Source organism: Lygodium microphyllum, chromosome 2, assembly GCF_053477565.2.
Source record: "Lygodium microphyllum isolate KBCC chromosome 2, Lygodium_microphyllum_v1.1.10, whole genome shotgun sequence".
Classification (NCBI taxonomy): Eukaryota; Viridiplantae; Streptophyta; class Polypodiopsida; order Schizaeales; family Lygodiaceae; genus Lygodium; species Lygodium microphyllum.
Window position 1 is genome coordinate 87,297,325 of NC_141136.1, and position 288,358 is coordinate 87,585,682.

Below are 288,358 nucleotides of genomic sequence, written 5' to 3' on the forward strand. Positions count from 1 at the left end.
GATCACCATGACCGAGCAAGCCAACAAGAAAAGAAAGGCTATACTATTTGCCAAAGGAGACATGGTCCTAGTCAGCTCTAAGAATATGTCACTTCCAAAAACATGACTCCCAAGTTCAATCACTGCTACTACTACGGACCCTACCGAATCACTCAAGTGCTAAACGAAGTCACCTACAAACTGGACCTGTCAGACAGTGTTTGTGTTCATAATGTGTTTCATGCTCGTCTTCTGTGTAGGTTCTATCCAGACAACCAATGGGGACGGCGCGTACTAATGCTCCACTCCAACGGTCCCTTCGAAGTAGAAGCATTCCTCCGACGCTGAGAACAAAGAGGCTTCCCCGAATACCTCACCAAGTGGCGCGGGTGTCCACTCAAGGAGGGCACTTGGATCTCAGAAGTGGGGGCTCGCGAACTCGAAAAAGATGCCTTCGCCCTTTGGCTCGAGGAGAACCCCCTGCCCCTTCCAACGACCCTTGAGCCTCTCCAAAAAACCAAAACAAAGCGGTTCTCAATCATAGACCCCAACGTGCCTCCACTCCTCAAATGTAATTGAGTTGAGGGTGGACCCGCATGGTGATAATCATCAATAACTCCAAACACAAAGCCCCAATAATCTAGTCTAGATGGGCAGACACTGACCAACTTGCTAGAAAAGGCTGTGTTAAGGCCCCCAAGTCCTAGTGCAGCAAACAATGGCCAGTCTGATAGTATAGACTGTGATAAGACCCCTTGGTCCCCTTAGACCAGCAGACACTGACCAGCTTGATAGGAAAAGCTATGTTAAGACCCCGAATGAGTCAAATAATAAGCGTTACCCTTAGATTGCTGAGGACAACAATCCAGTAAGCAGGGGTGAGTGTAAGGGCTTTGTAGCTATACCATGTCGTTGCTACCGAATGCACCTATATAGGGAGTAGTAGTGACTCAAAGCCCTGCCACACTACGTGTGATTCCCTATACCCAGTGATGAACCCTCTTATGTGCGGCGTCACGAGGGTGTAGTCCTGGGATGTGTCTATGTTGTCCCTTTTTTGGATTGAATAATACAAGAGTATACCTTGAGCTCATATATCGTGTTACCTTTCTGTGCCGTGTTGACTGCGTAACGAGTGCAGGTTTATCACAGGGGGGTGTTTTCCTGACGACGAGGGGGGCTGAAATCACGAGGGGGGCGCTACTGACGACGAGGGAGGGGGCTGATGCTGTCAAAGACAAAGGGGGGCATGATGTAGGCGACGAGGGAGGGGGGCCGCTGTCCAAGAGAGAGGGGAGGGCTCCCCTTTTAAAGAGGGGGAGGAGGGAGGGCTTCACGAGGGGGGGAGACAGCAATTAATAGCCGCCACCCTCCACCTAGGGGGCTGCATGCCCCCCCTTCTCCTCCTTTACTCCCTCTCTCTCTCTCTCTCTCTCTCTCTCTCTCTCTCTCTCTCCTCGCCATGCAGTCGGCAGGGGGAGAGAGTAAAAAAAAACTGGGTTAAATTTAAAAAAATTTAAGGGGGGGTTCTTATGGGGAAGGTGTGGGGGGGGGGGGGGGGGGGGAGGGAGATATTACAGACTTATGCATGGTAAAGTCTAATGCATATGGGATGATTACAATTTGATTTATACTAAGCCATAGCCTTAGTTATGGTCTTTATGCTAATGTATATGCTACAAAGGGTTGAGTACAAGATCCTATGCAATAAATTTACTCTACACTTGGGTTTTCACTATTTATTGGATTCCTATTGATGTTTGATTCTATAGAATTTCTTCTCTTTGTGCTATGAACTCTTCTTATTGGAGTCCTAGTAACTTTTGACCATACATGGTAAATACCTCAATAGCTTTTGTGAACCCAAGGTGAAAGTATGAAGGAAGAGTTCTACAATAATATGGGGGATGCTATAAGTTCATCCAATGATAGGAGACAATTGCTTCAAACCTTTACCACATATTTGTAGCAAAGCAATAGCAACAATAACAATAGCAGCAATCTTATGAAAAGCATGAGTCAATCCTAATAAAAGCATTAGAGAGACTATTAAAAGCCAAGTTGTTTGATGGATGGAATGTATTGAAATCCTTGAAGTGTATGCAAAGAAATTGGATTTCTTTGGGATATCTACACACAAGATGAGTTAATATGTTGTACAACTTGTAATGCATGAATTGAAATTATGCATGAATGACATTTATGTAAAAGAGGTTGCATGGAATGATTTCAAGAAAGCACTCAAGAAAGAGTATTTTATTGAAGATGTAGGATTGGTCATTAGAAGGACTTTCATGGAGTGCGTTGCAAAACCCAACAAAGGACTCGTTGCTACCAAGTTATTGCAAGACTTTGAATGCAAATATGATCAATTGGGTAATGTAGAGTAGCATGCTCTAGAATTAGAAAAGATTGAGTTATTTCTTCAATCAAATTGAAATTGTGCATGAATGAAATTTTTGTAAAATAGGTTGCATGGAATGATTTCAAGAAGGCACTAAAGAAAAGAGTATTTTACTAAAGATGTAGGATTGGTCACTAGAAGGACTTTCATGGAGTGGCTTGCAAAACCCAACAAACGGCTCGTTGCTACAGAGTTATTGCAGGAGTTTGAATGCAAATATGATCAATTGGATAATGTAGAGTAGCATGCTCTAGAATTAGAAAAGATTGAGTTATTTCTTCAATCAATACATCATGCATTATGGTTGAACCTTGAAGAGCTCTTAGAATATGAAAGCAAACAAGGGAGTAAAGAAAGATTGGTAGGATGTAAAAGATGTTGTATCTATGCTTGTTAAGAGATAAAGAAGAAGAGCTAAGATGCATGTCCCAGGTACATCTTCATCTTCAAAGCAAGGTAACTAAACATGTAGGTAATCAACTGGTTTCTACAATAGCTTTAGTGAAAGATGATGTGATGAATGAATTGGTAAAAGGCATGTGTGACTTGCACATGAATCTTGCAAAGTTGAAAGAAAAAGGGTGATCTATGGGACCATGGGCTCAGATTCAAGAAGGCTTTGTGCATGGATGTATTTCATCTATGCGAGCCAGGATTGCTACTCAATCTAAATTTTGGAAAGGGTGGAATGAAAAAATTGGTTGATGACATGGCTATGAAAAATGCATGTGCTATAGTTGAAGTTGTGACCTTTGGTTTATACGTTGAAAAAGATCTTGGTTGTGTATCTATGCTTATTAAGAAAATAAAACTTTGGATACAAAGAGTATTCGAAAAAAAAAAAGGTTGGAATGCTCTAGTGATTCCTTTTCTATATATATGTATCTTGCCAAGTCTCAGAATACATAGGCTATTCTAGAAGAAAAGAGAAAGAGACATGATGGAAATCTAGGTACGTCAAAGAGGGCAGCTAAGGGAAGTGGTAGGTATGAGCTTGATTAGCCCTCACCTCTTATCAGGCCTTTGCCTCTGAGCATACCATGGATGATGTTTCAAAAAAAAAGAAGGAAGAATATCTCAACTAAAGGGAAAACAACTAGGTTATACATTGCAATTAGACATTGTGATTGCCATTGACTTGAAGAAGATTTTACATGAAGGGATATTGAATAATAAAGTGGAATTTACCTTGAGAGAGATTCTCGGCATTGCTAAGAGAGAATTTCATAAAGAGACCATTGATATCACAAAGAGAAAAATATAGTCTCTCGGAGATCCAACACATGCTATGATTTAGGGAGAGAAAGAGCTAGGATTGCAAGGTATACAAACAATGCATGATGATGATGAGGCTACTAAAAATGTAATTGTTTGCTAATGCTAAAAAATTTACTGATGGTAAAAAATTAGTTGTTAAGGCTAAAATTGAAATGATTTGTAACCATCCATCAAAGGGAGTGCATCAGATGCATTACAATTATGAAGATGTTGTACGTATTATACTTAGAAGCATGAAATCATTGGGCTAGAGCCACCAATGAGATAACAGCAAAAAGTTGGGAATCTTGAGATGCCTTGTATTGCTCTTATTAATCATGGATCTAAAATCAATGTTATGGTCAGGAGTTTATATGAGAACAAGGATGCAAGCTGCTAGCAATGCTCCTAGGGACATAAAGGTGACTATTAGGGATGTCTAGGATGATCAACACTTCTTTGTACAAGATTCCTCTTTTTATCCTATTATCCTTGGGAAACCATACATTACTACTATACATATGGAGACAAAGATATTAGATTATGGTTTAGTATATGCAAGAATTAGAAACTTGTGATGACAAGGATGCTCTACAGTTTCTTACTCTTTGTGTGAATCATGCAATTAATCATAATAGTCTTAGAGACTATCCTTTGCCTCCTAATGTGAAAGATTTTAGAGATTCTCACGAAACAATGGGTCTTTAGAAATAGGTATCATTTTGTAAAGTGGCGCTATGATGGTGCACGATGAAAAAAGCTCTTGCTTTATATAGTAGGTTTAGACATTTTTTCTGCAAGGTTTATTGGATTTTCAATAGGAAGTATAATATATTTTCAAATGGTTAAAATTATGAATAGGGTTGTAAAATAGTATGTTCTTAGGGCATAGGAAGACATGAAGGGACATGGATTATTGAAATATGAAAAATGCATATCATGAACTTATGATGGACTGCCCTATATTGATACGATGGCTAAACTTCCAACTATGTTGAAATCTAGGCTGAAATTTGAAAATGATATGGTACATCTATGTTCCTTGGATACGTACCGAGTGATAGCAATTTGTGAAATTTGAATGCATATGCTCAGATGAAAGGGCTGAAATAAAGGTAGATAGGAAATATAAGATGGTGGATAAAAATGTTAAACCAATTGCACTACCATTGCCTTTAGTTTTGCATTTCAACCACATGAGATTGACTCTATGGATCAAGGTATTATTGCACCTATGGTCATTTTCACTCTTTTTCATGTGCCAATTTCAATACCAAGGCTCACCTACCTAAGTTGATTGATTTATTGGGTGAAATTATTAAGAATGTGATTTTGGAGCCTTCTTTAGCTCCTTATTCAAACATATGGTTTACAGTGTCCAATAAAATTGGGACATTGAGATTCATCCACAATATACAATTAGTTAATAAAGTGGCCATAAAAAATGTAGAGGTAGGTCCTATTATGGATAAATTTGTAGAGTCTTTTGTTGTTGGGAAAGCTATATACTCTTTGGGTGACTTATAATATGGTTGTGATTAGTTCTAGTTGGTTATAGAATGCAAAGTTCTCACTATTAAAATTCCATTGACGTTAGTGGGGATGTGCACTTTGCCTCAAGGAGCAACAAATTTTGTTGTGCTCACATGATAAATGAAAGGATTAACATATTGTAGGATTACATACCACATCTTTGTATACCTTTTCTAGATAACATGTTGATTAAAGGGTACGCAGATGAGGATAAAGATGAAGAACTAGATGAATAGGGATGTAGGAGATTTATTGCAGAGCACATTGCCCTATAAAAAAATATTAACTAGATCAGAAGAGGTGAATATTACTCTTTCAAGGCAGAAGTCAATCTTTGGAGTAAATGAGGTTTTGATTGTGGGTGTGTGGTCTGTATAGCTAATGGTCATTGCTTAAAAAGTGGATGCTATTGACAGGATGGGAGAGACTTGCTCATTAGTTTTATAGGTGATGAGATTTTTGGGAGCCTATGTGTTTTATCGTATTCAAATTCCTCACTTTGCACATATTGTAGATGCTCTTTATCAATTATTGAGAAATGAGAAAAAAAATTAGTAGGATAAAATGAAAATAAAAGCATTGAGGAAGTTAAAGAGATTGTTAAAGATTGTACCTACTTTGAGGAAAATTGATTATGCAGGTGGGCAATCCATTATTATGACTATTGATACGAGCCCTATAGGGATTGTTTGGGTTATTGGCCACACATATGCAATTAGCTTTGTGAGTAAAGTGCTAAATGAAAGATAAAGAAGGCATCCATAGATTAAAAGAGAATTGTGGGGAGTAGTTATAGCTTTGAAATGCAAAAGGACTATTTTATTGGAGTACGAATTATTATGGAAATATATTGTTTACCTCTTTTTGGGATGATCACTAGTTGCTCCATTCTTAACAAGGCTAAAATTGTAGGAGCAAAACTTAATCATGAATGTTGTGTCTCTTCAGCGGAAACTTGTTTAGAGGAGTTATATGAAGGTGAATGGTTGTAGATTAGAAAATATTTGAGTACCTTGACCAAAAGGGAAGGATGGTTAGATTATGAATTCAAGAAGATCATAAGAAAGGTATATGGCTATTTTTAAAGAATGCCTTTCTTTTTGGAACCACCCAAAGCATAAGAGAGGTACTCGACTACAAGTAGTATGTGACACAAATACTTAGCTTTGCAGATTATATGGGGGTTTCATGAGAGCTTATGGCGGCCTGGTCCTTGAGGAGTTTCGACCATATTTGAAAAGATCAAAGAGAGAGATGGGTAGAAAGCCATGTACAAGCATGTCTTATAGTTTGTTGAGACTTACAGTACATGTCATATGTATTCTTTTGTGAGACCCCATGATGGTTTGCACCCAATTTACCCTCTCTCTCTGTGTTTTAAGTGGGTTGTGGATTTAGTGACCATCCTTATGGGATTATGGAAGATGACACATATTGTACTTGCATGGGAGGACCTCATAAATCAAGTTGAAGTCTAAGCTTTGAGGACAAAAGCTACTAGTACTATATGTAAGTTCTTGTTGGAAGATGTGATATGTCATTCTACTAAGAGCTATAGAAGAAAGAGCTCGAATGCTTGTGTATAACAATAGTTTGGATAACCAACATAGTACCATCAAGAAGGTCTCAAAGAGATGGTTTGCATCATAAGACATGCATATGATAATGCAAAATATTCTCTTTGCAAGCTTGATAAGGTAGAGTTGAAGATACTTGTAGCTAGAAAAAGGATCAAATTATTTAAGAGAAGAGATTCTACCACATATGAGGAAGAAGAGCATGACATTGGAACTACTCAAGACAATGCAGAAGAACAAGAGGAAGGTGACAATGGAGGAAAAGAAGATGATCTTAATCATGCTAAAGACTGACATATGTGGCACATATTGGAGAATGTGCAGGTTTAGAGAGGACGAATATCATGTGGATACATGTCCAATGGTTGAAAACTCTAAAAAATCTGAAAGCAACAGTATTTGAGCCATGTGCTCATGGGACTAAGCTATGTGTAGTTATTCTAAATTGACACTATTTGTGAACATTTGTAATGAAGTTGAAATTGGTTTCATGCCTCTATTTGAAGGTAAAGTATCAAGTACCCTTTGTGGGCAGCAAAGTGATCAAATTTGATGACCCTTGATAATATTTAAAGGAGGTTCAAGTATGCATGACTACTAGGTTACCTTTGCATTTTTGGATGTAGAATCTTGGCCAAAATTGGCACTTACTACTATGCATTAGATGGAGTAAAAAGCATTGTGATTGTTGAAGAAAACTAAGTGTTGTATGTTGGACAAGCGAGACAAGAATAGGAAATATGATCTCATGAGTGATTGTTGCCTAATACATGAAGAAATCACCACTATGGATTGATCAAAATAGGGATTTCAACCTATCTACTACTATTCATGAACATTTTTCTTTGATCTACCTTTCTCCTATGTCTGAAGATGGCTTTTATTGTCCTGAATAGAGGAATAATGTGAGGACTCTTTGATATTTGTTGATCTACTATTGTAGTAGGTTGAGAGATTGAGTCTTTCGGTTGAAAGAAGGATATTTTACGTCCCAAAACATGACTAATTTGTCTATGTAGACTACATAATCAGCAACTATTCTTATGCATGTATGGGCATATTTTTGAGCCACACATACATTGTTTGGTGCTAAAACTCATGTGTTTAACTTAATGCATATGGGCTACTTACACTTGGGTTTAACTAAGTTATAGCCTCATTTTATAGTCTTTATGTTGATGTTGATATACAAGGGTTGAGCACAAGCTCTTATGTAGTAAATTTACTCTATGGTTGAGTTTTCTCTCTTTATTGGATTCTTGTGCTTCTGCTTCTACAAATTTTGTTCTCTCTCTGCTTCAAACTTTTCTTAATTGAGTCTCATTGTAGATATTGTATGACCATAGATCTAATGGAGGAAATTGATGAAAAGGTCCATCTACACTAGTGTTTTACCGGTATGCATATGAGACATTGGTTGCCAGTTTGTATGAAACATTAAGATAGTTAAATAACCTATCATAGTCTTTGCCAATTGTCCAACATGCTAAGAAAACATAAAGTCTATACGTGCCTCGAACCTGAATGGAGCAAATAAAATAGATGCAGTGTCTAACCTTAGATGGAAGGGGGACTTTACATACATCTTTTTTGTTTTTGTGTGGATAAATCAAGGTGGGAGAGACAAAATATGAGTTGTTGTTCTAGGAAAAATTGCATATATTTGTTAGCCACTATGGGTGAATATTGCCCTATTTCTCTATATATAGAGCAATGAATCTTAAATGCATTAGCGCCAAACATTAATCTTACCTCCCATGGCATTAATGAAGCAACAAGAGGCATCAAAACAATCCAATTTTCCCCTTATTTTGGGATAACCAATAGCAACTATGCAAATCAATAGTCCATAATGGGAAATGGCAAACCATGGTTGTTGTTATGGGGGAGGTTGGGCCCTCAATCATGGTTTTTCCTCTTGTTATTTGTGAATTTTTGAACTTGTTCAAATTCTTTTATATTTAACAAAGTTATTTGTATTTAAGATTTGAGATGATAGACTCATCATTTGGTCTACTTTGCAACATTGTATCTCCAATTATTATCTTATATTATACTCAATCTAGTCTTATACCAAGATAGCATATTTTGTCATGGATCTAACCTTATTGTGTAAACACCATTTAAGAAATCCTATGCCAAGAAAGGTGTTGTCATACTCTATTTTCTTACAATAAAGGATCAAGCTGTTGTTGATGTTGCTCTTCTTCTTCTTCTTCTTCTTCTTCTTCTTCTTCTTCTTCTTCTTCTTCTTCTTCTTCTTCTTCTTCTTCTTCTTCTTCTTCTTCTCTTGTAAGTTGTGAGGTGGCAATCTTTCACCTACCAAATCCTTATCATGTTCATAACAATAAATACGCATGATTTACCAAGATGTGAGAGAAAATGCCACTTTAGAAAGATGAAGAAACATGAGAGAAAAGTCAAATTATTTCTTTTAGAAGAATAAAGATGTGTACACTCCATGATAAATTAAAGCATAATTATACATTATATAATTAAGATTAAAATTTTATGGTTTGTTAGTAGAATTGTGAAAAGTAATTTTGATTGTTTGATTTAAACTTACTAATCTTACATATAAAACTAATATTATATTACTGTGTGATGTATAGGTAATATTGTACATATTAGCAGATAGCAAGGGTGGATTGAAAAAACAAATATATCCCAAAATGACAAGATTTGTTGCCATTGTAGGGTGTGAGTCTGGAAGTTGACATCTCCTTGAAGGTGATTCAAGGGTTGCTATTTGCCCACTTGCTTTGGACTTTCAAAGGGTTGCAAATTTGATTCTCTCAATGTGCAAGCCTTGGGTGGAGAGAGAATTTTCTTGGACGAGGATTATGCGCATGAATGTGCTATTATGTTTTATACTCAGAGTTGCTTTGTTTCAATGTGCTCAAAGGGAAGGATTTGCCAAAAAGTTGTCCTCTTGAAGTTATGGACAAGTTTACTTAAGAGTCAATTATATTATAGGCATGTCCTTATACATTTGTTCTACTGATCTTCATCTAAAAATTATGATGCTATAGCCATTTTGTGCTATAAAGAGACTATATGTATTTTCCTATGAGAACAATGATCTTGTTTCCAGTTTTTATCGGTTTGTGTGGTATTGTGACTACTAATGAAATAGGCATTTTTGTATGCACTAGTACCTTGGATGGCTAGGTTGCATTAATATGAATATGTGTTCATATAATACAAAAAATATGGAACTATTATAAGGTTGCCTTTAAAAATACGTGATATAATCTCAAGATATCTCATCACATACATGGATTGTTGTATTGAATTTAGCTTGAATATTATCTCCTTTAAAAAAATCATTTTTATAAATTGATTCTTTTGTGCAAAAAAATATTCTTCTACAAATTTTGGAAATACACATTGACTTTTGCTTACTATGTCTAATTGTTCTCTAAGCTAAGGGGATTACAAAAATGTCTAGTAAATTTCAAGAAATATACGGATAAAATTTTATAAATGTTTCTATTTAAAACTCCAAAATAATTATGTAATGTATGTTTTAGGTTATTTAAATTAGAGTTTTAGCAAATTTATTTTTAATAAATTAAAAGCAAGTAAGTTTAGATTTAAATTAGAGGTTTGGCTCAGTTTTGTTTAGTTGTTAAGCGTGCAATGAATTTAAATTGAATTAGAGATATAGGTAAATTAAAAAAATTTACTTAAGAGATAGATAAGTTGAATTTTAGTTGAAACAAATTTTATTTTAATACCCATTGAATTTTTACTTTTAAAAAAATAGATACTTTCTAGAAAGTATGGAAAAGGGTGTATAGTAATAGACCTATTTTCACGATTTATCCTTCAAATATACTTATTTAGGATCTCATTGATTGTAAGTAATTGAGTGATTCTAACATAAAAATGACACAAGATAGAACCTTTATCTTCAAAGAAGAGACTCAAGACTTATTTAGGATTTCAAAGAGAAATCAAAGAGAATGAGTAGAAATACCTCTCTTGATTTGAACCCGATGAAGAATGTAGTACTCAATACTCAACACAAAATGATCCAATGGTCATAATACTTTGTAGGCTTGTATTATGTACACACCTTGATACATTAGATATTATATAATATTTTGTGATAAAGTATTCAAGAATATTACATGTTTTGTTGCACATAAATGAGCTTCAAGGGTAATAACATTAGGAGTATTGAAGACCTTGTTTTATTGATTGGAGTTTGAATTTTGGCTTTTGTAAATTTCTCAAAAATGTGGTGAAATAATAAAATCATAGAGCTCATCACCACAATTCAACAGGTTCAAACAATCCAGATTCAAAGTTATGGATCAAAAGTTATGGCCATTTTAAGTTATGTCTTGTGTGTAGGAATTTTTACATGCGAGCTATGCACAAGTGCGAAATAGCTACAGTTTTGCTTTTTTTAAAGCTTTTAAGTTCATAAAAACATAGATAGCCTCAAATTTGAATAAAATCTTTCAAAAATCACTATATTTAGCTTACTTTTGCATTTATGCTTTTTGCATTTAGACAAAAGCATATCCCCCTTATCATCATTCATGACATAAACTACAGATACTAAAAGCAAACCCCCCTCCACCCCAAGTAGTGTATAAAGTGGGAAATGGTATCACACATATATACAAAACTCTCTCAAGACCACTCTACAAGCGCATGCTAACCTAGAGGGAAATCTCTCTCTCTCTCTCTCTCTCTCTCTCTCTCTCTCTCTCTCTCTCTCTCTCTCTCTCTCTCTCTCTCTCTCTCTCTCTCTCTCTCTCTCTCTCTCTCTCTCTCTCTCTCTCAACTTTTTCCCTCTCTTCTACAATTGTCGAGGAGCTTTATCAACATCCACATGTGCATAAAAGCTCTACATAAATCCACCAAGCTCCCATCTTATTTGCGCTTATGCAAAAGCTCTATCCAAATCTGTCAAATTTGTTTTCTCTTTTTGTCAATCATGTGGAAGCTCTACCAAAATACACCAATATTTTTTTCTCTCCTCTAAGTCCACTTAACCTTTTTCCTCTTTTCCACAATTGTATAGAAGCTCTATCAAATTTATTCTAAACAATGGCCCCTAAGAGATGTCATGAAGGAAAGGAGGTTATTAGAGAAGACACTTCTTGAGAGCTTGAGCAACATGCTCTAGCAAAAAACCATAAAGATGGTATCAAGCATGTAGACCATATCATACCAAGTCACAATAATCACTTTATATTTACCTATTTTTATTCAAGTTAAAAGTGGTGTTTTAGCTTATCTTCTTTTATTGATAGGAAAAGATTGTATTCCTTATGTTGCTATGTTTGTTTAATAATTGTTCGTGTGTTTATTAAAAAATTAACTGTGTGGGTGCACTAACATGAAAGGTGAGAAGGATCGAAGCTTGCACTTGAGAGCTATGGCGGAAGAGCAAGAGCAAGAAAGAGAGAGACAAGAAATGGGAACTCCAGTAGTCACCATGTGTGACCGAGCCTTCCTTTATTCAAACTGTCACTAAAAGAATAAAGAATAAAGTGACGGTGACAGGCGCCTACCACCTACAGTGTGCAGTGGCGGTGATTGTCAGTGTAGTAATACAGGGGCGGTTAGGCGGAGGCGCCTTTACCCCCAACAACCTCCCACTTAAAGGTGAATCTGCCCTAGTGAGGAGTAAAAAGAAAAAGAAAAAAGACAGTACAACATGTACACATGTACAACAGGATGAGGAAAGACGTCATCTCATCCCACGCCCATCAACCTCCTGAGGAAGGCAAAGCACTCTGTAGAGAGGCTTTTCATGAGCAGATCTGCAGGATTCTGGTCAGTCGAGATCTTGACAAGGTCAATAGACTTGTCCTCAATGACCCCACGTATGAAGTGGTACCTCACCTCAATGTGTTTCGTCTTCGCATGGAAGACCGGATTCTTGGCTAATTGAATAGCACTCATAGAATCCAAATGCAGTGTAGGGATAGCATCAATACCAAGGTCAGCAACCAAACGACCCAACCAAATGGCCTCCTTGCAAGCCTCAGTGGCTGCAACATACTTGGCCTCTGTAGTAGAAAGGGCTGTGCATTTCTGCACCCTAGACATCCAAGAAACAGCACCTCTAGCATAGGTGAATACATAGCCGGAAGTGGACTTTCTACTATCTGCATATCCTACATAATCAGAGTCAGTGTACCCCACAACTCATGTATCCTGGCTGCCATAGCATGTGCACATATCTGCAGTGCCCTTCAGGTACCTCATGATACCCTTCACGACATCCCAATGCTTCTTGCCAGGTGTAGCCATATAGTGTGCCACAATACCAACTGCAAAGGCAATATCTGGACGAGTGGCAATCATGGCATACATAAGACTGCCCACTGCGGATGCATAGGGAATCTTGGCCATCTCGGCCCTCTGATCATCTGTCTGTGGACAATCAGCCTGAGATACCTTCACATAAGAAGGCAATGGATAGACAATAGGCTTTACATCTTGCATGCGGAAGCGCTCAAGGACTTTATAAATGTACTCCCTCTGTGACAAGTAGAGGAGTCCCTGATGCATGTTGCGTCTAATGCGCATACCAAGTATGTGAACGGCCTGTCCCAGATCTTTCATCTCAAAGCTCTTCTTGAGCTGAGCCTTAAGACCATCTAGCTCATTATGAGCTTTCCATGCTATCAGCATATCATCCACATAGAGTACCAAAATCAATAAAGAACCATCACGAGCTTTCTTCGTGTAAAGACACGGATCCATAGCACTCTTGCTATAGCCCTGTGACTGCATAAAGGCATCAAACTTATAATATCACTCCCTAGGTGCCTGCTTTAAGCCATAAAGACTTTTCTTCAATTTGCACACTAGGTGCTCCTTGCCAGGTTTCGCAAAGCCCTTAGGCTACTCCATATAAATCTCATCATGCAAGTCCCCATGTAAGAAAGTCTCTTGACATCCATTTGGTATAAATCCAAGTCAAGCTGAGCAATCAAAGCCAAGACTAAGCGCAGGGTGGTCATCTTAACCACAGGAGAAAAGACCTCATCAAAGTCCACACGATGCTCCTGCTTAAAACACTTTGCTACCAATCTAGCCTTGTATGCCAACTTGGGGTGTCCAGGGGTACTTTTTAGCTTGTATACCCACTTGCATGGCAAAGCCTTTTTGCCCTTAGGCAAGGAAACCAAATTCCAAGTCTCATTCTTATGCAAGGAGTCTATCTCAGACTACATAGCCCTCTCCTAGAAGTGACTGTCACCCTTGCGCATAGCCTCATCATAAGTGAAAGGCTCTCCCAAAAGTGACTGTCGCCCTTGCGCATAGCCTCATCATAAGTGAAAGGCTCTCCTACATCTGTGACCAGGACATAATGCATCGAGAGCTAAAATCTATCAGGTGGACATCTGTCTCTAGTAGACCGTCTCACGGCAGGCTCTGTTGCCTACCCAGCTGCCTATCCAACACCCTGACCATGACCATCTACTACAGTTGTAGGCTATCCAACTGGCTGTGTGGGAGCTCTCGACTCCTCCTGGAATATGACCCTACGGATCTCAACAACTCTCTCAGACTGCGTATGCATCTTGTCTTCATGGAAGACTACATCATGACTACGGATGACTTTTTGCGCATGCGGATCCCAGAGACAGTAACCCATCTCACCTACATCCCCATAACCAAGGAAAATGCATTTGACACTCTTAAGATCCAGCTTACTTCTCTTGTCCCTGGGCACATGGCAAAATGCCTCACATCCAAAGACACGGAGATGTGCATAAGAGGGAGGTTTTCCAATCCATACCTCCTTTGCAACCTGGAAATCTAAACCACTAGAAGGTGATCTGTTTATGACATGCACAGCTGTACTAACTGCCTCTGTCCAAAAGTTCTTTGGTAGGCCTGCATGGCTAAGTATACTGCGTACATGCTCCTGGATGGTTCTATTCATCCGCTCAGCCAAACCATTCTGGGGGGGTGTAGGGGGTGGTCAACTGACGCTTGATAACCCTCTCATCACATAACTGCTCAAAAGCATGTGAGACATACTCACCCCATTATCTGTCCTTAGGCATTTGAGCCTATACCCAAACTGGTTCTCAACCAATGCAAGCCATCTCTGAAACACAGCCAAGACATCGGATTTCAGCTTAATGGGATAAGCCAAAAATTTTCGTGAAAAATCATCTATGAAAGTAACAAAATACTTTGCACCACCCATAGACTTACAAGGCATGGGCCCACAGACATCCGAATGTACCAATGCTAAGGGCTCACTCATGCGTGGCCTACCAGACTTCTTATGCATAGACCTAGTCTACCTGCCATAAAAACAATGCTCACATGAATCAAAACATGCATAATCAAGGGGCGATAAGTACTAAAAACCAGAAAGCATTTTCATTCCCTTCAAAGACATACGGCCCAAATGGGGATGCCAAAGAGATACATGTGGGATAGAACCCACAGACAAAACATGATCAAGGGAAGAAGCGGATACAATCAAGGGATAGAGACTGCCAGCCTTGGCACCTCTCGCAATCACAAGTCTGCCCCCACGAGTGATCTTCCATGCAGAGTCTCCAAAAGATACATGATAACCTGTATCATCAAGCTGTCCAGCTGACATGAGACTGCATGTCAAAGTAGGTACATGATGTACATCCTGCATAACAAAACTGTTGCTAGAAGGAAACTGCAGCCTAACATCACCAATGCCCACAATGTCAAGCAAGTTGTCATCACCCAAGCGCACAGAACCCGAAACAGTACGATATGAATGAAACCACTCTCGGCAAGGTGTCACATGAAAGGACGCACCTGAGTCCAAGAGCCAACACGGTACATACATAGAGTGTATCTTTGTCATCTGCAAAGCACTAGAAGAAGCTACAAGGATATAATCATCATCATCAACATCCTCAGGCTGCATAACATTGATCTCTTCAATTTTAACACTCAAATTTACAGGCACTATGCTGCGATCAGAAGACTTAGCCTGCACTTTGTCTTTCCCCTTATCTTTGTGCCTTTCATTGTGCAGTTCATGGCATTGTGGCCTAATATGGCCCTTTTTCCCACAATGGTGACAAGTGACATCTGCGTTCCTGCCACGAGATTTGCTACATGCCTTCCCACAAGACTTGGACCAAGATTTCTGAGAATCCTGTCCACGGCCACGGCCACTGCCACTGCCATGCTTTCCATATCCATCATTCCTGCCTCTAACTGTCATAGCACGCGACACACGAGAGACATCCAAATTCTTACGGTTAACCTCTTCCTGTAGAAGAGCACTCTCAACATCAAATAATTTCAAGGTAGCAGTAGAGGCACATAATGCAGTGCGGAATACATCCCATGACTCATTAAGAGTACCAAGCAAGAAAAGAGGAGTGACATCCTCTGCAAAAGTGATGTCTTGCGAAGTCAAGTTCTTGAGTATAGCATGGAACTGGCTCAAGTGAGCAGACATAGTCACATTCTCCTTCATGCGCAGATCCATAAGCTGCTTCAGCCAATACATCTGACTCGCTGGACTTTTCTTGTCATAGAGATTCTTGATTTTATCCCACAACTACCATGCACTCTGTTCTTCCTCAAATACATTGTAATGAACTTTTTCTGTGAGAGATAATACAATAGTGGACTTGTATAACTCATCAAGCTCAAGCCATTCCTCATCTGGCATAGTTGCAGGCGGATGCCCCACTGAACCTCAATGGTTTGATTTGTGATTTTTGCACCAATACCTGTCAATTCTGGCTCTTCCAATAAGAGTAATTTGTACCATCAAGCTTAGTGATGTTGAAAATTGTTGAGATATCGAGCTCCACTCGTGATACGCCAGGGTGACCGTTGTGTATTTATGTCACCGACTTGTCAGTTGCAGACGCGGTTAGTACACCGCCCATGAATAATAGCTACATGATAGCTATCCTTATCTACTCTAGTTCGTGGCTCAGTTAGTATGCCACCTTAGTTAGTTGAGTTTGGTTTTGAGACCCATATATAGGGTTCTTCTATTTCTTTGTATGAGAGTTCTTTTGGCTTACACAACTAAGAAGAGGAAAATTGTTTTCAGCCTCCACCTCTGTGTGTATTCCCCCATTGTGCAAGCAAGAAAGCTACAAGTGAGACTCCTTCCTTCTCTCCCACAATCTTGACATGGTATCAGAGCCTTGTTCGTAGTAAGGAGCTCAAGAAAGCAAGCCAAGCTCGCGGTGTTCTGGTAAGAGGAGCAGTGTTGCTTTCATTTTCTATTTTGGGAGCAGATCTTTGTAGGTAGCACAGCCGGAAATTGCAAGAGTGCATTGTCTCAGGTTGAGACGCCCTTCGCGGTGAAGCAAGAGGGCAGTATATGCTGCGGGTGAGGCCTTTAGCCCTCGACGACCTTGTTTTTTTGATTTGAGGCCATTTCGGGGCCTGTTTTGCAGACGGAAGTTTTCTGCACGCACTCAGGAAAAGGCTCAGTTTTATGCTGTGCAGCCACTGTTCTACAGGTCAGTGAAAAGTTACTGTAGAAATTGCATCGTATGCTTGTGCACAGAGACATTGGGAGTTTCAGAATCATCCTTGGTTTCTGTTTATGGAAAATCGTCACTAGGAAGTGACTGTGTGGTCAAATACCACTTTCGCCAGTTTTGCAGATTTGCCCTTGTGAGGGTGAAGCTGAGTTTTTGCAGTGACAGAATTTTTTGCAGTGTTCTGTAATGGCGTCTGATTCTCTTTCACAGATTGTCACTGAAAAGCTTGACAAGAACAACTTCCAAGCATGGAAGTTTAGAATGACAAATTTCCTTATGGGAAAAGGATATTGGGAATTTGTTGCAGGAAATGAAGAAGAACCAGTTCTTCCTGATGTTCCCAATCAACAGCAAATGCAGGCATTCAAAACATGGCATGAGAGAGCCAGGAAAGTTATGTATTGGCTGTCTATCAGTATTTCAGACTCTATGATTGTGCATATTCAGGATGCAAGTACGCCAAAGGAGGCATGGGATACTTTGTCAAAAATGTATAGCACAAATACGCAAGCCAGGAAAATGCAGCTCAAGCAAGAGTTGCATAATGTGCAAAGAGAAAGTATGAGCATCAACGACTACCACATGAAGGTGAAGAAGATTGCAGATGCACTTGCTTCCATTGGGTCGCCAGTGGAAGACGATGATTTAGTTTCCGTGACCTTGAATGGTCTAGGAAAGGATTATGCACAGTTCCGAACATCCATTTCCGTCCGTGAAAGATTTCCTGATTTTGAGGAGTTGATTGCTCTTCTAATTTCTGAGGAGCAGAGAAATGGTGGTGCATCTTCTTCAGGAGGAACTTCAAAAGAAGCTGTCTTCTACTCAAATGCTGGAAGAGGTAGAGGCAGAGGTAGAGGAGGCCGATTTGGAGGCCGTGGCAAAAATCAGAATATGCAGCAAACTCAAGAAAACCAGTCCTATGGAGGAGAACGTGGTAACTCTAGAGGCAGGGGGAGCCAAAGAGGTCGTGGTGGATGGCAAAGAGGCCAAAATGCAAACAGTAATGTTGAATGCTACTACTGTGGTAAAATGGGTCATATGGCTAAAGACTGCTATAAAAAGCAGAATGACATCATGAATGGAAAACTGCAACAAGGGAATTATGCATCTTCTAGTAGACAGGGTGATGACAGAAATGAGCACTTGTTTATGGTGCAGCACATGAACAATTCTGTGACAAGTGCAGAAGAAAGCAATGATGTATGGTATGTTGACTCAGGTGCATCAAACCACATGACAGGTCATGCAAAATGGATGGAGGATACAAGAAAAATGGAAAAACCAGGATTTGTGGAGACTGGTGATGATACTGCACATCCTATTGTGCAGATTGGAAAATTTCCTTTGTCTATGCAGGATGGGAAAAAGAAATACATGTCCGATATATTTCATGTCCCGAATATCACCAAGAATCTGGTTTCTGTTGGTCAAATGGTTGAGCAGGGCTTGCAGGTCAGATTTAATCCTCATGGATGCTTTGTTGAGGATATGAAAAATAAAGGTCGCTTGATAGCAAAAGGAAAGAAGAAGGGCAGAATGTTTACATTGGATGCAGACATGTCTGAATTGAGTGCAGCAATGTTTGCACATGGGACCGGTGTAGTTGCAGATATTGATATCTGGCATAAACGCATTGGTCATGTTAATGTACAGCGACTTAAATCAATGCAGGCCCAAAATATTGTTGCAGGTTTGCCTAAATTCAAGGTTGCAGAAATGCATAAGGTATGTGAAGCCTGTCAGTTTGGAAAACAGGCAAGGAAACCATTTCCTAGACATGTTCAAGAGAGTGAGAAGCCATTGGAATTAATCCACTCTGATGTGTGGACTACTAAAGCTGCATCTCTTGGAGGCTGTCATTATTTTGTCACTTTTATTGATGACTATAGCAGAAAAGTTTGGGTGTATTTTATGAAAAAGAAAAGTGAAGTTTTTGGGCATTTCAAAACTCTTAAAGCTATGGTTGAAAAAGAAACAGGTCTGCAAATAAAATGCCTAAGGTCAGATGGAGGGGGAGAGTACCTCTCAAATGAGTTTGCAAGGTTCTTGCAGGAGCATGGCATAAAGCAGCAATATTCATGCAGTCATACCCCACAGCAAAATGGAATTGCAGAAAGAAAAAACAGACATATTGGAGAGGTATCTCGTGCCATGCTCAATGAAAAAGACCTGCCAGATTTTTATTGGGCTGAAGCAGTTGCTACAGCAGTCTACATAATGAACAGGACTCCCACTGCAGCAATACATGGAATGACTCCAGAGGAGAGGTATACTGGTAGGAAACCATATATTTCTCATTTGAAAATTTTTGGTTGCATTGCCTATGTACATGTGCCAGATGAGTTGAGATCCAAGTTGGATCCAAAAGCTGAGAAGTGCATCTTTATTGGTTACTCTCTGCAGCAAAAAGGGTATAGATGCTATAACCCTTCTACTCGTAAGTTTACAGTGAGCAGAGATGTTGTTTTTGATGAGATGAGTAGCTGGTACAAACCAGTAAATGTGATTGATGATGTAGATGCACAAAATGGTAATGCTGCACAGAATTCACAGCAGCAGTCACAAAATATTAGTGGACCTGGAGCGTCCTCTAGCAGTGGTTCACATTCTTCGCCATGGACAGGCAGATTGAGATCAGGAGGATCTTCTCAAAGTAATGCAGATAGTGGTATGCAGGTATCACGAAAAGGAAAAGAGAAGGTTGATCAGCCCATGTTTGATGTGAATGCAGGTCACTCTTATGTGGATGGTGAATCCAGTGGCTCAGAACAGAGCATTGATGATGAGTTGGGTATTCCTTCTATTGTTACACCTGGAGTAAGGAAGACCAGGGATGTTTTGAGAGCACCTGGGAGTGAATCTACTTTGCGCAGGTCTACGAAAGCTAGGTATCCTGTGGATAGGCTGAAATATGATGGATTTACAGCCATTCACTATGCATATATGGTTAAAGTGATACAGGAACCAGAACCCACTTCTTTTGAGGAAGCCATGGGAAAAGAAAAATGGAAGAAATCCATGGATGAAGAAATGGATGCCTTGGAAGCAAATGCTACATGGGAATTGGTACCTTTGCCTAAAGGTAAAAATGTAATTGGCTGTAAGTGGGTTTATAAGGTGAAGCACAATGCAGATGGTTCTGTGAACAGATACAAGGCAAGATTAGTAGTCAAGGGGTATGCACAAACATATGGCATTGACTATGAAGAAACATTCAGTCCGGTTGCAAGGATGGCAACTGTAAGAGCAGTCATTGCTATGGCTGCATCAAAGGGATGGTCTTTACATCAGATGGATGTAAAGAATGCCTTCTTGCATGGTGATTTGCAAGAAGAGGTCTATATGGAGCAGCCACCAGGTTATGTGGATGCTATTCATCCTGAGTTTGTTTGCAGGTTGAAGAAAGCCTTGTATGGCTTGAAGCAAGCACCTAGAGCATGGTCTGACAAGATAGGACAGTATCTTGTCACTATTGGCTTTCAGATTTCCAAGGCAGATTTCTCACTTTATGTGAGAAAAACAGAGAAAGATATTATGCTACTTGTCATTTATGTTGATGATTTGATTATGACAGGTGACAGTGATGAAGATATCCTTCATGTGAAAATGCTATTGAAGCAGAAGTTTGAGATGAAGGATTTGGGAGAGCTGCGTTATTTCTTGGGCATTGAGGTGATTAGATCACCAAGTGGGATACAGCTCTTGCAGAGACAGTATGGATTGGACATGCTGTCCAAATATGGGATGACAGGCTGTAAGCTATTTCAGTTCCTTTGGAGCAGAATGTGAAGCTGAGCACAGATGCAGGTGAGCTTCTAGAAGACCCTACTATGTACAGACGCATAGTAGGAAGTTTGATTTATATGACTATTACCAGGCCAGATTTGAGCTATGCTGTTGGATTGGTAAGTCAGTTTATGCAGGCTCCAAGGAAACCACATTTGGATGCGGCTAGACGCATACTCAGATATGTGAAGTCCACATTGCAGTATGGACTATTTTATGAGACTGGGGTTCAGATACAGTTGCATGGATACACTGATGCTGATTGGGCTGGTAGTATTTCTGATAGACGATCTACCAGTGGATATGTGTTCTCTTTTGGGAGTGCTGTAGTCACTTGGAGCACCAAGAAACAGCCTACAGTTGCCTTGTCGAGCACAGAGGCTGAGTACAGGGGTGCAGCAATGGCTGTATGTGAGGTAGCTTGGTTGCATAAGCTACTTTATGATATGCATCAGTCTACAGATAGGCCAATTGTCATTTATTGTGACAACATGAGTAGTATACACTTGGCAAATAACCCAGTCTATCATGCTAGAACAAAGCACATTGAGGTGCATTATCACTATGTGCGAGAGAGGGTTTTACTAGGTCTTATTGATCTAGTTTATGTCAGCACAGAGGATCAGGTAGCTGACATATTCACGAAGGCATTGGACGCAGAGAAGCTGCACAAGTTCAAAGACCTGCTTGGTGTGCAGGAATTGGGATTGAGCTCGAGGGGGAGTGTTGAGATATCGAGCTCCACTCATGATACGCTAGGGTGACCGTTGTGTATTTATGTCACCGACTTGTCAGTTGCAGACGCGGTTGGTACACCACCCATGAATAATAGCTACATGATAGCTATCCTTATCTACTCTAGTTCGTGGCTCAGTTAGTATGCCACCTTAGTTAGTTGAGTTTGGTTTTGAGACCCATATATAGGGTTCTTCTATTTCTTTGTATGAGAGTTCTTTTGGCTTACACAACTAAGAAGAGGAAAACTGTTTTCAGCCTCCACCTCTGTGTGTATTCCCCCATTGTGCAAGCAAGAAAGCTACAAGTGAGACTCCTTCCTTCTCTCCCACAATCTTGACAAAAATAGCATGATCAGTGGACTAACTTGCCATAATGCAGGCTGGAAGACTGTAGATAGTTCAAAACTGCTTGCTGTTTACTGCAGAAAATGACCCAAAAATCATCAAAATCGAGAGAAAATGGCGAGAAAAGTGTAACCAAAGCTGCTGCCCACCAAGAACTAGTGAAAGTACATCATTTCAGAATATTTCAGCATGAAAAATCCATGTCAGTCCGGAGTTATATGCTTGCTGTAATAAATGACAGCAGGGTACTGTGAGAATCAATTTCTGACCAAATCACTACACCAAGTCAATAAATGACAACCAAGACATGACCAGCCATAAACGGGCATAAATCAGCACCAAACAGTCATCAAGACCTTGAGCAAACACCCAAATATATCACCAAAGCATCCGTTAGTGAGTAGGCATGCCCCCTAGACAATAGGGCAAAGTATACATAACACTGGTAAGACTTGACACCAGTAGGTGTATGCTCACAAGAGTGCAAAGCCCAAGCTCAGGTCAAAAGCAACTCCAAGATATCAGTGCATGAACCATGCAACATTTAAGTATAAGAGATCCCAAAATCTCAAGTATCTGCAAAATGCTCAAAATAGCATAAACCTCCTGCTCAATGTCGATCAAGCATACAAGATACTCCCACTTGCACAAGAGACGGATAAACAAGCTCAATAGCTCAATCAAACCAAGTCAGAGTACCAAAGACATGTAACCAAGACAATGCCTCAATAGCATCCCAAGAGCATGACGGCTACAAAGAAACTATAGGTAGCATCCATGAACAAGATAACAATACATATCTCTGACAACAAAAGTGGCATCCAATACAAAATTCTAGAATAGCAAATGAGAATCCAAGCCAAGTCTTCAGAGAGCACTAAAGCTCAACAAGTACATGGTACACTATGCCAAGACAAATGCATCAAGCCGTAGGCATCGGGTAAGCATGTACCCAAAGAGCATGTAACTGTCAAAGCACTGACCACTGTCAAGCATAAACCAATGTCAATAAGTGCTGGCTGAAATAAGCTCAAGATTCCAAAAGCATCTGGATCCAATGACAAGCTCGAAGTCGTCCGTTGATGATCAATACATCATAGCATAACCCAAGACATACATCCAGAACCAATAGGCATATGTCAAAGCATGAAAGATAGCTTCAGTCCAAGAGTATTCAGCATGCATTTATTGTTATAAACTTAGTATTTCCAGCCCTACAATCAGGCCAAAATCATAGCATTACATGTAGCTTCAATCCCCCAATCAATCGACATCAGTAGAAGCATCACATAAGCCATAGGCATACAAATACATGTTGTCTCAAACCTGAAATCTATTGCAAAATATTCTATCATCAGAATTTGGAAAATAGAGCACCGTAGTTGGCGACAAAGAAAAAATAGAGCACCGTTAAATCATAGCAGACCAACTTTCTAACTCACCATCGCATTCAAAGCGTACCAAAATCCCAACTTAGACTCTTACCTTGCCTGAATCGGGTTCCGAATGCCCGAGATATAACAAAAAGAGTGATTTTTGGGCCAAATTTTGAAACATGTGCAAAAAAAATGTGAGCTGGCTGGGGGGTCTGCTGTCCCACGTGTCAACAATGGGGTCCAAAGGGGGCACAAATGGGGGCCAAAGAAGGCCTACACCAAGCCTCAGCAAGCCTTGATAGGCTGGAAGCAAGATCCAGGTGAAGGAAGCTTCAACAGGTGTGAGCTATGGCTGCCCACAACCTGTGAAAACCTTGTTTACTTAGACATGTTTACTGAAGTAAAACTCTGAAATAATGAAGCAATACCTCAATGTCAATGCCCTGATGGTGCCTCAAAAGGCTGGGAAGAAGCTCGGAAAGCCGGGGAGTGACGGGAGCTCAAGAGAATGAGCTATGGCTGCCGGGAAGGAGACCCAATGCGAGTGGGGAGTCGATGGGAAGCTGAGAATGCCACGAGCCAAGCTCAAGAGTTGGGAAGCCGTGCTCTGATACCAGTTAAAAGGTGAGAAGGATCGAAGCTTGCACTCGAGAGCTATGGTGGGAGAGCAAGGGCAAGAAAGAGAGAGACAAGAAATGGGAACTCCAACAGTCACAATGTGTGACCGAGCCTTCCTTTATTCAAACTGTCACTAAAAGAATAAAGAATAAAGTGACGGTGACGGGCGCCCGCCACCTGCAGTGTGCAATGACGGTGACTGTCAGTGTAGTAATACACGGGTGGCTAGGCGGAGGCACCTTTACCCCAACATAACACACATGCACAATAGCACATGTGCACTAGTATATATGCAATGTGTACTATGCACTATGCATTAATGGGTGCACTGATGCACTATAGGGTGCACAAAGTGAATAATGAGGTGGTGAATGTAATAGTGGGTTTGTGCACCATGTGTAGTGTCTACTTGTAGTGAATTACATGTATGGGGATGTGCACAGATACAATGCAATAGGGTGGAGTACATCATGGTGGATTTCGTGTGGTTGAGTGTAGGGTTCTAGGATGATAAAAGAGACCAAAGAGAAGAGAAGACACATTGGGCACATTGGGGTATGTGTGCAGGGCTATACGTGTGTATGCATGTGTACCTAACTAAATAAGACAATGCTAGATGAGACATAGTATGCTCAGTGAATTTGATTTTATGTCCTCAATTGTGCACTATGTACCAATCCATGTGCATTGTGCACCATGCACCAATGTGGGTGCATTGTGAGGCACCTCCTTCCTTCCTCCTTGTTCCCTTATTCCCCCTTGCAAACAAGGCGGTGCTAGGTATTAAAGAAAAAAAAGCACAAGGTATCTAACGAGTACAAGGAGGTTGTACTACACTAAAGGCGAGGTGTTATGTGTGCAATGTAGCGTAAGTGTATACTATACACTATGCAAGTGTGTCTGTGCACATATGCATGTGCTTGTGCACTATGCATTGTTCATGGATGTGGTGCATAGGGTTGAACACTTGTAGATGTTGCTTTCCTTTCTCCTTCTTCCCCTTATTCCCCCTTTGCAAATAGAGTGGTATCAAGGAATCGAAGAAAAGAGGAAAGATCTCATGTATGCATGTGTACTAGATGGTATGCATGTATGCATGTGTACATGTATACCAGTGTATGTGTTCACTATGCATTGTGTAGGATGTGGTTCATAGATAAGGTTATTCCAATAACCTTAATCAACCAAACAAGAATTAATGTGATGGTCAATGACAAATGTAACCTGCAAGCTTGTCTCCCATTAAATCCTCTCTCTCCACCCCATGCGAACAAGGTGGGTGTCAAAGCAACCAGAGGGTGTTGGGTAGCCTTCCCCCCACTCTCTCTTTCTTCAATGCACAATGAAACCCCTAACTAGGCAAATGAAACCAATCTGAGTTAAATGCTTTGCATAAACCCTTGATAAATTCTGACTTGTTACCTCATGGTTGATTAAGGCTCCTTCCATGGCTCTACTTGGTAGCTCCACTCCTTCTCCTACAACTTCCTCCCCTTGTAGTAATCTTTCTCTCTCAGCCATTCCTTCTCCCATCGAGCAATGCAACAAGCATGGTCGATGTGGTGCAAAAGATGTTGGACACAAGGAGGGAAATGAAGAGAGCATATGTAGTATTATTAAAGATGTTGAGGGTAGCAGAAGAGATAGACATACAATAAACGATGATGTCATTGGTGAGAAAGATTCTACAAACAATTGAGATGATGATGGACAAAGTTTTGTTCATTTGATACTCCAACAAAGAGATAAAGAAATCAAAGATGGAGCTACACTTGCTATTGCAACCTCTCAATCCCTACAAAGGATCTTGAAAATAATCATGATGACAAAGATACATCAACAATAGCAAGGGATACATCCTTATTGATGGTGAAGAAGATGGTTATGATGATTGTATTTATGTTGTTGCTACTATTATTGGAGAGGATGATGGTAATTTTGATGAAGAAGATGATGATGCAAGAAATTGTGGACAATAGGATAGGTTGTAGACTTCTTGATGATGATGAAGATGCTTATGATGATTCTTGTAATAATTATTTTGCTTTTGCTAGTGATGATGAAGGAGATGATGATTGTGGTGTCAAATTGCAAGCAACTTGTAGGTGTAATCTCGTAATGTGGAAATTTAGACCAACATAGGTAACATGCAATCCATAGCAAGCTCTAGCAATTGATGAAGATGATGAAGATCAAGAATATGATTATGACGATGACTAACAAGATATTGCTAATTGTAGATCAAATGGACAATAGGGTGGCTCGTTGTAGGGCAATGTGGAAAATCGAGCTACAGACCACGATGGTGATTTTGTTGGTGAAGATGACTAGTATGATGTTGTTTTTGTTGAAGAAGATGATGATGATGACCTTCGAGAAGATGGTGTCAAAAGTAGGGCTACTTGTTTTGAGGCCAACATAGCCACAACAGCAAGCACATCTTCTGTTTTTGTGAGGATGATGTTTGTGATGCTTGTGGTACTCCATTTTCTGTAGTTATTGCTAAAGATGAATATTATTGCTATGATGAAGAATATGAAGATTGTGAAGGCAAATCACAATTAAGGAACCTTTTGATAGTGGAGATGATAATACCAATAGGCTACCCTAAAAGGCATGCATGTGTTTTTTTCTTTCTTCTTGCCTTTCTTCTTTCTTTTACAATTTTCTCTCTATTTAGAGGGGATAGAAGAGAAAAATATCTAAAGCACTCTCTCTCTATCTCTCTATTATCTCTCAAGGTCTAATGTCTTGGTTCCCATGGCAAAAGTGCTATGAAATGTAATATATTTTACTTCAAGCATGTTAATATTTTCCATAATAGTATTCTACCTCATTCATTAATTATACTAATAGCACGAATAATACATTTTTAAACCATGGAACCTAAGACTACAATCTACCTACTACCCATGTTTCGAACTCGGGGGTGAGGAGGATCACTCACAAATATGTAAGCATATCACCTAGGTTCAAAAGAAGAGCTTCTTAAAATACCATTTTACACAGTTTCACATACAAAAGGGTGCCATATAAAGGGGTTATTCATAAATGGAATAGAATAGGGATTTATTTAGGAAAAAATTACAAATAAAGATATTTTTAAATAGGACTTGAATGCACATGATATAGAGGATTTACATATAGTGAACCCCCTATGATTTTGGACTATGCATGCAAGTATGCTATCCCATTTCGTGGTTTGGACATGCATGAGTAGCTTCGTCATCAATGTGTTTGCGGTTTTGGCAGTGGAACCAAAATGTTATGCTCTAAGGGCTTGACATGGGACCATTGGACAAGCTATTATTTATTTCAAGAGTTTTGATGTATGCAACTTATGACTAGCTCTCACCTAGTGGGCACCTAGCCTACCCACATGATGGATTCATACCAGATGGAAAAGCATGCTTATCTATACTTATCTTCCTCATTGTAGTCTACGTATTGATTTGCCTCATTCTTGATCCAAGTGCATGCTCCTTTACCTTCGATCTTGCTTCCTTATTCATCATGATGGAGAGGAGATACCTGTAATGAGCTTAGGGAGTTAAGGAGAGAAACATGGTTTCTCATTCCACATCCCTCGCCCTCTTTCACTCTTGACTCGCTTTCTCTTGCTTTCTAAAGAACTTGCCATGACAAGATGGGGAAGACAAGATGGCATGCAAAGAGTTTCACACTCCATGTCCCTCACTCTCTTATAAATTGACTCTCCTTCCCTCTCACTCTCAAGGCAACAAGTTGCAAGAAATCAAGAAAACAAAGTTTGCACACACATGAATAGCCTTTTCTATTAATTCTCATCCTTTTTATACATGAAGTTTAGGGTTAGGGTTTCCACATGCCCCTTTGGGCATCCTTCCCCTTTTGTGCCTTTTTTGACCAATCATGGCTCCTATTTATGATCTAGGCCTTAGTCTTCATTAGAAATTCGACTAATGTAAGCTATAATTTTCAAGTGCTAGTTGATTGTTACCGTTTACATGGGTAGGAGCTCAACTCTCAACAAAATAATAATATAAGTTCTTATAAAACTTTTGCTTTTTCATAAATTTGTAGGCTCCTTTGCTCTTTGTAGTTAACACTGCTAATGGTGTCCAATCAAGGTCATGTATGAGCCAAGCTCAATTCTGGTCCAAACATTGTTCTTTATCTCGAAAACTTGCAACTTAAGGTCCAAAGGCTTTCATAGAATGATGAAAGTCCTAAAGATAGCCAAACTATGCATTGATGGGTTCTAACTAGCTTCCTAGGGCATTGTAGAGTCTCCAAAAGAGGTTTCACCTAGCTCCCTAACACACAAAGGTCTTTTGCCTCATCTAGCCATTCAAGGATATTCAACTTTTACTATATTTGGAAAGGGGGTGATTCTATTTTTAGAGTTTTTGATCTTTTACTTGGAAGAAATAAGAAATCATAATCTAAATTACAATTTAGCAAATCAATCTACTCCATTCTAATCTACAACCATTCACAGATTGATTACTTTCCAATTCTTCCTTCCTGTTGTATGTTAGATAAGGTTTCTAGTAGCATGCATATCTTGGCAAGAATCCCCATCTCGCTAATGCATGGAATATTCTACATATATATATCAAATCTCTTTTATAACACCTCCTACTATCCCTCTCCCGCTCTCTACATACACAACAATAATGAATGAATGAAAGCAAAGCGAATAAGCATGGAATCAAGTAGATGGAAGGCTTCCTCCTTCTTGCACTAGCTCCAAGAGATGAAGGTATGATCTTCTCATTAATTGTGTACTCATAGAGAACCAGCATAGATGGTGGAGAAATGATAAGCTTTGTTGATTTCACAACCACAAGAGTGATTCCTTTGATTAAATTTCCACCTTAAATATGGATTGGGCTTTCTTTACATGTGGACAAGGCTGTTTACTCTTCGACATTACTATTGAACACTCTAATGTGTAGAATCTTCAGGTTTTGACCCATCAAGCATGTCTAAATCTAATACTAGTGACATATGTGCATTGCCTTTACATGCACATAATTTTAATCTTCAATTTGCATGAAAGTGAGCCTAGAATTCAAAAATGAATGTTCAAGGGTCTAGGCACTAAATTTAATATTCCAAATTTTCCTAGAGCACTTAATGCCTTTGTGCCAATTTTTAACTTTTATGCTTTGAGATGCTTTTTCTCTCCCAACTTCATCAACTTTTTTCAGTTTTGGCCCTTGCATACTCGTTGCTTTTTCTTTTTATTGTAACTTGCCTTTAAAAGGGTTAATAAGATAGTGCATGTTAGGCATTTGGGTTGGGTTGGGTTGGAGCCAATGACTAACAATCCTATGGCATGGGACGACTCTAATAAAGAAGAGGTTTGCTTCCAATATTTACTTTCCTTTGGATCAAGATTAAAGGCTCTCAAATTTTGAGACTGAATTTGTGGTTGAGGTGAAATTAGGAGCATTAGCCTGATTAATGGTTGTTCATGAATGGGTAGGTTGAACAATGCAAAAAGTGCAAGTTTAACTTGGCAAGATGACCTAACACTTCTTGATATATACTAGTTTCAGCAACATGCACCTATTTATGAGAGTATTTTTTGCAAGGGTGCCACCTTCATAAACACAAGCACATTTGACTACGGGAATATATGTCCTCTTTAGAGCACCATCTATGCCCTCAAAATCCTCTTAGGAAGAGCCCATATTGTTTCTACCACCCATTTTGGCACTTATTCACCATGCCCATCCTCACCCCATCCTTAGTAGTCCTAAGCCTTTTCTAAAATGTACATCAATAAAAGCTTGTGTGGTGCCTATATTGGATTGTGATTTTCAAAGTGTGTAGGATATGTGAAGTGTTTGATATGTTTCAATTGAATGCTTTGCTTTTATATTGTGTTGGTTGTGTTTTTGTATTTTTGTCATTGAGAGAGCATGTGAGCTACTCTCAATTCTCATTCAAAATGGTTTGACATTTCTAATGCATAGATTAAAATGTAACTTTCAAAAGTGTGTAGGATATGTGAAGTGTTTGAGGTGTTGAATGACTACCTCACTTCTATATTTATCGGTTATGGTTGTGACCACAAAATTTAATGAAATCATTTCATAGATGTGATTGAGACAAAATGTGGGATGAATTCCATCCACCATTGTGTAGTGTTGAATATAACATTCTACATGTGCATTGCACTTATAGTAGGTTGTTGACGGAATGAGACATGTTTATAGGTAAACATGTGCATACATGTGTTAACACAAAGCAAGATAAAGCCATTCAATACAACTGTCAATAAGGCATTGTTGCACGTGTGTGTGTGTGTGTGTGTGTGTGTGTGTGTGTGTGTGTGTGTGTGTGTGTGTGTGTGTGTGTGTGTGTGTGTGTGTGTGTGTGTGTGTGTGTGTGTGTGTGTGTGTGTGTGTGTGTGTGTGTGTGTGTGTGTGTGTGTGTGTGTGCGCGCGTGCGTGCGTGCGTGCGTGCGTGCATGCATGCACGTGCACGGGCACACGCATGCACACGCACATGTGGACGTGCATGCGTGCGTGCGTGCGTGCGTGTGTGTGTGTGTGTGTGTGTGCACGTGTGAGATAAAAGGAGAGGGGAGGAATGTTGTAAGTTAAATTTGTTCCAAATACTTTTTAATTAGATTGTGACTTTCACAAGTGTGTAGCACATGTGAAGTGCTTGAGGTGTTATCTAATTGAATACTTCACTTTTACCTTGTGCTCATTGTATCTATAATTGAGAGAGCATGTGAAATGTACTCCATCCAACATTGAATAGTGTTGAACATGTATGTACACATGCCTGTGATATTCAAATGGAAAATGATATGAATCATTTTTCTCAATATTTGTCTAAATTGTATATGCATGTGGAGTGTTAGGTTTACCATAACCAAGGAGATAGAACCAAAAACAAGTTTATTTCTTACAAATTATTTGGATAGATGGATGATTATGAAGTTCATTTGCAAGTTTTAGGACAAATAGATTTCATTTTTTATGTAAACTAAGAAACTCTCTTTGAATTTGGTTGGAAATGAAGTGCATGGAGTGTCCCTTATTCAACAAGTTTCTCTCTTTAGCTAGTTTTGCAATGATTTTTATTCACTTACAAGGAATATACGTTGGTTATAAAACACTTTTTGATATTAATGATGTAATATTATTTGCACAAGTGTAGATATCAATGACATGTCTTATGTGTGCATATCATATTGTGAAGTATGTAGGAGTGTGTGCATATCATATTGTGAAGTATGTAGGAGTTAAGTTGCATATGTGTGTAGCTTAAAAGAATGTTTCAATTAGCCACTTAGTTTTGTCATTCGACCAATACTATGGGGGCTGTCTGAGAAAATTTCAATGTAAGGCTATAAGCCTAATGGAGATAGAGGTGCATGGAGTTAGGAAGGTGTGGTAATGCAGGTTTATGTAGCATTATGCTTTATTATCACATAAACTGATGTGATAACTATATTTTGTAGGTTTTGTAATCTTACCTACTATGACATAGGGCAACAATGATAGAGGAAGCTCTACTACATACAAGATATTGACTGCTAGAAAAATCATGCTAGGGTCAAATTTATGAGCTATATTCACAAGCCTTTAATGTGTAATGCTTTGTGCTACGCCCATGTTAAGCCAGCAATCAGAATTATGTAGTCAAAAGTTTTACATCCACCAATAATGGGGTAGGATAACCTTTTTAATTAGTATGTTTATGTAATATCAAATAAAACAATATGATCAATATATTTTTTAGATTTAGTGATATTGCATAAGAGACAACAAGAGAATAAGAAAGGAAGTCTCTACCACATGAAAGATGTTGAATGGAAGGAAAATGTGCTATAGCGATCAAGTTTGTGAGCTATATTTATGAGCCTTTTATACTTATGGTAAGAAATTTAGGTAACCTATTATTTAGCTTGCAAAGCACAAACACTAATAACATGCAATTATATGTGTGTAGCTCAAGTTTAAGTTTCTTTAACTCTTGCTTAGGCCATTCCAATTGCATATCAAAAAAGGTTGGGAGCCAGTTCTCTCCACATAAAGAGTGGAGTAATTCTAAGTCATGCACAATCAAATGAAGAGAATGTTGATTATTGTACTAAAAAGGAGTTAAAAACTCTAAAGTTTGAAAAATATATTGGAATATTGTTAACACTTCTATACTATAGATATATAAAATCATGGAGGGTGGTCCTTTTACAACCCTTGGAATCTAGGAGTTGGGACTTAACAAAGGCAAGAGAGAGAGAGAAATGGCCATGTTTTCTCTCCTCTCCCTCTCTCACTACTATGAAAGAGCCAAAGCTAATCTACATTCACATCAAGGGGTCCTCAACAATGTCACTTGCTCGACTAAGACAATATCTAAGGCATCAAACATAACAACACTTAACCTACATACAATTTCTTTTCAAATTGAACTTGGACTTGGAGGCTTGCTAGCAAATGAAGAGCCATTGATTGTGTTAGTCATTAATTATGGCAATGACAATAAGGATAATGTGGTTGAGACCATGAGTTCATCAACTCATTGTGGACCTATTGAATAGAGATATCGTGACCTCTTTCTTTGCCTTAATATACTCATCCCAAAGTCTAAAAATCATGGCTCTTCCAATCTTTTTAAGGCCCTTCCAACCTAGGACCATGGAATGAACAAAATGGGGAGAGAGAAATGATATTGTGCTACTATGTTGCTAGCAGTTCACACACACACACACAGACACACACACACACACACACACACACACACTCTCTCTCTCTCTCTCTCTCTCTCTCTCTCTCTCTCTCTCTCTCTCTCTCTCTCTCTCTCTCGTGTGTGTGTGTGTGTGTGTGTGTGTGTGTGTGTGTGTGTGTGTGTGTGTGTGTGTGTGTGTGTGTGTGTGTGTGTGTGTGTGTGTGTGTGTGTGTGTGTGTGTGTGTGTGTGTGTGTGTGTGTGTGTGTGTGTGTGTGTGTGTGTGTGTGTGTGTGTGTGTGTGTGTGTGTGTGTGTGTGTGTGCATTAGCCATGTTGGAGCAACAATGTTACTAGGCACATTTCCAAGAGCCTTGCACATGCACTAGCCATGATGCATGGTGCATTGATTTGGACCCCTAGGCTAGCTACATATCTATGGACATAGATTGAGAAACTATTGGTCATCATACTCTCGTAGATGATCCATAAATGAGACATTAGTGCTAGAAGAGACCATTAAAGCTAATTTTTTCGCACCCCCACGATGCAAGAGGTTCTTTTCCAGACCATCATTTGTTTCCACAAAGTGCATGCTATGCATCTGAATAGACTACCTAGGAGAGCATGCAAGGCCTCCCAACATCTAGCCCAAGTAGGGCACAAGAAATCATGGTATGCATAGGTGGAGTGGTGGCTCATAGTATATGGGATTGACATGACCCCCCCCCCCCCCCTTTGCAGTATAATCCTAACTCCCCCTCCATACACCTTTCCCACTCAAAGAGGAACTTGGTCATGCAACACGATCTCTATTAGCCACATATACAGAAAACACATGGATCTCACCATAGTAGCCACTTCCCCAAAGATGTCCTACTACAAATACCACTTCATGAGCACCACATCAGATGGTTTTATTGTGAGACCTAGGTACTTGGTTGTCTATATGCTACATGAGATACTAGTAGCCATCGGCCAACTAAGGGCTTCATCTCATTAGCTCAAAACTGAGGCAAGGAGAGTAGCTCATATTCCCCAAGTTGAGTGGATATGTTGACATGGTCTAGAATGTATACCCCACACTCTTCAAGGAGAATACCTCTCTCAAATCAACCATGAAGTCACTACACTAGCATTGCTTAGGTCAGTTCTTTGTTGAGATTCAAAGGCTCTGCACATCATCACTACAAGATGGTACTACACATAGGGGAGGCATGTAAGCAAAACTCACTGATTTCTTCCATACATAGACCGCACATTTAGTACCTCCACATAGAGGGGAATAATCTAGAGAGTCAAGGAGATTAGAGTAGCATGTCAACCACCATTAGGGAGGGAAACTAGACACAAAGGTTACACTGGGATGAGAGATGAGGGAGATTTGCACGCCACAATCAATACATGGTAGAGGTGGGGGACCAAATTAGATATTACCCCTATACTATCTCCTTAGGGATGTATGATATATTGTACCTAGGTGTCTAGAGCTAAAGATTATTGTATATTCATACCTAGCTACACAACTAGATGTATACATGGTTATGTCTCACAAACTAACTTTGGCCTCAGCAAATGTCAATATACCTTTCTTCTTTCTTTCTTTGTCCCCCTCCCGCTCTGTTTGTGTGTATGCATGTGTGTGTGCACGTGCGTGCATGTGTGCATGTGTGTGTAAAGGTTAGTTTGGAAAGAAGGCATGTGCAAAATGCTTTTCAAGTAGCATAAAATGCAACCTAGCATTCACACTAAAGAGGCCTCATCAATGTCACTTTTTCAACCAAAACAATATTCAAGGCATCAAATATTACATCACTTAAAGCCTACATAGAGTTTCTTTTCGCATTGAAATTGGACAACGAAGCCCACTAGCAAATGAAGAGCCATGGAACGTGTTGAAGGATCATTATTGTGGCAACAACAAATAAGAACGTGTATAGTTGAGATAACAATATCTACGAGGAGTTCAAACTTTAGTATTCTATATGGTTGAGCCCATGAATACATCAACCATTATGGACCTATTGAATAGGGATGGCCATGAGTTCTTTCTTTACATTAATATGCTCATCCAAAGTTTAAAAATATATTTGAAGAGACACCTTCATGCTAACAAAAAGGAGGCATGACCCAAGATCTCCATGACTTTGTGGAAGAACAAGGCTATGTTCTATACATAAATTTATGGAGGAGAGAGAGAGAGAGAGAGAGAGAGAGAGAGAGTGTGTGTGTGTGTGTGTGTGCGTGTGTGCGCACGCATGCACGCACATGCACACAAACATGTGCATGCATACAAATCATGCATAGTTAGTGTTGTTAATGGCATATCTGATAGCACGAGAGAGAGAGAGAGAGAGAGAGAGAGAGAGAGAGAGAGAGAGAGAGAGAGAGAGAGAGAGAGAGAGAGAGAGAGAGAGAGAGAGAGAGAGAGAGAGAGAGAGAGTGTGTGTGTGTGTGTGTGTGTGTGCGTGTGCGCGCGCGCATGCACGCACATGCACACAAACATGTGCATGCATACAAATCATGCATAGTTAGTGTTGTTAATGGCATATCTGATAGCACGAGAGAGAGAGAGAGAGAGAGAGAGAGAGAGAGAGAGAGAGAGAGAGAGAGAGAGAGAGAGAGAGAGAGAGAGAGAGAGAGAGAGAGAGGCAAGGGGTGCTTAGACTTCCTCCATGTGTTATACATCTTCATTTTGATTACACATTTTCATATAAGATTTGGACCACTATACAAATCACATACAAGCATGGATAAATTTGTAGCATATGGGTTATAGCTTTAATTCGTAGAGTTAGATGAGAGTGACACATTTAGGGACAAAAGTATGAAACAAGAGATTAATTTAATGTATCCAATGGCAAATTGTCATGATGATATGACTCTCTCTCTCTCTCTCTCTCTCTCGCTCCCCCTCTCTCTAATTTTAATGTGTGGAGTGCATTGTTATTATTATTTTGCTTGTAGATAAGATAGATTGCAAGCTCAAACAGTGGAGCTTGACTACATTGGACCCTCCTTCTTAGTAATCCGACCAAGGAGGAGGACCAATTGAGTGTTTGAGAAGGCAAGAGCCTAGACTTACACAAACACACGATGTGAACATAGGTGTCTAACCAAGTGATGCCTCTAGGGAGAGTTAAACCCACAACCTTACGAGTGTGAGCCAAAGTCCTAACTACTATGCCATCACCTTTGGACTAATGAAGGCTTGAACCTATGTTTTTCACTTACTATGCAAAGAGTTTTGAAAATTTTCCTTATTTTTTTCTATATGAAACATTGAACATCATTGTCTTATTTTACTTTCAAGTATGAATGACTATGATTTTCATTCCTTTTCTTAACACCTTTTCACACACATGACCGTAGCAGTGTTTTCCAATCTATCAATCATGCCAATCACCTATATATATATGTGCATGTATGTTTTAATATAATACTTATTTTTTAGTCCACCACAATAGCGAAGGCCTAAGCTTAGCCTTGTTCTACAAATATTTGTACAAACTTTTGCCCTTTTGCCCATTTCCTTTTTATTTGGAAGCCTTGAATATGATTGACCCATGATTGTGTTCTTTCACTTGTTTGGTAAATGGGGACTTAAATGTAATTTCAAAATTTTACTGAACATTTTCTAATTTAAGAGATGATTCATTTTTTACTTTTAAAATGTTTAACAAATATTGACTTTCTTGATCTTGAACGGTGGGGTTAAGCTTACATCATTTGAACTTGTCCATTTGATGATTATCCAACTACTCACATTACATCACATGCAAGCCATATTTATGCACCACAATAGTCATTTCAATATCCGACAATATACAATGCTTTTTTGCAGACTAGGTCTTTGGAAGCATTCCACTTTTGAGAGCTTTCAATTGTCATTTAAAGTTATTAGATAAGAAACTAAAGTATGTCCTTCTTCTGCAACTTAAAAGGAGAATGACAAAGATTCTTGTCTTCAGACAAGACTACTTTGCACGGTTTTGGACCATTCACATAGGCACACAGTTTGGGCAAAAAAGGTAGCTCTTATACATATCCTTTTCATAAATGCAAGAGTAGTTTATCAAGGAGCATGTTAGGCTTCACTACTATACTAAAAAATGATTTAACTTTAGTAAAGCTAAACTTTGAAATGAGTCTAAATGCTAAATACAAGCTAATTATTGTTGATTTTAGACTATTGAGCCTAATGATCAACTTTATGTGATCCTAACAAGGCATCACTTGATTGTTATCATAATAAAAAGTTTGCTCACTATTATAAAGCATCTAATTCATATGTGAGATTAACTTTTCTAGTTCTTAAGAAAATGTGAACATGGTTTAACAATTGTTCATTTTAGTCTAAGAACCCTATAAATGGTCAACTTTTATGAGATCTTAATAAGGCACCATTTGAAAGAAATAAGATAATGCATAGCCTTTAAGAAAAAGTTAGGCTAAATATAAGTCAACATTTGTTCGTTTTAGACTAAGTACTCAACATGGTCATCTTTTATGAGATCCGAACACGGTATCATTTGAAAGAAATGAGATAATGCACACAATGATTTTAATTAAGAGTGCTATCACTATTGTGGAACATCCATTTCATATATGGGAGAAACTTATCAAGTTCCTAAGAAAAGGCTTGACTTTTGTGTTATAATAAATTTAATTAGACATGCTAAAATACACTTAGGAACCCACATGAAAAGAAAGTTGGGTAAATGTGAATAAATTATGATATCCCACATGAACTGGATAAACATACTTGATGTGAAGTTAAAAGGGATGCTTTTGTGCAAAGAGTTTCTCTACAGTATTACATACAAATAATTGCACCACTACCATGTATTTTATGGATAGTTACCCTTCATTTTCAAAGTAGGAAGCATATGATGCCAAAATGAAAGATTAAGATGAGATTACAATATTATTATACCCTTTTGTATGTAGTGCCATACATGAAAATAAGGTCACGGTATATGGGGCTCACTCCTAGATTCAAGAAAAATAAGGTCATGGATTTGCAAGACACATTCCTAGATTCAAGAAAAAGAGGGTGCTCTTTCCACTTATGTTAAGCTTGAAAAATGGCCAATTAAGAGGGCTCTACAGAGTCATTTTGATAAAGAGGGCTATTACACTACCTAGTGGCTTTAAAAACATTATCAAGCATGTGTTTATACAATCACTTACTACAAGAACAAAGTGAGCATTGAAGCACTTAAACATTGATCCATTGTCATCATTGCATATGAACTACTTTACTATTAAATAGCAAGGAATAGTGGAAAAGTGCATCTTTGCAATTTTAAAGTCTCAAATGGAACCAATTTTAGAGGCAAATTGCTTGGCCTTAAGGAGCATTCTTGATTTATATTAAAGTTGGTTATAGCTATGCACACATTGAGCTAGGCAAGTTGAAAGTTTTTGAAGGTATGATAACTTCATATACAATAGAACAATCAATTGAAATGGGCACATGACACTGATCTCCCAACAATATCACAAATAAGATCAAATCTCTTTTGCCAATGTGGTCATTGATGGTAGAGAAAAGGCAACATGACACATGAGATTGAAGCTCTTTGTCAATGTGGCTTCATGTTAGAGAAAAAGCATGTGTAGTTTGTATGCCAATGCCTTATTGCTTGTCAAAATAACACCTCTACGAATCTTGTAGATCCACACTATTGCATGATTACTCAGTTCATCTTTGCATCTTAAACAAGTGTGTTAACCTCTCCTAAATTTAGTGGTAAATACCTTCCAACAACATATCTCTTTCCCAATCCAAATGATAAAAACATATCCATATCACAACTCAAGTTAGATGAAATGAAAATACATCTATATTATCTCTTGTTTTAGGATTTCCCAAACCTCTCACTAGACCTAACAACTTCTTATGTGGTGATTGTTTGAAGTGCTAAAACATAGGCCTAATATTTATATATGTATGTATGTATGTATGTATGTATGTAGAGAGAGAGTACTACACGCATAGATATATATCTCACTAGCTACAAATGTTGCAATTGTGTGAAGCCTAATAATGGCCTCTCTCTCTCTCTCTCTCTCTCTCTCTCTCTCTCTCTCTCTCTCTCTCTCTCTCTCTCTCTCTCTCTCTCTCTCTCTCTCTCTCTCTCTCTCTCTCTCTCTCTCTCTCTCTCTCTCTCAATTACCACACACATGCACTTTTATGATGGGTGTTTGACTTGATGGATTTACAAAAGGGATGGATCTTCAACTCAAAAGATTCAAAAATGCCTCTGTCCCTCTCCCTCTCCCTCTCCCTCCCTCCTTCCCTCCCTCTCCCTGTGTGTGTGTTCCTCCTCTCTCTCCCCCCCGCAAAGTGTGTTCATTGGATGGGTGACAGAATGCACATGAGATTTGATTTCTCCCTCTAGTGATGCATGAGATGGAGGTGAGAAGCCTCCCTCCCACTGTGTGTGCGCACGCGTGCAAGCAAATGAAGAGCCAAGTAACATATACAATAGAGCAATAGCTACAAAGAGCAATAGCAAGAGTGATGGAGAAAGGGAGCAACAGTGGTGTAGCAAACGATTAGCCTAACAGCATTAGCACCACTAGTGAAGTAGCAGTGCAAGTGGTGGAGTCCAATAATAGAGCGAGTAGTGGAAGTCCAAGAGCAGCAATAAGGTTGTGACTCCAAAGTCCCCCCTTCTAGCTCACTCGGCTCAACCGTTTCTCTCTATCTATCTCTCTCAAAAAGAGCTACACAGCCTCCTCTCTCTCTCTCTCTATGCATGTGCATTTGTAGGTATGCTATAAGAGGTGCTAGATTACAGGAGCACATAGCACAAACTTCTCTCTCTAGCTCTCGAAGAGAACTATAGAGCCTTCTCTCTCTCTCTCTCTCTCTCTCTCTCTCTCTCTCTCTCTCTCTCTCTCTCTCTCTCTTTATGTTTACTTGTGCATGTAGGTTACAAAAGGGAGGTAGGCAATAACAACACATAACAGACTATGTAGGTGCATGGGGGCAACCAACATGGCAGACAAAGTGAGTAGTACATGGTAGAATGACAAGGTGGGCACAAGAGTGGGTGAGGGAGAGCATTGGCAAAGGAATGAGGAATAGGGCTCATAGGAAGGAATGAGTAGTAAGATGAGCGACACATTGCATGCGTGCACACACACACACACACACACGCACACACAAAGATATATATATCACACACATAGATATATATGTGTGCACACACACACACACACACACACACACACACACACACACACACACACACATACATACATACATACATACATACATACATACATACATACATACATACATACATACATACATACATACATATATATATATATATATATATATATATATATATATATATATATATATATAGAGAGAGAGAGAGAGAGAGAGAGAGAGAGAGAGAGAGAGAGAGATTATTTAAAAATTATATATCCTTTACACATACAGTAGCATAAATTATTTAAAAATGAAAGATGTATGATTAGGTTGTAAGCGAGTGCAATGTCCTTCATAGATGTGAAAGCATAAATTGTTAAAAAATGTAAAAGGCATAGGTGTTGGTTGTTTGTGTATATGGATGATTTGAAATGAAGTTTTGATGCTTTACTTATTCTCTCTAAAATGGAAACTTCATATTCACTTATCTCCCAAATATGCATTACATTATTATAAAAAGACAGTGGAATGTCATAAGCGCTTGCTTGTACTAGTAAAGTAAATATGGTACAACAATAACTAGTAAAGTAAATATGGTACAACAATAACTGTAGGTTGCCTTGATTTACCCTTGATTTCAAGAGAGGGCAAAGAATAGAGGAGGGCCAAACTCTTGCAAGAGAATGGCCAATGGATCTTGCTTCCTTTAAAATGTTATTCCACATATTTGTCTACTACATAATGGCTTGCGCAAGAGCCGATTTTGTTGCTTTACCTTTTGTTTGGGTCAAGGAAAAGGATACGCCGGAAGAACTTCCAAACTAGCTAAATAAGTCATGACAAGATAATTAAACAACGAATGAAATATATAATTAGGCACAAAATTTTTAAGAAAACACAGATAAAACGTGAGACTAGATAAGGTGCCTTCTCTATGTATTAACAACATGTTAAAGGGAAGATACCGTATTTTTGAGGGAAACTTAGGAATAGTGTGGAGAGTAATCTTTGAACCCTAAGGGACCTTTGCTAGGAAAGTGAGAAACAATAAAACAGCTTTAGAATCTGCAACAATAGTAAAGAAAGACACTGTAGCAGTACAATGGGTTGCAACGAAAGGGTGACTGTATTGGTATTGTGATGGACATACTCCCCATGATTGATGATAGTGCTACTGCATCATCTGCCATGGCCCCTGGTTTCTTGATATTTGAGCTTTATCCTGATTAATCCATCTTTACCCTCTCTCTCTCTCTCTCTCTCTCTCTCTCTCTCTGTCACACACACACACACACACACACACAATTTTCATAATAACACCTTCTTCCATGCCCTGCCTCACCACTCAGGTTTCTAGAAGCTCCAAGGACTTTCTAGAAGCTTCCTTGTGCGTGGAAGATTCTGCTAGCATGGTGATGATCGTGGCTGGCCACTGAGAAGATGAAGGCTGGCGTTATCAAGCAGAAATGGACACCCCAGGAAGAAGCTGCTCTTCGAGCTGGAGTGGAGAAGTATGGGCCAGGCAAGTGGAGAGCTATTCAGAAGGATGAGAAATTCGGTCCTTGCTTGGCCTCTCGATCAAATGTGGACTTGAAGGTAAGCAGGGGCGTGTTGTGTTACCATTTCTTTTTGACTGTCTTTGGACTTTAACATGCCTCAACCTTGAGGTATCTATCCATGTATTGTCACATCCCTGAATGAACCAATCATTCCACAGAGGACAGAAAAAAAATTCTGACTGACTGAGATAAGGGAAGCTTTCCTTGCTTGTTCATCATGAAAGTGCAGGATAACTCTAGAATGCAGGGCTTTTCCTAACTATGCAGGCCTGTGGATGCATGGATGGAATTATTGTTGCATCCACCTTTTGTGAACTTCTGATCTCTTTGGAATGATGTTGAGTTAATACCTCATGCATTCTATCTGCTGCAGATTGCACTGCTTGCTTCTCGAGAAAAAGCTTGCGTAAAGCCATGGTTTTTGTGATCTGAGGCATTTCCTTTTAAAATTGATCGTTTTATGTGCATGCGTGTACCTGAACTTGGTCAAAGCAAGACTTCTAGTGAGCTTGATTTTCTATGATTAGAACAATGTGTGACACAGGTTTCCACGTAATCACAACAGCATAGGTCCAAGCAGGGCCTCTAGTGAGCTTGATGATATATGATCAGAGGCATATGTGAGGTAGGTTACCATGTAATCACAACAGCAATAAAATAAATAGCCTGAAGGAATGCTCAGCTCACTGTTACTGAAACTTTGCTAGATGATGTGAGCAAGGTTGATTGCAAAGTTTTGATGAACAATTAAGCGATGAAGGATGGAATTTTGTGGGCATGGAATCTCTCAAAATAGTGCCCTGGTTGCAGGATCTTGATCACAAAAAAAGGAAAATAAGTGTAACCTAGCAGTGTGGCAGACTAGAAAAATGGAACACTCTGATTATAAGCAAGGGTACATGGCAAATGCCAAAAACATTCTTTAAAGATGACAATGTCAGAATGGTGTGAAGCAACGGAAGCAATGAGATGGAGCTGATAGAACTGCTGTAAACACAAAGAACAGCAAGAATACAATGAACTCAACGAGAATAGACTCAAGAAATGGAATCCATATACCAAGGCTCAATAGTGTGCACAAAGGCATGGGCTTTTGGCAACCAGCAGAGTGCTGCACTCTCTAGAGTAGGAAACAGAGTGTGCTTGTATGACTGATTGATCAGTGGAGGAGAGGAGCAGCCAATATATAGGCTAAATACATGCAAATAAATGATTAGGTCGGCTTCATTAAATGTGCTAGAAATCAGGTCAGTCAACATGGAATGCACCTAACTTAGATGAAAAATGCCTTCTCCCTATGAGCTTCATGACCCAAGATATGTACAATGCCAACACCCTCTCTTAGATCATGGGTTATTAGTATAAAAAAATGTAGAATGATTAAGGGTGCAGCATAGTACATCCAACAATGATAGTCAGAGGGGACCATGGATACCCGAGTAGTGGTGGGTGATCAACCCACCACCAAGGTGCCTTGAAAAGACATGAATGTTGATGTTGATCATATTTATCTTTGACTAGAGAGAGTAGAAACGATGGAATCTTGATCCTTGTCATGAACCAGCTCCCAAAAAGCACTATCAAGACCATGGATTCCCTACCTTCGGCCAACTTGCCAAAGTGTTCTCTCGTGTTAGAATTGACTAGGAGCAAGGACAACTCTCTATCAAACTTCCCATCATAAACTTGAAAGACAAACTAAGTCGAATGTTTGAATTTGCTAGACCTAGTACTTGATTATGCGGAAAGCTACCACACCTGCATATGGATGACTCTTGGATGTCTTACCACCACCACCTACTCACACTCCTTTGGCATTGGAGAACATGAGGGATGACAACACCATTAAAGCTAGAAAGCTGCAGAGGCGGGTGTGGCCTTGGTCTCTTTTGGAGTGGAAATTTGAGGGCGACGACTCATTAGAGAAGTTCTTATCCTTCTTCTTCTTCTTCTCCTCCTCCTTCCACAATGCTAGTAGTTTCTTTGTAGTCCTTTCAGAGATGTCTGTTCTTACCCCAATGGTAGCATTCACTTTTTTTCTTCTTTTGCTTGTCGCTCCTCTTTGAAGTAGTAAAATCATTTGAAGATTTGTCTCTAGATCGAGATAGTAACCCCCCTTCTAAATGCAGGTAGTCTCATGCTCAAGCAAGATTGAGGTCATATAATCAATATTGATAGATGTGGTTGATTTCTAAGCTCGTAAGCAACACCTTCAAACTTCAAAGGTAGCTTCTAGAGTGTAGTCTTCCCAAGATGGGCTTTGGGAACGGTGCATTGCATGTTGTGAAGCTGATCTTGGATCTATGGCCTTGAGAAGAAATGTTTGAATCTTATTAATTGCCTTAAACTAGATAGTCTACAACTAGCCATATAGGGTCACAACTTGCATGGTCGACATAGTCTTGTATATAAGCTTAAGCTTCTCCCACACCTTCAAAGATGTCGTGCAAGAGGTAACCATTGGAGGGACTTCCTTAGAGATGTATTGAAGGAGAGTTGAGTATGCCTTGGCATCTGCATTGTCCTACTTGAGGATTACTTCCTCCTAGTTGTCTTTGTCCATATTTGAGGGTATAGGAGATGGCTTTTCAGGATGCAAGGCATATCCTGAAATGATGTACCAGCATTGCTTTTGCCCAAATCAAACTATCATCACCACACTTGAGGTTAGATCATCAAGTTTGTTAAGCTTGTCATTAGTGTTGCAGCATGCAAGAGCCACGGTAGATGAGATCCAGAGAAGATATAGTAAGGGATATGAGAGAGAGAGGCACGTAGGATGAACAACTCAACACTAAGAATTCAATAGTTCAAGCAAAGAGAGAATAGTTTAGGACAGAAGTAAGAATGTAGAGGGAAAGATGACTTCAAACTATTTATTACCAATTCAATCTCCCAAGGAGTAAGAGAATAGTTTAGGACAGAAGTAAGAATGCCAAAGACTGAACAAGAGTGACATTCTGGCCTAGCTCCCAAGGAGTTCGACATAACTAGAGATACAACTAACTACTTTGGATAGTATCGACCATATTAAATCTCTCAAGCTGAATATGTCTTGATTCTCATGCATCAAGTCCAAGAACTTCTAGGAGGTAACTATGACCAAGTCACTTTAGATGATGTGTACAAATTTGAAGATCTTGTAGAACTATTGGAGCCACCTATTAATATGGGCCCCCAATTGGAGAAGGAAACATTGATAACATACCATTCGTTCATCCAACTCCATCTTTATCAGTGAAAGGTAAACAAGGTAAAATTTTCTCCTTTCTCCATTGCTCCTATCTCATGCAAGATTTTGGACCAAGTCATGAAGAAGATAAATTTCAGTTTGTTTAGTTTGTTGATACTAGGTTAAATCATGAAGAGGATAGATTATAGTATTTTGACACTAGAAGAGGTGATTAGAAGAAAAATGAGGTGAATCTTTCCTTCTTCTAGTGGTGTTTCATCTTTACACATTTCTTTCTCTACATTTCAATTTCCCATATTTTCATCAAATACATAAAGTCTGTCCACTACATTCACTTCAATTCCATCCACATGTCAATTCCAAATCCCACCCATCCTACCTGTCATGGACACCAAGAAACCTAGTATATTCCAGAAGTTGAAACCTATTCTTTAGAATTCAAGAAAGTTCTAGGAGATCCTAAGAAGGACTTGGAAGATGCTTTGGAAGTAGAAGAGCTCTTGCATGAGTGCTTACATTTGATTGCTTATGTCATTAATGATGTCATCTTTATCTAGAAGCTTTCTCTTAACCTCCTTAACTCTAGTATAAATAGGAATCTTGGCTCTTTCAATCTTGCTAGCACTAGTTGTGAAGTGAAGGATTTGAGATGGAGCTCCCTTTATGCTTCAATGGAGATGCAATAGGTTGAGAGAGGAGAGCAGACACTTCATGTGTGGGTACAATGACATGTACCTCTTTAGGTTTTTCAGATAGATATATCAAATAGAGTACAATACCCACAAAGGACATGTTCACACCCGTGTAGGGTGCAGGCATGGTGGCCCTTTATTCCCAACCACCTCCCACCTAAAGGCAGCATGCTTGAAGGTAGAATAAAGAATCAACTAAGTCTAAGTATGTACAAGACTGAAAACACCTATACCTATCCAACTCCCATTATTTGGCAACAATGAGCAAACCGCTAAGCTTAATGCTCTTGTTGTCAAGTACATCCTTGATCAAATTATACATCACCTGCATGTGCTTTGTCTTTGCATGAAAGACAAGATTCCATGCTAGTATGATAGCACTTTGACTATCACAATGGAGGATAGGAATCACTGTAATGCCAAGCTCTCCCACCGGATATGAAAGCCATAAATCCTCCTTGCATGCCTCGGCGGCAGTCACATACTTTGCCTTTGTAGTAGACAATGCAACACACTTCTGCAGCATGGATATCCAAGAGATTGATCTCCCTATGAAGGTGAATCATAGAAACAGGGAATGGCCGTTCTGGCCTGTAGGAATGGTTTAACGCGTTCCAGACCCTTGGAGGAGGTGAAATGGCCAGGGAATGTTTCTTGCCGTTCCCAAGGCCATTCCCTACCGTTCCCTGCCGTTCTCCCTGCCGTTCCCTGTTTGGAACGGCCGTTCCAGGCCTGTTGACCAGAAATTTACATTTTTCCATGTTTTTTCTTTTTGCTTGTATCACACTCCTTCTACCAAATGTTCACTCATATCCATCGCCTAATGTGCACACACTAAACTCTCTCTCTCTCTCTCTCTCTCTCTCTCTTTGAATATTCAAAGTGTCAAGACAACCCACAAGCCAATCAGGAGTCCATGTAAAGTTCAAATTTGATGCATTATGAACTCTTGCAAATCACAATCAAATTTCAGCCTATTCTCAATTCCAAGGTAATCATCCATTTATATTGTCTAATTTCAAGGAAAACTAGAATAATTGGGGCAATTCAGAGCAATTTGGAGCTATGGGGATAATCGAGTCAATTTTGGGACATTTGAGTCAATTTGGAACGTTGAGGGGTATTGGGGCAATTAGAGGGACATTCTTTGGGGCAACTTGGTCATGCACGGCATGTTTGGGGCACTTAAGACATGTGCCGTTCCCCCCGTTCCCGTTCCCCCACCTTGGACGTTTCCTCCGTTCCAGGGGGTCCCGTTCCCATTCCCGTTCCCGTTCCTCGTTCCAGGTAACTATGAGGTGAATACATACCCTAAAGTAGACTTCTTGGAGTTAGAACGATGAGCATGGTTTGCATCCATAAAGCCAATGACAGATGCCTTTTTTTTTCCAAAGCAGATGCACAAATTCTTTGTGTCCTTAAGGTATCTCATGATACCCTTCACTGCTTTCCTATGCTTTTTGCTAGGATGTGCCGTATACCTACTAACCACTCCCATTGCAAATGCTATGGTAGGATGTGTAGTAACCATAGCATACATCAAGCTATTAACAACCGAATCATATGGAATCTTGGCCATTTTAGCCTTTTCATCATCAGATGTAGGACTGTCCTTTGCACTAAGTTTCACATATGGAGGCAATGGTACACCAATCGCTTCCCCCCCTTCCCCTTCCATATTGAAGCGTTGCAAAATCTTGGAGATATACTGCTGTTGTGATAGATAGAGAAGTTCCTTTGATCTATCCTTGAGTATACGCATCCCAAGAATATGATTTGCCTCACCAAGATCCTTCATGTCAAAATTGTTGTATAGGCTTTGTTTCAAGGTGTCCAAAGCATGAACATTCTTGCTTGTAATCAACATGTCATCCACGTACAAAACCAAGAGAATAAAGCCATTAGCATCATTCCTTGCATTTTCAGGGTCATTTATAGTAGGTATTTGTTGCTGTCCAATGGGCATTCTTTGCTATTCTACAGGTACCTCTTTTCGGAATACAACCCTTTTGACCTCCTTTGTCTTTTTGGGTTGTTTATACATGTTGTATTTCCGGAAGATAACATCATTGCTGTGTATAACTTTTCTTTTCTTGGGACCTCGTAATTTGTATCCCATTTCACCCTTGTCACCATATCCTAGGAAAATGCATTTACAAGACTTTGGCTCAAGGTTGCTGCATTCTTCCTTGTGAATGTGCACAGATGCCTCGTAGCCAAACACTCTCAAATGAGCCTACGAAGGTGGCTTGTTGGACTACACTTCTTGAGGGACTCTCTCCCCCCAAAGACATATTTGGTGACTGATGTGTATGGCTGTCATAAATTGGCTTTGCCCAAAATCCATGAGGTAATGCAGCATGAGATAGCATAGTATGGATCTCGTCTTGAATGGTCCTATTCATATGCTCTACAACACTGTTTTGGGGTGGATTATGAGGGGCAATGAGCTCTCTCTTTATCCCTTTACTATTACAAAAGTTCCGAAAGACTTTAGACCCGTATTCCCCACCATTGTCAGAACGAGACATTTTAATGTCTTACCAGTCATATTTTCAGCAAATGCCAGAAATTTCTTGAATTTATCCAAGGCCTCATCCTTATAATGTATCTAGGATATACCCATACTTTGCGTATAGCATCATCATTAAAGTGATAAAGTACTTCTTTCCTCCTAGAGACAACCATGGCATTTGACATACATCTAAATGTACCAACTCTAAGGGAGAAGATTTTAATAAAAGAGACTTGTTATGTGATGTTTGAGCATGTTTACCATAGACACAATGATCACAATGGTCAAAATCAGCATATCTCAAACACGGCAAATAACCCAAACAAGAAAGCACTTTCATTCCAGTTTGACTCATGTATCCCAACCAGTCATGCCACAAAGAAACACTCGGCTATTTCGGTTATGGTGATTACATGGTCACGCGCACTAGATACATGCAATGGATACAGAGTGCCACTCTTAAAGCCTCTAGCAGTGATTCTAGATTCCTTACATATCTTCTATTTGCCATCCCTAAAAGTAGTGTGATAGCCTTTGACATCTAACTGCCCTGTGCTTATCAAGGTCTTTTTAAGTTGGGGTATATGCCTCACATGATGTAAGGTAAACAATGAACCATGCTAAAATTTCAATTGTACATTGCCAATCCTTGCAATATCACATGCGTAGTTGTCCCCCAAGTGGACAATGCCATGTCTGCCATCACTGTAGTCAGAGAACCACTCACAGCGTGGTGTTACATGGAATGAAACACCTGAATTAAGAATCCAAATGTACATATCATCATCGAAATTTGCAATCAGAGATTGTACTCTAAAAGAAGAACCAAAAAGCATATCATTGCCATTGTCACTCTCGTGATTGACTACATTGATTTCCTCTATCTTGACATTGCTCTTCTTTGCAAATAGGCTATCCTTTTCCTCATCCTTGCTATCATCAGTTTTTTTACCATTTCCATTCTCTTTCTTCCACTTATAGCAGTTACAGGTAAAGTGTCCTTGCCACAATGATGGCACTCTAATCTTTCCCGACTTGCTGTATCCTTTATTTTCAGATTTTCTCTTTTGTTGGGATTTGCCTCTAGTATGCAATGCACTGGAAGAATTGCTGGTTGCATTATTTTGTCTATTCAGCTCTTCCATAAGCAAAGAGCTACCCACATCGGAGTGCATTGGCATGGTATTTGAGTTACTCATGGATGTCCTGAATGTACCCCAGCTATCAAGCAAAGTGCATAGTAGGAAAGTGGCTTTGAATTCATTGTCAATGTTAAACTTCAAAGTAACTAGTTGGTTGAAAATTGAGTTAAACTCATTGAGATATATAGACATGGCTGTACCTTCCTTCATGTGAAGGTTCATCAATTTCTTTAGCCAATAAACCAGTGTACCTTACACAATTTCAACAGCCCCAAAACGAACCGGATCAGAAATCGTAGATCGCCGTTTCGGGATCTTGCAGTCCATTTTGGGGCTGGGTTATCTAGCGTGCCAGATTCGCGATCCCAATTTGATTCAGGAGACTCCAGCTCTCAATTGGCGGCAGTGCTTTCACTCCAGCTTTCGAGTCCCGTGGCACACCTTAGCTCCTGCCTCCTCCTCTTCCTCATCATCATCATCATCATGATCTTCTTCTTTCCATAATCCATTACCTTCTGCTTTTTCTTCTTCTTTTCATAATCCATTATCTAAAGGCTAATCATCATATCACGGCGTTGGATCCATATTGAAGGCACGTCACTCCAATCAAGGGATACGAGGGCTTTGGCGGATCAAAGAAGTGGCAATGCAACTATTGTGGATTGGAGAAATTGGGGAGCGTAATGCGCGTAAAAGACTACTTGGCACATGTTCCCAACCAAGACATCAGGCCTTGCGCAAATGTGCTGGCAGAAGTAACGGTAAGTCTCCATCTTTGGCACCGAAAGCGTATGGGTGTTGAGCTTGAAGAGGATGAATCCTTTTATCCAACACTACATCGGGCTAATGAAGCACAAGTGGGGCAAGGAGAGGCCAGTGGGCCTAGTGGCACTAGCCAAATTGAAGGTGCCAGTGGCCCATTAAAAAGAAGTGCATCCTTATCCATATTGGGTTCAAGTGCAAAAAGGACCCTGTTGCCATCTTCTACCGGTGGTAGACAAAAGGGCTCCTTGCATGGTGCAAGTGTCTATGCAGGACTTTAGAGGCAGACAATTATGGAGACAACTAGGGAACTCACATGCTTATTCATTTGGTGTGCTATCCCTTTCAATGTGGCCACTACGTATCAATGAAAGAAGACAATCAGGGCAGTGAGCCGTATAGGGTGTGAGTGGGAAGGCCCATCCGTAGGATGCATTATACACACGGGATCTTCGAAAGGAGAAAGCATTCATAGAGGCTCAATTGGAGCCCTTGAAGGAGACATGGGTAAAATATGGATGCATAATATTATGCAATGGATGGTTAGATATGCGCCGAAGGAATATTTACAATGTTTTGGTGTTTTCATATAAAGGCACCATGTTCATTAAGGCCTTTGATGCTTCTGCTTCATGTTTTACTATCATAGGAGTTTTCATTTTGGGAGCACATGTCATAGGTCATCATGGATGTAGGAGTCAAAATGTGATGCAGGTGATGATAGATAATGGAAGCAATTGTGTGTCTATGGGATGTATGCTTGAGGAGGAGTTTCCAAGGATAGTATAGACTCCATGTGTATCCCTTTGCCTTGACTTGCTTATTGAAGATATTGGGTAAATATCTTAGGTGGATGACATTTTTAAGATAGCAACAAGCATGGTAAGATTTGTGAAGAAGAGGCTATCTGTCACAAGCATGTTTTGAGCCAATAGCACACTTGAGCTATTAAAGTCCTCTACCACTAGATTTGCTTATATGTTTATTATATTTGAGAGGTTGATACGGGTCCGTCCAAATTTGATACGGACCATTGCATGGTAGGAATGGCTCACATAGAGTGAGAGAGAGTCTCCAAAGGCTCTTGCTTTTAGGTGCAATATTTTAAATGAGAGTTGGTGGATTGAGGCAGAGGCATTGGTAAAAAGTCTCACTTCTATTTACACTATATTGCATATCATTGATATGGAGGGGAGTACTGTGGGCCTTCTATATGAGTATATGGATAAAATTGGCGAGGCCTTGCTTCTTGCAACAGCTTTTTACCCCAAGACAAGTAAGTTTTTATTAACTTTTACACATGTGATTATTTGGTATTAACGACTCCTTGATGATTGATTATTATTTTAATTTCTAAGTTTTTAACTTGTTTTATGTATGATCCATCATCTTTTGCTCTGAAGGGTTGATGAGATTCGGGCAGTGTGGAATGCACGATGGGATTGGTTCCTTAAACCTATCCATGCTGTCGCACATATCTTGCATTCCCTTTGGTGCAGTGAGGAGCAGTACACTAGTGAGGAGTTAGAGGAGGGCTTCATGGAGTACATGAGGCACCTCACAGGGGATGAGAGTAGAGGATGATTTGTTGACATTCCGCAATCATTCTCTTCATTTTGGCCGCGACCCACAGCTAGGCTCTGAGTGATACAGCTTTAGCTTGTCTCTTGGTGAGAGAAATACGACAATTGTGCTCCTACTTTGGTATGTGACTGGTGACTTTTATATTTGGAATCTTGATTATCTAATGTATTATGCAACCTAGATAACAGGTTCTATAATCTATTGCCTACTCAAATGTTGATTTTGTGGCTTGCATATTAGCAATTGCCAGTTACTTAAGCTCAATTTCTTAAATTCGAATAGAAACGCATTGCCATTTGGGTCCTCTCATAAGATTGTAGTTCAGGGTTTGCTGAGAGTCACAACTGCCTAGCTGGAGCGTTTAGTGTTTTGCCATTGCAATCTCCAGCTTCTTGAGAGGACTGCTCTGTCCCTTGAGTCTTCATAGGTAAATTGGTAATGATTAGTATTATGTATAATTAACTTTTTAACCTTGACACTTGACATTGCTAATTTGCTTGGAAGTTGGATTGTAAATTGTGATACGTATGAACATTGAACATGTTGAATATTCTCTCATATGGTATATCTTTGTCTTTTCACCTGTACAGGTGAATGTTGACAAGATTGATATAGAGAATGTGCATGATATTCCACAGATAGCACAAGAGAAGTGGGATATTTACTCCATGCTCTATGAGGAGCTATCAATACCGGTGGATGAGACTTGTGCATAGGGTAGGATTAGAGCAAGGGCCACACGTGGTCATTCATCACACGCAAAGTCAAAGCCAGAGTTTGAGGTTGAGATTGATGCTGCTTCATCAACTTCTCAATTAGGGTCCTCGAAGTCGGACGAGGAGATGGTGCATAGATCCTCAAGTCCGGATCATGACTCGATACACTAGAGTCAGTTTAGTAGTGCAGAGTCTAGACTACAGTTGCCAGTTGTTCATTGATGTTGATACTTATAGTCTCACTGGACTTTGGAGTTTTGATAGATTATTCATATGACATAGTTACATGTATCATTGTATCTTGATTTCACTTATTATGCATCTTGATTCTTGTTGCATTGTTCTTGATGTCAGTCTTCAGTGCTCTTTAGATCATAGATGATTCATGAGTCGTAAATTATAAATCATTTTGTTACCTTAAGTTTTGAAAATTGAGTCTTAATTGTGTTAAACTGTCTCAAGTTTCAACCATTGAGTCCTCAGTCTTGACTGCTCAATCTTCACTCCTGAGTCGTGACATGTGTAATAAATCACGATTTCAATCATATGACATGAAGAGTCAAAGTTTTGTATGAAATTTGGGTACATATTGTTGGTCGAAACTCTGAAACTCCGGTTTTTTCTGTTTCCGTTTCCCCGGTTTCCGAAACTCCCCCGTACTATGCAATAAACCTTGCTAGCAGCAATCTTCTAAGCATACAGCTCCTCAAGTCTAGTCCACATAGCATAGGTAGAATCCAAGTTCTCTAAACAACGAAGAGTCTAAAACTGAAAGCTCTATTGTAGAGCGTGCAAACTCATCTAGAATCTTCCTAATCCTCTTCCTCTATGTCTTTTGGTTGTACCCCCTTTGTCTTAATGGGCTTCACCCGTTTCTTTTGCACTAAGACATTGTAGCACTGCTTCTGCCATATGGCAAAGTTATGTGTACCCTCAAGCTTCTTGATGTGCAAAAGGTTGCTGCTATCATTGCTATCAGCCATGGTTATGGCCCAAAGCTGGCTCAAATGTCACCAAATACAAGCCCAACTTATCACGCAAATGACTAAGATGAAAGACAAGCACCAACCAGCAATATTTTTGAAACCTTTGTCTTAATACCACCCACTGATCATGTCCAAGTATAGCCAGGCATATGGGCTCAAAACCATACATCAATACATTACCAAATAGCATTTGATAGCATTTTGGATAACCTCTCTGCATGTAAGACCTGCTATCCACAGTATATAGCATGAAAATATTTGCAAAAGTTGATATATTTCAGCCAAAATTGAGGCACAAAACATGTGCAATCACTGTCCAAGCATATGCCAATGATTCAGTACCCAAAGGCATCAATAGGAGGCATAAATTTGTACCAAATGCTCTCCGAGATATTGTACCTGCAACCTGCAATTTTACTACAGCCAATGACAATGTTGGCAAGTCCAAATCCAAGCTCAAAACATCCCTATAATCACCTTCAAGTGCATAACATCCATGGTAGGCATCAATGCATCATAGAAACCACCCAAAATGGTAGCCATAAGCATTAGGCATAATATAATCCCTGTGAAATGCATTCAGCCCTGTGTATTGCAGCAAGCATATTTCTGTCCAAACTGAGCAAACAAAGGTTCAAATTAGTGCCAAAATGATGGCCAATCAATAGGCAAACATCCCCAAGGTGTCCAACATCAAACAAGCACGAATAGGCATCACAACATGAGGCATCAAAACAGGGTGCTACCCTATATTTCCAGCTTGTAAACCTATAATTTCAAGCCCCTGACTGAGTGTGTAGCTCTAAGCTCAATGCCAAGTCAAAGATCAAGGCCAAGAACCAATGGCTGGCATCTAGGAGTTGCCAATGACTGAGAGTGTGTAGCTCTAAGCTCAATGCCAAGTCAAAGATCAAGGCCAAGAACCAATGGCTGGCATCTAGGAGTTGCCAATGAACTGTGTAAGTGGCCAATGGTTGCCAAGAAAGAGGACATGCTGATCACGACCTGTGTAGGGCTGTATGCAAAAATGGCATGATTTGCGTGCTGCTGTCCTGGAGGACTGAGGGCAATGATGAGCACCAATGAGGGTAAGAGAGCTCAAAGGGGTCCCAAAAAACCCTCTCACAAGGCCTCAATAGGCATACATCAACGAAGATGAGAGTAGGCTCTAATTTGAACCTTCACAGGCTGACCATGGCTGCTAATCCTACAGGTATTGAACTGTCTGCTGAAGCAATGCCGAAGAGCTCCTCCAGATGTCCTGCTTTGGTTTTTTTTTTCAAATAAAGTGTGGCTAATTATATCACTTCAGTAAAAACCCCTGAATACAAGTAAGTGCTCTTGCTCAACAGACTAGTTGGAGCTGATGCAGAGTCACACATATATCAAATATACAAGTCTCTCAGGGTGGTCTAGGGGGGATGGGGGCAAGAAGCCATGGAAGGGGGGGGGGGGGGCGGAGGGGTGTATCGCCATCTTGGGCTGCCTGCCTGCAATACAAAAAACAAGTCTTGGCCGTCCCAAGTGCGCATGAAATGAGAACAGAGCTCTTGACGAGCTCTAGACTCGCCCTGCACTTGGTCCCATCGGCCGCGGAGGGAGTGGATGATAGAGGTCCAGAGTTTTGCTAAGGTCGTATGTGCTGAAAGTCTCTCTCTGCTAAAAGCCTCTTGACACCGCGCCTTCTAGATATGCTATCCTGTAAGACTCCCTATGATCTCCCATACCTCCAAACGGTCTCTTGTGGGCTCCAGTACCTGGCAGATGGGTAAAGCCTCCAAACTGACCATTGCATACGATTCTTCCTCAATAATGAATATCGTGTCCTCCGTCCCAGCCTCATACAGAAGATGACAGCCATGGTTGACTGCTTGCCAGTAGAAAGCTCTCCATGAGATACATCCAAGGCTGGGTGCTATACGGCAGAGGATGCGGCATGCTTCTCTCCACACGAGCTGCGCCGCCTCACACGACCAAAGGCAATGCTTTGGAGTTTCCAGAGGCTGCTATGTGCAGCGCTTACAACCTCCCTCCTGTATTTGGGCTAGCCAACTTCCCATTGCCAGACCTCCATGTGCCACCAGCCATAAGAAATATGACACCCTTCTCGGCCTCCAACTATCCCATAGGTGGTGCCAAAAGGTCTGTCGGAAAGCCTCCGTGATGTTGTGCTCTGTCTAGTGCTTGCTATGTAACGGCGCTCAATCCATGTCCTCCTGCATCACTACGTGTGTGCCAATCTTGGTTGTTACTCCGGGAACCTTTGTGGCTTCTTGGGGACCGCAATGGCCGGCCATAGCCACTCTCACAGATCCCACTCCAACTCACCAAGTGACCTGCTCTCCTAGATCCAGAGGCGCCACTCCCTGAGCTCCTCCCAGAAGACATAAGGGTCCATCTGCCATGTCTTCCCTTAAAGGTCAACCATCCGAATCCTCCTCCATGGAAGGACAACTATCCCCTCATCCTGCTGCCCTTTGTCAAGGGCCAGACGCCCCCTCTCCTATACAGTGAAGAAAGTCCCATGTGGGGCGCCTCCCACTCTACCTGCTACCTATAGGGGGATATGTGTTGGTGAGAACTTGGCGGCCCATACCTCCATGAGCTCTATCAACTCTCGTCTCAGAGGGGCAAGCCACTCCTGAGGTATAGCTGCGTCTATCTCCCTTCTCCTCAGCTCTACTCTTCTCTGGCAACCTAATGTCTGTTGCAACACCCCCTCGTCCATCATCCTGTGTACCTCCCGCCATGTCCTGATGGTACGAGTTGGGGGACCGGCCTCCTACCCAGCCCATTGGATGTGGGGGCGCTCACCAATCTGTATTCCCTTCCGATCTCTAATGTGGGGGTTCCAGATCATCGGCTGGTGGTCTATCTCCTCGTGGCAGCCTATGGGGCTCTGAATTAGGGCCTAACGGAGGTCTTGCCACACATGAAGCAAACTGCGTACGAGGGGGATCTGGGGGGGGGGGGGTGATCTGGGCTGTCGTGAAGATTCATCCCAGGGACGGCCTCTATACACCGCCAATCCTTGGTCTATACTCCTAGAGACCCTCCTGCAATAGGACCTTCCAGGCGTGTCCTCTTGGTGTGAGGCCGCGAACTACTAGCTTGCCCATACTTTGATACTTTGGATGTATGATCCGCAGCCCTCCCTCTGACTGATACCAGATGATGGTTGCCTACGCCACCTTGGCCCCGAGAATTCCTGGAGCCGTCTGACCTAGCCGAGAGGAAGTTTCACACTAGGCGGCGAAGCTGTACTACATAGGATGAGGCGAAGCACCAACATGAGGCGATGTACCAAGCCGTTGCTAGGAGGACCTGGTTAACCACCAGGGCTTGGCCTGCTAGGGAAAGGCGAGCGATACTCCATTAGGTTAGCTTCCTCCGAATAGAGTCAAGGGCTGGAAGAAACTATTGGGTGGGAGTGATGTCGAGTCCCACCTGGAACCCTAGGTAACAGACGGTTTGCCCTCTGTACACCCATATAGATCCCAAGTGAACACCCCACTTTGTGCTAGAGTCTGGGCGTGTAAGGAAACTAACCGAATTTCGCCAGTTGATTTTCACTCCCGCTGCAGTATAGAACACCTCGAGAGCTAGTCTCACTCTCTCCAGCATCAAGTCATCATCCTCTACGTAGAGTGTTGTATCATTTGCATACTCTGAGTCTAACAGCTCCGTCTCCTCTCTCCTTGGAAGTCGGAGGCCGCGTAACCTGCTCACACGTGACTTGAGGAAGTGAGACATCACCTCTACAAAGAGTAGAAACAGGTACGGGGCTAGGGGGTAGCTTCCTCTGAATAGAGTCAAGGACTGGAAGAAACTGTTGGGTGGGAGCGATGTCGAGTCCCACCTGGAACCCTAGGTAATAGACAGTCTCCCCCCAGAAGACATAAGGGTCCAGCCGCCATGTCTTCCCTTGAGGGTCAACCATCCTCCTCCTCCTCCTCCATGGAAGGACAACTATCCCCTCATCCTGCTGCCTTTTGTCAAGGGCCAGACGCCCCCTCCCTTGTACGGTGAAGAAAGTCCCATGTGGGGCGCCTCCCACTCTACCTGCCACCTATAGGGGGATACCTGCTGGTGAGAACTTGGCGGCCCATACCTCCCTGGGCTCTATCGACTCTCGTCTCAGGGGGGCAAGCCACTCTTGAGGTATAGCTGCGTCTATCTCCCTTCTCCTCAGCTCTACTCTTCTCTGGCAACCTAATGCCCGTTGCTACACCCCCTCGTCCATCATCCTATGCACCTCCCGCCATGTCCTGATGGTACGAGTCGGGGGCTGGCTTCCCACCCAGCCCACTGGATGTGGGGGCGCTCACCAATCTGTATCCCCTTCCGATCTTTGACGTGGGGGTTCTAGATCACCGGCTGGCGGTCTATCTCCTCGTGGCAGCCTGTGGGGCTCTGAATTAGGGCCTTATGGAGGCCTTGCCACACACGAAGCAAATTGCGTAGGAAGGGGGATCTCAGAGGGGGGGGGGGGGTTGATTTGGGCTGTTATGAAGGTCCATCTCAGGGATGGCTTCTAGACATCGCCAATCCTCGGTCTACACTCCTAGAGACCGTGGGGGCGCTCACCAATCTGTATCCCCTTCCGATCTTTGACGTGGGGGTTCTAGATCACCGGCTGGCGGTCTATCTCCTCGTGGCAGCCTGTGGGGCTCTGAATTAGGGCCTTATGGAGGCCTTGCCACACACGAAGCAAATTGGGTAGGAAGGGGGATCTCAGGGGGGGAAGGGGTGATTTGGGCTGTTATGAAGGTCCATCTCAGGGACGGCTTCTAGACATCGCCAATCCTCGGTCTACACTCCTAGAGACCCTCCTGCAATAGGACTTTCTAGGTTTGTCCTCTTGGTGTGAGGCCGCAAACTACTAGCTTGCCCATACTCTGATACTCTGGATCTATGATTCGTAGCCCTCCCTCTAACCAATGCTAGATGATGGTCGCCCACGCCACCTTGGCCCAAGAATTCCTGGAGCCGTCTGACCTAGCCGAGAGGAAGTTTCACACTAGGCGGCGAAGCTGTACTACATAGGACGAGGCAAAGCACCAATATGAGGCGATGTACCAAGCTGTTGCTAGGAGGACCTGGTTAATCACTAGGGCTTGGCCTGCTAGGGCTTGGTTTGCTAGGGAAAGGCAAGTGATACTCCATTAGGTTAGCTTCCTCCGAATAGAGTCAAGGACTGGAAGAAACTGTTGGGTGGGAGTGATGTCGAGTCCCACCTGGAACCCTAGGTAACAGACAGTTTGCCCTCTGCACACCCATCTAGATCCCAAGTGAACACCCCACTTTGTGCTAGAGTCTGGGTCTGTAAGGAAACTAACCGAATTTCGCCAGTTGATTTTCACTCCCGCTGCAGTACAGAACACCTCGAGAGCTAGTCTCACTCTCTCTAGCATCAACTCATCATCCTCTACGTAGAGTGTTGTATCATTTGCATACTCTGAGTCTAACAGCTCCATCTCCTCTCTCACTGGAAGTCGGAGGCCGCGTAACCCGCTCACACGTGACCTGAGGAAGTGAGACATCGCCTCTACAAAGAGTAGAAACAGGTACGGGGCTAGGGTGTAGCCCTGCCGGACTGATCTCTCGAGTTGAAACTCCTCCCCTTGCTTGCCGCCTATGAGAACCCTGCTGGTGACCAATTTTTAAAGTGCTGAGACCCCACGGATCCATGCCTGGGGGAAGCCCAACCTCACCGTAGTGCCCTCTAAGAAGTCCCATTCCACCTTGTCATAGGCCTTCTTGAAATCCAGGAGTAGTACAACCAATCCCTGACCACTATGTTGGGCCCATTCTGTCGCCTCAAAGAAAGTGAAGACATTGTCAAGGATGCTCCTATCCTGGATTAAGCGTGACTGTGTGTCATGAATGATGTCTGGAAGCATAGGGTGGAGTCGCCTACCAATCATCTTTGCCAATGCCTTAAAGGCCACTGACAACAAGGTGATTGGTCTCCACTGGGATAGCTACAACCGGTCTCTCCCTTTGGGGAGGAGACTGATAAGACTTGCCGAAAGACCCCTTGGCATTCATCCAGAAGTGAAAATCTCCTGGAAGGCTAGCAGTAAGGGGTTCTTCACCACCTCCCAGTAGGTAGTGAAAAAGGCCTTAGAGAGGCCATTCTCTCCTGGGCATTTCTGCCCGTCCTGTGTATGGAAAGCCTCCTCTAGTTCCTTCTCTGTGAAGGGGGCTAGGAGGGAGTGTCCCATCTCCTTTGTGACGAGGGATGGGATGTGATCCCAGACCTACTGTCTACATCGTTGTCCTCTAGTTGAAGCTGTCTCCTGCTGGAACAGGCGCTTGTAGTAGTCGGTGTTAATCTCCACCTCATCTGAGCTAGAACGAGTCCTCCCATATTGATCTCGAAGACTGCGTATCTGCTCTCTTGAAGTGCAGGGTTGATGCACTACGAAAAATTCATTGCACATTGTGTCTCCTTTCTGCACCCAGAATGTTGCCGAGGTACGGAATGAGAGCTCTGAGCGCTTGTCCTCTAGGCCAGCAAAGGCTGCTCGTGCATGCACCTCTTGTGCGTGGAGGATGGGATCCCCTTGTGCCTCATGTAGTAATCTCTGCGTGGCTGCTAGGTCCCGTCAGAGTGCTCTCTCCTCCTCCTAGCTCTGCTGCTTGGCCTGTAAGGCTGCCTCCTGGCAGATATTGCTCGACTCGACTAGGACCTCCGCAAATTCTTCTGCGATCCGGTCCCTCTTGTCCCATTTCCTAGTCCAGATCTGCTCAATCTATCTCTTCACCTCCTCCCTCCTGTAGATCGAGTCAGGGATCCGACAGGATCGCGTATCTAGCGCAGATGGTGGGGGGTCAAGTGTCAGGAGAACCAGGTAGTGATCGGACAAAGTGGTGCCCGCCAACTGCCCTACCTGGTCTCCGCGAGAGCATCCCCACTCTTCCACATAGAACTTGTTCAGCCGCTCTAGCAGGACTCCGTCTAGCCGCCTGTATCCCCAAGAGAAATCCAACGATCTCTCCCTCCTGTGGAAAGCTGGGTCTCTCCAAGCATCACGTGCTCCTACTTCCACTAGGAAGACCTCCCATGCCTCCTGCTCTTCCCTAGCCATGCCCTGGTAGTTTTTGCCTCTACCCTGCTGGTCCTCTAAGGCCTCTAGATTGTTGAAGTCTTCTCCAACAATCCAGGAGTCCATCTTTGGGAGTCATGCTGCGATCTTCACCCAGAACCTGCTGCGTGGCTTAACCTCAGTAGGGGCATAGGCATTGAGAACTCCAAGGCACGAGTCCCCAATATTCAATCTGATCCATAGAACCCTCCTTGCCATGATCATCCCGTGGTCTTGTACACAGGCGGTGAGGCTCAGGCCAATAGAGATGCATACGCCTCCACTCTTGCCGTGGGCGTCGATGGCGTACTCCTAGTAAGTGTGTGAACTGCCTGGGAGTACCTTCCCTACTTGTTGGGCTTGGGCGGGAGTGAGCTTGTGCTCCTGTATAAGTAAGATGTTGATCTGTCCGGCAAGGGCAGGCTGCAGCTCCTGCCAGACAATCAACTTCTTGGAACCACATGCTCCACTATAGTGGAGGCTATTCACATTCTAGGATGCAAGATGTAAACTCATGGGGATATCTGTGACTGACCGAACAGACATCTGTTCGGTGTGGAAGTTGCTGACGAGGAAGAGGAGCTATGAGGCATGCAGATACGCTTTGCTGCCAACCTGGACGGTGAGCTCCATTCCCCCATGGTAGCCCTCGGGCGGACCATGGGGGTGATGGATGCGCCTGGTGGTACCACCAGGGCATCTATCAGCCAAGCTAAGAGGCGAGACTCTGTGCATTGGTAGAAACAGGCCGTTTGTGCTAGGGGCTACTCGATCACATCCATCGGGGCTCTCCATTGCAGAGGGGCTCGAAAGATAATGCTCAAATGTGGGACCTCAGCCCCAGCCGACCAGTTAATGTCCATCATGCAGCCTAGCCATTGCTGGGAGAAGAGTGCCAGTCCACCTTCTTCCATCCTCTGGGAGATGTGATCTGCCACCTGGCTCTTCACCTCCTCCTCTGTTTGGGTCGACGTCCAATCTCCTGTGTGAGATGTCTGAAGGAAAAAAACGTAGTTTGGTCCATTCGGTGGTGCTAGTAGATGGACCTTGCTGCTCCTTGACTTGCGTACCATGAAGATTCCCATTTCCAGGGGTAGTGGGAACTCTCTGCACTCCGCAACTTTCAGGCAAGACTATGGCCCACTGCGAAAGAACTCCTGTGGTAGCAGCTGCACCTATCTTGGGAAAGTGTGACGGGCGGCATGGACGGAGGAGGTGGTGGCTGTGTGGGGAGGGGGGGGGGGCTAGACTGTTGGTGGGTGAAGGATGTCGGTGTATGGGGGTCCTCACCTCCTGTGGGGAGGGGGGGGGTTGCCTATGCTAGGTGGGGATCAGGGCTATTGGTCGGCGAGGGTGGTGTTGGAGAGGGAGAGGATCGAGGGGTGGTGGGATGGTCGAAGGCACATGGCAGGTGTGGGGGAGGGCCAGTTGCTTTGGAGGGTTGGGGCTGTGGACTAGGGTCAGGAGGGGGGCCCACATCCTCCACCCCCTCACACCACCCCCCCCCCCCTCTCGAGGGGGTGAGGGGGTGGGGGATGTGGGCCCTCGAGTGAGGTCGCCTATGACGCCTCTGTGGGGGGTGGATGTGTAAGCATGTGGTCCTTCCGGGTGGGGTGAGGAGGGGGGGGCTGCGTGGTGTTCTGTCGGGGGAAAGATGCTCACCCTCTTGCTCCCTGCTGCCGTGGCTGTGTCTGAGGGGTTGGCTGCGGCCCCCCTGCCGTCTCCCTCTCTGTTGTCGTTGGACCCGTGTGAATCCGCCCTCGTCCACCTGTGGGCCTATCGGTGAAGCTGCCTTGGCTCCAAAGCACGTGCATTCTGTTGCTAGATGCCCAAAATCATGGCAACATAGGCATTGTCCGGGCTGCCCCGTCACAATAACCTATTGCCTAAAGGAGTGCGCGCCTGTCTCAATCTTTAAAAACTGTGGTATGTTCTTTGTCTCTTTCACTGCCACCCGTACCTTTGGGACTATTGCGGCTGTCATTGCGTCCGCAAAAGAGGTGGGAAGGATAGTGCCGAAGAGTTGTCCAAAGTCTTCCACAAGGTACGATACTCTATCACCAGTTCGGGGAAGAGTAGGGTGACCGGGTGTCTAAGAAAACTGTTGTGGAGCGTGAATGCCTCCACTGTAAAACCACTGTACCATGGGACCATGTAAATGTTAGAGATCATCGCCCTGGTTGGACTGCACAGTCCAGTCGGACTGCCGCGTGGCAGTCCGACTGACTGCAGTACAATCGGCTGCATTGCTATTTTTGGCGCCTGTTTTCTGGCTATTTATAGCCGAGTTTTCAATCTTCTGCAGACACTTTTTTTGCTCGCAGATTACAGACTGGTGGCTCGCGCAGATTCCGTCTCTGTTCGCAGATTTCTGGCAGGAGACAGTGCAGACTGCAGCGGACTTCAAGGTGAACAGCAGGTTGCATCGTCGAGGTGGAGACACGCAGTCCAGCGCACTGCGCCCGTGTACATATCTGCATATCTTTGTATACAGCACACTTTATACAGCAGATCTTCATCTTCCACTGTCTCTTTCTCTCTCCTCTCTCTCTCTCTCTGCGTTCTCTCTCTCTCAGTCCTACGCTTCCGCACCGCTGCACTCTGACATGGTATTAGAGCAGTGTTAAAGGGCTGACTGAGTGCAGAACCAACTTGAAGAGGAGTTTCTATCGCGACACAAGGCTGCGTTTTCAGTGTTTGAGGGCTGGCAGGAGGGCTGCGCCTCGGAACAAGGCTGAAGCGAGCGTGGGCGCGCAGGAAAGGAGTCCAGGTGGTGGATTTGCTGCTGTTTACTGCTGTTTGACGAGGAGAAAGTTTGAGTTTTCAGCTTTCAAGTGCAGGTTTTGTTTTTTCATCGCCTCTGACGGGTGAAGAAGTTTCAGGACATGGAAGAGCCCTCGCAGGCTGAGTTATCACAGTCAGAGGGGGCTGCTTTTGCGTTTGTGAAGGCATTACAGGTGAAGATGTCTACCGAGATTGACTTGGAGTTCCAGACGATTATGGACCGGAAGGTGCCTGTCTTACCGGCTCTTCCCGCAGATCTGAAGCTCGATGGTGACAACTACAGCATCTGGCGCGTCATGATGTTGGCCATCCTTGAGTCCTATGATTTGGCGGAGCTTGTACAGTAGGAAATCGATCGGCCCTCAGTGAGAGATGAGTCCAAACTCTCTTCCGATGGTCGGAGTTGGCCAGGGCACAGTCTCACTGGGACAAACTGAATGCCAGGATTCGTTCCTTTCTTTTTCTGTCTTGTACTACAGCCGTAATAACTCACATCGAGCACTTGACAGTGGCTCGGGAGATATGGCTGGAGCTTGATCAGATGTATAACCGGATGACCCTAATGAAGTGGGTTTCTTTGGAGATTCAGATGCGGACCTTGTCCGTGAACAAGTTTTCTTCGTTGCGGGAGCACATCAACAAGCTTAGACAGCTTCAGATGCAAGTTCAGAATGCGGGGAAGCCGATTTCCTCCGAAGACATGGCGATCACACTCTTGTCCCAGTTGCTGCCACAATTCGGTGCTTTCTACTCCGCCCTTATTGCTTCGGGGCGAGAGTCTACTCTTCGGTGGGAAGAGTTGGTTCCTATGGTCTTGGACCAAGAGGAACAGCTAAAGGGACAGAATGCTTCCAAGTCGGAGGCACTGACAGGTCAAGCCTCTCAGAAGAAGGGAAAGTACCAAAAGAAGAAGAAGGGGGATACTAAGTCAAAGAAGGACAAGGACAAGGACAAAGAATCCACATGCCATATTTGTGGAAAGACTGGCCATTGAAAGAAGGATTGCCCTGACAAAGACAAGAAGGACACCAACAAGAAGGACACGAAGGATTCTGGAGCGGTGGCTGCACCCTCATCAGCTGCATTTCTTCATCTAGCTGTCATTGAGGACTCTACACCGAATGCTTCTGATGTTGCGATGACGGCTCCCCAGGCTCGAGAGTGGATCGTTGACAGTGGTGCCTCCCGGCACATGACTCCTTCATGAGATGGTGTTGCCCAGTTGCGACCCTCGCGTGGGCAGATTCTGATTGGAGATAGCTCTTCCGTGTCTATTGCAGGACGGGGTGAGATGTAGCTTATTCCAAATGGACGTGGTGGTACCCATACCTCAGAGGTCTTGCATGTACCAGGTTTAGGGTATCATCTATTGTCAGTTCATAAGATTTGCTCCCTTGGACTTTTGGTGGAGTTTGACAGTGATTCGGTGCGCGTCCTTGATCGTGGGTCAAGGAAGGTTCTATCATTCGGATATGAGGAGAACAACATCTATAAATTGAAGTCTTCCACCCCCCTCTCTACTCTTCTTCTTACCTCTCAGACACAGTCAGAGTTATGGCGTGCTCGATTTGGTCACCTCAACTATGATTATCTTCGGAGGGCATCACGTGGACAGCTTGTTCGAGGGTTGCCGGATATAGTGGTGAGCCAGCAGCCATATGTCTCCTGCATTCGTGGGAAGCAGCATAGGGATGCGATTCCCCACACAGCTTCGCGGCAGTCTACTTCACCGATGGAGCTTGTATCTACGGATCTTTGTGGCCCTATGAGGAACGAGTCCTTGCGAGGAAGCTCGTACTTCATGTTGATCGTAGATGACTACAGCAGGATGATATGGGTCTATTTCTTGGCATTGAAGTCAGAAGCTTTCTCCTACTTCAAGGATTGGCTTCTCTTTGAGGAGAACCGATCGGGCCGGAGATTGAAGACCTTGCGATCCGACAAGGGTGGTGAATTTGTTTCTAATGAGTTTGCTTGTTTTTGTGCAGATAAAGGTATTCACCAGGAGTTTGCTAATACCGACACTCCTCAAGAAAATGGCATTCTTGAACGGAAGAACCGCAGTGTGATCGAGATGGTGCGCACCATGATGGAGCACCGACAGACACCTTAGTTTTTGTGGGCCGAGGTTGTGGCTACTGCTGTCCACATCCTTAACCGATCCCCCACTTCGGCCGTTGATGGGATGACACCTTTTGAGGCTTACTTTGGGACTAAGCCCGGGGACTAAGCCCGATGTTTCTTATTTTAGGGTCTTTGGGTGTGATGCCTATGTTCACATTCCCAAGGCTCATCGTGATAAATTTGAAGCAGCTTCCCGAAGACAGGTATTTGTTGGCTACAGCTCCCGGTCCCAAGGCTATCTTTTGTCTGATCCCGTTAAGCGGGATGTGTACACCAGTCGAGATGTGCAGTTTGCGGACGTTCCGGCCCTACCAGCGGGTGAGGAGCATCCTGTTCTTGGAGATCCAGGGGAGAGTTGGGCTCCCGCTACAGTTCCTTTGGAGCCCGCGCCTTTTAATTTTGATTTTGTTTTTGACATAGAGTCTACTGTTCCACCCGTCACCCCTGAGGAGTTACCACCGGTGGATATCCTAGAGTCTTCAGCTGATGGAGAGAGACGAGGGGAGGTCCGGCCTCCTCCTCGTTGGGCCCGTGACACACTTCGTGATTGAGGGATCGAGGGGGTTCCTGAGGAGTGGGGACCGCAGGATGGTCCGCGGCGGTTACGGAGGCACCAGGCACATTCTACAGAGCTTGTTTACTCTAACTATTGTTTGATGACCCGTGTTCTGCAGGATCGAGAGCCCACCTCCGTGAAGGAGGCTTTACAGTCTGCACTATGGAAGAAAGCTATGGAAGCCGAGTTGGAGGCTATTGAGAGGAATGGCACTTGGTCACTCGTGCCACGCCCCCTGAATAAGAAGGTGATTGGCGTCAAATGGGTCTTCAAGACCAAGTACCTTAGCGATGGTTCTTTGGACAAGCACAAGGCTCGCCTTGTTGCTAAAGGTTTTGCCCAGCGCCTAGGGATTGATTGTCATGATACTTTTGCCCCCACTGCTCGTATGGCGACCATTCGAGCTGTTCTTGCCTTGGCTGGCCATAGGAGATGGCATGTCTACCAGTTGGATGTGAAGTCAGCCTTCCTCAATGGTGATTTGACGGAGGAGATCTATGTCGAGTAGCCTCCTGGCTTTGGATCTTCAGATGGGAAAGTCTACAGGTTGAAGAAGGCCTTGTATGGCCTCAAGCAGGCTCCGTGTGCATGGAACGAGAATATTGATTCGTTCCTTCAGTCACAGTTGGGATATCGGCGCTCTAAGGCCGATCCACAGCTTTATGTTCACACTTCCGAGGATGGTTGTGTGCTTTTTGTATTGTATGTTGATGATTTGATTGTCACAGGTGATCATGCACAGAAGGTCTAAGAGACGAAGGTAGCTTTACATCGGACGTTCGAGATGATGGACTTGGGTCTACTCCATTTCTTTTTGAGCCATGAGATTTATCAGTCTCAGAGGGGGATCTTCATTTCTCAGCAGAGATATGTACAGGAGCTCTTGGTTTCTTTTGCGATGGAGGATTGTCGGCCCCTTTCTACTCCTATGGATTCGAACTGGAAGGCCACTTCCCATTCAGCTTCTCCCATGGCAGATGCTTCCCGCTATCGTCAGTTGATTGGATCATTGATTTGGCTCCTCAACACTCATGTTGATCTTTGCTTTGCTGTTGGGCTCTTGGCAGGGTTTATGAGTGAACCTCAGATGGTGCATTGGCAGGCTGCTTAGAGAATACTTCAGTATTTGAGGGGGACGTCTGATTTAAGGATTCATTATCCAGCAGGCACAGATGGTTCAGATCTTGTACTTGCAGGTTGGAGTGACTCGGATTGGGCTGGTGATGTGGACCATAGGCGGTCTACTACAACTTACTGTTTTACCTTGGGTGCAGGTGTTATCTCATGGAGTAGCAAGAAGCAGCCCACGGTAGCCCTTTCGTCTATTGAGGCGGAGTATCGGGCTGCGTCTTCCACCACATGTGAGGTTGTGGCTTCGGAGATTGTTGGAGGAGCTTGGTTGCCCCCAGACTTGTCCTACTTTGTTGCAATGCGACAATGAGAGTTGCATTGCCTTGTCACGGAACCCTGTTTTTCATGCTCGGACGAAGCACATAGAGATCCAGTACCACTTCATCAAAGAGAAGCTTCTGGATGAGACCATCACTGTGGAGTACTGCAAGACGGAGGACAATCTTGTAGATTTGTTTACGAAGGCCCTTCCCCGGGCTCTATTTCGGAGACATTCCAGATCCCTCAGGCTTCTGCCCCGCCCATGCTCTGAGAGGGGGTGTTAGAGATCATCGCCCTGGTCGGACTGCACAGTCCAGTCGGACTGCCACGTGGCAGTCCGCGACTGACTGCAGTACAGTCGGCTGCATTTAATGCAGCCCCGACCTGCTATTTTTGGTGCCTGTTTTCTGGCTATTTATAGCCAAGTTTTCAGTCTTCTGCAGACACTTTTTCTGCTCGCAGATTACAAACTGGTGGCTCGCACAGATTCCATCTCTGTTCGCAGATTTCTGACAGGAGACAGTGCAGACTGCAGCGGACTTCGAGGTGAACAGCAGGTTGCATCGTCGAGGTGGAGACACGCAGTCCAGCGCACTGTGCCCGTGTACATATCTGCATATCTTTGTATACAGCACACTTTATACAGCAGATCTTCATCTTCCATTGTCTCTTTCTCTCTCTCTCTCTCTCTCTCTCTGCGCTCTCTCTCTCTCTCAGTCCTACGCTTCCGCACCGCTGCACTCTGACAAATGACCCCCTTCGTGGAGGCATAGGGTGAATTGGTCACTAACTCCTAGGTTGCGTCTGCCGAGGTGAGTCGTACCATGAAGATCCCTTGCCCCATGAGAATCGCCTCCATGATCTGCATCGTGCCGATGCGTAGCGTGGAGTGAAGCCAGTCTCGAAGCTGAGCCGTGGAGGGGGAGTGTCCTACGGCTTGACCAAAGATCGCTATTTCTTTTAGCTCCAGCTCTGTGGCATGAATTGCTAAGAGCTTTTCCTTAGAGAGGACTACACGCACTGTGTTTGACTAGGGGGACACTCGCAGAATGTGCCGGCGTATAACCAAAGTTTCCATTGCGTGTCCCTTCTGAGAACCTGCCAAACACACTGTTGTACTGCGGGAGGAGGGGTTGTTGTTGTTGCAAGTGGAGGGAGCAATGAGGGGGGGGGGGGGGGGAGGTGTGATGGCAAGGATGGGGGGGGGGGGGTTTCTATTTTGCCGGCGGTGGAGGCATCAGGCACCACCGGTGATTGCGTCAGGCTGGAGTCGCACGGTTGGGGGGCCTGGCACCACAGGGTGAAGGCCACCATGTGCCTGGGGGTCAGAGTGGCGTCACTGAATGTGGAGGGGTTGGAACATCTGCTTGGGGCAGCGGGGGAGAAGAAACCCAAGGCGGGGAGGGCAGCGCAGATGGATGCAGGCAGGCGGGGGTCGCCTTGCAAATAGGCTGCAAGCGGGGGGGGGGGGGCACAGGAGACGGTGCAGAGGAGTCATAGGCAGGCAGGCGGCAGGCCACAAGGCAGGGGGGGGGGTAGCGTGTAGGCGAGGCTGCAGGTAGGCAGGCGGGCAGTGGGGGGCCATAGGGCAAGGGGGGGGGCAGTGTATAGGGGAGGATGAGGGGGGCGCAGGCCCAGCGTGGTGGCACAGAGGATGGGGGATAGCGAGATGCTGAGAGGGAGGGGGAAAAACGTGATGGCAGTGGCGCTAGGCGAGAGGGACTAGGGGGGGTGTGATGTTAGTCAGCGGGGGAGGGGGGGTTCGACGGTTGTGATGGCGGGGGCGTGGGCAGCGGTGTGTTGGACGGAGCTTTGCAAAAATTCAGATTTTACACACGTGGAATTTAATGTCTAGCTTTGATACCGGTTCGAAGTGAAGGATTCAAGATGGAGCTTCCTCTATGCTTCAATGGAGATGTAGTAGGTTGAGAGAGAAGAGAGCAAACATAGCATGTGTGGGTACAATGACGTGTACCTCTTTAGGTTTTTCAGATAAATATATCAAATAGTGTAATAGCCGCAAAGGGTATGTTCACACCCGTGTAGGGTGCAAGCATGGTGGCCCTTTATTCCCAACAAGTTGTGAGGCTCTTGCGAGGTAAGTCCTCTCTAGTTTCCGTTCAAGCCATGTGTCTCTAGTTCTTGTCTTGTTTTGCGAAGATATGCTAGGGTTTGCACAAAATGTACGAACATGGATGAAATACAATAACTTAGATAGTAAAACAAAAAAAATGCAAACCCTAAATGCAAAACACAAAATGAAAAATGCAAAACGCAAAAACACAAACACAAACAGAGAAGAAAGAGAACTTTGAAGTGAATTAATCAATGCTGTAAGTGAATGAGAGAATGTATATAATGCTTAAGGGTAGAGCCATTCAATAGCTAGTGGCTGTTGTGGGAGCAGGTTGAGGGAGGTGTTGATGGGTTTTTTCATCAGAGATGATCCTAAATGCAGTAACTACTAGTCGGATGAAGAAAAGTGTTGAAAACACAAGAATGACTTGTTGTAGATACAAATAGAAATTAGGCTGATATTGGAAATGGAAGGGCAGTAGGTTGGAAACTAGAATGCAGCAATCTCCAGGGTTGGAACTGGCAAATGCAACAATGAAACTACCTGAAGATGATGGCACCTGATCACCGACAATAGTGGGGAGCTAGGTGACAGTTGTAGACCACATAGCAGCAGTCATTGGGGATTGGACATCTAGTGGAGGAGGGCTGATAGCTGAAACTTCCAAGACAAGGATCGGGCTAAATGATGGGCTGCGTGTCTATTTATTGCTGTAGAAGTATCCTACCAAATTAGGGTTTTGCACGTGGGACATAGAAACTCTCTAGAACCACTTCCTGTTTAATGAAACTTTTGGTAATTGGTAATTTACATGTTTTGGGGTTGTTTTAAAGAGCTAATTAGTATGGAATGAATTTTTAGCTCAACATAAGCTTTATGCTATCTTCTCCAGAATCGGCATTCCTTCTAGGTTAGGGTGGTAGATGACCTGATTTAGCTCACATTACAGCAAGCCTAAAATTGACAAAAACTGAAATCAGCACCACATAAATCTTGGAAAACTTACAAACAATTGGCCCTAACAACTGAGCTCCTTGTTGTATTTCTTTAACTTGGTATTATTCAAAATTCTCCTTGATTTGGTTACAATTTTGGGCACAAGTAAAGTGTAGATCAGCATTCCCCTTTAGAAAAGCTGCAAATCCTTCTATTATGGCTGCTATTCAGATCATTGGGTCTTCAATTAATGGGCAGAGATCCCAAGGTGACTGAGAAACCATAAATTCTACTGTAAATTAGTATTTGGGCAGCAATTTGCATTGCTGCTCCCCTTCAACTGCTGGAAACACTGAGAATGGCTGAGGAAATGTTAGGGAAGATGTGAAATGGTTGAAGAGAGAGAAAATTATGCTATTTGTTGCCGGGCAAGGACTTAAACAGCTATTGCCTGCTGATCAGGGGGCTATTGATCAGGTCATCTACTGCTTGGAGCCCCGGAATACTATTGTTAGCCCAAATCTGCTGTCATCAGCAGCTTTTGATGCTTGAAAAGTTGTCACTTGCTGCCAATAGACCTCTTGATGACTGCCAATGGCCTAGACGTGCTGTCTCTTGGTTGAAATTCCCTTGTACAGCAGTTGCCAGCTGCAGAATGGCCTCCTTTTGCTTTTAGCCAGCCCCAAATAGGCTCTATTCAGTTTTCATGGTCAAGTCTCTTCCTTGGCTGCCAAGTGGCACTGTTTCCAAAGTGAAACTCAGCCTCTAGACTTAATTTTGCAGCAATTATTAAATGGTTGGAAAATAAAAATTCTTTTGTTCCTGCCTATTAATTGGCCTTTGCCCATCCGCATTTAATGTGCTAAGCCCTTTGAACTTGAAAGTTGTTTTGACTTTCATTCAACCTTAGTCGAGCATTAAATGTTTAATTTTGGTCTAAGCCCAAATGACACCACAAGTTGTTATGAGGGTGACAAGAACTTGGTAAGGACAAGGATTGTTTTCTTACAACTATAAGGAATTAACTAGAAGAAGAAGAAGAAGAACTTGATTCTTTATTGCAAGATAATGGATTATAACAATATACTTCTTGATATAAGATTGATACAATGGTGTTTACAACAAAGCTAGATCCTCGATACAAGACAAGATCTTGATACAAGACTAGATTAAATACAAGATAAAACAAGATGAGACAAGAATTGGAGATACATGGCTTGAATTGGAAGTAGAGAGGACTTATCTCAAAGGAGTCTTACAACTGGAGTTGGTAAAATTGAAGGGCTTGTAGCCCAAGACCCCTATTTATGCAAGAGTTGATGAGGTTAAGGAGAAGCTTCTAGATGATGGACAAAAGTGTTGTTGATATAAGCAATGTTGAAGTAAGCACTCATGCAAGATTCTTCTAGAATTGTCCAAAGAGTGTTCTAGAACCTTCTTAGAATCATCTAGAACTTTCTTGAATCTTCTAGAAGCTTCTAGAAAATACTAGGTTTCTTAGCGTCTAGGACATGTGTCATTTCTAGGCCCATTTAATGCTCTAGCCAAAACTTACACTAGGCATCCGTAAGTATCTATCTATCCATCATAACTTGTCACAACTTTTGCCAATGTCCTCCAATGTATAACTTAGGTTTTCGATTTGTCAGTGTGCCAAAATTAACTTACATTGCATATGTGTACCTCAAATGTGCACAACTTAATAGTGCCAAAGCTAAGCATTAAGAATATAGATCCCCATGACAAACCTTCCCTTTTCATCCTTGCAATTGTATCATTGATTTCCATCTAGCAAAATGCCATCATAATTCACAAAAATGAACCATAACTATTGTCAAGGATGCATCCATAAACTATATACAAAAACTATTTTGACCATCAAAGCACAAACTGACCATAAACCATGTTTGTACTCTTGGCGGTATTGCATAACACTGCTATATATCATATCTCAGCCAAAAACCACGAAAATGTATAGTCTTAAGAGTTGCAGCGAAAACTACCAATTGCAATGACTAGTATACTGAATAGTGACCTCATAGCAAACATTATGTCTAACTTGGGTGCAAACTGAGTTCATCTGAGATCCACTAGGCACATGAGTTGTCCACCATTAGAGGAGTGGACGTGCTACTTCCCCCTTGAGTATTTAAGTAATACTGTGGACCCCTCGCTTTTCTGAACTTGAAGGAGCTTGATCTAAAGTGAGTTCAAGTTGAATGCATTGAGGTAAAGCTGCAATAAGTGAGGATGGTTTGCTAAGGTCCAAGTCACCCTCTTCTATCCATTTTGTATCCATAGATGAATAATTTTGAAATTTCACCAAGTAGCATCTAGAATCATTACCACTTATTACTGACTGTTGCACAAAGGAATAAAATAATCAGTGATCAGTCCTCCAACTGCCACATGGCATCATCGCTTGCTTGATAAGTTGCTCGTACATGTGATTGTTGGACATGCCCAGAAACTAATAGGAATAATGAATAGTGCTCTTCGAGAGTACCTCTGAGAGATGTGATTGCACCAATGGTAACTTGAGAAATGCTAGTCTAGAGGATGACTAATCTTTAACAGTATCCATATTCTCAAACAACCCCTTCCAAAAAAAAAAGGCATTTGAGGGTCTCTATCATTGATAATAGACTTTGGCATACCACGGTACTCAAAAAGATGCGCTACATTAAAATGCGTGCCCCTTGATAGTCTTGCAAACATGTATAAAGTGGGTGTAAAGAAATGCTTGAGAATCAAAGATAAACATAAGTGTATGACAAAGCACAAAGTGATAACTAGAGAACTTAGAGGTGAAGGGTAACTTAGAGACAGTGAAGTTGGAAGAAGAATAAATAATGAATGATACAATGCTCAATGCAGTAAACGTGCTATGCAAAGTGAATGCAAAACTTGGAATTCCCGTGTCTTTGAAGGACCGGGGCAGAGGGATGAGCTGAGAGTGTGCTGGATCCTAAAATGCAGTAGGTAGAGCATGGCAAGTGCTCTTTGAGAGTGAGGAGATTACTCTTTTGAAAGAGAAATTGAACTAGAACTTGATTGCGAGATAACTCTATAACAAGAGAATGCTCACAAGAGTATGGCTTGATTGCAAGACAAGACTCGATACAAGACAAGACTAAAATAAGGAGGATGCCACATGGTATGATATGCACGTCAACACAAAGCATGACATGCATGTTGACACTAAGCACGTTAACATCAGCATAAGCGAGGATGTAGACATCTTCTAGAGTGTTTTAGAATTCTTGAATCTTCTAGAAACTTCATGGAACCAGGGGTTGTACTAGCTTGCATACGAACCAAGGATTCTCCTTACTTGAGCGTTTGTTACATTGCCCCCCCTTCTAGCACTGACTTCCATTAGGGGTGGTGGTGTTCTTTTGAATAGGCCTTGGCTTAATTGAGTGTTGAAGATGAAATTTGTGAATCTTAATAGGAGCTCTTTGAAGATCTGAAGTTGGTTCCTATGTTCCTTCACTCGCATCGTAGCCCTTCCAATGGAGAAGACACTATAATCTGTCTCTTGAAATTCTCGAATCAAGGATTTTGTCTACTTAATATTCTTGGTGATCTTCCATAGCGAGTCATAGCTTGCATGGTTGATGCAGCCTCGTATAGCAGCTATAATTTCTCTCACATGTTTGAAGTTGTCTTGCAAGAGGTTACCACTGGAAGGACTTCTTTAGAAATGCACCTGAGAAGAGAAGAATAATGCACATGCACCATCTATCTCCCATGCAAGAATTGCTGCCTCATTGTTGTCGCGGTCCCAATCTGACGGAATAGGATTTAGTATCCAGGGATGCATGATAGCTCTTGAAACAGCATACCACATGCACTTTTGCACAAACCATGCTTCCACCATGGCACTTCAAGTGAGATGATTGGAACCTTTAAGTGTGCCATCAATGGAACAATAGGGATGTGTCATTGGAGAGGATAGAAAGTGAAGCTGAAGAAGAGAAGAGAGACAGAGAGAGAGATCAGGACCCAAAAAGTACTTGGCAAGAATTCACACACACCGTCAAGAACAGCTGATCACAATACTACTATTGCAAATAGAGAAAATCAGATCAAACAGGGGAAATTAGACCAAATGCAGCTAACATGCAGCCAGAAAGTTGAAACACCTGTTGCCAGCCAGTAGGAGGTTAGAAACCTGAAAATGCAGAAAGCTGTAGCAACAACACAGACCATCCAGACATTAAAAATGCAGGACTATCCAGATGTTAAAAATGCAGGAAGGGAAAACACAGGTAGAGCTGATGAAAGCACAGGCTGACTGGGCAGAAAACAGGTTGAACTGGAGCAGGAGATGGTCGGCTGGGCTGGAGATTGATTGCAGCGGTCCTGAGAAAAGCAGATCAGCGGCAGCAGAGGGTGAAGGCCAACCTGCAGCAATAAAAAACACACCAAGATCCCGAATACAGATGTTTGATACCATGTTAGAATAGGATGCGGCAATGGAACCGTGAGAAACTGCTGTAATAGATTGTACAAACATGGGGGGAGAGGAACACTACCTCAGAAGAGATATGCTCAGGAAATGGAATCCATATACCAAGACAAGAGACATTACAAACTCAATCGTGAGTCACTTGCTATGGGCACTAGCTCCCTGTGTCCAACAGGACTCAAAGATATGGTGTATGCTGAATGAGGCAGATGACATGGAGGAGGGAGTGCCTAGTCTCTATATAGGTCGTAATCATGAACTGGCTGGCCAGCCCAAATAGGGCCTAAACTGGCAGGTGGGCCGGCAAATAACCTGCCACCATAGATAACACAACCACACTCATCTGGGAAAAATACAATAAACAGCCCATGAAAGGTATGAACTCCCACATGAGATGATTGATCTGCTAACGTCTTGTACACAACCAAAACATGTATATGCGGCCATTAACTCCCTTCATTGAGCAGTATTTTTCCATGTTCCTCCTTGCTGTTTTTGCATTGTTGTAGCCCTATTTTCTCACCTGCCCCTCTTCTCAGCCTCAAAATTTTTCTTTTTGGGCTTCTCATCATCACCTTTTAAGCTAGAAGACTTTCCACACAGCAAAACATTTGCTGTACATGCGATCTCTATCAATTGAGACATGCTGGTCACTGTTGTCTTTATACAAAAGTTAAGAATTTCCTTGGGCAGCCCACAATACTTCTCTATTCCCCTTTGAAAGGGGGATAGGTGTTAGCCAGTCATTTCTTGGATAGTCAGTGTAGTATGCTAGAGGAGGTGCCACGTCGTCAGTGCCACGTCAGCAGTGCAGTCGGATTGCACAGTCGGCCAGATTTCTGCTATTGGCTACATTTAATGCAGCCGATCTGATGCTGTTTTTTTATTATTTCCTGGCTATTTAATAGCCGGTTCTTGTGGCACACTTTATCATCCACTCTTCAGTGATTTCAGATTCTGATCTTGAAGATCTGTTGGCTGAGACAGACTGTGCTCGGGCTGATGGAGATCGAGGTCATCAAGTCGGAGACGTACACATATATCTCCTCTGCCTCCTTGTGTATTTCTGCACTCTTATACAGCATACTACACTGCAAATTTTCTGCGTTTACACTGTCTCCTTTTCTCTCTCTCTCTCTCTCTCTCTCTCTCTTCTCTCTGTGTACACTCTCTCTCAGTCTTTGTCCTACGCTTCCGCATTGCTGCATTCTGACATGGTATCTGAGCGGTAAAGATGGATTGACTGACGGCTGAACCTATCTGAAGAGGAGATTTCAGTGCAACACAAGGCTGTGTTTCCAGGTTTCGAGGGCGAGCGGTAGGGCTGCACATCGGATCAAGGCTGAAGCGAGTGTGGGCGTGCGGAAAAGGAGTCCAATCGGTGAATTTGCTGCAGGTTATTGCTGTTCGAATGGGTGAAAGGCTGCGTTTGAGGCCTTCAATTGCATATTTTACCTTTTCATTGCCTCCGGCGGGTGAAGAAGGTTTGGGCAGCGGAGGAATCAGTCCTAGAAGGCAGCGTTTTCACAGTCAGAGGGGGTTGCTTTTGTGTTTGTGCAGGTATTGCAGGTTAACATGTCTTCAGAGACTGATTTGGAGTTCCAAGCGATCATGGACAGGATCCTACCAACTCTTCCAACGGATCAAAAGCTTGATGGTGACAATTACCGCATTTAGCGGGTGATGATGTTGGCCATTTTAGAGTCTTATGATTTAGCGGAACTGGTGATGGAGGAGATTAACAGGCCCTCGGTGAGGGATGAGTCCAAACTCTCTTCCAATGCTCGTGCAGAGTTGACCAAGGCCCAGTCTCATTGGGACAAACTGAATGCCAGGATTCAATCTTTTCTGTTTTTGTCTTGTACCACAGCCATGATAGCTCATATCGAGCACTTGACGGTGGCTCGTGAGATATGGTTGGAGCTCGACCAAATGTACAACCGGATGACCCTGATGAAGAGGATTTCTTTGGAGGTGCAGATGTGGACTTTGTCCGTGAATAAGTCTTCTTCGCTTCGGGAACACATCAACAAGCTTCGGCAGCTTCAGATACAGGTTCAAAATGCGGGGAAGCATATTTCCTCCGAAGACATGGCGATCACTTTACTATCCTAGTTGCTGTTACGATTCGGTACTTTTTATTCCGCTCTTATTGCCTTAGGGCGGGAGTTGACTCTTCGGTGGGAAGAGTTGGTTTGTATGGTCTTGGACCAGGAGGAACAATTGAAGGGACATAATGCTTTCAAATTAGAGGCATTGGTTGGTCAAGCCTCTCAGAAGAAGGGGAAGGACCAAAAGAAGAAGAAGGAGGATAACAAATCCAAGAAGGACAAGGAGAAGGAATCAACTTGTCATATTTGTGGAAAGACCGGTCACCGGAAGAAGGATTGCCCCGACAAAGATAAGAAGGATACCAAGAAGAAGGACATGAAGGACTCTGGAGCGGTGGTTACACCCTCATCAGCTGCTTTTCTACACTTAGTAGTCATTGAGGACTCTACACCGACAACTTTTGATGCTGCGATAACAGCTCCCCAAGCTCGAGAGTGGATTGTGGACAGCGGTGCCTTACGGCACATGACTCCTTTTTCCGTTGGTATTGCCCATTTGCGACCTTCACGTGGGCAGATTCTCATTGGAGACGGCTCTTCTGTGTCTATTGCTACGTGGGGTGAGATGTAGCTTATTCCAGATGGACGTGGTGGTACCTACACCTTTGAGGTGTTGCATGTGCCAGGATTGGGGTATCATTTACTTTTGGTTCATAAGATTTGTGCTCTTGGCCTCTTGGTGGAGTTTGATAGTAATACTGTTCGAGTCCTTGATCGTGGATCGAGGAAGGTTCTCTCTGTAGGGTATGAGGAGAATGGAGTCTACAAATTGAAGTCTTCTTCAGCTCTTACTTCTCTTCTTCTTACTTCTCAGACACAGCTCGAGCTATGGCATGCTCGGTTTGGCCACCTGAACTATGAGTACTTTCAGAAGGCGTCGCGAGGGTCGTTTGTCTGAGGCTTGTCGGACATAGTGGTGAGCCATCAGCCATGTGTCTCCTGCATTCGTGGGAAACTGCATCGGGATGTGATTCCGAACAAAGCTTCTAGGCGGTTTACTTCACCCATGGAGCTTGTATCCACGGATCTTTGTGGCCCGATGAGGACTGAGTCCCTGAAGGGGAGCTTGTACTTCATGTTGATCGTAGATGACTACAATAGGATGACTTGGGCCTATTTCTTGACTTTGAAGTTGAAGGCTTTCTCTCATTTCAAGGATTGGCTTCTTTTTGAGGAGAACTGTTTTGGCCGGCGACTGAAGACCTTGCGTTCAGACAAGGGAGGTGAATTTATATCTAATGAGTTTGCTTGTTTTTGTGCAGATAGGAGCATTCACCAGGAGTCTGCTAATACCAACACTCCCCAAGAGAATGGAATTTTGGAGCGGAAGAACCGAAGTGTGATCGAGATGGTGCACACCATGATGGAGCATCGACAAACGCCTTAGTTTCTGTGGGCCGAGGCAGTGGCTATCCTAGTTCACATCCTTAATCGAACTCCCACTTCGGCCGTTGACAGAATGACACCTTTTGAGGCTTACTTCGGGACTAAGCCTGATGTCTCTTATTTTAGGATCTTTGGGTGTGATGCTTATATGCACATTTCGAAGACGCAGCGTGATAAGTTCGAGGCGACTTCCCGACGATGGGTTTTTGTTAGCTATAGCTCCCAATCCCAAGGTTATCGTTTGTTTGATCCCGTTAAGCAGGATGCCTACACGAGCCGAGATGTGCGGTTCGTGGAAGTACCGGCCACAAAGGGGGGTGAGGAGCACCCCGTCCTTGGAGATCGCAGGGAGAGTTGGGCTCCCGAGACAGTTTCTTTGGAGGTAGAGCCTCTTGATGGAGATTCTTCTTCGGATTCAGAGTCTTCTCTTCCATCGGCCACCCCCGAGGAGCTTCCGACCGGTGGAGGTTCCTAAGTCTTTAGCAGATGGAGAGTGACGGGGAGAGGTTCATCCTCCTCGTTGGGCTCATGATACCCTCCGAGATTCAGGGATCGGGGGGTTCTTAAGGAGTGGGAACCGTAGGATGGACTGCGGAGGTCACGGAGGAACCAAGCACATTCTTCGGAGCTTGTTTGCTCCAACTATTGTTTGCTGACCCGTGTTATGCAGGATCGAGAGCCCACTTTAGCGAAGGAGGCTTTGCAGTTTGATCATTGGCGGAAGGCCATGGAAGCTGAGTTGGAGGCTATTGAGAGGAATGGCACTTGGTCTCTTGTGCCTCGTCCCTCTCACAATAAGGTGATTGGAGTCAAGTGGGTCTTCAAGACCAAGTACCTTATCGATGGTTCTTTGGACAAGCACAAGGCTCGCCTTGTTGCTAAAGGTTTTGCCCAGTGCCCAGACATTGATTTCCATGATACTTTTGCCCCCACTGCTCGTATGGCGACTATTCGAGCTTTTCTTGCCTTGGCTGGCCATAAGAGATGGCCTGTTTATCAGTTGGATGTGAAGTCGGCCTTTCTGAATGGTGACTTGCAGGAGGAGATCTATGCTGAGTAGCCTCCTGGCTTTGGATTCTCGGATGGGAAAGTTTACAGGTTGAAGAAGGCCTTGTATGGCCTCAAGCAGGCTCCGCGTGCATGGAACGAGAAGATTGACTCGTTTCTTCAGTCGAAGTTGGGATATCGGCGCTCCAAGGCCGATCCGCAGCTTTATGTGCACACTTCCGAGGTTGGTTGTGTGTTGTTTGTGTTATATGTTGATGATTTGATTTTGATAGGGGATCATGCACAGAAGGTCCGAGAGACCAAGACAGCTTTACATTAGGCATTGGAGATGACGGATTTGGGGCTTCTTCATTTCTTCTTGGGTCACGAGATTTATCAATCCCAGAGGGGGATTTTCATCTCTCAACAGAGGTACATTCAGGACCTCTTGGTGACTTTTGAGATAGAGACTTGTTGGCCCATTACTACTCCCATGGATCTGAATCGGAAGGCCACTTCACACTCCGATTCTCCCGTGATGGATGCTTCACGCTACTGTCAGTTGATTGGATCCTTGATTTGGCTTCTCAACACTCATGTTGATCTTTGTTTTGCTGTGGGTCTTTTTGGTAGGGTTTATGACGGAACCTAAACAGGTGCATTGGCAGGCTGCCCTGAGGATTCTTCGGTATTTAAGGGGGACCTCTGACTTAGGGATTTCTTATCCCACAGGTACAGATGCTTCCGATTTGGTTCTTGCAGGTTGGAGTGACTCGGATTGGGCTGCTGCTTTTTTATTATTTCCTGGCTATTTAATAGCCGGTTCTTGTGGCACACTTTATCATTCACTCTTCAGTGATTTCAGATTCTGATCTTGAAGATCTGTTGGCTGAGACAGACTGTGCTCGGGCTGACGGAGATCGAGGTCATCAAGTCGGAGACATACACATATATTTCCTCTGCCCCCTTGTGTATTTCTGCACTCTTATATAGAATACTACACCACAGATTTTCTGCGTCTACACTGTCTCCTTTTCTCTCTCTCTCTCTCTCTCTTCTCTCTGTGTACACTCTCTCTTAGTCTTTGTCCTATGCTTCCGCATCACTGCATTCTGACAACAGGGTGATAGGAAGTAATGGGTAGCAATGCCTCCGAGCACTTTTTGTTATACTACCGAGTTCTTACATTGGGAACCATCCATAAGTGGTCATTACATCCATCTCAAAGGTACTTGCCAACCATGCAAAAGCAAAACACTCGATTGAATTGTACCCATCTCGATGGTGCTCCACGTTGCATTAAAAGTGACGTCCACCACCACAATGCATTACCCTCTAAGAAAGTGAGTTGATAGCTAGCATCATTGCTTGGTACATTTGATTGCCAAATGTAGTCATGCCGTTGATTTGCTGTAGATTTACTTGACATATTTACTATAGAGAATCTCACTAGGATTTGGATAGAGATTATCCACTCTCTGAAGAAGATGGGAGAGTATACCGTGTGATTTGGAGACTATGAGAATGAGTATTCTTTTCTAAAGACCTGAAATCTGGCTCTTCCTTTCATTCTTAGCCACACATGGTTTGGCATTATAGACCTTTTGATTAGTTATTCATTTAGGCTTTGTAATAGGCCTCACTTTGTTGCAAATTTTCTTTTAAAGTCCCTATAGGGCTATTTCATACTTTGCCTTGTGATATTGTGACTTGAGGGGATGTCTTAATTTTTCTCTAAAAAAGGAAGGATCTGTGGGAGGTACAATTCATGAAGTCATATTAAATTTGATGATCATTGGGAGTGTTGGAAGGCAATGCCCTTGGGAGTGCATGTATCAATTAATCATCATAGCTGTTCAAAATTTCTCTCTCTTTGCAGCTTTATCCTCCAGTCCTTTAGATACTTCATTTTGCGCTTCATTTTCTTCCTTCTCTTTAACAAAGTCCAAGAAAGGAATATGTGTGTTCCACATGATTTCCAAATTTCAAAATGGGTTGACACCAGTTTTCTGTTTCCACATACAGAGTTGTCTTTTTTCCCATGAGTCACAATTCATTGACTCTAATCTACTGAAGTATTACATTACTTTGCCTGCAGTAGGACATTTCCAAATTTGCATTACATTGTGTTTCATATACTATTATTAAACTGTTGTTGAATGTATTCTGTTCAGCTCTGTGGAGAATGTATGCCAAAACTATGGATTGGCATGCTTAAAAGACATATCAAACTTTTGTTGACTGTACATTGACATGCTTGAAACGTTTGCAGTATATTTAGAAACATGCTCACGAGTGCTTTGAACAGGTTGCATGGCACTGGCTTACATGTTTTTCTGGTTTTCTTGAATAAGCAGTATGGAGTTCTGAAATGTGGACACTTGTTATTATTTGATTGAATAATGTGGAATACTGGTTTTTTGGGTTTTAACTTGATAGGATAAATGGAGAAATATGAGTGTAAGTGCTAATGGATTGGGTTCAAGGGACAAAGCTGCAAGGGTCCTAGCTTCTAAAATCAAGCAAGTTGCTGCTGCACAAGCACCTACAGTATTGGGGCCTGGTTCTGAGCTCAAAGCAGCAAGCACGCTCTCTTTGGTAAACACTACAAAGGACAAAAAGTTGTTAGGATCCAGGTACAGGAGTTATTAAAGGTCTCACAAAGTTACAACTTAGCTTAATATGAAGCTTACTTAAATTTGCAGTCATATCTTGAACTATACATCCAATTCATCAAGTACATGAGCCTGTTGTTTTTTGATTGATGAGCAGAAAGGGTTAAAAGCATCTTGAATTTAATTTGGAGCAAGGGAGTTGAGTCTATGACTACTGCCTGGAACGAGGTAAAGGTTATATTCCAGTAAACGTATTAGAGAATAAGGTGTAAGACCAACTAGCTAGAAGGAAGACCAGCATTGAGCTATAAATTGACAGAATCAGTGATATGTCCTCATTAGGAGTGAGACTGGAGGCTCCAACCAGACCAATTTACGAGAGAGTTACAGCTGTACCAGCCAATTAGTAGGTTGCCACCAATTTTTACTCCTATAGGGTTGACCTGTAGGTCAGTAATCCTTTGATCATTTTCCAGGCATCAGATGACTTGTGCTCACAGTTTCGCAGCCTTGTATGTGAACCTATCATACTACAGCCTAGTGTGTCTAAACCATTTTCATTTAGTATTTGCTACTTCTGGATTTGAATATTCAAATTGCAACCTTGTTTATGTCTATGAGCATTAATAAAGCTCCATGCAGCTACCTGATGGTTATGCATCCCTGTCTGCATACATTTGTGTATAGATGCTTTGTGCTCCATTGAACCTGGTACTTCTGCTATGGATCCAGAGTCACAAAATTTTCCTACTTTTGCTTTCCAAGCATCACCTTGCTAGAAACGAAGTGAGGAGCCCATCACTACTCTAGTTGAGATCCCTGGAAAAGCTTCCAGGGCAGATGCCTTAAGCTTTCCATAATCAACCTCACTACTTCATCTTCAGCAGCTATGCCTGAATTTATGTGAAATGCCTTTTATATGCTATGAGCCGCAAAACAAGCCTCTTCATGAGACAGAGCCCATCCTTCAAGTATGGATGAAGGATGCTGTGAGTCTGTGACTGACGGTAAGATTTATTTTCTTCTGGGCAAAGGGCTTGATTATGCTCCATGTTGCTCAATAGAGAGAATATGTCAGAATGTGAGTATGATAGGCATACAGGGAGGTGGGTATTTGGCTTATGCTACGTTTAAGACTCTCTTTCGTCTTGCCATGGATCTCATGTCTTATTGTTTGGTTTGAATTGCTCTAAAGTCACTATACCAGTGTATCTATTTTGCAGCACTTTTGGGTTGTTTGATGCCATGGCTATGACAGATCAAAGTGAAATTGAGCAACCTTCCCAATGTGCTAGTTCTTACCTCCATTCTACGTCCGAACTCATGATGATCAGTTCATATGGCACTTTTGAGAATGGGTTTACCATGGAATAGGGGAGAATTGGCTGTTCCTGCTCTATTTTAGGGTCTGCCAAACTTTAGTAAAGTTAGGGTCTCACAAGGTTTGTCAAGATGCCGTTGGATAACATCTTTGTGCGCGTGTGGACTGCGGAGTTATACAGCCTGCTTGAGAAGCCCTCCATTGGCAGCTTGACATGATTGAGATGGCAGATATCCTCCTTAGACAGGATTTGGTTTTTGGCACACTGCAGTTTCTTCAGCCCCCCTGCAGGCCACCTAGTTCCTTTGTACTTTTGATCATGATCATATCTTTTTACTCTTGGACATGTTGTGCTTTTGATATTTTGGATGATGGCTTAGAGCCATCCTGCATCTTGTAATCTTGTACTTTTTTACGTACTTAATACAATTGCCTACTATGTGAGAGAGAGAGAGAGAGAGAGAGAGAGAGAGAGAGAGTGTGTGTGCTATATTAACATCTACGAAAGGCCAAGTTGGCCTATGAGACCAAAAAATTACATACAAAATGTCTGGGAAACTTTCTAGGTCCCAATAAAGCTACCATCTGATGCTATGATAAACTAATTGAGTAGGTACAAAATGGTATATAGGCTGGGTACAATTCATATGTGCTCCAAGTATGGTGTGGAACTGCTCATGGAGCTTGGTCATCCTAAAATGTCCCGCATGGGTCTATCTAACATCGAGAGGCTGAATCGGTAGGCCAATGTGGCCTATGAGACAAAATCCAAAGTACATCCATGTCTAATGCCATCTCATCAGTGAGGTGAAGATAACACTAAAATAAGTAAGTGGCCTATGAAAAAATGCTAAGAAATAACTTTACAATGGGACTATGCTAGAGTAAAACCATGTCTAGTGTTGTCCATCAATAGAAAGAAAAAGAAACTCAAATCTAATAGAACTATTCTGAAAAATGTGGTGGGGACTAGAGATTGTAGATGATCTCAAGGTTTGCACATGATCTCAGCCCCTACAGGTGGCAGGAAGAGTGGGTGGCACTCCACCTGGGACCTTTTTCACAGTGCAGGAGAGGGGGCGTCTGGCTCTTGATAGAGGGCAGCAGGATGAGGGGATAGGTGTCCTTTCATGGAAGAGAATCCGGGTGATTGGCCTTCAGGGGAAGACAGGGCGGTTGGACCCTTTGGTCTTTTGGCAAGAGCTCAGGGAGTGGTGTCTTTGGATATGGAAGGACAGCCATTTGAGCTGGAGTGGGATTCGGGAGAGTGGCTTTGGTTGGCCACTGTGGTCACCAAGAAGCCACCGAGGTTTTTGGAGTACACCGCCAGGATTGGCAGACACATACTGATATAGGAGGATATGGATTGGGCGCCGTCACGTAGTAGGCACTGGGCAGAGCACAACATCACGGAGCCGTCCCAACGAACCTTCTGGCACTGCCTTTGGGATAGCTGGAGGCCGAGGAAGGTATCATATTTTTTATGGCTGGTGGCACATGGAGGCTTGGCGGTGGGAAGGTGGCTTGCCCAGATGCAGGAGGGAGTTTGTAAGCGCTGTACACAGCAGTCTATGGAAAGCCCAAAGCACTGCCTTTGGTCGTGTGAGGCGGCACAACTCGTGTGGAGAGGAGTATGCCGCATTCTTCGCTGCATAGCACCCAGCCTTGGATGTATCTCTTTGGGAGCTTTCTGCTCTGGCAGGCTGTCAGCCAAGGCTGTCACCTTCTGTATGAGGCCGCGATGCAGGATATGATATTCATTATCGAGGCAGGGTCATGCGCAGTGGTGGGTTTAGAGGCTCTACCCATCCGCCAGGTACTGGAGCCCACAACAGACCGCTTTGAGGTATGGGAAATCATAGGGAGTCTTATTGGTTGGCATATATGGAAGGCACGGTGTCAGGTGGCTTTCGGTGGAGAGAGACTTTCAGTAGAGGCAACCTTAGCAGAGCTCTGGACCTCCATCATCCACTCCCTTCGAGGCTGATGGGATCAGGTGCAGGGCGAGTCCAGGGCCCATCAGGAACTCCGATGACATTTCATGCGCACTTGGGGCGGCCAGGACCTCTTCTTCGTGATGCAGGCAGGTAGCCCCAGATGGCGATACACCCCCCCTCCATGGCTTCTTGCCCCCATCCTCCCCAGACCGCCTTGAGAGGCTTGTATATATGATGTATCAGTGTATTTTCATCAGCTCCAGCTTGTCTGTTGACCATGAGTACTCTGTTGTAATCAGTTTTTTTGAGTAATATAATTAGCCACATTTCACTTGTAAAAAAGACATGGTATCAAAGCGTTGAAGAAATGACCTAGGGTGGACCCATCTGTAGAGGGGTTTTCAGCATGACACAAGGCTGCGTTTTCAGCGTTCAAGTGCAAGTGGGTTGGTTGCGCATCAGAACAAGGTTGAGGCAAGCGTGGGTGTGTGAGAAAGGAGAAGATTTGCTGAAGCTATTGTTGTTTTTTTTGCAGTTAGAGAAGGAAGAATGCTACATTTTGGGCCTTCAAGTGCAGATTTTACCTTTTCATCGCCTCCGACGGGTGAAGAAGGAGCGGGATCAGCGAACCAAAGCCCTAGTAGGTTGTATTTTCACAGTTAGAGGGGGCTGCTCTTTGTGTTTTTGTGTAGGCATTGTAGGTGAAGACGCCTTCTGAGGTTGAGACAAAGTTTCAAGCGATCATGGCCCGTCCTACTGGCTCTTCCTTTAGATCAAAAGCTCAATGGCGAGAACTATCACATCTGGCGGATCATGATGCTTGCCATATTGGAGTCCTATGATTTGACAGAGGCTATCAATCATCCTTCTTCGTGAGACGAGTCCAAACTCTCTTCCAGTGAGAAGGCAGAGTTGGCAAAGGCTCAGGCACATTGGGATAAACTCAATGCTCGCATTCGCTCTTTTTTATTTCTCTTATGTACTACAGCTGTTATCTCTCATATAGAGCATTTGATAGTGGCTAGGCAGATATGGCTGGAGTTGGGATCAGATGTATAATCGGATGACCCTCATGAAGCGAGTCTCTTTGGAAGTGCAAATGAGGACCATGAGTGTCAACAAGTCATCATCCATGCGGGAGCATATCAAAAAGCTAGTTTTAGATACAGGTTCAAAATGCAGGGAAGGTGAGCACTTCTAAAGATATGGCGATAACTCTTTTTTCTTAGTTATCGCCTTGCTTCAGTGGTTTTTATTCCGCCTTGATTGCTTCAGGGTGGTCTAAGACTCTTTAGTGGGAAGAGTTGGTTCCTATGGTCTTGGACTAAGAGGAGCAATTGAAAGGAACCAATGCTTCAAAATTTGAGGCTTTGGTTGGTCAATCCTCTCAGAAGAAAGGGAAGGACCAAAAGAAGGAGGAAAAATCTAAGAAGGACAAAGACAATGAATCTACTTGTCACATTTGTGGCAAAATAGATCACTGGAAGAAGGATTGCCTCGACAAGGAGAAGAAGAAGAAGGAGAAATCTTCTGATGCTGTGTTGATGGCCCCGTTTATTGGGGAGTGGATAGTTGACATTGGTGCCTCTAAGCACACGACTCCTTTCACAGGTGTTACTCATTTGCGGCCTTCTCATGGTTAGATTCTCATTGGAGATCCGGCCTCCTTGTTGGGCCCATGACACGCTTCGAGATTCAGGGATTGAGGGGGTCCCTGAGGAGTGGCAGCGAAGGACCGCGGAGGTCATGGAGACACCAAGCACATACTATGGAGCTTGTTTGCTCTAATTACTGTTTGATGTCCCGTGTTATGCACGATAGAGAGCCTACATCTGCGAAGGAGGCTTTACAGTTTGATCATTGGCGGAAAGCGATGGAAGCGGAGTTGGAGGCTATTGTGCGGAACGGCACTTGGTACCTTGTGCCTCGTCCCTCTCATAAGAAGGTGATTGGTGTCAAATGAGTCTTCAAGACAAAGTACCATAGTGATGGCTCTTTGGACAAGCACAAGGCTTGCCTTGTTGCTAAACGTTTTGCACAGCGCCGCCTAGGTGTTGATTTCCATGATACTTTTGCTCCTACTGCCTTGTATGGCGACTATTCGTGCTGTTCTTGCCTTGGCTGGTCATAGGAGATGGCCCGTCTTTCAGTTGGATGTGAAGTCGGCCTTCTTGAACGGTGATTTGAAGGAGGAGATCTATGTAGAGTAGCCTCTTGGCTTAGGTTCCTGAGATGTGAAGGTTTTCAGGTTGAAGAAGGCCTTGTATGGCCTGAAGCAGGCTCCGCGTGCTTGGAACGAGAAGATTGACTCATTTATCCAGGCAAAGTTGGGATATCGGTGCTCTCGGGCCGATTCACAGCTTTATGTGCACACTTCCGAGGGTGGTTGTGTATTGTTTGTTTTGTATGTTGATGACTTGATTGTTACAGGTGACCACCATGCCCAAAAGGTTGAAGAGACAATCAAAAGTTCGAGATGACAGATTTAGGACTTCTCCATTTCTTTTTGGGCCACGAGATTTATCACACTCAGAGGGGGGTTTTCATCTCTCAGTAGAGATATGTACAGGAGCTCTTGGTGACTTTTGAGATGGAGGATTGTTGGTCCACTTCTACTCCTATGGATCCGAATTGGAAGGCCACTTCACACTCAGACTCTCCTTTGGTGGATGCTACCCGCTACCGTTAGCTAATTGGATCATTGATTTGGCTCCTCAACACACGGGTTGATCTATGATTTGCTGTAGGTCTCTTGGTTGGGTTCATGAGTGCACCTCAACAGGTGCATTGGCAAGCTGCTTAGAGGATACTATGGTTTCTGAGGGGGATCTTCGACCTCGGGATTTCCTATCCAGTAAGTACAAGTGCTTCCGATCTTGTTCTTGTAGGTTGGAGTGATTTGGATTGGGTTGGCGATGTGGACCAAAGGCGGTCTACTACTGGTTATTGTTTTAGCTTGGGTGCTGGTGCTATCTCTTAGAGTAGCAAGAAGCAGCCCATGGTCGCCCTATCTTCGACTCAGGCAGAGTATCGGGCCGCACCTTCTACCACATGTGAGATAGTGTGGCTTCGGCGATTGTTGGAAGAGCTTGGTTGCCCCCAGACTTGTCCTACTATTCTGCGGTGTGACAATGAGAGTTGCATTTAGGTCCCTACGTTTGCTACCTTGTCGAGGATCTGAGAGGAGGTGTTAGAGTCACTTGGACCGGCAGGTAGGGCCATGCAGCTAGGTGCCATGTGGCAGGTAGTCGGCCAGTTGCCACATGGCAGCAGTCGGCGGACTGTAGCAGTTGGCTGCATTAATTGCAGCTGACCTGATTATTTTCAGGCATTATTTTCAGCCTGTAAATAGGTTGTGTATTCAACAGTCTTGGTCAGTTGTGTCTCACAGATTTCAGGATGCAGATTGCGGAGATTGCTCTCGCAGCTGATGGAGACTGAGATATTCGAGGTGGAGACATACGCAGATATTCTCTCTGCACCTGTGTATAATTCTACATCCTTATACATCATTCTTCACTACAGATTTTCTGCGTTTCAGTGTCTCTTTCTCTCTCTCTCTTCTCTCTCTCTTCTCTCTCTATTCACTCTTTGTCACGGTCATTCGCTTTTGCATTGCTTCACTCTGACCAAGGGTACATTAGATATGCAAGGGTATTGTGATGCAAACATGGCAGGTAACTTGGATACTCAAAGTCTACTAGCGGGTACATCTTTACCTTGATTGGTGCTCTAGATTGCAAAAAATAGTAGCACTCTCTACGACTGAGGCTGAATATATTTAGCTTCGAAAGAAGTTTGTTTGGCTTGGTTGTTTGGTCAAGGATTTTGGGCTGTCTACCAAAACACCTGTACTTGGATGTGATAGGGAGAGTGTTGTATGCTTGACTAAGAATGCCATGTTTCATACACATACCAAACATATTGCTATTAGGTATCATTTCATTAGACAGGTTTTTGATGATGGTCTAGTCACATTGACTAACATCAAAATATAGGATAACCCTGTAGACGTTCTCACTAAAAGTCTTGCAAAAACTCAACATGAGCATTGCATTCCACTAGTGGAGTTGGTTAAAGGTTCACTTAGGACCTTTAAGTGGGAGGTTGTTGGGTGTAAAGGCCCTTATGCTACTCTCGTGTGTATATTACTTTACACATGTGAACTCATCCTTGCGGGTGTAAGTGTACCGTACCCTAAGTAAAAGTACATTCTTTTATTCTATCTGTGTACCACATTGGTACACACCTATTTGTCGATTCTCACTCACTCACTCTCTATTCACTCAGACACTACTGCACCTTGATTGATGCATACACTTTGTTTTGCTTCCACTTCTTCTCTTCAATTGGTGACCTCCCACTCCAACATTGCAGAAATCGTTAGTTGCTGCCCAGTTTGCGCTTGTATCTAGTCACATTGCTGCCGCTATCAACACAGTCCGCGATCTATCCTATGGCCATAGGGCATTTGAAGCTTGGTATCTAAGCTCTCTCATCACCAAAAATCAGCCCCAATGGTGTACTTCTCAATCTGCTAGAAGGAAAAAACCAAGCCCCTATCAAAACCCTAATTGTGGCAGCCATAGCCACTTTTCTTCAAGCTTATAAATCCCTTCTTTTTTGCTACTTCCCTTGGCTCAACCAAGTTAGTGCCACTTTGATTCATTCTATCACGCAGTGTCTAGTAAGATTTACACTTCAAATCAGCAAGGAGGGGAGAAGTCTACAACAACATCAATCAACAACAATATCAAGTGCAGTATCTTTTTGATACTCATTCAGTGTTGTTTAACACTAAAAACTCTTGTGACCCTTGAGACAATCCTTGTCAACTCATTTGCTAGTCTGATCTAATATATTTGGTACTAATTTGTTGTTGCTCTTGCCATCCAGTATAGGCAAATATTCATGGTCATGCCACTTCAAAGGAACGGCCTTCCACTCATGATGGACAAGGATAAAGTTAATCTTCATGAAGAAAGGTCTATGGTCAATAACAAGTGGATAGGAGAAGAAATCCAAGGATGTTGCTCTTTTAGCAGTATGGTAAAAGAATGATGACAAAGCCTAGGCAATTATCAAGCTTGGGCTTGATGATAGTTATATCCACCATGTAGACATATATGATACATCTTATGTCATGTTGGAATAGTTGGACACACTGTTTGGTGTCTAATCTAAATCTTCAAAATATGGATTGTTGATTGAGTTTTTCCGGTTGGATATGAAGGCTAATACGTCCCTTGCAACTCACCTTAATTATATGGAAAATCTGCTAACTCAACTTAGAGGGATTATCTTAAAAATGGATGATGCATGCATTGGAGTCTTGCTTAAGAGTCTTCCTCGAGAATCTGGTAATGTCTCCATCACACTAATTAATATGCCAAATCCAAAGTTGGTAGACATCGAAGCATCACTCCTTGAAGGAGAGAAGAAACTCAAAGGTAAAGAAGAAGCAAGCACTTCAAAGGAAGAACAGTTACTCTATGTCAACAAGTACAAAGGGAAGAAATATATTGTTTGTGACTTGTACAAAAAGATTGGGCACCTTGAAAAATTTTGTCATGCTAGGAAAAGGCCACAGAGGGTCTACCTTGCAACTATCAAAGATGAAGAAGACCATGAAAAAGAAGACACTTAAGAGCAGAAGGACAAGTCTCATCAATCCTTCTATTTCCACTATTCAGATCGACTTTTTTAAGCCTTGTATATACTTACATTAATGCTCCAATTATAAGCCTTGTAACCCTCATGTAATGTGTGCACTATAGCCTCTGCACACTTAGCGAGGCCTTGTGGTAACCTCTAGCTTTATATGGTTGTTTTTTTCCATATCTACACTTAGCAAGGTTCTACTCATGACATCCTTTGGATACTCGATGTTTTTATAGGTGTGATTGAGGAGGGGTGTTGACAAATATGCAATCACACTTCTATGATAGCCTCTTTGTACGGAGCAGTAAGGCAAGGAATATGCAATAGCCTAGAAGAACTGTCCTCTACCCCATAGGCACAATAGGGAAAAGTGGAACTATCCTGAAACTATAAAGCAGTGTACTTGACAATCATTTGATGAGAATGCTATTGTACTTTGTATTTTCAATCTTGTCTATGACTACTCAAGATTGTGTTTATGCGTCCAAGGTAATCTATCTTGAAACCTAATTCACTTAAGTAATACTCTAAGTCATCATGCTTCTTGTCCATGAATTCCAGCCACCATAGCTAAACCTTGCTCAAGGATCCGTGTTTCTTAATAGAGTGGAATTATAGTATTGTATGACCAGCTTGTAGGGAAGCCCTTGCATACAGCTCTATTAAACATATGTGCTAGTATGTCACAAGCATGTGAGACAGCTCTCTTCCATAGTCAAGTCAAGCATCTGGTGATATAATCTATATGGGTGGTTGTTTTTCATGAAATATTTGTGAAACTGCGCAATGGAAGAGAAACATGAACACAGAGAAAGAGAGAGAGAGAGAGAGGGAGGGAGATGAAGGAAGAATACTACATTGACTGAAGAAGAATGCTGATACAATAATGATGGATTGATCAATCCTTGCACGCAGGCCAAAGCATCAATGAGGGAACTAGACCAGGCTGATGACGATGGTAGCACGAATCACGGAGAGTTGGAGTGCACACTTGCAAAGGGAAGATTGAAGACTGAAGAGTGTGTATGTTTGCCAAGTGGGGGGATTGGATATAAATAGCAATAAATGCTCAAATATGATCAATCTACATTGGTAGGTGCCCAAAAAGCTGGCTGATAGCATTTAATGCTAATCACTGAAGAAAAAATAGGGGTTACCTTGGAAAACTCCTAGATGACAATGACAATTTTTGACAAGTATAGGCAGACTGTGGAAAGCAGTAACTAGCCTATGAATGCACACAGGAAGTCGACCAATAAAGAAAATGCACCTAAATTGCCAGAGCTCCTATGTTTCTGGCAGACTCTGACAAGAGCTCACAACTAGGAGATGACATATTGACATAACTAAAATAGGCAGGCTAACACCCCCTCTCAGATCTTGGGAGTGTTTGAAGACCCAACAACCTCATGTGAGGAACCATAGAAGCTGTCAAAAGATGACGTACCAGTGAGATAGTAGGGTTTGCGGAGAGGAACATGGAGTGAACTCCGCAAACATGGAGAAGAGAAGAGAAGAGAGAAGAAACTCTGATGAATAGAATGATGAAGTTCCGAATCATGGAGTGAATGCGATAGAAGGGAACAAGGGTGCCGTAGCACAAGGAAGATGATAAAGACAGCCACGAACCACGAACCGCAATGTCCTCCTGAAGGGGTGTAAGGGTAGTGGAGAGGCTGGAAAGAAGAGGTGACGGACTGAATGAATCAGCCGTAGTGAATGAATGAGAGAGTGGCCTATAAATAGACATAGTCAGTCTAGGATGGTGCCCCTTTTTAGGGCTGCAAACCCTAAATGCAAATCCTAAACGCAAAACATAGAAACACAAAAATGCAAACTGCGGGTGAAGGGTTTCTCAACACCCCCTCTTAGGCCCAAAAAGGGGAACAAGCGAAGAGTGAGGTGGAGATGCATTGCAACATGCGGAAGAATGCTCATGCAGCAGGTGCCACTTGGACAGTGTCCCTCGTGGGGAAATTGTTCACTTGCCCAAGCGCTCTAGTACAAAGATGATGAAAACATGCAATGCATAGGAGGAATGTCGGACTTTGTGTAGTGCCGAGAACCATAAGGATATGCCTATACTCGATCTTATGAGTTGGCTCCATGTTGACCAAGTGACCAAGGCAAGAAGAAGAGGAAAAAGAAGATGTAGAGGATCCCTAAGATTCAAGATTTCCACCTGAAAGGTAACCTCCAGGAAAGAACTGTAGACAGAGTGAACTGGAGAATCCGAAACTCAACCTCGGGAGAGAAGCCACTAGCTTTGTGCATCCATGTTGGAAGGAATATGAAGACCTCGTCACCAAGTCGCGGTTGAACCTTCGAGGTCCCAATTTAGGTGGTATTTGAAGATCTTGGGTATCAGTAGAAGAGATGACTGGTCGAAGACAACCATCCCAAGAAAGTAGAGGATGGGTGAAGAACTTCATGTGGAGTAAGTTTCCCCTTTGATATGGGAGGTGGAGGGGCCCCTGCTGAAGTCGAAAAAGTAGATGCCCCCTTTGAGGGCAAAGAAATAACATTCCCCTTTGAAGTAGATAGGGAATCCAAAAACTCATGGATCACGGACTCCGAAATGTCTGACGACGAAGGAAGTGCCATCGGTCGTGCTGAAGAAGGTATTTGGGGTGCTGAAGAGCTCCCAGAGGTAGCCTCTCGAACCTGAGTAGTCGAGGGTGGGGAAGCGTGGGGCTCAGAATGAGCAAGAGGTGGGCAATAGTTGCTGTCTCTCAGTGGAGCGGACTGGGTAGCCGAAGAAGAGGAAGGAGTCGAGTAGTCATTGTCTCTCGAAGGAGCAGACTGATGAGGAGACGGTATCAAACAATCACTATCTCTCGATGGAGCGGACTGCAGATCCCTAGGTCGTGGAAGCCACTGTACCCGAAAATAGGTGGGAGAAGATTGCCGCTGGCATTGCGACGATCTCCAAAAGGTCGTAGCACCAATCGATCTTCCATGTGCTGGAAAGGACTTAGTGTGCATCGAATGTGTCTTATTGCCTTGAGCATAGTACTCCGATAGGCGATGCAGAATGATCTTTGTGGCCCAGAAAGGAGAGGTGGCACAAGGAGTGCTTGGTGGAAGATGCATATACTTCGGGGGGTGGCGAGCAAAGGTCCAAGTCGACAGCCTTCGGTGGGATGATTGGTCGTGCCGTAGTAGGAACATCCAGTAGAAGGGCAATGTGTTGGGGGAGATGCCATGGTACCGGTGTGGCTTGTTAAAGTAGGAAGAGGTCAGCCACCATGAACCACAAACCGCAATGTCCGCCTCAAGAGGTGTGAGGGCAGTGTGAAGCACGAACCACAATGTTCGCCTCAAGGGGTGGGAGGGCAGTGGAAGGGCTGGAAGCGAGTTGCTAGTGGGAGGAGGATGTGACCAACAGTAAGAGGTTACAACCAGTACAAAAACTCAAGTGAGGAGAGAGAGACTAAAAACGCAGGTAGCAGGTGAGAGAAAGACTAAAAACGCAGGCAAGACAGACTGCAGGAGAGAGAAAAACTAAAAACGCAGGAAAAAACAGCAGCAAGAAAGTGAGAAACAAGAAAGTGAGAAACACCTAAATCTTGCGTGAGCTATTGGTACCAACGAGAAACACCTAAATCTTGCGTGAGAGAATGACGCAATTGATCTCTTCATGAAGCAATGACCTGGAATCCGCAATGAGTAGGCTCATTGGCACGAAGAATTTGTGACATAAGAGCATAGTTCACACAAAGTGAACTATTTTGTTAGGCCTATAAGCTAGTGGATATGCGTGGACCTGTAAGAGAAGCAAGAAAGTGAGAAACACCTAAATCTTGCATGAGCTATTGGTACCAATGAGAAATCCAAATAGGCTCATCCTGCTGTGAGGAAGATTGAGTAGCCTGTGATATGTGTAATGCACTTTTTTGTGAAAGGGACTCCCCCTCACCAAGGAAAGGTAAATCTTCCTCATTTAAAGAAGGCTTCCCCTTTGACAGCAGATCAGCCCTAGAAGACTCTAGAGGGGAGGTTGAAGGGGTGGAAGTATGCGACGAAGAAGTAGTAGTTGCATCCATCAAAGATGGTAGGGAAGTCGGAGTAGAGGGTGGAGGAGGAGGAGGGGGAGAAGGGGTGCTAAGAGGCAACTTGGAAGGAAGGAGAGGAATTGAGGGTGGGAGAGGGTCAGTCGATGACGAATAATTACTTGGAATAGAACCATCAATAGGATCCTCAGAGGCCAAAGCCTCGTTAAAGATCACATCCCCCATCACCTCAAGGCTCAAGCTTCCATGTCTTTAGGTTGTAGAGTAGTCCATAGCTCTTTGTGGTAGTGTTGTAGCCTATGAAGATGAGCTTCTTTGACTTCGAGTCCAGCTTCATCTTCCTCTTCTTGTTGTCCATATGGACATCACATTCAAAGATGTGGAAGTGAGGCATGGAGGACTTTTGACTAAAGAAAACCTCATAGGGAGTCATGTCCAGCAGCACTGAAGTTGGGGAACAATTGCAGATGTGAATCCTAGTAGCTTTGCCTCACCTCAAAGGGTATGAGGAAGATCCCTTCTTCTTGTCCACATGGACAAATGTATCACATCCAAAGATGTGGAAGTGAGACACGGAGGGCTTTTGACTAAAGAAAGCCTCATAGGGAGTCATGTCTAGTAGTGTAGAAGCTAGGGAATAGTTGCGGATGTGAACCGTAGTAGCTATTGCCTCACCCCAAAGGATATGAGGAAGCTCCAAAGGGTATGAGGAAGACCCCAATGCTTCAACATCGATCAGGCCATCTCTAGCATAGCCCGATTCACACGCTTCACTACATTCTCCAAAGGTGTATTTGGATGGGTATACTCCTTCCAAATGATGTGATCCCTGGAAAACTGAGAAAAGAGGTTAGCTTGTATGCTACGAACATTGGAAGTGATATGTGTCTCTGGAAACACCTTCCACTTGCAAAAATAGGAGCACACCTTGCTCTTGCCCTCCAAAAAATAGGGCCATATATAACGATTGAAGTCGTCGATAAAGAACATCAAATACTTGACCTTCCCAAGGGAGGCCATGCTCGTAGGTCTGCAAAGGTTGGTGTGAACCAACTTAAGCAAGATAGAAGCCCTCCTAGTGGCAACTTGGGGATGAGGCTATCTATGTTTCTTGTCCCTCAAACGGCTAGAGCACAAAGTGTGAATAGGAGGGCAATTGGGAGTTCCCTCCACCATCTTCTTTCGAGAAGCCAATTGTATAGCGTCAAAATTGAGATGACCATAATGAGCATGCCAAAGCAGCCCAAGCTTGTGGAAAGACTGCATGGCTAAGGCTATGAGCGTGTAAAGCCCACCCTCTTGGGATCCTGTCCAAAGAACGACACTTGTAGAAGCATTCTCTATTGTCACTGCATCGTGTGTAAATACCACATGGTTACCAAGCCGTGTAAGACCATGCATAGACAATAGGTTAAAGCCTTGATCTGTTACATAGAGAACTTTGGCTGAAGAAGACTACTTGTTTGGCAATAAAGGAATAGTTTCCACTTTGCGAATGATAACAGTAGAATTGTCACCAATGGTGACTATGCTCCCCCTAGCACTCAGATCCTGAAGCCAATCATGTTTGTAGGGCATGTGAGAAGAGGTGCCATTGTCAATGAGCGAAGGCTTCTCTCGAGGGGAAGAAGCAAGAGTTGTATCCTTCTCGGCAAATATATAGACAAAGATACACTTTGTTGTCGTGGAGACAGCCTTCTAATCCTTCAAATTCTTCTCTTTTGGCTTCAAATGGGGGTACTTTTTCCAACACTTCTCTTTGGGATGAGTGCCCTTTCCACAGTGTGGGCACTGGGGCTTCTTCTCCTTCTTCTTGTTCTCCTGCTTCTTGTCCTTGGTCTGCACCACCTTTTTCTTCCCTCCACATGTACTTGTAGTAAATGCCTTGGTGGAGCTAGAACCACCAGCCCCAACCTCTTTGAGTTGCTCATCATGCTCCAAGACAGGCGGTGAAAGCTCCTCCTACAAGAGAGTCTCGTGGGTCCTCCATGTGATAAGGATGGTATTGAAGACATCGAACCGAGGAGATGGTAGTTGAGTCAGAAGGATCATAACCATGTCTTCAGAGGATATCATTTGACTAAGAGAGGCAAGCTCACCTCTCATGTTCTCCATCTTCTTGATGTGCTGCTTCATAGAGAAGGAATCATCAAGACTGAGCATCCGCAACTTCTTCTCAAGGGAAGTCTTGTGGGCAAATTGTGCTTGTGTCATTGTGGTAGACCATTAAAGATGGCTAGTCTATGTGCGCTTTCCAAAGCCAATAGATGTGTCCCATAGGCATGATGAATGTACCAGATTGTGATGGTACACAAAGAATAAAATAAGGATGTGTTCACACCCGTATGACTTTACACGGAGACGAAGGGACTTTACACCCAACAACCTCTCTCTTAAAGGACCAAAGTGGTACCTTTAAGCTAGCCAACTTCCACTAATCAGATGTAATGCTCATGTTGAGCTTTTGCAAGACTCTTAGTGAGAATATTTGTAGGGTTATCTTGGGTTTTGATCTTAGTCAGTGTGACAAGACCATCATCCAAGACTTGTTGAATAAAGTGATACCGAACATCTATGTGTCTGGTATATGCATAGAACATGGTATTCTTGGTTAGACATGCTGCACTTTGGCTATCACATCCAAGCACTGGAGTATGTGAAGAAAGACCAAAATCCTTGATCAAATGGCCAAGCCAAATAGCTTCCTTAGAAGCTTATGTGGCCAAAATATATTCAGCCTTTGTAGTACTAAGTGCCACAATATTCTGCAACCTTGAACACCAAGAGATAGCACCGCCAATCAAAGTAAAGACATACCCACTGGTAGATTTCCCAGTGTCAAGATCTCTTGCCATGTCTGAATCACAGAATTCTTGCAACTTTAGTGTACTTGTTCCAATGCATATATACTTCTTGTGTACCTTTTAAGTATCTCAAAATACATTTCACTGCTTCCCAATGTGGCTTACCAGGGTTAGACATGAATCTACTAACAACTCCCACTGCATGAGCAATGTTAGGGTGAGTGGCAACCATAGCATACATTAAAGATCCACAAGCTGATGCATAAGGTATGCCCTTCATAGCACTAGCAACTGCATCATCCTTTGGCCAATCAGCTTTGCTAAGCTTTGTATGTGGTAGTAACGGTACACCAAGGGGCTTAGCATTCGCCATATTAAACTTGTCAAGTACTTTGCTAATGTACTTGTCTTGTGAGAGAAAAAACAAATGCTTCCCTCTATCTCTTTTAATACGCATGCCCAAAATGTGTTTAGTTGACTCTAAATCTTTCATAGAGAAGGTTGCATTCAAAGTGCTCTTATGCTTTCATGCAATCAACATATAATCCACATATAAGACCGGCACAATAGGACTTCCATTATCAACCTTTTTAGTGTATAAGCAATGATCTGCATGAGTGTGTTTAAATCTATGGTTGAGCATGAAGGTATCAAACTTTTTGTACCATTGTCTAGGTTCTTGTTTCAGCCCATATAAGCTGTGTTTTGGCTTACAAACCAAATGCTCTTTCCCTGGAATGGCAAAACCTTCTGGTTGTTTTATGTACATCTCTTCATCCAGGTCACCATGAAGAAAAGCGTTCTTCACATCCATTTGATCCAACTCTAATTCCAAGGATGAAGTGAGAGCAAATAAGACACGGAGCGTGGTCATCTTCACCATTGGTGAAAAGACCTCTTGGAAGTCTATGCCTTCCTTCTATGTATAGCCCTTAGCAACCAACTGTGCCTTGTACTTGGGTTTCCCATCAATATATTTCACTTTGTAAACCCATTTATTAGGGATACCTTTCCTATCCTTGGGCAAAGGTACAAGCTTCCAAGTGTTATTTGCATACAGAGACTTCATCTCTTCGTGCATAGCAAGCTCCCACTTTCTCTTGTTTTCACATGACCGTGCCTCTCTACATGTTGGAGGTTCATCCTCATTAGTCAACAAAATGCAATCCAAAGATGACTGAAATCTTTGTGGTGGCTGCCTTTTGACACGTGTAGACCTTCTTGCCCAATGGTATGTATTGTTAAGCAATGGGCCTACATCCTCAGGTACATGCACATCATCACCAGGTTGCTGATATCTAGTATTTTCGTGCTGCTGTAACCTGTTTTCAGCACGTTCTTCTTGCTGTCCTATTCCATCTTGTGCATCTATTTGCTGTCCATTATCTTTGGCTGTAGCACAATAGGTTGTTGCTCATTTTCAGCATCAAAAGGAACATAATCTTCAACTAATGGCTGTTGCATGGCTGGCTGTTCATGCTGAAATTTGACATTCTTTTCGTCAAGGTCACCTTGTGTAGCATGTTTCAGCAACTTTGCCTCATTAAATACTATGTCTCGGTTGTGTACTATCTTCCTGCCCTGAGGAAGTCAAACTCTATGACCCATATCTCCCTCATCTTCATATCCCTTGAAGGTGCCCTGGATGGATTTGATGTCCAGTTTGGTCCTTTGATGGACAGGTACAAGCACAAAGGCATCACAACCAAAGACACACAAATGGTCATATGAAGCAGGTTCGCCAGACCAAACCTCTTCAGGAATGCCATTTTCCAATGTATGATTTGGAGAGTGATTGCATACATGAACTGCAGTTTTAAGAGCCTCTCCCTAGAATTGTTGCGGGAGATTAGTTGTGGACAACATGCATTTGACTCTCTCACCAAGTGTGCGATTATATCTTTCAGCCATGCTATTTGATGCAGGATTATAAGGGGCCGTCAACTCCTTCTTAATGCCATGCATCTCACAAAACTTTTTAAACTCATTAGAAACATATCCCCATTATCCGTTCTTATAGCTTTTAAGTCATTTCTGTGTGGTAACAAAGGCATGAAACCTTTAAAAAACATCCAACACTTCCTTTTTTCTCCTTAATAGATACACCTGTGACTTTCTATTGAAATCATCAATAAGAATTAACATGTGTAGTGCACACATCGGAGTGTGCTAAATCAAGAGCATTGGACTTCTTAACGACACTAGAGTAATAAGGAGACTGCACATGTTTTCCATATATGCAATCATTATAAAATTCGAGACGAGAGCCTTTTACCCAAGTAAACCTTGCCTAGACAACATGTAGTGTATTGAGAAAATGGCTCCAAAGAGGGAGTAACATGAAAAGAGGCACCTCTATCCATTATCCATGATTGGGACAGCCCATCATGAGTTGAAAGTAAGGTATCAATTACCTCCTTTTTGGTGATGTGCATATCACTTGTTACCGCCATAATGTCTTTATCATTCCATGAGGCTGCAATAAGTAGCTCTCCATTGTCAAAGAGCTCTTCAATGACCACACTGGATGCAACATTTGCCTTTGCAACTTCTTTTGAGACGGAGCTGTCATCATCTTTGTTGTCATCCTTCTTTTTATTTCCTTGTTGTTTCTTTCTTTCTTGGTCTTGCTTGTAATACTGGTACTTGGGGTTTTTATGTCCTTTATGCCCACACTGATAGCAAGTAACATCCTGCTGTTTGCCCTTGCTTTTACTTCTACTTTTGCCTTTATTTGCTGTAGTACCCCTCTTCTTTGACCTACCTCTAAGATGATAGGTTGAACCATTGCTTTCTCATCTGGACTTGCTTCTGATCTCCTCATTGAGAATAGAGTCCCTAATACCATCAAAGGTTAAAGTAGTCTTGTTGCTAAGTAAGACAACCAAAGCCTCCCAACTATTAGGTAAAGCCATCAGCAAGAAAATAGCCTTCAGTTTATCATTGAAGGGCTGCAAACCAAAGTCCTGCAAGTGACTCAAAATCAATATGAAAGCACTCAAATGCTCAAATGATGGCTTAGACTCATCCAACTCCATGTTGACAAGCTTGCGCATGAGATGCACTTGATTTATTGGAGTTGCATTTTGATAAATATCCATGAACTTTTTCCATACAGCATAAGCAACATGCTTAATGTCTGTAAGTACGTCATGAGATACAACCATTTTAATGCATGCAATGCATTGCCTTCTTGTTGAGTCTAACCCAATCCTCATCTGCCACAGCTGCAAGCTTAGTTTCCAAGAGAGCATCATCACAGTCTTTGAGAAAAAAAATGCCTTGCATCACATCCTTCCATAGATCAAAACCAGTGCCATTGAACCTCTTGATTTCAAAGAGGGATTAGTGTCATTGCTGCTAGAAGCATTAGTGGCCATTTGTCAGCAATGCACCAATAATTGATGACAACAAACAATAGGTTGAATATTCAGATAATTTCAGCCCAAATTTTAGGAAGTAAGAGCAAGATTTAGTGTCATTGAATTACTGACATTGCTCAAATATAAGCAACAGTAGAAAGAACGACTTTGAGCAATATAACTGAAATTTCAGCATACATTACATGCATACATCACTGCCAGGTGACTCCCACTTCAGCAATATCACCAAAAATTACATCTGCAACAATCCTAGATCTGCAAATGATCTCCAAGACTGTTGCATCATGAATAATCAGCAATACATCAACTCAATAGGAGCTCCCTAACATGTATACTGCATGCATATGTGTTCGAATCAACTTTTGATACACAAAATACCCAAAAATTCTCTTCAATTTCTTCAAAATCTCACAAGTGGGAGATAAAAGACTCAAATTACACTACTTATATCACCAAGATTGCTTCAACAATGTTTCCAAAGTGCATTTCACACATCAATTTTGCCAAAATTTGCAAATTTCAGCAAAAGCCCCAAAATTTCACTTACCAATCTGTCCCAATTGCATTAATATGTGGTCGTGACAGCATAAAACGAGAAAATTTAGCAAAATTTCACCAAATTTTGCAAAAGCCCCAATTTCTCAGGTCCGAATGTGCACCAATGTCGGTAAATTCAGCTCAGCTGAGCAAAATTTCACTATTACATGAAAAGCCCCAAATTTTCTAGAGCCAATGTGCATATGTTTGCAATTTTTGGGTCAAATATCACTGTTATGTGTGAATTGTATCAAATTTGGGAAATGCCCCAAATTTTGAGCACAAATTTGTGAACTATGCCTATGCATGTGAATCGTCAGTGAGCAAGGGGGTTGGTTGCAAAGGATATTTAAAAAAAAGATGAACTATCTTGGGAACGTGGCACACCCATCCGTTGACTTGTCACTCGAGTTGCCTGTGTGAATTCTGCTTGTGACTAACGAATGTGCGCTGTCCGTGCGTGTGCTTGACCTGTCGCTCTACCTTGAAATACTCGCCTAACCTATTGCTGCCTTGAAACAGTCGCGTGGCCTATCGCTTCCCTGAAAAATTGTCGATTGACTTGACAGCAGCTTGGTAAGCTGTTGCCTGCACTCACACTGTCCTGCATTGATGTTTCTTCACACGGATGAGCTGAAGTTGACACGCACTGACTTTGGAAAGCGCACACCCCTTAGTGGCATCTTTGATACCAATTTGAAGTGAAGAATGCGGAATGGGAGTGCGAGTTAGAAGTGGAGTAGCAGCGTTGAGAGTGAGGGAGAGTGAACACAAAGATGAGTGTACCAGATTGTGATGGTATACAAAGAAAAAAGAATGTATTTACATGCTAGGGAACAAATAAGGGTGTGTTCACACCCATATGGCTTTACATGGAGATGAAGGGACTTTACACCCAACAAGGCACTCACATCTTTTTCTTGGGCTTTTCTTTGTAGACCTATTTTATCTATGTCAATCTCTTTAAACATGGCATTATCGTGTATATAAAGGTCACACTGTCTATCTCCAGTGCGTGCATTGAAATCTCCCACCAATAACATGTCCCCAATGCTAGCATATCTTATAATGTCCTTGTAGAGTACATCAAAGCAAGATCCATCTTGTGTGGACATAAGAGACAAGTACTATTGCATTATCATCATATGAAAGTGATAGTTCAAGTACATCATTTTATAGAGTTTGCAAGAGGAAAGTAGCATATTGCAATGAATATATCCGGTAGTCTTTCTGCATGTATTCTAATCCATAAATATTGTGCATCATCATCTCTCTTTGTTACCTGCACCATCCCTTTGAGGTCTTCCTGGTATAGTATGGCCACAACTCCAAGACCCCTAGTGCTTCCTAGTTTTCTAGTTGCTGGACTAAATGCACATTTCCACATTTACCCTTATACGTTTGGTAGTCGGCTATCTTTACATTGGTGTGTTTCTGTATACATGGCTATGCCTACGTTTCGAAAGCTATCTTCAATGTAACCAACATTCAAGCGTAGGGCTCCATTACGATTTTATACTAACATTTTAAGTGCCTCATAGGCCTCGTACCGTCATGCGGTCTTTCTGTTAGTGATGATGATGATCCATCCATTCCTATAAATAGCCATTTTCCCTCTTTGCAGGCTTTCAATTCTTTGGGTATGTGTTCTCTGCAATGCGCTATCTGTGTTGTTGGAGCTCAGGTAAGAGTGACAGAAGTTCAAGGAGTGAGCGTGAGAGTGTGATGGCTGGAGAGAGTGATAGCAGACTGAAAGTACGATGTGATATGAGTGTACCAAGGGCACGCAAGGGTGCATTCACATGTACAATGTGCGTGTACTATACATGGAGGTTAAACCGGGCCTTTATCCCAACAACCTCCCACTTAAAGGTTTGATTTGAACCTCTAACCAACTCCCACTAGTCGTATGCAATGCTCGTGCTGAGCTTTGCTTAGACTTTTAGTGAGGACATTTGCAGGGCTGTCTTGTGTTTTAATGTTGGTCAATGTGATTTGACCATCTTTTAGAATCTGTATGATGAAGTGATAACGCACATCTATATACTTTGTGTGTGAATGATACATGGCATTCTTAGCTAGATACACAACACTCTGGCTATCACATCCCAAAACTGCAGTACCCATAGACATGCCGAGATCCTTTGCAAGTCTGCTCAACCATATAGCTTCCTTAGAAGCTTCAGTAGCTGATATGTATTCAGCTTTAGTGGTATTCAGTGCAACAATGTTTTGCAACTTGGAACACCAAGAAACAGCCCCACCAGCAATTGTAAAGACATAACCGCTGGTGGATCTATGAGTGTCCAAGTCACCTGCCATGTCTGCATCACAATAACCCTGCAAACTAAGTGCACCTTGCCCATAGCAAATACATTTTCTTTGTGTACCCTTGAGGTATCTAAGAATACACGTGACAGCTTTCCAATGTGTTTTGCTAGGATTTGACATAAACTTGCTAACAACTCTCACTGCATGAGCAATGTCTGGACGAGTAGCAACCATAGTATACATAAGAGAGCCACAAGCTGATGCATAAGGGCATAGTTGTCTCCGTACGTGGTACGAAACAGTCCGTATGGTACGATTTCGTACGATAAAATTGGCCTATTTCGGCCACCTGGCCTGTGTGTGCTCTTTCCGCGTAAATTCTTGCGTCCCCGCGTTTCTCGTTTCCTGCACTTTTCTTGCAGGCTATAGTGTGTACTTTGCACTTTTTGGGGGGGTGGGAAGCCTTGAATACCTCGCCCCACCCCGCTTTTCCAAATTCCAGCCATCATCCATGCAAAACTTAATGCTTCTCTTTGGATTCCTTCCAGGCTCCAGCTTGCAACCCTCTCTTTAGAGTCTAGACTTTGGATACCTTCTCTCTTTAGACTTTGACTGTTTGAACTTTTACTTTGAATTTTGACCCTTCTCTCATCTACAAAAGGTGCTCCTCTCCTTTATGCTTCCATACCAATTCAGCAAGCACTTACAAGTTACCATTCTTAGCTTTCTCTTTCCCGCACCCTATCGAAGCATTTGCCATTCTCAAAGAGTCAAATCTCATATCCCATCCCCTCTATCCCGTACCCTATCAAAGCATTTGCCATTCTCATCTCCCATTCCCTCTCTCTCACGCTTGCACTTTCAACTTTACCACACAACTTTACCCCAACCCTCGGGCCTCTCGAGTCTCCCTCCCTTTCAACTTTCAAGACTCAAGTTTCAACTTTCAAGAGTCCAGAGTCGAGACTCAAGCATCTCTCTCTCTCTCTCTCTCTCTCGGGCCTCTTTATTCGTCATCAGCACTATGACTCGTGAGAAGCATGAGGCCTTCAATTTGCAGGCAATCCATGTGGAGAGGGACACAAAGAAGCCCATCTTCCACCATTGGACATGCAAGTATTGCGGGAAGCGCTATAAAAGTGGTGCAACTCGGCTTCTCCAGCATCTTTTCAAGACGGGGGGGGAAGTTGCTCCATGCAAGGAGATCCCTCCAAACATTGCAGAGGAGATTCTCGCCAAGATGAGAGGGGGATCCACAAGAGGAGGAGGAAGTGGCTTATCGGCACCAACTGCTATGCCTACTAACGAGGAAGCATCCAATGTGGGCGTATCTTCAACCGATGTGGGAGAGGCCTCTACCATTGGTGGTGGGGGACTCCACATCCGCATCCGGCTCCGATAAAAGACAAAGAATGGAGGCTCATGTAGTGCTGGAAAGACAATCGTCTCTCTCTCAAGCACCTGGTCATGTGTGTGGATCGGTTGCCTTTCTTAGAGAAAGGCAACGACTTGCAGACATTGAAGTTGCACGCACGGTGATTGACTGCAATCTTGCATTCAATGTCCTAAAGCAAGAGCAATGGAAGAAGATGGTAAAAGCCATTGCCAATGTGGGTCCATGTGAAGGATGGACCGGTGTCTCATACAACGACATGAGGACGAGAAAGATTGATGAAGAGAAGGAGAGGATTGATAGAGCTCTTGATCCTAATCGGGCCGCATGGATAAAATATGGTTGCTCCATTCTCATCGACGGATGGAGTGATCGTAAGAAACGGGGCATCATCAACATACTCGTCTCATGTCCACTCAGCAGTTACTTTTTGCGCGCCATAGATACCGGGAAGAGGGGGAGAAAAACGACGAGTGCATTCATCTACCGCCACATTCGACAAGCTATCATTGAGGTATACATTGCAATTTGCGTTTTAAATTTGTTTCACTTTCTTTAATAATGATAAATTATAATATCATGATTCATAATTGAAATTTGATTTAAATTTTATACATGTAATTTGTAAATTGTGGTTGTAGGTGGGTCCCTCAAATGTAGTGCAAGTTGTTACCGAAAATGCATCGAATTGTCGGCGTATGGGCCGTTTGCTGGAGACCGAGTTCCCTACTATTGTGTAGACTCCATGTGCAAGTCATTGTTTGGACTTGCTCATGGAGAACATTGGAAAGCTCAAGTAGGTGAAGAGGGTGGTCCACAAAGCTACATCAATTGTCACATTCTTCACGGTAAAGGTAAAGGTGCTTCCAATGTATCATGAGCATAGCACACTTGAGTTGAAGAAGCCTTCTTCAACTTGCTTTGCTTACATGTAGTTATTGCTGGAGCGTCTTTATGAGGTGCGGTCTGCTTTGCGCCAGACAGTGGTGTCCACTCTATGGAATGAGTGGGATGAGCACGAGACAGAGAAGGCCAAAGCCATGCAGCGCTTGTGCCTTAATGAGCAGTTTTGGCAAAAATTCCGTGCCGTTATCATTGTCGTGACTCCCTTTTATAGGGTGTTACGTATGAGTGATTGCGAGGGGTCCACCATGGGCTTTCTCGTTCACTTTTTTAGAGCGGCATTGGTGGAGGCACGTGCTTGTACAGTGATCACAAAGACACAACGTGCATATGTTTTAGAGATAGCAAAGAGGAGATGGGCGTGGATACACAAGCCCATCCATGGTTTTGCTGCATTGGTACATCCAGCCTACAAGTCACTGGCTGTCATGGATGATAGAGAGTTCCGTTCAGAATAGCTTGCTTATTTGACTCATGTGGTCCCTGTTGATGACCACAATGCAGTGCTAGAGGAGCTAGGATGCTCTGCAGATCAGAGAGGGCATGTGGCTTTTGCTTCTCCCACTTGTTGGAGGAGAGAGTCACTTGTGAAGCCTTTATTTTGGTGGCAAAACTTTGGATACGCACTGGAGACCCTTCAGTCCTTAGCCATGAGGGTCCTTGTCCATGATTGCTCTTCGAGTGCATGTGAGAGAAATTGGAGTGCCTATTCTCTCATTCACACAAAGATTCGCAATTGGCTTAGCACACGACAGTTAGAGCGTCTAGTCTATTGCCGCATTGACTTACGCATGATGAGGGCTATGATGAGCATGGGTAGTTCGAAGTAGGTAAAGTTTAAATACTTAACCATAACATTTAAAATTTGTTGTTTTAAGCTTTAAATTTTAAACTTTGAAGTTTAAACTTTATACTTTACAATTTACAATTTAGCATTTAGTATTTACAATGAATCATGATCAATCTTATGTACATCACTGCATTGATGATTGTGTAGGTGAATGTTGATACATTCAAGTTGATGGGCGACACTCTTCCGAGTGTACATAAGGAGGTGGATGAGGAGGAGGAGATGATTTTTGTAGAGCTCTATAGAGAGCTTATAGGAGCAGATACTCGTGACACTCGTAGTCAGCGTGCTCGTGGGTGAGGAGTTCGAGTAGGTGGTAGTAGGGGCATGGTCATTTGACGCCCTCCATCATCGAAGAGGGGTGGTTCGAGTGGTTTGCAGACATATGTAAGGTGGGGCTTTAGTAGCTCACATCCTGTGCCTCATGATGACATCCCCCCCTTGCCTAGACAACCGCCACCTAGGGAGCCATCATTTGATGATGATGGTAACCTCATCAGTGAGGATGAGTATGAGTCTGTCTCATCATCGGATGCCGAAGAGTCATCTTCAGACTCTCTTGATGAGCACTCAGATGGTTCTGATGATGATGATGATGATAGTGATGCCTCATCATAGATTCATCATTCATATGACATGTCACATAGGTCTCTCTTTTTTTTTGTATCAGATATACTAGACTGTAGTTGGATCGCATGTTTTGCGTAGCCCATGCGACCGTGATGGTCACCCTTATGTATTCATCTTATTCTATAATGAAATGGCTATTTCCACTTGAAACATGTATTTTATGATCTATCATTTAATGATTTATGGTTTTTGTTATTTAAAAAAATCAACTTAAATTTTTTTGTACTAATATCGTACTGTACCTTATTAAATCATAAGGTAGCAATTAGTACCGTATTTTATTGTACCGTACGGTATCGTACATTTGGAAACATGACAACTATGCATAAGGGACTCCCTTCATAGCATTTGCTTCCACGTCATCTTTTGGGCTGTTGGCTTTGCTAAGCTTAAGGTGAGGTGGTAAGGGTACCCCAAAAGGCTTAGCTTTAGCCATGTTAAATCTGTCTAGTACCTTTCCAATGTGCTTTTCTTGAGATAAAAACAACAATTTCTGCATTCTATCTCTATGAATCCTCATGCCCAAAATATGTTATGGATTCCCTAAATCTTTCATGAAGAAGGCTGATTTCAGCTGATTTTTGAGAGCATCCAAGCTAGTCTTTCGTTTCCTAGCTAGCAACATATCATCCATATACAAAACAAGTATGATGGGGCAGCCATTTGTATTCTTTTTCGTGTACAAGCAATGATCTGCATGGCTGTACGTAAACTCATGAGATAGCATAAAAGTGTCAAATCTTTTGTACCACTACTGTGGTGCTTGCTTCAGGCCATACAGGCTGCGTTTTAGTTTACATACCATCTGCTCTTTTCCAACAACTACAAAGCCCTCGGGCTGTTTCATGTAGATTGCCTCATCAATGTCACCATGTAAGAAAGTTGTTTTTACATCCATTTGATACAACTCTAGGTCCAATACAATAGTGAGAGCAAAAAACACACGTAGAGCGGTCATCTTCACAATAGTTGAGAAGACCTCTTGGAAGTCAGTCCCTTCCTTCTGCGCATACCCTTTGGCAACCAATCTTGCCTTGTACTTGGGTTTCCCATTAACTGTCTTTACTTTGTACATCCATTTGTTTGGAAGTGGCTTCCTTTCTATGGGCAATGACACAAGATCCCAATTATCATTTGCATATAGAGATTTAATCTCTTCCTGCATAGCTAGCTCCCACTTACTATTGAACTCAGATGACTTGGCCTCTTCGTATGTAAGAGGCTCACCTTCATGTGTAAGTATCACAAAATGCAAGGAGGGGTCAAACCCAATGATTAACATTTGCAGGAATTGGGTCTACATCTGGAGGTATATTATTTTTAGCGTTTATTGGTTGCTGTAAGCCATTTTCAGCATGCTGTTCATGCTGTACAGCACCTTCATTTTCATTACCAGTACCTGCATTTTCATAACCAGCAAGTCTATCTTGCTATCCATGACTTCCTTGTGCTCTTATTTGTTGTCCATCATCATCTGGCTCAAAAATAACCGGTTGATCAGTTTCAGCCTGTGGTACAGCACCATGAGGCTCATTTCTGAAGTAATAGGTGGTTGCAAACTCTGAAATTTCACATTTTTCATATCTTCATTAGAGGCTAAAGTACCTTTCAGCAAATTTGCCTCATTAAACACAACATACAGTTGCGAATAATTTTCTTGGACTGAGGTAACCACACTCTGTAGCCAAATTCACCCTCATTACCATAGCCCATAAAAATGCATTTGGTGGATTTTAGGTCGAGTTTGTTCCTCAGCTCATCCCTAACATGCACAAAAGCATCACAGCCAAATATGCCTAAATGGTCATATGAGGCCGATTTGCTAGATCAAACCTCCTCAGGGATGCCATTATTTAAGAACTTGTTTGGAGAGTGGTTGCAAATGTGAACCGCGGTTTTGAGTGCCTCTCCACAAAATTCTGAGGGAGATTAGCAATGGACAGTATGCATTGCACTCTTTTACATAAAGTCTAATTATATCTTTCAGCCACCCCATTTGAAGAAGGGCTGTAAGGGGCTGTAAGCTCCCTCTTAATACCATGCAAGTCACAAAAGGACTTGAATTCTGTTGATGTGAACTCACCCTCATTATCAGTTCTCAAGCATTTCAGCTTTCTACGTGTCAGAGTGGTTATAAATGTATGAAAAGTTTTAAAAAACAACAAACACTTCACTTTTTCTTTTTCAACAAGTATACCTAAATCTTCTTGAAACATAGAACAGTCATCAATAAAGGAGACAAAATATGTAGCACCACCCAACGATTCCACGGGTATACTACATACATCAGAATGCACTAAGTCCAAGACATTGGACTTACGAGAGACACCAGAGTAAAATGAAATTTTTATTTGCTTTCCAAACTAATACTCATTACAAAAGTCAAGTTTAGAGCCTTTTCAATCAACCCTCTTTAGAGAGGTAAGGACATCAATTCCTTTTTGGCTCATATGGCCTAATCTCTTATGCCATAACTCCAAGTGGTTGCAAATTTCAGCAACTGCAAGAAACTTGCCATTCAAGGCTTTACAATGCAAACAATACAAAGTGCCCTTCTTGATTCCTTTTGCAATCAGCATGGAACCCTTTTTCACTTTCCACAAACCACCACCAAACAGTGTGGTGTAGCCATGCAAGTCAAGCTGACCAACAGATAGTAAACTCTTTTTAATGCCAGGCATATATTTGACATCTTTCAACACAAGCTCTTGACCATTGTCTAAAGACAAGTGTAGAGTGCTAATCCCATCAATGCTACAAGCATGGTTATTTCCAAGATACACCTTTCCATAACTGCTTGCATTGAACATAGCAAAACACTCCAAGCAAGGAGTTACATGGAAAGAGACACCAGATTCTACAATTCAAGTTTAAGTGACACCCTCATCAATTGACAAAAGTGCATCAATCACATCAGCCTTGGTAATCTGCATATCCACATGTGACATACAAGGGTATCATAATCAACTGCACATAATACATCAGCCTCTGTATCTGAAAGCTCCTCTATGACCACACTAGAGGCCACATTGGCCTTTTCTTTGCCTTTGGTTGCCTCAGATGTATCTGTCTTATCTTCCTTCTTCTTTTTATCTCCTGCATTCTTTTTTCTCTCTTGTTCCTTCTTGTAATACTTGCAATCATGTTTCTTGTGGCCTTTTCGACCACAGTGATAGCAAGTAATGTCACTCTTTTCCTTTCCTTTGCTCTTGCTTCTGTTTCTCTGTCCTGCATTTGCATTTTTCCTTTCAGCCCTGCCTCTTAACATTATAAGCTAAGTTGTTGCCTTCTCCACTAGACACACGTCCAATTTCTTCATTCAAGATAGAACCCCTCACCCCATCATGTGAGAGATTGGGGTTATTATTGAGTGAAACCACCAAGGTGTCAGGCAGTGTCATGATAAAAAAGATCGCCCTCAACTTATCATCAAAGTCCAAGTTTGCATCTTTGAGCTGATTTAGAATCCTTGTAAATGCACTTAAGTGCTCAGCTGCAGGCTTTGACTCATCGAGTCACTTTTTCACCGACTTGTGCATTAAATGCACTTGATTAACAGGTGTGGTAATCTCATAGGTAGTTTTCAGCTTCTCCCATATTGCATAACCTGTATCTAAACCCTTAATGTTTGTCAAGATGTCATTAGTGACATCCATTTTTATGTAAGCCACAACTTTTTTATTTACTCCGGCCCAATCTGCATTAGACATTAGTGCGGGTTTATTTTCCTACAAAGCATCCTCACAATCCTTTAGGAACAAAATGCCCTGTATACGGTCTTTCCAAAGGTCAAAGCCATGCCATGACCATCAAACCATTTGATTTCCGTCAAAATCTTGATATCTGAATTGGAAGAAGTTGCAGCCATTTTATCATGAACACGAGTAAATGCACTAAACTGTAGAAGCACAAGATACACCAGCAAAATACATTGCTGTTCTTTCTCAACCAGGAATAAATCTATGCTGTTTGTACATGAACCATCCACCACATCGGCAAAAATGCAAAAATTTACCGAAGTTTGTACAAATTTTCAAAATTTCAAGTCCAAAATTGCATAAATGTCAGCCAATCTAACCTAGCTGAGTAGAAATTTTTCAATACATGAAAAGCCCCAAATTTTTGAGACCCAATGTCAAGAGATTTTGCCCAAAGGAGCAAAATTTTGATTAATTTGGCAAAATCCCCAAATTAATTGAGGTCACCACATGCGATGTCTGTTATTTCTGACTTGAAAGTCACTGACGAGCATAAACAATGTTAAATCTAGGAGAAGCTCCAAATTTTTGGGTTAGATTTGCACAAATTTGTGACTTGTGCCTCCAGAGCGTGAACTCTTGCCAAGCATAAGTGGTAATTGAAAAGATTCAAAGGAAAAAAATCTGATTTTAAAGAAAAATGTGATGTGGGGGATCCGTTGACCCGTTAGGTGGGTCGCGTGGCTTGTCTGCTGGTGACTGAGCCGTCACTACCTGTTGCCACGTACGACTACTACCTGGTCCCCCCCCCCCCCCCCCCCCCCCCCCCCTGCCCCACGTGCGCTTGCTGCCTCGTGACACACAACACGTCACCTGTGCGCTACGTTAGTGCCCTACTGGTCCGTTGCAGTTTGCCTGATCCCAACCCTGTCGCCTAGTGCCCATCAGCTGCATGCTGACGTGTGTGGACTACCTCTCACCTGATGCTCGTCAGGCGCCTGCTGACTTTTGTGGATTGGGAAGCATTGGGATTGCCTGTACAGAACCTTAAGCTCTGATACTAGTGGTTGGTGCTCAGCTGAGGTGACAGAAGTAATGTGTTGGTACACAAAGAATAAAATGTATATATACTTAGGGCACGTAAGGGTGCATTCACATATACAATGTGCGTGTACTATACACGGAGGTTAAACTGGGCCTTTATCCCAACATGCAGGGGTAATTTTCTCATCCAAATAAATCTTCTTGCCTTGAGGGCTCTCCTCTTAAGAGAGGAAGGCCTTTTTTTCTCTATGGCCCCAAAGTGAAGGATTAAAGCCTTGGACTTAGAGTCCTCTTTCCCTACTCTCCAAGCACTAACTATATGTACATTTGAAGCCCCAATTTGTCGGTAAGTATCTTAGCATCTTTCTATGGGTTGCTTTTCTCCTCCCATCCAACTTCCCGTACATGTAGTACCCTAGTTCGTCTCTTGGCCTCTTCTTCTAGAGTAGCATTCATTATCTTAGTTTTTTTCATTGATGTTCCTTTATTCTTTTTTACTACCTCAATCCATGGGCTGGGCTCTTCTATCTGCTTTTGTGTTGTCTTTACCACTTCTGCTCATAAGTGAACCTCCTTTTCACATGTCTTTAGTGCCTCTTTCTCTTTTTGTAGTTCTTCTTTTGCATGTTTGTTTCTTTTTTCTTAAATGTGTTCAATTCTTCCTTCATTTCCAAGATTTCGGATTTGCAAGCATCTACCACTTTTATGTTTGAGCAAACAAATGTTTGCAAACGTCTGGAAAATATAAAGTATGTTATGCATAACATACTTGTCGCGTTGGCCAAGTATGTTTTTGGCTAACATACTTTGCAAACGTATGAAAAGTATGAAAGTATGTTATTCATAGCATACATGTCTCGTCAAAATGTTTAAGCAAGAGTCCGAAGTGCTCAAAATTTAATGATTATATCTTGGTGTCCCCAAATTGTTGGGATTTAACTTTGTAGGGCCCAGGCTCCTGATGATGGTGGTGGTGGTAATGATGATGCTGGTGTTGATGCTGATGATGATGATAATGAGCTTCCTCAAGAAGAAGGGAAAAAGGAAGATATAGAGCTTTGATCCCTGACTTTTGACTCTTGAGGCTTGAAGCTTCTTCTAGGTTCTGTCATCTATGTATTTACTATTTTCTATGATCTATGATATGATCATGATGCATTGGTACTGTACTATTGTGCACTATGTAGCTTGCATTTTCTAGCAGCCCTTTTTGTGTACTTAAGACTCTATTGAGTACTTCAGCCCACTTCTCTGGATCAGCATACTATTTTGGACCGTCTTAGGTTAATTTTTTCTCTGATCTTTTGATTTGATGTCTACAACAAGTCTACACGCTTACACAATGTGGCTCAGGTATGCCAAGTTTTCACATTGTAATGTGCGTTTTAAAATGTGTATGTGTCATTGGAAAATATGGTTAATTAAATGTATACTAGTAGAAAAGTATGTTAATTTTTCAGGTCATGTATGGTTCACATTTTGTCAAGTTTTCACATTATAATGTGTGTTTTGAAATGTATGTGTGTCATGGGAACATGTGGTTAATGAAATGTATACTAGTAGAAAGGTATGTTAAATTTTCAAGTCATGTATGATTCAAACACTACTAGTGAAACATACCTTTTTCATACTTTCATACTTGTATGCGTATGCGTATGCAAAATGTTGGGAATAAAGGCTCATTGTGCCTTTTATTGTGTTGGCTGTGAACGCACCGTTACACTTTGTACTTTATATATATTCAAAACCTAAAAATGTGGTACATTCGTCATTGTACCATATACCCATTGTGTCATGCTCACTCTCACTCTTCTGCTCTCAACTCTCTGCACCTTCACTCTTGGCTCAGTTCACGCATAGACTCCTGGACTACAAATTGGTATCAGAGCGGGTGATGGGTATGAGGTAACTGGCATGAGGTGACACGCTTGAGGTGACGAGTGCTAGTCAGGGCTTGCGACAGGTTGTAGGCCAGTTAGGGCATGTATAGTCAAGGCGTGCGTAGTCAGGCAGGCTCGTGTGCAGATAGGCGTGAGACGGGACAGACGTGCTGTAACCTGACGAAATGGGTAGACGGGACGAAACGGACTGACGTGACGTGCTGACGGCACACGTGGGTAGGCGTTGACGGCACATGCTGGCAGGCATTGACACTGTTAGACAGGTCAACACGTCGATAGACATCTTCCTTTTTTTGTCAAAATTTTTTGTGAAATTCCTGAAATTTTACATTTTCCCCTCTGCCAAGCATTCATATGCACAAGCACAATGTGTAATTTTTGATCCAGAAATTTGGGGCTTTTCCCGGAATTGAAACTCAGATGCAGAAGTGGACAACCTGAGTTAGAAATTGCGAAATCAGTGCACAATTGCCCTGAAATTTTGGCGCTTTTCATATTTCAGTGAAAGTTTTTCAATTTTAGTGACATTTGTGCACACCGGACCTGAAAATTTGGGGCTTTTGCAGAATTTCATCAATTTGTGCAAGAATTGCTTGGTATATGCTCTTGGGCACTTGAATTGATGCAATTTTGAACACATTATCCTCAAAAAAATTTGGGTCTTTTGATCCAAATTGTCAAATTTGTGCTTGGGAATGCTTTTGGAGCAGAATTTGCAGTGAAATTTTGTGGATTTCTCATGTAACTATTGGCTTGGTCTCTAATTGTGTCAGAAATTGCTTGAGGAGTGCAGCAAATGACATTTTTTAATTCTGAAAATTCGTTTGCAAATCTGAAAATTTCTGCAATCTTGGGATTTTCATTGCTGGTTGGTACTCTTGTGCATTGTGGTTACTTGTGTCATATTTGGGCTTGCCTTTGGTGACTGGTTTCTTTATTCACAAAGTATCTTTTCAAGTTTGAATAATATTTCAGCAATTAAGGAGTTTTTAGGTTTGTTGAATGTATCAAGATTACAAGATGAACTATAAGGGTCTGAATTTTTATTGGAAGACTTGTAGGAATTTGTAGTTCTACAATTCTTGCAACAACAACCAACATTCCTCTTGTTCTTGTAGTAGCAACTAGTATTCATGTTGTTCTTATAACAACAATCTACATTCTTGCAACTCCTACAACAACAAGAAGTGCTATATCAAGTTAAAAATAGCAACTACAGTAGAAATTTAAAGATCAACAATCTCAAGGGCACTTGGATTGATGCTTAGAAAATCATTGGAAAAGATCTGACATAGATTAAAGTTATGGAAGATTATGATGTAGATGCAAGAGTGATTGATGTGGCTACACTTTGCCCTGCGAGTAGTGATTTTCTTATTTAGTAATCTTTTGCACATTAAGAAGCTTGAGGGTGCCCATAATTTTGCAATCTGACAAAAACAATGCTACAATGTCTTGGTGCAGAAGAATCATGTAAAGACCATCAAAACAAAGGGAATCAAACTAGTAGACATGGAACAAGATGAGTGGGATGACTTGGACGAGCTTGCTCACTCTACCATTGAGCTCTTAGTGTCAGACAACTTGCTCTTTAACATTGAGAAGCTGAATTCAGCATATGCAATGTGGCAAAGGCTTGAAGAATTGTATGCTCAAAAAAGTGCTGCTAGCAAGGTTTATTGGCTGAGAAAACTGATGGACTTTCGCATGAAAGAGGGTATAGCCATGTTTGTACATTTGAATGATCTTAACTCAATTTTCAGTCAGCTAATTGCTTTGGATTTTCATATTGATGAAGAGTTAAAAGCTACCTTCTTGTATACACTCTATTTGAAAGTTGGGATACTTTCAGGACAGTTTTGAGTAATTCGAATGCTCAGCTGTTATACTCTAATGTGGAGAGTTCTTTGCTGATGGAAGAACTCAATAGGCAGAATAACTCAGCAAACAAGTGTTCAAATGCATTACACGCTAGAGGTAGATTTCAGCATAAGAGCAGTTTTGAAAGCAGAGCACGCAACAAATCTTGTGGAAAGAATGTGGAGTGCCATCATTGTGGCAAAAAGGGGCACTACAAAAGGGATTGTTTTCAGCTGAAGAAAGAGAAGGGCAAAAACAAAAACCATGAACCCAACAAGGCTGAAATTAAGGACAGCCGACATGCCAAGAAGAGCAATGTGAAAATAGAAGAGGTTAATGTAGTCACTCATGATAATGACAGTGACCGTGATGTACTTCTAGCTTTTTGTTTGGATGCACATGCATTGATTGCAGATTCTGAGGATGATATTCACACTTGGATACTTGATTCAAGTGCGTCTTTTCATGTCACACCACATCATGAGTGGTTCTTTGACTACAATGGTGTAGTACCTGGTGTTTGTTCACTTGGGGTATAACTACGCATGTAAAATTGCAGGCATTGGCAGTGTGAAACTGAAATTTCAGTAGACTTCGTGTTTGTTTTGCATAATGTGAGACATGTACCTCAGCTCAAGAAGAGTTTGATAAGTACAGGGCAACTAGATGATGAAGTCTATCACACCACCTTTGGGGATAGCAAATGGAAAATATCTAAGGGCTTCTGCATTGTTGCTAAGGGATCCAAAAGTGATACTATGTATCCTCTACATGTATCTAGTGTGCGTGACCATGTTGTCGCCATAACTGAGCAGCCAAGTGTTTCTTTGTGGCATAGCCGGTTGGGACACATGAATTAATTTGGAATGAAAGTGCTCTCTCGTTTGGGTTATTTACCGTCTTTGAGGTATGCTGATTTTGAATAGTGTGATCATTGTATTTATGGTAAACATGCTCAAATGTCACACAAAATCTCTTTCTCTAAAGTCTTCACCCTTAGAGTTAGTAGATTTAGATGTATGTCAAATGCCAGGATTATCTCTAGGGGGGAAGAAGTATTTTATTATCTTTGTTGATGATGCCACACACAAAGTTTGGGTTTATCCAATCCATCGCAAAGACGAGGCCTTCGATAAATTTAAAAAATTCATGGCACTTGCTGAAAATCAGACCAGCAAGATGTTAAAATGCCTTCTCTCTAACAACGGCAGGGGATATGTGTCCAAAGCCTTTCAAGACTTTTGTGACAGCAAAGGGATTAAGAGGGAGCTTACTACTCCTCATAATCCGCCCCAAAATGGTGTTGTAGAGCGTATGAATCGGACCATTCAAGACAAGGGCCCAACTGTTGGTTGCTTGATGTATGCTATGGTTGCTATACGTCCTAACATTGCATTTGCGGTGGGAGTAGTTAGCAGATACATGACATATCTTGTTAAAAAGCATTGGGAAGCAATGAAGGGTATCATGAGATACCTTAAGAGCACAAAGGACTTGTGTATCTGCTTTGGTAAGGAGAAGTTTTCTACTGTTGGTTTCACAGATGCAGACTATGCTAGCCATCCTGATTGCAGAAAGTCTACTTCAGGATATGTATTTATGTTCACAAGAGGAGCAATCTCTTAGATATCTAGGTTGCAAATGTGTATCGCACTGTCTACTACAAAGGCATAATATGTGGTTGCCACAGAGGCATGCAAAGAGGCTTTATGGCTTTCACGTCTGGTGAGAGAGCTTGGGATTACAGAGGTTTCTAACCTCCACTATGACAATCAGAGTGCTATCATACTAGCACAGAATTATGTCTTTCATGCAAAGACAAAGCACATACAAGTGAACTATCACTTCATTAGGGATGTACTTGACAACAAAGGCATTGAGCTTGTCAAGGTACATACAGATGATAACTTGCAGACTTTCTCACGAAAGGTCTTCTAGCTGAGCGGTTTGCTCATTGTTGCCAGATGATGGGGGTTGGATAGTATATGTGTCTTTCAGCTTTGTACATACATTCTCTTAGTTGATTCTTTCCTCTATCTTCAAGCACATTGCCTTTAGGTGGGAGGTTGTTGGAAATAAAGGCTCATCGTGCCTTTTATTGTGTTTGCATCCTTATACTTTGTACTTTATATATAATCAAACCTAAAAATGTGGTGCATTCATCATTGTACCGTATACCCATTGTGTCATGCTCACTCTCTCACTCTACTACTCTCAACTCTCTACACCTTCACTCTTAGCTCAGCGATTGCACAGACTCCTCGACTACAAAAAATGAATGAAAAAACTATGGTGGTGGGACAGATTTCTTCAACTGTAGTAGTCCAAGATTCCTTATCAAGGAAAAGTTTTTATATGGAGATTGCTTATTGGGGATCTTTCCAATGCTTGTAAGAACTTCCATGGCCGCTATTGTGAGTGTGGGCAAGGGAAGAGCAACATGAAAATTGAGAGAAAAGGAGAAGAGAGAAGATACTAGGAATGAAAGAGAAATCTGGACAGATTCTAGAAAGAATGCTAAATACAATGAAACCAAAAGCCTACCAAAATACATCACACAAATATCATGTAGTGGGTATGGCAATCTCTCTCTCTCTCTCTCTCTCTATCTCTCTCTCTCTCTTTTCCCACCCTACCCCCTACCCCAAAAATACACACAGACCCCCATAGCTACCTACAGTTGAAGTTGTAATTATATATATATTTTTTGCAAGTAAAATGTGGCTGATTATATTACTCAAAAAAACTGATTACAACAGAGTGCTCATGCTCAACAGACTAGCTGGAACTCATGCAAAGTTGCCAATACATAATGTATACAAGCCTCTCAGGGCGGTCTAGGGTGGATGGGGGCAAGAAGCCATGGGGGGAGGGGGAGTATATCGCCAAATGGGGCTGCCTGCTTGCATCACAAAGAACAGACCCTGGCCGCCCCAGGTACGCATGAAGTGACTACGAAGCTCCTCACGAGCCCTGGACTCGCCCTGCACCTAATCCCATCGGCCACGGAGGGAGTGGATGATGGAGGTACAGAGCTTTGCTAAAGTCGCATGTGCTGAAAGTCTCTCTCCACCGAAAACCTCCTGGCACCGCGCCTTCCATATATGCCATCCAGTAAGGCTCCCTATGATCTCCCATACCTCTGAGCAGTCTGCTGTGGGCTCTAGTACCTGGCGGATGGGTAGAGCCTCCAGACCGACCACTGCGCATGACCCTGCCTCAATCATGAATATCATGTTCTACATCCCGGTCTCATACAAAAGGTGACGGCCCTCACTGCCTGCCTGCTAGTAGAAAGCTCCCCATGAGATACACCCAAGGCTGGGTGCTATACGTTGAAGGATACGTCATGCTTCTCTCCATACGAATTGCGCCTCCTTACATGACCAAAGGCAGGGCTTTGGGGTTTTCAAAGGCTGCTGGGTGCAACGCTTACAGCCTCCCTCCTTCTGCATCTGGGCAAGCCAACTTCCCACCGCGAAACCTCCATGTGCCACCAGCCATAAGAAGTACGACACTCTCCTCGGCCTCCAGCTATCCTATAGGCGGCGCCAGAAGGCCTGTCAGAAGGGCTCCATGATACTTTGCTCCGTCCAGTGCTTGCTACTTGAGGACGCCCAGTCCATATCCTCCTGCATCAGTACATGTTTGCCAATCCTGGCAGTGTACTCTAGGAACCTGGGTGGCTTTTTGGCGACTGCAGAGGCCAGCCATAGCCACTCTCCTGGATCCCACTCCAGCTCATCAAGTGGTCTACCCTCTGAGATCCAAAGGCGGCACTCCCCGAGCTCCTTCCAGAAAACATAGGGGTCCAGTCGCCATGTCTTCCCTTGAAGACCCACCACCCGAATCCTCCTCCACGAAAGGGTGGCAATCCTCTCATCCTGCTGCCCTTTGTCAAGGGCCAGACGTCCCCCCTCTTGAACAACGAAGAAAGTCCCCTGTGAGGCGCCACCCACTCTACCTGCCACCTGAAGGGGGATGCTTGCTGGTGAAAATCTAGCTGGCTATACCTCCCTGGGTTCTATCGGCTCTCGTATCGGGGGAGCAAGCCTGTTGAAGCTGTAATTATTCAACATTCTTGCAAATTATGTAACTTGCTCTTCCCTTAATGACATGGTGTTCCCATTCTCATTTTGCCCCTCTAAAAACTCGTGTTCCATTCCCATTCCTGTCTCAAAGTTTCCCTTAAGTATGCTGTGAGGTACCCCATTCGGTTGGGTCTTTGACTAAGAAGGTGGAGGAAGCAGTTCCAAAAAAATGATGAGACATATGGCTTTTGGATGGGTTATTGACAGGTCCAGCCTCCTAATGCACTTAAGTACGAGCTCTCATACACTCAAATACAAGTTCCAACCTCTTGCATTTTGCTTTTCAGATTTTGAGAGTGCATTCCATCTTTTCAACAGTTTTCAGCTTTCTAATTAGGAATCTCAGCTCTTCATAGCTTGTTTTTTGGTGCAAGGATTTTCTATTAAAAGCTCAGATCAAATGGATTTGAAAAACTTCACAGGATTGAGCTGCTTCTTTCTAGATCATAATCTTCAATTTCTGAAACAAGCAAAAAGCATGTTTAGAGGACTTTACCAAGTATCTGACATATGAAACTTTGTGTTTCAACAACATAGCAGCTAAGAAACGTGTTTCTTTTAGTTTGAAACTTACAAAACGTTTCTTAAAGTGTGAAACGTTTTTATGAGTAGAAAATGTGGGTGTTTTTTTTTGGTGAGTTAGAATCAAAATATGGCTTTTTTGACAAAAACTATTGGGCAATGTTAAATGTGATGATGATGATGCGTAATGACTCGTGAGGGCTTAAGATTTTTGATGAGAGACTGATTCTTTTGTGATTTTGTTTAGTTATTGGACTTTGTCAATCTAGTATCTATTCTTGTGAGAGTCGATTATTATACGACTTTAGTCTCATTTATGAGTTATTTATGATATATTATGATTCATTCTCGATTTTGACATTTTGTCAATTTGTTTTGAAATGAGAATCATGATGTTGCAACTTGACTCAATCCATATTGTAGATAGGCTACTTACATGTTTATTTCAATTTTCTTTGTATGATATATATGAATCATAATGTTTGAGTTCTAAACTATAGTATAGCTTGTCCAAAGACTAACTTTGACATAAGTGACAAGTCAATAATGGATCATGGATGTGTAACGTATTATTCTCAATTGACCCTATTATCACTCAAGCTCAATTGGCCATTCTTTGTTTAAGAGAGAGTTCCATATAGAGGTTTAGAACCTATTTTCCTAGTCAAAACTATTAAAAATCCCTATATACAAAAACCTACGTTTCTTATTTTACCCTCTCTTGGAAGAAACTTACGAAACACGTTTCTAATATTTTTGACGTTTTTGGCTGCTATGATCAACAATTTAGTGAAAAACTGCATTGTTGGATATTTCCATATGCAAAGCCTTGATTTGGTCACACTTTGAGTTAATGCATTACCCATGGTTAAGTCATTGCACGGTTGTCACCAAAAAGCCCAACTCTAAGAAAATTTTTGGTAATATCCATGTCTCAAAAGACACCACTCAAAGAAAAGTGTTGAGCATGTCTCATATAAGTGTGCAATAAGAGTTTGACAATTTGTCCTAGAGCACTATAAAATGTTATATCTAAGATTCAAACACTCTAGCCAGGATATTGAGGATTAGTACTTGAATAAATGGTACCACTCCGTTTGTTGTTATCATTTTGCATGTGGGACAGATGGTTTCACTTTTTCTTGCTTTTTAAAAAGGAGGTTCTAGATGGTAGTGAATCAGTAAACATTAAACACATTCTCCTATTCAAATGGGCATTCAAGCCAGAGCCCCCATAATTTTCGTATATTGACAAAAGTTCGAAATACCATCTGCAGGTATCTAATCAATCTCTCCCCAGATTATAAACATCCCTTATATTTTTGCTAACATTTAGGTGCAGCTAATCCTAGAAAGCTGAAGAATGTAGGATGTCCAACATCAATTTGATGTTTAGCCTTCAAGGTAATGTTGATGAGGAAAATCCTACTGACCATTTAAATTTCACAGTTTGACTGGATTCAAGTATCCTGGCTTTGTTACCACAAGAAGTTTGTTTTTAGACTTCTTGATTGATTATTTCTAGGAATTAGTAATTCGTGAAAAGTAAAGACCTCACTTTGCTTTCCTAGTTTGTCACAAAATTGGTCATGTTTTTTGGCTTCTTGTGGTTTTGATAACCATAAAACTGATTTTCTCATTTGAGAATCAGATTGAAATTCGATTCATGGAACTCTTTTTATGGTCAGCAGATTTGAGAGCATGGTTTTGGAAGCTGTATTAAGCCTGAAATGTCCGAGTGGATGCAACAAAAAGCAAATTGCGAGCTATTTGGAGGTCACCTACTATTTTCTTCTGACTAATCTGATGTGCATATATTGGTAATCTTGCACACAAACATTCTATTCTTCAAAGTTTGAAACTCTTGTACAGAAAGGCTTGGAAATAGTTGGCATTCTAGAGATCACCAGGATATTGGTGAAGATTTTGTTCCAGTAGGGTTGACTTTCGTGGTTGCTTGCAGGTTTACAAGTATAATGTGTGCCTTTCTTTTCTATCATAGGAGTATTACAATGCATGCATTTGTCTTTGAAATCATGTACAGATATCCATTTACTAAATTAGAAGGAGGTCGGTTCTATAATAAAACCTTCTTATTAACTTGATGATTGGGAAACGAGTCTCACTTCATGGCTCATTCCTTGTGGCCAGCATTTTTCCTTAAGCATGCCATTAGTATCTTGATCATTGATGGCCAATCTGTTTCAGAAAAGTTTGCACATTCATTTGATTCCCAGGAAAAATTTCAAGGTTAAATAGGTGCAGATGTAGTATTGGACTTGATTAGAATTGCCTGGCATGCAACAATGTCATTCCAGGTCCTTTATGAGAGCGAACATGCATCGCACAAAGACCACCATTGTAAATGTGAGCCATACAAAGGCTGACAGGCAGATTGGCGAGCAGCAGTACTTGGAGGTAATGTCATTGATTGGTTAGGAAAGGTGGTCCTGACTTAGTTTGATCCATACTGGGTATAGAGGGCCTACATTACTGCTGGAAAAGAAAGAAGTGTACCAAACCTGCTGGGTTAATTTGGCTGAATGATGAAAGAAGCATAGAATGCCAAGTATAAATGCAATTGGATTGGGGACTGCTGTGAATGCTAGTGAAGAACAGGCTGTGCCACCTCCAATCGATTACTGAGGAATAATGTTATGAGCTCCCAACGAATAAGCCTCCAAAGCTGCTAATAATGTCCTAAGATATGAATGTGGAACTCCGAAGCTCAGCCAAGGTACTAGTTGTCAAAGCTTGGCTGTTATTGAAGAGACTTGGCACTGACCCTTTCATGCATGCCATCTTGTGAAAAACAATTAGCACTCTTGGGTATAGTTATGCATCTCATGGATATAGGTCGGACAATTTATTGCAGTTCTCTGGTGATTTCCAGCATTTTTGGGCAGTTCGGATGGCCACGTAGGCTATGTAGATACCACATGGCATAGGTGGTACAACACATCATTTTTAATGCATTATTTATCACTGGGATTTAGTATTTGCAGTAGTTGGCAAGCTTATAGTGGTTGACCTGATCATTTTTATGATTATTTTATGCTTATTTATAGGCTGTAGCTTTTGGTCACATTCACTTGGTTTTTCAGGTGGAGAGAGAGATCATCTTGTGGAGATATATTCAAAAGTCCATGTACATATCTGCCTTCTTCATTTCAACATTTATTCGTTGCAGATTTCTGCATTCCTCTGTCTCTTTTCTCTCTCCCTCTTCTCTTGTGTTCATTTTCTTTCAGTCCGATCATACGCTTTTGCATTTGCTGCACTCTGACATAGTATCAGAGTAGTGTTCAAGGGCTGATTGATCGTAGGCAGATCTGACTGCAAGTTCGATCCTTCCTATTTCTTTCTTGTACTTCGGCCGTGATAACTCACAATGAGCATTTGACTATTGCTCGGGAGACATGACTCGAATTAGACCAATTGTATAATCGGATGACTGTGATGAAGCACATGTCTCTTCCATATTCGTTTCCATGTGAAAGTATGTCAATAAGCTTTGGCAATGGTAGCTGGTGACAGCAAAGGAAGGTTATAGTAGTAGTCGCCTAGGCTAGACGGCAATAGATGATGGCATTGTAATGCATAAACTAAGCATATGCCATAAACAACATCTCAGAGCAATGATGTACTACATGATAGTCATTTAAAGTATACATTAGCTGCAAAACACATGTAACTTACGCAATTGCACTTCTTTTGCATCACTTGCAAATGTACAATGCATATTATCCATGTATTCCATACATGCCAATGACCTTGTAAATGTATAGTTTGAGAGCCTAGGTGTAGACCATATACATTTGCATATCAACCCACATTGAGGGTACATTGAATAGTGATCCCAATGGCAGAAATACTACCAACATACAGTTTGACAGCTGCGTTTGCTATCTACAGCAGTTGCCTACTTCTCAATGACGTTTCCTAGCCTATGCACATTGTTCTGTGTTGTCACTGCCTGTTTAGCCTAATCCAAACTCTCCAAATGTGCATTTGCAACTGCTGATTACATTTGGAGACTGCATGCTTTGTATTGAGATCCATTCCAAGTATGACACACTCTCTAGCTCATACTCTATGTCCATGTGCTTCAAAGACACGAGAGTTCGAGGTCTCGTATTCACTCTACATAGTGTGTTTTTTGCATTGAGCATTGTATTTATTTATTCATTCATTCACCTTTAGTGTTCATTGTCTGTAAGTCATGCTAATCCTATTGAGTTCTATTATTAGTCTGCACTTTGTCATAGAATTTTGTTTGTATTGTATATTTGAGTATTTTTTTTACATGGTATTAGAGCTAGGTACTTTTTGCAGGAATCTAGGCCTTGATCAAGAAAGCTCCTCATAAAAAACAAGAACTTCCAAAGGGAAGATGACTTCAAACGCTTCCATATCACTTACTTTACTCTCCAGAACAAAGAGAGCAGGTGTGGGTTGCATAGCTTTCTTTTCGAGATTTGAACACTGGGGGGGGGAAACATCCGACTACTATGGTGTCGATAGACCCTATGAGATTTCTTGGGCTGAGTTTGGTTTGATTCTCATCCATTGCATCCAACAACTTCAAGGTAACATTGATTTTCTCCCCTTGAGATTCGGTGCACAAAACTATTGATTTTGCTGGAAGGATGGAATCTACATTTGGGATTGGCCATCCTATAGGGGAAATCAACACAAACCTACATTCTCTTCTCCTTCTACTCTAGTGTCAGGTTCACATGATTTCACTTATGTATCAATACTTGTTGTTTCTACTTCCATGCAAGATATTGATAGTAATGAACAAGAAGGAAATCTTTGATCTGTTCATTCAAGTTCAAGTCCCGGAGAGAACTGGTAATTTTATCTAAACACAAGAAGAGGAGCATATAGGAAAAAATCAGGTATCCCCCCCTGTAGTTTTGTTTCTCATAGTTAGTTTGAAGTTGGTGCATTATCATTTCAAGCATAATTTCTATTCTGGTCTAATTTTCAATTTTCTAAAAATAACACATCTCCGTTCACATTAATTTCTTCCACTGCACAATTTTCAATATTGCCCATTCCACTCTTCTCGTGTTGCATCTTACTCTACATTCACACATGCATTCACATCTCCATTCACTATTCCAAATGTGACATCCCATACTACACAATGGGATTCTTCAAATTTATGTAATTCCTTTCCTCTTACGATCTCTGTGTTTTGATATCCAGGTGGTGTAGATGCATCTATAGGGGAGGCTTGTCCTCTGCCTCATACACTTTCAGGATTTTCATCACATGGGTACCCTCCCAAGTAGTTCCATTTTCCGAGCGTGGGCCAGTTGGTACCTTAGTTTGTCCACATACTACACGTAGTGGACCTTGTAGTTATATGACTTGTGTGGGTACATGGTTGACAGTGAAGAGAGTGAGAGAGTGAAGACAACACGACTCCCAATGCAATTACCAAAGAGTGTAATGAAAGTACAAAGTACAATCCTTAAACCTTAGGGTTGTTAATGGGCGCTCATACCCAAAATGTGTAAAACACAATAAGTGCCCGGACTGTGTAACATAAGCACATAAAATAAAAAATAATATAATTGGAAAAAAAAACCTCTCATAAGGAGAGCAAAAAGTGTCCTAGTGTCCTATCACAAATCATTGACACGCCTCTATGAGCATAGACGTGAGTCAAACCCAACAAACCCCCCTTGGAGTGAAAAGTGATCAACATACAAGGATGATCCACAAAGGAGATCAAATTTAAAGCATTGCGAAATGCTTTAAATTTGTCATGAAGAAAGAGCTTTGGTGAAGATGTCTGCCACATTATTGGTGGTAGGGCAGTAAACAAGGTTGATATCTTCTACATGTAGCCTCTCTCTAACAAAGTGATAGTGGATCTCTGTGTTTCGTGCGTGTATGAAACACTCGGTTTCGTACCACTACAATTTCACTTTGATTGTCAGTAAACAAAGGAGTAGGCTTTCTAACAGATACATTGAAATCAGCCAATAAACGTCTCAGCCATACACATTCAACTATGGTAGTGAAAGCTACCTTGTATTCAACTTTACAAGATGATGTGGCAATAGTGGATTGTTTCTTGCTAAGCCAAGAGATGCAAGACGAGCCAAGAAAAAAATAGTTTCCACTTGTAGAGTGACGTGAATCAAAATCACCAGTTCAATGTGAATCACTGTAAGCATATAGTTGCAGTGGTCCCCCCTTGGCATAAAGCAGTCCAAGAGTCCTAGTACCTTGCAAGCAATGAAAAACACGCTTCATAGCTTGCCAATGTGACATGCGCGGGTATGTATATATTTGCTTAGGGCTGAAACTACAAACTGAATATTTGGCCTTGTGTTGCATAGATAAATGAGATATCGAATTGTTGGAGTATATGTATGGATGTCAAACAAATCACTGTCATCATGCAAGGACAACTTGAGTCTAGTCTCCATCGATGTGCTAACCGGCTTGCAATCCTGTAAGCCAAACCTCTCAAGGAGTCTACTAATATATCTAGATTGTGACAATCTAATGCCTCTAGCATCATGAATGAATTGAATGCCCAAATAGTAGTGCAAAGGCCCCAAATTTGACATTTCAAAAGTTTGGTGCAAATTTTTCTTGAATGTTGAAATCTGGTCAGCATGTGCCTCTATGAGCAAAAGATCATCTACATAAAGTCATGACCAGCAAGGATCCCTGCTCTTTGCATACATAAAGAGTAGACTCTGATGAGGTGTTAATGAACCCTTGGCTAAGTAAAAAGCATCAATTTTTGCATACCAAGCTCGGGGAGTTGCTTTAAACCATACAAAGCCATTTTTGGCTTACACACCAAGTGTTTGGATTCCTCAACTACAAAACCAATGGGCTACTGTACATATGCTTCTTCTTGAAGTTCCCCATGTAAAAATGCAGTCTTAATATCAAGCTAATGAATAGTCCAACCATGATGGGCAGCCAAAGCAACCATAGATCGAATGGTAGTCATATGGGATGTAGGAGCAAATGTCTCCTCATAGTCAATGTTTTTCTTTTGCGCGTAGCCTTTGCCCACAAGCCTGGCTTCATATTTATCAATGGATCCATCCATATTTCTTTTTAGCTTACAGACCCACTTTATACCAATGGCTTTCTTTCCAACAAGCAATGTCACTGAATTCCATGTTTGATTCTTTATGATAGAATCAAATTCAGCTTGCATTATTGCCATCCAATACACACTTTATTGTGCATCCTCAAAACATTCAGGCTCCTCATCATCAAGCGTGTGTGCTGCCATAACAAACTCCATTGTATTAGTATGATCATGTAGACAGGCTTGTCTTCTAGTATGACTAGCAATAAGAGCATCCAAATGACTTTCTTTCATAGTCTGCAAGTACCATCTAGGCATCTGGCTAGCTTCCTGACCATGTACAAGCTTCTACTGAGCCTCAAATTCAAAATCTTGCTGAATGTTCATATCAGCCATAGGCTGAATTTCTACATTGCTCAATGGAGCAGTTGGCTGAAGATTGTGTTCATTTATTGAAACTCTAGCTGTATCACCAAAAGAAATGGGAAGCATCCCTTCAAACATGTCATTTGTAGCTTGATATGTATCAAAATCAGCAAGGGATAATTCTGATTTTTCATAAAAAATCACCTCTCTATTGACAAACACTTTCTTGGAAACAAGATCATACAATCTAAATCCTTTGATCTCACTATTGTTCCCTACAAAAATGCATTTGACAACATTGTTGTTCAACTTATTTCTTAGGACTTTGGGAATTTCAGCATATGCAAGACACTCAAAAGTACGAAAATGGCTAACCAAAGGTTTCCGACAATTCCAAGCCTCAAAAGGCATAACAATTTTTAATTTTTAATGCCTTGGTAGGACACTTGTTCAAAACATAAGCACACATATTTGCTTCCATCCAAAAGCCATGTGGCAGACTCTTAGCTTTCAGCATACATCTAGCCATCTCCATGAGTGACCAATTCTTTCTTTCTGTAACCCCATTCTGCAGTGGAGTATATATAGCAGTATATTGATGGACAATGCCTTTTTGCTTCAAAAAATTATTCAGCAGCACGAAAGACATGTATTCCCCCTCTCGGTTTGAATAGAGAGTCTTATACGTGTAGCTAGATTGATTTTCAGCAAGTGCAACAAAAACCAAAAATACATCATACACATCTGACTTTTTCACCAATGAGTAGACCCAACAAAAACGAGTAAAGTCATCAATGAAGGTGACGAAATAATATCATCCACCCAATGACTTTGTCTGCATAGGTCCACATACATTCGAATGCACAATCCATAATCTAGCAGTTGCCTTAAAAGCAACATCATGCAGAAACGAGAATCGATACATTTTTTCCAAAATGCTTCCTTCACAAATATGCTCAGGAGGTTTCTCAAGAGAGGTAAGCCATCTAGTATCTGAGTACGTTACATAAGCATCAAACTGCCATAGTTGACATGCCCCATGCGAGCATGCCATGGCTCTGCTCATGACATAGCATGAGTAAGAGTAGATGCTAAATAGACAGACTAATCAATTGAATATGCATCTAACTCATAGAGTCCGTGACATAATGTCCCAGTCAAAACCAAAGTTAAGAATTCTTTATCCTTGACTATACATTCGTCATCATCAAATGTGACCTATATACCACACTTTGCTAAAGAAGAAATGGACAACAAATTCTTATTTATGCTTGGCACATATAATGCACTTGTAAACGAAGAGTAGAGCCATCAATGGCTTTCACGAAAATCTCCCCAACACCTCTAACAAGGCAAGGTGCATTGTTGGCACACTGCACGGACTTGCCAATAGGAGTTGCAATAACAAAGGAAGACAAATCCTTGCGGGATATAATGTGCTTAGAAGCACCACTATCAAAGAACCAAGTGCTAGCATCCTCAGTAGAACTAAATGCTCTATCAGCCCAAGAAGAGTCATAACTGTAAGTGTAAAAATAGTAGTCATGGTCTATAATAAAAGACATAGACTCTGTAGTAGTAGTAGGTATATCAGAATTAGACATCCTTGACGACGACTCCTTCTCCTTGGCAATGCGCTTATTACATTCTGTGGCATAATGACCGGACTTCTTGCAATAGTGGCACTTGCCCTTCTTGGTTTACGTACCCCCTTGTTTCTTGTTGCTTTGTGAAGTACCTGAACTTCTAGCTCTCTGAAGTACTTGGACTTCCAAAACTCTATGGAGCATTTTTTGACTAGCTGCCCTTGCTCTTCTGCCTTGCCATAAGAGCTTATATAGAGGATATAACATCCATCCCTCTGTTCTTTCTTGCTTGCTTTCTTCTAGGAGTAAACTAACCAACTGAAGAAAGGTAAGTGGCTGTGGAGAAATTCTCATGGTGAGATTTAGGGCCATATGAAAGGCCAAATAAGAGGGCAACAAAGAATTCAAAGTAGTAGAGATTAGCCATGCATCCGAATAATACTCATCTACATTCATTAATTACTGATGCAAGTACTGATTTTTCTACAAGGTGGGTAGCACTGTAGGCTTGAGGTGGCGGTGCTGTTGGCAGACGAAGTTGTAGGGGTTGCTAGTTAGGGGTAGCAGTTGAGTGGCTAGCTCAAGCTGATCTAGTTGGGAGGAGCTGAAGCTGAGTTGAATTTATGCTTTGATACCAAATGTGAGATTACATAGTTGATAGTGAAGAGAGTCAAAGAGTGAAGACATAGCATGATTCCCAATGCAATTACCAAAGAGTGTATGAGAGTACAAAGTACAACCCTTAAATCTTAGGGTTGTTAATGTGCGTTCACATACGACAGGTGTAAAATATGATAAGTCTCCAAATTGTATAACATAAGCACATGAAATAACAGATAATATAACCGGGGGGAAAAACCTCTCATAAGGAGAGTAAAAAGTGGCCCAGTGTCCTACTGTGGATCATTGACACTTCTCTGTGAGTGTAGTCGTGAGTCAAACTCAACAATCGTGCCACATCCAACAATCGATGCACTCATAACTTTAGCATTTTGACCTTGCATTTGAGTGGTGGGAATACTATATTGACCACTATGTAGCTCAGGATGGGACTCATTATATCATAGAAACAAGGAATGGGGGACGAGAATGGGGTTAGGGACAAGGTTAGCCAAAACCAGGGAATGCGAACCTTGGGAGAGGGGGGGACAATATATTTAAAAAATGCATTTTCACATATAAAATAGTTTTCAGCTCATCACATTGGACTTTACAACAATGAAATACATAAACAAGCATAGTTTAAGATTTCAAAACATTTTTTTTCCTTGAGTTTTATTAGTATATCACATAACAAAAATGAGATGAGTAAATGACAAATACAAACCATATGGATAAGCTTTAATAATCGATGTATTACAAAAGAGCATGTGTCCAAACTCCACTGTGACCTATTATTATTCATGAGACATGAAAGCTTAAGAGTTCAAACTTCAAAGACAAGAATTAAAAACAAATTCTCAAGGAGAAAAAGAGTGAACATTGAATAGTAAAAGATGAAAGACTAAAGTAGCTTCATCATTTATGACACCATGTAGACCCTAGGACCTAGGCAGTAGCCAGTTGGATGTTAGGCTATAACCAGCCATAAAGCAGTATGCAAAATGAACTTTAGCATTGAATAAGCCCAAATATAGAGAAAAGCATGATCATTTGCAACAAAATCGGCATCTACAAGCTATGGCAATAGGTCATGACATCGTATAGGCAATTGCCAATAGTTGGCTATCAAGCTATAATCAACCATAAAGCAACATACAAAATGAACTCTAGCAAGGAATAAGGCTAAATCTAGCGGGAATCATCATCATCTCTTGCAAAATGTGCATTTGCAACTCTCGAAGTGCTAGTCTCATGATTATGGGTGTCACAGACATGCCATGATCAAGTGTACGGATTAATTCTTGCCCATGCTATTTGAATTTATACCCCATGTGAATGCACCCTTAACAGGACATCCTCTAGCCAACCATGCGAACCCACCCTTGCCATGTCATCATAGAACCTTCTAGAGGTTATGCCATGTCATTGTCTACATCATCAATGATGTCATCATCGAACATTCTAGAAGATCTTTAGCCGCACTCCAACACCTATCAAAGGAGGGGCTCGCCATAGAGCTACTCAGTCTTGCCAATGCCAGTGTTGGAAGCTCAAGGAGTCCAGGCCTCCAAAGGAAGTGATTAGATGATTCCGCATGTTTATCAATCCCCAACAAGAGAACCCAAGATCAGCATGCTAGAGAAGTTCAATGGTGATTGTTTGAAGTTCAGGGGATTCATGCAATAAGTAAAGCTCTATATCCGCATGTAATCAGATAGATATCCAGATGATGCTTCTAAGGTGGGATTCATTGGGACTTTGCTTTGTGGTCAAGCTTTATCATGGTTCGCCCCAATCTTGGAAAAGAATATGCTAGTACTTCATAACTATAAGGCATTTCTTTGCGAGCTCACTTCCACATTTGGAGAAGCAGACGTTGGTCGAGTAGCAAAAATAAAAATTTGGGAGCTACGACAAGGTAATCACCCTACCTCTGCTTATGCATTTGAATTTAGGTAATTAATCTATGACCTTACTTGGCATGAGGAGTATTTTATTAGCCAATTCAGATGGGGGCTTTGAGATGATATCAAGGACCTCATGCTCACTATGCTTGAGGCAAAAACACTCAACGATTATATTATGCAAGCCATCCAGTGTGATAATAGATTGTTCGAGAAGAAGCAAGAAAAACGAGAAGAATTAAGGCCTTGCCAATGGAACCCAATCCCAATTAGAGACCCAATCATAATCAAGTTCGAACCCATGCAAATAGGTAATACCAAATTCTAGCCCTTGACCCCACAAGAAAAGCAAAGAGGAAGAGATAATCATCTATGTCTATATTGTGGAAACCCTAGACACATCACCCTAATTTGCCCAAATAAGAGAGCAAGCCCCAAGAGTTGCTACAACCATTCTTGAGTAAGAAAACGAGGACGTCCAATTGTAAATGAGATCGTATAACCGGACCTTGACATATGAAAGGGTCTTTGATCCCAACCACACCCATGGAAACTTTCCTTGTTACAGTCCAGATGATCCTGCTGAGAAAGATCTTTTCCCTCAAAGTCTTGGCGGACTTCGGGGCCTTTGCATGTTTCATTGATAATGACTTTGTGAATAGGTACGAGATTCCAGTACTCCAAAAGACCAATCCTGCACCAGTTGAAGTTGTGGATGGAGGACCTCTAGTATTTGGAGATAGTACCAAGGAAACCTGACAACTCATGGTAACTCTTGGCGATCATAAATCTCGTATATGCTTTAATGTCATATCTAGTTCCGCAAATCCATCATCCTTGGGATGCCTTGGTTAAAGAAACACAACCCAGAAATTGATTGGATTAAGCAAAAGATTACACATCATGAAAATCAAGAAAAGTCAGTATATCTATGAACCAAGGCCTTTATACACACAACAAGGTAGGAATCGATCTACATGATATCATATACTAGCTCAAGAATCTAGTAAGAATGAGTTAGTCAAGCTACCAAGACAATGTCAAGAATTCCAAGATGTCTTTGAAGAAAAGAATGCAAATCTCTTGCCCAAACACAGACCGTATGATTGTGCTATAGAACTCCATGAGGGGGACTCAATCACCTTTTGGACCCATCTACAAGCTATCCTCTGATGAACTAGCTGAACTACCCAAGAACATTGATGAGAACTTAGCCAAGGGGTTCATTGGGCACTCCAAGTCTCTTGATGGAGCCCTAGTTCTGTTCACGAAGAAGAAAGATGGGTCACTTCGAATGTGTGTGGATTATTGAGGACTCAACAAAATAACAATCAAGAATCGATACCCTTTTCTGTTGATACTAGAGCTCTTGGAACGCCTTGGAAAAGCCAAGATCTTCACAAAGATTGATATATGAGGGGCTTATAATCTTGTATGGATTAGAGAAGAAGACGAATGAAAGACAACCTTCGGCACAAGGTATGGTCACTTAGAGTATGTTGTTATGCCCTTTGGTCCCAACAATGCTCTTGCAGTATTTCAGCATATGATGAATGATATCTTCCAAGAGCATCTAGATAATTTTGTAGTTATATACTTGGATAATATCTTGATATTCTCAAAAGATCCAAAGGAGGTTGGACACCATGTAAAATTAGTTTTGGAAAAGCTCTGAGAAAAAGGACTATATGCAAAACTTGAGAGGTGTTTTTTCCATCAAATAGAAGTGAAAATCTTGGGGTACAATGTGTCCCAGAGAGAAATCTTCATGGACCCCAAGAAGATCCCAGACACCCACATGTGTCGATGATGTCCAATGTTTCCTTCGCTTTGCCAGCTTCTACAAGAAATTTATCAAGGATTACTCAAAGATAGTCACACCACTCACCAGACTCATAGGAAACTCAAAGTTCTCATGGACCTTAGAAGCCGAGAAGGCCTTCCAGACCCTGAAGACCGATTTCACCACTGCCCCAATCCTAGTCCATCCAGATTCTACCAAGCCCTTTTTCTTGGAGATTGATGCCATAGTTGTCAGATATGAAAGGTATGATACAATATGGTATGATAAAATACGGTACTAAATGGTATCTTAAGATTTTATAAGGTACAGTATGATATTAGTAAGAAAAAAAATAACTTGATTATTTTAGACTAAAGATAATAGAATAGATTTTTCAAGTCTAAATAGCAATACTATTAGAGTATATAAGATGAGTACTTGAGGACAACATGCCAAAACCTAATGCTGCATGTGCAACATGCGCTAGTGCTACCTACAACTTATAACTACATAGATGGGAGTGGATACATCATACATGCATGATCATACAAATAAGAGAAGTGTGGGCTTGAGAGAGATAAGGTTGAGAGAAATTGTTTGAATCTCAAATAACCTAATCTCATGGGAGAATCATATTAATATAAGGAGCATTTAGCTCGTCCCAAGGTGCAGTTCGAATGGGAAAGATGCATCCATTAAGTTGGTACCTTATGGTACTAATATGTAAGGTATGGTACCTAAAGTATGGTATAGTATCAAACCTTTCGTACGTGGTACTAGTGCAACTATGGTTGAGAGAGAGAAATAGGCTCTAGAGAGAGAGAGAGAGAGAGAGAGAGAGAGAGAGAGAGAGGCTTGGGGAAGAAATAAGAAAGAAAGAAGAAAAAAAAAGAAAGAATAAAGAAAAACAGAAAGTTGTAGACTTGAAGGAGAGTGGCCAAAAAGTGCCTATTTTTTGTACTAAATTGTACGGATACGTACCGTACCGTACCGTACGGATCCTACCGTATGGATTAGTCAGTATTACATACGGAGACAACCTTGATTGATGCATAAGACTATGCCTTAGGAGCCATCTTGTCCTAGCAAGGAAATGATGGTCATATGCATCCAGTGGTATTCCACTCAAGGAAGTTCTTCCCTCCTTCAGAGATAAACTATGAAATCCATGACAAAGAACTCCTTGCCTTTGTAGATGCCTTTGATACTTGGCGTCATCATCTAGAGGGTGGAGGCTATAAAGTTATTGTCTATACAGATATAAAAATCTAGAATACTTTGTGACAATCCGCATCCTCAATCCAAGACAATCCTGCTGGAGTAACTTCTAATGTAGGTTTGACTTTGTCATCACCTATCGCCCAGGATGCCAACAATGCCAATTAGATGCTTTATCAAGAAGATCCTACTTGGCACCTAAGAAGGGAGAAGAAGCTTTTGATCAACAACTAGCAATATTAAATCCAGAGCACATCCAGCTAGTAGCCATCTCCAGTTGTCACCAAGATGACCCTACCTTGATCTAGTTAATCCATGAAGCCCTGCTGCGTGATGATTTGGTCAACAATATCAAGAGAAAAAATCAAGAGGCAAAAGGAAATGACGTTTGTGAGTTTCAAGAAACTAATGGATTGTTATACTACAAGGATCTACTTTACATCCCTCTAGGAAAGTTGAGACTCCAGGTTCTCTAACAACCCCATGACACCCTAGTAGTAAGACACTTTGGAGTTAATAAGACCTTAAAGATTATTTCAAGAGATTTTTGGTGGCCCTAGATGTGGAAAGAAGTTAAGGAATATATAAAATCATGTGATACATGCAATAGGGCCAAGGTACCTCGTCACAAACCACATGGCCTCTTGCAATTCTTGCCCATTTCAGTGGGGTTGGTCTTCTGTGTCCATGGATTTCATGATAGACCTTCCCAAATCAGACAAATATGACTCTATTCTTGTTGTGGTAGATAGATTCACAAAAATGACACATTTCAACCCTACCACCAAGACCACCATCACAGGCACAGCTACCGCTAGACTCTTCCTTGGATACATTTTCAAATTACATGGACTTCCAGGCGACATCATCAACGATCGGGGTCCCCAATTCATATCTAGTTTTTGGAAGAGTCTTTGCAATCTCCTTGGAGTCGAAGTTAAGTTATCATGGCTAATCATCCACAGACTGATGGTCAACAAGAACGGGTAAATCAAGTCTTGGAATAATATCTCTGCTGCACCATCAACTACCATCATAATGATTGGTTTGAGCTCTTGTCCTTTGCAAAGTTTGCTTATAATAATAATATCCATGCATCTACGAAGCAAACTCCTTTCTTTGCAAGCTATGGCTACCATCATCTAAGGATGGATGTACATCTCTCCAATCAAGTAAATAACCCTCCCATGCAAGATAAAGCTCAACACCTAGTAGATATACACCAAGAACTCAAGCAACAAATCCAAAAGGCTCAGAATCAACACAAGCACTATGCAGATCAGTATCGTCTGCAATATCCAGCATACAAAGTCGGTGATAAAGTATGGTTGCTCAGGTATAACCTCTAGATAACAAGGCCCTTCACCAAGCTAGACCACCAGAGATTTGGGCCCTTCACTATTGTAGCCAAGATCAACCCAATTGCTTACCGACTCCAACTCCCCAACACCATGAAGATTCACCTAGTCTTCCATGTTTCTTTGCTTGCGCCATACCATAGCTCACCACTGAGGGGGGAGAGATTTAATCCCCCACCACCTATTGAGATTGAAGATCATGAAGAATTTGAGGTCGAGCATGTCTTAGACTTGAGGATCTCTCGAGGTCGACTGGAATACCTTTCTTTATTGGAAAGGATATAACACCAATGATTGCACTTGGAAACTTGTAGAATATCTCCAAAGAGCACCTCTCAAAGTTAAAGAATTTCATAAGAGAAATCCAATGAAACTTGGACCAAACCACCAAGTTGCTCCTTGTGGAACTCGTCGCTAGAGGAGGGGGTGATATCACGGATATGTCATGATCAAGTGTATGGATTAATTCTTGCTCATGCCATATGAATCCACACCCCATGCGAGTGTACCCTTAACGGGACATCCTCAAGCCAACCATGCGAACCCATCCTTACCATGCCATCATAGAATCTTCTAGAGGATATGCCATGTCATCGCTTGCATCATTGATGATGTTATCGTGGAACATTCTAGAAGATCTTTAGCCGTCCTCCAACACCTATAAAAGGAGGGGCTCACCATAAAGCTCCTTAGTCTTGCCAATGCCAATCTTAGAAGCTCAAGGAGTCGAGACCTCCAAGTAAGTAACTTTGAGTTTTAGTTCTAGTTCTTGTCTAGTCATGGTATCTAGTCTTGTCTTGTCTTTTATTATACTCTTGTTGGCACTAAATTTTTTAACTTCTCAATCATCCTATCCATTGCCTCGTACACTTTACCAATACATGGTTGCATACCATTAATGAATCTTAACGAGTGTACAATAGGCATAACCATTGCATTATAATTTTTTACATTATCCCAAAATTCATTGCTCTGCATTTTCCCTATATGTCAGGCCCACTCTCTGAGGCGTCCCAACAATAAAAAGTTGTACTAAACTCATCACTGACAAACTATTGTCTCACTGTACCCATGCACTCTCTGAGGCGTCCCAACAATAAAAAGTCGTAGGTAAAGTGTGTGTCTAAATACTTTAACAACATCTTTCTTGACCTTTTTATAAACTCATAGCAAAGGTATTGGTGATTTAAAATAAAAATAACCATTTGACTTGCATTTTGTATCATAGGATGGACCCATGATAACTTATTAATATCCTTCAAAAGATTGTTCAAGAAATGCGCCATGTAATTAGAAAATGTGATATGCTTGTACACTCCCTGAACAATGGCAGCAGCTGCTCTATTTGTGGGTTCAATATTAGCCACAAAACTGATCAGCAAATGTGGCCCAACAATCTCAGTAGCAGAGATCCACTTTGCTGCAAGCTGATCCGTGGACTTTCCAGTCCCTGAAGCATCATGGGATGACATATAAGACATCTTCTCTCGAGAGTAAGCTACAATGCCATGGATTAACTTCTTTCTCGTGTCACTCCACCTATCAGTGATAAGTGTGATACCATTCTTCTCTCTTTATGTTTGTTGCAGCTTGCTCCACAATATGCTTTTTTTATTAAGTAAGGTAGTGCGTAAAGTTTTAGAAGAGGGGGACACGTAGTTAGGCCCATACTCTCCAACCTTCTTCAACATGGCTCTAAAGTACTCCTACCTAGGGACATAAATTAATAAACACTAATTGTCATGATAACATGATTTTAGAATTTAATTTAAGTTGTAAGTTCTTATAAGTTTATAACCAAGTTATAAGTTTGAAAATTATATTATTTAAGGGAAAAAATGTAAATAGTAAAGAATCAAGCATGTCAATTTGCCAAAACCTGGTTGTATGAAAGGCAATACAGTCGTGGTAGAAGAAATGCGATTGAATCTGTCTCTTCTTTTTTGATTTTGTCCCAACTTTCCTCGAGAGTAGTTTAATATCTAATGGTCAAGGATAAAGGTGTTGGATGACGAATATGAACTTAATCCAACAACTCTATGTGGTGCAGAGGCCATGCTCCCTATGGTAGATGAAACTCTAGGCCTATTAGCTATTGCTACTGCCGTTGCCGTCGCAAGTGTAGTTGGATTGACCACCACTTATGCAACCCTCGATGCAAATAGAGCCTCTTGTCAGCCACATGCTCTAGAAGCTTCCTTCTCTTCTTTGGTGTGACATTGGGACAATATTGCATCTGCAATCTTGGCTTGTGCAATAAATGAGCCCTTACTTTATTTGCGCCACTTGTACATTGGTACCGACACAACTTGTACGACCAAGCACGTGATTTGTCTCCGCTTGATGGGTGTTCATCATTTATCTTGTCCCACCACGACCATGTGTTGGATCGTATGCCTCTTCCTCTGGCTCGATGGCCCAGTTGTGAAGAAGCTCTGCGGAGACGAGTGTTGTGCAACACAAGGCGGTAGCCGAATACATGGGCACGCACGAGTGACGGGTACCAAGCAAAGCAATTGACTATTGGTTGCTTAGTTTTTGCCTGTGGGTGCTCGGTGTAGGGTGCCCAAGTTGCAAGAACTAAGAAGAAGAAGAATGTGATGATCAGATGATGATGATGATGAGGAGGAGACAAGTGAGAAAGAAGAAGAAGAAGCTGAAGATGAAGATGAGCAAGAGGCGGTTGAGAAGCGGGCTGCGGAGATGAGTGGGGGTTGGAACAAGTGTTGGAGTCGAAAGGCAGGTGGGAGTTGATCGCGAGTTAGGCAAGGAGGGATATTTCAAAGACAGGGGAGAGAAAGAAGACCGAAAAGTGGGAGACGATGACTGTCCATCTCTTGAGAGTCCCATCCCTGACATGCAATTTGTCCCCAAGATGGAAGGATGACCGTCGTCCCCTTGTGACATTGCCAAAAGGGAACATCCCCCGTTTCGCCTCCACATCCCGCATAGACGTCCTCTCTCAGGACGACATTTTGGAATCCTGGGGGACCTAGGACAGGCGTCCCCTGTTTCTATGCTTGACCATGAGTTCCAAGAATTCAAGATTCTAGATTGCTCAAGTCAAGTTGATTGAAACTCGGCTCTCGTTGAGTTTTCCATTGCAATGGCTTGTAAGTCCCTTCATGACCAAGTCATAGTTTTCTTGAATAAACTCCCAAAGTAATATTTCAATTTCATTCAACAAGTGATTTCACAGTCGATTATGCTCATATTTTATGAATCTTAATGTTAGCTATTGCGTTATGCTCAGCTCTTTCACAATAGAACACACAGTCTTCTCTCAAACTAGGGTGGTAGAATGTGCCAAAGAAAAATAGATACTACTAACATTGGTCATTTGATGATGAGTGGTGCTCAAAGTCTAGAGACATAGAACCAAAACTCAAAGGACATCCCCACCTCTCAATCTTAGGGTTGCCCAAAAACAAGGGAGATAGGGTGGTGGTAATCAACAAAATCAGGGGTAGTGGAGATCTCAGGTCCGCACAAACTTCGGTTAGCCATCACAATTGGCGCCGTTCTCAAGTGTACAAGCATGTTTGATTGGTCTTTTGGACCATCGATGGTCTTTTGTCCTTAGGCCCATCCGGTTTTCGTAGGGATTCGAGGTTGAGGGCTTGATCAACATTCATGGTTTCCTTCCCGACAAGGTGACTCTGCAGAGTCCCACTCTACTCAACTGAGTAGCTCTTTGGTTGCTTGGATTGTGGATAATCGAGCCCCACATCACGCGACCCCCATTGAGGACTTTTTTAAAACGTAAACCCTTGTAGTTGGGCATGTCCATTGTGGAAATAACTCCTTGGTCAAAATCCAAGGTGGAGGTTGCATCAAGTTTGATACTAACATTGGCCTTGATCTTGCTATGTTGGATGATGTTTGTTATGTCCCCTAGCTTGGGGTGAATCTTTTTATCTACTCAATAGATTTCTTGATAGGGATAAGAAATCTCTAACCAGCCTTCCTTCCGTGGATGGGTGGTAAATCCCTGATTACAACTTAATGACAGCAGCAAACAATTAATGCAAATCTGAAAATACAAATTTACCTATTGATCTTGGACAATGCACACCCGATTGGCCCCAAAATTGCGCCCCTTTATTGAAGAAAAAGTTGATTAACAATGGGATTTTCCCGATCCCCTTCTCAATCCAAACTCCCCTTGTTGTCCAAAGTGACCAGCAAGTCTTCAATTTGATTTTCCCCTCGATTCGGGCACTTATTTGGCCTTCACCCACTTCATAGACGATGGAAATGCCCCAAATTCAACGGTTGGCTGGTCTGCTACTTGAATTTAGTTGAAATTCATCTTCAGCCCTAAAAAATCCAAGTCTTGGAGCTTCCAATTTCTGGCACTCGTTCGAGGTGAAATGGAGCCATCTCAGTCTTGTAAAAATGCAGATCCAAATGTGAAAACACAATAGTTTTTGTCGTCCATTTTGTCATGAGAAAAACATTATGGAATGTTCAAGGTGTCTTGTCTAGAAGTAAAATGTATAGACTATGGAAGGCTATCTATGCTGGTAAGTGAGATGTATTATGTGTAGTGTAGCACATGCAACGTGCTATGGGTGGTTCCACTTATGTATGCAAGGACTTTACAATGTTCGAGCACCTAGTAGATTTTGGGTCTTGTTTGCTGTTTGCTCCTTCCTATAATCTTCTTTGATTCCCTAGGATGCTCGAGGCAAGTTTATGATTGTGGAGTTTATATATGAGGGGAAGGCTCTTTGGCTGGTAGGGGTAGGTGCCTCCAATACACCTCAGGATTGTTGGTAGTTGTGGTTGGAGTTGCAATGTCTTGCTTTGGTCCACCAAGGGTTCATATTGGGTGACATTAATCCTTGCAAGCTTATAGAATAGGCAACTTCACCTCATTCTGTGATGGATGGTCTTGAAAGATAGACATGAAATGCTTTGACAGCCGCGTCCTTGAAACAAGACATGTGGTCCTAGCTCCATCCTTCAGATTTAAGGCTTACCTTTCGTTCTCTTCAACATGTTTGAACTTGGGCTAGATTGGATAGGATGTACATTTGTGAGAGTGGTTCTTTCCTTTTGGCAGTTCTTAATATGTGGGTGGAGACATAGCATGTCCTACCCGACCATTTTCCTCGTCTCGGAAAGGATTCATCACGTGGTGGATGCTTTCAAGGCCTAGCTAGGGCATATGCCTTTGAGATTCAATTAGTCTTTCCTCTTGGAAAATCAGTTCTTGGAATACATACTGCAATTGATAGTTTCGTTTGGTAGACAAGCCCTTTTTGAGGGGTTGGAAGCATGTCCTTTCGGAGTAATGCACGGGTTTTGTCTAGAGCTTACAAGATTCAGCAGGTATTTGCATTCAATGCTGAATTACAGCATTTGCAATCCCTATTGGAACAATTTATCACTATTATGCAAAGAGCCATGGATGTATTTGATAAGCTAACCACCCACTTTGAATGTTTGAAATGCAAAGTCAAGGCTCTTCAAGATGAGTAGGATGCAAAAGATAAATTGTTGGCCCGTTGGGATGTCCTATATGATAGTAATTGTCAAACTTATAAGTCTTATGCTAGGCTTTGCCAAAATTATGCGCGGGAGAATATTGTGCACTTGTTGGATATGCAGAATGTGGTGGTCATTGAGTCTCGTTCTATAATATAGACGTGTTTCCAGTATTAGAAATCTTTGTTAGGGCCTCAAGTAATTCTCATTGATGTGGTTTGCGTTGCCTACAATTATGTTCTGGGCATGGTGCATGATCAGGTAAAACCTAAATGGGCCAAGTTTATGGAGGATGATATCATTGAGGAGGAGGTTGAGGAGGTGTTGTCTCATCTACATCTTTAGAGAAGCCCTAGATGGGATGACTTATCGAATGAATTATTCTCCACATACGTGGATTAGCTCAAGAACCCTTTGGCCTGTCTTTGTGAACAAGTTTGGTAGTCGGGTTCCATGCCCTCAGATTGGAAGATAGCAGTGCTTCACGTGTTGCCAAACTTCAAAAGGTTGCCTCGCCTCAAACTTTAAAGCAGTGGAGGCCCATTTCAGTTATGGGTTTCTTATATTTTTTCCATACTTGATTCACCTGAGACAATATGGCTTTATCAAGGGTCGCAACATCATGCACAATATTCTTAATGTACAATTAGGGATAGACTATGAAAAAGCCTCTGACCAATAGGTTGTTATGATTCAAGTGGATATTGGAAAGGCTTTTGATCATATCACTTGGTCATTTCTTTGACACTTGATGTTTGCCATGGGATTTGGGCCTCGAATCATATCTCTTATTGATACTCTTAGCATTGGTGTAGTGGCACATATTACGCTTAATGGGGGAGTGACTGATGTGATCTCTCTCTTCTCCACACCCCCCCTCCCCCCCCCCCCCCCCCCCCCCCCCCCCCTGCCCCAAGGCACTAGGAAAGCCCTCTCAATCCCTTGCTATTTGCTTTGGTGACCCATGTGATGCTTTCTTTGCTAGATAAGCTCGCTATTGATGGTGAGATGTGTGGCAAAATATTATGCAGAATGTGGCGGTCATCGAGTCTCATTCTATAATATAGATACACCTCCAATATTAGAAATCTTTGAACTTGGGGCCTCAGTAAATTCTCATTGATGAAGTTTGTGCTACATGCAATTATGTTGTGGGCATGGTGCATGACCAGGTGAAACCTGAATGGGCTGGGGATGAGTTTATGGAGGCTGATATCACTGAGCAAAAGGTTGAGGAGGTGTTGTCTCATCTACCTCGCAAGAAAAGCCCTTGATGGGATGGCTTACCTAATGGATTATTCTCCACATACGTGGATTAGCTGAAGAACCCTTTGGCCCGTTTTTGTGAGTAGGTTTGGTAGTTGGATTCCTTGCCCTCAGACTAGAAGATAGCAGTGCTTCTCCTGTTGCCAAACTTCCAATGATTTCCTCGCCTCAAACTTTGAGGTAGTGAAGGCCCATTTCGGTTATGGATTTCTTATACAAAATTTTTGCTAAGATCATTGCAAATAGACTTCAAAAAGTTTCCTTGTTGTCAATCCACCTGAGATAGCATGGCTTTATCAAGAGTGAGTGGTATTGTCTGTTGGATGTTAGTATCCACATGACAGCTTTGAACTTTGCCCTTTTATAGGTTTTGTGTGTTCAATATCACCCTTGGATGGATATTGTCAGGGTTTTTATGGAGGATGTTGGTATTCCTCATGGGCACATAACTTTTCAAGCCTCCTGATGGAATATCTTGAATTCCGCTGATCGAGAATGTCCAAGTCATTTCTTATCACACACTTGATTGCATCATGGTAGGAGTTTCTTTGGCTTACTATATGGCGCCCTCCAAATTTAAAAAAGAAAGCAAATTCTTTGCAAGCAAAGATTTTAGCCACATCCAAGCTGTTTGACTGGCCTAACAAGATATTGCAAAGGACTAAATTGAATAGGATAGCGAGGTTGAGCTTGAAGGCTATCTAGGATGTTGTGATCCCGGTTTGGGCGATGGTTTATTCTTTCTGTCATATTTTCCAGTACATTTGAATATCAAGAGGTTACAGGCCATTGTGGTTGTCCATGGAGGACTAGCTTCAGAGCGACTCTCCATTGCCTGCTTTTTTACCCTTATCGCCATGGTTAGAGATTGGGCTTTTGTGAAACCACATGATTTTCTAAAATGGTCAGCTAATTAGATCTATCTACAAAATTAGATCTATCACAAAATTGTAGAGGATAAGAGATGGATTATTGAGAAAGCCAACAAAGTTTGGTCGGTTCATGATAGCACAACTAAGTGGCTTGATTGCATGCTTCACTTGTGGAAGTCATAGCTTGCCTATCAAGTGAAAGTTCTCCTTTGGAGGCTTCTCATTGGGGGTTTGCCCATGGGCAACGCATTGTGGGCCATGAAGATATCTCGTGGAAAATGTATATTTTGTACCACTTGTGATGAGACCTTGGTTCATCTTTTCATTTCTTGCCCAATTGCGAAACAGGTTTGGGACTTCATTTCTAGAATGTGGACCTCGCTAATAGGTTAGAGAATGCTTGTTTGCTCTTGGGCCCTAGTAAGTAGGATGCCTTCCATGGCCCAATTGCAGTTTCATCAGCCTTTCCTCTTTCAGTTCATGTGATGGATTGGTCTTTGGCACATCTAACAAACTAGAAATGCTTTTATATTTGATTGGGCCTTAGGTATACCATATCTGTGGCCATGTGGGTCGAGTGAGAGGCTTGCTTTTATGGAGGATTTCTTCTATGATTTCAGCTAGCCTCATTATTGGAGAGGTGGCTGTGATATTGTTCGTTTCACTCCTGTTGTGCCCTCTCGACCATCGCCTTCATTTGGTCCTGTGGTTTTGATGCTTGATAGTTTTTAGAGCTTTTGCTCATGTAGTAGGATGTTCTCATAGCCTGATGGTTTCGTGTGAGTTGTTACCACTCTATTTGGTTGGCCTGAACTTGAAGGCCTGATGTAAATATTTCCATACATTAATAAACACTTACTTGTGGGAGAGAGAGAGAGAGATGCCAGCGATGGAGCGTGCTGCAGGCCTACACGTCTGTCGTCCCTGAAGTGCTTAGCACCCAGCCTCGGTGGGTGTACTCTGTCTGCTGCCCTGCCAGTCTTCAGCACTGCGTCTGCTGCCCCTGGGCGTCTGCAGTGTGCAGGCAGTCAGGCGTCTCCAGAGTTAGTCGTCATGTGCAGAGTTAGTGGCTACATCCAGCTGTTCTCGCATCCAGCAGTCGTCACATCCAGGGTCAGACGTCATGAGAGTTTGTTGTTTTCACAGCAGTTGTCATATTAAGAGAGAGAGAGTTTGCTGCGCGTGACCTAGGCTGAACTGCAGTCAACTGCAGTCAGTAGGGAAGGGACTGCAGGCAGCGACCTCACGGATCTGCAATAATCGTGTGGTAGCCTGCTAAATTTTAGGACTGATCACAGACTCACGACCTGTGCATAAGAGCTTGAAAGTACATCGTGAGGGGGTTTTGGTTGCAGAAATTGCGTACGTGCAGTCCTTCACAGTTTGACTGCATAACAGGTGCAGTCTACATGCAGGGCTTGAAGAAGGAGACAGATTCTGTTCAGTTCTGAAATAGCCAGTCAGGGTTGAGAATAAAGTTTGCAATAAGCATAAAGTTCTGTTATGGTGAATCTGCAGGTGTCAAATGGTATTGATATGGCCTTTCTCAACCAGCATAGAGGGCATGGGGATGACAAAGATTTGGCGGAATTGGATGGTGACTTGTCAGCTGAAGATTCTGGGCAGTTGATGGATGGGGATGAGATGGGTAAACGTCGTAAGATGTCGGTTGATGATCCAGTTTTATGTGCCCCGAATTTGTGTCAGCTAGATGCTCATGCTTCATGTTCACAGAGTGATGGGTCTCTTTTGTGTATATTGGACACTGCCAACAAAGGACTATGTCCATGCTTCATGTTTACAGAGTGATGGGTCTCTTTTGTGTATGTTGGACACTGCCAACAATTTTATGTCGGACTATGTTCATGCCAATGAGGGTAAACCAAGCTCTTTACTGGATGAGGACCGTGTGGTTGCTGTTATGGGAACTGACCTGGTCTTACAGCAGATTGCTGTTTTCCTTGAGAGGGAAACCATCTTTTACTTTGTGGGAAGGACTCCTTTGATTAGTTGGATCCGTGCTTGGCTGCAGTCCATGCTTGTCAGTGTTGAGGTGAGTCAAGATGATGCTTCAGAGCAAGTGCAGGCCCCTCTTGTTGAAGAGATTTATGATGGACCAAAGGGGTTTTTTGAGGTTCTTTTTCGTTCCTCGGAAGTGCATGCTCAAATTATGCAACGTATTCCTTTGTTCATGGATGGCTAGCTAGTACATATGGTCCCATGGAGGCCTATGGCAAAGTTTCAGGAGTTACTCAGGCAGGCATATCTAATTTGGGTGGAGGTGGTTGATTTTCCCGCATATATTTGGCGACCTCTTCCTTTGGTTTTGAGAACCCTTGGTGAGGTGTTAGTGGAGCCTTGGTTGGCCTCTCGCAATAGGAACCGGGCTTGTATGCTTTGGGACATAGGGAAATGTTGCACGACCAAAATTCATTTTCTGGTTCTAGGGTTGCAATTGTTGGTTTATGAGCTGAAATGGGGCACATTTGCTAGACACAATTTCGTGGTATTGCATGGTTCTATGGATCCTGACATGGATATGCAAGAGCAGAAGCTAATTCTGTGCCGCTTGTCCAGCATGGACATGATGATGGAACTAAGGATGTTTCCCAAGATGGTATTGAGCGTGCATCGCTTTTAGTTGGTTGGAATTTTCCCTCTCATGATGATTCTTGGGTCATAGTGGTTAGACGTAATGCTAAACATGATTCTCATTTGACTCCTGCCCATCCACCTTCACACCCTATTACTAAGACTTTTCAGCACAGAGGTAGGGGGTTTTATATGAAACCTCAATCTTCACATGTTCTAGTTGTTGGTGCAGATGATAAAAGGGCTTCTGATTCTGCTTTGCACTTTGATGCACGTGGGAGGCTTGTGCCATGGGATGTTTTCCGTTCTCAACAACAATTTCCTTCTTGTGCTTCGATTGCTAGTTTGCATAGGGAAGATCTTGTAGATGTGATCCGAAGCGAGATGGAGAGATTTTAGGCAGCTAAAGCTAGTGATGTTAAAGGGAAAGGGAAAGTGGTGGTTCAGTAGTTTTCTTTTCTATTTATTCATGAGAATTGCTTTATGAAATGTAAAAGGTATTTTTTCGGGCAGTAAGTAGTATCGGTTGTGGAAAGTTGTGTTAGCTGGAAATTGGGATGTTTTTTTGCTGTGGAGCATAAACAACATGGTTTGGTAGGATCTTCTTATGTATATAGGATTATGCAGTTTTTTTCAATTGTCGCGCTCCACATAAATCTAGAGTTATGTTGGCCGTTCAGATCTTCCTTGTAACCCCTTTGGTTTCTCACGACCCTCGTGGCAGATTTTTGATTCTGGAAATCCTATATGAGGGAGAGGTTTTGTGGCTGGTGGGCATTTATACTCCTTCTATTACTTAGGAATGTCATCAACTTTGGTATGACTCGCATTGCCTAGCCATGGCTCATCAAGGCTTTGTTATGGGTGATTTTAATACATGCATATCAGTGGATTAGACGACTTCATCGCACTCGGTCATGTATGGTCCTAAGTGACAGGCTTCGGATGCTTTGGCAGTAGTGTCTTTGAAACAGGACATGGTCCAGGATGCATCCTTCACAGTCTAGATATACATAACGTTCTTTTCAGATATTTGGGTGGAGTGATAGTATGTCTTGTCAGACCACTATTCTTTGGTCTTGGAATTAACCCACAGACCTGTTTATGCTTTGAAGGCTTTTCTTGCTTGATTGCCTCTTTGTTTCAACCAATCTTTTCTGCTGCAAAATCAGTTTTTGGAATGTATTCAACAATTGATTACTTCTTTTAGCTCCAGGGTCCTATTTGGAGGGATGGAAGGATGGGCTGTTTTCAGGGATAACGCACGAGCGTTGTCCTGATAATATGGTATTCAGCATGCTTCCTCTTTATGAGTTGAATTGCAGCAGTCGCAATCTTTGTTGACCCACTCATTGTCTCTGTGTTAGTCAAGGGATACCATTGATGACTTGCTCACATGCATTGAATGGTTAAAATGCAAAGTTCAATCTCTTCAAGAAGAGGAATATGCTAAATACAAATTGTTGGTTAGAACGGAAGCGTTACATGATAATAATTGTCAATCCCATCAATTCTTTGCTCATTTATGCTAGAAATACGCCTGGGAAAATATTGTGTGTTTGGATGAGCAAGGTGTTATGGTGATTGATCTTGCTTCCATCATTCAGATGTGCATTGACTTTTATAAATCATCAATGGGCCCATAAGAGATTCTTTCCGATACTGTTCACTTTGCGTGCCGATACATTTGTGATTTGGTTAGTAACTAGGTTAAGCCAAAATGGGTTGATTTGATGGAGGCTGATATTTCAAAGGATGATGTGGAACATGTGCTGTCCCATTTGCCTCGAAGGAAAAGCCTTGGTTGGGATGGGCTTCCTAATGAGCTGTTTTCAGCCCATGTTGAGCAGCTTAAGGACTCATTAACTCACCTATGGCAGCAAGTGTGGAATTTTGCTATGATGCCTTCAGACTGGAAGATTGCTGTCATTCGATTGTTGCCTAAGGTTCCCTCTCCAACCTCTTTGAAACAATGGAGACCCATTTCTGTTATGGGTTCTTTATATAAAATCTTCTCTAAAATCATTGCCAAGATTACAGAAAGTATTTCCGCACTTGGTTCATCCACGTCAATACGGGTTCATTAAGGGTCGGAATATAAGGCACAACATTTTGAATGTTCAACTGGGGATTGATTATGCAAAAGCGTCAAGCTAGCAGGCTGTTATGTTTTAGCTTGATATTGAAAAGGCATTTGATCATGTTAGCTGGTCTTTTTTACTGTAGCTAATGTCCACCATGGGATTTATTCCTCGCATGATTTCCCTTGTTGATACTATTACTTAGGGTGCCGTTGCTTCCTTGGACTAAGAAGAGTTCTTTTTTTTTGCCGTTGCTTCCTTGGACTAAGAAGTCTCTATTGGAACTTGTTCAGCCTATCCGATTCATGTTGTAGAAAAAGAAAGGAAATTGTTTGGGCCAGGTGTGGATTTTGTGGCAGCATGTGACTACTCCTAAAAGGATGGGGGGAGCCGCTCTATTGGATGTTAATTTGCATATGGCTACTTTGAGGCTAGCTCTTCTGTAGGCACCATGTATTGATGGTCGTCCCTGGTGAAATATTGCCAAATTCTTCATAGAAAGGATCAGTGGATTTTGCAAGAGAGGTGCATTCCACATATATGGTGAGAACCATATTTTCAAATTTAAAGCTTCAACTATGTATATTGAGGATCAGGGAATTCTCACTGTAGGAGATTCACTCTCTGAGGATCAACATCTTAATTTGCTATAACTTGTGTATCCTAAAATCCAAAAACATCAAAATAAAAAGGATTATCCTTATATTCACTTAGGCTACATAGCTATAGGGATTATTCCCTTGTTTCATCATGGTTTGAAAGCTTCATGTATGGCTGCAGTATTAGATACTCGCCATCTTCGCCTCCATGATATGGTAGTAGCTGCAACAGTTTCACCGTTATTCAATGGCCCAATTTTCTTCGACTTGCGTCTCAATTTCGTAATTGCCATAGATGACCCATACCTACGAGAGTTACTAATGCTTCACATTAGGACTATGGGTTTACAAATGAAGGCGTCTTCTGCTCTTCTTGCCATACAATATAGGATGGTGTTTAGGTATATGTCTTTAGCTATACGAAGGGTAGTGGAAGAAGTGAACTCCTCCCAAGACAAAGGCCAGACTATTATTATGAAGTCGGATGAAATCACACAGAGGTTTTTATGTGATTGTGTGAATTGGTCAGAGATTGAGCTGCCCTTGAATGGCAGTTAGATATTTTTTCTATAAAGAAAAAAGAATTGTTACCTCCCAAAGTAATTAAGGTGCAGAACATCAAGGAAAAGACATTGTTACTTCCCCAAAAACAGATATCTGACACTCCTGCTCTAGAACAACCACTTCAAAGACTTTCAGTGCAACCACAGCTAAGGATTTCTCCTTCCCAAAAGAAGGCTAACACTTTAAAATTCCATATTCAACCGTGCTCACACGATCAAATTGTTGATGGTGTCTGTCACATCAGCATTGCGGAAAGCTGATTGAAAAAGCATCTTCATCATCATCTTCTATGCTTAATGTAATTCAAGAGTTTGAGTATGAGAGTAATCAATACAAGGCTGCTCCATATCTGCATCCTCCAGATAATAGTTCTTGGACAGTACAAATTCAAGCAATGAATTGGAGTCATCTTCGCAAGATCTCTGGTGGTCGTGTATTCTGCACTACATGTGACGAGACATTGCTTCATCTCTTTGTCTCTTGCCCTGTTGCACGACAGATTTGGAGTTTTGTTTCCCGTGTGTGGTCCTCAGCAACTCAACACTGGATATCAGCTCATTGGTGGATTATGGAAAAGATGTCCTCTATGTCTTATTTGCATTCAGACTATTCTTGCCTCTTCCATTTCCTTAGATGGACAGCCTTGTGGCATATTTGGCGTACTCGGAATGCTTTTATTTTTGATTCAGTATCGGGCATCCATGGTCATGTGGCCCACGTCTGTGGTTTAGTGTTATGGAAAATCTCCCTTATTGTGTCAGCTGATCTGGTTCTTCGTGACATAGCTGCTCCTTGGCTGGATATTGTTCGCTCCACACCAGTGTCCTTTCTGTGTGATATTTTTATGTGAGAGTCCTGTTGACTTTCATTGGTGTCTGTTTTTTCTTTGCTGACCTGATGGCCTGATGTAAATATTTACTACTTAATTCAATTATCTTCACGAAAAAAAAGAGAGAGAGAGATTAATGCAATATTATTAGCAGGACCACTATTCAGTACCGCTGAACTTCCGAAGAATGCTGATGCAAAAGCTCAAATTTCTCACTCAGCAAGGGAAGCTGATTAAGGCAAGTGGGGAATTTGATTAAGATGCACAGCATGGTTAGGTTCTTTTCGTATTGCCTTCTGATCAAACTGGTCTTGCTTTTCAGATGAGACGAAATTACATAATGAGCTATGGTAATGATTTTCAATATGAAAAGGCTGAGAAATTTCGGCCTCGAAGACAGGATATTGAGGCAAAAACTCAAATACTAGATTGCTGGCAAGAAAGCGAAGGCAAGTACATTCCAAGCCTTGTTCCATATATGTTCAAATGTATTTCACTATGTTGGTGTGCTAATGTAGACCTGGGTGCAGATGGGCAGGGGAAGATGACTGCAGCTGAGGCAGCAATGCTAGCTGCTCAGGCAGTTGCAGAAGCAGAGGCAGCAGCCATTGCAGCTGAAGAAGCAGCCAGGGTAGCTGAAGAAGCAGCCGTGGCAGCTGAAGTTGCTGAAGCTGAGTGGGAAGCTGCAGAAGCAGCAGCAGAAGTGGCAGCTGCTCTAGCGACTGAAAGTCCAAGACAAGGTACGTACATTTGCATCTATTTTTCAGAGAGGACAAGGTAGATAATTTATATTTTTAGTCAGCAGATTGTTGGCGTGCTGCTGTCTTGTGAAAGAAAAGACCCCTCTTTCTTACGCTACATGAATCTGAGAACTTATATTATACATTGGATCTTTGGTATAACCATCCTCAGTTTTTTAAAGTTTCTAAGTCTCGGTAATTTTGTGTTTGTCTGCAGCAGTCAGAATATTGTCTGCTTCTCGAGAAGGGCTCAGTGTGTCTGGTTGAAATCTTCTATTTAACTTCCTGGATTGTGGGTTGCATGATTATAAGTCTGTCATCTGCTTCACTATACCATTCTGTAAAATTGGAGGACAAAGTGAGATTAGGCTTTCAAGTCTAGGATGACAGGTCTTCCGTCTGTATTGTAAGGTTTGTAAGCAAGCTTACTTTGTGTCCGCTCTGTATGCTGAGTTTTGTTACAGCTGGCTGAGGTCTTTTCAAGCAATTTGTAAATATACAAAGGCTCTTCCAAAGACATTGTATTCTCGCAAATATAAGATTTAACAAAAGGTCTAGGTCCTGATTTATTGTGTTTTACCTCAATGTTTTAATGTCCTGAATAATTTTTTGTTTTCTTTTGCAACACCACAGCCTCTGAAGAAGTTTAACGAAGCCTAAAATGCTTAGCGTTTATAAATGAGACGCCTGCTTTAGTGGATAGCTCCAAAGGTGACACAAATGCAGTGTACCAGTCATAGGTGTGGATTTGCAGTTGTCATATAGCTATGGGCTTACGCACTTGGACATGGTGGGCTGTGAAATGTAGCAACTCATCAGACAGGCGTGCATATTGTCTGTTGAGGCTCTCTCCGACTCATGAGTTATTGAAAGCCTCTACCACCTGGCCTGGCATGAGCACCCACAATCATGTTGTCTGTGGCAGCAACAGAGGTGTGCATGCCTCTGCTGAGATCCGAGAGGTGTTTTGACTCCTGCATCTGGTGGCAGCTGACTGCAACCAGTAGTCTCACTGGTAGCATTGGCTGGTTCGGCTTGGGAGTGGCTGGTTCCATCCACATGGTCTGCCTTGACCATGTGGGTGAGTGCAACCAGTAGTCTCACTGGCAGCATTGGCTGGTTTGCGGCTTGGGAGTGGCTGGTTCCATCCACATGGTCTGCCTTGACCAGCCATGTGACCAATCTGAAGTGACGAATAGGGCATCCTGAAGTGGTAGATAAATATTTTCTGCTTTTATTTGTTGAGGTAGCCGCATGTTTTCCTGCTACTGGTGTTTTGAAAGGATAAATAGATCAAGGAAGAAATCAGGTGAGCTTAGTGATTTATTGTGGAGCTAGGCAGAATGCCTATAGTTGTTTGTTTGGGATTGAGTTTCAGTCAAGAAGGCGTGTGGTTGGCTGGTAACACGGAGTGCAGCTGGCACTGCATCGCCAGTCGGTGGCAACCATAGTTTGTTCAGCAACTGCACCCTTTTTACATAATATGAACTTAGAAGTGAAAATATATAAAGCAAAAGGGACATTGTTTGTTTCAAGATGCACACAGCCCCATAAGCAGTACTCAGGGTGCAGAGCCCAGTGTACAGGCATGGTCACAGCAGGTATCAACAGATTCTTTTCGAAAATTGCATGTGAGCTGAGACCGATGTCATATACTTATTGTAGAATAGACCTGTGAGCTACCTAAATTGAGTTCGTGCTATCTTGGTAAGTTGTTGCTCTATTTGGGGAGCCTCACTGATGGGCTGCTTTGCACCTTCGGAGCGATGGAGCCATGGGTTGCATGCTGCAGAGTGATCAGTGTCTCTGCAACTTCTGTCTCCTTTTGCTCCAGGATGTCCTCCTTTTCTTTATTGTATAGGTAGACTTTGACTTGTTTGACAACCCTCCTCGCTTCTTCCTGCGCAATGATCTCACCCATTAAGATGTTAGACTCCACAGATTTTTACCTTACCTGAGAAAACCATAGCATTCCTGTCAGTCCACACATTCTGAAGGTAAACTCCTCGTGTACATGCCTATAGAAGAGGGGGCATGTTGTAAGCTTCACCTAGCAATATCTCCTTCCAGCTTAGTCTGAGTGGGTGAAAGGGGAGCATTATACCATGTAACCACTGGAGTTTGTTGTGATTACGATGGCAGTTGATAAAGAGGTGTGGGATTGACTCATGTTCCAGTTGATGCTCCATTGCTTGTCTGGTTGATGAGTGTGATGTTTGAACTGCTTAGTTTTGGTAAAGGGTAGCAGGTGGTTTTTCTTTGCATCCATAGTCCTGGAGTCTCACCTGTTACACAGGATAAATGTGTGACCAGGCTTCCTTCCTCTCATTCAGTAGCATCAGGTCTTGTTTGTTTAACCTCAATCTGCCTTTAGGGTTACACCTCCAATCCAATCTTTTTTGTCTTCTTCCTTAATAGTCTCAACTGTGGCACTCAGTCAGATTGAGTCCATGGCTGGCCAGCTCATCATTTTGGTGGATCTTTTAGTTATAATGTGGGTTTTATAATTCTGCCTCCCATATTTGCCTAATTAACAGTGAGACCCCCTTTGGTTGAATGTAGTTGGCAAGAAGGTGATCATGTGTAGGGGAATATTGGTCCACCTTGGGCAAGCCAACAGTCTGAATGGCCTGGCATTATGGAGAAAGAGAATTGATCAGTCTCCGGGGCTTTCTCAGGCATCTTATGATTAATCTCATTGCAAACCTTCATTCTACCAAAAACACAAGGGGGACTGGGAATAATAAATATCATCAGCATGGCTGAGTGCCCTCTCCTTTCATTCTTTGTTCTTCCAAATTTAGGAGTTACCAGCAGCATGTAGTCCAAATGATAAAACGTGTGAGTTTGATGAGGTCTTGAGTTAAAAGCCCTAAGGTTGACCTACTAGTATGGGGCACAGCCTGGTACTTTTACTGTTGTGAAATTGCATCACAAAAAGAAAACAGAGTTTGCCATTTGTTGGGCATTGAAAATACAAGCAGAATTTGCATTCTGCAAAGCAAGTACCTACAGGCATGCTAGAGCTCCTTAGGTTGTGTTGAACATCAATTTAGTTATTGGAACCTGGAAGGCAATAGCATGGATTGTCCGTTACTTAAAGCAATGTATCTAGAGATTGCTTGATTGTCCTATAATAGTGGAGACTATTTGATTGTGTGGTAATTTGCACAATTGTTTGGAGGTTGATCCTACAAAGGTGGTAGCTTCATGCAAAATGGGAAGCTTGTTCGAGTAATGCCCTGTTTGCCTAGAGAAGGCTCATGATTGAGCCATTCATGTCTGCATAGGACAGGGTTTGTAGCCATGTACAACATATGGAGGCGTATGGACCTTCAAATGTTTCTAAGCATTCTTCTTGTAGGGATCTCTCTTCGGGTATCTATTTGTGACACTTGAAACCTAAGGAAAACCAATATAGTCACTATGTAGACATCATCTTATGTGTTTTATGGATGAAAGGTAATCAAGAAGAGAGTACTCGACTTGAGCTAGTAATGTAAAACAAGTTTGTTCTTTTCAAGAAGTGTAGGAATAAATTTGTTCTTCGTCATAAGAAAATACTTTTGCAGCCTTCAAAATTTGAGCTATGGTTTGCACCTTGGACTAGGTGTATCTAATAGGGACCTTGTTCTTTTGAGAAGATTCCATCCACCTCATCCACATACATATTCACATGCAAGTGTGAGCATCCTAATGTTCACATGTTTATGTTTGGGGCCACATAAGGGGAAACCCCTTGGTTGATGTCCCTTTTTCGAGGGAGTATGTGTGCTTTTGATAAGGATTCTTCTTGTATACATGGCTAAGAATGGGTATGATTTGTAACATGCCTATCTAACACTCCCTTGACAGTACGATTTTGGTAGTTTAGACCTAGGTGATGCTATCTGAAACTCCCTTGGAATATCACAGACTTGATTGCTCAGGATCACTTGAGCCTATCGTGCAAGGAAAGGTTTGTCCCGTTTCCACGATGATTAATCTAAAATTAAGGTTCTTAAATAATAGTAAGGTCACCTAATACTTTGTTTAGCATTGGTCATGGCGATTGCCTGTGCAAATTTAAGCGGGCCGAAGCAGACCTATATAACACTTGGTTCAAAGAGGGTAAAAAATGAGGAGCTCACGTGTTGACCCCTTTACCCATAAGGCAAAGTCTCACCTTATTTCCCTAAAATTACATGAGGTTGGTTTTTAAGATAATTCTTCTATAATAACCAATGTTTTGGCCCTCCCTACTTGCTATGTTTGAGCCCTCCCTACTTTCTCCTATTCTATTGGTTTGAGGAAAAGCTCTTGGCTTATTGAGGCCACTCTGCCACAGGATGGATCCATCGAGGATTGGCCTTTTCTTCGTCCTTTTTTTGACAGGCTTGTTTTTATTGTTTAATAACCTAACATATTTAATTCATACATAAAAACAATTTTCATAATTAATTTGCTAGGCACAAGGTTTATTTACCTGACTTAGGTACAAACACAAAGACACGGTCAAACAATCCTTAGAGAATAATAGCAACAATGTATTTATCCACACCTTCTTTAAGATGCAATGCCAATCCAGTGTTTGTCCCTTACACAGACAATATTCAAAGTACTTGGATACTCATACCCAACTCTTGTAGACACAATCCATATAATTCACCCTCTATGTAGAGTACGGTCTTTCAACAACCAAAGACGTTAGGCCATGGACGTCTCCATCCTAGGCCCAACATGAGGTGTCCACAATGTCCTTGACTCATAAGTTGTAGGATCGAAACTTGCCTTTTATGGTGGCCTTCACGCCACTCGACCTTTGGCCAGTGTATCACCTAGTGTCCTTTTGGGTCTCTTGCCTTTATTAGTATCTTTTTTGTGGTGCTACATGGAGGTGATCCACTCATGCATCAAATCCTTGCTTGATAAGCCTCGAAATGAGTATAACTCTCCTTCTTAGGAGAATTTTTAGAATTTAAACAAATGACAATGCAAACAACCGATCCACTTCTTGGAAATCATTCCTTTTACCAAGACATGGTATCTCATAAAATAATTCGACACGCCAATATATCTTTGGAATGATTTACAAGGAGAGATACACTCCATAACATATTTTTCCTATGGAGTGTAATTTCTTGAAAGACCATTGTTTAACATTTTGACGTATAAAGGTTGTAGGACCACAAGTTTCTATTTGTGAATCTACTTTAGTATCATGTGTTTATTCCCTCTTCCTAATGACCTTTTTGTTATGAACCCCTCAAGGGAAGCATAGTATTTAATAGTTGTTTCTAGTAGTTGTATTTTATGGGGTTCCTTAAACAATGGCTATTGCTACAGCCTTTATAACCTTATCAATTCATAATGAATTGTTATTTACAAGTCACCTTCAATGGTTCTTTATGGTATCTCCGTATGTCATTCCAAAACATTATTCTCTAATTATAGATACACAAATTCCTCTTATGCTTAAGATACAAAGTCTCAAAGCACTTGGACTGCTTGTGTAGTAGTTGGAATTATCAATATAAGGTAAATCTCATGACTCGAATTGGAGGTACTCCTTTTGGGTGCCATTATGTACTCCTTTATTTTGGTAATCTTGTACAACTTTGTCAGAAGATAGGTAGATGGAGAATGGGAATTTGTGTAGTAGACTCTCTCTCTCTCTCTCTCTCTCTCCCCTTTATTTCTATTTTTATTTCTCTTCTCTTCTCTTCTTTTCTCTTCTCTCTCCCTCTCTTTCTATTTCTTGTAATGCCGTGATTGAGAATAGTTGATTTGAAGGGAGGTGAGCCTTGAAGTGGAAGTACGCGAGTGGAAGAAAGAGCTATGGTGGAAGGAGCAAGAGCAAGAATGAAAGATACAAAATGTGAAAACTCCAACAATCACAATGTGTGACTAGCTTTTTTTTAATTCGAATATCATTGAAAGAATAAAGAATGAAGTGACAATGATGGGTGTCTGCTACCTACAATGTATAGGTGTGCGGGTATGCGAGTAGTGTTAGTGTAACTAATATACGGGCAGCTAGACATAGATGCTTTTACCCCTAACAACCTCCCACTTAAAAGCGAATGTTTTCCTAGTAATGAGAGAATAAGAAATATAAAAGTAATAAAGTACAATATGATAAGAAAAGACGTTATCTCATCCAACGCCTATCAACTTCCTAAGGAAGGCAAAATGCTCCGTTGAGAGACTTTTGGTAAATAGATCTGCAGGGTTTTGGTTAGTTGAGATCTTGATAAGCTTAATGGACTTATCTTTAACAACCTCTCGAATAAAGTGGTAGCGTAGCTCAATGTGCTTTTTCTTCATATGGAAGACTAGATTCTTGGCCAACTGAATAGTACTTATAAAATTCAAATGTAATGTAGGGACTACATTAGTAACACCATGAAGGTCTAGTCTAACTAGAGAGTCTCCTTGCAAGCCATAGTGGTTGCAATATACTCTGCCTTTGTGTAGTAGATAGGGCCATGGATATCTACACCCTGGATATCCAAGAAACATCACCGCTAGCAAAAGGTGAAGATATAGCCAGAGATGGACTTCCTACTATCTACATGTCTTGCATAATCAAAGTTAGTGTATCCCACGACTCTTATATCTTGGCCACCATAACATATACACATAGTCGATGTGCCCTTTAGGTATCTCATGATACCCTTGATAGCATCCCAATGCCATTGGCTAGATGTAGCCATATAGCATGCCACAACTCTCACTGCAAATGCTATGTTAGGACAAGTGGCTATCATGGCATACATCAAAATGCCCACTGTGGATGCATGAGGGATCTTGGCCATCTTGGCCTTTTGCTCATCATACTGCTGACAATTGGCCTGACTAACCTTTATGTGAAGGTAAAGGACAGCCTATAGGCTTAATATTCTGTAGATGAAACCGCTCAAGGATCTTTTGGATGTACTGCTCTGATAAGTAGAAGATCCCTTTGAGTGATTGCACATTACGTGGGAAGTTAAAGGACAGTCCAGAGGCTTAATATTATGTAGACGAAAACAATCATGGACCTTTTGGATGTACTCTTGTGACAAGTAGAGGACCCTTACAGTGATTGCAAGTAATGCGTATCCCAAGAATATGTGAGTCTTGTTTCATGTCTATCTCAGAGCTCTTTCTGAGTTGATATTTCAAGGCATCCAACGTATCATGAGCACTCCCAGCAATCAACATATCATCCACATAGAGGATCAAAATCACAAGGCTACCATCACGAGCCTTCTTCGTGTATAAATATGGATCCATATTAGTGCAGGAATATTCTTGTGAATGCATAAATGCATTAAACTTGTACCATTCCTTAGGTGCTTTTTTAAGGCCATAAAGACTCTTTTGCAATCTGCACATTAGGTGTTTCCTGCTAGGGTCTGTAAAGCCCTTAGGTTGCTCCATGTAAATCTCATCATTCCAAGTCCTTATGAAGAAAAACCATCTTGAAATCCATCTGATAAAGATCCAAGCCAAGCTGAGCAATCAAAGCCAGTACCAAATGTAGTCATCTTCACAATAAGAGAAAATACTTCATCAAAGTCCACACCATGCTCTTGCTTGAAACCCTTAGTAACCAATTTGATCTTGTATAATTTCTTGGGACGTCTAGGAGTGCTTTTTAACTTGTATACCCACTTGCAAGGCGAAGCATGCTTTTCACTAGGTAAGGGAACCGAATCGCTCACATGATTTTTCTATAGTGAGTCATACTTTGATTATATGGCCCTCTTTCAAGAGTGACTATCACCTCTGCACATGGCCTCATCATAAGTAAGAGGCTTACTAGTATTTGTCACCATAACATAATCCATAGAGGGGTCAAACCACGTAGGTTGTCGTTTATCTCTAGTAGACCACCTCAAAATAGACTGGGGGTAGGGATATCCTGTGGAGCATCAACGATCTAGGCACTGGAGCATCATCTACTGTGGTAGGCTGTCTAGTTGGCTGTACAGTAGTAGGAGGCTTCTCTTGAAATATCACCCAGTATACCTTAACGACATGCTCAGGTTGTTTATGCATTTTCTTGTGAAAACTATCATTGCAGATAACCTTTGGAGCCTGTAGATTCCATAGGCATTGCAGATAACCTTTTGAGCCCATCTCACCTGCATCTTCGTAACCAAGAGAGATGCTTTTCCTAGAATTAGGATCTAACTTATTGTGCTTGTTCTTGGGTACATGGCAGAAAGCCTCACAACCAAAGATACGCAAATAAGCATATGAGGGAGGTTTTTCACACCATACATCCTCTGCAACTTGATAGTCAAGAGCAGTACATAGGGACTAATTAATCAAGTGTACAGTAGTAGTAATTGCCTCAGCCAAAAAATGATGTGGTAAGTTTGTCTAGTTAAGCATATTGCAAACTTGCTTCTGAATTGTCCTATTCATGCACTCAGCTATACCATTTTTTTGGGGGGGGGGGGGGGGTGTATGGGGTGGTCAATTGACGCTTAATACCTCTCTTATCGCAAAAGTGCTAAAAGGCTTTAGAGACATATTCACCCCCACTATTTGACCTCAGGCATTTCAGTCGATGGTTCTCAACCAAGGCAAGCCAATGCTAAAATGTAGCCAAGACTTTTGATTTTTGCTCGATAGGATATGCCTAGATCTTATGTGTATAGTCATTAATGAAGGTAGTAAAATACTTTGCGCCACCTAATGACTTGCAGGGGATGGGGCCACATACATTTGAATGAACAAGAGCCAAAGGCTAACCCATGTGTGTTGTACTAGTTTTTTCATGCATATTATGTGTTTGCTTGCCATATAAATAATGATCGTAAGACTCAAAATTCACTTATAGTCAAGGAGCGAAAGATATTGCAAATGGATAAGCATTTTCATGCCTTTCAAGGACATATATCCAAGGTGGCGATGCCCAAGAGATACGTGTGGAATTGTATCCACTGCCAAAACATGGTCAATTGACCTAGATACAAGCAAGGGGTAGAGAGTATCGGACTTAGCACCACATGCAATGACAAGATTGCCATGGGTAATCTTCCATGAGGAATTACTAAAGAAGACAATATAACTTGCATCATTCAAAGCGCTAATAGAGATAAAGCTCTTTGTGAGAGCTAGTACATCACTTACATAATGAAGAGTGAGTGTGCTACCTAAACCAAACTACAGCTGGACATCGCTACTACCAATGATCTCTAATGCCACGTCATTACTGAAACGGAGAGATCCAGTCATACGACGATAGGAGTGAAACCATTGTTTGTGAGGGGTCACATGAAGAGTGAATGTGCTACTTGATCCAAACTACAGCTAGACATCACCAATACCAATGATCTCTAATGCCAGGTCATTACCGAAACGGATAGATCCAGTCATACAATGATAGGAGTGAAAGCATTGTTTGAGGGGTCACATGAAAGGAAACCCCTGAACCTACCAACCAACACTGAGTATACCTTGCTAAAGCATCAATCAGTTGTGATGTATCAAGAGAAGAAGCTACAAGTATGAAATCATTATTAGAATCAGTCTACACAACGTTAATCTCTTTAATCTTAATGCCTGACTTGCTAGGGATAATTTTGCCCTTTATCTTGTGCTTATCTTTGTGCATTTTATGGCATTGCAGCGGAATATGTCTTGTTTTCCACAATAATGATAAGTCAATGAGGATTGACGACCATGGGCCTTAGTGCGAGACTATCCATGTGACTGAGAGCGAGATTGTTGAGTCTCTCCCATGGTGGGCATTACCGCTCCTACCATTATTGCCTCTAACTCTCAAAACATGAGAGGTATAAGAAGCATCAAAATTCTTTTTGTTAACCTCTTCAATTAAGAGTGCACTCTCCACATCTTGCAACGGTACCCCATCAGTAGGCATGTTGGTACACATACCAGTACGAAATGTATCCCATGATTCAGATGGTGGAACTAAGAGGAACAAGGGGAGTAGAGTAGCCTTGAATTCAATTCCCTATGAAGATAAATGACTAATAATGGAATGAAACTCATTTAATTGAGCTAACATACAAGTGCCCTCCATGTGAAGGTCCATGAGTTGATGTAGCCAATACATATGAGAAGTGGGGCTATGCTAGTCATAGACATTGTGATTTTTTTCCCATAAGTCCCATGATGATTGCAAATTAGAGAGAACATTATAGAACACATGCTTAAAGAGGAACAATCTGATGGTGGACTTACATAGCTCATCTAATTTAGTCCAATCCTTTGCATCTATAGGCTCGGGCTTAACACCCTTATGTTTTAAAGGCCTAACCTACATTTTTTTGCACTAAAACTTGCTTGATTTGGGCCTTCGTGTAGTTGTAGTTTGTGTGATCCATCTTGTCAATATTAAAGATAGCACTATCACTCGAGCCACCAGCCATAATGAATGCAAATAAGTACACAAATTGTCAAAGCAGATTGCTATGATTACTACAATTAGGCCTAAAATCACTCCTAAATAAAGTTGAAAGAAAACTTCAAAGCAGGTTGTTGTAATTACTCTAATTAGCCTTAAAACTAATGCTAAATTAAGCTAAAATCAAATTGTCAAAGATGGTTGTTGTAATGACTAAAATTAGCCCTAAAACCACTATTAAATCAAGCTGAAAGCAAGGGGTATTAACTAAGGAAGAAACTATCCACAACTCAATGTAAAGAATTGTCATATGGAGGTGATTGCTTGCATAAATAGTGCAATAAACTGCAAATATTGCATGCTAAAAATGAAGTGTAACACTAAGAAATCAATGCCAAAGATGGGTAATCATGGATATAAAACAAAAGTGCAATTGCCAAGGCATAACTCCAACTAGCAGTGAGTGAATATGCGACTGTGGAGGCTAGCAAATTGGTGCAAATCACACTGAACTGTTGGCCACTCTTGTTGCCATTGCTGAGTTGAATGTGGCACTAGGGAAGCTCCAGTAGGTCTTAGGGAAGCCTTGGAATAAGCCTCAAGTGATAGGAAGAAGTCTTGAAAGAAGGTAGAGCTCAAGGCATATCTCAGGGTAAAGAATCCATGGTTGCCATTGGAAATGTGAGCTAAAGGTATTCCCCACAAGTTGAAGCAATGCTGGGCCGCTTGAGCTCGAGCTCTAAGGAAGATGGCTTTGATACTAGTTGAAGGGAAGTGATTCGTGAAGTGGAAGCATGTGAGTAGAAGCAAGAGCTATGGTGGAAGGAGCAAGAGCAAGAAAGAGAGAGACACAAAATGTGGGAACTCCAACAGTCACAATGTGTGTGTGGCCTTCTCTTTATTCAAATGTCACTGAAAGAATAAAGAGTGAAGTGATAGTGATGGGTGCCTGCCACCTCGTGTACAAGTGTGTAGCTATGCGAGTACTACTAGTGTAACTAATACATGGGCGGCTAGGCACATGCGCCTTTACCCCCAACATGATTGATCAACTTGAATATTCTTAAGAAAGGTTGATTTTATAGTCCTCTGATATAGTGTGGCAAACGAGGTTTGGTCATAAGTACGAGAAGGCATACTAGCCTAGATTAGTTGTGTTGGGGCCGGGGGGGAGGGAAAGGGATTAGTTCAAAAACGTTGGGTTCACTCTCTTCTCTAGTGTGATTATTGCTTTGTGTCCATGGAGTGGTGGCATTCATCATTACATTGGTCTTATGTCCAAGTTGAATGATCATATTGATTATGGATCACTAATGTGATGGGAGCGAGGAGCTTAACAATCAATTCCGCTCAATCCTTAGTGACCACGACGATTAGGTGTGATGACTCTTGATGACTTGTCCCCCTCTCTCCTCAAGCGCCTATTCATGTGGGAAGGGTGGAGATATTATATTCTCCTCCTCTTGGAGAAATTGAGATGGCCTTGTCTCATGATAAACTTGGGTGTTATTTTTTCCTAGGATAAGTTATATTGTAGGACTTGCGAGTTAGGATACACAATATTAAATACTGAACTTATATGGCTTTGCTTCTCTATTTGTTTCTCATTTTCTCCATCCAATCTAGGGTAATCAGTTTGGATACACCCTAGCTCATTGCAATGGAGCATTGGTAATTCGGATCTCTCTTTTGAATGTGTTCCATTTCACTTCACTTGTGGTGCCTTTTCCTTTGGTTCTTTAAGTCATTGTAGACTTCTTCAATATTCATTGAGAAGTAGTTATCTTCAAGAAGCTAGTTTTTATTTGGCGCGAGGCTTATATGAGGACACCTTGCAAGTTAGTCGGCCTTAGGGACTCTAGGGTTGATTTAGTCAATGGCAAAACTTGGCTACTTGTTGAGTAGTATTCATAGGTAGAGCATATTTTTTGTGTGTTTTGAGAATAATAGGTTTCCAAGCTTAATCCCATTTGTCGCAAGGTGAAGAACTTATTAATCTTGATGGACTAGAAAGGTGGCAAATATATATGTCACACAATCCTTGTGATATCTTCGCTGCTTCGTGGAGCTCCAAGAGAGACACCAAAAAGAAAATCCATCTTGTAACATCAACAAGCTTCTGTTTCATTATTTAGAGAATCACAATAAGAAAAAGAACACCACAAGTAAAAATCTTCACATATCATCATAGAAACTGTTCTCCCATGGTTTTATCTTCAATAAAATTCATCATTTTCTTCATATTTTTCATTGATAGACAAAGAGAACACAAGAGGAACACCACTTTGAATGGAAATAATATCACATAGTATTCATTTTCATTGTCTTCATAGTTTTCTCTCACACTCTCTCATATATAGATACCTTGTTTTTCATAGAATTGGCTATCTCTAACTCTCTCTTTCTCTCTCAATCAGTAGTACATCATCTCCTCTCTACAATGCTCAATAATCACTCATAATACTCATTCTTTGGTCGTGAATACCCCTTCCAAAAGGTATGTCTGATATGAAAGGTCACCAGAGCCACCATAGTGACTTCTCACAGCTTACTATTATCACTTTACTCCAGTCTTCTCTTGAGTCTTCAATAGTTGCTTCTTCCACTTTCTTGAGCTCTTTTGAACTTATATTCACATCTTTCCAAGGCTAGAAAACTTTTCCAAAGTCATACATAGATTTCACAGAACACTTACAGAATAACTACAGAATAAGAATAGAGATAGAAACAGAGACTTTATAGAAGATTTCACATGAAGGTCAATAGAAGCATCACAACCTCATAACTCATACCAAAAGCATTTCAAACCATAAAAATTTATTTAATGAGCTTGCAAAATACTTCATCTTTCATTAATAATCAATTATGCTTCATATAGAAGAAAAACAAAACAAAATAGAAGTTAAACAGAAGGTATCAGAAGCTCAACAGAACCTATCAGAATATCACAGTCTCATATCTCTACTGGAAGTCATCATGAGCTTTCAAAACATAATCAATCTAATCCAAAACACTTTCAAGCATTTCTAAAATAACTAATCATTACTCAAAATTCATAAAAAATCAACCATTCAAGCCTAAAAAACAACAAAAATCAGCAAAAAAATCTAGTCATTTCAATCTTTAATATATCCCCACACTTAATAAGGGAGTGTTCTCGCGACCTAAGAAAAAGGGAATATAAGTTCATTAAAGAGCTTAACTTGATCTTCTTCAGTATCTTCAATAAAATACCCAACTACGATCCCAACTTATCACTTGTATCTCTGGTAAATAACACAACAAAAGGAAAACCCTTTATCCATTAACGATTGTGCAGGTTGTTTTAGATTGGTTTTTTTCTGCAATTTGGACCTGTTGTATCCTCTAAATCCATCCAAGAGGGAATAGAGCTCATGGCCTGCCACTATGTCCAACAGTTGGTTTGTAAAAGGGATAGAGAAATAATCATTCTTTGTCTTGGAATTCAACTTTCAAAAATCCACACATATTCGAAGTTTCCTGTTCTTCTTGGGTACGACCCCAATGTATGAAACCCATTCATTGTTAGCCGTTGGATAAATGAACTCAACCTCAAGGAGCTTCAATAATGAAGTCTTCACCAGAGCAGAATAATTGGGACTCATACGCCTTTGTCTTTGTCTCATAGGTTTGGCATCAGGCTCTAGATCGATGTGGTGTTGGCATACAGTGGGATCAATCCCCTTTAAATCTTTGTACGACCATGCAAACACATCTAAGTTCTTCTTTAGTAGGTCTCGCAGGACCAGTAGTTCCTCTTCTAGAAGATTTAGACCCACTTTCAGGTGATGTTCAGTATAGTCAGCATCCATGAATGTCGATTTCCTTTCACCTTTCACTTCATGGATAAATGTCCCATGGATTGCTTCTGGGTAAAGATCCAACTCCTTCAAGGGAGTAGTCTCATCTACTGATGATGCATTGGAACTAGTGCCGTCTTTTAATGGAGGCCTAGCTCGCTCTTTGGGAGGCTAAAAGGGTATCATTGAGGTTTCGAGTTTGGGTTGGAAACGAGTTACTTCTTGGCTCGAGGATTCATCTTTTGAAGATGCATCCAAGAACGTTACATAACAGGAACTTTCTGCATTCTGTTTGAGCTGTAGGATTGGGGGTTGTTGGCAAGGTGTATCATCATCTTCTTCTTTAAGAATTTTCTTCTTAATCCATTTCTTATAAAGACCTTGCTCATGACGTGATTCATTAATCAATCCAAAAGGTACCACAATCATTTTGTCGATAAGAGAGGGACCTTCTACTTCTGAGGATTCAGGAACTTCTTCCTCATCTCTGCCTTCTGTGAGTAGGATAGATCCTTGTAGCTCTCATCCATAATCTTCTTCTGCATTATCACCTTCATCCTCTTTAGAGTCAGTTTCTATCTCTGTGGGAGCTCTGTAAGAGAAGAACAAGCTCCTTGTTATGTCTTCTACTCTACTTCTATCTCTATCTCTACCCCTATCCCTGTCTTTGGCTCTGTCTCTGTGACTGCCATGTAACAGAGAGAACAGTACATCCATGCTTCTATTTCGCTATCAGAGGTGATTTCAGAAGTCAATTTGGGTTCATGCAAGAGGTATTCACCCATAGACAAAGACGTTACTTCCTTCAGTAATTGGCTTACAGTGCCCACTATTAGAGACTATGCCTTTGTTTTCTTGGGAAAGATCTGTTTGATAGCCTCTTCATCTCTTGATGTACCATTTTTTATTTCATTAGAGGAGTCAGTTACGACTTCGATGGATATGGATCCATTGCTTTTTTGTGATCCATATAACTTCAATACTACTTTATTGGGTCCTCTGTCTAGGGTTAGGGTCCCTTTGAACCAGTTCATCTTTGCTCTTGCTTTAAAAAGCCAAGGTCTTCCCAACAACAGAGGGTATGAGGTCCTGTAGGAATTTAGTTTGACCACTAGATATGTCAGCCAATAGTCTCTTCCTGCGAGGGTTGTCTTTACGTACGGGAGAATGCCCAACTGTTTGATTTTGCTTTGGTCTACCAATCTAATAAGCCACTGTGTAGATTGCATTCCTTGAAATTCTAGATCATTCATTGTCACATCCATCATTATGTTTACTAATGAACCTCCATCAATCAATGTATCTGAAATAAAGCACCCTTCAATCTATACGCCAATCTCGGGGGTTTCAGGATCCAGGAAGGCGTTAGCCACATCTACTTCCTTCAGCAGTTCTGGAACTTTATTGAACTTTGTTGTTGTTGGGGGAGCAATCCTTAGGCTGCATCTTCGAGCTTCTGAATTTCTTTCGATAGCTAGAAAACAACATCAACAACTATCATAATGTTAAGTTTGGTTTAAAGGTGTCTAGGTCTTTAACCAAGTCATACTCTTTGATAGGATCCACATGCTTTTTCAATCGCCTGGAAAATGGGGCCACACCCACTTTATCTTCCCTTTTTCTTCTAGGAGAGACAACATTTACATTTCTTCATGAGGAGGTCCTTCCACATACTCTATTTCCTGGACCTGTGGTCCTGTCTCTACAAGTGTCTATGTAGCTCTCTCCGGCTCTGTAGTACTCTGTGCTGTACTGTTCTGTTCTGGTTTTCTGTTGGAAGACTAAACTTCACTATTTTGATAGAGGATTTTTTTTTCTGGACAAATGGTTCTTTCTTCTTGGTATGCGTGATGGTGGCAACCTTCAATTCCACCAAATTGGAGATATGCTCTTGGACCTTGGATTGGTTATCAACAGTGTTGTTCTTCACTGGAGCTGGGCTCGGACAGTCTTTTGCAGTGTGGCTTTCTCCTTTGTATCGATTGCATAAGGGCTTGTAATCCACAGACTTTCTAGGGTTTAGACAATTCGGTGAGATATGATCCTTTTCTCCACATCTGTAACACTCCACTTTTGATCTTTGACCACTGCCAGACTTTGTCGTCCTCTGTAACTCTAAGAGGGAAACCTCATTGGACAAAAATTAGGACCAAACTCCCTAGGCTTTGGTCCAATGTCCTACGTTGTCATTTTGGATTCTAACAAGTTGAATCTTGCATCTTTGTCTTTCTTTCTTCGTTCGTGTATCTCTTTTAGAGAGAAGATATCGTCTATATGGTTCTTCTTAAACAGTACGAATAAAAGGCTCCAGGAATGGTTGGTTTTTGGGTACATTCAGTGGCTGAATGTCCTGATTGATGGCACTTTCTGCACTATGTATTAGAACGCATCATATCTCTCCCATCTCCCATAGGAGTGGATATATTAGCGGTATTCACCTTCAGCGTTTGTAGCTGCTCTGTAATCACATCCATAAGCTCTTTCTTGGTACTTGCCACTGAATTAGACAGATAGTCCTTTGAATTTTCACTTCTTGGAGTACTTGTAGTAGGGTTTTAAGAAGCTTCTGTAATTATTGCATACATTGGTTGGGTTGATCCAGGAGGTCCTCTATTCTAGTTCTGATTCAGAGCATTTGTTGAGACTACGGATTGTTGATTCTAGTCGATAGGATTCCACTGTTGTTGAGTTGCAATTGGAGGCACTGTTTGAGACTATTGTTATTGTGGTTGAACTCTATGATGATATGTTAAATGGAGTCAAATGATCTTCATAAAACTTCACAAGCTTCATGTACCCAAGTTATGTGACGGATTACTAGGAAATATTGTATCAAATGGGAGAGAGTACTTGAAGTAGCCATACCCACAAGGTTAATGATCATCATACATGGTTTTGGGAAAAGGTTATGTAGGTGGTCTCAAGAATATAATAATACTCAAGATGAGGAGATTGACCATGGTGCCTACTCTCGTAGTTCTATCTATGTTTAGACCAAGACTTTTGGTAATGGTGCTCATCCACTTTTGATTATAAATTCAATAATTTCGTCCAATTGTACTTTAGATGGTTAGACACATTGAGGCTCTAATTAATGTTTAGCCCAAAAAGTGTGTGTGAGTAGCATGCAGACTTGCTTGTGGTGGCCAACCATATTGTTGTGTAGTTGTTGGGCTCCATAGGATCTCATACTTTGTGATTTGGTGGTCCAAGTAGATGGGAAAGCTTTTACCAAACCCTATTGTATCAAATACTCACAATGACAACAAGGGTACCGATTTGCACAATTTTAAGGTAAGCTAAACACAATCAAGAATTTGTCCAATGGTGCTCTTGCTCATCTAATCTTGTCTATGTTGGACTAAGACTAGCAAATGGGTTGTGGAAATCCTCAAAGTATACACGGTTTGTTTGTATATGCTAACGAATGGAATATCACCATTTTAAGCTAGCTTGTCCCACTACTTGGTGCCCATGGTTATTAGGATATGTGCTCAACTTATGCTATAGAATAGAATGAAAAATCTTGGCCAATGTGTGACCCACCATGTTGTCGGGTAGTTCTTGGGCTCCATGAGATCTACTTTGTGATTTGGTGCAATTGTGTTATTGGCCCAACTACTACCAAATATTCACAATGGCATAAGGGGTAGTAGTTTGCACATTTTCAAGCAAAGCTAGACATGATCAAGAATCTTGCCACTGTTGCTCTTGCTTATCCAATCTTGTTTATGTTGGGACTAAGATTACTTATAGTGATGCTTCCACTCATCAAGTCATGTCTATGAAATTGATGGTCTCATCAATGTTTAGTCAAAAAAGTGTAGGTGAGAGAGTAGCCTTGCTTAGGCCAATCGTACTCTAGACTATGTTAGACATATCAAGGTTCATACTATGTGTGTCAATATCTCATAAAGTGCAAGGATCCCCCACATGATCTCTCATGGTATTGTATAATTTTGTGTAAGAGCTTGCGTTGTGGCACAAAATCAAATGTTGTGTGGAAATCCTTGCCCATTTGCCCAATTGATATTGTATAATAGAAAGAAAAATCTTGGCCACTGTAGTTGTGGGGCTCCATGGGATCACCTACTTTGTGAATTGCTGCACTACCCTAGACTATGTTAGACATGTTGTGTCTCATACTATGCATGTCAATGGCTCATATAGCCCAAGGATTCTGCACACAATCTCTAATGGTAGTTTTGGAACATGGAGTTAGTAAAGAGATTGCCATGTGGTATAATATCAAATGCATTGTGGAGATTCTCAAAGAAGCAATATATCCCTCATTTGTTAGTCAACCCTCCTTAAGGAAAACATGTAGGGTAAAAGTATGGTCAAGTATGGATGTTTCCATCTAATGAAAGCTATCCAATTGCTTAGTACCTATGACTCTTAACTCATCATCTCAACTCATGTTGTAGCATAGGCAGACTTCTAGGGTGGAAGTGTTGGAATTGAAACTTCTAGCAAGGAATATGTCTCCATACTAGCGAACACTATGATGTCTATATAGAGTGGAAGGTATGGCAATTCATATCCTATGGTGACATGTATAGATGTGTGTGAAACAAAGTAACATGCTAGAATGTAGATGTCCCCAGGTCTTTTGATCTTGACTTTGATTTGCATGTATTTGGCCTTGTCTTGGTGAGAACTTGTATGGCCTCCCATGGTCCTCTCTATATAACATGGTTCTTCCCCTCAAACCATAGTTCTCTCCAAGTGCTTGTGCTTGTTGTTATATGTAGATTCTCATTGATATTGTGATATTACATGAAAAGCTACTCTTTCATATTATGTGTATATCACAAGGTCATGAGAAGTGAATGTGTCTATAAATAACCTTGCATTTGTCCATATGAAATCATTATAGTTTTAGATGGCCAAGGATTTGAGTTTTATGTGATCACCCACCATGAATTGTTAATGAGGTTGTGTTGCTATGTTATCTAGCCTTGACCATGGTTAACTATTAATTTCAAGATGGTTAATTTTCTAAGATGACTTTGATAGGGATTAGGGAATTCTTGGTAGAGGTATTTGAATACTACCAAGGATAGAGAATCTCGATAGGCCGTAGTAACTTTCAAAAGCATGTTGGGCTCATTAAATATGTTGAAAAGGCTCAATTTTAACACACACACACACACACACACACACACACTCTCTCTCTCTCTCTCTCTCTCTCTCTCTCTCTCTCTCTCTCTTCCAATTTGTATTGGGTTTTAATCACACATGTATGTTGCCAAACAAAACATAAGCTTGCCGACACACACACATTCTACTTCTATGTGGTCTACCCCTACATACTTACACACCTTGAGATACACACATACATAGTCACTAGATAGACAAGTTTCTTTTTTCTCTCTTCTTCTTACTTCTTATAGACACGTGTACACAAACACACACACATATCCATAGTACTTGTCCTTTCACCTTTTGTACACATCCTTGTGAGTCACTTTATGAGTATAATTTAGTTCATATGGTAGTCTACATATACCATAGCTTACATAAGTATTTTGATGCTTTGATACTTTTTGACTTGACTAGATCATAGCATGTTTCTACCATGATGTCAATGCTATCCATGTGCCCCAAGGTCAAAATCCTTAACAAGAAAATCTAAAGGTGCCATGTGAATGATATGGGTTTCATTCTTTGTGCTACACCTAAGCATGCATGGAATCCATCTTAGATGGACACAATACATGCAGCTCCTACTAATGAGGGATTTTACTTAGGTTCTTATCCCTATGATGTGGTGTATTCCAAGACCCTCTTCTACTTGGAGCTTACACTTGCATAAGCACAATCATGTTTATTTCTACTCTACTTTGTGTCATCACATACACATAAGCTTGCCCACCACACATAGCAACATTGTCCTTTGAACTTCCCACGATTAGATCCACATGGTCAAAGGTGGATAGTAACTTGAATTGAAATCATATGAGATTTTACTGTAGCAACTTGACACTATCCCAACATATGTAGGACTAACATATATATCTACCTTGACTATAAAGGATAATGGCTTATCATAGTCAATCCATGTTTAGAGTAGCATTTTCATTATGGACATGGTGGATCTTTTGTTGGAACTTGTGTGGTGGTTACTTAATATGTTATACAATCTACTTTTGTGAATAATCAACTATGTTTTGATGGTGTATTACTTTCCCATGATAAAATTGATATTTGTACAACCACACCCTACATTGATACCTACAGTATGCACTAGGTAGTAAGGTACTTACCTTCATATTTTGTATGGGTGTAGGTAACAGTTGGACCGTTCACCCACTCAGCCCTAGAAAGACTACTCCCAAGGACTCCCTTTCGACAAAACTTGACATCTTTTGTATACTTTATAACAATTCGTTCAAAAGGAAAACTTACATTTTTTGAGCATTTTTTAATGCTCTAAGGATCCTTTTCAAGTATAATTAACTTTCAAAATTTTCATGTATGTTTAGTTTTGTATTATCAATGATCTTTGATCCAATTATTGAAAATATGTTAATTTATTAAATTTTCAATAATCCTATATGATTCATTTTTATGTGAGAGAACACACACACGCATACACACACGCACTCACGTGTGTGCACGTGTGCACGCACGCACGCACACACACACGCACTCACGTGTGCGCACGCACGCACACACGCACACACACACACACACACACACACACACACACACACACACACACACACACACACACACACACACACACACACATCTATATTGCATTAGGTATGTTTGAGATATTGTGCAAGGTTTTGCATTCATTCTTGGGCTTTTTCTTTTTGCTTGAAGTGCAAGGTATTCTAAATATGAGAATATTTTTAGATATCCTCATTGCTTGAGAATTCTAAAAACATTTATCATGGAGCAATAAACGCTTCCAATTGTCATCTTTACATTTTTCTTCAATAGTATATTTTGTCTCTCTTATCACACTATTAAATGTTTAATCGAGTGAGTGAGTGAGTGAGCGACTGTGTATGTGTGCGTGTGCGTGTGTGCACATGCCCCCCATGTTTTATTTTTGCATTTTAATGCACATGTATGTATTAAAATCCATAAGTTTATTGATGTCTCTTCTATTTATATGTGAAAAGCAAGCAAGGGTTGCACCACACACCCTTATTAGACTTTGTGAAGAAATTCTAGTGTGATGACATAATCTTCTGCTCATGATTATACATTGATATTAAAGATATTCTTAATGAACTGATGAAATTAGGGTAGATGATAAAAAATGAAGAGGTTGCACATGTTATGCTTAAAGGAAGTAAGAATGTACATAAGAACTTTGTTACCTCCATTGCAATGAGAGAGAAATTTACTTTAGTTAAAGAACTTAAATCCCTTATTCAATAATAAACATTCATAGAAGATATCGAATTTTAGATAGTTTTATATATGTAGATATGTCGGACTTGATGAGTATGAGAGGCAATTCAAACTAGCTCCAACAAGCTGTCATCAAGATAAAGGTATGCTTGATGGTAACAAATTTCAACTGTGGAGGCTTTCTTGTAATTGAGGTACCTCATATACATTTTTTGCTTCTTCCACATCAAATGCTCTAAAACTAGCCTACATAAACTCAAAGCAAGTTAAATACAAACCAAAACTAGCCTTCATCCATTGGCATCTCTAAGAGTAAAGAAGTAGCATATGAAGAATAAGGAATTTCTATACAGTGTAAACTTTATGCCTTAAATATAGTTTTCAAAATTGTCTATTGTAATATAGTTTCATTAGGGCCAATTTTTAGGAAAAATGGGCCTTTTAATTAGTGTTCTCAAGTGACTAGATTAGTGAATAGGCCAATGGGACATTGCCATGTGTAAACCAATGTAACATTTGACTCTTTGCTACTAATATAGGCAAACTTCTAACACTAGCAAAAAGTTGAAAAGGAGGATCCAAACTTATCCTCACGAGGCTATTTCAACACCAAAACCATGATCCTTGATAATGCTATTTTTAAAGCTAATTTTTCTTATTTTCAGTACCTTGATTAGTGTTCTCTAATGACTAGATTAAAGAATAGGCAAATGGAACATTGCCATGTGTGGTCTAATGTAACATTTAACTCTCTACTAATATGGCTAAACTTCTAACACTAGCAAAAAGTTGAAAAGGAGGCTCCAAACTTATTCTCACAAGGCAACTTCAATCAAAGGAGGTATCCTTGATAATGAAAAAATTTCAACTCATTTTTCTTATTTTCAGCACCTTGATGTGACTTTTAGAAACAGTGAAGTTGTTTCCAATTGCCAAATTTTTTTTAAATAAAATACTTGTAATTTTAATCTTAAAATATTAGATATTTTAAAAGTGCTTACCATTCATGCTCTTTTTATATGCATTTGTATTGTAACTTTGATTATTTTGATATCTAAGCTCCTCCAAACTTCTTTTGCCATTACCTCTACTATATTTCAACTAGATTTCAAATCAATACCTTAGACTTCTTATTCTATGGCTTCTTCTAGGTAGCCATCTAACTCTATACAAGCATATACCTATTGTAATGCAAGATAGAATTCTATGTGATATCCAACAATCTACAAGCTCCAAGATTGGATGGCAGAATTCTAGGGTTTAAGTTATCGAATAAAGAATGGTATGCAAACATTCAACATGTGTATAAATGATATACACTTAGGGTGTTTCATGTAGGAACACTTTCCACCTCATTGTAAGACAAAAAAATTTACATTTCAAGGAAGACTAATGTTTTGTATTTCTTTTGATTTTTTTAAAAATTGTTTCATTGAGCTTGTAGACTAAGTTTGAGTATTTTGTGCAAATGTGTTTCTATCAAACAAGTGTGGGATGATGAACATTGGAATCACTCCCAAGTACATTTATTGCCATGCATATTGAATTTGTCATTTAAAAGAATTTATATTTAATTTGCAACTTATATTGTTTCAACAAATATACAAGCATTTGGAAGAGCTTCTTTCACCTTATCTCAATGGATTGAGAAATTGGGATAATCCAAATGATGGAATCATCGCAGGCTTCAAGGTAAAGATTATTGAAGATATTCAAAGCTCTATGAAATTTGCGAGAATTTCAAGGAGAGCTAGTCTATTTTGGCTCATTCCAATTCATGTTTTTGGATCAATCGTTCAAAAAACATGTTTGCAAAGAACAAAAAGAAAGTTGGGTAGGAAAATCTCATCTAACACATTAATAAAAGTCTTTAAAGTAGATTGAAAGTCAATGGAGAAAGCACATAAAGATGAATGATTTCTTTGCAATGTTTAGAGGATTTCAACACCTTATTACAACATTTTGAGGTAAAAGCCACATCCTTCTTTCTAGAATAGAAGATGAAAGAATACAAAGGGTGCATGGATGCCTTTGGACTTTAAGAAAACAATCATCACTTTACTATGATAATATACTTGGAGAATGAGGATTCAAAGCATTTATGAGTAAATAAGAAACGGACATTCACAGATGTGAGAAAAGCATTTCGAAATCTATCTATAACAATCATGGAATCATAACAAGCTCCAAGGTATCAAAATCAATTCTATTGAGTCAATGGTCAAATGCATTTGCTTCAAGCTCACTTAGCCTCATATAACAACCATGAAATCATAACAAGCTCTAAGGTATCAAAATCAATTCTATTGAGCCAATGGTCAAATGCACTTGCTTCAAGCTCACTTAGCCTCATATATTGCAAGATTGAAGGATTAAGAATCTCAACCTTTTGTTATGTATCAAAACAGAGTTCATGCATCATACACCTAGTAAAAGTAGTAAAATAGTAAATATATAGGAAAAAATTATTGCTAGAAAAATATCATTCTTAAGAATAAACAAATTTAGATATGTTATATCTCAATCCAGCAAGAAGGATGGTGTCATTTACTTTTGTCCTCTTATCCTTAAGGATCTGCACATATTCTGAGTCTAAAAAAATAATATCTCTCTTGCCTTGTCACTATGCAAGAAGCAATATACATTGAAACTTGTTGGGTTGACCTTGTCAAGCATGCCAAAAGGCTCATCCTCTAGAGGTCTTAGTTGCTCTACTTCCTTATTTTCTACTTTCTTTCTCTTATGCTCCCTCCATTTCTTTGCTTGTTTCTTTGATGTCTTTCCCTTCTTCTCATGCCCTCTTGTGTCTCTCTCATGTGCGACATTCTCCACTTTAGGATTTGTGTCCTTCTTCTTCTTCTTCCTGTATGGTGGCACATTAAGATGTAAGATGAATGGGCTCTACGACCTTGGTGAATCTATATCTCAATCTTTATAGGATAATCATATACTTATCCATAAGTGTCACCCTATATGCATAGGCAGCATAGATGTATGCACCCTTAAAAAATTCAATTAAGAAGTCCTCTGTAGCCTCCTCGATGCAAGTAAGGGCACTCCTTATTTACCCAAAACTATTGAGACTATGTCTATCATATATTTCCTTGACTACTCTATGGAATGGTAGCATTGGAATTGCATTATCAAGAACTTTCATTTCTTTGTTGATTTTCCTAAGACATCTCACACCATGTGAAAATCTCCTTTTATGTTTTTTTGATGGCTTGGATGGCTTAGAGGATTGATGCACAAGAAACGATGATTATTAATGTGGAAAAATACTAACTACAGAGGTTGGTATATATGATGTAAGGGACTTCATTTTTGTACCATTAAGTAACAATACAAAGTCTCTTCATATTCAAGATTTCTCTCAACCCCTATGGATTCCACCTCACATCTCTTATCTTTCTCTCTCTACTTTCAATATTTCTCCCTCCTCTACACTCTTCTTCTCTCTCTTTTGCAGTCATCTCTCTTTTGTTTTCTCTCTTAGCTCACTTCTTTACAAGTGCTATTAGATCATAGCTCTTGATCCATTTTATTTTTTCATTTTTAGATATATTTTTTCTATTTTTCGCCATTAAATCTTAGGCAACAAGTACAGGAGCCACATGGCAAGCACTTGTAGGCATTCTACTTGGAGCAGAGGCTAATTTTGGGGCTTTAACAAAGATCTAGAGAATATTTAACCAAACTGAGGCTACAATAGCAAGCCATGAACCAATTTTTACCTATTTTGAAGGATACTTTGGAGAAAGATGGCTGACCAAGGCTGGAGAAGTAGTAAGTCATGGCTACTTTTCAAAGTAAGGAATCTCTTTTCCCTTTCCTCAAGCTCTCCTATAGGTTTTATGGATTTCTCAACAAAGATTTACTCTTCCCGTACAAACTCTAGCTTATTTCAGGCATTCTTCATAAGAATCTTCTTTTAATCTTCATTCACTATAAGCTGAATACCAAGATTAATCCAAGTTGAGCAGAGGGAGTCATAAATAGTCTTGAAAATTGTGGCGCAATTTTTGGGCTACTTCAGACCTATACACTGTCTTTGAAGATTGCCTTCTTGCTTGAGGTGTTTGTATTGATCATTAGCAAGAAAAATCTTTAGGAAATTATGAAGATTGATGGCCTTTTTATGTTCTACAACTTTTACAAACCCTAGCCATGGTAGCTATGAAAGCTTGGCTAAAAACTTTAGTTTCTTTCTAATTTCTTGAAAATTCTTCATCATTTTGGTTCGAGATTCATCCTTGTGAAAATTTCTTAAAGAAATTGCAAAGATTGAGTAAGATTGGTCAAGATTCAACCATGAGAGCTTCCATGGAGTTAAGATTTGGGGCAAACAAGTTCAAGGCTTCAACCTTAAGCTACTGATACTTCAAGACCACACTTTAGTATTCATAGAGCAAGGATTCAAGATTATTTCATCAACATTGAGCAACCAAAAGCCTATTCAAGAATTTGGGAGTATTTGAGTCTTCATCAAGCTATACAAGAGGTACTTTTTATTAATTCTTGATCTCTCTCTCTATCTATTCCAGTGCTGTGCTTCATCCACTTGATTGAGAGATCCTTAAGATTCAGCCCTTTAATGATCAAATTAGCTCATTCATTGATTTTATTGCTCTCTTGAATTAAAACAAAGAATTAGAAGCCCAATTAGGATCATGACATTGCATTAAATTTCTTATTCAAGAGTAAATTGTTGGTTGGACTCATTGCTCTTATTCAATATCTTGTTGACCTTTGATTGATTCATAGAAAAATATATAAAAAATCCATTGTAAAAGGTGAGTCAAGTAGTGAGTCACTACATAGTAAGACCCTCTCCCTACTCATTTTGTCAATTTAAATTCCATTTTGTTGCATCACATGGAATGAGCTGAATGGATATGTCAAGCAATGTATATCATGTTGATTGATTACTAGAGTAGTATACCTTTGCCATGTTAAGATTCCCACCAAGGGAAAAGGTGGATGTTGAGGGAGATAATGGGATAATAGAGAGATGACCCTCCCTATTATTAAAGATCATGAAGAGGTGCAACCAACTGACCCAAGGGAAACTTTTCCCACTTCCCAATGATTCAGGGCTCGTATAGGAAGGGAGCCCATCCTACTATTTTACCCCTCACATATGTACCATGTATGTAAAATTAAAGCTTCAAGTATCCATGAAGATTCGAGCCCCTTAAAGACTAAAACGAGGTAAAATAGGACTATTATAAGACACTACATGGTATAAACATGTTATTATAGGTACCATCCTTATCATTAGGATATCAATGCAAGTACTACATGACACCCATAGGTCCAATCCAACTTTCCACATGGTTTGGAAGCCTTTTGGTGCATTAACTTTGGTCCTACACATGGAATCATGGCTCTTACAAGTTGAGACAAGGTGTAGGTCTTGACATTTCAGCCATACGAATTGGATTACATAATTTTCTATTTTAAATATGTTATAACATCCTAGTGTTCATCTTGTAGGATTGCACTACCATGGCATCTCATAAAGGGAAGAATAAGGCCAAGGATGAATATGCCCAACAAATCAAAGACTTTATATTGGAAAACATTCCTCAAGAGAGCCTTGAAGAGCCTCAATTGCAAGAAGAACTTAGTGCTTTTAATTATACTATGTGTGAATATGAGAATAGACATGCTCATAGGCATGTAGAGCTACTATGAGAGTTGATCAAATGGTCTTGTCTACCCATTAAATGAAGTATTTTGCTACTGAAAAGTTAGTGGTTTCAATAATAAAAAAGAAGGCTTCAATCAAAAAATTAGTAGAGTCTAATACATAGATTATGACTTGATTATCTCAATGGATGAAAATGCAAATGGGCATCAAGGATGTAAAAGAAAAAGCATAATTAAATAGTGAGCCATTGGTTCCACTTTAGCCACCTAGTTATAATGCTCAAAGTCAAGGTATTATTGGACAAAGGGGCATCCCCAATAGTCAATATAAAGTAGGAGAGGCTTCTCGAAGGAATGATGACTATTTGAGCAGCATCAGTGGTGCTCATCCACAAGTTCATGGGTTGAATCCTCAAGTTTATAGTGGTGCTCATCCATAAGTTCATGGACCGAATCCTCAAGTTTCTAGGAGTGCTTTGCTATCAAGAAGGTTCCAACTACCTTATGAAAGAGCGTCATCACATTTTGGAAGTCCAGTACCCACTAATCATGATCAGCCTATTTTGGGATAGCAACCTTTCCATGAGAGGGAGTTGAAAGATAAAATAGTTTTGGTAAAGTATAATGGGTAGTCCTCTCCACCATCCGACCTAGAGAAATGGGTTTCAAAGTTATAGTCCTATTTTGACTTATTCTCTAAGACCAATGACATGAAGATCCACTTTGCTTCATTAAACTTGAAAGGGTTTGCACATACTTAGTGAAGGTACATTAAGAAAGAGAATTCGCTAATGGAGAATTGGGATGCAATTAAGACACTTATGACTAAGGTCTTTATTTCTCCTCTTGAAAAAGAGAAGTTAGATGAAGAATGTATAGAGTGGAGCAAAGAAACCGAAGTATACGAGAGTATATAAACCAATTCCTCAACCTCACTATGTATATAGAGAGTGAAAATGATGAAGCAAAACTCCACAAGTACATGTATAGTCTAGAATCTTCATCATCAATTGATGTTATGGTTTAAAATCCCATTACCATTTTCAAGGCTATTGAGCTTGTGGAGAGGTACAGAAGGAAGTGCAAAACAAACCCTACATTTTTGTTCACTTTTGGAAATCCAAGGAGTGTTTTAAAATAGGGGAAGTTTAGCAATGTTTATAATAGCAATCATGGATCTAGTGGGGACTCTAGAGTGCCAAATTATCCCTCATTTAAAGCTTTAAGGCCTTAAAGAAATTTTAGGAGAATAAACAATCCAAGAGTGGATAATACACAAGGGGGTAACAAGCCTAGAAATACTTCAACCAATGGTAATCCAAAGTCTATCCCCATGGACCTATACAAAGAAAAAAAGAAAAATGCTTGTAACACACTATTAGTGAATTTGGGAAATTTTCACAAGTTTAGGACTCACGGTCAAAACTTACTTTTTTGTATAACTCTCACATCATTGCTCCAAATTTATTGTTCAATAGCTCAATAGATTTCATTTTTCATAAGGATTCCAATGATGTGTCACATGATAGCTTTGGGAAACTTAAATATAACTTTTTGGAGTCCCACTATTCTAAATAATGAAGAATGGGACTTAAAAGATATTCACATTCACTAAAATTGTGTTTCATGTTTCAAATGTGATGAGAAGTACATAGCCGACTATGAATCAAAGTGTGCTTACAAGAATGCAAAAAGCTAAGGTTCCTAGCATGTTGATTCTTGAAGATTTAGAAGATGATACTGATGATACAAATGCGCTTATGGTTGCCACTAAAAATAATGATATTATAGAGGATGTTGGGCAAGAATAATTCAATGATCCTCCTATCACTTTTCCTTTTGACCCTGATGGCAATATTTCTTTTGAACCAAGAGGGATTGATGATGAGACATGTGCTACCATTGTTTGTTCCATTTCAATAGATGCATGGACACAATCAAGAAGCCTAAATGGAATTGACATTCAAGGGAGCATTAATGGGAAAAATATGTTTATTTTGGTGGAAAGTGGTACTAACCTTAGCTTCATTAATAAATTAGTCACCATAGACTAATTGAGGTGTTTCCCTACTGATTTACAATAGCCTATCAAAGTCCAAGTAGTAAATGGAGATAAAGAAACCAACAACCAAATGTGTCTCAAGGTCTATATCTAGTTGGCTATTAATTATGGGTAGTAGCTAAACTTAATAGCTTTGGATATGGGTTCCATTGTCATCATGTTAGGCTATGATTGGCTTATATAATTAAGTAAAATGTTATGGAATTTTCTTAACCGTACCTAGAGTTTGTTAGTGGTGGACAACTTATACACTTGGATGGAATCCATAATAAATTTATTTTGAGATTATTACAATAAAGTAGGGAAAAAAGGATTTTAAGAAAAGATCCCAAATCTTCATCTTGTATCTTAATAAAAAGTACAAGATTAGCCCAAAGAATCAGCCCAAGAACTTAGCCATAAAAGGTCTTTTGGAAGAGTACAAAGATCTATTCTAAATACCTACAGCATCACCCCCTAAAAGATAAGTTGATCATCCAATTGATCTAGAGCCTCATTCAAAGCCAGTTAATAAACCACCCTATAGGCTTTCCAACTGCAAAAGGGAAGAAGTAGCTAAGCACATTAAAGAGCTATTAGGAATGGGAGTTATAGTGCCTAGTCCCTCATATTACTATGAATAAATACAAGATTGAAGCTAATATTGTCATCCACCCTATTGGGATAGGATACATGTTCTTCACTGTAATCTCAAGCAAGCTAAGCTACAAGATTTATTTGCCATTGTGCTACTATTGTAGCTCCTTTTCACAGACACACTAAAGAAAGAAACTTTCTTTTGGGATGCCATAGTTGATTGAAATTTTAATATACTTTCTTTAGTTGCTATCCTGGTTTGTCTTGAGGTTTCTAAGGAGTTCAATATCTAGTGTGATGTTAGTGGTTGGAGTAGTGGAGTATTTTTGTTACAAGAGCATGGGGTAATTGTAATGAAAGAAGTTGAGGGGAGAGAGAAGGAGAGCTGAGGAGGGAGAAAGAGGACAAGAAGAAGAAGGAAGAAGACTAGAAGAGGAGAGAGAAAGAAAGAAAAGAGGGGAGAAAGGAGAAGGAAGCCATGGAAGCTAGAGATGAAGGTGAAGAGTGTGATCTTGATAATAACTGGTTGCCCTAATCTGGGGCTTTTATACCTTAAATACCTCGGTCAGTGTGACAGGGTGTCTAAACCCATCCCCACTTGAAAGGTTTTTGCCCTCAAAAACAAGGAGAAATAGAGGGGAGTGATGGGTGGGCTAAGGGAGGACCGACTAGGGTTTAGATGGATTGTAACAAGCAATCCTGCTTGTTACAATCCATCCCCACTTGAAAGGTTTTTGCCCTCAAAAACAAGGAGAAATAGATGGGTGGGCTAAGCAATCCTGCTTGTTACAATCCAACCCCACTTGAAAGGTTTTTGCCCTCAAAAACAAGGAGAAATAGAGGGGAGTGATGGGTGGGCTAAGGGAGGTTGCAGAGTACTACTCAGAGCCCTTTGACAATGAACGATAGGTGTGGAGAGACTAGGGACAGCATGTAGTCCTGAACCGGTTGGCTGAAGTAAACTAGTCATAACTTTTGATAGGTGGCTCCAAATGGGGCTTCCTATATGTCAAAACTGAGCTTATGACAATTACTTTCAGCCTATGTAGAATGCACATGCATGTGATTTGAGTAAGTACAAAACTGTTCTAAAACAATGTACAGTCTGCGGGCAGGAAGTGGGCAATTTGGGGCATGTCCGGCTAGTCTTCTAGCAGTTGGGGTTCACAAAGGTAGGGAAATTCATCAAGGATGGTTTCCGGGCACCAAGAGGCTTCCTCCAAGGGCAGGCCTTGCCATTTGATGAGGTTTGATGGATCAGGATCGTAAGTGCTTATCTTGCTGCCCAGTGATTGCTTCAGGAACGTATTGAGTGATGCCCTCTTCATCGATGGGGGAAAGTTCTTCCACATAGTCCACTGAGGAGCCTACAAAGGGTTTCAACTGACTGACATGAAACACATTGTGGATTTTGGTGGTAGGGGAAAGTTCCAAGCAGTAGGCCAAGTCGCCAACTCTCTTCAGGATGCGGTATAGGCCATAGAAGCGGTGGGCTAGCTTGTTAATGCTGCCCTCTTTGAGAGTGGAGTAGCGGGACTTAGGCACTTTCAAAAGGACCAATTCCCCTTCTTGGAATTCCAAATGCCAGCGTCTTTCATCAGCATAGAGTTTCATGTGTGTTTGGGCCTTCTGAAGATTCATTTTGCATTGCTGAAGTAAAGCTTGCATGCGATCCAATTCAGCTTGACTCTGAGGATTGATCTTATCAGTAAACAAGACTGTAGGAAGGGGAACCTTATACCCATATAAGGCCTCAAAAGGGGAAACTCCAATGCTAGAGTATGTGGAGTTATTATATGCAAACTTAGCCAAGTGAAGCCACGTATCCCAACTATGCTGTACATCATGGCAAAAGTGCCTCAAGTATGTCTCAAGCCATTTGTCCACTCTCTCAGTTTGGCCATCAGTCTGAGGGTGGTATGCAATGGATGGAGCAAGCTTGGTCCCCATGGAGGTGAAAACTGTTTGCCAAAAGTTTCTCATAAACTTTGCATCCTGATCATGTACTATGACTTGTGGTAAGCCATGCAACTTGAAGACATTTTCCATAAATTGAGTGGCCACCTGAGAGGTAGTATATTGGACCTTAGTGGGGATAAAGTGGGCAGCTTTGATGAGGCGATCAACTACCACATAGATACTATTCCACCCTTTCTTAGTCACGGGAAGGCCGGTGATAAAGTCCATTGTGATGTGAGTCCATTTCCCTTCAGGGATAGGGAGAGGCTGTAAGAGGCCAGCGGGCCTGAGTGTAATATCCTTGGTTCTGTTGGCATGGAACACATTTGGTCACAAAGTCCTTGACGTCCCTCCATAAGCCTTTCCAATGAAAGCTCTTGGCAATCTTGTCATATGTTTTGAAAACACTCAAGTGACCGGTAGTGGGGCAAGAATGCATTTCTTCCATGATCTTCTGCGTGAAGGGGGAAGTGTATGGGATGAAAATCTTGCCATGGGACCAAATAAGGCCATGCTTGAGCTGATATTGGGAGTTTTCAGTCATAACCCCATGCTGTAATTTTTGAAATATGTGGCTGAAATGATCATCTAACAAGTAAGCCTCCTGGAGCTCTTCAACCCAATCATTGTGCAATTCTGAGATAGAGGACACTCTGCATGCCCATATTCGAGAGAGAGAATCAGCCACAATATTATCCTTGCCCCGCATGTGTGAGATGTCAAAGTCATAGTTCTGTAAGGTTGCCACCCATCGCCTTTGCTTAGGAGTCAAAGTAGACTGAGTCAATAAGTATTGGAGGACTCGGTGATCGCTTTTCACTTGGAAGCTGTTGCCATACAAATAGTGGTGCCATTTCTTGATGGCATGGAGGATGGCCAACATCTCTTGGTCGTATACATTCATTTGCATCTCCTTCTCATCAAGCTCGTGGCTTTCAAATGCAATCACACCATGCTCTTGCAACAATACTGCACCAATACCCAGGCCACTGGCATCACAATGAATGGTAAAGAGCTTAGAGAAGTCGAGGCAAACAAGGATGGGGGCTGAAGTAAGCGCGTCCTTTAACTGTTTGAAGCTATGATCTGTTGTGGCATCCCAAAAGAATGACTCTTTTTCAAGCGATCAGTCAAAGGTGCTGCAATGGTGGCATAGTGCTTAATGAAGCATCTGTAGAATGAAGAGAGACCAAGGAAGCCATGCAAGGAGGTGGTGGTGGAAGGAGTGGGCCAATCCTTAACACATTGCACCTTTTTGGGGTCAGCTTGTATACCATTTTTACTCACAATGTGTCCCAAGTACTCCAGAGATGTCTGCATGAATATACATTTGCTCTCCTTAGCAAAGAGTCGATGCTCTCTCAATATGTCAAACACCCTTCGAATGTATCTCAAGTGCTCCATAGATGACTTGCTGTAAATGAGAATGTCAAGAAAACAAGCACGAACTTGAACAAAAAGGGTTGTAGGATTTTGTTCATGAGGCTTTGAAAGGTGGCAGGGGCGTTAGTCAACCCAAAAGGCATCACAAGAAAATGGTAAAGTCCACCATCAGTCCTGAAGGCCATTTTGACCTCATCTCCTGCTCGCGTACGAATCTGATGGTAGCTAGAGCACAAGTCAATCTTAGTGAAAAAGCATGCCCCTTTTAACTCATCTAGCAAATCATCAATCCATGGGATGGGGTAGCGGTTCTTCACTGTAATTTTGTTCAAATCTTTGTAGTCAATACACATGCGAAAGGAGCCATCTTTCCTTTTGACTAAGAGGATAGGGGATGCACAGGGGGAAGAACTCGGTTCGATGAAACCCATCTCCAGAAACTCCTTGATTTGCTTTGCAACGTCTTCACGCTCACACTTGGAGAGTCTATAGGGGGGTTTGTTCACTAGCTTGGAATGGGGCTCTAGGTCAAGTGGGTGGTCCACTTGACCTAGAGCCTATAGGGGGGTTTGTTCACTAGCTTGGAATGGGGCTCTAGGTCAAGTGGGTGGTCCACTTGACCTAGAGTCTATAGGGGGGTTTGTTCACTGGCTTGGAATGGGGCTCTAGGTCAAGTGGGTGGTCCACTTGTCTCTTGGGAGGGAGGGATGTAGGCATATGAAATAAGTCATTGTATTCCTCAAGTAAGGCCTGCAAGGCAGAGTCATATGATATTGTGGAGGGCTGATCAGAATTGTCCTTATTTAATGTAAAACAAAGATTTGTGAGCATTTCTTAAACTCCCGTTTGAATTGCTTTGCTGTAATGAGCTGAAAATTAGCATGATCTCGAACTCCCTCTAGGTGGATAGGTTATCCATGCATCATAAACTCCATGTAAAGCTAAGAGAATTCCACAACAAATTTCCCCAATTGTTTCAGCCAATCATAGCCCAAGGCAACATCAATGGGGCCCATAAAGAGGGCAATCAGATCAACCAGTGCCACATAATTTTCAGCCAAGCATAAGGGAACTGCAGGACATACATGTGTGCTGATTTCTTCTTCTTCGTTTGCTACTTGGACCTTCAAGGGGTGGTGTAATGCCATAGGAATACATTTCAACCGGTCAAAGGCTGATTTATTGACAAAACTGTGAGTGCTTCCACTATCCACAAGGATAAAAACATGCTTCCCATTGATATTGCCTTGAATGCGAAGGGTACTGGGGCTACGCGAACCCGTCCAAGCATCCAAGGAGATCAAGCAAAGGGAAGTGGGAGGTGGGTGGGATGTTAAATCAAGTATCTGTGAGGGCACACCGCCTGGGTCAAAGGGAAACCCATCCTCCAGGTCATAGAACTGCTCATGATCAACATCCTCCGTGGGCTCAGTCTGGTCAATGGCCAGGTCATCCTCCTCATTGTGTCAATCTTCCATGACATACATGCTATGAATTTTGACCTTAGTTGTCTTGTATGGGCATTTGGAGGCATGATCAGCAGTGTACTTATCTCCACTTTTAAAGCATAGGCCATGTACGTGACCATTTGGAACCATTGACTACTAGATCCATGGGAAGGTGATGCAGTGGACTGTTTATTTTCAGCATACCAATTTTCAGTAATAGAGCCCGACGCTGTCCCAAAAGTGCCCATTTTTCTTTCAACATGGAAGGCGGGGTAAGTGGGTACTTTGGGGCTGTTATTAGGCATATAAGAGCCTCAAAAACCACCTCCATATGGGGCTGATCGTGAAGGGATGCAGGAAGGTCCAACATCTTACTGAAAATGCTTATTCTTATGGTACTTTCTTGCATATCTCTCAGCCAGCTCGATTGCATCAAATAGTGTAGTGGGTTTTTGGGCCATGACATCATCTGATAGACTCGGTTCCCCATAGATGTACTTGTGCAATTTAGCATCATCATTGATGCTTTCCACATACATGGTCGAGTTCATGAATTGATTGATGTAGTCACGTACAGTGAGGTTATGTTGGTCAAGAGTGTACCATCTTCTTGCCAACCGTTCTTTTTCCACAGGGGACACAAAAACTTGGACCATATGCATTTTGAAATCTTCCCAATCAATGAACTATTAATTCTCCCGATTAATATAGCACCACCAAGTGTCAACTTGGATGTCCATTCTTCCAGGTCAGATGGTGAGGGGGATTGCCCATTGTACTTTGTGAGAATGACCTTGTCACGCAAATCATAGGGGCCATGTTGCCCATGAAATCCTTGTTGTCCATGCATCCCATGGTGGCCATACATGCCATGCTGTCCATACATCCCTTGTGGTGCATTTAGCCCATGTTGTCCATTATAGCCATGTTGTCCATGATTGCTAGGCTCACCATTTGTACCATATTGTCCTTGATGGGGCTATTTCATATGTGGTGCATGGGGGCTCCTAGGTAGAGCGGGTGAAATTCGACCCAAGGTGGGAGAAGGCCTCAAGTGAATGTTGCCGACATGGTGGATAAGGGAATTCAATAGGGGCTCATCATGCATATGAGAGGGTTTCCCGATCTTATTAGTAGAAGGGGAAATTCCCTTAGCGCCAAGTACACCCTATGGTCCATGCGATGGTTCGTGATGTGGAGGGCGTCTAGATTCATGTCTAGAGTCATTGGTCTTCTCTTGGGATAAAGCGGTCACTAACTGAGCAACAAGAGCAATGAGCTGTTCCAAGGTCTGTTGGGTCTTTGAGTTTGAGATAGCCATGTGCTCGATTTCTTCATCAAACTTGGACATCATCTGGCTGTGGTTGGTGACCATATCATTGTTGCATTCCATATGACGGAGCTCATGTTGATAGAGGGTGTGATTAAGAAGGGCATACGGGTCCGTTTTAGGCATTTCGTCCTGTACGTCACTATGGTAATCTTGTGTTGAGCTTGGTTCCTCGTTCATGGAGGTCCGGGAGCCTCTAATCTCCCTCTGGAGTTCCTCTTGGGCCTTGCTTTTGCCTTTCTAGCTAGCCATCTGGATGCAGTCCACAGGACCTGCTGTCAGTAAAAAGGGCGTAACTCTTAGTAGGAAACTCCGATTGCTGAGGTTTTGGGCTCAAGTCGGAGGGGACGATGGATTTTTGAGATGAGCTATTAACCTTTATGACAGAAAATGATCATAATTTTCTGTAGGGGTTTTACAGTGCCGGACCTGTCCACAGTGACCCTAGTGCACAAAAATGCACATAACTTTCACACCGTAACTCCAATTGGGGAGATTTTTGATTCAAACCAGAGGGGACAAAGCCCTCTTCAAGATGAGTTATAGGGTTTACCCCTAGATTCAGGATAGAATTTTTTGCAATTGGATCTTTGTGACAATCCTACAGGACTGTGACCAAAAACATTGTCTATCCCTTAGTGCCAATGTCTGACATGGATAGAGGATAGATCAAGGGGCCTAATCTGACACCTCAATAGTATCTTGATTATACTGAACATAATCCCGAGCATCATTGCATACCCATCAACTCTGCCATTCATGCATAAGTACATCCACTGCCATACATCTCCATTGACTGCATGTACCTCAAGTGGCATACATGGGTGCCATTATCATTGCGGGGTATTCAAGAGGGATCATTGGGGTAGGGAAGTGGGGCTTATGAAAGTACCTACACCTGCAAACAAGTATTGGGCTCAGGATCACCGGGAGGTGGGCAAAGCTCCCCCCGGCCTGGATTGTGCACCCCTTCAGGGTCTTAAGTGGTAAGGGAGGGTCACCTCTCTTTTGTCTTACCACCTCGCCTGGCATCAGCCTTTTTCCTCAGCCAGAGTATACATGACATAAATTTTTAATTAGCAATCAACATGAGATGCATTGGAAAGAAGACATTGGGCCTTTTCATGATATGCAAGGAATGATGAGGGGTTACCTTGGCAGTCCAGTGACTTACTGGCTACTACTTACCCAATTTACAATGGCTGATATTTTTCCAAGATCATAAGAAAAAGTAGGGGTTAATGTCAGCCATTACAATGAAATTCGGGAAGAGGTATGATGCTTGTACGCAATCTTGAATCTCTCCAACAATGGATTAAGCTCGGCAAGTGGCTAAATTGAGAGATTAAGATCAGAGTGACATATCTCTTTAATGCTTGTGATGACCGTTGAAGCCCAAATCATCATGATGCCGCTTGCTCCATTGATCAAGTCCAGTTGTTGGTTGGGCATTCGTGGAAGAGTGCTTCTGCATTTGAGTGCTTTTGCTGATGAAGAAGGCTCCCAAGCTTATCCCCGAGCTTGAGCTTCAAGAACGGGAAGCTTCAAGTGAAGCTTTCATGGCTGCCCGCAAGGCTCCCATGCATGCTAAGCTCAATGGCTTCATCCGGGCGAGAGGAATCCTTCACAAGGTGAAGGGGTTGTGGGGTTGAGCTCTCCAGGTCAGAGAAAGCTTCAATTAGGAGAATCCATGGCTGCCCCAAACTGTTTCAAATAGTCCCAGCTGCTATCCACCATGTGTTGAGATATCGAGCTCCACTTGTGATATGCTAGGGTGACCGTTGTGCATTTATGTCACTGACTTGTCAGTTGCAGATGCGGTTGGTACACCGCCCATGAATAATAGCTAGATGACAGCTATCCTTATCTACTCTAGTTTGTGGCTCAGTTAGTATGCCACCTTAGTTAGTTGAGTTTGGTTTGAGACCCATATATAGGGTTCTTCTATTTCTATGTACTTGAGTTCTTTTTGGCTTACACAACTAAGAAGAGGAAAATTATTTTCAACCTCCACCTTTGTGTGTATTCCCCCATTGTGCAAGCAAGAAAGCTACAAGTGAGACTCCTTCCTTCTCTCCCACAATCTTGACACCATGGGAGTTGATTCCCGAGAGCAAAGATGCCAAAGGGGGAAGGCCAAGGTGTTGGAGCAGTGCCTTGGAGTGGCAGGGAGGGGAGGGCAACAAGAGGGGAAGTGGCAAGAGGGTTGGGGGGAGCAGGATAGCTGATGCAAAATGCGCCAAAAATTGCGAGGCTGTCCTATAGGTCTCCTGGACAGCAAATCCCCCCAGTCCACCTCTTGATCAGGAGCTTGGGAGGTCAGGGAAGAAGTCCCGAGGCTGGTTGATGTCACGGAGCACCTTCAGGTCAGATTTCTTGGGGTTTCTTTGGGCTAGCAGCCATGGCAGCTTGCAGGAGAAGAGAGAGAAAGAGGGCTAAGGCAAAAAGTAACTGAGGTTTTGCCCTCTTCCAACTCCTGGGACTCTAAATTTGGCCTAGAATCCTTAAAATTTTCATGAAAAGAAGTGACACCTGCTATTTTAACCATTTTACTTTCAGATATGTCTGAGTCTCCAGCCATAGCTCCTGCTTGCTCCAAAAAGTTGAAGTTAACTGCAGTCCTTCTTGCTGTACCTGTACCTGTAAGCTGAGTAACTAGGGTTTTTGGGATTTGAAAAGGGAGAAAGGGGAAAGAGGAAAAGGACCAAAGCTTGCAGCTTTGATACCACTTGTAATGAAAGAAGTTGAGGGGAGAGAGAAGGAGAGCTGAGGAGAGAGAAAGAGGACAAGAAGAAGAAGGAAGAAGACTAGAAGAGGAGAGAGAAAGAGAGAAAAGAGGGGAGAAAGGAGAAGGAAGCTGGAGATGAAGGTGAAGAGTGTGATCTTGATAATAACTGGTTGCCCTAATCTAGGGCTCTTACACCTTAAATACCCCGGTCAATGTGATGGGGTGTCTAAACCCTAGTCGGTGTGTATCCCGCTTGTTACAGTAATAGCCTTTGAGAGTCGTAAGTTGAATGAAAAAGAGACGGCAATGAATGTTTATGACCAAGCTAACCATTCTTCATGCAATAAAGAAATGGCATCATTATTTGTATGGCAGTTGATTCAGGGTGAAATGTGATAATAGAGTTTTTAAATATTTCCTCTCTTAGTAAAATCTCACTTCCAAGCAATGAAGATGGGTAGCTATATACTAGGGAAAATATAATATAGTTGTTGATTCCTTATCCAGGATGTGGGCTTGCAAGGTTTCAGCCATATGTGAACCTGATAGTGAATGGATGGAGATCTAGGAGGCTTGTCTTTCAGATCATGACTTTAGTCCCATATTTTAGAAATTACAATAAGCCATTATGAAAGAGAACTCCCAATTTCAATCAAGAAATGGTCTCATATGGTATCATGCTAGGATTGTCATTCCCCATACTTCTTCTTTCACCCAAAAAATCATCTATTTCCCGTTGTATACCATGCTAACAAAAGAAGGATAGCACATCAAAGCTAGGTGGTTTATTGCAACTATTGCCTATCCTTGAAGGAAAATGGATACATACTATCATGCATTTTATCACTAGCATACTTGTCACTAAGAAAGGGTGGAATAGCATTTACGTGGTGATGGATACATTCACCAAGATAGCCCATTTTATCCCTACAAAAGTTTAATATATAGCTTCTTATGTAGCCAATCAATTCATGGAACATGTCTTCAAGAAGGTACATGGCTTACTACACGTCATGGTACATGACAAGGATGCCAAGTTTATGGGCAAGTTTTGACAAGTGGTATTTAGCTTGATGGATACCAAATTAGCTCCTTTTATAGCTCACCATCCTCAACCAGATGGATAGAGAAAGAGAGTTAACAAGTGGATGGAGACTTACTTGAGATACTTTTACTATGATGTATAGAATGTATCAGATTCATGGTTAGATAGGGTAGAGTTTTCCCTATAACAACTCTAGTCATTCCAACATAGGGGTTTCACCTTTTGAGGCTTCATATGGCTACAAGGTACCCTTTTCATGGTAATGTTCAATGACAAGATAAATCCTCAGAGTTAGGAAGAGTTGGATTGTATGCAGGCTCTCCTTCATCAATGTAAAGTGAATTTAAATGAGGCCCAAGATCAAATGAAGCTATATCTTGATGAGAGAAGACATAATCTAGAGTTCCAAGAAGGGGATTTGGTGCTCTTGTGAAGGTACTCAAGTCTCACTATGCTACTCTCAAGGATGGGTCTAGAAGCAAACTAGCTCATAGATTTTATGGACCTTACATGATTTTGAAGAGAGTGGGTGACTTGGCATATTGGTTGGCACTTCCTTCAACCTCTAGGATTCACAATGTCTTCCATGTGAGTCATTTAAAGCCTTTCATTGGATCTATTGTGGATTATGTTGAGGAGCTTCCATCTATGGATGAGGAGGATATCATTCAATATGTGCTTGACGAGGTCATTGGCCTAGAGGGATAAGAAGCTTAGGACAAGAACGATCAAATAATACTCGATCAAATGGAGATGATTACACTTGGAAGGAGATTCTTGGAGACTAGCTTCAATTATGGAGGAGTTTTCTTATCTCAAACTAATAATTGTGCCTGAAGATTGCTCAGTTATGACGTTGTTCTAGCATAGTTCACTTACATAAATCTCTCTATTTTAAACCAAAATTTACTCTATTTTATGGACAAAAAAATGCAACTTACATGGACTGAAAGATTTTAGAAAGAGCACACCCAGATTGGATCTTTCTACCATTATAGTTGATTTTAGAAAGAGCACAACCAGATTGGACTGAAATCTTTAAGAAAGAGCACACCCAAATGGGAGTTCTCTACCATTATAGTTGATTTACTACAACAGGATACTAGTAGACAACATGCTATTCCATGCTTGTAGTCTTTATTTCACCGTTGATATATGATCAAGTGATAGATTTTATCCTTCTCCATTGATATACATCTAATATATATGATCATACCTTCTCTCTTCTTTCCATATTCTTGAAAAATTCATTGATTTATCCCTTATAGTGGCTGAAATAGAGTACTACTCTATTTGCTCTATTTCAATACTATGTAATAAGTTTCAATTTTATTTTTGGGGAAAAAAATATTTGGTATAGATAGAATGTAAGAAATCAAAATTATTAATGTGAGAAAATACTAGCTACACTAGTTGGTATATAAGATGTAAAGGACTTTATTTTTGCACCATTCACTAGTGATACAAAGTCTCTTAATCTTCAAGCTTTAGCTCATCTTCTATGGCTTCCATTTTATATTTCTTGCCTTTCTCTCTTGACTTTCGTCTCTCACTCTCCTTAATTAGTCTTTCTCTCTCCTCTTTTGTACTTTTATTCTCTCTCTTTTGTAGCCATCTCTCTTCTTTTCTCTCTCATGGTTCACTTCTTTACATGATGGATCTTCTGAGCAATGTTCCTAGGATCAACCTTCTCCTTCCTTGTAGTAGCCTTAGTTCTAGCCATATCCTAACAAAATCGACTACAACAACATGATATACAGAAAAATAGTTATCAACCACCAAATTGAATCCCAACATATAAAACATGAAAACCAATGCATCCAACACAAAAAAAAACATATACACTACATTTCATTCAACGGATAGAGGAAACTGAAAACAAAATCTATGAAACATGAAAACAAACCAGTGGAAGAAAGAAGCTTGGCAATGAAACTTGCATATCACACAATAGGAATTTTAGGTGATAAAAAATTACTCAGATTGCAATGTTTTAGCCACTACAGACACAGACTAGGTAGCAAACATATGAAACATGAGTATAAGCAAATGGGATTAGAAATTGGGTAATTATTTTTGTGTTTCATACAAGATGAGAAAGTCAAGCAAAAATAGCCTATTTAGTGATACATTAAACACAAGATTTCAATATAACAATAAAGATTAGTAGTCAAGATCGCATTTCATTTGACAATTTGATAGAAAAATATAAGAAATATAGGTTTATTTATGCAAGGCTACTTGATTATTGAAGATTTTTCTTTGGAGAGTGGATTCCTCTCAATAGAGAGGATTGATCTTGCTAGCATGCTCTTGCTAGATCTTGAAAGCCTATTGTATTCCAAATTAGGTTCTTTTGGAATGGGAAGATAAAAATGAACCTTTACTGAAAGGGCTAGGGTTAAATCTCAAGTTAGCATTGTAATTGTTGATTAGGGTGGTACTTGATAGAATGTGGTCTCATTAATCACTTTTTCTAGGCCCAAAAAGAAGTCTCACATACCCAAAATTAGCCTTAAAAATAGCAAAAAAGAAAGCACTCAAAAAGCATCATTTTCTATTAAAAATTTGAGAGCAATGGCTCTATTATTAAATGCCTTTTTGGGAGTCTTTTTAAAGTAGCATCTCGCAATCATCAACCATTTTCATCCTTAATCTCTTCTTTCTCTATCAAACTCAAGCTAGGCTCTCCTATGCTCTATTTAAGGCAAATGCAACCATATACAATCAAATCACACACTATAAGTGGTTATATCAACTCTTTTCTCCTCTCACGTAAAATAGGATGCAATGTTTTTAACTCTCCTTGCATTTTCATTACTTATTATTGCATTTTGTATTAGACCTTTCATCATGAATTTAGTGGTCCTATTGTCTGGTGCCTGCTAATAAACTCATGTTTCATACATCAAGACCTAAGTTTTTGACATAAAATTTGATTATTAAATTTTTGTTGCTCCTAAGGGTATGCTTTGCATATTTTTTGCTTTGTAGGGAATGAGAATATTAAAGAGAAAGCTATCCCTTGAGGGAATGGAGCAAGAGGAGTTGGATGAGAATTGTGATGATAGGCTTTTTGATTTCTTGTAGAGGATAAGGAACTCATTCAAATTTATGTACATTAGGAATATGCCTAATGTACCTTTTGATTTGCAAGAGCTGTTGAGAGATCTTGATGGGAAGCTTAAGGACTATAGAGAGTTCTATTCTAAACATGTAGAGTCTCTCACAATGGGCAATTATGTTCATTTTAATGATGTGATCCATGCAACCAATGCTCCCAGAATAACTTTGATTACCAAGTATGATCATACTGATAAAGAGTTTAGAAGGGATGAAACAAATTGCCTTTTTCATAGGGATTAGCAAACAGTGTCTTTTGAGTCAAAAATACAAAATTTCTTGTGTTTCTCCAATATATAGAGTATTCTCCTTAAGACAAGGGAGAAGATGCTAAGGCAGGGGTGTTTCAAGTTGATATTGAGAACCAGTTGGTGCAAGGTTTTGATCTTGCTATATTCAAAACTTAGAACATTACAAAGGTAACAGAAGAGGAGATGGAATTGAGTATAGAGATTGAAGAGGGTCCTTTGGATTGTATCCCTATATTTCCTACCTACCTTATCAATGGAAAAAGATATGGTGTTGCTTACATTCAACATCTTTTTGATCTCACAGAAGATTGCTGCTTAGACATCTTACTAGCATGGGGACAAGCTAATAAGGATTTCATAAGTTATGAGCCATGTCCTTTAGTAGCTCTAGATGTTGAGGGAGAGAATTTTCAAGATAGCTCCATGTCCTTGCACATATGTATCAATGAGATTATGGAATATGAAAAGAAGGGACTATCCCCACAGAGTAAGAGTTATAGCAATGCAAAAAAGACTTGGCATTGAGGTCATGGGGTATGAAGAAACACTCAAGTAGCCATAAGAAGAGAAGCCAAAGAACTCAATAAATCTTCTTGAAGATTATGAAAATCCAAAGGTATTAAATACATTTTCAAAATCTTCCTAGGTTTCATAATAGGCATTAAGGATATGTGACTTTAAGATTTTCATCTATTGACAAAGATATTTTTTAAGTTTCTTATGCAAATTGAAATTGAAAATCTTTATAACTTTCTTGGAAGAGCCAAGGGCTCTAGACTACTAAAGCTTGGGAAAAGCCAAGGACTTGGCTACTATATTGGAAGCTTAAATAATCAAACTATTGCAATTTAACACAACACATTCTCAAGCTCTCCAAGTTTGCCAATGATGGCTTTAAAAGCTATTTGTGAAGTCATTGGATCCAAAGTTTTCAATAGAGGAGTGGAGAAGATTATTTTGGTAGAGAAGGAATTAAGAAGCCATAAGGGTTTTGGACTATATGCTTGGTTACAGTGGGAATAGAGCTAGATACTTTGTAGTTATTAGTTCCTATTTACTCTCCCATGTAGGACATGAAAAAGATTTGAAGCTTTTTCTAGGCTACATAAACCAAGAGTTTTTGAAATGTAGAGGTCTTATTGAGTGGGATGAAGCCAAAGATTTCTCTACAACAAAAAGAAACTGAAGGATCTTAAAGAATCAAGGGTTTCTTGAAACCCATCTTTGGCCTTCTCTTTATTTAGTTTGTAACCATTATGAAAACCCTTGCTTTGCATAAGAGTTGAGATATCCCTTTTTCCTTTTTTGTGTAACCATTTGTATGGTTTTTGCCAAAAAAGATGATGTATTGCATGATGTGGTTGTATCTTTAAGCTTGAATTTATGCCAATTTTTTTTGTAAAATCATTAAAAGACCTCTAATAAATTGCTTTCTTTGACTCTTCCTCCTCCATATCTTGTGTGTCTAAAGTATTTTGTTCTTGCTTGATCATGTGATTTTTCCATTCCTTCGGTTGACCAGATAGATAGGCTTACATACTATTTGATGAAATATGGAGCATGGATGTATAAAATATGTTGTACAATTAAAAAATAAAGAGAGGTAGTTAGAAATCTTATATGAGTTAGACAATGAAGAAACATAACAACTTCTTACCATACAAACATAAGAACTTCTTACCATATAGTGAGTCAAGTGTTGATTGCTCCAAGCTTCTATCATTGCCTTTTTGAAAAGATTTAATTAGTCTTTGAGATAATTATCTTTCCAATTAATTTTATAACAATAAAAATATATTTGATATAATGTTCTTCAAACTTTGACTTTTCTGTTTCAAGCTTATCAATTATTAGCATGATCATTAATTGTATTATGTGAGGATTTTCATTGATTATATTTAATTGTTGAATCTCTCTTTGTAGAGTTAATATTTTCAAGCTTTCCATGAAAGCGTAGAAACCTTCTAGCCTTCACCCCACCAATTGATGGATTTTGCCAGATACAATTTTTATCATTAGACTTTTGAAGATTTGGTTCAATAGCAATATTACCTCCATGCAAACCAATTGTGGATAAAACTTTCTCAATATTTGTTATAACATCTTATCTAATTGATAATGATTTTAGCTCCCAAGCAAACCCTATGTAAAGATGAGCAAGCTTTTCAATTATTCTATAGAGTGTATGAAGTATGCATACAATGTATTGGCCAAAGGAATATTTAACATTGGCTTGAATTGTGGGTCTTTGATATGCCTAGAGGGGGACTCTATTTTAGTTGGCTTGAGCTTAGCTATACATCTAAGAACATGAAATATAGGTAGTTCATATCTAGAGTCCTTCAGACACATTTTACATGCATTTGAGTACGTTTAATATCACGAATCGCATGGTGGGGAGACTTGTTTGAGTTGTTGCACAAAACACTCACCATATACATAAACTCAAGAACACAAGAAGAGAGATGGAGACCAAAATATTTTCTTGCTAGTTTCTTCTTTTTCTTTCACACACAATACAATGTACACAAAGTACAAAGATAAGATACAACATAAAGAAAAGCAGCCTACTAAGTCAAACCATGCATAGTTGGCTATACTAATCGATTGGCACTATAACTATGCTAGTTGTAGGTAGGTGCAACAAACCAAATATAACGAGTGATAACTCACTGGCTATATGAGGTTCATAATTATTAGTGACATGCTAAGCACAGATATGTAGACCCATCTAATTAGGTGGTCCATCATCAATGTCCACACATATTGAGCTTGCTATCTCAACACTCCCCCTCAAGCTCAACTGTGTCTCTACAACTTCAAGTAAGCTTTGAGAACTTGAATACTTTTGTGAAAATATTAGCTATTTGATCCTATGTGCTAACATATATCAAGTCAATATCTCTTGTAAGTACGTTCTCTCTCAGAAAGCAACAATGCATCTCGATGTGTTTTATCCTAGTATGGAACATTGGGTTCTTAGCTAACTATATGCTGCTCATGTTGTCTTAGTGAATGACCATTGGACAATCTCCTTGCACATCCAAATCATCCAATAACTTTTACAACTATACTACCTCAGATGCTGTTGAGTGTTGAAATGACTTGTTTTTTTGGCTGATTTTTGTTGTTTTTGAGAGCTGAATGGTTGATTTTATGAGATGATTGATTGGTTTGGAAGTGGTTTGAGAGTGTTTTGGATGATATTGATTGTGTTTTGGAAGATCATGATGTTTATTGGTGATTCTGTGATGTTCTGATAGGTTCTGATAGGTTCTGTATACCTTCTGTTTTGCTCTGTTTTGGTCTGTTTTGTTCTGATTGTCTTCTGTAAGGAGGGATGGAGTATTGATTGATGAAGATTGAGATTTTGTGAAAGCTTATTGAATGGTTTATGAGAGTTTGGAATGGTTTGAGTATGAGTTATGTGGTTTTGATGACCTTCTGTAACCTTCTGTAGGTCTTCTGTTTCTGTTCTGTTCTGTACTGTAGCTATTCTGGTACTGTTCTGTGACTGTTCTATATGCTTCTGTATGTGTTCTGATGGATGAGAGTGTAGCTTGGGAAAGTTTTCTAGCCTTGGAAAGAGGTGAATACAAGTGCAAAAGAGCTGAAAGAAGTGAAAGAAGTAGTTGCTGAAGACTCAAGTGAAGACTAGAGTGAAGTGACAGTAGTGAGCTATGAAAGGACACTGTAGTGGCTCTGGTGATTCTTCATATCAGACATACCTCTTGGGAGGGGTATCCACGACCTAAGAAGGATTATTGAGAGTGATTTTGGGAGATTTTAGTGAGAATATGATGTATTATTGATGGAGAGAGAGAGAGAGAGAGAGTCAGAGATAGCCAATTCTACTCAAACAGAGTGATTGTATATGAGAGATTGAGAGAGAAGACTATGAAGATATTGAAGATGAATACTATGTGATGTGTTTCCATTCAAAGATGGTGTATTCCTTTGTTTTCTTTGTTCTATTGATGGATTTTGTGAAGATGTTGAAGAATATGGTTGATTCTATTAAATCCGTGGGAGATCTACATGATGCTGTATGAAGATTTGTTGTACCTGGTGTTCTTTTCTTCATTGTGATCATATGAAACATGATAAACAAGCTTGTTGATGTTACAAGATAGATTTTCTTGCAAGATAATTCCCTTTTCCTTGGTGTTCTTCTCGGGGCTCCATGTTTTTGGTGCGCAGCCGGGGAAACTTGCCATCAACAAGCACCAGAAGAGGCTGAAAATGAAGGAAATGGCATTGCCAAGAAGAGAAGAATTCAATGGATGTTTGTAAAGTTCCTTCTTCCACTGAAGAGTTGGAATTTCTCATAATCAAAGCCACTTTCCACAAGAAGTTCATCCCACAATGGCGGAAACACATCACCATCATGATGCATGCTCTATGTGGTGGACAGTTTCCTCTTCCTGTTGAAGCAGCAGAAACTTGTATCTTGGTGGCAAACTATTTGGGAATAAACTGAAGAGAAGAAACAGAGAGAATGACCATCCATGGAAGATTTGGCATTCATTGAGAAGTTTCCAGACAACATCAAGTGGGAGATTGTGAAGAAGCTTCAGGAGTCTTGGTCTGTAGAGGTTCACAAAGATAAGAAGGAAAAGAGTTGGAATTTGTTCGTGGATGCTCAACAGCAAGATACATGGGGTGCTTGGTGTACTGATAATCTTCTGTTTGTTCAATTAGCAACCCACTGAAAGTTGGTAGACAGAGTGTTTTTCACAACATACACTGTTGAAACTATCAGAAGCTGGCATTACTATGATGATGGCACCATCACAATGCTCAGACGTATGCATTTTGACACCTTCAAAACCGAATACCTTCCTCTGTGCAGTGGAATGAAAGAAGAATTTAGGGACGTTGAAAAGAAAGAAGTAGAAGAAATGTTGGCAAGAGAGTCCTCCAAAGACTGAAGCCTTCTGTTAACCCTCTGTGGAGCACTAACAACATAGTGGAGCCACACCCCTGATGAATGACGCAATAAAAAGGCAAGCGTTAGAACGAGTCCAGAGGTACATGCGAAGAGAGAAAGCAAAAATCAAGGCTGCGAATGAGCTCATAGCAGAAGCCGCCTTTGACGCCCTTGCGGAACTCTTTACAGAAGTCCCAATGGCACATCAAGCCCTTCCTCCTCCTGCTGGAGGTCCACTTCCAAGCCAGATCCGTCCTGGAAATATTGATGACAGGCCAACGAATGTAGTCCCATTGCCAGTTTTTAAGAGAGAGTACAATGAAGACCCCGATCTTCATGTAGCAGAGTTTATGGTAGCATGTGTGGCTAACAATGCCAGAACCCCTGAGCATTGGTTAGCAATATTCCCCGCCACTTTCAAGGGCGCGGCATTTCAGTGGTATGAGAGACAAGCAGCAGGAACTTTTGGCACATGGGATGACCTGAAGTTGGCCTTCCTCACTAAATTCAGGCGTGAAGGTTTTGAAGAGCGGATGCGAGAGGAATTTATGAACCTAAGTCAGTCCTCTGGAGAAAGAGTAGAAGCCTATGTCTCACGAATGGAATCCATCCTAAAGAGATGGACTAACCATAATCTAGATGATGGTATTCAGAAGGGGGCATTTCTCAGAGGATTACAACCAGAAGTTCGTAAGTTTGTGGAGCTGCAAAGACCAGCCACCCTGCAAGCTGCAACAGAAGGTGCAAGACTGTACGATGAAGTGGAAGCTAGATTAGCGATGAATACAGGAAGAGGAGTCCTACCTCCTCTGATGCCATGAATGATGTATCCACCAAATGCAGTCCCAGGGACTGTTCCCTACCCTTACCAACAGATGCCTCCAGTATCACAGTACAGTGCACCAAATCCACAGTGGCCACAATCCATGCCTCAAATAGTGGTTCAACCACAACAACAATGGTCCCAACCAATTTCCTCGATGCCAAGTCAGCAGCAACAGTGGAACTCTACCAACTGGAGGCAACAGCCAACAGTTCAAACAGGAGCTCTAAATCAGAACCAGAACAGAGATCCCTCTGTACCAGCCCAACCGGTTTATGCAGTGATTACAGAGACTCCTCAAAACCCTACTGCCAGTGCCTCAGGAGGTGAAAGCTTGAAGGACTACTTATCCAACTCAGTTGCAAACATAAAAAAGGAGTTGATGGATGTGATTACAGAGCAGCTACAGATGCTGAAAGTGAATACCGCGAGCATATCCAATGTTGCAGGAGCAGGAAGAGATGTGATGCGGTCAAATACTTGGTGTAGTAAGTGTCATCAAGCAGGCCATTTAGCCACTGAATGTATACGAAAACCAACCATTCCTGGAGCCTTCTGTTCCTACTGTTTGCGGAAGAACCATACAGAGGACATTTGCTCTCTGAAGGAGATGCATGATAGGAGAAGGAAGGAAGAAGACGCAAGATTCAACTTGTTGGAATCCAAAATGACAACACAAGATATTGGACCCAAGTCGAGAGAGTTTGGCCCTAATTTCGGACCCAGAAGATTTCCCTCCCAAAGTTACAGAGGAAGACAGTCTGGCAATGGTCAGAGATCAGAAGTGGAGTGTTACAGATGTGGAGAAAAGGGACATATCTTACCAAATTGTCCAAATCCTCGAAGGTCAGTGGATTACAAGCCCTTATGCAGTCGATGCAAAGGAGAAGGCCACACTGCAAAAGACTGTCCAAGCCCAACCCCAGTGAAAAACAGTGCTACTGATAGTCCGGCCAAGGCCCAAGAGCCTACCTCCAATTTAGTGGAATTGGAAGTTGCTGCCATCACGCGTGCAAAGCAGAAGGAACCACCTATCCAGAAAGAAAATAACCCTCCAGCCAGAACAGTGAAGTTCAATCTTCCACCAGAAGAACAGAAAAGAACAGAGCCTAACAGTGCCGTACAGAGCACTACAATGCCACAGAGAGTTACAGAGACAGGACTAGAGGTCCAGGATACAGAAGAGGAGGAAGTGCCACAAGTGGCAGAAGAAGTTCCTGTAATTCCTCTGTTGGAAGAAAGAGGGAAAATGAAAATGGGTGTTGCCCCATTCCCTAATCGGTTAGAGAAGCCAATGGATCCTATTAAGGAATACGATCTAGTCAGAGATCTAGATACCTTTCAACCAAATCTCACATTCCGACAATTATTGATGTTGTCTCCCAGTTGTCCGAAAAGATTCAAAAGTATACTGACAAGAAGACGTGGCTTAAGGATTGCTCCCTCAACAGCAACAAAGTCCAACAAGGCTCTAGATCCTGTCAAAGAAGTGGATGTGGTTAACACTTTCCTAGATCCGGGTACCCTAGAGACTGGTGTGTGGATAGAAGGCTGCTTCATTGCAAATGCACTGATTGATGGAGGTTCATCAGTGAACATTATGACGGATGTGACAATGAAGGATCTAGGCCTACAAGGTGTGCAACCCACCCAATGGCTCATCAGACAGGCGGATCAGAGTAGAATCAAGCCTTTGGGCATTCTCCCATATGTGAAGACTACAGTGGCTGGAAAATATTATTGGCTAACCTATCTGGTGGTGAAGCCAAATTCTTATGGTACATCCTATTCTCTGTTACTGGGCAGACCATGGCTTTTTGAAGCCCGAGCAAGGACGGATTGGTTCAAAGGAACCTTGACCTTGGGTGGAGGACCCAATAAAGTGCTGCTGAAACTGTATGGTTCTCAAAAAGGACATGGATCCACTTCCTTGGAATTATCTACTGACTCCCCTAATGAGGCTACAGATGGAACATCAGCAGATGAAGATGCTATCAAACAGATCCTTCCCAAGAAAACAATGGCACATTCCTTAACAATGGATACTGTAAGCCGACTTTCAAAAGATGCAAAGCCATTATCAATGGGTGAATACTTCCTGCCTGAACCAGGAATGACTTCTGAAATCACTTCTGACAGTGAGATAGAAGCATGGATGTAATGCTCTCCCTGTTACATGGCCATAGTAGAAGCCAAGACAGAGGCAGGAGAGGAAACAGAGAATATGTTCTTCTATTACAGAGCTCCTACAGAGACAGAAGCAGAGACAGAAGCAGAAGCAGAGACAGAAGCAGAAGCAGAGACAGAGACAGAAGCGGATGGATATGATATGGACGAAGAAGATTATGAAAGTGAAATGGAAGAGTCTATTCCACCCGAAGAGGATATATATGGAGAAAAAGTTTCAGAAGCATCAGAAGCAAACGAGCTCATGCTATGGGACAGAATGGCAATGGTACCATTCTTCTTATATGCAAAATTCTTATAAGATGTGGGTTAAGAAGAATAAGCCGTCTTTCAACAGTGGCTCATGCCATCCTCACCCATCCTTGCCAAAGAAAGATGATGATGATGCACCGTGCCAACAAGCACCAATCCCACCAACCCAGCAGGCATCAGAGGGTCCCTGTTATGTGACATTCCTGGATGTGTCATCTTCAGAAGAGGAGTCTTCAAGCCAAGAGGTAATTAATTTTGAAACCAAACCCAAAACAGCCCTAATCCCATTACAACATCTTAAGGAGCAACCTAAGTCTCCACCAAAAGAAGAAGTTGGTTCTAGTGGGACATCAGAAGAGGACACCACTCCCTTGAAGGAGTCGGATCTGTATCCAGAAGCAGTCCGTGGGACCTTCATCCGTGAAGTAGAAGGTGAAAGGCAGTTACCCTTTGTGGATGCAGAAGGCACCGAACACCACTTGAAGGTGGGTAGCAGCCTCCCAGAAGAGGAGTTGTCAACCTTGTACAACTTGTTGAAAGAAAATTTGGACGTGTTTGCATGGTCCTATAAAGACTTAAAGGGGATTGATCCCACAATATGTCAACATCATATTGACTTGGAGCCTGATGCCAAGTCAGTACGGCAACGACAGAGGCGAATGAACCCGAATTATTCCACATTGGTGAAAGCGGAGCTGCTGAAGCTTCTGGAAGCCGAGTTCATCTACCCAGTGGCAAATAGTGAATGGGTTTCACCCATCGTGGTTGTACCCAAGAAGAATGGAAAATTGCGAATATGTGTGGATTTCCGAAAGCTTAATTCCAAGACGAAGAAGGATCACTTTCCTATCCCTTTCACAGACCAACTGTTGGACATAGTGGCAAGACATGAGCTTTATTCCCTTCTGGATGGATTCAGTGGATACAACCAAGTCCAAATCGCAGAAGAGGACCAATCCAACCGAGTACGAGATATGGGTTTCAATCCTTATTCCTCGAGTGATATTAGGCCTGGGGCAAGTGACAGTTCTTTCATTCCATTTGAGTGACTGCGTGTTGAGTGCAATATCCCTCATCATCGACAACGCATTTTCTGCGATTCCTTCCATCAGCTACCTCCCTGGGTGCTGCCACATGGTCCCTGCCATGACGGACGTGTGCAGAGAAGATGCCTTGGTACCTCCAGAAGCCGACAACAACACTGGACGTGCCATCGACACTCAATCTTGCTTCTTGACGAAATGGGCCAAGTTTTTCTAACCCTCCCACTTTGGTTTCTTCATGACGGTCATGTTTTAAGTGTGGGGACGTTAGTGGATGGTCTGTGGCATGGTCCTAGGTCCCTGTTGCTCGGTTAACCCTATCCATTAAGGTCTTAAGTGTGGGGACGCATCCGTGCGCGTCTACATTGCATACCCTTCTGCATATGCCTCAACCTGCTAATGCCCCTATGCCATGCCTTGCTTTTACCTTGATGGGGTCCCTTCCCACCCACCCGGTTATGTTCCACCCATCCTTGGGGCTTTTCCCTTGCAGTTTTTCGTTATTCCTTGATTTTGAGGTCCTGTCATGTGAATGCATCCTATCTTCACCGAAGTCCAAATCCAACCTTATAGCCCTGTTCCTCTCTTTGCAATGACCATTTTTCCTTTTTACCTACCCCTGTTCCGGTGCACGGTTTTTGAGTTATTAATTTTTACAGCATTTTGCGCAAATTAGCTGGTTTTCCATGTGAACGTGCTTTTCTTGCTTCGGAACCGTGATCTGACATCATAGTCCTGACAACCACTTTTTCCCTGACATTTTTTCTTTTTACTCCGAGTCATTCCGATACACGGGTTGTCCATTATTAATTTTTCGGGTTTTTTACGACTTTTTCATGCGTCTTTTTGACATTTTTCCATGTGAACCTGCCCTGTTTGCCTCGGCATTCCAATTTGATTTGACCGCGGTGTCCCCTGTGCCTTCCCCCACCTTTTTCCTTTTTCCTCCACCCTTTTTCGACTTCCGGATTTTTACTTATTAATTTTTCAATGAGTTTTCGGGTGTCTTTTTGGAGTTTTTTGCATGTGAACCCCTCCTACTTCCACCAGAACTGCGGTTTAACATGATAACCCTATGCCATTCCTTCCTGCGGACATTTTTCCTTCTTACTACATGACATTCCGGCGAATGGTTCGTCCGATATTAATTTTCGATCCCATTTTCGGGTTTGTTTTTTGGGTTTTTCCCATGTGAACGCATCTTATCTCAGTCGAAATTATGTTTTGATGTGATAGGATTGTCGGGCACGTCTTTCTGCACTATTTTCCTTTTTTCTGCACCTCGTTCCGCTGCAGGCATCTTCCAATATTAATTTTTAATTGCGTTTTTTGGTTCATTTTTTGTGTTTTTTGTGCGTGACCACCCTTTACCCCTCCTGGAACCTCCGTCACATATTTTCCTTGTTTTCCTCCTGTCGTCTTGCCCATTTTTGTTTTTATGCCATTTCGTTTTGATGTCCGGATTGGGAGTTATTAATTTTTCGTTATTTTTATGTGTTTTCGAGAGACCGTCTTGCGCGTGAATGCGCCCTTTTTCGATTTTACGCGTCTTAACGCACCCCGGTCGCATCCGCGTGTCTCGTCCTCGTATCTGGGTGTCCATTCAATCCCGTCACGGCAAATTTTTTTACCCTCGCCCCGCGCATGCGCGCAGGACGAGGGGGTACGCCCCTTGCATGGGCCCCACCTCTCCCCCTTCCCTCTTCCCCTTGGGCACCCCCCCCTATACCCTACCCACCCCTCCCCCTTCCCTCTTCCCCTTGGGCACCCCCCCTATACCCTACCCACCCCTCCCCCTACCCTTCCCCTTGGGCACCCCCCTACCGACCCCCACCCTACCCCGACCCCTCCCTACCCTAACCGCCTCCCCCCCTTCCTCTCCCTCTCCCTGCGTGTACCCACCTCCCTCCCTCCTCCTTCCTCCCTGCCATCTCCACTCCCCTCCCTACCTCTTTCCCTTCTTCCCCCCTCCCTCCCTCTTTCCTTCTTCTCCCTCCCCTCCTTCCCCTCCTTCTTCCCCTCGCTGCCCTCCAGTCCCGCCCCTGCTTGCCACCGCGACCACTGTGCGCCCTCTCGCCCTGGTCCCCGCCGCCGAGCCCTGTCCTCACCCTCCTGTGCCGCCCTGTGCGCCCCTCCACCCGTGGCACGTCGCCCCGTTGACCTCCAGGCCGCCCGCGGCCACGTCGTCCTGTGCTACCCGAGACGCCCCTTCGCGGTTCTGCCACGTCGCCGCGCCGACCCAGGACGCTGCCTACGCCGACCCAGGACGCCCGTGCCGCGCCTCGATCGCCGCCCCTCCCCGTCGCCTGTCCGGAGGCCCCGCTCGTCGACCTGCCCGATACACCGTGACGCCGCCGCCTTCGGCCCGACACATCCGCCGTGACGCCGCCGCCTTCGCCCCGAAACATCCGCCGCCGCCCTCCTCCTCTTCCACCTCCTCCTCCTCCCTAACTAACCTAAGGTTAGTTTCACTAACCTAACATTCGTCTAACTAACCTAACATTAGTTTCACTAATTAACATTAGTTAGGTTAACTAACTTACCCTAACCCCCCTCATTAACCCTAGTTAGGTTCTCCCTAATTAACCCTAGTTAGGTTAACTAACTTAACCTAACCCCCTCTCACTACCCTTAGTTAGGTTAGTTCTACCTACCCCTAGTTAGTACCTAACCCTAACCCTAACCCTAACCCTAACCCTACTTAGGTTAACTAACCCCCTTTAGGTTAGTCTCCATTGACTTAGTCCCCCTAACTGACTTATCTGACTTCACCTAGACTAACCTAATTCCATCTGACTAACCTGACTAGACCAGATTTGACTTACCTGACTTATCTAGATTACCTTGACTTAGCTAACTTCCTTTCAACTTACTTACCAGACTAAGCTGATTTACCTGATTTATTTAATTTATAAATAACTTTCCACATCCTAAAAATTCAGAAAATTTTCTAAAAATTCCCTTCGTTTTTTACCGCTTTTTTGGAAATTTGTCCGCTAGAAATTTCCACCCCCAAAATTTTTGCAAATTAAATATTTCCCAATTTATCCCCCAAATTACCAACAAATGAAGAAAATTCATTTAAAAATAGTAAAAAATTCTTAAAAAATTCTACAAAATTCCCTTCACCTCCCTTGATCATTTTTCATTTATTTTTCACTTTCAAATATTATCATACATGGTACCCCTATTGTTTAAAAAAAAAAAAAAAAACCAACAAACGAAAATTAACCATAAAACTCTCTATTTTCTTTTCATACACTCAATTGTGGATATTTCCTCCATGGCTGCATTTTCATTTTTTTCCCTTCATCACATCTTCATGTGCTATATATCTTGATTTCATTATTATTCTTATTATTATTCAAAAAAAAAAAACAAAACAAAATCCAAACAACAAAATAACCTCACAAACCAAATAACCATAAATAATCACAAATTACAAAAATTAAAAAACCAACAACAACAAAATCAACACATCCGCTAAGGTGTTGTCTTTGTTGTTTCGTTAGTGGTCTTTACTTTTCCTTTACTGGATTCACTTCTTTTGGGGGACTCTTCCGTGCGCCTTTCTACATTACATACACACCCCTTCCAGGTATTTATTTTATGTGCTTTATTTATTTTCATTTCTCCCTTAATCACAAATTACTTGTTAAAATGAACTATTTATTCACCCACAGTTTCCACGCGCATTCGCGATCAACACACACATACTTTTTAATTAAAATCAACCCGCCGTTCACTTGGCACGCGCTACGTGCGCTAAAGAGGCACTTTAAAATTTTTAATTAAAATGAACCAGCCGTCACAAGAGCACGCGCTGGCAAAAAAGCGCTCCACATCACCTTAATTTGTAATCAATGAACTTGCATTTAGAGACCCAGTCTGGGTATCGAAGTCCGGGATTCGAATTAAAGCACCGTTTTCACCTAATAATCGGTAATTAAATTTATAATAAAGAACCACCGTCTTCTTGCTAAGGTTTATCACCTAATAAAAATTCACCCATTTCTTAATAATTTATTAAAATCAACCCTTCATTAAATTAATTCCCCCTCACTGCACTTAATTCCCCTTTTTAATGAACCGTTTCGTGGGATGGGTATGCGCAGTCATTGGAGTTATTTCCATAGTCAAACACTGGTTTATCAACGATGTAGTCTTGATATGTGTCGGATGTGGTATTATTTTGGTTTCCTGTCTTTGTTACGGTTCCGGGTACGGTGTGCAGTTTTTTCTTTTATTGCCTGATACGGGGTTCTAGGTGTTTGTCTGATGCATAGCATGAAGCTTTCAGTCGCATTTGTCTCGAGGTCATGTCGAATTTTTTTTTCTCGGCTATGGTTTGCTTGGGGTTAGTTGGTCGAGTCACGTTTTATTGTTTTGGTTGTTCTCTTATCCTTGTTTTTTTTTGTCTGTTGCTTTGCAGGCATTCTCCTTGATTGTCTGTGTTTGTGGTGTGTGTGTAACCATCTGAATTGCGCCTTCTCATGCTCCTCCCTCTATCCAGTACGTCCCATTAGTTAGTAGGGATTACTCTTCCCTACTTACTTTTGAGCCTCTCACGAAGGCGGGACTCGCTGCTTTTGTGGCTACTTCTTTTCCGTTGCTTCCAGAGGATCCGTCGTTATGTGATGAGTTTCTGGCCTCTTACAGCAAGAAGACAGGACTAGTCCAGGGAATTTCTATGACTTTAACACCTCGAGGCTTAGGGAAGGCTCTGTCTATTCCCTTCAAAGGTGAACCTTTTGTTACCACTCGTAAGCTTTTCTCTAATGAAGAGATTCTGAAGCTGTTGCAAAAGCAGACAAGGGAAATGCTGGATGTTAAGAAGGTGATCAACTCTTCAGGAGTTTCCTTTTCTATGATCACTGATCCCGTATGGAAGACAATCTGTCAGTTTCTCCAGGACAGGTTTATGCCTGCCAAAACGCTATCCCAGTACTTGTCCAAAGAGCTTTTCACAGCTTCCCGGATGGTGTTGAAAGGAGTTGCTATTGATTGGAGCACTTACCTCCTCACTAAAATGGATCAACATTTCGTCAAAGTCACCAGGGGTAATGTTACCAATGTCATATATGGATCATATTTGTCTGCCTTCTTGACCTATTCAGGTTTACAGAAGACTGTGCCTCCACCTCCTCCATCAGATCCAGTACCTCCTCCTCCACCTTCAGATGAGTCCGAACCCATTGACATAGAGGATGATGATTCTCCGCCTCCCCTGGTCATCCAGCGCAAACGCTTGAAGCGCGTAGCGGATAAAGCTCCTTCCGTACTTCCTTCAGTGTCCATTCCTGCTACCTCTGGCAGTGATCTTCCTGGGTATCTCACTTGTAATAACCTGTTCAGAGCACATCGAGAAGGATCATTGGAGATATCAGTTCCCTCCCTGAACAGTCTAGTCTCAGGAGATGCGATTTCTTTCCTCTGTAAATACATTCAAAGTTCCATTGAATTATCAGTGACCGCCTGTGTTCAACAGCTGTACGCGTCTTTTTATGAAGAACTCATGCAGTCTAAGGACCAGTTGCATAAGGCAACATCTGAGTTAGCTTCTGCTAAGGATACTCTAGTAGATTTGTTTAAGCAAATGGAACAACAAACCCAACTGGTTGCCACCCAAAGCGATGAGATCTCTTCTTTGAAGATCCAGTTACTAGAGGCTCAATCCCAGGTTACTAGCCTTTCCGAGGAGAACGAGAGAATGTCCAGAGAAGCGCAGGAGTTCCAAGCTATCTTAGATGACAAACTTTCAGCTTTACAGATTGCTAATGACACAGTGGCATCCCAAGCCTCCCAAATCTAGCAGTTGCAAGATCAACTGGCCAAATCCCGCTCTGTTCCTCCAAGCCCTAATGTTCCCTTGATTCCTTCTCTTTCCCAACAGGACTTGGCTGCTCTTCAGAGACAGGCTACTTTGTGCCCTCTATTCCAAGATAAAGTGGAAAGATTGCAGTCCAGAATGGACTTGTTATGGTCTACATTTGAGCAGTTTCAAGAATATGTCTCACCAGACCATTCTTTCTTTGTCCACTACCACTTGCAGAAGTTGGTCTTCTACATGAAGCTTTCCACGATGGATTTACCTCTTCCAGAGGATGGATGGAGTGGGGCTTGGTCTGTTGAGTTGTTGACAGAGGTTGTAAGAATGGTGTTTGAAGTTTCTGTCACGCCAGATACCATGTTGATGTCATACATGTATCTATGAGGAGACTTGTTAATTCCAGATGAGGTGGATATGGCATGGTATGTGGGGGATGTAGTATTACAGGCTGTTTTGTATATCAATCATTTGGAGTTGCGCATAGCTGACATGTTCCAGAGTTATTCCTCCAAAGTGGCTGATTGTCATGATACTTTGTGGCATCCCATGATTGATTCTGTGGTCCTAAATCAAAGACAAAACATAGCTCCTACCTCTGCCTAGAGTACTAATCAACTGAGGATGGATCTCTTAGCCTATCTTTCAAAACATAATCCGTTTGATTCTTCCTTCTTTGATGCCTATCATCGACGATCTCTCTTAGGACCTTCTGTTCCTACCCTCCTCTATTACCAACACATGGCTCACCGATATGCTATATATCTTTCCCTTTGTCAATCTAATTTCACAATTATTTTACCCCTTCTTTTCCAACCTTCATCTTTCCCTCAAATTCCCATTTTTACATACTGTTCCTTTATTGAGGATAGGGTATTTTCCCCTTCTCCACCCTGTCTTTCTCCATCCATTCATGTACCCTCCACATTTCCTATTTATCAGTTAACACCCTTCCTTAGTGATTCCCTCCAAATTTCTGCCACTCCTTCTTTAACCTTTTCTTCCTTTTATGATTTTTCCTATCCCTCACTTCATCCACTTTTCCTTATTCCACTACCCTCTCCTAACACTTCTATATCTCAACCACCTCAGTTGGTTAGTGACTGTGAAGGGTTTGATAATCAGATTTCCAGAAGAAGGGGATGGAGTTCGGATGATTGCCTTACAGGACCTCAGATCAATTGGCTAGTAATTCCAGGAGAATGGACAGCTTCCAGTCAAGCTTATCAGAACTATGTTCATTTTGCTCAGCAGTATTCACAGTCTGCAGATCCTTCAGTGAGACTAACTGCTCACTTTGCTTGGTACTTGGCGTATATGCATAGGCACTCTCATAATGATTCCAAGCCTATTCCAAAGTTGTGCTTGAATGTCAATGTGAGTATTGATTCTCAGCAGCTGGATATATTGTATTTTCATGCCCTTTGTTTGCCTAGCAGATACTTGGTCCTATTGGAAAGGATGTGCTGTCTCCAGTTTTTTCAAAATCCTCCCAAAAACTTTGTAGATGAATCCTTGTCTATGGATCGTTTCCGACAACATCAATCTTTTAAGAGGGATCATCTTCATTGATACCTTTCCAATGTATAGTGGATGCTTTTTAATGAAAAACTCTCTTTTTGGAGGAGTCATTCAGATGGTTGTGTTGTATTAGTGTTTGTGTTGTGTGTTCATTTATGTCAAACGAGCGTGGTAGTTTTCTATTGGATTGGATTTCGTGTGCGAGCTACATTTTGGAGAATTGTGGTGATGAGGTCGTGGATGCAGAGTTGAAGCTGATGCAGATACCGAAGAAGCGAACTCTTATATCCTTTACAAATTTGTTGTGATTTTTTTAGTTTGCTAAGAGGTGTTACTGTAAAATGGGTTTTTCTTTCTTTGTATTTTTATCTCAGATACAGGTTCTAAGTTGGGGTCGTGGTGGATGGATTCTTTTTGAAGAGATATTGAAGATCACAGTTGCACTTTTAAATGCACTTGTATTCCCTTTTTCCTGGGTCGTGAGGACGCTTCCTTATTAAGTGTGGGGATATGTTGAGTGTTGAAATGACTTGTTTTTTGACTGATTTTTGTTGTTTTTGAGAGCTGAATGGTTGATTTTATGAGATGCTTGATTGGTTTAGAAGTGGTTTGAGAGTGTTTTGGATGATATTGATTGTGTTTTGGATGTTCATGATGTTTATTGGTGGTTTTGTGATGTTCTGATAGGTTCTGATTGGTTCTGTATACCTTCTGTTTTGCTCTGTTTTGGTCTGTTTTGTTCTGATTGTCTTCTGTAAGGAGGGATGGAGTATTGATTGATGAATATTGAGATTTTGTGAAAGCTGATTGAATGGTTTGTGAGAGTTTGGAATGGTTTGAGTATGAGTTATGTGGTTTTGATGACCTTCTGTAACCTTCTGTAGGTCTTCTGTAGAGCTTCTGTTTCTGTTCTGTTAGCTTAGTTTGATAAGTAAGTTGAAATTAAGGCAGCTAAGTCCTGTTAGTCTGTGTAAGTCATGTAAGTCAGACTAAGGCAAGTCAGGTTAGTTAAATGGAACTAGGTTAGTCTAGGGGAAGTCAGATAAGTCAGTTAGGGTTAGGGTTAGGGTTAGGGTTAGGGTTAGGGTTAGGGGAAACTAACCTAACTAAGGTTAAGGGTAACTAACCTAACTAAGGTTAAGGGTAACTAACCTAACTAAGGTTAATTAGGTGGGGGTTAGGTTAGGACTATTTAAACTAAGGTAAGGTTAGTTAAACTAACCTCGAGTTGCAGTTAGAGAGGAGGAGGAGGGGGAAGAGGAGGAGGGCAGGCGGGAGAGGAGGGAGGGAGGAGAAAAGTAGGGGAAGAAGAAGAGATGGAGGGGAGGAAGGAGAGGAGGGAAAGGAGCAGGAGGAGGGGAAGAAGGAGAAGAGGAGGGAGGAGGACGGGCAGACAGAGGGAGAGGGAAGGGTAGGCAGTTGGGGGGGGAAAGGGGTCGGGGTAGGGGGAGGGGATAGGAAAGGGCATTGGGGGGGAGGGGGGGGGGGGGGGGGGTGGAAAAGGGTTGGAGGGGATGGGCAGGGGCCCAGGGGGGGTGGGGGGTACCCGAGGGAAGGGAGGGGGAATGGGCAGGGGCCCAAAGGGGTACCCGAGGGAAGGGGTAGGGGTAGGGGCAATGGGCGGGGAAGGGTAGGGGTTAGGGGTAATGTTAGGACCCAAAGAGGAGGCGTACCCCCGTCCCGCGCGCGTGCGCGGTGCGGGGTAAAAAAAAATTTGCTGTGACGGGATCAGAAGAGCACCAGGAGGACAGCACGCAGCACGCGGATGCGGCCGGGGTGCGTTCAGACGCGTAAAAGTGAAAACAAATGCGTTCACGCGCGGGACGAGTCACACGAAAACACGTAAAATTAAAGAAAAATTAATATCTCCCAATCCGGACGTCAAAACGAAAGGATGTAAAAATAAAAAGTGGACAGGAAGGCAGGCGGAAGACAAGGAAAATATATGACGGAGGTTCCGGGGGGGTAAAGGGCGGTCACGTGCAAAAAACACAAAAAACGAACAAAAAACGCAAGTAAAAATTAATATCGAAAGATCCGTGCATCGGAACGAGGTGGAGAAAAAAGGAAAACTATGCAGAAAGACGTGCCCGACAATCCTATCGCATCAAAACATAGTTCCGACTGAGATAAGACGTGTTCACATGGGAAAAACCCAAAAAACAAACCCGAAAATGGGATCGAAAATTAATATCGGACGAACCGGTCGCCGAAATAACATGCAGTAAGAAGGAAAAATGTCCGCAGGAAGGGGTGGCACAGGGTTGTCATGTTAAACCGTAGTTCCAGTGGAAGTAGGAGGGGTTTACATGCGAAAAACTCCAAAAATACGCTCGAAAACGCATTGAAAAATTAATAAGTAAAAAGCCGTAAGTTGAAAGAGGGGGAGGAAAAATGAAAAAGGTGGGGGAAGACATAGGGGACACGACTGTCAAATCAAATTGGAATTTTGATGCAATCAGGGCAGGTTCGCATGGAAAAATGTCAAAAAGACGCACGAAAGAGTCTTAAAAAACCGAAAAATTAATATTGGACAAATTGTGTATCGGAATGACACGGCATAAAAAGGAAAAATGTCAGGGAAAAAGTGGTTGGCAGGGCTATGATGTCAGATCACGGTTCCGAAGCAAGCAAAGCACGTTCACATGAAAAACTGGCTAATTTGCGCAAAATGCTTCAAAAATTAATAACTCAAAAACCGTGCACGGGAACAAGGGTAGGAAAAAAGAAAAATGGTTAGGTCAAAGAGAGGAACAGGGCTATAAGGTTGGATTTGGACTTTGGTAAACATAGGGTGCATTCACATGGGAAGACCTCAAAAACAGGGAATGAAGGAAAACTGCAAGGGAACAGCCCCAAGGTTGGGTGGAACATAACCGGGTGGGTGGAAAGGGACCCCATCAGGGTAACAACAAGTCATGGCATACATGCATGAGCAGGGTAAGGCATATGCAGAGGATATACAATGTAGACGCGCAGGGACGCGTCCCTACACTTAAGACCTTAACGAATAGGGTTAACCGAGCAACAGGGACCTAGGACCATGCCACAAGACCATCCACTAATGTCCCCACACTTAAAACATGACCGTCACGAAGAAACCAAAGTGGGAGGGTTAGAAAAACTTGGCCCATTTCGTCAAGAAGCAAGGTTGAGTGTCGATGGCACGTCCAGTGTTGTTGTCGGCTTCTGGAGGTACCAAGGCATCTTTGCTGTACACGTCCTTCATAGCAGGGACTGCGCGGCAGCACCCAGGAGGTAGCTGATGAAAGGAAGTGCAGGAAATTTATCGATGACGAGGGATATTGCACTCCACTCACAATCACTCAAATGGAATGAAAGAACAATCACTCACCCCATGACTAATATCACTCGAAGAAGAATGATTGTAACCCATATCTCATACCTGGTTGAGAAATCAACAGGGGAATGGTGCAGAACGAGTATGCCAGGGTGCACAGTTGATGGTGCATTAGTGCGTCCAACCCATCTGGCATAAGTGCAAGAAGGAAGGCAAGGGAGCCTTACAGTGCAGTGTACAGAACAGGGTGATGTGTCTTGTGATGACGGCAAATACCCATCCCGTGGGTGCAAAGGGAAACGGGAACATACCTGACTCCAAGTGTCGTAACGTCCCTCAATCTCACCTCTCGGTAATTGATTAAAGAAACTCCAGTCACACTCAGCCCACCCTCTGTCTCACGCTTTTGTTACTAGATACAGGAGGGCAGCCTTTTCCTGAAACCCATTGATGTAATCCTCACAGTCACTTGTGCAAAGGTTGTATGTCTTGTGCGCATTTGATGGTGCAATGGTGCATCCCTCCCTGTGCCGGCATACGGTGCGAGAAGGAAGGCCAGGGAGCCTTATAGTGCAGTGCACATAACAAATTGTGCTTTGTGCATTGAGAGGCCCATCCCGTGCGTGCAACACTTCATTCACACTTCTCACCTCTCATTTGATTTGAAGGGAAAAACTCGTCTCTCGCCCCACTCTCTGTCTCACTCATTGTTGATAGTTACAGAGGGCAGCCCATACTCACTTCCCCATCCGGTTAGGATGAAAGCTCACGTCACTCGCTTGTTTGTCGATGAAGATCGCGTCATCAGTTTGCTGAAGAGGCGTAACCAGGGAGGTAGCCATCAAATCGAACATTGTGTTAGATAGGAACATGTCGTCTCTTAGAGGATAGTTAGACGCTCTGCAGAGAGACCCAGGACACAGCGTACCAAGGGAGGTAGCTTCGGAATTGGATCCTAGGGATATCAATTAATGAATCCACTTTCTAGACTGCTGGGTGTTACCACCTTTTCCGCAGCCAGCTTCCCGCCCAAGGGTGTTTACCACATTTTCTTGGAACGAGGCCTGCTATGACAGGGAATTGCTTCCTTTTCTCTCATAACAGATTTGTTTTTTTTTTCTTTTTTCGTGTTTTTCCCTATTCCCGAGGGTGTTTCCACCTTTTCTCGAAGAATAGGTCGGCATGACAGGGACCTTAGTCCTTTTCTCCCATGACCGATATGTATATATATATATATATATTTCTTGCTTTCTTTCTTTTTCTTCGTTTTTTTTTTTTCGAATTGAGCAAGGGAATGGTAGAAAGACCATGTATCAGAACCAACCTCGCCACTGTCGCTGGTGGAAAATAGAGGATAAGAGATCAAGGCTGGAAGGTAGGGTTGAAGGGACAGAGGGTTGTGTCCACTTTATCAAGAGTGACTGAAGAACGGCTATCAAAAGTAGCATCATAAGAAGTACAATGCCGCGCCAATGGGGAAAAGATCAAGTGACCGTAATTGTCAAGATCCCCAAGGAGGGAAGTACTTCTTCAGGCGATATCCATTGATCAGGAAGGGATCATCAGAGGCATCAACGGTCTGCACTTGGACAGAGCCATTAGGGTTGACGGCAAGTACCTTATATGGGCCCATCCACCGCTGTTGAAGCTTGCCAGGAAACTTGCCAAATCGTGAATCATAGGCTAGGACCAAATCACCTTCTTTGAACTCCTTGTGCTTGATGAAGCTATCATGGTAAGCCTTACGTCGAGCTTGCGTGGCTTCCATGCACTGTAGAGCCATCCTGCGAATTTCGTCCAAACATTCCAGGTGTAGGAGACGGTGTTGCAGTGAATCATCGTCCCCCAAACGCTCTTTGATAGCCACTCTCAAAGAGGGTAATTCGAGTTCAAGAGGAAAAACAGCTTCTGTACCATACACCAGCTGGAAAGGTGTCTGTCCTGTTGCTGCTTTATGGGAGGTTCTGTACGCCCAGAGAGCCTCTGTAAGTCGATCATCCCAATCACGACGATGTGCGGCAATCGTTCTTGTCAAAATCGAGTAGAGGATGCGATTGGTGACTTCGACTTGGCCGTTGGCTCTAGGGTAATAAGGAGTGGACTTGCAATGGCGGATCTTATACAACTCTGTCAATTCTTCCATGACTTTATTAAGGAAATGAGTGCCTCTATCACTTACCAGCTCTAAGGGACTGCCAAAACGGGTGATGATATTCTCATACATGAACAGGGCCACGCTATTACCATCGTCCCGCTTTAGGGCTTTAGCTTCACACCACTTTGTAACATAATCCGTACATACGAGGATGTATCGGTTCTGTTTCCTTCTGGTAGGAGGATCGATTGGGCCTACGAAGTCAATGCCCCACTTCTCAAATGGCTTTAAGGGAAGGATAGGTTGCAGTGGCATGGCACTTGTCTTCGTGGGTTTCCCCATTCTCTGACAAGCATCACATCTTTGACAGTAATCATAGGCATCCTTATGAATGGTAGGCCATCAGTATCCTGCTAGCAGAGCCTTCCTGGCTATAGCTTCTCCTGCAAAGTGGCCTCCACATGGCTCGTCATGGCAAGCCTTCAGAAAAATCCCAATCTCTTCTCCTGCAACACATCTTCTGAGCACTTCATCTTTGCCTTTCTTGTACAGTGCGCCACCTAGCAGGGTGTAGGGGGCTGATTCTAACATGAGCTTCTTCCTTTCCCGACTAGAAATACCAGGAGGATATTGTTGGGTTGCTACCAGTGGCAATGTCTGCATACTAGGGAGTTACAGTTTCTACCAAGAATAGGGAAGCATCAGGGAGGTCTGGATCATCCTGCTCCTCGTCTGTAATTTGTGGGATATGCGACAGATGATCAGCCAGAACATGGGAATGACCAGGCTTAGTAATCACCTCAAAGTCGAACTCTTGAAATAGAAGCAGCAATCTCATCATTCGTCCTTTCACATCTGCTTTGTTCATCAGGAAGGATAGGGCCTCATGATCCACATAAAATTTAAAGTGGGTGGATAGGAGGTAGTGGCGAAACTTCTCTAGGGTAAACACCATTGCCAAGCACTCCAGCTCAGTCACTGTATAGTTCCGTTCCCTATCAGTGACTTTTCGGCTTGCATAATAGATCGGTTGATCCAGCTTTGAGGAACCCTTTTGGTAGAGGACAGCACCTAAGCCTTCAATTGATGCATCAGTGTGTACATGGAACTCTTTCGTCCAATCAGGAGGTTGTAGAATGGGTGCCTCAATCAGACACTGCTTCAGAGTGTGGAAGGCTTTGTCACATTCTTCCGTCCAAGTAAACTCTGCATCTTTCCTCAGAAGCTTGTGCAAGGAGGTTTCCTTTGTTGCAAAATGAGCTATGAACCTTCTGTAGTAACCCACATGGCCTAGGAATCCCCTCAACTATTTGAGGTTGGTGGGTGCTGTCAGAGCCGCGATCTTTTCAATCTTTGCAGGGTCTGTTGATATCCCTTGTGCAGAGACAATGTGGCCCAACAGAACTCCAAAAGAGACCCCAAAGATGCATTTGTCGGGGTTGAGGGATATCCCATACTCCCGGCATCGGTCAAAGCATTGTTCCAGGTGTTCCCAGTGTTCATGGATCAAACTATAGACACAGAAGTCATCAAAATATACCTCAATAAAGTCATGCAGATGATTTTGGAATGCGGCCATCATGACTCGTTGGAAAGTAGCAGGGGCATTGCAGAGCCCAAATGGCATCACTCGGTAAGCATAGGTCCCCGCATTCTGTGGTGAAGGTTGTTTTGGATTGGTCCTCTTTTGCGATTTGGACTTGGTTGTATCCACTGAATCCATCCAGAAGGGAATAAAGCTCATGTCCTGGCACTGTGTCTAACAATTGGTCGGTGAAAGGGATAGGAAAGTGACCCTTCTTTGTCTTGGAATTAAGCTTTCGGAAATCCACACATATTCGCAATTTGCCATTCTTCTTGGGTACAACCACAATGGGTGAAACCCATTCACTATTTGCCACTGGATAGATGAACTCGGCTTCCAGAAGCTTCAGCAGCTCCGCTTTCACCAATGTGGAATAATTCAGGTTCATTCGCCTCTGTCGTTGCCATACGGGCTTGGCATCAGGTTTGAAGTCAATATGATGTTGACATATTGTGGGAACAATCCCCTTTAGGTCTTTATAGGACCATGCAAACACGTCCAAATTTTCTTTCAACAAGTTGTACAAGGTTGACAACTCCTCTTCTGGGAGACTGCTACCCACCTTCAAGTGGCGTTCAGTGCCATATGCATCCACAAAGGTTAACTGCCTTTCACCTTCTACTTCACGGATGAAGGTCCCATAGACTGCTTCTGGATACAGATCCGACTCCTTCAAGGGAGTGGTGTCCTCTTCTGATGTCCCACTAGAACCAACTTCTTCTTTTTGGTGGAGACTTAGGTTGCTCCTTGAGATGTTGAAATGGGATTAGAGCCGTTTCGGGTTTGGGTTCAAGATTAATTACCTCTTGGCTTGAAGACTCCTCTTTTGAAGATGACACATCCAGGAATGTCACATAACAGGGACCTTCTGATTTCTGTTGGGTTGGTGGGATTGGTGCTTGTTGGCACTGTGCATCATCATCATCTTTCTTTGGCAAGGATGGGTGAGGATGGCATGAGCCACTGTTGAAAGACGGCTTGTTCTTCTTAATCCATGTCTTATAAGAATTTTGCATATAAGAAGATCCATTTACCAAACCAAATGGTACCATTGCCATTTTGTCCCATAGCATGAGCTCGTCTGCTTCTGAAGCTTCTGGAACTTCTTCTTCATATATATCCTCTTCGGGTGGAATAGACTCTTCCGTTTCACTTTCATAACCTTCTTCGTCCATATCATATCCATCCTCTTCTGTCTCTGCTTCTGCTTTTGTCTCTGTCTCTGCTTCTGCTTCTGCTTCTGATTCTGCTTCTGCTTCTGATTCTGCTTCTGCTTCTGTCTCTGTCTCTGTAGGAGCTCTGTAAGAGAAGAACAGGTTTTCTATTTCATCTTCTGCCTCTGTCTCGGCTTTTGCTATGGCCATGTAACAGGGAGAGCAATACATCCATGCTTCTATCTCACTATCCGAAGTGATTTCAGAAGTCATTCCCGGTTCAGGCAGGAAGTATTCACCCATTGATAATGGCTTTGCATCTTTTGGAAGTCGGCTTACAGTATCCACTGTTAAGGAACGTGCCACTGTTTTCTTGGGAAGGATCTGTTTGACAGCATCTTCTTCTGCTGATGTTCCATCCGTAGCCTCATTAGGGGAGTCAGAAGATAATTCCAAGGAAGTGGATCCATGTCCTTTTTGAGAATCATACAGTTTCAGCACCACTTTATTGGGCCCTCTACCCAAGGTCAAGGTTCCTTTGAACCAATCCGTTCTTGCTCGGGCTTCAAAAAGCCATGGTCTGCCCAGTAACAGAGGGTAGGATGTACCATAAGAGTTTGGCTTCACCACCAGATAGGTTAGCCAATAATCTTTTCCAGCCACTGTAGTCTTCACATATGGGAGAATACCCAAAGACTTGATTCTACTCTGATCCGCCAGTTTGATGAGCCATGGGTGGGTTGCACACCTTGTAGGCCTAGATCCTTCATTGTCACATCCGTCATAATGTTCACTGATGAACCTCCATCAATCAGTGCATTTGCAATGAAGCAGCCTTCTATCCACACGCCAGTCTCTGGGGTACCCGGATCTAGGAAAGCGTTAGCCACATCCACTTCTTTTACAGGCTCCGGAGCCTTGTTGGACTTTGTTGCTGTTGAGGGAGCAATCCTTAAACCACGTCTTCTTGTTAGTATACTTTTGAACCTTTTTCTGCAACTGGGAGACAACATCAATAATTTTCGGAATGTGAGGTTTGGTTTAAAGGTATCTAGACCTCTGACCAGATCGTATTCCTTAATAGGATCCATTGGCTTCTCTAACCGGTTAGGGAATGGGGCAACACCCATTTTCATTTTTCCTCTTTCTTCCAACAGAGGAAGTACATGAACTTCTTCTTTCATTTGTGGCACTTCCTCCTCTTCCGTCTCTTGGACCTCTAGTCCTGTCTCTGTAATTGTCTCTGTAACTCTCTGTGGCACTGTAGGGCTCTGTACGGCACTGTCACGCTCTGTTCTGTTTTGTTCTTTTGATGGAAGATTGAACTTCACTGTTCTGGCATGAGGGTTATTTTCTTTTTGGATAGATGGTTCCTTCTGCTTTGCACGCGTGATAGCAGCAACTTCCAATTCCACTAAATTGGAGGTAGACTCTTGAGCCTTGGCCGGACTGTCAGTAGCACTGTTTTTCACTGGGGCTGGGCTTGGACAGTCTTTTGCAGTGTGGCCTTCTCCTTTGCATCGACTGCATAAGGGCTTGTAATCCACTGACCTTCGAGGATTTGGACAATTTGGTGAGATGTGTCCCTTTTCTCCGCATCTGTAACACTCCACTTCTGTCCTCTGACCACCGCCAGACTGTCTTCCTCTGTAACTTTGGGAGGGAAATCTTCTGGGTCCGAAATTAGGACCAAACTCTCTAGGCTTGGGTCCAATATCCTGTGTTGTCATTTTGGATTCCAGCAAGTTGAATCTTGCGTCTTCTTTCTTCCTTCTCCTATCATGCATCTCCTTCAGAGAGCAAATGTCCTCTGTATGGTTCTTCCGCAAACAGTAGGAACAGAAGGCTCCAGGAATGGTTGGTTTTCGTGTGCATTCAGTGGCTAAATGGCCTGCTTGATGACACTTACCACACCAAGTATTTGACCGCATCACATCTCTTCCTGCTCCTGCAACGTTGGATATGCTTGCGGTATTCACTTTCAGCGTCTATAGCTGCTCTGTAATCACATCCATCAACTCCTTTTTGATGTTTGCAACTGAGTTGGATAAGTAGTCCTTCAAGCTTTCACCTCCTGAGGCATTGGCAGTAGGGTTTTGAGGAGTCTCTGTAATCACTGCATAAACCGGTTGGGCTGGTACAGAGGGATCTCTGTTCTGGTTCTGATTTAGAGCTCCTGTTTGAACTGTTGGCTGTTGGCTCCAGTTGGTAGAGTTCCACTGTTGCTGCTGATTTGGCATGGAGGAAATTGGTTGGGACCATTGTTGTTGTGGTTGAACCACCATTTGAGGCATAGATGATGGCCATTGTGGATTTGGTGCACTGTACTGTGATACGGAGGGTATCTGTTGGTAGGGGTAGGAGACAGTCCCTGGGACTGCATTTGGTGGGTACATCATTCCTGGCATCAGAGGAGGTAGGACTCCTCTTTCTGAATTCATCGCTAATCTAGCTTCCACTTCATTGTACAGTCTTGCACCTTCTGTTGCAGCTTACAGGGTGGCTGGTCTTTGCAGCTCCACAAACTTACGGACTTCTGGTTGTAATCCTCTGAGAAATTGTAATATTTCCGCACACTGCGTACCGTAAATATTGACTTCCCGCACGCCGTGTAAACCCTCTGCAAGGTTATCCCCTACATCGTATTATTGGGAGCATAATCCATACCGTGCACGCTCAAAAATGAGGCCTCCACATTGTAAATAAGAGGCTGAGGTTGAAAACCGTAAAAACCGCGTGGGAACACCCTTTTTGAAGGGGCAATTGGATAAATTCAAGGCAAATTTTTTTTAAATTATTATCCCTTCCCCCAGCCGATGCATGGCTGGAGGAGAGGGAGTGTGGGGGGGGGAATGGCCAAGGAGGAGTGAGTTGGACTGCATGAGGGGGAGTCCTCCACGTGTGTGGAGGCCCTCTTCCCCACCCCCCCCAAGGCCTATAAAAACCCCCCTCCCCAGGGAGGAAGGAGGGAGGGAAAGCGTGAGAGGAGGCCGCCGTGCAGGAGTCGCCAGTCGCCATAGCCACCACCACGTTCCGCCAGTCCGCCGCCGTGCAGGAAGCCGCCAGGCCATCCCAGTCCGCCGCCGCCCGCTGGATTACGTCCTTCTTTCCCCCCCCTCGACGTCGCTGTAGAAGCTCAGAAGCTTCTTAGAAGCTTCTTAAGAAGCTTCTAAGGGGGGCTTCCTTAAGGCCCCTTCCCACTACATCCCCCATAGACCCGTTCATACCCCCCCCCCCCGCCCGGGACTTTGAAGAGGAGAAGGTGAAGCCCATAAAGACCTCCCACAAGACCCTTCGTAAAAGGCTTTTCGCAAAAAGACTTCAAAGCCCACAAGCCATCCGTGAATCAATTCCGTGCCAACCCGGGTTTTCCCTAAAGAACTCATAAAGCCCTCTTCCGCAAGCACCATCTACCAAAATCTCGTAAAGGAATCTCCTGCGTACGAGGGAAAAAGGCAAAGGTCGGGAGGTTGCATGCCAAGGCAAGTCAATTCGTAGACCGCAAAGGCTAACCAGAAGCCGAGACCACGCCTACGATGGCCCCTAAAAGGACACAAGGTGCGACTGCGGGAGGTTCATCTCCGAGCATACAAGTGGATATCTCCCCGAGCCCACAAGTCCAGGTTCTTTCAAGTTTATTTTTGCTTAAAGAAATGATTAGGTGCGCTTAGTTCCATAGGGAAGAATGCATTTTACGCTTATTTTTAATGCATGTGGCAGTGGTAAAAAGACATTTGATAAAGTATCTCTTGAAACGTTAGGCAAGGTTGAAGTATGTCATGAATTCGAAACGGGTTGCCCGCCTTAGGAGACTAGCTGCATGATGCTATTTTGGTACATTATCAAAGTAATGAGTCTAAACATATATTACTTAGGCAAAGAAATGGAATTTATAAGTGCATTTTTTCTTCTTAGACATGGTAGGAATAAGTATGTGCCGCATGTTAGGCAACATCCTCCTCGTAATGATTTCATGAGGAAAAGTTAACACCCATAAGATATTATCCGAAAAGAAATAGAAGAGAGTACGGAAATGATCTTATGGGCTTGCAAGTGGCATGTAAAATGGAATAAATTATCACTAGCTGTAGTTTTGTATGAACTTCATTGTAGTTAGGAGAACGTTGCGTATTGCATAGTCATCATGTAAAAATGTCATTCATTAGGAGCCGCATTTAGGAGTCAAAGCATAAGATTCTAAGTATAGACAATAAGGTTGTAGACATGACTATTTGATGTAAGTCCTAGTAGGACCTAGGAAAGTTAGTGTCCAGGTTATCAGGCATTTTTACCTTACCAAGGAAGGATAGGGTTATTGTGAACCATGTGATGCGTACAAGCAGTGAATCGCATGTTTACACGTATTGGTGTAATTGTAACTATTAATCTCCACTAGATCTAGTTTATTACCTTTAGGAAAGGTTCATCCGTGACGCAAGACAAGTATATTGAGTTGACTAAGTCACCTAAACCACAAGGATTCTTATGGACATGGTTGGGTCGATATGATAGGTATCTCAAGTGCTAACTAGGGTTTAGTGCAATAAGAATTTGACCTAGTTTTACACTGGTTGCCAAGTCAAAACCCGCAAGATCTTACACACATTCACGAGATGTCGAATCAATTGGATGCTCATGCATAAAATGATCTAAGGTTTTATCCTAAGGATCATTCGTTCAAATGATGAAACTCCGACTGGGTTGGAAATTTCTAGGACCGTGGACCAATATAATTAGGAATGGGTTGGGTAAGAAGACACCCTAAACCCTGCTACTCGCTTGAAGTTAATTCCGTAACCTGAATACGCCATTCAATGGGTGAAATGATCCCGTGGAATAGATACAACACATGTACAAAAAGTTGCAACATTGCATAGACTTGAGATTTGTCCACGAGAGAGTTTTGTCATTTCTTGGAAATGATGTTGGCAAGTTATTGCGCTAAGTTAACCTACAAAAGGATGAGTAATCATCCTGTTACATCACCTTTCCTGGGAAATAGTTGCTAAGGAAAGGGAAAGTTAGGTATTTGCCTGGAAGCAATTGACCAATCAATAGATTGAAGTGACATGGTCGCTGGAAATCTACCATAACAAAACCTAAAGTATTGGTAGGGTATGACCCTAACCCAAGAATGATAGGAATCATGCCAAGTTGCAATTGATTCCGGATCGAATGCGGGTTGCATTCGGAGAAAAGGAGTCACTCCTTAAACAGTTTGCCAGCTAAACGACCATTGGAATTGATTGTGCTTGTAACAGTTTAGAAAGCACTGTTTGCATTGTTTGCTCAATGAACTAAAGGATGAAAAGATATCTAAATACTTCAGGTTGAAGGCCTGAAGGGAGAGGCAGCTTCAATTACCCCCGACTGCCTGCCTGACCCTAACCAAGGGGGTTGTTAACCGCGCCGGGAACGTGGACCGAACCCGCCGTGAGAGGTCTCTCCGTTGAGTTCTACTTGGAGCAGGAGGACGCTTGGGTGCCAGAGGGGGCTCTGGCCGTAAATCCCTCGCCTTCCGGGCCCTGCACAAGAGGCTAACGTGACTCGGGATTGGATCTCGAGGCCCGCATACTAGTCTACGAGCGGAAACTTGGATTAGTGATCCCTGGTGGATTACTGGATAACCTTCGGGCGGATTATGAACAAGCCTACGGGCGGAACTCCTTGTATTTCAAAGATAAAAGGATAAAATGATAACAAAGAAGTTGTTTGGCATTGTTTTTCTTTATGTCCTGTGATAAGATTACGTGAAGGAACCAGTGCATAACAGGGTTAATCAAAGAAGCTGTTTGTTATATGTCAAACTAATGTGGTAGGTAATTACATAACTAAAACAAACCGAGGAAAGTGTGGAGGATGGACCATGGGTCCGTCCTATGGATGGGTGGTCCCGGTTAGCCGGGAACTTTTCTCAAAGTCTTCGGCAAACAGAGGATGATCGTCATCTCCAAAACAAGTAACGAGAACGATGACTTAGAATTAACTATTACCCAATTCACGCTGTTTTAGGGGAACGGAATGGGACTATGCCTTATGGCAGAGAGGTCGAGCCTTGCATCCCTCTCGTTTCCCATTCTCCTTGAACCAAGTGCAGCGTGAATCCGCTTCGGACCTGGCGTTTCTGCGTAAAGTAGTTCGCTCGGGTCTGACGCTAGTTGTTGCTAGCTAATGACCAAAATAGAAAACCTTAATTCCGGTTGATCCTAAGTGGGAAACGGCCAGGACACTTCCGCTACGTGGCAGACGCGGAAAGACCTAGATTACAAAACCCGTAACATTCCTTGGGAGTGCCGGGCGGAGTTCTCTAGACAGCCTTCCGATGGACTGCCAAGACGTGTCCTAGAGGATTCTAGTGGACACGTTAGAGTTGGTATCAGAGCCGACCAACAATGGAATTTTTTTTCATGAGATTTCATTAATAATGAAGTAAAGAAATTGTTCCTGTCCAAGCATTTCCTCATCTTCAATACTGTCTTGCAGAATTACGAGGCGTGGAACAAGTTTTTGGTGTTCCGGATCATGTTTATGACTGCAATGCATTCTCCGCATTATAGGCAGAGAATTGAAATGATGAACATCTTGGAGCAGATTTATAATCCATCACCTCTATATATAGAGCGAAGATGGACGGGGTCTTCAGGAATCTATTACATAGCTGCCCACCGGTTCGCTTATCTACAGACCAACCTGAAGAGGATCAAGTGGTTGGAAGATTTGAAAGTCGTGAAGCTGTTCATTTTTGTGGAAGCTCACGTAAATTCGACTTTGCATATTCAAGGTCGGAGAGTTGAATTGAACTCATATGTATATGAGGAAGTAACCCGTGTAATTCCAGCTGATAGGATTAAGGTATTGGGCCACCATGGGAAGTATGGATTCCAGCAGAAAGGATATCCTGAACTTCCGATGAATTATCGATTCCTAAAGATTCATGACCCAAAACCCTACTATTACACAGTTCCTGTAGACAAATCCAATACAATGTTGTTCTCCCCAAACTAAATGTAATGGTTGGATTATCATCACTCGAGATGTTGTATGAGGCTACGCCATATAAATATAAATAAGGACTTCTTTTTATCACTATCCAATTGTGCATCAGGGTTGTTGCAAAAAGTTAAGTAGCTTCATGAGTTACGAGTTAGTTGAACTAAAGATAAGCTAATGTCAATTATCATATAATAATGTTAAGAAAACTTTTACTCAGGCACAACCCCAGGTACAGATTCCAAATTCGCCCCCTACATCAAGTACTACTGTGATCCAGGAGAAGAAGTTCCTCCTCAAACCGATAAAGCCACCCGAGTTTGACGGGAGAGGCAGATTCGTCTAGTCGGATGCTGAGATTTGGATTGAATCTATGGAGGATTACTTCGAAGCAGCTGGTACTGCACCTACCAATCAGGCCATGCTCGCCAAATTAAAACTCACCGGTGAAGCCAGACTATGGTGGAAACAATGGTGCAGGGATCAAGGGATTTCAGAGGGGTCCGTTACCTGGGAGAAGTTAAAGCAAGCCGTGCAAGGGAGATACTTGCCGCCTGCATATCGTACACAGAAAATGAATGAGTTCTATGAGCTAAAACAGTTAGGACTCACCCTTGACGCATACTACTCTAAGTTTGTCTCACTGTTAAAGTATGCGCCACAAATGGACACGACACAGCAGGTGTCCAAATTTTGCGCAGGCTTAAATCCACCTGTAAATACCCGTCTCGAATCTATGCGTCCATCAGATCTTCAGGATGCACTCATTCGAGCGGCACCTATAATTCAGGAAGTGCAAGCTAAACCAAGGGGTATTAAGAATTGGTCTTATAGCGACCCGAACAGAGGAGCATTCAGACCCCAGGTTAAGAGAGTTCAAGGCCATAATCAGGGACAAAGGAAGAAAGCAAGGACAAATAACGTCAACAACTTTGTTCCTACTCACGGTAATGGCCGAAACATCCGATGTTTCCACTGCAATGAACTCGGTCACTTCAAAAGGCAATGTCCCAAACTTAGCGAAGGACTCCGTCAAGGTGTAGGGCGCGCCGCCGCCCGTGGAAGGGGAAGAGCTGCCTGCATTACCAATAGGCAAAGATGTGAAGCAGAAGAAGGGGAAGACCCGACTATGGAAGCGGAATTCGAAAGAGCGACGGTCCATGCTGCTTTACACAAGAAGGGGCCGAATCGCCAGTTCTCGGTAATTCAAACACCGTCGGACTATCAAGGTAAAGGTTTCAAAACCTTGATTGATTGTGGCAGTACACATTCCTTTATCTCACCAGCGTGTGCTAAGAGATTAGGAATAGCCACAGTAGAAGCACCTACCCTACTTGTGGAATTGGCAAACGGTCGTGAGGTAACTTGTGCTAGGTAAACTCCTAAGGAGGAGTTCTATTTGGGAGGAAAGAAAACCTCAGTCAAATTCAGAGTCATGAATTTAGGTATCCATGAGTGCCTACTCGGGATGGATTGGCTTAAGCCTAATGACGCTCACATCCACTGTGGAAAGGGTCAAGTTTCTTTCCGAAACTCTGAAAGAGAGTTTGTTACAACTCAAGGTGAGGCAGGAGTGCCAAGGATCCAGTTAGCCAAAGTATCGCGGATCATAAAAGGGGTTAGGAAAGGATTACCTGTTTACTTGATCAAACTCAACAAGTTAGATCAAAAGCAAGAGTCTCATGAGGGTCCCTCTTGGCTAAAAGAATACGCTGACGTATTCCCTGAGGAATTAACTGAACTCCCACCTCCAAGAGAAGTTGATCATGAAATAAGGCTAATACCTGGAGCTGCGCCAATTGCAAAGAGACCTTATAGAATGTCCATTCCGGAAGCTATTGAGTTGAAGGAACAACTCAAGCAACTGTTAAACCAAGGCTACATCCGGCCTAGCAATTCACCATGGGGAGCTCCAGTCCTATTCCAGAAGAAGAAAGATGGGACACTTCGACTATGTATTGATTACCGTGGGTTGAATCAATCAACGGTCAAGAACAAGTATCCTATTCCTAGAATAGATGAGCTTCTCGATTGCCTTCAAGGTGCAAAGATCTTCTCCAAAATTGATCTCAGGTCAGGTTACTATCAAATCAGGATCAAGGATGAGGATATTCCAAAAACGGCCTTCAATACAAGATATGGGCACTTTGAATTCTTGGTTATGTCATTCGGGCTTACAAATGCACCTGCCACCTTCAATAGATTAATGCAGGATATTTTTAGACCATATCTTGATGATTTCGTGCTTGTCTTCTTCGACGACATTTTAGTCTATTCTAAACTGGAAGAAGATCATGAACCTCAACTACGGATTGTTTTGGAGACAATGAGGTCTCATAAGCTGTATGCAAAAATGAAGAAGTGTGCATTCTTCAAACGTCAGATTGAATATCTAGGATTCATAGTATCATCAGAAGGAATATCAGTAGACCCAGCCAAAGTCAGAGATGTGCTTGAATGGCCAATACCATTATCCGTCAAAGAGATACGCAGTTTTCTTGGCTTGACAGGATGGTATAGGATCTTTATCAAAAACTACGCTTTGATTGCAGCACCTCTTACCGACTTACTAAAGAAGCAGACTTCTATTACATGGTCAACTCCCGAGCATAATAGCTTCGACCAATTGAAGCAATGTTTGGTATCAGCACCTATTCTGAAACTTCCCGACCTCAATAAGGAGTTCGAGGTAGTAACTGATGCCAGCATTCTTGCCTTGGGGTGTGTACTCATGCAGGAAGGTCATCCCGTAGCATATTCTTCAAGGAAATTGAAGAGTCATGAAAAGAATTATGCCACGCATGATCTGGAGTTATTAGCTGTCATCCATGCTCTAAAGCTTTGGAGACACTACCTGTTGGGTAACAAGTTTACTCTAGTAACAGATCATAAGAGTCTCAAATGGATTTTTACCCAGAACGAGCTCAACATGAGGCAACGTCGATGGATCGAAGTATTGGAGGAGTATGATTTTGAAATCAAGTATCGACCGGGGAAAGAGAATGTAGTTGCCGATGCACTCAGTCGCAAGGCATTCCTAAACTCCCTAATCTTGCAGAATCTATCAACGGCCAGATCTCTGGCTACAAAGGTATCTATGCCAAGCAACCCTATACTCGAACTAGCTAAAGAAGAAGCAAGCCATGACTTAGCCTACCAAGCAATGATAAAAGAAATATCTACCAAGGATCAGAATCTGAAGTTACAGGCCAAGTATCATGAATTTTCTATTGACAATTGACTTATTTACTACAGAACAAGACTATGTATTCCAACAAGCCAGTCACTTAAGCAGAAGATATTATGGGAAGCTCATGACTCCCCTTTCGCAGGACATCCTGGCTATGCAAAAACTCTTAATGCAGTTAGGAAGAGCTATCATTGGGAGAGGCTCAAAGGTGACGTTCTCAAATATGTCACTGAATGTTTGTCTTGCCAACGTATCAAGGCTGAACATGTCATGATGCCAGGAAAATTGCAACCACTTGACATTCCCCAAATGAAATGGGAATTCATCAGTATGGATTTTGTGGTGGGCTTACCCCAAGTCCAAGGAGGGTACAACTCCATTATGGTTGTAGTTGACATGCTTACTAAGGTTGCACACCTGATTCCAGTCAAGACAAACTATAAAGCCTCCGACATTGCAAGGGTGTTTATCAAAGAGATATTCAAGCTACATGGGCTACCTAGAAGGATCGTTAGTGATCGAGACTCTCTTTTCACTTCACACTTCTGGAGAGCTCTCTTTGAAGCTATTGGAACTCAACTCTGTTTTAGCACTGCCTACCATCCCCAAACAGATGGACAAACAGAACGAGTAAATCAAATCATTGAGGATATGCTTAGGGCTTACTGCTGTCGAGAGCCGAAGAGGTGGATTCAATACTTGCCGTTAGTGGAATTTGCTTACAATGCTTCTTACCAGCAGAGCATTCAAATGACGCCTTTCCAGGCATTGTATGGTCATGATTGTCGAAGTCCCCTAAACTTTTCTGATCCTACCCTAAGGGTGGAAGCTTCAAGACAAATGTTGGAGGACATGGATGAACAAATAAGGTCGATAAGACAAGATATACAAGCAGCCAAAGATAGACAAAAGGCATATGCGGATTTGAAATGCCAAGAGAGGGTCTTCAGAGAAGGAGACATGGTCTTCATTCGTGTACGGCCGAAAAAGAGTTCTCTATCTCTAGGTGAATGCAAGAAGCTAAGTCCAAGGTATTGTGGACCGTATAAAATCCTCAAATGCCTAGGACCCAATGCTTATAAATTGCAACTTCCAGATAACCTAAAAGTTCATAATGTATTCCATATTAGTCTCTTAAAAAAATATGTACCCAACCCAAATCATGTACTTGATGACCAACAAATTGTAATGCCTAGTCAAGGAGTCCTTGAACTAAGACCGGAAAAGATTTTAGATGTCAGGGAGAGACAATTGAGATCTAGAACCTTGAAAGAATGCCTCGTCCAGTGGGAAGATTATCCCGAAGAGGATGCTACCTGGATGGATGAAAGCTCTCTCAGTCTTCAATATCCCCAGTTTTTCTCGAGATGAGGACATCTCGATTCTTCTAAGGGGGAGAGAATGTAATATTTCCGCACACTGCGTACCGTAAATATTGACTTCCCGCACGCCGTGTAAACCCTCTGCAAGGTTATCCCCTACATCGTATTATTGGGAGCATAATCCATACCGTGCACGCTCAAAAATGAGGCCTCCACATTGTAAATAAGAGGCTGAGGTTGAAAACCGTAAAAACCGCGTGGGAACACCCTTTTTGAAGGGGCAATTGGATAAATTCAAGGCAATTTTTTTTTAAATTATTATCCCTTCCCCCAGCCGATGCATGGCTGGAGGAGAGGGAGTGTGGGGGGGGAATGGCCAAGGAGGAGTGAGTTGGACTGCATGAGGGGGAGTCCTCCACGTGTGTGGAGGCCCTCTTCCCCACCCCCCCCAAGGCCTATAAAAACCCCCCTCCCCAGGGAGGAAGGAGGGAGGGAAAGCGTGAGAGGAGGCCGCCGTGCAGGAGTCGCCAGTCGCCATAGCCACCACCACGTTCCGCCAGTCCGCCACAGTCCGCCGCCGTGCAGGAAGCCGCCAGGCCATCCCAGTCCGCCGCCGCCCGCTGGATTACGTCCTTCTTTCCCCCCCCTCGACGTCGCTGTAGAAGCTCAGAAGCTTCTTAGAAGCTTCTTAAGAAGCTTCTAAGGGGGGGCTTCCTTAAGGCCCCTTCCCACTACATCCCCCATAGACCCGTTCATACCCCCCCCCCCTCCCCCGCCCCCCCCCCCCCCCGCGGGACTTTGAAGAGGAGAAGGTGAAGCCCATAAAGACCTCCCACAAGACCCTTCGTAAAAGGCTTTTCGCAAAAAGACTTCAAAGCCCACAAGCCATCCGTGAATCAATTCCGTGCCAACCCGGGTTTTCCCTAAAGAACTCATAAAGCCCTCTTCCGCAAGCACCATCTACCAAAATCTCGTAAAGGAATCTCCTGCGTACGAGGGAAAAAGGCAAAGGTCGGGAGGTTGCATGCCAAGGCAAGTCAATTCGTAGACCGCAAAGGCTAACCAGAAGCCGAGACCACGCCTACGATGGCCCCTAAAAGGACACAAGGTGCAACTGCGGGAGGTTCATCTCCGAGCATACAAGTGGATATCTCCCCGAGCCCACAAGTCCAGGTTCTTTCAAGTTTATTTTCGCTTAAAGAAATGATTAGGTGCGCTTAGTTCCATAGGGAAGAATGCATTTTACACTTATTTTTAATGCATGTGGCAGTGGTAAAAAGACATTTGATAAAGTATCTCTTGAAACGTTAGGCAAGGTTGAAGTATGTCATGAATTCGAAACGGGTTGCCCGCCTTAGGAGACTAGCTACATGATGCTATTTTGGTACATTATCAAAGTAATGAGTCTAAACATATATTACTTAGGCAAAGAAATGGAATTTATAAGTGCATTTTTTCTTCTTAGACATGGTAGGAATAAGTATGTGCCGCATGTTAGGCAACATCCTCCTCGTAATGATTTCATGAGGAAAAGTTAACACCCATAAGATATTATCCGAAAAGAAATAGAAGAGAGTACGGAAATGATCTTATGGGCTTGCAAGTGGCATGTAAAATGGAATAAATTATCACTAGCTGTAGTTTTGTATGAACTTCATTGTAGTTAGGAGAACGTTGCGTATTGCATAGTCATCATGTAAAAATGTCATTCATTAGGAGCCGCATTTAGGAGTCAAAGCATAAGATTCTAAGTATAGACAATAAGGTTGTAGGCATGACTATTTGATGTAAGTCCTAGTAGGACCTAGGAAAGTTAGTGTCCAGGTTATCAGGCATTTTTACCTTACCAAGGAAGGATAGGGTTATTGTGAACCATGTGATGCGTACAAGCAGTGAATCGCATGTTTACACGTATTGGTGTAATTGTAACTATTAATCTCCACTAGATCTAGTTTATTGACTAAGTCACCTAAACCACAAGGATTCTAATGGACATGGTTGGGTCGATATGATAGGTATCTCAAGTGCTAACTAGGGTTTAGTGCAATAAGAATTCGACCTAGTTTTACACTGGTTGCCAAGTCAAAACCCGCAAGATCTTACACACATTCACGAGATGTCGAATCAATTGGATGCTCATGCATAAAATGATCTAAGGTTTTATCCTAAGGATCATTCGTTCAAATGATGAAACTCCGACTGGGTTGGAAATTTCTAGGACCGTGGACCAATATAATTAGGAATGGGTTGGGTAAGAAGACACCCTAAACCCTGCTACTCGCTTGAAGTTAATTCCGTAACCTGAATACGCCATTCAATGGGTGAAATGATCCCGTGGAATAGATACAACACATGTACAAAAAGTTGCAACATTGCATAGACTTGAGATTTGTCCACGAGAGAGTTTTGTCATTTCTTGGAAATGATGTTGGCAAGTTATTGCGCTAAGTTAACCTACAAAAGGATGAGTAATCATCCTGTTACATCACCTTTCCTGGGAAATAGTTGCTAAGGAAAGGGAAAGTTAGGTATTTGCCTGGAAGCAATTGACCAATCAATAGATTGAAGTGACATGGTCGCTGGAAATCTACCATAACAAAACCTAAAGTATTGGTAGGGTATGACCCTAACCCAAGAATGATAGGAATCATGCCAAGTTGCAATTGATTCCGGATCGAATGCGGGTTGCATTCGGAGAAAAGGAGTCACTCCTTAAACAGTTTGCCAGCTAAACGACCATTGGAATTGATTGTGCTTGTAACAGTTTAGAAAGCACTGTTTGCATTGTTTGCTCAATGAACTAAAGGATGAAAAGATATCTAAATACTTCAGGTTGAAGGCCTGAAGGGAGAGGCAGCTTCAATTACCCCCGACTGCCTGCCTGACCCTAACCAAGGGGGTTGTTAACCGCGCCGGGAACGTGGACCGAACCCGCCGTGAGAGGTCTCTCCGTTGAGTTCTACTTGGAGCAGGAGGACGCTTGGGTGCCAGAGGGGGCTCTGGCCGTAAATCCCTCGCCTTCCGGGCCCTGCACAAGAGGCTAACGTGACTCGGGATTGGATCTCGAGGCCCGCATACTAGTCTACGAGCGGAAACTTGGATTAGTGATCCCTGGTGGATTACTGGATAACCTTCGGGCGGATTATGAACAAGCCTACGGGCGGAACTCCTTGTATTTCAAAGATAAAAGGATAAAATGATAACAAAGAAGTTGTTTGGCATTGTTTTTCTTTATGTCCTGTGATAAGATTACGTGAAGGAACCAGTGCATAACAGGGTTAATCAAAGAAGCTGTTTGTTATATGTCAAACTAATGTGGTAGGTAATTACATAACTAAAACAAACCGAGGAAAGTGCGGAGGATGGACCATGGGTCCGTCCTATGGATGGGTGGTCCCAGTTAGCCGGGAACTTTTCTCAAAGTCTTCGGCAAACAGAGGATGACCGTCATCTCCAAAACAAGTAACGAGAACGATGACTTAGAATTAACTATTACCCAATTCACGCTGTTTTAGGGGAACGGAATGGAACTATGCCTTATGGTAGAGAGGTCGAGCCTTGCATCCCTCTCGTTTCCCATTCTCCTTGAACCAAGTGCAGCGTGAATCCGCTTCGGACCTGGCGTTTCTGCGTAAAGTAGTTCGCTCGGGTCTGACGCTAGTTGCTGCTAGCTAATGACCAAAATAGAAAACCTTAATTCCGGTCGATCCTAAGTGGGAAACGGCCAGGACACTTCCGCTACGTGGCAGACGCGGAAAGACCTAGATTACAAAACCCGTAACATTCCTTGGGAGTGCCGGGCGGAGTTCTCTAGAAAGCCTTCCGATGGACTGCCAAGACGTGTCCTAGAGGATTCTAGTGGACACGTTACAGAAACACCCCCTTCTGAATGCCATCATCTAGATTATGGTTAGTCCATCTCTTCAGGATGGATTCCATTCGTGAGACATAGGCTTCTACTCTTTCTCCAGAGGACTGACTTAGGTTCATGAATTCCTCTCTCATCCGCTCTTCAAAACCTTCACGCCTGAATTTAGTGAGGAAGGCCAATTTCAGGTCGTCCCATGTGCCAAAAGTTCCTGCTGCTTGTCTCTCATACTACTGAAACACCGCGCCCTTGAAAGTGGCGGGAAATATTGCCAACCAATGCTCAGGGGTTCTGGCATTGTTAACCACACACGCTACCATAAACTCTGCTACATGAAGATCGGGGTCTTCATTGTACTCTCCCTTAAAAACTGGCAATGGAACTACATTCGCTGGCCTGTCATCAATATTTCCAGGATGGATCTGGCTTGGAAGTGGACCTCCAGTAGGAGGAGGAAGGGCTTGATGTGCCATTGGGACTTCTGTAAAGAGTTTCGCAAGGGCATCAAAGGCGGCTTCTGCTGCGAGCTCGCTCTCGGCTCTGATTTTTGCTTTCTCTCTTCTCACGTATCTCTGGACTCGTTCTAACGCTTGCCTCTTTATTGCGTCATTCATCAGGGGGTTGGCTCCACTATGTTGTTAGTGCTCCACAGAGGGTTAACAGAAGGCTTCAGTCTCTGGAGGACTTTCTTGCCAACATTTCTTCTACTTCTTTCTTTTCAATGTCCCTGAATTCTACTTTCATTCCATTGCACAGAGGAAGGTATTCGGTTCTGAAGGTGTCACTGAATGGTTGATTTTATGAGATGATTGATTGGTTTGGAAGTGGTTTGAGAGTGTTTTGGATGATATTGATTGTGTTTTGGAAGATCATGATGTTTATTGGTGGTTCTGTGATGTTCTGATAGGTTCTGTATACCTTCTGTTTTGCTCTGTTTTGGTCTGTTTTGTTCTGATTGTCTTCTGTAAGGAGGGATGGAGTATTGATTGATGAAGATTGAGATTTTATGAAAGCTTATTGAATGTTTTGTGAGAGTTTGGAATGGTTTGAGTATGAGTTATGTAGTTTTGATGACCTTCTGTAACCTTCTGTAGGTCTTCTGTAGAGCTTCTGTTTTGGTTCTGTTCTGTACTGTAGCTGTTCTGGTACTGTTCTGTGACTGTTCTGTATGCTTCTGTATGTGTTCCGATGGATGAGAGTGTAGCTTGGGAAAGTTTTCTAGCCTTGGAAAGAGGTGAATAAAAGTGCAAAAGAGCTGAAAGAAGTGAAAGAAGTAGCTGCTGAAGACTCAAGTGAAGACTAGAGTGAAGTGACAGTAGTGAGCTATGAAAGGACACTGTAGTGGCTCTGGTGACTCTTCATATCAGACATACCTCTTGGGAGGGGTATCCACGACCTAAGAAGGATTATTGAGAGTGATTTTGGGAGATTGTAGTGAGGATATGATGTATTATTGATGGAGAGAGAGAGAGAGAGTCAGAGATAGCCAATTCTACTCAAACAGAGTGATTGTATATGAGAGATTGAGAGAGAAGACTATGAAGATATTGAAGATGAATACTATGTGATGTATTTCCATTCAAAGATGGTGTATTCCTTTGTTTTCTTTGTTCTATTGATGGATTTTGTGAAGATGTTGAAGAATATGGTTGATTCTATTAAATCCGTGGGAGATCTACATGATGCTGTATGAAGATTTGTTGTACCTGGTGTTCTTTTCTTCATTGTGATCATATGAAACATGATAAACAAGCTTGTTGATGTTACAAGATAGATTTTCTTGCAAGAGAATTCCCTTTTCCTTGGTGTTCTTCTCGGGGCTCCAGATGCTACCATAGTCGCACCTTTGTACTTAGTTGCTATACTCAATAAAGCACCTGTAGATTACTTTTTATTGCTTCACATAACTCCTACACTACCAAATGGAAAACATGAATATGTTGGTAGATCTTCTGTCAGACATGCTACCATCGTAACCAACATCTGTGTATCCAACCACATGTATATCCTTATTTACCTCATAAAAAAGTTCATAATGTAAAGTGGACTTCACATACCTGAATATGTGTTGTTTCATGAGTGGTGCTCGAAGAGAATCCTCTCACACAACCTGAAAACGATATGACAAGGAGTTCCAGTTATTCGATTAACTTTGTCTAAATACTACACTAAATGAGAAATTTTGATAATTTACAACCAAAACACCAGCAAAACCGATCCAAAATATAGAATAGCTATGCCTATTGTAGCCTCAATTACAGCTTAAACACACACAGTGTAAAGCATCTTAACACAACAAAGCATAAAGACTAGAGTCCAAAAAAAGTATAACCTCTTTAAATATTTGTACCTCTAGTTTAATTGTGATGAAACCTTAAGCAAATTGGTTTTGTGCTTGAAGACATTTGAAAAAAGTAGACCTAGCTTTAGAAATTTTGTGTGTGGCCCTCCTCTTCTCACATTTCAAGTCTTGTGTACCAATCCAAAGAGAAGGGCTCCTCTCTATGAGGGAGGGTTTATATAGTTATCTCACACCTAAAAAGCTTTAAGCTTTAGTGTTTTATGAAAAGTACTATTTCTTTTTCTTTTTGTTTTACTTTTGGTAAAATCTTTAAGACTTCTATTTACGTTTAAAACTTAGGTTTTCAAACCCACATCTCTGAAAGTGATACCCTTCCGAACTACGGAATCTCGCCTCAAAGAAAAAGCTCAGTCCATGCTTCAGCATACAATAACAATGCCATTATGCTAGAATGTGCCTCATTATTATTGTCATTTGTATTACTAGACCTTCCCAATGTAAAATGCAAGCTGTTTCCATTCTCTTTTGGATGAGTGGATGAGTCCACATGGTGGAGAGTGCCAAGACAATATAGATGCTTGTGAGGAGTTGCATGACTGTCAAAATATCCATGAAAATAAAATCCTAGCTCTACCTCTTGATGTGGCTTTTGAGCTTATAGTGTTGTGGGCATGCATGCTTGAGTGAGAGCAAGCGGCGCAAAGATCTTCTGCCCACTTCACCTTCTACACGAGTCCGGCCAACTTCATCATTGCCAGAACTCGAAGCATCAAATCCACCTTCAATATCGTGACTAATGCAGTCCTTGTCGTGAGCCTCGTTAAGCAAAACAATGCCATGCTGACTGTTTGACGTCCGCATACCAGCTTGCTCTGCTCAATCATGCCTTTGTCAAAACATAAGCGCTCCCTCATCCTCTTCACCTCCAGCTGATCCAGCAGACGGATAAGCTCCAATGCGCCCTACACGGTTCATTCCATGCTCTTCTTCTTAATTGTCTGTCTTTGCTAATCTGCAGCTCTGCATAAAATATTACCATTACTCCGCCAAACGAAGGAACTCCTCACATCATCTGCCTTGATAATTCATATTGTCAAACCCATGAATCAATGATCGCTAAGGACAAGTGCACCACCTTTCAAGATTCGCCAACACTTAATCCTACATTAACTCAAGCACCTTTGCCATTGGTGGTGTACACTACTCCTTGAGAAGTCTTTTCTACATATTTCTAAAATAGAGACTTGGTAGTACCCAAATCAAAAAACTAAAATCATTGATATCCCCTTGAAACCAATGCTTTCCTTGAACATTCTTCTCTTGCCCTCCAAACATTGCTAGTGCTATACCAATCTTTATATCTTATTGACCTTGAATTGACAAAGCTATTGCTTATACGATTTGGGCACCAATGTGATGATCTTTAGATAGAAGCTCTAACTCTACTTTGCCTTCTTCACTTTTACTAACACGATTTTCTTCTATAACTGTGGCAAAGACAAGAAATCCATTCTTGATGTTCAAGCCATGTCAAAATTATTGGTATATACACCTGTAGCTTCCACTTCTCCGAGTCTCGCAATAAAGTCATTAAACAAATAATCTCCTTATAATATAGAATTAATCACTCAACTGAAACAATCCCTTGGATTCTTTTGTAAAGTTAGCTTTCGATAGTTCCAAATATATCTTCGATTTTTCATAAACTCCTTGCTTTTTGATTCATTGTGTCTTAACAAAAGATATGCATTGAAAATGCACTTCATGCTCAATCACTCATGATTTTGAAGAAGAAATATAAAATCGGATCCATGCTATGCAATCATACAAGCAATGATACACACGAGAAGATGTATGCATTGAAAAAATAGTACCTAGTCTATCTACATGTACTCGTGCATTATGCAAAGTGCAAAAACAATTCATTGATTACGTTAGATCCTTAACCTCACCTCTCCTCACTCAACAAATTAAAGAAGAAATATTTGTACTCCCCCCCACCCTACCTTTAAATATCACATTCACTCAAAAAAATATGGTTCTTATGATGTTGACCAAGAAAACAACCCATCTCACAATTGTAGATGTCCTTTATGACCCTCAACTCACCCTACCACCTTTCCCACTAAACTAGCAGTTTCTATTTAGGTGATGAATATCCCAGCTCTCATGTGTGCAAAGAACAGTGTATGCATAATGAAGGTGCTCTCTCAAGTGCATGTGCATCTCAAATTTACTATATATAGTTGCAACATGCATCATGCCATACTAGTGCTTAACGATGGTGCAAAATGTGCATCAATCCAACCCTTGGCATGAAAGTAATTGATGAAAACAGAAGATGATCTCGGAGTAAAGTGTATTGGACAAGTGCAATGTGAAGTGCTCATGAACCCACAACCCTTGTGATGTGCAAGAGTATCGACAAGAAAATATTCTTGTTTCAAGATATTTGGTGGCTACCATCAAAGTTCTACTCCAATTTGTGTAAGAAAACACCAATCTTGACCAAGGTTATCACACTTTCATGCTAAAAAAATCCAAATTAAATGATAAAAATGATTCTTGATCTAGACAAACACAAAAATCTAACTACAGAATAAAGAACAAACAATCACACACACGACTAAGCTAATAAAATCTTATATGTCTAGTATTTTTCTAAGGGTTTCTAGTTTGCGTGAAAGCACTTGATATATTAAGCTCTCTCCCTAGTGTGCAAGAATTTATGCATAGCAATTGCTTTCATAAAATGATGAAATATTTACAAACCAATAAAAAATTGAGTCCAACAATCTATCCCCAAGCTCCTCATCAAACTCAAAATCCAAGAAGATCAATGCCACATTTCTCTCAAGTAACTCCTCTATGAGCATACAAAAACCATCCAAACAATTCTCTTCAAAATCAATAAAAATTTCCAATGCCTTAAAAAAACCTATACTATCATCATTCACAATAAACAACATATCCCTCCCATCCGTCAGGCCAAGAGAAAACATGACAATTCTAAAGTTTTTAAACAAGATTTCACTTCTTTTTATGTTGCCAAATTTAAGTTCATTCACAAAGACACCCAACCAATGAGAAAAGTCTTTAGAAAATGATAGAAAAAAATCTCATATTACTACAAAACACCCAATCATACTATCATTCACATCAAATTGAGTCATCTCCTGACTAAACTCATCAAAACATAAGGCCTCTCCAAGATAACCATTGAAACTACTCATCTATTCAACAAAACAAGACTTCAACTCTTCTACTCCACAAATACAATGGTCAATCCTTTTCATTTCATTCCCACAAATAATCTTAGGAGAAATCTCACAAGAAGCCCCAATAACATCATGAACATAAACACTTGGGAACACATTAGGGTCATAGTCCTCATCCAAATATCCAACTATCTAGTCCTCTTCAACTTCCTCATCACAATCTCTTTCAATCTCCTTTCCTCTAGTTTTAAATCTCTCTTCCCTTAATATTTATATTCTTTTCATAGCCTTACTCAAATTTCCTCTCACATTCTCATTAGTGTCACTCTCAGGATCCTCAAAATCCCAATCAAAATTATCACAATCACTATAAAAAATACTAGAAAAACTTAAAGAAACTACAAGACTATCGGATGAAGTTTTCTCTTCTTCTCATTGTTGCCCAAACCACCCATACAATCATCCACATAATTATCAAGAATTATGTGGTTAGGTCTACTCAAAGAAACATCAAAAACTTCACAAACAGAAGCCTCTCTAGGACTACTCAAATCATCATCAACCAACTCACAAAACTCACCATAGTCACAAACAACAATATGATCACAAAAAGAGGTAGAATCCATAGCCTCAATACTCTACTAATCAACTCCTACATTTAGAAACTCAGTATCACACTCAACCACGTCAATCTCTTTTGGCAACAAATCTGAATCCTCAACTGCAAAATTAAATCTTTCAATTTCTAAGCCCTCTCACTCATGACCTTCTAAAAAACTAAAAAACTTCTCCTCAATGCTCTCTTGATCTCTCAAGCACTTAGATGTACCATCAAGAAATTCTTGACATTCTTATTTCTTCCCATTCCTCTCAAGATTTACTGAGTTTATTGCAATCGATGACACTTCTCGATTAGAATCACTTCTTGAACTTTCATCCTCATTGTCATCTTCCTCAGAAGAACTAACACTCTCCTCCTCCTCCTCTTCTTCACTATTATCCTTATTCACCAGTTCTTTTCTCGAAGCCATATCAAAAGTTTTGCTACTCCTCTATGATCATAAATTGTTATGATTTTTCTTTTCTAATTTTATAATGCATATGCCTTCTTAAGTCACGGTCTACCAAGGATAAGTGGAAAAGCCCCTAACCCTGCTCGCATAACATGACAATCTATCTTCATAGACAAATACCGTAAATCTTGACCTCAAAATTTTGAATTATGCCTAAACACCTCACTTTAGCATGATTAGTAAGCCTGATTTAAAACTTTGATCCCTTGACAATTCAAAGTCCAACACTACAAGGATATAGGGGCATAGCAACTGGTAGTTGCGATGCATATTAGTGGCGTCACTATTTGTGTCGCAAATGCGATGCAAATAACGACGGTACTCAGAGAAAAAAAAGTGGATGAAACCCGAGCACGGCATTTTTTCGCAAAGAGTGAAAGAGATCGTTTGTTTAGGAGGGAGAGGGAGAGGAAGAGCGAGGGAAGGAGAGCTTCTCATTGCTGCCGCCGCCATTGCCATTCGTGAAGAAGAGGAGGAAGTGTACGAAGGAAGGAGAGGGGCCGCGCGAAGAGGAGATGAAGAATCCATCCTCGGTCCTTTGCAATGAGTACATTGTCCCATCTTGGTTTTCTCTTGTTCTTTCTTCTTTTCTTTTGTTTGTTTTTGTTGAGAATGAGGTGCATTGAGAGTGAAAGGGAGGAAATGAGAGAGGAAATAAGAGAGGGAGAAAAATAAAGGAAAAGGAAGAGAGCACGAGAGAGAGAGAGAGAGAGAGAGAGAGAGAGAGAGAGAGAGAGAGAGAATAAACATGAAAAATAAGAAAGAATGTAAGAAAGAGAGAGGGAGAGAGAATGAGTGAGAAAACACGAGGGGTGGAGAGAAACAAAGAGAGGGTTTGTTGTGAGGAGGAGACGAACAATCCATCCTCCTCTTGGTTTGTTCTTATTCTTTTTTCTTTTTTTTTCTTTTTTTTTGAGAATGAGGTACATTGAGAGAGAAAGAGAGGAAATGAGAGAGGGAGAATAAGAAAGGAAAATAAAGAGAGAATGAGAAAGAGAGAGGTTTGGATAGTTTAGGGATATAGATTTATAGATTTATCTGTTAGTTAGTTAGTTTAGTTAGATACTTTGCTTTAAATTATTTAGATTATTGATCAATGATTGAGAGAGACAGAGAGAGGTTTGTATTGTTTAAATTATTATCTATTTAAATAATTGATTAGTAAGTTTTTAGTAGGTTTATTTACAACTAGTAAGTTTAGATTTATAGATTTCTAGTTGATTTAAAGAGAGAGAGAGAGAGGGAGGGAGAGAGGAGAATGAGTGAGAAAACACGAGGGGTTGATAGATTTATAGATTTATCTATTAGTTAGTTAGTTTAGTTAGATACTTTACTTTAAATTGTTTAGATTACTGATCAATGATTGAGAGAGAGAGAGATTTATATTGTTTAAATTGTTATTTATTTAAATAATTGATTAGTAAGTTAGTAGGTTTTTTACAATTAGTAACTTTAGATTTATAGATTTCTAAACATGATTTCTAGCTGATTTAAAGAGAGAGAGAGAGGGAGGGAGAGAGGAGAATGAGCGAGAAAACACGAGGGGTGGGAGAGAAACAAAGAGAGGGTTTGTTGTGAAGAGGAGACAAACAATCCATCCTCCTCTTGGTTTGTTTTTGTTCTTTCTTCATTTTTTTGGTTTGTTTTTCTTGAGAATGAGGTGCATTGAGAGAGAAAGTGAGGAAATAAGAGGGAGAAGAAGAAAGGGAAATGAAAAGAGAGAGAGAGAGAGAGAGAGCAAGAGAGAATAAACATGAAAGTTAACAAAGAAATGGGGAAAGAGAGAGAGAGGGAGGGAGGGAGGAGAATGAGTGAGAAAACACGAGGAGGTGGAGAGAAACAAAGAGAAGGGCAACAAAGAAAGAGAGAGAGAAAGAGAGAAAGAAAGAGAAGGGCAGAACATAAAATGAAGAGTGCAAAGAAATGTGCAAAGAAAGGGGGAGAAAACAAAGGTGTTAGTTGACGTTAATTTTGTTGAGTTATAAGAGAAAAAATTCATTCTCAAACAAATTAAAAAAGAAAAAGAGAATGAGAACAAAAACTAAATGTTTGTCGTAACATAAACAAACTTGGAAACGATGATAGTTGTGATGTTCAAGATCGTGAGATGTATCTTAATTAGAGTGTCCCGTGTCCTTACTTTCAATGCAAGCTGGCAATCAAACGAAAGTGTCGCTTGTCTATGAAACACATACAATGCTTCGATGATTTTCAATCAGAGATCATTGATTAGATGATCTCATACTTTGAGCAAACGGTAAGAAAAATGTATATTAATCATGCCTTATATAATTTTCACAAACTAATTGAATATCATATGCAAAAAAATTGGATGTGGTCATAATATTTATACAGGGAGGTGATGTCTCATCCCAAGGAGGAATATACCTATTGTGGATAGTTAGAAGAGTTCGTGGGCATGCGATGGATGGAGTGCCTAAGCTAATCCACCACTTGAAAGGCATGACCCAGTCTATACCATCAATACTAGAGGAGACATGTAGCCTTTCATACTTTCCTACAATCTTGAGCTTGAGATGGAGGCAATGCTGGATGCATTGATACCCATGGATGCCAAGACATTTGATCTGCTAAGAGAGAAAACATTCATACCATTATATGATGGGTAACAAGTATCTCGCCTGAAGATGCTGCTTGCACTCCTAAGTGTACAATCAAAATATAGATGGAGCAATGTGAGTGTGACTAAGTTATTCAGGTACCTTCTACATACACTTCGTTGAGTTCTTTTTGGCACCATTATAAAAAATAATTATGCTTTGTCAAGGTGTTTTATGATTTCTTTTTAGGTTGCTAAAGTATCATACATTGCCACTTAAAAATACCATGCAAGAGTCTCGTGACGATGCGCGACATGTTTTACGAAATCGTGGCATGGACTACAATAGCATCCATGAATCTGTTGATGATTGCATGCTGTTTCGAGGAGAGTACGAGACTATGGAGACATGTCCAAAGTGTGGTACTCACAAGTATCAGAAGGATTTGCAAGGACAGACCATCACTCATAAATTTCTTAGATACTTTTCACTTATCTCCCGTATACATCACATTTTTCGTACGTCGGGCATGGCGATCTTGACAATGTGGCATGCATAGAATAGATCCACAGATGGAGTCCAATGAATATCAGTGGATTCACATGCATGGAGCTACATTGAATCTGCCTTTCTAGGCTTCGCATGAGAGCCAATGAATATTTGACTCGGTCTTTGTATGGATGGCACGAACCCATTCGGTCTTACAATGTGTTGCATGTAGTACTTGTTAATTACAACATCGTGCCATAGTTTTTATAAAGAAAGGATACATGATTCTTAGCTTGCTCGTTTTTTTGCAGCTACAAAGTCAAGAATATGAATGTCTATCTCTGTCCATTAGTCGATGAGCTTAAGATTTTGTAGGAGGAGGGGGTTGCCATGGCAAATATGAGCAAGCGGGAAAGAGAGACATTGCAGGGGCATGAATGGATTTGATGGAGATATGCAAGATGGACACGCTTTGGCCACAGTCGACGAGTGTTAATGGTCACTTACAACTACCTCATACTCCTTGGGTTTTTTCCACTAAAGAAGAGTGCATTATGAAGCAAATTATTAGGTCTATTGACAGGTATGATGCGTTCTCTCAGATCCACTTTTTCTAAAGACGACCAACTATCACGACTAAAATCCAATGATTGGCATAAGAGATGTTAGGTTTGTACTACGAATGGATTGTAAGTAACCTGTATATTTTACTATTTGGAGTCTTGTCGGTGTTCGTAATGCTTCTTTATTTGTGGCAGTTTATACTATCAATCGCAATCGCGCGAGATGATTTATAGATTGTAAATTTTAGTGCAATGGATCTCACAGAAGGAGATTAATACATCCTCTATTGAATCCGCAAGGCGGGGAGCAGTGGAGACAATTTGTCTCTTTGAGAAATACCTGCCCACCAACATGCTCATGACACAAACCCACCTCTTGGTGCATCTTATAGATGAAGTGGAGATTGCAAGACCTGTCCATACATGATGGATGTTCTTCTTGGATTGCTTCATGAAAACCCTGAAAGGCTTTGTGTAACAACAAGCTCGGCTAAAAGGTAGTATGGCTAAAGGTTGGTTGGTGTTTGAGGCGTTAGTGCATATTTCACAATGGCTACCAACCATGGATTTAGACAACATTATGCTATGGTCGCTGAAGGATGATGATAGACTAACCAAAGATGTGGTGGTTGGAAATGGGGTAGAAAAAGGGATGGATGCTATAATGGAGGAGAAAGTGAATCGTTTTTTTATGTTGCGCCATGCATCCATGGAGACGTAGCTCATTAGGTACGAGTAAGCTAGAAAAGATCGGGAAGAAGCATGATCAGAATTTTGATGTGGTATGCGCCATCAACCGATTCGATATCCCAAGGGCATGGAGGAGATGCCACAATTTATGCCTATGTGATGACGGTTACATGGAGCTTTGATTGCAGTCTCTTGCGAAGGGGTGGAGGTCTCTACTGGGAGTGGGAATTCTCGAGGGGATGTAGTCAAAAGATGACCACATGTTTTATAAGCTATCGTATCTAGATTTTATATGTGACAACTAATCTAACGGTTTCAATGTACAGTACAAAATATACAGTGCGACATGGTCACGCGAGCAACATTTCTACATCCAGTGCATCGACAAAATATGCTCCATAACGGATTGTGGTGTCATGGCACAGTTCGAGCAAGAGAGCCAATGGTGAACCACAGATCCAACACCATTATAGATAAGATGGAGTATTTTAGAAACTTGCAAAGTGTTATCATGGTGGATTATCGTAGCTTCTCCATGATCATATTCGATGTGCAGTGGTTCAAAGTGGTACTAGAAGGAGCCGGGGCAACCATTCAATGAGGTCCATCTGGATTTATTGAAATAGATTCAAAAAAAAAATGGACGAATCTATGTGATACGTTTGTCTTTCTGGCCCACTGTGAACATGTGCATAAACTAGTTTTTAAAGTTTTATTACGACATGGTATATGTCACAAATGTTGAATCTCTCTTGTATGTAATTTTGAACATGTAATTTTCTATCCAAATCCTCGACAACCTCGATGGTGGTATGTTGTGCCTTCAGCTCCCTGAAGTGTGAGAATATATGATGAGAGTAATGTTCCCAGCTTTGATGAGGATAGTATACAGATGGAGGGTCGATATTGTAAGGGGTGGAGGTCGAAGATGGCTTGGAGCGTGTAGAGTAAGCAGAATCAGGGAATAATGATGAAAAGACAAGAGGCCAACAATTCTTTTAGAACGAGGTGGACTCATCCTTTTGTGATGACCTGTCTATTGACCTTCCAGTTTATACAGAGTTGTGCTAGGAGATTAATATGGAACCATAGGCTATGTTATACTTGTAGCATCTGCCTACATAATTCATTGATGAATCACTCATAAGGGTACTCTAGAATATGCATTTTAAGTAGCATCATTTTTTAAAGAGTTATATTACTATGCTTTGCTTGAATCTTTATATTGACTATGTTAACATCACTTTTTTTCTGTGTAAGTGACCTTTGACGATATTTTGGAGAGTATGATGAGTTGAGGGATGAGTGACGAGGAGTTGCAAGATATATTTACACATATGTTTCCAGATCAGATGGCTGGATTCAAAGATATGGTGAAGCTGTCTCGGATACCATCAGGCCGTTTTGTTAGATCTACATCGGCACGCTCTGATGCTTCAGTTTCTAGTAGACGAGGTTGATACTCCCAGACTTGGGATGGATGGAGGGAGTGGTTTTGGAGGATGTTGCGGAGACATGGATGTAGTGAGCCTACGATTGGCTCGAGATACAGGTGCTACTCCTCATTCTCGTGCAGATTTGAGAGAGAGTGGCTCAGGTGGTTATTGTGAAGGCACCAATGCAATGTCTTCGTCTTGTCGTTCTAGTGGAGTTGTGTTACACGTAGGATTTGTCACACTTGTGGGGATATCTACTCCAGTGACTCCAACTTTTACTCTCAGCCGTCTATAGGTGGCATCCCTATGGGTGCTACTTCGAGAGAAACCACCCCCTATGGGTACACCAAATGTACGGGGGTCTCCTAGTTATGCCCAGGAGCATGGTCATAGGTGGGAGAGGACACATCTTAGACATACTCTAGAGAGGTATGGATACCTTGTAGATGATAGGACAGGAGTCGTGATCATGAATGATGAGGGGAGGAAGGTGATGGCTGGTACGAGAGAGTTGTACCGACAAGTTTTTCAGCACAACATCTTGGACCATTGGAAGAACATACCCAAGGGGAGAAAGGACTACATAGTAGTATCCTTGCATGAGGAGTTTTCGGTACCCATCACGACAGATAGGTTTTCCATAGGCTGGATGATGAAGTGCATATGTGCGTACATATCACATAGATGATCGGATGCACACAAGGTACTTAAGAGTGGTGTGTCAAAGCTCGAGTAGCTAGACGTAGATGACTGGCTCAAACTCAAGGAGGAGGCTACAAATTCTCCAGGAAGTTGGAGATAGTAGCGCGAGGCAGCGAGGCACGATTGGAGGTAGGGGTATCCATCATCTTGGGAGTGGTGGCCACAGGACTTATCTGAAGAACTTTGTAAGTTTTTCTTTTGTTCTTTTCACTTATTTTTTTGCAATATCACTTGTATTGACAATTGTGTTTCTAATAGTTGTATTTTGTTTTCTTTGTAGCACTCCATTACAAACCATGATCCCACCAGCCTAGAGACTCGATAAGCAGAGAGTCATGGTCTCATTGCATTGATCGATAGAGTGTATACATGCGAGGGCCTAGTAAGTCACTCATCTTTCTTTTGTTTGTAGTTACTATTTTTATTAAAATGCATTATGTATGGTGGACTAATGTGTAGTTTTTTTTGTAGAGTCTGTTCGATTCTCCTTTGTGTCGGGATGAGCTTTCGGATGGTGAGGATCTATAGCTCGCATTTGGATTCGTGGAGCGCACATAATCTTTCTTTTTGGTCTTGTGATTTATGTAGGCATTTTCTATGCACTATGTTATTATCATCCTTTGTAGCTTGCCATGATTCAACGATCTTTCATTCAATGATCTTGTATTTATTTTATGTATTAGTCATGTGAGTTCAAGTATATTTTGCCTTCATTTTGATGACCATTGTACACTTTACATGTAATCCATTTGTAGAATGTAAATACAACACATAGTGCTACATGTGGCCACAAAATTTTTTCTCTGTAACCATTGCTATTAGTGTTGCAAATTTACTGCACGTGTCGATATTGGCGTTGCAATGTGCGTCGCAAACTGTCACTATTGGCATTGCAATGTGCATCACAAACTGTCACTGTTAGCGTCGCTATTTGTGTCGTTATTTACGTCGCAAATAACAATCCAAATAGCAACTGCAATAGTAACGATTCTATGGAGATGCTAATACTGATGTTTGTAGCCGACGGGGGTATTTTTTGTGTGAACATTTTTGTTACTTTGAACGTCGGTATGAGTCCTGTATTTTGTAGTGCAAACTACTCTACACAAGCCTAAGTAATTACACTAACTTGTGCTTCTCCATCAATATATGCTTCACCTATATTCTGATTCTTATACCAAGTATCAATAATAGAGAAAATATCAGGTAACTCCTCTACACTCAAAATTCTCATTGTTCCTGTCATTCTTTCCTTAGACGTTGGATTCACTAATTTTTTCCACTATCCTCTCATACTAGGACACAACTCCATTAACTAGGCAAACGATATATCAGTCTTCTTACCCATCATATCTCTTTCGAGGTCATAATCACTTTCCCCTTCCCCCAATGGAATGTTAAAAGCATGATAATGTTTCAAGCTAAGTGCTATTGATTTATTTTCTCCTTTCTTATCTCTTGTCTATCCTTTCTTTATTTTTCTTCCTCTTTCCTCATGAGCCTTTCATCTATCTCTGTATCTCTCTTCCTTTTGATTGTGGGCATCACATCTACAATTCTATTTTCCTCACTTTGTTTTTCCAGAAGTATACAAATAATGGCACTCTTCCCTTTCTCTTCTTTCGTTGGCCTTGGTGCTTGGAATGTGGAATGGTCTTTTATTTCTATCCCAAAATCAATTTGTTTGTTTGGAAGGTTTTGAGGTAGATGATACATATCCCTTCTATTCTAGGTGGATAAGGGCAATTTGTGCTTATATGTCCATCTCTCCACAAGAGAAGCAAGTCACCATTGGCCTTTGGGAATATCCTCTTCCATTTCTGGTCCCCCACTTTCTCTTCCCCAATGTCTTCCTCTCAATGCTCCTAACCTCATGTTTTGCATTTGCCCAAGCAATTGATCCTCAACATTGTAGCTGATTGAGCATTTTGTCTCACTAAAATATGAACTTTATTTTCATCCCCTTCTAGTTTTAGTCTTTGTTTTTTATGCTTGATGTTCTAAATGGTCATCTCTTTTTTATTTTATCAAATTTTCTTTCTTTTTCGAAGGTGATCATTACTACTTCTTCAAAGATGCTTGATTTTTAAATTTCTAGTTTTGTTCTTACCTCTCCTTATAAAATTTCCACAAATATTTTTTTTAAACTTTTCAAGTACTTTCTCTCTTGGGCCTAATGATGTGTTCCAATGGTCCCAAATTCGAGCGTATTCTAGAGCAAAAAATTTGATGGTTTTGTCATCTTTTTTTTTGGTAAGTTTCTATTTTTTGCCAAAGGTCCTAGAAAGTTCGATTTCTTTAAATTAGTCAAGAAATGCATTTTTTATAGTTTCACATTCCATAGGAACATATGGATTTCACAATCTGAGAGTTTTTTCATATTCCTCAAATCAATTTGTACATTTATCTGACAATTGAATTTTTAAAATTCGGAGTTTTAAAGTTGAGTCAATAATTCGTTGGATGATGCATCCAAGCTCTAAATTTTTAAGAAATTATATAGGATCGTCTCCTTTTATACCATGTAATTCTAAAAAAGAACTAGCCATTGAAAAACAGTCTCAAAGCTCCCTCCTTTTTACATGCCTGAGTATGGAAACCTTAAAAGGAAAGTGTGTTAAAAGAAAATATATAATGACTAGGCTATAGGAGTCCTCACCTAGTAGGAGTTCCTAGTCTAGTTGTCTTGAGTTAGGTAGGTAGTTCAGACCACCAACTAGGATGACCTCTTTGCCGGTTCTTTTAGCCAGTCCGTGTTGGAGGAGTTGGTTAGCAACTCATTCTGGATTTCTGTCAAATTATGATAGGCCTATCCCTTGATGATTTTCATGCCTTGATTGTGTCAAGGGATAGGGTAAGAGTTGTACTTGTACTTTGTTGTGTATTTTTTTTGTGGCAACTTGATGCTTTTCTTGGTTGATTAATTATGTAGATCAGTTCATGGGATTCGACGGGCTGAGTCACCCTATCCTGTGGTTGCCAATGAGAGCAAAACTTTAGAGCCTGTTTTGAAGTGGAAAAAAGCTTGGGAGACATTCAAAGACCAAATTTTCATACAAAATGAAACGGTTGTAGATCAATGAGCTGGAGTTTTCCTAGATGGAGTTCAATGCCAAGAACCCAATGCAAGTCTCAGTTCGTCAAATCAGATCCCATTTGACCCCCTATTTAATCCCTGCAAGGTTTCGCATTATGAAGCATCTATGTGATCCACGAGCCAAAAAGTGCATAACGAAGGCTAGGTTTATAGATCTAGATGCCATGAATCCAGCCATCTAATCCAATTGCGAACCAGAGTTCATTCAAGCCTCCGTTCAGTGAGAAACCACTTATGCCAAGTGTGAACATGCAAAAATTTAAACTAGTTGTTTTGGTTTAAGCTAAACAAGCTTGTTTAAGCTTGAAAATGAAAAGACACATCAAGTTTATGAAACATGGGGGGGAGGGAGGTGAGACAGCTCCATTTTTTTGTACCCCCAAAATGATTTAAAAATGATTTTCTTGATCGATGGAACTTAGAGAAATGCTCCAAGCCATGAGATCCTTGATTTCTTCACCCTCCATCGTGATAAACGAATCAGAAATTGATGCATTCTACAAAGAGATCTAATTTTAGTATTTCTCTCTTCTCTCTTCTCTTGTTGTATGTTCTCATGGATTAGCGTATGAGAGAAGGGGATGGAATGAGATGAAAGATTTTGATCATGTGATGAAGGTGGGAGTGCAAAGGGACATAAATCGAGCTCATGACTTGGTTTTGATGGTGGCTGATGTGTTGGCATAGCATTTTGACTGATTTAACACTGTTTTGGGACTGTCATAACAGTCCACAGGTAGTTTATGATAGTGTTACACTGATATTTGATGCTACAACTTGTTTGGCATTGTCATTTGATGCCCGGTTGGTCCCGTTTGATGCCCGGATGTTAGAGGAATGTATGCCTATTGTTTGGTAACCACTTGGAGCTGATTTTGGTGTTGAAATTCTCAGTTTTGAATAGTTAATCACTGTTGTACACAGTTGGGCTGAAGTCATTTTACTCATGTATGCTTATGCCTATGCTTTTCGGGCTATGTTTCGGGCATATATGGTGATGTATTGACACTTGGGGCTCAACATAGAGCTTGGTTTTGATTCGGGATCGTTGGTTGAGCTTGATCTTGCTTTGCAAAGCATTTGGATGCTCCGTCTTAGATGTACTTATGGCATGTATGTTGCTTATGTCTGACCGGTCTTGACATGCTTAGCCTACGCCATTACTACATGCTAGTCACATTGTTTGGAGCCTATTGCTACTAGAGCTCAGTCTTGGCTTGACCCTGGATTCCCGGAGCTTACTTGAGCTATTTATTGGCTTTCCATAGTTGTATCTTGGGATGTACTTGATGTCTTACATGCTTATGGATGCTACATACGAATGCTCTACCGCCTACATGTCTGGGATGTACCATTGATGTCTGATCTTGGACACTTGTCATTGGTGCTTGTACATGCTTTGTTTGAGCTTTGTTGCTTGATATTTACGGCTTTTGTGCCAATGGGAGTGTCTTTGGATACTTGACAGCCATTGAGCAGGCTGTCTATGCTCTTTGAGCTTTTGAGACTATTTGGGATTTTTTACCCTTCAGGATGATGCATGGTTCATATGTTTTGGTTCCTCTTATGCTTATGAGTTGACTCTTTGATTTGGGTCCCTCTCTTTGTGAGCTGACACCTACTTGTGTTAAGTCTTGGTAGTGGAAGGAACACTTTTCCCCGTTGACTGGGGGGTGTGCCTACTCACTAGCAGATGTTTGTATGACATGTTTGGGTGTTGGATTCATGCTTATCGACTGTCATATGCCTATGCTATGCCCACATGATGCCGGCTTTGGTCTTGGTAGTATCTGATTGACATGGGATCCGATTTTGGCACTATTAGCTCTCATTTACTGAAATCTATAATTTATTACAGCAAGCATATATGTATGGATTGACATGGATTTTTCATGCTGAAATATTCTGAAATGATGTACTTTCACTAGTACTTGGTGGACAGTAGCTTTGGTTACACTTTTCTTGCCATTTTCTCTCGATTTTGGTGATTTTTTGGTCATTTTCTGCAGTAAACAGCAAGCAATTTTGAACTGTCTACAGTCTTTCAGCCTGCATTATGGCAAGTTCATCTACTAAACATGCTATTTTCAACATCATTAAGCTTGATGGTATGAATTAATCTTATTGGAAGAGCCAAATTTGATAGGTCTTGGTGCAGAAATCACAGATTAAGCCTTTGAGGTTGAGCGGGCATCCGCCTGCAACTATGCCAGATGAGGAATGGCTTGAGCTTAATGAGTTATGCAAGTCCACTATTGTATTATCTCTCACAAAAGAGGTTCATTACAATGTATTTGAGGAAGAACAGAGTGCATGGCAATTGTGGGATAAAATCAAGAATCTCTATGACAAGAAAAGTCCAGTGAGTCAGATGTATTGGCTAAAGCAGCTTATGGATTTGTGCATGAAGGAGAATGTGACTATGTCTGCTTACTTGAGCCAGTTCCATGCTATACTCAAGAACTTGACTTCGCAGGACATCACTTTTGCAGAGGATGTCACTCCTCTTTTCTTGCTTGGTACTCTTAATGAGTCATGGGATGTATTTTGCACTGCATTATGTGCCTCTACTGCTACCTTAAAATTATCTGATGTTGAGAGTGCTCTTCTGTAGGAAGAGGTTAACCGTAAGAATTTGGATGCCTCTCGTATGTCGCATGCTATGACAGTTAGAGGCATGAATGATGGATATGGAAAGCATGGCAGTGGCAGTGGCAGTGGCCGTGGACGGGATTCTCAAAAATCTCGGTCCAAGTCTCATGGTAAGTCACGTAGCAAATCTCGTGGCAGGAATGCAGATGTTACTTGTCACCATTGTGGGAAAAAGGGCCATATTAGGCCACAATGCCATGAACTGCGCAATGAAAGGCGCAAAGATAAGGGAAAAGACAAAGTGCATGATAAGTCTTCTGATTGTAGCATAGTGCCTGCAAAGTCGAGTGTTAAAATTGAAGAGATCAATGCTATGCAGCCTGAGAATGTTGATGATGATGATTATATCCTTGCAGCTTCTTCTAGTGCTTCGCAGATGACAGAGATACACTTTATGTATGCACAATGTTGGCTCTTGGACTCATGTGCGTCCTTTTATGTGACACCTTGCCGAGAGTGGTTTCATTCATATCGTACTGTTTTGGGTTCTGTGTGCTTGGGTGATGACAGCTCTCTTGATATTGTGGGCATTGGTGATGTTAGGCTGCAGTTTCCTTCTGGCAGTAGTTTTGTTATGTAGGATGTACATCATGTACCTACTTTGACACGCAGTCTCATGTCAACTGGAAAGCTTGATAACACAGGTTATCATGTATCTTTTGGAGATTCTGCATGGAAGATCACTCATGGCAGACTTGTGATTGCGAGAGGTGCCAAGGCTGGCAGCCCCTCTATCCCTTGATCATGTTTTGTCTGTGGGTTCTATCCCACATGTATCTCTTTGGCATGTCCATTTGGGCCATATGTTTTTGAAGGGAATGAAAATGCTTTCTGGTTTGTAGTACTTACCGCCCCTTGATTATGCATGTTTTGATTCATGTGAGCATTGTCTTTATGGCAGGCAGACTAGGTCTACTCATAAAAAGTCTGGTAGGCCACGCATGAGGGAGCCCTTGGCATTGGTACATTCGGATGTCTATGGGCCCATGTCTTATCAGTGTATGGGTGGTGCCAAGTATTTTGTTACTTTCATAGATGATTTTTCACGAAAAGTTTGGGCTTATCCCATTAAGCTAAAATCCGACGTCTTGGCTGTGTTTCAGAGATGGCTTGCATTGGTTGAGAACTAGTCTGGGTATAGGCTAAAAGGCCTAAGGACAGATAATGGGAGTGAGTATGTCTCACGTGCTTTTGAGCAATTATGTGGTGAGAGACTGCCCCCTACACCCCCCTAGAATGGTTTGGCTGAGCCGATGAATAGAACCATCTAGGAGCGTGTACGTAGTATGCTTAGCCACGCAGGCCTACCACAGAGCTTTTGGGCTGAGGCAGTTAGTACAGCTGTGCATATCATAAACAGATCACCTTCTAGTGGTTTGGATTTCCAGGTTGTCGAGGAGGTATGGACTGGAAAACCTCCCTCTTATGCGCATCTTCGTGTCTTTGGATGTGAGGCATTTTTCCATGTGCCCAGGGACAAGAGAAGTAAGTTGGATCCTAAGAGTGTCAAATGCATTTTTCTCGGTTATGGAGATGAAGGCAAGATAGGTTATCATCGCTAGGATCCATAGGCGCGCAGAAAGTCATCCGCAGTCATGATGTAGTCTTTTATGAAGACAAGATGCATAGGCAGCTTGAGAGAGTTGTTGAGATCCATAGGGTCATATTTCAGGAGGAGCCGAGAGCTCTCGCACAGCCAGTTGGACAGCCTACAGCTGTAGCAGATACTCATGGTCAGGGTGTTGGACAGATAGCTAGGTAGGCAGCAGAGCCTGCCATGAGATAGTCTACTAGAGACAGACATCCACCTGATAGATTTCAACTCTCGATGTATTATGTCTTGGTTGTAGATGCAGGAGCATCTTTTACTTATGATGAGGCTATGCGCAGGGGTGACAGTCACTCTTGGGAGAGGGCTATGTAGTCTGAGATAGACTCCTTGCATAAGAATGGCACTTGGGATTTGGTTTCCTTGCCTATGGGCAAGAAGGCTTTGCCATGCAAGTGGGTGTACAAGCTGAAAAGTACCCTTGGACATCCCAAGTAGGCATACAAGGCTGGATTCGTAGCAAAGGGTTTTAAGTAGGAGCATGGTGTGGACTTTGATGATATCTTTTCTTCTATGGTTAAGATGACCACCCTGCACTTAGTCTTGGCTTTGGTTGCTCAGCTTGACTTGGATTTATACCAGATGGATGTCAAGATGGATTTCTTACATGGGGACTTGCATGATGAGATTTATATGGAGCATCCTAAGGGCTTTGCAGAACCTTGCAGGGAGCACCTAGTGTGAAAATTGAAGAAAAGTCTTTATGGCTTGAAGCAAGCACCTAGGGAGTGGTATTATAAGTTTGATGCCTTTATGCAGTCACAGGGCTACAGTAGGAGTGCTATGGATCCGTGTCTTTACACGAAGAAAGCCCATGATGGTTCTTTATTAATTTTGGTCCTCTATGTGGATGATATGCTGATAGCAGGGAAATCTCATGATGAGCTAGATGCTCTTAAGGCTCAGCTCAAGAAGAGCTTTGAGATGAAAGATCTGGGACCGGCTGCTCACATACTTGGTATGTGCATTAGACGTGACAGGCATCAGTGACTTCTCTACTTGTCACAGAGGGAGTACATTCATAAAGTCCTTGAGCGCTTCCACATGTAGGACGTAAAGCCTATTGGCTGTCCATCGCCTTCTTATGTGAAGGTATCACAGGCTGATTGTCAGCAGACAGATGAGCAGAGAGCCGAGATGGCCAAGATTCCCTATGTATCCGCAATGGGCAGTCTTATGTATGCCATGATAGCCACTCATCCAGATATTGCCTTTGCAATTGGTGTTGTGGCATGCTATATGGCTACACCTGGCAAGAAACATTGGGATGCCGTGAAGGGTATCATGAGGTACCTGAAGGGCACTGCATATATGTGCATATGCTATGGCAGCCAGGATACAGGAGTCGTGGGGTACACTGACTCTGATTATGTAGGACATGCAGATAGTAGGAAGTCCACTTCCGGCTATGTATTCACCTATGCTGGAGGTGCTGTTTCTTGGATGTCTTGGGTGCAGAAATGCACTACCCTTTCTATTATAGAGACCGAGTATGTTGCAGCCACTGAGGCTTGCAAGGAGGCCATTTGGTTGGGTCGTTTGGTTGCTGAACTTGGTAATGATGCTATCCCTACACTGCATTCGGATTCTATGAGTGCTATTCAGTTAGCCAAGAATCTGGTCTTCCATGCGAAGATGAAACATATTGAGGTGAGGTATCACTTCATATGTGGATTCATTGAGGACAAGTCTATTGATCTTGTCAAGATCTTGACTGAGTAGAATCTTGTATATCTACTCACGAAAAGCCTCTCTATAGAGCACTTTGCCTTCCTCAGGAGGTTGATGGGCGTGGGATGAGATGACGTCTTTCCTCATCCTGTGGTACATGTGTACATGTTGTACTGTCTTTTTTCTTTTTCTTTTCACTCCTCACTGGGGTAGATTCGGCTTTAAGTGGGAGGTTTTTGGGGATAAAGGCACCTCTGCCTAGCCGCTCATGTATTACTACACTGACAGTCACCGTCACTGCACATTGTAGGTGGCGAGCGCTCATCACTATCACTTTATTCTTTATTCTTTTAGTGATAGTTTGAATAAAGGCCCGATCACAAATTGTGACTGTTGGAGTTTGCATTTCTTGCCTCTCTCTTTCTTGCTCTTGCTCTCCTGCCATAGCTCCCGAGTACAAGCTTCGATCCTTCTCACCTTTCAATGAATGCCATAAACAAAGTCTTAAGGGACTTTTTTTCCACAACTTACTCTTCCATTTCTTGATGATGTACCTATCAAGGGATGTGAAGTCAGTGAAAAGAATGAGGAGCTTGACAAAGATGGTTGCAGGACATTTGTAGTTAACCATATTCATGATTGTGATAGGATTTTGACAAGGCTAGAAGAGGTACATCTTACCCTTTCTGGAGCTAAGTCGATTTTTGGAGTAGAAGAAGTCCTAGTGGTTGATCATCTATGTGGCCCCTATGGACGCAAACCTTCTCCAATCAAGATAGATGCCATCAACAGAATGCAAGAAAAATGCACAAATGTTTCAGAGGTGAGAAGATTTCTTGGCACATGTGTATTCTATCTCATATGGATACCACATTTTGCTCATGTAGCTGAAAATATTTATCAATTATTAAGAAAAGGCCAAAGATTCTCTTGGAATAAAGAGCATACTCTCACTATGCGTAAATTAAAGAAGTTATTAATTTCATGCCCCACTCTCAAAAGGGCTGACTATTCAAATGGTCAACCCATCATCCTTATTGTGGATGCAAGTCCCATTGGGATAGGATGGGCTGTTGGCCAAGGGGATCTTGAAGGTAATAGGTATGCAATTCCTTTTGGAGCAAAAGTTCTCAATGAATGTCAAAGAAGGTATGCAAAAGTAAAAAGAGAATTGTGGGGAGTTGTAACAACATTAAAGTGTGATCATGAATACTTTATAGGTGCTTCCATAGTGGTAGAAATTGATTGTCTTCCACTCTTGGGCATGATTGCTAACTGCTCTACACTTGACATTGCTATGCTAAGATGGATTGAATATATTAAGTCTCTCAACCCCAAATTAAAGCATATTGTAGGAAAGGTGAATCCAGTTGCTGACATGCTATCACGTAGAAGATATGACAATGAAGAAGAGCTGATGGAAAAGATGGAGCTAAAGAATCTATACTTGCTGAATTTCATTCCATGGCTGCTGAAAATACATTTTCATTACTGCATATACTGGTCCAAAGCTGAAAACAATAGGATAATCAACTAGAAGCCAACATGCTCATTGCATTGCTCAAGTTCTAGTTCATTTCCTTGAAGAAGATTATGGAAGATTGGCTAAAGATCGCGGCCAATATTTGAGCACAATGAAGAAGAAGGAGACTTAGACTGATGAAGAGTTCAAACATATCAAGAGGAAAGCTTATGGTTTTTTTCTTAAAGAATGACATCTATGGAAGCACACAAAGAAGAAAAAAGGAGCGCTTGTCCGAGTTTTAGGTAACAAAAGTTTGCAACAACAGGCAATGAAAGAATTTCATGAAAGCTTATGGTCTAGCCATAGAGGCATATGGGGAACCTTTAGTAAAGTCAAATAAAAATATTGGTGGCAAAACATGTATCCGAACATAGCACATTTTGTTGAAACCTGTTATGTGTGTCAAATGTATTCTATGGTCAAGCATCGAGATGGGTCACAACCAAATTATCCTTTGTCTATACATTATAGATGGGTTTTTTATCTTATTACCATGCCTACAGAAATATGGAATATGCGGTATTTAGTGCTTGCAAGAGAGGATCTTACCAATCAAGTTGAATGCAAAGCCTTAACAACCAAATCTACTGAAGCTGTTTGTCGTTTTTTGCTTGAAGAAGTGTTTTGTAGAGATGGTTGTGTGGGTAAAGTAACTGCAGATAGAGGAGAGTTGGATGTTGATGAGGCACACAACTTCTTTGCTCAATTGGGCATTAAGTTGGCTTTAACATCATCCTACAACCTTAAAGGCAATGGAAAGAGTGAGAGAGGTCATCAAACTATTCTCAAAGCTCTAGTAAAGTCTTGTAGAGGAAAGATCAAAGAATGGCCCAAAATGCTACCTTTTGCATTATGGGCTGACCGGACTACTCACAGTTTAGTGACTGGCTATATGCCAATTAAACTTATGCATGGACAATAACCAATTATACCGATTGAAGAATCTATTCTCACATGGAGTCTTCTGCCTTGGGAGGAAGGCATCAGTAGAGAAGAGTTGCTGACTTTGCGCATATGGCAGCTAGAAAGGAGGCCTGAAGATGTTCAAGCAACTATTGAGAAGCTATAGACAGCAAGACTAAAGAACAAAAGAAGATTTGATAAGTGACATCGACTTCAACCAAGAGCAATTCAAGAAAATGACTGGGTGCTTGTCTATGAAAGCATCCTAAACAATCAATACAGTGCTTCTAGGAAGATAGTAAAGCGTTGGTTTGGCCCATATGTGGTAAAGGTCATTCATGACAATGCCACATATTCATTGGCTAAATTGGATGAAACAAGCATGAGGATACCCATAGCTGGAAAAAGAATCAAGCTCTTCAAACAAAGAGAAAGTTCAATATATGAGCTAGAAGACTTGAATATAATTCAAGAGCATGAAGACATAGAGGAAGAAGAAGAGACAGAAGATGAAGACATTGACATGGTAGAAGATACTTTTTCTTACACTGCAAATCCGTAAGACTTTGGCACATGCTAGAGGATGTGCAGGTTAGGAGGGGGTGAATGTCGTGCCACTACGTGCACACCGTGTAAAAAAATCTAGAGTGTGGATTCCTTTTAGATTTAGAGAGTCAATGCCACTTTAGACATTAGTATTAGTGTCCATGGTTCAAAATATTAGATTTTTTTAGACAATTTTTAAGTCAATTTTTGATATTCTAGATATTATCTCTTGTAAAAATCCATAAAACTATAGATAACTTCTAGGTTAGGAGGACATGTAAAAGAAAGCATATAGCTTTCAGCCAATTTGAGAGGATTTTATGTAAAAAAAGAGATTAGCAAAATCGCGCGACGTGCGATCGCTATTTTCAGGCAGTGAACATCACTCCAAAAGTGGGAGATAAAGAAGGAGTGATCTGGTAGGATTTTGGTCAGGTGTCGTGGTATTTAACCCTCCTTTTGGAGCCATTGGAAGCATCAGATTGGCGATCTGAGCAGCATAGAGGAAGGTATTATTTTGTACACATTTTTGTCTATTAGAGTTATATTTTCTCACAATGCTGAAAGAAACTGACAGGCTTAATCTCTATTAGTATTCTTCTATATTTTCTAATTCTTTTTGGGAGTATTCTTCTACATCTTCAATCTCTTCGAACCCCTTCTCTTTCGTCTACTCCCCTCCTTGAATCTACCTACACCCTGTTGTCTCTTATCTTCAAAAACTTGGCTTGTAACCTTCAACCCTTCTCTTATCTCTACCATCTCCAAAGTCTAAGCTCTTGAAACCCCATACATTCTTCTCTTGCCAAACCCTTGTGGTGACCTTCAACCTACACGCTGCGACAACGTAAGTGTTTCAATTTACCTCATCCAGTGTGTTTGCTGCAAGGCTCTCTAGCAATGGTACTCCTATTCGATTCATGGGAGCATTGTATCTCTAGCTTGAGAAGAGGGTATGGATCATTTTTTCTTGTAGTCAGATGGTGGGGTTAGAAATGTCAACAAGCTGAGTCCATCGTTTGTGTAGTCTCTCTTTTTATCCATCCCCAAAATTTTGTTTGGCCTCTTCTCCAATTTGTCCACTAGTCCGAGGGCCTTCTCCACAACTTTTGGACTTAGTGCGATGTCCAGCCTTCTAGTGGTATCTCCTTGCTTGATGGTTTTAATGTGCTGCTATTCCTCTAGGCATCAAAGGTCCTAAAGAACTTTATGCATTTACTGTGGTTGATGTCCTACCCCACTTTCTCCAAGTACTTGGCAAGATTACATTATTCTATCATCTACCCACCAACTACCTCTTCAGATGTCACCAATCCTTCTAGATTGTAGATACTATGGTATTTTAGTTGTGGTTGAATATGTGTATCTCCATGGCTAAGCCATATCTTCTATGTTCCTTCTCTGAGAAGGTGAGCCTATTGGCTTTATCCTATTGACCTACCATTTGGGTTCCTCTCACCACACAACAACCCACAATTAGTTTTCTTTAAATGGCAGTTCTTGCATGGAAGGTAAAGTGACTAGAAAGATTAGTGTCCAATGATGAAGCGTATAAACCACAAAATGATAACTCTCACATCAATCAATCCATAAATTTTTACACATTTATTCTTCCCTTTAAAATTCAATTCCTATTTCAAATTTTGATCTATTTTTCACTTTTACCTCCTCCCCCTTAGAAAGGATGAAAATCTTGCATAGGATTGTGAAAATCAAGGTGTATGAGCATTCAATGCATCTGTGGTGTGTCTTACTTTTTCAAGAGCTAATCATAAAACTTGGGATTATACTTTAGGGTTGCATAATAGTCCATATCTTGTGGATGAATGCCCAGTTGCATGATATAGGTTAATACATCAATCAAGAGGTCACCAAAGTTAATTTGGCTTGCAATGTGGAGTTCCTCCTTCCTTAGGATCCTATCCAAGTATGGGTGGAGCATGATGTGGTCTTTTGACGGCTGATTCCTCTGTCATGGCTAACACCCTAAATGAAGTTGGGGCCATATATGTTTGGTCATACTCTAAAGTCTTGATGGCGTGTCATTGCTCTGCATTGGTTATGATTTGATAACCCTCTTGAGCCCATGGAATGTGCAAATTATATCACTTGCATAAGAAATTGGACTCAGACTCGACTAATCATTGAAGTTTAGCAAGTTCCTATGGTGGCATGGGGATTTTGCTTTTGTTTAAGGATATGATTAATCATTGACTTAAGGCATTTTCTCTCAAAATTTCATTGCCAGTCATTTTATATGCAATAGTGGGGGCCTTAGTGAAGATGAATTTGTATTCTTTCCAAGAATACAACAAAGAATGTACCTCATTTCTCAAGTAGGTCTAGATTTAAACGTTCATAACTTCTAGCAAACAATGTGAAAGTTGAGTCTAGTCATCAGATGCATGTGACTAAGTCATCCACTGTGCCCATGGCCATGTTGGAAGCCACTTCAAGAATGGATCATTATTGCTATGATGGCCTAAGGCTTGCTAGTGATTTGGGTATACTTGGACAGGACAAGTTGATGCATGGTACTTCCATTTTGGTATTCTAAGTGGGTATTGTAAGATTGGGTTGAGAATTTTGGAGTTTGATTGAGTCTTTGTCATCGGGTTTTGTAGTGGCAATCACCTTAGAGTCATTAGGTGGGAGCTCATTCATGAGCGGTTGCTCATGGACTTTTGGTTGAGCTTTGGGTTTGATAGATTATTAGAACACTCATGGATTGGGCACCCTTTCTTTTGGTTTTTCTTCTCCCCTATTTTGTTTGACGTTTCTAGGCTTTGATTCTTAGGGCATGATATTGAGGATTATACATGGCACTTGAGAGTTTAGATAGCCACATTAAGGTGTTACCTTCATAGTAGTATTGGGCTCGCAATAGGGCTTTTTGACCCTAGTTCTGCCCAGTCATATGTGAACTATAGGAGAGCCAACTTTGCCGTTTAGGCCTAGAGTTTCAATCTCACGGAAACTATAAATTCCAAATGATTGTTGTTTGTGAGACTATGGTCTTTGCTTGGGGGCGCAGTTGAGTATTTGAATTGTAACTTTGATTGTGATCTCTAGATGCTGGTGTGACTTTACTATGGAAGTAGGTTGTGATGTGCTACCCCCATCATTAGGGTTGAGACTAGGCTTAACGATTGATAACACTATAAGATTTTGGACAATTTTGGTTACCTTTTGTTAAAAGCCATTACTATTCTAACATTATCGATGGCAAGGTGGATGCGCTTTGACTCATAGTCCACATTACAAATGAGCTTGCTTTTTGAACACACGCCCCAATATCGATTCCTTACTAACACTTTGCTTGTTAGATAGCATGCAAAAGATGATAGGTAGGTTCTTAGTCTTGATAAAAACCATGAGTTTGCATTTTCTCAAGAGTGGATAGAAATGCCCCCCCAAATGGGCTAAGTTTCACATTGGTTGGTTGCGATTGGGGTTGACTCATAGTGGTCCAATGTTTATGCATTAAGATATTTGAGTCGGTTCCCTCATCAATTAGCACATCAAGGGTATATGCCTTTTGGGGGTTTATGGTTATTCATAGGTAGGCTGATGCTACTGCTTTCTCATCCTCCTCTTGTAGTTTTTTGATGGTTGCAACTCTCAGATTTTTTGGTTGTCCTATCATTGGAGGTTCATGAAGTGGATGTGATGGAGGGTAATAATTTTTTATGTGACTTCCATTGAGAAAACCTATGCTCTCCCCTTCTAGGGTTTCAAGTTTCACATTCCCCTTTCTATAAATATTGCAAACCTTGAAATGTCCCAATCCCCTTAATTTCATTTTTTGCTTGTGTCTCTTGACAGAGTACACCAGGACTAGGCCTCCTTGCCCAAAGTCTCATTGTTTGATGTGTTTGTTAAACCAACTCTTGCATCATGTTTTTTCACAAATCAGAACATAGATTGCAATGAGAGGAGTCTCAGATAGGAATTCTAGCTCCACTAATTGATTTGTCCATGCTTCTTGGCCCTCCCATCTCTCTTGGGATACTATTCTCAAGCTTGGAAGAAAGGACTCTACTGGTAGAATAGCTTCATTTCTAAAGGTCAATTTGAATGGGGTTTTTCCTATGGTTGTTTTGTAGCCCACAAAGTTTCCATAAGCTTGTTGTCCTAGCCATTGCATGAGATAGAGACTACTTTTGTTAGGACACTCACCAAGATCTTGTTTGTGGATTCGGCTTGACCGTTGGCTTGATAATAATATGGTGAGGACTTGCTATGGATTATTAAGACGATGGATAACATGTGAGCGATTACTTCATTGATGAAGTGTGTGCCATGGTCACTAACCAACTCTATGGGGCAATCGAACCATGAGATTACTTGCTCCCAAAGGAACTTGGCCATGGTCATAGCATCATTTTTATGAGTTGCTTGATATTTTTTCCACTTGGTGAGATAATCTGTGGCAACAATGATGTACTTGGCTTGAAAATACTATGCCATAGGGCTGATTAGACCAATGAAGTCGATTTCCTATTTTTTGAATGGTTGGAGCGTGATCACTGGGATCAACTCCATTTTGTTCTTATGAATAGGGATCTTGGTCCATTGGCACTCATCATAGTGCTTTAAAAACTTATTTGCATTGCAGGAATAGTGTTGGCCACTACAATTGAGACTAGAGCACCTTGTGTGTTGTGGTATCTTCACTGAAGTATCCTCTAGCAATCTCGCCATGTGCTTCCTTGAGCACATCATATATTTTGTGTTTGCAGACACATATCCTTAAGATTCCATCCTATCCTAGCGCATACAATTGACCTGCAAATAACTAATAGGGTTAGATTTTCAAGATCAATCTCCTTAACCTAGCTTTTTCTATGGGTCATTTCAACAATCCATTCTCTAGGATGTGGACTATGTCATCTACCTTATATGGTATGAGATCTATTTAAAAAAAATCTTGTTTGCTGGACATTTGAAAAAGATGTGCATTTGGAGGTCATCACTGATGCCTTGTCCAATGCCTTCAATTGTGGGTATACAATAGGACATGTGCTTTTCCATGTGGTGTTGTTTGCCCGTGCGTATATTAACCCTCAAACGAACAAAGGTGGAAAATCCCGAAAAGCTAAAGAAGAAGACAAAGACAAAGGCCAAGGCAAAGAGAAACGGAAGACAAAGACGCACAAGGAGAATAGTCCTAAATAAGGGAGAACGGCACACAAGGAAAAGCACAAATCAAAACTTTTGTAAAAGAGCACAAGCACATCATGGTTTAATTTAAGGAGCACCGGGCTCTCACCCATGCAATTTGTAAATGTAGACGGGCGGTGGAAAGGAAGCTAGGAAGATAGAAGGACAATGGGAAAAAGGGCCAGCCATGTAAAAAAAGGGGAAAAGGGGATGACCGCCCAAAAAGGATTTAGGGTTCTGTATATAAAGTTGAAAAGTGAATGAGAAGCTCATTCTTGTGTGTGGCAAAAAGTGGCTCTCTTCTTCTCATTCTTCTTCTTGTCCTTGCTTGCTTGAGCTTGTGCTTGAGAGAGGAAGTGTGAGATTGTGAGGAAGCGAGTGTGTGAGGGTGAGGGATCAAGAGGTTGAAGCTCTCCATCTTCTCCTCTCTCCTTCTCTTCTCTTCTCTTCTCTTGCTCGCGGTGATGGAGCTTGGAGCATGGAGTTTGAGGATGGAGCTTGCTTGAAGCTTGCACTTGGATCGTGGAGCTACCGGAGTGTGCGGGAGAGGAGGTAACTCGAATGGCATGGAGGTAAGCTCACTACACCTGTAGATATGGATGGCGCATCGGCTATGTGAGAGGTAGCCATTAGTGCTCGGCTTGGAACGCTTGAAACAATAAGCGGTCCGTGGGTCTTGGCGGTTGAGTGAAGGCTCCCACTACATTTTGGTTCCATTGCAGGGACAAACGGATTCAAGCCTTGAGCACTTGCGCGCTTTGAATCGAGCATCGAAGTAAGGGCTTTCCCCAAAGCGGTGCTTGAGATAGGTAGGAAGTGAGGGGGTTGAAGATGGTATTCGATCTCCTTGGCAAGTAGGTTTTTTGTTCTTTTGAGATTTATATTGTGAGATGGAGTAGTATAGGTATTTACTTTGTGAATTGGATGCATTAGAGTAGGAGAAAACAAAGAAAAACAAAGAAAATAAGCATTAGGGTTTACTATTGCAAAATAGGGTAAAACAAGGCAAAAATCGTTTTAAAAATGGTAAAAAGCTCGCTTGTGATGCCTAAGATCGGCAAGTGAGTGATTGGGGGGCATCAATACCATACCCAAGAAGGGGCATAAGAGCCAAGAGGCCAAGGGAGAGCTCATTTGTGACCATTTCAGTGAGAGAGAGAGAGAGAGAGGGAGAGAGAGCCATCGCATGATTCACTCTGATCTCACCATCAACGAGCCTACTGCTCTATTCAGGTATATGAACCCCTTTCCCTATCCCCCTAGATAGGATTTGGAGGTTTATGCTGGCTATGATTGGTTAAATCGCAAGAATCGAGCAAGATCAACATCTCGATGTTGTTGTCGCGCCGCGTTCGGCCGATTCGAGCGGCCGCTTCTAGGTTGAGTCCCAGAATCAGCCCTCGGCCCTCTTTTGCTTAGCCCACTCGGCCCAAAACCCTAATCGGCCCTCGACCCAGACCTACTCAGCCCGTCTGAGTCGACCATTCGGACCATCGACAAATTCGGCCCTCGGCCACCTATCATATTCAGCCCTCGGCCCAAGTGCCTCGACCCGTTCGAGTGACCTCGTGCGAATTGACCATTCGGCCCGTCCGAGTCTACCCTATCCGAGTCACGAATTCGGCCCTCGGCCCGTCCGAGTGACCCACTCGGACCTTGCAATTTGGACTAGCTGGGCTGAGTGTAACTTTTTAGCAAATTCTTAGAAATTTGACCTGACCAGCAACAGCACAAACTGTCGGAAGTCCTTCTGACACTCAGAACTTGATTTTGGCACATGGAATAGATGAAATTGTAGGGAGCAGCCGCTTAGCAGCTTGAAGTAGGCAGCAACGAGACCCAGAGACCTAGGCACAAAGCGTTGAGCAGTTAAAATCTGATTGGCCAAAAACAAACGAGGCAACATATTAGAAAAACCTTGAACCCTGAAATTGACCCCAAAGGCTACGTAGAGCTAAAGGCACATCACAGACCCACCACTGGTCTGAAACTTAAAACAAGTAGTTCAAAATTTGGCTAAACGGTCCTCCAAATTAGACCCTAGTGTAGTAATTGCTCTACACGAACATGGATTCTCACTGACAAAAGAGCAACCAAAAAGCCCATACCCGAGCGGAGAGAAAAAAATACCCTAGAACCTCAATGGGCCAATCTAGCCAATAAGGGCAAGGAAGCCACACTGCAAAAACATATACATGTTGCATTCGGACTACATCTAGTCAAAGAAAAAAGCAACAGCATCAAGCTACAATAGCGAGAATGACTGGATATGACAGTCCTAACAATAGATGCTCCTTGAATAGCACTGCACTGATGATCCAAGACATCAGTGGAGAATCCACATCTGGTCGTGCAGTTGGGGACTCAAGGGCATTTGTCAGAAGGCTTAAATTTACAAGCCAAGACCCGGAAGATGGAGACATAGTACCACTTGCTTATCTTAGGGTCAAACTCACCGCGAAAAGAGAGCATACTATCGATGCTCTGATTGATGAAGGAGCAGATCTTAATGTCTTGACCTATGAGGCATGTACCCTACAGAGCTAACACCGACTAATGCAACTCTTAGCCCTTATGGGGGACCTCCACAAGCACTCATAAGGAAGTGCAATATCCTTGCAATAATTGAAACTGAAAGCTTGCCTATCCTATTTCATGTTCCTCCAAATAGTGCTAAATATGGTAAGGAAACCCTTCTAGGAAGACCCTTCAAAAGGGCGACCAAATGTGAGGCTGACTATGTAGCACAGAGGATACACCTGACACTACCAAGTGTGAGGATAGTCACAACCTTTAGCAAGGGTGATCTCATCGAACCTTGAGGGAAAGTCAAGGAAGGTGCTGACGTAACAGTCAAGCCTATTATCGAGAGCAAGGACTTGTTGGAAGAGCTGATACAAGCACAAGTCGAACAACGAGAACCAGTGAGTGAGGCCACGCTTGAAACAAGAAGGTCAAGAGACAATGCCAAGGACGGGCTTTGGACTTAGAAATATCGTAGAAGATCCCAAAAGAATCTCAAGCCTTATAGACGAAGGCATCGATGTAGGGTTAGCACAACACCGCAATGGATATCCAAAGCATTGCTACGTGCTCAAGGATATTACGCAGGTAACCGATGGATGTGGGTACCAAAATCCCCTGCTAAACCATCTCTATCAGTTGAAGGCAAGATTGTATCAAAAGCAATGAAGCACAGGAGGAAATCTAAGAGAAACTCTAGGTCTCGAGGCAAGAGACCGAACATGAGTGTTCGAAAGAAAGAGCCTCAGCCTAGTATGCTTACTAAGCAGATGTCATATGTAGCCATTGAGCGTGCCCAAAAGCCATTAGTGCCCAAAGAGCCTTTGATTTTCCAAGAGAATAACATGCATCATAGGCACAACATTGCTCATGGAAAGGCTGATCGCTCAACAAAGAAAATGGCACGATCGTCTAATAGCCTTGAGCAAATCATTCAGCCAATGCCAAGTCCACCTAAGAGTCCTAGATCTCCTACATCCTCTTTTTCCAAACGGACACAGGAAGCACAACAGCGGTCGTCAATGGCAGATGTTCACTTCCAATCTCTATCTCCATCAAAGCTTCCAGATGTCCAAGAGGCAGGACACGACACCACCCTTAGCTCTCAACCTAAGGATATGCCTGTGCAATCCACCGTGGCTAGCTCAACTGATACTCGATCTATGCAAGTGAATGCTCTAAGGGAAACAAAAGACACAGCCACTTCTAATTGCCCTAAGGACTTGACACCGCAATCCACCAATAGTAGCAAGTCCACTGAACTAGCTACTAGTACTTCAAATCAGGGATCATAGCAGTCACAGCCCCTGACTGTGACAATGCCCCTTGCGGAACGTGTCCTTAGTAGTTTACCTGTGGAGGAGGTGTCGCAACCAACTTCATTAACAACTCCAGCACTTCCAAAGCGCCTAAAGCCTAGGCTGGAGGAGTTAAACGCATGGGAATTGGTTGAAGAGCTAGACTCTCCCAAAAGGGAGATACTTGAACCCTCACAACCTGGCAAGGCTAATCAGCAGGCCACGGCTATGTCCCATGAGGACACACTAGAGAAAGGAAATGCTCAGGCCCAACCAAGCACATCACCGGTTGACCTAGTCTAGGGTCCTGAGTCATTGAGAGGTGCACCTTCACTGACCAAGAAAAAGAGGAGAAAATAGCGAAAACAACAACAGTTGCAGGTGGTTGTGGACCCCAAGAACATTGAGACGAAGAGTGCTGGAGAGCTGATGAATGAAGCATTGAGTCCATCCACCAATGAATCCATTGATGTCTCTCCTAATAGTGGTGAAGTCTCAGACACATCCACATGCTCTGAAAAATCAAAGCAGTCGTTACCATCAATGGCTACTGGCAACACTCAATCCACTGACAATAGAACTTGCATTGACCAATCAAGACTGGACATAACACTGTCACAACAGGGTGACAAACATATACTAGTCATATCCAAGGAGAACCATGATGCAATAATGAAGCCTCAAGAGAAACATGGAAACTCCAAGAGCGTAAGAAATCCTAGCATTGGCCAAACTTACGCATCTAGGCCTGAGCCCCCAGCTATGCTAAAGCCCAAGCAAACTCCTAGGACCTTGCATGAGATAGCAACCGAGCAAGCCCTTGTTGAACATAGAAGTGTCACAGAGTGCTTAACTGCGTTGGATGCTAAGCTCAAGGTGTCCGCATGTGTCTATGTCCTGGCAGACATGGGCGCATTCCCTAAAGAGCAGCTTGGAGAATACTTGCCATTTCCATTATCTTGGGAAGAGCAAGAACATCTTGACGAGCACTATAACAGGCTCCTGCATGAACGCATGCGACTCATCTCTGGCGAGGAAGTCGACGAACTGCACTTAACTGTCACATTCAATGATGCGCTCTGCCATCCAAATCTCTTAGAGATAGAGAAACTAAAGCGACTATCAGAGGGCCGAAGTCAATTTGAACAATGTTGGTGGGAAAACTGCGTTGCAATGGCCGAACTAGGAGCCCAGATCACGATAGTCTTAGAGGAGTGATTGGCCAAATGGCGGTCTCAAAGAGACCCAACCTATGTGGCACCAACTTCCCTTCGAGTGCTGACTGCCATTGGGGGTATGGACTTAGCTAAACCTAGCCAAGAGAACTCTCTATTTGATAAGGTTCTCACTGAGGAGGAGTTACATGTTGCCAGTAGACTCGGACAAGGTTCCATGCTACTCGATGTGGCAAAATATCTATCGGTATTGAGTAAGCTGCCATGAGTGTTGGATGCATGTGTCATGCTCCAGTACAATCCAGAGTTCTACAATTGGCTTTTATCCTCATGAAGTGACATGGATACATGGATATGTATGTAAATAAACAATGACTTTTGTGACTCTGTATAGACACTATCAACACACACAAGCAATAATAGTCAAGCGCAGGGAGAAGAGTTGGGGTGAATACGCTAAGCACATCAGGTCCTCCTCTCACCACATATTTAGAAGTTATGTGACCATTTCCACCTCTACGCGGAGGGCATGCACCCCCATAGGAAGCCGTGACCAACATCTCTGATGGTGTAGATAGGGTGCAATCCCTTTCTATACACCTTTTTCCCTTTCCGGTCTATTCTTCCGAGGATGAGCCCTGCCCCAATCCATGACCACCAGTCCGCGTAACTTAGCATGAGCCAAGATCTGCTAGTGGCTAGAGGCTAAATGAACATCATCATGGGGGCCATCCCTCTACAACAAGCACTGCATGCCTCACCCCTCCCCTTCTCGTCATATGCGCTTGATAACCCACACTATAATCCCTTACATGTGAATGGTTTTATCCTATATCAAGGCCTAATCCTTGGTTCGCATCTTGTAGGTCCCCCTACGAGGAAGACATGGAGCACCTAGGGCAGCTGGCTTGCAAAGACGCTCTCCATTGTTGACGAGAACATGCAGCACACGCCCCTCTGTCGGTGCGCTATGTGCCTACCCTCAAAAGGTATGCAAAGAAACGAGGTCCCAAGTGACACCGCCCTGAATGTAGGCTGAAGAATCCCTAGGTCAGGGGAGTAGAAGCTCAAAGAAGCACACAAGGTGTGGCAACATCGGTTGTGCAAGCCCCCAATAGGTGCTCAGGCACCAGGTGCTCAAAGGCTGAAAGGGCATCTCGAGACAAGGAAGAATTCGATGCATTGCTCAAAAGCATCTTGGAAATGGTCAAGGCCAAAGACTACACCATTCGGGTCCCAGCCGACATCTTCCCTGCCCAACCTCACGGGAGCCCCTCACCAGCAGAGCCTTAGTCGCCCAACCACCTCTACTGCCGGACTCACCTTGCCTTGTGTAAATCGAGTAGCTCCTATGATATACAACCAGCTTAACAAGTCATCTTGCCATAACTTTTTGTCTTTTGATGATTAAAGGGGCAGGCTCCCCACTTGTACACACTTCCTTTACCTCTCGTTAATATATGCCACATCTTTAACAAGCACTGGAATAGGCATTACAATCATCATCATAGCATTTTGAAAAGTTATATCTTGACATGATTGCATTTGTTCATTGTACTTGACGCATGCGACTTGCATATACTCTCATGAAGTGACAAGTGGATGCAGGATGACACAGGTCTTTATGCAAACGTGTTCAATGCCCAAGTCATCGCAAGACCACCAACCGCACAGAGAACCGCAACAAAGCCATGCTGCCTAACGCGAGAAATCACCCTTGCGAGTGCCCACATCGCACAAACCAAAGCATAGTCATGGGCTGGGCTCTCTTCTTGGGTCAAGCTCTATAGTGAGCTCACGACGGTTGTTACCTCAATCGTACCAACATCGCAACAACGGCTTCTCTAACAACGAGGCTAAAGCACAATCATCACTGTCATATCCATTTCTTGAGCCTTCGAAGCTTGACATTTTCCAACCCATTGAAAGCCTGATAGCATCAACATATTGCAATGGTTGTACTCAGGCAAGTCAAAAAAAAAGAAAAAGAATGAAAAGATAAGAAGCACCCATGATCACAGCACCGCACCTAGGGGTCCTCAAATTAGGTGCGTCCAGTGACCTTGGTCGGCTAGCTCCGTCCCTAGTCCCCTAGTCCCTTAGCATCACCCACAATAGTTCAGGGCATATCAAGGGTAGGACAGACCTAGGGAGCTTGTCTTGCCTATGGTTAGACCTGTCACCCTGACCCATTCACACAATTCTCTCCTGCACTCTGCCTTAATACCATTGCAATCAATTGTGGTAAGCCCTGCACGAATGGCCATGAAAAGTACACTGTCCTCATCGCACATGCTCAATGTCTACCAGCTACCGATAGTGCAGTATCCCTATGTTCTATTATGTTATGTTGTACAATCACAATGCATAGGATGTTGCATACACCTTCACATGTACTTCTTCCCACCATGGTTGCTTCATCCACATGTCGTTATGAGAAACCAACCCGCAATCTTCTACCTACGTAATATCTAAGTGTGCACAAGCACTCACATAATATCTGCACCAAAGTATATACACAATTTGGGTCCTTAAGTGTAGGAAAATACTCTCAGCTTGCTTAGAGCTTAGAGTTCGACCTGTCTCCCAAACTAATTAAACTATGTCTTGTGCACTATAAAGAAGACTAGCACTACCCCTAGGAAGAAACCACCTATGAGAGGTTTTCAATTGCAGGTATTGAAGACTCCAACGAAGGTGTCGTTCGCTCTTCATCAACACTGAACTTTGAATTCCTATCCTTATCACCCTGTAAACCTGCCAAGAATCATCATGTACAGAATCCCCAACAAACCGCCACTTGTACTCCATCGGTGGAACCCCGTAAAGAATAGCCCTACCACCAACTCCCATTTCCCTACCACCTACCACTTAACCCACCAACGTGCCCCCAATGACCTTCCTCTCCACCACTACCAACACTTCGCCATGGCAACCACAGATGTTCTTACCACCCACGTCTTCGGTGCATGCTAATGCCTGCTATCTACGACGGTGAGTGCCATGGGACTAGCACTCATCTAGGAGAGGGTTAATGTTAACCCTCAAATGAACGAAGGTGGAAAATTCGGAAAAGCTAAAGCAGAAGACAAAGACAAAGGCCAAGGCAAAGAGAAATGGAAGACAAAGACGCAAAAGGAGAAGAGTCCTAAATAAGGGAGAAAGGTGCACAAGGAAAGGCGCAAGTCAAAACTTTTGTAAAAGAGTGCAAGCGCATCATGGTTTAATTCAAGGAGCGCCAGGCTCTCACCCGTGCAATTTGTAAATGTAGAGGGGCAGTGGAAAGGAAGCTAGAAAGATAGAAGAACAATGGGAAAAAGGGCCTAGGCTACGGCCAGCCATGTAAAAAAGGGGAAAAGGGGATGACCGCCCAAAAGGGATTTAGGGTTTTGTATATAAAGTGGAAAAGTGAATGAGAAGCTCATTCTTGTGTGTGGCAAAAAGTGGCTCTCTTCTTCTCCTTCTTCTTCTTGTCCTTGCTTGCTTGAGCTTGTGCTTGAGAGAGGGAGTGTGAGATTGTGAGGGAGCGAGTGTGTGAGGGTGAGGGATCAAGAGGGTGAAGCTCTCCATCTTCTCCTCTCTCCTTCTCTTCTCTTCTCTTCTCTTCTCTTCTCTTGCTCGTAGTGATGGAGCTTGGAGCATGGAGCTTGAGGATGGAGCTTGTTTGAAGCTTGCACTTGGATCGTGGAGCTACCAGAGTGTGCGAGAGAGGAGGTAACTCAAACGGCATGGAGGTAAGCTCACTACACCCGTAGATATGGATGGCGCGTCGGCTATGTGAGAGGTAGCCATTAGTGCTCGGCTTGAAACGCTTGAAACAATAAGCAGTCTGTGGGTCTTGGTGGTTGAGAGAAGGCTCCCACTACAGTGTACTACCACTGAGAAGACAAATTCCAAAAGCAGAAGTAACCATCAAGCAATGCATCCTATTACATAGGGTTTGTTCACAAGGTAAAGCAATTCTTGATGATCCACAAAGAAGGTAAATGGTGTCGCTAGAAGATAGTGTCTAAACTTCTTTATGATGAATACCATGGTTGACCCTTTCATCTCTATTGTGAAGTAGTTTATTTCTGTATTTGTGAGTTGTTTACTAGCAAATGTCACTTCATAGATGCATCAATGTGTATAAAGAAGTAATGGACCAATCTGGGGCTCTTAAGATAGGAGTAGAAGTTGGAACGTGTTTAAGCCTTTTATACACTTTTTGACATTCTTTGGTCCACTCGAACACTATCAATAGCTTGTACAAAGGTCTAGCAATAAATGTTGCCTAGTTTAGCACAAACCACCAGTACTATCCTATGTGGCCTAAGAAGCATTGAACTACCTTGAAGTTGATTGGAGGGGGAAGGTCTATAATTACCTTGATTTTTTTGGAGTTTGAGGCTATCCTATTCCTCGACACAACGTGCCCTAAAATACAATTATGCTTCACCCAAAACTAGCACTTTAAGGGGTTTATTGAGAGACCGTATTGTTGATATCGTTCAAAGACTATTCACAGCTTTTTTAAGTGCTCTTCCCAATCAGTGTGGATGCACAAGTCATTGACAAAGACTTTCAACCATTTTTTGAGCATGTCCTTGAAGATGGTGCACATGAGGTGTTGGAAGATAGCGAGGGTATTGGATAGCCCAAATGGAATGACTATGCAAGAAAACACTCCCCATTCAATGGTGAATGCCATCTTGTACCTATCATCCTGATAGACTTGCACTTGGTTATAACTTGAGAAGCCATTTAGAAAATTATATGCTTCCTTCCTTGCCACTCTCTCTAGCATGTGTTTAGTGTATGGTAATGGTTAGTTGTCTCTCTTTGTAGTTGCGTTTACCTTCTTATAGTTTATACACACTCAAATATTTCCATTCTCCCTCATGACTATGACTATGGGTGATACCCAGTTTGTGTACTCTATCTTGTAAATGAATCCTACCTTCAATAGCTTATCAATCTCTTCCTTGATTGTGTGTGCATGCTTAGGATTCATCGCAAATGGTCATTACTTGACTAGTATGACATTAGGGATCATAGGGATGTTATGAGTCATGATACTCAGATATATTCCTTTTAGTAGAGTAGAGCGAGCCTAAGGACTGTGTAAACACATTGGAGAATTCCCTTAAGAGATTTATGAGATCATTCTCCTCCTCCTCGATTAGATCATCTGCTATAAACATGGGCCGAGGCTTGTCCTCTTCCCTTGCCAAGTTGATCTCATTAGTTTTGGATGGTCCTTCAATGGGTTCACTTGCTTGTCCTTTCTACTTGGCTTCTACCGACACCACTATTCAATCACCCTTCTTGAACTTCATGAAGCACTTGGGCAGGTCCTAGGGTTTCTTCTATTGTTTAGCTTTTGAAGACTTTGACAATTTCTTTCTCTCCTCCTTTAGCCTTTTGAACCTTAGGCAGACTAGAAGGTCCCCCTTGGTGCATTTGGTCCCATGTGGTCGAGGCATTTCAGGGTCACAATTAGAGCTCACCTTTGATGCGGTGTTGTACTCACCATCTGTAGTGCAAGAGGCTGTCTCCCTCAATGGTCACAACTTTGAGACTGACTCCACTCCAAATATTTCTATGGGGCAAGTTTGCACTAATCCTGCTTTCTCATAATCTACCATCTCTACGCATTCTAGCTAAGCTTGATTCCAATCTACCTTGTAAACTCCTTTGTTCACTCTAAATGTGTTGACCTCTTGGGATTTAGTGTTTCCTCTGCTTTGCTCATTCACTCTTCCATCCATGTCATATTCTATGGTCTCTACTTCCTCTTTGCTTTCCTCACTGATGGAATAGCAGTCTTCATACTCATCTTCATAATCATTATACTTGGACAATGCATCATTTTTTGGGTTCTTGTTTTCAAAAAATTTCTCACTAATCATGAGAGTCCAATTATATGCCACGTTTAAGTCGTGCACCTTAGTCCATTGCCACTCTTTACTTTCCATATGATCCTTGAGGGGTTTTAAATTGGTAGCTAGGTTGCTAGCCAACTCACCTAACAAGTACTTTGAAGATCTCATGGAGTTCTCATTTGTTAGTTGGGATATGATAAATGATTAGTGTTGGCTGATTGATGGAACTCATGGCCATTATGCATAAGGAAATTGTGAGTAGGTTAGAAGTAATGGTATTGTTAGGTTTGCTAGTTAAGTCTACAACTTGCCTATATTCATCCTCATTCTCTGAGAATGGAAGATCAATGATTGTCAATACATACATCCAATCACGCTCATCCTCAAGGCGATGAATGTATCTTGTTAGAGGTCCATAATCACTTCTAGCCCTTGAGTCACCCTTTACATGGTAGAGATGGCATATAAGCTCATTGGTGAGGTTTTTCAAGTGTCCATCGCTACTCAGCCTACTTCTGATATATTGCCTAAGAATATCAATCTATTACCCTAGTTCTCTATCACTTTGGCATTCCTCATCCACAATTTTCCTAGTGGGAAATCATAATCCACTCCCTTCATGACTATGAAGTTCACAGAGAATTGGATTTTCACTATCTTTAGAGGCTAATCCTTCAAGACTATGGAAGGCCTAACCCTCATTCCATTCACTAGAGTGACATTTAAATGTGCAGTTTCCACTGGTGGATTTCCCTGAGTTTGCAGGACTGCGTGGTTAAGCACACTAATCCCTACTCCTGTGTCTACTATCCCCTACTCATGTGTTCACTATCCCCTTCTACATGGTATCTCCTAGGGTAATAACAAGTAAGATTGTGTGCATCTTAGTGCCTTTCCAAAAGGCATTCACTTGTGGGGACCTTGACATTGGATTTAGCATTAGGCTTGGTATGTGTGTCACATCATTGTGATCTAGGAAGTCTTACAGTTTATGTTCATTACTTTGTTCTACCCATTGCTTCAATTCTTGCCATAGTGTGTAAGCAAATCTCCCAGTGACAATATCACTAGAGTTGATATTAGTGTGGCTAGTAGTTTGCCATCTATATTTCCCTCCTTGGTTTCATGGGATCCCTACCAATGCTCTTGAGCCATTTGCCTATTCTTGGCATCCCCATTTTGCCTATGCAGCTATTCATGTGGTGGTGTTGCCCCTTTTGCTCTTAGGTATGTAGGAGAGACTGGTGGGCTTGTGGCTGAGAGTTCATCAATCCCATCCTCAATTGTAGGTTCAATGTCTTGCAAGTGAGCTTGTGCTTCTTTTATTCATTCCTTGACTTTATCCAAGCCGTAGTTACTAGTTGGCGTTAGGGTACTCTCCAACTTTTGTGCTTCCCTTCTCCCTCATCTTAGGAGCAGATGTTTTTGCTTTTGTATCAGTAACCTATTTTTCTTTTGTTAACACAGTCTCACTCTCTATCTTAAGAATTATTTCTGCCTCAGTCCTCTTTTTCTCCTTTATTGACTCTTCTTCCCTATATAGAGGATGCATCTAGGTTGCTAGGTCCATGTAGTGAGATATCCTATTGCTTTGTTTGAGTTCATGTCATGATATTTATGGGGATAGGTGTGGCATTGTTGTCAAGTGAATTGACACAAAAGAGTTTGAGTGGCATAGATGGCACGATTGTTGAGCTAGTGGAGGGTTTTCACCTAGGGCAATTGGTCATTAGGTGTGCAACACTTCATTTTAGACACCTCAAGTGAGCCTTCTCTCTATCTGCTTGATCCTTTTTAAGGTATCAAGATGAGATATGACTTCGATGAGACCACACATCTAACATGCTATGGGCTCATGGTTTTGAGCTACTCCTAGGCCTCTACCTCTTCCTTTGCCTAAGGCCATGATTGGCATAGGCCTATAGTCCATCAATATGGGATTACCCTCTTCATCATAAGAGACATAATGATTCATGTATGAGTCTTCCTCCAGTGGTTCCTCCACAAAGTGCACTAAAGCATTGGTTGGTGGATGGGTCATGATAGGTCCTAGTGGTCTAGAGATTGCCATTCAATTGATGTCTACACTTGGAGCGGTTAGCTTTGAATCATTAGGTGCGGGTAGAGCCAAAGGGACTCCCCTTTCGAAGTATGGTTACCTAACTCTTGGATAGTATGGATGAGTGTATGGTTGCTAGTAGTAAGGAAACCATCTTTGCAATTAGTAGTGCATGGTAGCATGGCCAAATCTTTTGCAATTGGCACAAGGCCATGATCATGAATTGGCATATTTAGATGGCAACTGGTTCCCTCCACAGTGCACACACTGAACGTGAGGTCAAAATGGCCTTCATATTTACTCTTGTAGCTTGATTAGTTCCAACTTCAGATCACTTTATCACTTGGGTCTGTGGCTCTTTTCTTTATCTCATTCATTAGGGGTTGCTCGTTTGCTAAGTGCTACAATTCTCTTAGTAGTTCTAAACGTGTTGCCCCTTGCTATGTGGCCCTAGGTTTTCTCTCCCTAAGCAAGTCATCCAGCCCTATGGCCTCCTCAAATACTCTTACAAGCACATCCCTTTGCAAGCTTGAGTTTCTTGCTAGGGTCTTATAGAGTTCTTCATTGTGGATATTGTTAATGAATATGGGAGAAACTGCTCTCTCATTGGGTCACTCAGCTACCTACATGTATCCTCTTGTAGAGACTTTTCACATGCGTGACATTGTCATGTATGTCCTCCTTGTCTTTTTAGCTAACATTCATCAGCTTAACAATGAGCTTATTAGAGTATCGTATCTCTGAGAATCTCTTGATCCTTTAATCATGTTAAGTTATTGCGTTAGATTAGTAAACCAAGCCTATCCCTTGTCTCTCCCAAGCAAAGTTTGAATGCTTGTGCTCATTGAGTGGGATCCATGAGGTTGTTAGCCTTGCACACCTACTCAAATTACTCAATGAAATTATAGGGGTCATTGCCTAATTAGTAATTATCGAGTTTCTTTGCAAGTATGGGTATTTTCATTTGGCTCCTAGTATTTGGGGTGACTCCTAGCCTGGTTAGCAATGATGTTGCTAAGGTTGCTCCACTTTGTTCAATGTTGGCATTGTCTAGTAATCTTTTTGTAAGTAGCTCACTCACTGTAAGGTCAGCCTCTAAGGCCCTCTCCCTATCGACATTGCCTCCCATTCTATTCCTACCTGAGATGGCTAGGATCTTGTGAACCTCATGGAGCTCTCTCTCGTGGTGCAACCTTTGAGCCCTTTGCTCTTGGCTATAACTCAAATGTACTACAATGCTATCCTTGACAATCTTCTCTCCTACTCAAGGTTGACTATGGTATTAGCTATTAGTCTTCCATGATGCGCTATCCTTGTTTGTTGATCATACTGTGTGTGATAATTTATTGGATGTCATCTAGGTACCTTGCCATGTTAAGGTCAAGGTCAAGGTTGAATTCATTCTCATTCGAGTTGGTTCCTGCCATGGTGGCTATCTCCTAACCTACTAGTGCTTCTATGAGGTCAATTAGGCTAGCTAGATATGTATCCCTAATCTTGGCTAGTTTTTCATTCCCTCACTGGTTTGATAGTTCTATCTTCTTTATGTCTTTATTTCTAGTGCCTTCAGTCACTCATTTGATTTTTGGGGTTGCACTCCTACTATTTGTGTATTTGTTTTTAGCTTAATCCCCCTTTATGGTTCTCCTTATTAATTAAAGAAGTTGTAAATGTACAATACTTATATGCTAGCTGTGTGACTTGATGATGCGAGTTGTGCAAAATAAGCCATTCTAGCTTTCACATGCACTTAAATGTCTACAATAGAGAGTGTAATCTTTGATGAAGTCAACTACATCCAATCAATTACATGCCATTGTATAGTTTTTGAGTGATTTTTTATTACTTCTAGCAATCAACTTTGGGTCCTTCATGGGTTGTTATAGGTGGTTTGATGGGGCACTAAACCAAGTGGAGCAACTTAGGTCTCTATCCAAGGTAGCAACCGATGGGTTAGTTGTTTCAATCACTCTTGGACTACTAGGTCAAGGATTTTGAGTGCAATAGCTCTATGGTTTCACCTCTTGGTCCAGATTCTAACCTAGTTGGTGGATAGATACTGGCAGTAGACCCTATCAATGTGGTAGAAAATAGTCAAAAATAGGATTTTGTATAGCTTGTCTGAGTCCTAAGCTTGGCCATCTCCGAGTCCCAGATTCAAACATCTAAGTGGGCTCCTAAAGGTAAGTGGTTCTCTGAATGGTCAAAATTAGATGAGGGGTGCTCATATGAGCATCCGATTGGCCATCCGAGGCCAATGATCTGAGGCCCAAATTTGGGCCAAGTCTGAGTGGTTAGACTCTTATCCAAGTCAGATATCTGAGTTGACCTAAGTGGCTTGGACGTCTAAGCCCATATCCGTTCAAGGCTTGTGGTGGTCTTTCACGATTCAAGATGCACCCTTAAGCAAACTCCAACTCCAAGCTTGGAGCTTTGACCTCCATAGCCATGTGCGCAAGAAGGGTAAAGAGAAGAAGGATATGATTAAGAGATAAGAGGAAGAAATTCTCCGTGGTCCCTCACTCTCTCACACATACTCTCTCCCTCTCTCACACACTTTCTCTCCCTCTCTCATGCACAAAAAGGAAGTAAGAGCAAGAAGCAAGAAGAGAACAAGTTTGGCCACACACAAGAATGAGCTTCTTCATTCATTTCTTGACTTTTATACATGCCCTTATTCCCTCCTTGGGTAGCCATCCCCTTTTTGGTTGCCTTTGTTTATTCCTCCACTCACTTTTTTTCTCCTTCATATTAGTGTAGGCCTCAAACCGCACCTCTCATTCTTTACAACTTGCATGGGAGAGAGCCGGTGCTCTTTTACAAAATGAATTCTAATGCTCTCGACACTTTTTTTGCTAACATATTGATCCAAGTTTTTTACAAACCGGATTCCTACTACAAAATTTGGCCAAAACCCTTATCAAGAGCCTTACCCATAGCTTAAACCCTACATCTTATCACTTTGGGTTTACTCTTCAAGCACTAGGTATGCTACATTGCTTCTCGGTTATGATAACTCTAGAAAGTGGGAAAACAAGTTCTTAGGAGGGATGTCAATGTAAAGGGTAAAAGGGATGGGTTATCTTAGTGATGATGGAAATGGATTACACCTAGGAGTTGTGTGAGTGCATAGATTTTTTTCAAAGGACTAATCTCGAACAACACTTGGCTTCTACCTATATCACTAATATTTGGGATCTATCACCTAGAGGACACCTCACCCTTATACACAAATCAATGTGTCCACATCATGATGTCATTTGGATCTTACACAAAAGCTTACAAGCATGGACCCCCTCTATCACATGCTTATATGTATTTATAAATATATAAGGAATTAAAGTCAAAGCAGCTTTTGGAATCCATTTTTAGTAATTTGATTTCAAGAAAATTAAATTTCAAGAAAATTCCCGCTTAGCTCAACTGGTTTTGACCTGATCTACAAAGTTGCAGGAGAAATGTTTTTCAAATTCTTTACCGATTTGAAGTTACAAAGGCGTAGACTGCTGGCTGCATGTAAATTTCTTCTCTCTTTCATTCTTATCACATCAATTTCCTATTTTATCCTTCTTGTAAATATATTATAATAATGTGCTTTGGGCATCCACCTCTTTAATGTAGCTCCCTTTCTATAGCTTGTCTACCATCACCCTTGGCTTGATGACCAAGGTGGGGACTTGTCCTATCCACTATTCTCCATATTATTAAAGATCCCATACATAATCTAAAATTATGTTAATAAAAAAAATTAGCTTAATCTAATCTCTCATAGAGGCTATATAAGGTTTCCATGGAGATGTAAAGACAATCACAAGCACATGAGAGCACTCTAGATCCCAAGCCCAAAGGAAAGCCATTAAGAGCACATTATGCAACACCCTCATGCTAGTCCATCTCTTTATATATATATGGACTAGCATGAGGGTGTTGCATAATGTGCTCTTAGTGGCTTTCCTTTGGGCTTGGGATCTAGAGTGCTCTCATGTGCTTGTGATTGTCTTTATATATATATATATATATAACATTCCATGAATACATAATGACAAGCTTCCTCTACCTCTTCTCCTCTTGTCTCCCTCTCTTCTCATCTCTCCTAGATCATATGGTGTCCAGATCATCATATGTACTCTCTTCTAATTCTCGCTCTACATTCATACTTAAACTTATTAAGTAAGACTTTTCATATGCTCTATTGGTGGAGAATCCTTATTTTCTCATGTTATATATATGTTCATGGGAGAAATTAGGAGCCATCACCTCTCTTAACCTTCCTTCATCTTCATTTCCCTTAAGATGGACTACAAGTTCTCTCTTGTGAATTTGTGTTTTGATTCTTTTTAGAAAAGGGATGTCATAGCCCATCCTCCCTTTGGTTAGGTGGTTCCCTTCTTTAGCTCTCTTAGTGAGGATTGGAGGCTGGGTGGACCCACTCATCTTTTTAGCTCTCATTTTGGTGCCCCCACTGAGGAACTTCTCAAGTTATGCTCTACAATTTCTATGAAGGAAGAAACATTTAAGGAGTTATCCTCTTCTTCAACGAGTGTTTGTCAAGGGATCACTAAGGAGGAATCTTTATCAATCCCTATTCAAGGGATTCATTTCTTAAGAGTACCACTATGGTCTTCAAAAGAAGCTTAAGAGAAGAAGAATCTTTATCGACAAACGACAAGTATGTGGGTAAAGCAAGTTAATTACACACACCCTTCTTTACTTCAAGAGAAATCTTGCTCGCATCAAGTCTCTAGCTCAAGGAATTGTATTGAGTGCTTTGTGTCTAGTGTAAAGACACTCCCTAAGGAGCCTCACCTTCAAGTGGTGAAGGCACTTTCAGAGTCGGGGATTAATAAGTTTTTGGAGGGGGAGTTACACATCATTGGTATGCGGTATTGGCGAGAGGCTACATATGGTAATGCGCTTCAACTACTTCTAGCAAGAAGGCTCAAAGTAATTGAGAAGATAGCTATTGAAGCCTATGAACTTAACAAGGCTGATGATAGTCACACCAATACTAGGCTAATCAATGGTGAGCAAATCCTTTACATATCTCGAGTGGTGGGATCTAAGAAGCCAAAGCATCAACAACACGCTTCATGAAAGTTTGTAGTTAATTCATAAATGAATAATCATATTTTCTACAACTTTCAATCGGTTCAAAACATTAGGATGTATGTTTGCATTAGTAGAAAGATACATTTTCAGCAAATGTTGGTTTTCTATTTTGGAGTTGAGAGGTTGAGAGAGATCTTGTTGTCCTCTAACCCCATAATATTCCCTATTTTGGATTATAACATCTCCTTTGATGTGCACAGACTCATTCTACTCTAAATGTATCCCATGAACCATAGGGATTTGTATGGACCTATCCTTCCTCTTCCTAGGCAAACAATGCACATAATAGCTAGCATAAAGCTCATGCTCAAAGATATCATAAGAGACTTATTGAGCCCTCATCGTCTTACTAAGATTAATGTATTTGTGAATCCATTTATTCTACCCTCAATAAGATATGACTTGGGCCTAGACGTGTTCATCTCTATTTTGTATTAAGCTAGATCAACATCTTCCTATCATGGCTTTTCCAAGCTTTTTTGGATATAAATGGGAGAAAGCTCTAGTCTTTCTAGATGAATTAGAAATGGACTTCCTAGTTATAGGCCGGGATGATGAAGCAACCAAAGTAAGGGCCTTCTCTTTAGTTCTAAAGGGTGATGCTCGAGTGTGGTATCAAGCTCTCTCAGAGGCTACAAGGGGTAATTGGGAGGATCTCAAGACTGCATTCTTGCACGAGTATCAAGATACATAGCCTCCTAAAGATCTTTGGAGACAACTCCTAGATCTTTGCCAACGCTTACCAGGGGAGTACCAAGAATGTGAAGACATGTTTATAAAATTTTGGGATAAATGGGCAGCCTCCTTATCCGAGGGAGAGAGAGTACTTGATTGCCTTAAGGAATATTTTTTTCTGGCTGAACTCTACCCTCTACTAAGGGAGAAAGTAAAAGGCAAGTTTCCCACATCCTATGAAGAATCAATCACCTATGCTAGGGAGAAAGATAGGAAATTGAAGTATCAAGTTCAATTGAAGGGGGGAGTTGAGCCCATGCAGGTTTTATCAACCATGCGAAGGCCTAGAGAAATAGTAGAGGTCCCACCCAAACCAGAAATACCACAGCAAGAGTTTCTACAATGCATTACTAATCAACTTGAAAGCCTTTCGTTGAATTTAGTGCAAGGAGTACGGCCCCCTCCCCTTGCAAATGAAGGTAATCGGGGCCCAAGGAGACAAGAAAGAGAATATGCTTGCTATAATTGTGGGGAGACTGGCCATGGTATGTACTTTTATCCTCATCCCAGGCATCTACTAGGAAATGGGTTCCAACCAAGAAGGAGGGGACCATAAGTGACACCACCTAGGGAGAGGCTTGTTCCACCGAATCCACGGCCTCCACCGTCGATTTAAGTTCTCCAGCATCCTTGACCACTTGCAAAGGTGATGTCCTTGACTGTCCAGTTGCGAGAGAACTGTGTTGTCAAGATGATCAGTTTGGATGAGAGTAATGTCAAAGGGAAGGCCAAAGTAGTAGAGGTTGAAGCAATGCCGGTGAAAAAATCCTGTAGAATTCAGAAGATGGAGCCTACACCACCAGAGGAGATTGAAAATATGGAAGAAGAGGCAGAGTCTTCTAAGGCTTCAAAGACACACGGTAGTAAAAAGAGGAGGGCTCGCTCATGCCAATGCATTGAGCTAGATGATTTTTCCCTAAGTAAAGGTACTAGAGCTTATGATTTTCTTGAGGGATCAAGGGCCAAAAATTTCATGGCCACAATTATTGCATCTATCTCCAACAATGCGGCGACAATGGTCAGAGATGGTAAGCATTAGACCCATGAAGAATAGACACGTGAATGCAATCAAGGCTAGAAAGACGAAAGATATTGTGCCTCTATTGGAAGTCGAAATTAATGGGCGGAGAGTATCAAAGACATATGTGAATGGAGGTGCAGAGATTTATGGCATGATGGAAAAGTTGATGCATCGTTTGGGATTAGAGGTAAGTGAAACTACTAAATTTGGGGCCAAAAGGGCTAGCAATGTAGTAGTAAATTGTTTGGGAGTTATAAAGAAAGTAAATGTAAAGGTGTGTGGAGTGCAATTGGAGCTTGACATGTATGTGATGCCAGTGAAGGGGCATGGCTATCCACTCATTCTTGGGTGACTATGGATAATAGGAATGAAAGCCAAACAAGATTAGGAGATAGGGGCTTTAGAGCTAAGGCCACAGAAGGGGTTGTAGAAAAAATGTAAGAGTACTTTCTACAACATGAAGAAGGGCCGACAGGAGGATCTTGCGTTAGAGACCACCGCTGATGAATGGAGTTTCCGCGAGGATTGGTCATCTACAACAGAGGGCGAGTCTTCTAATGAGGAGGAAGAAAGCTCTCTAGAAGTGACTAGGATTACATTGAAAGGGCCTTCTAGTAGTGAAATTTTGAAGCAGCTTCTAAAGGTCGAGAAGGAGGGGTTAGAAAAAATGTTACCTAAGGATCTATCAGTTGAGGAGAAGGCAGCCTACATGGAAGTGGTGATAAAACACTACACTTTTTATTCCTGATTATGAACACATCACAAGTGTGATGGCAGTACAACATCACATTAATCTAAAATATGAAGCAAGGCCAGTCGTGCAACGGCTATGATGATTGGGATTAGTTCAACAAAACTCTCTTCTCACTAAGGTGCAGCGACTTTTGAAGGGAGGCTTTATCTATCCAATAGGGGACTCAGAATGGGTTTCACCTGTAGTGGTGACACCCAAGAAGAACGGAAAATGACAGATTTGTGTGGACTACAAGCCGCTAAATCATGCAACAAAGAGAGATCACTTCCCTCTTCCCTTTCAAGATGAAATACTCAACGAGGTGGCCGAGCATGAAAGATACACTACTTGTGATGGGTATTCACGTTATTTCCAAATCTGAATAGCTGAGGAGGATCAATAGAATAGCATCTTCATCATGCCTTGGGGGTTTTTTGCTTACAAAGTAATGCCATTTGGATTAACAAATGCCCCAGTTACCTTCCAGCGATTCATGAATTATGTCTTCCAACCATATTTTGGTAAGTCCATCAGGGTCTTTATTGATAATTTTTGTATTTATAGTTCTAAGGCTCTACATCTAGGGAAGGTGGATGAAGGTGAAGGATGGATTTTAGGCCCCGGAACGTGCCTAAAAATAGGAGAAAAATGTGGAAATGCGGGGAAAAATGCTCAACCACGAAGGCGGCGGCTCGACCTAGGACGATTTTAAGCGTCAAGTGCTTGACGGGTGCCCGTACGACACTCCGAGAATTTTCATAATTTTTCAGTGCACCTATGCCAGTCAGTGGAGCTGCCAGTCAGTGCGGGATATCGAGACGAGCTCACAGAAATTTTCAAACTAACGATCGGAGTCCGTATGCGGAAGATGGCCTGAAACCGGCCGGGGTGTCCACAAAGGGGGCCAAATTTGAAATTTGAAGGGGTGTGATTAGTGGGGGGTGCCCTTTGGCCCCTCCACCCCCCTAAATTTTTTGTGGGGGGGAAGGAAGTGCCGTGCAGGCAACGGCGCGAAAAAAACGCGCCCCCCCCCCCCCCCCCCCCCCAATCATGATCATGCTTGACAAACAAGCTATGGAGTGCATTATGCCAGCCTTCTACCTTTATCATATGCTCTATGTCTCTTCAATCGGCGCAGGGAATGGTGGCCTGTAGAGGGAGAGAGAAAATCAGACTTTCTCTCTCCTCCCTCTCTCTCTTCTAAGGGGGAATTCATGTGGGAAGAAGAAGGAAGGAGGAAGAATGGTGGAGGCTTGTCTGGCATGGATCGGATTGCTTCACGGGCTAGAAATGGTGATTGGTGATTGTGCTGGACATGAAGTACTGCTGATTTCCAAATCTACAGCCATGGACATGAAACCCAAAACACGCAAATGAGCGGTAATTTAAGATTTTCAAAGGAAATTTGAGCTTTTATGGCTTTTGATGGATGAAAAGTTGTTCACGTGGGATAAAAATTGTTCATATTACTGTTTTCTATGAGTTCTTGCTGGTCATAATCAAAAAATCAGAAAAATATGCATTTTATGGTTCAAAATAATATGTTAAAACACGTAAAACATGGAAAAACAAGGGAAAATGAGGGTTTTTAGCATAAAAATGGGGAAGTAAATAGGAACATCAACTAAACTTTCATTTTTCTGCAAGAAGGAACTAAGGGCCACAACCCATAACCTGTTTTGAATTTTCAGTAATTAAATAATGCAGGAAAATAAGGGAAAATACAAGAAAATGGTGGAAAAACCCTAAAAAATAGGGAAAAAATACATTTTGGGTTCCGAAAAATAAGGATAAATAAGAGCAATGTTTGTGAATGTTTGTGGGGACTGAAGCATGAGGATTTGCCTCAATTCAACCCCACCTTCTTGTTCTAGTACGTCTTTTTCCGCTTTTTATACATAAAATGGTGTCAAAATACCCTATAAATCCATCCAACGATGCACTATTTAAACGGGAAAGGGTAGAGGAGTTGAAATATGTCTAAATGCCATGTGAAGATGATGGGGAAGTTGCTGATTTCTATGCATAGCATTTAGGACGGATGATAATTAAAATTAAGAGCTTAGTAGCACGAGGATCACCTCGGTGCTAGGCCCATGCAACGAAGCACGATCGGTAGTTGAAAACCATTAAAAGGATGTTTTTGCACTTGTGCACAATACCGTTTTGCTAAATGTTTGAGCACTAGGCACCCACCAAATGCATAGAGCATGAAAAAGATTCAAAAGTATCAGTGATCAACTCCTGGACATGCATTGCAATTGGTTTATGAGGACATGACCTACGATGAGAGGCAGTGAGGTACCCATGCTGTAGGCTAGTCGTGGGGTCTAGGGGAAAGAGAAGTAAGGACAATGGTACATTCCTGGACACGCTTATTTGGTACCTTGAGCGACTTGTGTGCGAAATGTCTATATGTTGAGCGACGCACTGAGGGGCCAATCCCCAAGGTGTAGGAGAGTCGCAGAGGGTTGACGGCATTCAGCCGTAGGAGGAACCCCATGTGTATGTGATTCGAGCCTTTTGGCTATGTGAGAGGAACTCCCTCTGAGGAGTAATATTGGGTTAGGATCAGTTGGACTACAACGTATTACAAACGCAACGTTTAGGAAGGCAGAGATTTTGATAGACGATCCTGGCCGCGAGGCCGAGGGGTTGTCTTGTGCGTAGTGACGAGGCCCGGCTAGTGCATGAGCCAGTGCCGGCCCGTTTTTAGGTCCATCAGTGGTGCGTCTGCCGGGAGCCGCTTAAAAGTGGCGGTTCTCGAATCCTAGTTGTTTAGGGACCAACTAACAGTTTATGCCAAAGGATACTGAGATTGATCCGTTATTTATTGATAAGCATCGTCTAGCAGAAATCCAAAAGCAAGAAAGAGACGAAAGAGCTAGGCGACGTGCTGAAATTTTTAGGAGATATTCCCCTAAGCGTAGCGGTGCTGAACCCTTACGAGGGAGTGGATCTAGTGGACTTGGGGCCACAAGCAGCAAGTTAGGAGAAGGTGGAAGCTCTAGTGCTCCCCTTCATGCCATTAGCCAGTCCACATCAATTGCGGGAGGTGTAAC

At 41.8% G+C, this 288,358-nt stretch overlaps 1 protein-coding gene across 2 annotated transcripts; it reads left to right on the forward strand.

The window, feature by feature from the left end:
* Positions 1-40,931: 40,931 nt before the first annotated feature.
* Positions 40,932-151,958, forward strand: LOC148039984 (telomere repeat-binding factor 1-like). Of its 2 annotated transcripts, none has more exons than XM_087695548.1 (7): positions 40,932-41,554; positions 81,465-81,661; positions 122,151-122,235; positions 150,806-150,889; positions 150,974-151,100; positions 151,182-151,391; positions 151,612-151,958. In XM_087695548.1, exons 1-7 carry the CDS (start codon positions 41,399-41,401, stop codon positions 151,656-151,658), a joined length of 906 nt encoding a protein of 301 aa, XP_087551674.1. In that variant the 5' UTR covers positions 40,932-41,398; the 3' UTR covers positions 151,659-151,958. The 2 variants fall into 2 exon arrangements, with proteins under 2 accessions (XP_087551674.1, XP_087551666.1); XM_087695540.1 differs by having other exon boundaries at positions 40,933-41,554; positions 151,609-151,958.
* Positions 151,959-288,358: the final 136,400 nt, after the last annotated feature.

Bases quoted from the DNA above. Each gene is read 5' to 3' on its own strand.
- LOC148039984 (XM_087695540.1), top strand. From the start codon at position 41,399: ATGAAGGCTGGCGTTATCAAGCAGAAATGGACACCCCAGGAAGAAGCT. The intron at 151,101-151,181 runs GCAAGTACATTC...ACCTGGGTGCAG, and splicing joins TTGCTGGCAAGAAAGCGAAG to ATGGGCAGGGGAAGATGACT. The intron at 151,392-151,608 runs GTACGTACATTT...GTTTGTCTGCAG, and splicing joins GACTGAAAGTCCAAGACAAG to CAGTCAGAATATTGTCTGCT.